The sequence below is a fragment of the Pinus tabuliformis genome, chromosome 9 (assembly GCF_031772625.1).
Source record: "Pinus tabuliformis cultivar Carrire ecotype Pingquan chromosome 9, CPIR1, whole genome shotgun sequence".
Lineage (NCBI taxonomy): Eukaryota > Viridiplantae > Streptophyta > Pinopsida > Pinales > Pinaceae > Pinus > Pinus tabuliformis.
The window spans coordinates 1,257,480,962-1,257,769,319 of NC_142307.1; positions in this window are offsets into that span (position 1 = coordinate 1,257,480,962).

Sequence of the window (288,358 nt, forward strand, 5' to 3'; positions counted from 1 at the left end):
GCCCTAGGCTATTGTATTATATGTTGTTTAATATAATGAATTTATGTTATTATACAAAATTGTAAAAAAATTTCCATATCCTTTACATGTGTGATTTACTGTTGTTTATAGTCCACTGTACAAAGTAGTATTGTTGAGATTCTTGGTTTGGTTGTGTTATAGATTTTAAGACTCTATCCTAGACCCAATATCATGAAAATTCAACATGGTATCAGAGCATATCTGAGCTACTTTGAGGGACAGTGAATCAGAGTGTGCACAACAAAGAAACTCAGAGGGAGTTGTGGGTGTCTGGATCATGGAGCTGAGGGTTCAACTAAAGACATGGATATGTGGTCTCAATAGACTACATGATGAGATGGGTTGAGAGTTCTGGTGGATTAGTGAAGAGAATGGTGCAATTCAATATGTTGTGTGACAGTTTGTAGATCATGGACTTCCTATGTCTTGTCATGGATGGTTGGGACAAATCGAGGGTTTCTTTGGCATGGAAGAGATCAGGTTGATCGAGATGGCTTCATGTGATGAACTACAGGTTGGCAAGATGGATTCTTCATTGGATCGTGATGTTTCATGTCCAAGATTGGTGGGATTTTCATAAGTGGTATTTGATCCAAGAGGATGATTGCTTCCAGGACTGAGCCAGTGGAGACCATGTAGGCTCAGAGGGAGTCTAACCTTAGGGGGAGTAGGCACTATGGAGGTTTGGGATATTCAGGTACAAATGTGATGAGGCAAAGACACTACCGAGATTGGTGGATTCATTTTACAGGGTATGCTACAGTGATGGATGCCATATGGGCTAGTGTCGCCAAATGATGATGATTACTTCCTAGTCTTGGAAGTAACTCCTTCTCTAAGAGGGAGTGTTAATTTTTGTGTATCTTGGGAGGTACTCCAAGCCCTAGTGTTTGAGGGTTGGAGGTAAAAGCACCACAAGTAGATTTGTGGCCTTAGAACCAAAGCTTGGGGTTTTGCACCCATATATTTTTGGGCCAAAACTATTATGATTATTTGACATGTGATGGATGAGGATGATAGCTCTCAGTGAGACAATTCTAACGCAATAAGAATCATCCAATTATGAGTTATCATTGAGGATTTATGAATTTTTGAAGTCTAATGTTGGGTTGGCACCATATGAGTTAAGGCTTACTTAAGTTTAGTAAGCCTCCTTGACAACTGGACAACCCTATAGTGATGTTGGAAGGAGCCCCTCTTTGGATATAAATAGAGGGTGATATGTGAGGTTATTACACATCCAAAGAGAGCAACATTAAGGAAGCCTTAAGAAGGAGGGACAACAACTAAGTGAAGAGGGAGATACCTCTATTTTGTAATAGGAGAAGAGGATAGAATAGTTTGAGGGCTTAGGTCTATTTTGGGTGCCTATTTGACTGTGCGGAGGGCTGTCTCATGCCACAACAAGGTCAAGGAAGGCAAGGTGTGAATGAAGATGAAAGGAGAAGGGATTGGGTCTATTTTAAGGTTCAATTGAGGGTGGACATTCCCAAATCTTGGTTGTCACAGACCTATAGGTGGATATCTAGTGTAGCCGCAATACTTGAAGGAAGACCGAGGCTTGTTTGGAGGCTAGGACAACAACAAACTGCCTCAACTTCTCAAGGAGGGACAACCACACTCAAGGGAAGTTTGTTTGGTCTAGTTGATGTGGGTTCTCACACTAGAATAGGCCGAGGAGATCACAAACACATGGAGACTAAGACATAGACCTATGGTGGCTATTTAGAGGTTTAAACAAGCCTAATCTGGGTGTTGTAGGTTCCTATCAAGACAATGAGTGGTAGAGGTTTGTATATTTGAGGAGGCCATAGTATTTGGTGGAGGTTTTGATCTCAAATGGTAGGTTGTTGTGGGTTACAAGGATGCCCTAACCAGTGACCAAACTTCAATCCATGAACAACAAATGAAAGGTATGTTATTTCTCCAGTTTTCCCTTGTGTTAGGTCACAGTTTGTGACCAATATTGGATCAGTTGGTTTGCAGCTTGTGGGAGCCATTTTTTGCAGTTTCCTTGGGCATGAAGGAACTCCAACTAGGATCATATTGCATGGTTGATGGTGTCCTAGGAGAGGACAAGTTGTTGATGCCTAGATTTGTGCAATAGCTCCTCTATTGCAGAGAAAAGGGAGGAATGGTGGAGTTTGTGGGAAGCGATGTGTAAGGGTCTTCCAAGTGTGAGGATGGCCTAGCAAAGTGTAGATGCTACAATGAAGACTTGGTCTCTCGTGGATTGTTGGAGGGAAGTGTGAGAGAAGACCAAGTGTGGACATGATTGGACACTAATGGTCTACTCGAGGATAGTGTGAAATTTCCAAGTTGGAGCTCAGTGAGCAACACATTGATGGACAAAGGTGGTTGCAAGAGAGAGAGTGGTTGAGCTCAAGGGTATGATCAACCATGAGAATTTTGTGGAGACTAAGACGTGTGTAGAGAATCAATTCTACAGAAGATGATGGGTAGTCCTCCTAGCTCGTGTTCATTGTGGGAGATGGAAATCTTGCAGTGATATGTGGAAGCCCTCCATGCCCTATGTTGGTCTTCATAGGTGTAGTGTAGGAAGACCATAGTGAGTTGAAGTCCCTAAGTAGCTAAGGAACAACAATGGGCAGATTGAGAGTTGTTCACAAGTGGATATGTGAACAACTCGACAGGAGTCTCGATGTGTTGTGGCCTTGATGGATGAAGGCACAACTAGTGAGTAGATTGGATAACTAAGATTTAGTGGCTAGATGGATTTGGAGCATTGATAGTGGCAGGTGCTGCAAATCAAGAGCTGAAGGACTAAGAAGGTATAAGGTACAACCGAGAGGAGATGAGAGAGCATGCGACAACTAGATGGTTAGAGTATCTTGTTGGGGACAGATTAGTTGTCGATGGAATAACACCAAGTCCCAATTTTGTATCTTGTACTAGTGGATATATGAGGGTCATTATCCCTGTTACGGGAGCCCTAGACTATTGTATTATATGTTGCTTAATATAACAAAGTTGGGTTATTGTACAAAATTGTAAAAAGTTTCCCATATTTTGTGCTTGTGTGATTTACTGCTATTTGTATTACTATGAAAAGTAGTATTGTTGAGATTCTTGGTTTGGTAGCATTAGAGAATTTTAAGACTCTATCCTAGACCCAAGATCATGGAAATTCAACATTTCTCTCTCCTCTCTCTCCAATGTGGGAGACTATTTGTACACATTTATGAGCTCTTTAGTGGAGGCACTAATGCTTTGACCCTTTCTTGACCCTCACATGTGGGAAAGAATAGGGTTTGTTGGACAAAAGGAGTAAGAGACTCTTGTGTTTGAATATTTTGACCCTCAAGTGTTGGAAAGGGTTCGAGTGCACTACCTAACATCTAAGAGAGGTCAACACATGTGAGGAAGTTAGTTGGGAGTCAGTTATTTACCGCTTGTATTGAGCACACCATTTCATGATGCCACATGGTTTTGTAATGATGGCTTAGGAGGCCTCTCTTCCTATAATAGGATGGCACTCCTCTCATTTGTAAATGGTTGGAAATGGAATAAAACTGTCATTTTCTCACTATTGGTATGAAATTTTTCTTGTCTCTTAAGCATTTAGACCCAAGTTAGAAATAGAAATGATTTTGGGCATCCACATTACATTGAAGGAAGGAGCTAGTGCAACATCAACAAATGAAAGTATGTTATGGAGTGTTCCTATGTTGTTTAATTGTGAAAATATTTAAGCTAAATTTTGAGTATTGGGGTTGACTATTTTAAGAATTTAATTCTTTACTTCAGATTCGACTTAGAAATTTTAATTTGTTTAGTTTCATTACTTATGCTAGATCTAATACTAGTATAGCCTCTCTGTGATTTCTATACAATCTAGCTTCCTAGAGTGATGTTTTCCAAGCATTCACTAGGGAATGTGTAAAACTTCAGAAATAAAAGGAAAAAGGGCTTTTGCTTGAGGGTCAAGATACGACTCCATGCCGAGTGGAGGAATTTAGGGCCTTTTTGTCGGCATTATGATACATATGTTGTACTTGATGGCAACCCACTCATCTCAGATGATAAATTATAGTGCAGCAAAGTTCACGCACTTTTATGCAGAGAAAAGTTTATTTCATGTAGAGAAAAGTTCACGCACTTTTATGCAGAGAAAAGTTCACGCACTTTTATGCAGAGAAAAGTTTATTTCATGTAGAGAAAAGTTCACGCACTTTTATGCAGAGAAAAGATTATTTCATGTAGAGAAAAGTTCACGCACTTTTATGCAGAGAAAAGTTTATTTCATGGAGAGAAAATTTCACGCACTTTTATGCAGAGAAAATTTTATTTCATGTAGAGAAAAAGTTTACGCACTTTCATGCAGAGAAAAGTTCCTTTCATGAAGAGAAAATTTCACGCACTTTCATGGTTGGCTCATGGTATTAGTCCGACGGTTTTTGATCCTATGGTTTTGGTCCGTGGTATTGCATCCAAAAGTGTTGAGCTCACGCACTTTCATGGTTGGTTCATGGTATTAGTCCTATAGTTTTTGATCCTATGGTTTTGGCTCGTGGTATTGCATCCAAAAGTATTGATCTCACGCACTTTCATGGTTGGTTCATGGTATTAGTCCAACAGTTTTTTGATCCTATGGTTTTGGCACGTGGTATTGTGGAAGGCCTAAGACTATAAAAGAGGAAGGAGATCATTTGGCAAAGGATCATCGAATGAATTGAATATCTAATAAGTGCTAGATCTGAAATATTTGTGATTGGGTTATGGTGCAGATCTGGATCTGAATGAAGGAGGAACCTTAGCGCATAAAGAAGGATAAATTCTTTTGATGGGTCATAATCTTTATGCTTGAATAATAGTATCTTTGCATGATTTTGATCAGTTATATGAGGCGCATGCTTGATCTATAAATCTGACAATCTGGGTTAATTAGTGTCTGAATATTTGAAGGAATTATCCTTTATAGATCTACATGCAGGTTTCAGGTTGTTGAAGTAGCGTACATCTTTAAATTATGATCTAGCTGCCTCTGTCTATTGCTGCAGTATTCTGGGTTCAGAATTTGGTGTGTGGTTACTGTTACTGTGTTCTGGGTACAACTGTCAAAGAAGTGTTTACTTGATTCAGTGCTAATTGGGAAAAGGAGATTGTTTGATGCAGATATACTAGATGATTGATTGATGTTCATGGATCCAGTCTGAAAATTTATGAAACGTGGTCCCTGGAAGAAAAAGGTTGTAGCCTTCAGTAGGCCAGCACCTACGTACTAGTATCTTGGCTAGTACAAGAGCTAAGGGGGTTGTAGCTCCCTTCCAGGAGAAGCTGGAGAATGAGAGAGGGTTGTAGCTCTCTGCAGGTTGTAGCCTGCGTACTGGTAAAGGACTGCACCAGTACAAAATCATTGTAAAAGGAGTTTCTAATTGAAAGAAGATAGAGACATATTGTAGCAGGTGGTTTTCACCCACATTGGGTTTCCACCTTATATCTGGTGTTCTTTTGTGTGACTATTTGATTTTCTTGTTTCTGCTCATTATTTTATGATACTGACATACAAAGTAATGATCAATATTTGAATAATTATTCAAAGTATAAATAAGGAAGATAGATTGATAAGAATTTGATAATACTGATTCACCCCCCCCTCTCAGTATTATTTCCAACAATTGGTATCAGAGCAGGTCCTTCTGAAGAAGCTTGATCGCTTGAAGGAAGATCTAACATCATGAGCAACTACGAGAGGGAAGCATCAATCAGGCCACCGATTTTTGATGGAACAAACTTCATATATTGGAAGGTAAGAGTTACTGCCTATCTTCAATCGTTGGGTACAAAAGTATGGGACATTATAGAAACAGGGTATACTTTTCCATCAGCTACTCCTACAGATTCAGCTAAGAAGAAGAAATATGAAACAAATGCAAAGGCGGTTAATACTCTTCTAGGATGTCTATCTCAATCTGAATTTGTGAAGGTTATGCAATATAAATCCGCAAAAGAAATATGGGAAAAGATTGTTTTGAGCTACGAAGGAGATGAACAGGTAAAACGTGCAAAACTTCAAACCCTCAGGATTCAGTATGAGAATCTCAGAATGTATAATGATGAAACTGTGGCTAACTATTTCCTTCGGGTAGATGAGATTGTTAATTGTATGAAAAACTTGGGTGAAGAAATAAAAGAGGCTGTTGTGGTTGAAAAAGTCCTAAGATCATTGTCCCCCAAGTTTGAATCTAAAGTGTCTGCAATAGAAGAAAAGGAAAATCTACGAACTCTTACTATGTCTCAGCTACACGGAATTCTAACTGCTTATGAAATGAGAAAAGGAGGTCCATCAGACAGGAGAGAAGCTACTTTTAAGGCTTCAGGAAAAGGAGACTACTATGAATCAAGTAACGTGCCAGAAGAAGAAGAAGAATCAAATTTTGTCAGAAACCTTCAACGGGGTACTGGAAGGTTCAGAGGTAAGCTACCTTTTAAATGTTTTTCTTGTGGAAGAGTAGGTCATTATGCTGCCAAATGTCCTCATAAGGATAAGATTGACAAAGGAAAGGAACCTTCCAGATGGAACAAGAAACAGAATGGAAATAAGAAAAGCTACTACACTCATGAAGACAATGATGGTCTATCAAATAGTGATGAAGATGAACGAGGTAATGACTATAAACTTTTAGTGGCATTTGAAGATGATGATTACATGGATGCTATAGATGTGGATAGTTTTTATGAAGAGATTTCTAGACTTAAGACATGTATAGAAGAAAAGAATATGATCATTGATACTCTACAATTTCAAATTGATGAAAAAGAAAAATATCTTGAAAAGTTAGAAGGTGAAATTGTTGGCCTTAGAAAAGAAATTGAGAAAACAAAGGCTATTAATCTTAAGTTTGTCAAAGGATCTAAAACTTTGGATGAGATCATCAATGTACAGTGTTCTCCGCTAAACAAGACAGGTCTGGGGTATAATGGAGAAACATCTCAAGCATCCACCTCAAAGAGTTATCTTGATGCAGAAAGAAGGAATGAGCAAAAGCACAATGGAGATCACCAGGTAAAACAGGGACGAATTACATCAAGAACGAACAAAGACTATCAGGTAAACCAGGGGCAATCTGTCTTAAGGATGAACAAAAGCTACAACCAACCACAGGTAAAATCTTCTCAATTTTCTTCAAGAATGAATGACAATAGAAATTACAATCATTTGGCCGGTAGATTTGATAATCGCAGAAGTTTCTTCAATGGGCAATGTTTCTCTTGCCATAACTTTGGTCACAATGCAGCTCAATGTGTTGCATATAAAACAATCATGACTAGAGAAGCTCAAAAACAAAGAAGTATGATCGGGATTACAAAAAGGACCTATAAAAACTTTTCGGCTCTTGAAAATGAAGTTGAATGTTCTATTTGCAATAACTTTGGTCATGAAGATTCTGAATGCAGGAGCAGGTTTCAGCAGACAAAGGAACAAGCCTCAAGCACTAGAACATGGAGAATAAAGGAACCACAAACAGAAAGATGTGGGATAGCCTTTTATGCAGAGGGACGGGAAAATCTATGGTACATCGACAGTGGATGTTCGAAGCATATGACAGGTGATAAAGAAAAACTTGAATCATATTCTGCTTTAGAAAAGGGAAAGAAAGTTTCTTTTGGAAATGATACTCCAGCAGCAATAAAAGGAAAAGGCACAGCTCAGTTAAAAGAAAAGGTCAAAGCTGGAAATGTTTTGTATGTTGATGGCTTGAAGCATAACCTTCTGAGTGTCAGTCAGATGTGCTATCAAGGAACCGAGGTAATATTTCGATCAAATGGATGTAGCGTTCGTGATCTTGATACAGGGAAAACAGTGATCAAAGGTAGAAGAACTCCAAATAATCTATACATATTTGAAGAAGGACAACAACAATGCTATTTGAGCAAGGATGATGAACATTGGTTATGGCACCGGAGGTTGGGGCATCTAAGCTTTTCACAAATAAGGAAGGCATGCAAATATCAGGCAGTTTGTAGTCTTCCAGATATCAAAATTCCAGACAACACTATATGCAAATCATGTCAGTTTGGTAAGCAAACTAGAACCAACTTCCTAGAGAAGGAAGGATCAGCCAGCAGGCCTCTTTAACTAGTCCATACAGATGTATGTGGTCCTTTCAGGACGAGGTCACCTCGAGGAGAAGAATACTTGATATTATTCATTGACGATTTCTCCAGGTTTGTTTGGTTAGGACTTTTGAAGCACAAAGACGAAGCATTCGAAAAATTCAAATCCTTCAAAGCCTTGGTTGAAAATGAATCAGGTTACAAAATTAAGTGCCTCAAGTCCGACAGAGGTGGGGAGTTTACCTCAAATGAATTTTTCGATTTCTGTGAAGAACATGGGATAAGAAGGGAATTCTCTACAGCTAGAACTCCTCAGAAAAATGGAGTGGTGGAAAGGATGAACAGAACAGTCCAACAAATGGCCCATGCTATGCTTGATGAGTCTGGAACTCCCGCAACTTTCTGGGGTGAAGCTGCATATGCTACGGTTGTTATTCTCAATAAAACAAATGTCCGAGTGAACAGCACTCAAACTCCTCATGAACTCTGGTATGGTGAGACTCCTTCGATAAAACACTTCAAAATTTTTGGGAGAAAATGCTATATTAAGAATACTGATGAGCAACTTGGCAAACTTGAACCTAGAGCAGATGAAGGCATTCTTCTTGGTTATTCTCCACACAGCAAAGAATATAAGTGCTACAATAAAAGACTTGGAAGAATTGTTGACAACATTGATGTAGTGGTTGATGGAAAAGGATACATTCCTAGGCAAGTAAATCATGAAAATATCGAAGAAGATGAAGACTACCCTCAAAGACAGAATGATGAAGAAGAAGAACCTCAAGAAGCACCAGAGGAACAGATAAGGGTAGAAGAGAAGACTCCATCCAGGTACGTTCAGAAGAATTATCCAGAATCTCAGATTTTGGGGCAAAAAGAAGCAGGTGTACAAACAAGAAGAACAATTGCAGAAGTTTCAAGCTATTTGGCATTACTCTCATCCACTGAACCACAAAATGTAAAAGAGGCATGCAAAGATGAATGTTGGGTCAAAGCAATGGATGAAGAACTTGAGCAGATCGAAAAGAACAACACTTGGGATTTGGTTCCTAGACCAAAGGATAAGAATGTTATAGGGACAAAATGGGTCTTCAAAAATAAGTTGAATGAAAATGGGGAAGTAATTAGAAACAAGGCCAGACTTGTTTGTAAAGGGTATGCGCAGCAAGAAGGAATAGATTTTGAAGAAACTTTTGCTCCTGTTGCAAGACTTGAGACCATTCGAATGTTCCTTGCTCTCTCAAGCTTTCAAAAGTTCAAAGTATTTCAAATGGACGTGAAATCAGCCTTTCTGAATGGAGACTTGAAAGAAGAAGTATACATTGAGCAGCCAGATGGTTTCATTCTTGGAAATGATCCAAATCTTGTATGCAGATTGAAAAAGGCTCTCTATGGTCTTAAACAAGCTCCAAGGGCTTGGTACTATCGTTTGGAAATATATCTTCATCAACAAGGTTTTTCAAAAGGATTAGCAGATAGCAATCTTTATATAAAAATTGAAAATGACAAATTGCTGATACTTGTTGTGTATGTAGATGACATTATCTTTGGCAGCAATGAAGAATCTATGAGTCAAAGCTTTGCCTTGGTGATGCAGAAAGAAATAGAAATGTCCTTGCTTGGAGAATTGACATATTTTCTTGGCCTGCAAATCCAACAAAAGGAAGGAGGGATCTTCTTGTCTCAAACTAAGTATCTCAAGCAGATTTTGAAGAAATATGGCATTGAAGATGCAAAACCAGTATGTACACCCATGGTCACAGGATGTAGCCTCAGTGCAAATGATGAATCAGCAGAAGTACATCAACCAACCTACAGATCTATGATTGGAAGTCTACTTTATTTGACAAGTACCCGACCAGACATCATGCACGCAGTGGGAAAAGTTGGAAGATTTCAAGAAAATCCAAAGGAAACTCATCTTCAGGCAGTAAAGAGAATCTTCAAATATCTTCAAGGGACTCAAAATTATGGCTTATGGTATCCTAGAGATACAGATCTCACACTTCATGCTTATACTGATGCAGATTGGGCCAGAAGCGTGGATGACAGGAAGAGCACAAGTGGTGGTGCATTCTTTATGGGTTCCATATTAGTATCTTGGTTCAGCAAGAAACAGAGTTCGATTGCCTTGTCTACAGCTGAAGCAGAATATGTTGCTGCTACATCTTGCTGCACTCAACTCCTTTGGATGATGCAGACCTTGCAGGATTTTCAAATCACTTGTACACCACCCATCTCCATCTTATGTGATAATACAAGTGCAATCAACATTTCAAAGAACCCAGTCATGCATTCAAAAACCAAGCACATACCAATCAAGTATCACTTTCTCCGGGAACAAGTGCTTGAACAAAAGGTCAAGTTGGAATATGTTCCTTCTAAGGAACAAGTTGCTGATATACTCACCAAACCATTGCCTAGGGAGACCTTTGAATACCTCAGGCAAAAGCTGGGGGTTGTTGATGCATCATCTTGTTGTTGAATCTCTTCTGATTGTTGGTTGTACGCAAGGTTCATCTGAAGTATATGCGTACATGTGCTGGGTTGCGGATTGGTCAAAGATCGAATGGCACAGGTTCAGGGGGAGCATATCATGCATTGTTGGCATTATGGAGGAAGTACAGAAGGAGATCATGGATGTTGGCCTGAATATTGCTGCAATACATCTCTATCTCTTTCATGGTCATTTATGGTGTTTGATGGATTATGGTTCTTCTTTGCAAATCTGGTTTATAGTCAGGGGGAGCATGCTCTTAGGGGGAGCATAACCCTTTGCCCTTGATGTCAAAGGGGGAGAGTGATTGGTTGTTGTTGCCATCAAGTCCAAAGGGGGAGATTGTTGGCATTATGATACATATGTTGTACTTGATGGCAACCCACTCATCTCAGATGATAAATTATAGTGCAGCAAAGCTCACGCACTTTTATGCAGAGAAAAGTTTATTTCATGTAGAGAAAAGTTCACGCACTTTTATGCAGAGAAAAGTTTATTTCATGTAGAGAAAAGTTCACACACTTTTATGCAGAGAAAAGTTTATTTCATGTAGAGAAAAGTTCACGCACTTTTATGCAGAGAAAAGTTTATTTCATGTAGAGAAACGTTCACGCACTTTTATGCAGAGAAAAGTTTATTTCATGGAGAGAAAAGTTCACGCACTTTTATGCAGAGAAAAGTTTATTTCATGTAGAGAAAAAGTTCATGCACTTTCATGGTTGGTTCATGGTATTAGTCCTATAGTTTTTGATCCTATGGTTTTGGCTCATGGTATTGCATCCAAAAGTATTGATCTCACGCACTTTCATGGTTGGTTCATGGTATTAGTCCAATAGTTTTTTGATCCTATGGTTTTGGCCCGTGGTATTGTGGAAGGCCTAAGACTATAAAAGAGGAAGGAGATCATTTGGCAAAGGATCATCGAATGAATTGAATATCTAATAAGTGCTAGATCTGAAATATTTGTTATTGGGTTATGGTGCAGATATGGATCTGAATGAAGGAGGAACCTTAGCGCATAAAGAAGGATAAGTTCTTTTGATGGGTCATGATCTTTATGCTTGAATAATAATATCTTTGCATCATTTTGATCTGTTATATGAGGCGCATGCTTGATCTATAAATCTGACAATCTGGGTTCATTAGTGTCTGAATATTTGAAGGAATTATCCTTTATAGATCTTCACACAGGTTTCAGGTTGTTGAAGTAGCGTATATCTTTAAATTATGATCTAGCTGCCTCTGTCTATTGCTGCAGTATTTTGGGTTCAGAATTTGGTGTGTGGTTACTGTTACTGTGTTCTGGGTACAGCTGTCAGAGAAGTGTTTACTTGATTCAGTGCTAATTGGGAAAAGGAGATTGTTTGATGTAGATATACTTGATGATTGATTGATGTTCATGGATCCAGTCTGAAAATTTATGAAACGTGGTCCCTGGAAGAAAGAGAAGGTTGTAGCCTTTAGTAGGCCAGCACCTACGTACTAGTATCTTGGCTAGTACAAGAGCTAAGGGGGTTGTAGCTCCCTTCCAGGAGAAGCTGGAGAACGAGAGAGGGTTGTAGCTCTCTACAGGTTGTAGCCTATGTACTGGTAAAGGACTGCACCAGTACAAAATCATTGTAAAAGGAGTTTCTAATTGAAAGAAGATAGAGACATATTGCAGCAGGTGGTTTTCACCCACATTGGGTTTCCACCTTATATCTGGTGTTCTTTTGTTTGACTATTTGCTTTTCTTGTTTCTGCTCATTATTTTATGATACTGACATACAAAGTAATGATCAATATTTGAAGAATTATTCAAAGTATAAATAAGGAAGATAGTTTGATAAGAATTTGATAATACTGATTCACCCACCCCCCCCCCTCAGTATTATTTCCAACACTTTTCTTTTCTTTTCCAATCATCTCTTTGAGCTTTTCCTTTAAATTTTGTTTACTTGTAGCCTAGGACTTGTGTATCTTTACCTTTAGAACTAAGTTTTCTTTTTCCTATTTCATTGAGCTAATTTCTTCATCTTTTGTTACAAACAGATTTTGTTCTACAGGTCGACCATGAGAGATGGCATAATCTATAGATTGATTTGTTGTTTGTATGATATTATCTATAGGTCGTCCATTTAAAAGGGGCCCATTCCAAATTGGCTTGCATTCCTTTTCTTTGATATAAGGGTTTATTGCATTTGCTCGATTTTTTTAACTTAGATCCTATTGTGCTAATAGTTTTTCTCAAGTTTTATCATTTGAATTTAGCATAAATGAGGTTTTGATTTTGTCTCCTTTCACATAGCTTTGCATCTAACCCTACGCATAAATAAACTCAAGCACTTCAATGTAAAAACATCTAGTGAGTTTTCATTCCTAGAAATGAATGACCAACATTGACACTTGCTCTCTAATTTGAGTTTTGACGCTAACATTCCGCCATTTACAAGTGGAAAATCAGTTTGTAAGGGGACAAAGATCTAACTATGTAGAGTTGTGATTTACATGTTGGTAAAGAATTTTTAGGATTTGACTTTGCATTCTCATATTTCAATTTTTTATGGAATACTTGGCATAATGAACAATATGATGTCTATCTAAAATCCACATATGAATGCCTACGTGTATTAACCTTGGGCAATGGACCATCATACACAATTATGGATACTTTAGAAAAATCAAGAGCTACATAGATTATGTAAGATATCACAAGGTCAAAATAAAAAAATAACATGAAATCTGCTTGCAAAATATAAAGCAGCCAAATTCAATGGCATACCTATAACGGGAAGGAAATTGTGATGTAATGAATGACCACGCAACTCTACTTGATGTGACATGATTAGAGAAACTAAGATCTAGGAATTTTCCAATGGATAAACCCCATGCATCAGTAGACATGGCTACTAGTCGGGTTACTTCTAGAACTTCATCTTTCCGTTCACATTTTAAGCACCTAATCCACATCCATATTTCCCTTCACGTTCACCAGGTAATTTCAACAGTAAAGGATACAAGAGATACAAGGTATGAGATACAGGAGATATAAAGTAAATACTATTGTTATTCAAATTTAATAAAAATTATTACAATGTCTTGTCCCACAGAAAACATATATCTTCCATAAAATATTTTCTCCACGAACCTGATATAAAATTAAGTTCTTCCCTTAACGTGCCCACGGATAGAAATGACTTTGATAGGCCCTAACTCTTCCCTTGACACACCCATAGAAGAAAACAACATTGATGGGCCCTTTGACCAGTTAAAGAGTAGTAAGGCCTCGGGGCCTCGGGTACACCAACCTCAGCTGCCTAGCTGTGATAGGTGAACCCGTGACTGGAGGAGTCGAAGGGATTGCAGGAGAGAGATCGGATTCCTTCTGCTTACCCGACATTGTGGGTGTTGGAAACCCCATCATATGCATCATCTTTGCTGCTAAGGACACGGATAATGCCTAAGGCACACTTGTTCTGTTGGGATCCTCTACAATCGAACACGAGGCCAGTTGAGTATGGTGAGTATAGGGTTACAATTTTATGTTGTTGGGGAGAAAAAAATATGAATGACCTGGAATTTCCTTAAAAGTGGGGTAGAGAAAAACTATAATTGCATAAATAAAGAGTTTGAAAGTAGGTAATCAAAGAGTTTGAAAATAGGTAATAGGAGGGAAACAAATAGGGCCTCACTAGAGTCAACCTTTTTCTTGCATAAATTCTGCACAAATTTCGAGCTTACGATTGTATGACAGTTTTATGTAATCTTGCTATTGTTTGATAATGAAGATGGAGTCCTTCTTGATCTAGCACTGAGTTACCTTAGAGGGTTGAAGCTCTTGGGTTAGGGCCCAATCCAAGCATCCAAGCTTCTCTTTACTTGTGTTTGTATGATTTACTTCAGTTTGTAGATTAGTTCACTGTTAGATGTATTTCTCTTATGGTTAAGAATAGGTTGCTTTTGATGATTTAGTAGTTTGCTTCCATTTGTTATTTTTCTAGAAGGTTAAGTAGTGATCAGGGAAGATTCAATAGGCTAGCAATAATGCCTTGGCCTCTCTTCCTCCCTCTGGGACCATGGTTTGAGGCAAAGCCTCTCTTGCTTCCCCAAAAACATAGATTTTCCTCATTCCTAGGACTTCTAGTGTTTGCAGCTCTCTAGTAGGTTGATAGTCTAGTTTTGCTTTTCTTTAGATCTTCTTTATCATGTTCACTTACTGATTTTCAATAGTCCTTTTGCATTCTTTCCTTTCTTACAACATTTCCCAGCATTTCCTTCTATGCATCATAGTTTAGGCCATTTCAATGCAAAACATTGTTTTCCTAGGATGCACTCATTTCATTAGTTGCTTGATTTTCTTGGTTCACTGTAAGTTTCTATGCAGGAGATCTCTTCCAGTAGTAGGCCAGCTTACCAGTAGTAACACCCTCCATCTGATCCATGCCCTATAGGTCTCCCAAACCTCACCTCAATTCTACCCTAGTTTCCTTCATTTTCCATAGAACTTTTTCCTCTCTCCTTGAGCAAACACAATCATCTTTCTCCCTCCTAGTGATTCATGGTAGACCTTAGGTGCCCTAACACCTCATTCCAACCTTCATCCACCTTTTCCACCCACTCTCACACCCTAAAAACAACTAAAATTTCTCTCGGCCTCCTCCTGTAGGCCTCCTATAGTTTCCTGTTCGCTACCACACTCACACACAATCAATTAGATGCATGTTAAATTCACATAAAAACACATAAAAATCTAGAAATATGTTTTTTGCTTATTTACTTCCAAAAATAGCATGGTTAGATGTTGCTTACTTCCTTGAGAAGGTAGTGGCATTTCTTTCATGGTTTTCATAACGTTTTTGGCAAAAGTAGAATTAGCTTGTTAATTAGGGTTACTAGGTTTTTCTTTACATTCCAGTCTTTCTCCTTTCTGCAGTTAGAATAGCATCTATAGTGTAATCTTTCTTCCTTCCCTCACACATAGAGCTTCTTCTGAAATCTATAGAAGTTGGCTTGAGCTCCTAGTGATATCGTGTCGACTGACCAAGTGACAACCTGCAGTGAGAACTAGTACTTGTGCATATAGCACCGACGCTTCCAAGTTTGTTACAAACTACCAGGATTATAAAAGTAAAGTTGGCAGCCCAGGAGTTGTAGCATTCTTGCTACAATACTGGCGCTCACCACCCTTTTGGCGCCACTGCCAAGGAAGCGTCAGAGTATTCTGTGATTATTGATTTCTTCTATTTCCTATTGCAACATTTTGCTAATAGTTTATTTCGACAAAAGTAGACTGTTGGGCCTCTGTTTTGCCTTGCTTTATATCACCTTTTACTCGAAATCACTCATGCTTTTCTTTAGCTTGACTAGTCATTGTCGTAGTTTTGTGCATTCTCGGAGATAATAAGTAAGTATTTGTTATTCTTTTTTTTTAATGAGATTTAAACAATAATGGCATATTTAATAATAGTCTGTATGTTTGCAGGTTTACAAAGTTGGTTATATGCCTATTCTGATAGAGGCGAAGTTCCTGCACCGCATATTCTTGCACTAGTACCGATAGGATTCCTGCACCAACATTCCTACACCAGCATTGCAAATTAATAAGTCTGCTCAAAATCCGCATAATTTCTAAATGTCCAAGTTTGACCTCGATTTTTATGCAAATGGAGGTGAGTTATGGAAATCTGAGAAAATGGGTTTTTCGAAAATATAACTAATTACCCATAACAGAAACCGTTTCCTGAGATTCAAAGTATTCCAAAAGTTACGAACAGGTCTTTGAAGCACTTTTATAAAAGAGACTATTTTTTCCGGAATTCTAGGAAACACAGTCAACAAGTTTCCAGACTACCAACTTCCACCTTCGTTTTTGTGCAGATGAAGGTAAATAAAGAAATTTCACGACATGGGTTTTTGTCCCAGTATAGAAAATTGACTAAGCTTAAAGCTGTTTTCCAAAATTCATAATGGTTGAGGAGATACGAAGGGCGCTCTGGAGGCAGTTTGTTAAAATTACCAAATTTTCCAGAATTCTAGAAAAATCCCAGAATTGGAAAATTCGTATTAAATCTTTATTATTTTAATAGGGGAATGGTTGTACTATTATACTATGTAATTAGAATTGGTTGGGATTCAATCCCCATATTCCTTGCAAAGGAACAACTTGTTTTAATCATTATGAAAGATTATAAAAGGAGGAATGATGCACGTAGAAAGGAGGACGGTGGAGGAGTGACGCTACAACAGTGTTGTTGTAACTTTGTTTTGCTGGTATCGCCCAAATCTGGGCTGGACTCTGTAATTCATGATGTACTTTGCCTTTGTGAATTAATAGGAATAAGGAGCTCCACCTCATGCTTTTCGAATCTTATTTGTTCCTTTAAACAAATGAGTTTGATCTGAGTTAGTGAGTAGCATTTTTCTTTAAAAGGGAAACGTGCTGGTTGGCTAGGGCCCAACCAACCCAACACATTTACCCCATTTCCGGTTTCTTGTAATTTATGTTTATAATGCTAAGTTTGATTTAATATACAGCACATGAATTCCTGTTGAGTGAAATTGGATCCATATTCTGAAGTAGTTAGAATTTATTTTCCTGCATCTAATTTTGGATTGGCTTTCCCTCCCTGGTCCAAGCAGGAGAAATAACCCTGAACCAGTGCATGTTGGTGTTCTATTAATTTCCTGAAGTTTTGCTTGATTTGGTTTTCCCCGCCTGGTCCAAGCAAGAGAAATAAACCTGCACCAATGCATGTTGGTGTGCTATTCACTTTCTGCAGTTCTCTTTGATTTGGTTTTCCTGCCTGGTCCAAGCAGAAGGAATGAACCTGCACCAGTGCACATTGGTGTGATGCAGAAAGCATTTTTAGTTTACTTCCAGCAATTTTCTTGCTTTCATTAATGCTTCATGATAGGATACATTATAAGGATTGTTTCTTTATTTCTGCACTTTGTTAAAATCAGAATCATTCATTTTTATGTGTGCAATTTGATTTCATAGCATAATAAAACTTGCAGTAACTAAGCACTGATTTCAGGAATTAAATGCTAAGTGCAAGAAGCTCTGATTAGGTGCAAGAACTAGTTTCTTGTCATACGATTTGAGTGCTTTGAACCGTAGAAGTTCGAGCCCTTGCATGAAGTAAAAATCCTTTGGTAAAGACACCATTTATACCTCCTGCATAAACCTCTGTTCCTGCACTAGTGCAAGCAGACTGCGATAGTGTAGGACATATTAGTGTAAGAAGGAAATCTCTAAAGAAACAAGTTTAAGGGCCCATTCTATAAGACTTCCAAGTGTCTCTGCTAAAGAAAAACATAACACATACTCAGTAATTAAAAATTGATTAGTTGGAGTGATTGCCTTTTTATTTTGGTTCCTTTGCAAATGCATTCTTTCTTGTTCCAACACTAGATTACTTTGATGATTTAGTTATCTTTTACTCTTTCGATTCTGCAAGCTTTTCTTTAAAGTAGGAATTTCTATCAGGAAAATTCATACCATCTCTGGCATTGCTTGTGCTTCGTCTCTAATTTTACGAATCCCCCAGGTTGACAATTAAGTGTTGAGGAGTTTTCCTAAGTGCAATTCCTGCACCCAAAATTGTGGCGTCGTTGCTGGGGAGGCGATTTGATTTGGTAAGAATTTTCTATTGATGCAATAGGGGTAAGTCTGCCTTTATATTTTTGTATTTTTTATGCAAGTGTGGTGAGCTTTATTTCAGCCAATAACTTTTAAAATCAATTATTTTCAGATACTAATCTTTAACGTTATATAATTTTTGGGGTGTTGTAAGAACCCCTGTTACTAATATGTGTGTGGAGACAGGGGTTATCAAATGGAATTGAAGATGATAAATATGAAGGACCTCTCACAAGCCCTAGCAGCTGCTGGGATCTTGACCTCTACCTCTCAGGAAGAGAACTTCTTGACAATAGTCAAGAACTTGTCCATTTCTCCACCACCACAAGAGGATTTGGAAGTCTCTTTTGATTTCCCTGACCAGTCATCTAAGGAGACAAATGAATCATGCACTATAATCAATGGAGAACATCCACTAGAACCTAAGATCGAGGAGTTCTTGACATGTCTATCAGCAGATCCGGAATGTAATCAAGAGACTACTCACCCTACGAAGAACAATCAACATGGCATGGAAGAAGAGGATGAGCGGCATGGGCCAAATCAAGAAATGGACCAAGAATACCATGATCATATCGAACATTGGTTCCGAACAATGACTCAAGCAAGGGCGTATTCTTCTCTTTTAAAACTCTTGTTGTCATATCAAGTACATTGATTGGTTCTTCATGCTCATGTACACTTTCAAGTTTGTACGATAAATTTGAGCATGAATATATATTTTCACCTGATCCACACATGGCTTCATTGGAAGTACTCCTATACATAAAAGGAAGTCTTCTACCTCTTAGGTAAAGTAGGGTAGGTGAATAAAATGTAATTAGGCTTTTTTATTTTTAAAGTGTAGCCACTAAAACTACTTTTGATCCGCATTGGTTGTTAACACACACATTTGTAACACATATTGTTGAGTATGATTCACTCTAATACCTCATGATTTTTCAAAGTAACCATTACTAATCACTCTAAGAAGTTTTCATCTGATATATATAATTTCAGTTTCCCTTAGAAGGTACTATTGGAAACCCTCTATGGAGGACCACTCTTGTTAAGATCATAATAAGATATTCATGAGAACACTAGCATTCTTAATTCAAGGAGTCTTTTATTCATTATCTGGGATATCTTTAATAAGTCTTTGGGGTAGAGGAACTAGTAAGTCTAAATCCATGCCTAGTAAGTGGGACACAGACATTTCGATGGGTCAAAAGACACCCTTGACGAGGTTATGGACACCTGCGGGCAGCAGGGCTATGTCTGTGGTATTAAAGTTAATTGCATACTATGATTTGCTTGGCTATCTTTCTCTTCCCCTAAACTTATCCTTTTTTTGGACAATGGTTTTAAAGACGATTTGAACATGATGCTTTGAGTTATATCTTTAAAAAATCAAGAATCTTTAAGGATGTGGTACCCTTAGTAAAGGCTATTCTTTGTTCTATATTAAGAGGAAATTTAGTTTGAATCCAGATGACAATGAAATTTAGTGTTTAATAAAGAGGTTGCTAATTGGTATCATAACCCATTTTGACTTTGATGGTATTTAGAGTGATGTATTACTCAATGATGACTACTCACAAGATGCTGGTTGGGAACAATGTGTATTGATGGTGGTTGCCTCTAAATATGTGTTGCATAATCTAGGTACAAGATTTCTATAGTAGGTGCATGAACTTGTGGTAGTTATTTTGAGATTGCACCTTTTCAACAAAATTTGATTTTCATTATAAGACTTTGGGAAGAAAAAAAACAAGGAATTCATTTGGGACAAGGTAACAGGTATGTACCATACTCTTTTGTCTATAATTTCTAGTTTTTTGTACCTAATCTTACTGCATTCTTACAATTGATATTTTCATTAGAACTGTAACATGGTTAGCAGGCAGGCCTTCCAGAAAATTTTCTGCCTTTCTTCATATCCCATTTTCATAATTCCCCATTAGTTTTCTTCTTCAATCCCAGAATGATTACCTTCCTATCCGTTTCATAAATCCCACTTTACCCCTTGAATTTTTTTTCCTATCCCACTTCTGTTTACGCCCTCTTGATGGTACTGTTCCTGGAATCCCTATAATAAACTTCCTTCCCATTCTGAATTTTCCCCTTTTCCCACTTCTTTGTTCTCCCATGAACTTATTGCAGGATCTACTGGAGAAAGAGCAAAAGGATATGCTCAGAAGCATCAAAGAAATGGCGAAGCAAAACTTCCGTATGATTGAGGAAGTCATGTTAAAGTATAGCCCACGTTTTATCAAAATTCTCTGTTTTTTTAGGAGATTTTATGCTTTCACCAGTGCAATCACATTGTAATATACAATAGTACAAGCAGAAAAGTGCCAGCAAAGCAGTGCAATTTAGGCGATGTAAGCAGATTAATGCAAGCACGCACCATCCTTGCAATTTGATTGTATTCCTTGTGATAGATTTTCTTTAAATTAGCATAAATAATCAAAGAGTCCAACAAACACTCTGTTCTTGGAACAAGCTTTATCTAGCGTAGGAAATGTGATCACATATAATTGCAAGAAACATCATTACAAATTCCTATAGATGTTTTTAATCTTTCTTTTTGCAAGGGACCAACAACGCGACAATTGATTTCCTTGCATGAGGACATGCAAGAAGGTCAACATGGGGGGATGTTGGGCCTCCGTTTTTCCTCGCTTTATATCACCTTTTACTGAAAATCACTCATGCTTTTGTTTAGCTTGACTAGTCATTGTCACAGTTTTGTGCATTCTTGGAGATAATAAGTAATTATTTGTTATTACTTTGTTTTAATGAGATTTAAACATTAAAGGCATATTTAATAATAGTTTGTGTGTTTGCATGTTCACAAAGTTGGTTATATGCCTATTCTGACAGAGGCGAAATTCCTGCACCACACATTCTTGCACTAGTACTAGCAAGATTCCTGCACTAACATTCCTACACCAGCATTGCAACAAACTTTATCTAGCGTAGGAAATTTGATCACATAGAATTGCAGGAAACATCATTACGAATGCCTATAGATGTTTTTAATATTTCTTTTTGCAAGGGAGCAACAACGCGGCAATTGATTTCCTTGCATGAGGACATGCAAGGAGGTCAGCATGGGGGGATGTTGGGCCTCTATTTTTCCTTGCTTTATATCACCTTTTACTCAAAGTCACTCATGCTTTTATTTAGCTTGACTAGTCATTTTCATAGTTTTGTGCATTCTTGGAGATAATAAGTAAGTATTTGTTATTCCTTTGTTTTAATGAGATTTAAAAATTAAAGGCATATTTAATAATAGTTTGTGTGTTTGTAGGTTCACAAAGTTGGTTATATGCCTATTCTGATAGAGGCAAAATTCCTGCACCACACATTCTTGCACTAGTACCAGTAGGATTCTTGCACCAACATTCCTCCACCAGCATTGCAAATTAATAAGTCTGCTTAAAATCCGCATAATTTCTAAATGGCCAAGTTTGACCTCAGTTTTTATGCAAATGGAGGTGAATTATGGAAATCCGAGAAAATGGGTTTTTCACAAATATAACCAATTACCCATAACGAAACCGTTTCCTGAGATTCAAAGTATTCCAAAAGCTACAAACAGGTCTTTGAAGCACTTTCATAAAAAAGACTGTTTTTTCCAGAATTCTAGGAAACATAGTCAACAAGTTTCCAGACTGCCAACTTCTGCCTCAGTTTCTGTGCAGATGAAGGTAAATAAATAAATTTCGCGACATAAGTTTTTGTCCCAATATAGAAAATTGACTAAGCTCAAAATGGTTTTCCAAAATTCATAATGGTTGAGGAGATACGAAGGGCACTCTGGAGGCAGTTTGTTAAAATTACCAAATTTTCCAGAATTCTAGAAAAATCCCAGAATTGGAAAATTCATATCAAATCTTTATTCCTTTAATAGGGGAATGAGTGTACTGTTATACTATGTAATTATAATTGGTTAGGATTCAATCCCCATATTCCTTGCAAAGGAATAACTTGTTTTAATCATTATGAAAGATTATAAAAGGAGGAATGATGCACGTAGAAAGGAGGATGGTGGAGGAGCGATGCTACAACAGTGTTGTTGTAACTTTGTTTTGTTGGTATCACCCAAATCTGGGTTGGACTCTGTAATTCATGATGTACTTTGCCTTTGTGAATTAATAGGAATAAGGAGCTCCACCTCACGCTTTTCAAATCTTATTTGTTCCTTTAAACAAATGAGTCTGATCTGAGTTACTGAGTAACATTTTCTTTAAAAGGGAAATTTGTTGGTTGGCTAGGGCCCAGCGAACCAAGCACGTTTACCCAATTTCCTATTTCTTTTAATTTATGCTTATACTGTTAAGTGTGATTTAATGTACAACACATTAATTCCTGTTTGAGTGAAAGCGGATCCGCAATGTGAAGTAGTTAGAATTTATTTTCCTGCATTTGATTTTGGATTGGTTTTCCCCGCCTGGTCCAAGTAGGAGAAATAACCCTGCACCAGTGCACGTTGGTGTGCTATTCATTTCCTCAAGTTTTGTTTGATTTGGTTTTCCCTCTTGGTCTAAGTAGGAGAAATAAACTTGCACTAGTGCACATTTTTGTGCTATTCATTTCTTGCAATTTTTCTTGATTTGGTTTTCCCCGCCTGGTCCAAGCAGGAGAAATAAACCTGCACCAGTGCATGTTGGTGTGCTATTCACTTTCTGCAGTTCTATTTGATTTGGTTTTCCCGCCTGGTCCAAGCAGGAGAAATGAACCTACACCAGTGCACGTTGGTGTGATGCAGCAAGCCTTTTTAGTTTACTTCCAGTAGTTTTCTTGCTTTCATTAATGCTTCATGACAGGATAAATTATAAGGATTGTTTCTTTATTTTTGCACTTTGTTAAAATCAGAAACATTCATTTTTATGTGTGCAATTTGATTTCATAGCATAATAACACGTGCAGTAACTAAGCATTGATTTCAAGAATTAAATGCTAAGTGCAAGAAGCCCTGATCAGGTGCAAGAACTAGTTTCTTGTCATAGGATCTGAGTGCTATGAACCCTGGAAGTTTGAGCCCTTGCATGAAGTAAAAAGCCTTTGGTAATGACATCATTTATACCTCCTACATAAACCTCTGTTCTTGTACGAGTGCAAGCAAACTGCGATAGTGCAGGACAGATTAGTGCAAGAAGGAAATCTCTAAAGAAGTAGGTTTAAGGGCCCATTCTACGAGACTACCAAGTGTCTCTGCTAAAGAAAAACATAACACATACTCAGTAATTAAAAATTGATTAGTTGGAGTGATTTCCTTTTTATTTTGATTCCTTTGCAAATGCATTCTTTCTTGTTCCAGCACTAGATAACTTTGATGATTCAATTATCTTTTACTCTTTCGATTCTACAAGATTTTCTTTCAAGTCAGAATTTCTATCAAGAAAATTCATACCATCTCTGGCATTGCCTGTGCTTCATCTCTAAGTTTATGAATCCCTCGGATTGACAATTAAGTGTTTAGGAGTTTGCTTAAGTGCAATTCCTGCACCCAACATAAACTCGTCATTTCTTTTCTTGCAGTTCTGCATTTCCTTGCTTTCCTTTTCAACTCAGCAAATTTCCATTCAGCAAGTTCATTTTAGCTAGTTGCAATTTGCTTTGTTCATTCACAATTTTCAGTTTCTGCAGGTACTTTCAGTGTGGGGAAAAAGAGACAAAAAAACCAACCAAAAATATTTCCTTTCATGCCTCGTAGGAGTAGAGATAACTTAGGAAAATTTTTGTCCAACACCCCCACTGCTTCACACAGCGAACCTTCTCTCTTCTTCAGTGGCTGCAATCAAGAAGAACCCTTAGGTGAACAACTAGGCATATTTGAAGAACCTATACTAGAAGAAGAAGAAGAAGAAAACATTCGTCCGGAGCCAATGGATGAAATCAAAAATGATAGGGGAAATGGGGAGAAAACAGAGGGTACCTTCCCCATTCGGGAGATCAATGGGGACACCAAAATGAAGAATATAAGTCCTTCAGCCCTACCTCACTTCCATGGTCTGACTACAGAAGATCCTGACACCTTCTTGTTTGATTTTTCTATCATCTGTCAAACTTATGACTATGCAGAAGACAAACAAAAGTTGAAACTGTTCCCTTCTACTCTCAAGGACGCAACACTGTGCTAGTTCATGGGATTACCTGGCAATAGCATCACAACTTGGGCTCAGATGCAGTAGGCCTTTAACAAAAAGTATCGAGACTATTATAGGTCAAAAAATACTAAAGAAGAAATCTTTCGAATGACCATGGGAAGTGATGAGTCCCTGGAAGACTATGAAGAGAGGTTCCAACTCAGTTACAACCATTAAAGGTGAAACTGGAAACATGCTGGAAGACTTCAAGAGTGAGATGTTGTAGACTCTTGCCATGCAAATGGATACCTTACATATCAAAAGAAAACAAGAGGAATCAGAGAGGGCTTTGGCCATTTTTTGCCCTAGATGCACCAGGAGGCATCCTAGGAATGAATTCCCATTGAACTCTATAGAGGTTTGTTCAATCTGTGAAGAAGATCACTCTACAGATAAGTGCCCTTCCTTTCCTGGACTCAAAGCTATATACCAAGGGGCCAAAGGAGTCATTAAACAGATCTATTACATAAACCAAAGGAGGCCGCATGGACCTAGACCATACCAGCAGGGGATGCAAGGGACATCTCAGGCATACTACAACCCCAACCAAGTCACCTCCATACCTTCTTGGGCCCCCCCTGCTCATCCTTCCTGGTCCATGTCTCCTCCTTAGTCCTTCACATCTCAATATCATGCCCAACCGACCACCCATTCATTTCAATCCTACTCTCAGCCGCAACCTCAGTGGAATGCATCTCATCAAGGGTGGAGGCCCAAATACAACTCTCTTCCCACTCTTCTGCCTCCACCACCTTCCCAATGACAACCGTTACCTTCTGCTCCACCGAGGCAACCCCAAATGCCTTCCTAGCCAAATCCAAACCCGAAGAACAAACAGGCTCAACAAGTGTATACTGGGGAACCATCATGCCCAAATTATGTCGTGGAGATTCAAGAAATTAACTTATGATCCGAGAAAGTTCTCCCAGATATCCAACCTCCACCCAGGGAGGTTGATGAAGATAAAGAGGAAAGCACACCTAAAGCAAATCCACCCTTTCCTGAGAGACTATCCATGACAACCTAGCCTACCCCAAAAGAGACTGAGCTCTTGGGAGAATTGAAACATTTATTTGTGAAGATACCACTTCTCCAAGCCATAAAAGAGGTGCCTATCTAAAATAGGTTGATCAAAGAGAAGTGCCTTAAGCATCCAGGAAGGCACAAGAGAGATGCCCCAACCATCAATGTCATAGGACAACTGTCCGACCTGATGTTGGGGCAGATAATCTTTCCAAAATATCTGTACCCTGGAAGCCCTGTAGTTGCTATCCACATCAATGGCACAATGGTCCCACATACCTTGATTGATTTGGGAGCTGCCATTAATGTGATGACAAAGGACACAATGCTCAAACTTAACCTCCAAGGCTCCTTGAGGAAGACCACGACAGTGCTGCAGCTAGCAGACCTCTCCATAGTGACCGTTGAGGGGATTGTGGAAGATGTGATGGTCTCCATTGATTCTTGGGAGTACCCTGTTGATTTCTTAGTTCTCCAGCCAAAGGCGAAGCTCACTAGGTATCCTCTCATTCCGGGAAGACCCTGGTTGGCTACAGCCAATGCCTACATCCGTTGCCGAGCTGGGAACATGACCATAAAGAACGGGCACATGTCCAAGCAGTTAATCCTATATTCTCCTACCCAACCCTTGCAGAACATGATCTACCTCTCTAGTTGGAGGAGGAGGATGAGGATGAAGTTTATTCTACACAACTTTGTACATTAGAAATCGCCATGGGGGAAGACCGCAAGATGAGGATGATAAGATTGAAAACTAATTTAGAATCCACCTCCCAGTGTATCACCATTAGAAGACATAGTAAGGGAAACCCAAAACAACCCCTCAATTGTTCTCTGTGTGGCCGACCCCACTTCTCTCTGTGTTAAAAATATATAGTTCGTCCCACAGAGAACATTGAAAATCAGTCCATCCCTATCTACTTCCTAGGAGAAGGGGCTATGCAGCATACTAAGAAAACATCTAGATGCCTTCACCTCAAGTTATAAGGAGATGAATGGAGTGCACCCTTTAGTATGTACTCACAATATATACATCAAGGAAGATTGCAAGCCAGTCAAGCAGCCTCAAAGGAGGATGAACCCAGCACTTAAAGATATTGTTAAGGAAGAACTACAAAAATTGCTTGATGCGGGAATCATCTATCCCATCCCTGATAGTGAGTGGGTATCTCCTTTGGTGCTAGTGCCAAAGAAAAATGGTAAGTGGAGAATCTGTGTTGACTATTGGGAATTGAAAAAAGCCACTAAAAAGGACCATTTTCCTTTACCTTTCATAGATCAAGTGTTAGACGGTCTGGCAGGGAAAAAGTTTTTCTCCTTCCTAGATGGGTTTAGCCGGTACAATCAAATTCAAATCAGCCTGGAAGACCAATATAAGACCACTTTCACTTGTCCTTAGGGTACCTTTGCATACCAGGTCCTTCCTTTTGGTTTGTGCAATGCTACAACCACTTTCCAAAGAGCGGTATTGAGTATATTATTTGGACTGGTTCATGATGCAGTAGAAATATACATGCATGATTTTACTCCTTATGGCTCTGACTTTCAGGAAGCTTTATCTAACCTAGGAAAAGTTCTAGATCAGTGTATTAAGATGAACCTATCCCTCAGTCTAGAAAAATGTGAATTTTTTATGACTGAAGGGACCATGCTAGGTCATGCAATATCTCAACAGGGCCTGTAGGTGGACCCCAACAAATTGCCATCATCCAAAGGGTTCCACCTCTTCAAAAGGTGAGAGATGTTAGAAGCTTCCTAGGCTTAGCTAGATATTACAAGAGATTCATTAAAGACTTCAGCAAGTTAGCCTCTCCTTTGTTTGGCCTCCTAGGCAAAGATTTTGAGTTCATATGGTTGGAAAATTGTCAAGAAGCCCTAGATACCTTGAAGAGCAAGCTAGTGACTGCCCCAATTCTCAGAGGCCCAAACTGGGCTCTACCCTTTCAAATTCACACAGATGCCTCAAACAAAGCAATAGGAGTAGCCTTAGGACAAATTGATGAAAAGTTACCTTATGCCATATACTTTATAAGAAAAAACTTGTCAAAGGCATAGTTAAACTATACAGTGACCAAGAAGGAACTCCTAGTTGTCGTGCATTCCTTAAAAAAAATTAGACATTATATCACAGGCTATCAAACCTTTGTGCACACTGATCATGCTGTAATTAGATATTTAATGAACAAACCAGATGTAAATGCTCACATTATTAGATGGTTGCTTTTACTGCAGTAGTTTGATCTGACCGTTATTGATAAGCTTGGTAAAGAGAATGTTGCTGCTGACTTTTTGTCTAGAGTAAATTTGCCTAAAGGAGAAGAAGAAATGGTTGATGACCAAATGCCAGAAGAAAATCTATTTGTTATATCAGTACTCTCTCCATGATTTGTTCATATAGCAAACTACTTGGTTTCAACATAGTTCCCACCACACCTATCCTCAAAAGAGAAGAGCAAGATAGTAAGGAAAATCACCCCTTTCACCTGGATTGGAGGCAATCTCTTCAAACTTGGCCCAGATTGGATCTTGAGAAGATGTGTCAGGGAGGAGGAATTCTTTGAAATCCTCATGACTTTAAGTATGGGGGTTTACGCAGTGCATTATATTAGATATCATTTTGGGGTTCAACTGCGTTAAGTCATTCACGTGAAATGGTCATACGTGAATGACTTACTTAACGCAGTTGAATCCCAAAATGATATCTAATCCTCATGGCTTGTCATGATGGGCCTTGTGGAGGTCATTTTGCAGCAAAAGGAACCACCTTCAAGATATTGCAAGAAGGCTACTACTGGCCCACTCTTCATCAAGATGTGAGGAGATACACGAGCCAGTGTGATTGGTGTCAAAGGATGGGGAAACCCACTCCAAAGGATGAGATGCCCATGAAACCTCAAGTGACCTTTGAGCCATTTGAGAAGTGGGGCATGGACTTTGTGCGGCCTATCAACCCCCCTTCAAAGCAAAAATAGTACATCATTATGTGCACCGACTACCTGACAAAGTGGGTGGAGACAAAAGAAATCAAAGTAGCGAAAGAGGAAAAAGTAGTTGAGTTCTTGAGGGAAAACATATTCTACAAGTTCAGGTATCCGAGAGAGTTGGTCATAGACCAATATAGTCAGTTCACTTCCAACATGATTGAAGACCTGCTCACACATCATAATATCAAGCATAGGACTTCCACCCCTTACAATCCACAAGCCAATGGGCAAGTGGAGGTCACTAACAGAGCATTGGAAGGGATCCTAACCAAGGTAGTGAGTAGCAGTAGAAAAGACTGGGTAGACGGATTAGTTGAGGCCACTTGGGCCTACAACACAACATGGAAGACCACCACCGGGTTCACACCCTATGAACTGGTATATGGGAAGAAGGCTTTGTTGTCAATAGAGTTTGAATTCAATACCCTAAGGATGGCAGCTCAGCTGGTTGTAGACCTCAACCATGCATATCAGGAGAGATTAGTTCAGCTCAATGGATTGGATGAATACAGATTGCAAGCCCTCCTCCATACAGAGGTAGTTCAGCTTCACAGAAAGATATGGCATGACAGAAATATTAGGGAGAAGTAATTCCAAGAGGGAGATTGGGCACTACTCTATGATTCAAGATACAAGGATTTCAAAGGCCAGCTGAGGACAAGATGGCTGGGACCCTACACTATGGAGAAATGCAATGAAAATGGTTCAGTTCTGATCAAAACCATTGATGATGAAGCCATCCAATGCTTCTCAATGGACATCGGTTGAAAGTCTAGAGGAAACCCCTCTCCAAGCTAGAGTTTATTGAATATTTGAATAAAAGAGTGATGATAGTGGAGCATATCTCAGCTTCCACTTCACCCACTCACTGAATAATAAAAGAGAAAAAATAAGGACTCAAGTAAAAACCTCCATGAGGCGCTTGAGTCCCATCATTGGGTTGAAAACCTCTTCTAAGGCGACCCAGTGATGTCAAAAAAAGAAAAGAAAGGAAAAGAATAAGATCCCTAGGTGAAAACATCCCTTGGAGGCACCCAGGGCAGGAAATTAAGGTGAAAACCTCTCTGAGGAGCCCTAATTGTTTTCAAAAAAAAAAAAGTTGGAGGAAGAAAAAATGAATTTTTATTGCATTGCAGGTTTGCAAGAGGACTACAAGGAGCAAGAGAAGGTGCCAAGGGGACCCTCACATTCACACCACCATCCATCTCATCTTCTCCACACCTTCCTCCATCATGTTTGGCATCTCTTTCACCCCACTATACCTCTTCTTCCAAAACTGTGTTTTCTACAAGAGGCTTTGTGTTTTCTACAAGAGGCTCCTGTAGGGATTGCAGAGAGCCAAAAGTGTCTATAGGATGCAGTTTGAGGGACAAGAAAAGCTTCATGAGGAACCTATAATCCCTCTTACCACCTTCAAACCTCCTTGCCATCATTTCCAAGCTTGCATCACACTCCAAGCATCATTATTATTATTTTTTTCCTTTTCGAGTAAAAACACAGAAAAACAGTTTTTCAGTTTTGAAAAAAACACAAATAAAAAGAGGGAGGGCACCATCAACTTTACCTGAAGCTTACCTACTATCCCTCCATCATTCATCTCCACCCCTAGCATCATTCTCGAGATCCAAGCACAAGAAAGTAGTTTAATTTTCAAGGGGAGAAGTAGCGACAGGAGCTCCTATAGGAATTCCTGTAGCAGCTAATCACATAGAAGTCCAGCACCAACAGCAAGGGACAACACATTTGAAGGATGAAAAGGCACGAGCAGCTCAGCTCCAACAAAAGAAGAACCTGCAAAAACACAACAACACATCAGCAATCAGAGACATCATGCATGAGGGAAAATGAAGGCATGCAGCAGAGAAAGTTGAAGCACCTCACAGTCAATGGCAGCAAATACACTTGGATTACAAGTAAGTAGCTAAGTCACTCCTCTATCTGCATTTGTGTAGTTAGGAATCATACAAAGGCAACAAGATGATTGAAATCAAAAGAGGGAAAGGTGGCCAGTTAACTTGGCCACCTTCATTTAGTTGACTCCACTTAACCGAGATACCACCCACATGTGCGCACAGTCAACTAAAGAAAAAGATGTGAAGGACATGTAGTGGGAGGAAGAGTTAACTCTGATGTAGTAATGAGGTGATGATTACGAGGGCGGTCATGATGACCAAGTAGGTGGGGACCAACGGTCCTAATCTGGGCAACGTACACCTTGCCAGCTTAGCACTCATAACCGAAAACACCCATAAAAGGTAATGAGCACTCCTCACCGTGCATTCTCACCACCTTTTCTTCAGTTTCTCCTCATAACTCAGCCACATCACAGTCTTCTTATGCCCCCATAGCCTTGTATCCACCATCCTCCATCGATTTCCTCCTTATTTTTGCTCTCGGCATTTTCTACAGGAGCACCTACAGGAAATCTACAAGAGGGACAACAGGCTTCTATAGGAGGGGCAGTGAGTCATTTTGAAGGAAGGAAATGCAATGTTTTGCACAAATTTCAGTCTGAAGAGGTAGGGTTCATGAATGCCCTCTGTTGAATATCAAAATGTGAGAGAGTTGGTCTCAAATTGAAGATTAAATGAGTCTTCAAGAGGGTAGAAAAACATTAAAAAATAAATAAATAAATAAATAATCTATTTTTTTTTAAAACACAATCCCCTCTGTTTTTCTATTTCACTCACAATTCTTTGTATCCACCTCCATATCTTGTTTTTCATAAGAAGTACAGGTATTATGACAAGGGGGTTTATGAGAAAAGAGCCCACTAACTCCACTAGACTCCATGCACATCCTCAAGTGGTGGAAATATTTACAAGGGCAAACTAGATGAATTTCTTTGAGAAGTTTAGAGGGTTTGATGATGAAATTGCCCATGAATTTGCTCTCTCTCTAGTCACTCATACAAGAACTCATGCTACTATAACCATTAGAGGCCTCTCCATTGAAATAACCCCTGAATTCATCAGTAGGGTCACTACCCTTCCTCTTGGGCTGCCTTGGAGTAAAGATGAGAAACCAATTGGCCAGGCTGCCAAGAGGAAATTTTTCCAAGATAATGAAACCCCTGTTGAAGACAAAAATGGAATTAGGAGGGCTAGTGTACCATATCACTGGGATGAGGTTAGCTACCAAGTGAAAAAATACATTTCTTATGAGGGGAGGCACAACATTGTTTATGGATATCACTTCAGAATCCTCCAAGAATTAAGATATGGCATGGATATCCAAGCTCATCAAAAGCTCAGTATCCCTTACTTTATCCTTCAGCCCCTCATGGACTCCAACACCAAGGTACAAGAAGGAAATTCATAGCAGCTAACTCACCATGGCCTAATCAAGATCCTAGTAGAAGAATCCCTCCATACCCTTACAATCCCTATGGCATGGGAAGTTTTCAGAAATATGACAGTTGAGGATGACATCAAGGCATTAACCTATGATGTCAGTCTTGCTGTCAGTGAGGAGGGAGAACAGCAAGGAGGAGAAGATGAAGCCAGTGGTGACATAGTAGAGCAAGAGAGGAAGGAGGAAAGAAAAGAAATAGAGGGGGGGAGAGTTGAAGAGATAGAACAATAGGTAGAAAAACAGACAGAGCAGGAGGAGGAAAAAGAGATAGGAGAGGGAGAAAAGGTGGCAGAGAGGGCAAAGCAAAGAGAAGAGTCCCCTGAAACTTTGGAAAGAGAAGTAGTAGCTACCCTCACTGCCCTTGATACACCAGTCAAGTAGAAGTAGAAGAGGAAAATAAAAACCTCCATGTATTTCAGGGCAAGAAAGAGTGCCAGAATTAAAACAGGCAAACCTCAGCCCTCATCAAAGACTCCCATTAACATTGAAGATTCACCATCTACCCAGGTGAAAGAATCTCCTTCCAAGACACCCATAACCTATGAAAGGAGGACTATAAGATCTTCTACATGGAAGGGGAAGGCAATTCTACAGGACCCTAAAACAGTCCTACAGGAGACATTGTCCAAACTACAGGAGACACAAAAACTTGAGGAAAAGATAGGAGGATAGCCAGAGGTGAAAGAGGAAGCACAAGAGTTACGAGAACCTGACCCCCAGCCTAATCTTGACTCCTATTACAGACTACTTGAGGGAGGCAAGATAATCCCGCAGAAATTTACAATTCCACTGTTTTTTGAATTGTAAAAAGAGAGAGTAAGAACACATAGGTGGATGCAGATAGCCAAGTCCAAAGGAGTTGAGGATATTGGCCACATGGAAGACAAACTCAGGGAAATGGGCAGAGAATTGAGTGCTCTTAGAGACAGAGAAGCCATTACAGGAATCCACCTTGAGAATGAGAATGAATTACTAAGGAGGCAGCTGCAGGAGAAAGAGATTCATTTGGCATACATGGCCAGCTTATCCATAGAATCATTACAATGCATAAGACCAGCCAAATCTTATGGCCTCTATTTGAAAGATCAACGGCTTTAATTCCAAATAAAAACTTTGGCACAAAGAGGCATAATGCCTTTCCAAGACTACAAGTAGTTCATGGATTTGTGTGACCAAATCACCTCTGACGACAAAGAAAATATGGTAGAGTTCTATCTACACAAAATGACCCTCATAGACCTGAATGTGTGTGACCTCAATGCCAAGCTAGGGATCTGTAATTAATGGCTATGGCGTCATGGATGAACCATGAAGAGTTGAGGGCCGCAAAAATGAAAATATGGTTAAAAAAAGAGCAGAATGAACCATTGATGATAAGAGCTAAGCCATCAAATCCTATGGCACTCATCAGCACACAGAACCTGCTTGCCAATGACCCTCAGATTTCCCCTAAATATCTAGCCAATCAGGAACAATCAATTGCACACTTTCAAGATATGCTTAGGCTACTTGGGGATGACTGTGTGCATGCATGCATGAGAAGATGGAACACCCTACCCTACATCTTGTAGATCAAAGAATACCATTCCCCCATGAGGTTGAAGGAGGCATTGAAAAGAGTGCCAATGTACAAGAGAAGAAGAGGAGAAGGAGTAGTTGAAGGACATAGATAGAGAACATGAGCAGACCACATCACGAGCCTAGAATGCTAGTGAGGCCACCAGGGCCATGAAAGACCAAGAGATTGACTAGGTTGCTCAGAGGATGAGCAAAACTTTCAATAGGGGGGTGATGATGAGCCTCATAAATGGGTAATTATATGGGCTCATTTTACCTCCTAAACTAGTCAAATCAACCATTCTCTTAACTTATTGTATGATTTTCTGATTATATTTATGCTTATAGGGTGAGTTGAGTTAGTTATTATGCCATGTGGTATAACATTCTTTTAATGCAGATTATTGATGGATTTCGAGGTCAATGTCAAGGATCTAGTGATCAAACTGCAGCAATAACACAAAGTAGACAGAGAAGAGGACTTATAGGAGGGAATCCCCCTCATTTACTTCTCCTCACTTTGAATTCCCCTTCATTCAGCTCTGAGTACAAGCAGTCGAATCAGCACTAGAAGGCAGCCAAGCAAGTGGAAGATGATTGTTAGTTATCTCGAGTTTTGGGAGCCAAGCCTACCTGATTTTAAGGAAGCTATTGGTAGCTTCATATGTATAAGTATAGAGGCCTAGGGCCTCACTAGGGTTGACTGTTTTCTTGCACAAACTCTGCTCAAATTTCGAGCTTACTATTGTATGATAGTTTTATGTAATCTTGCTATTTTTTGATAATGAAGGTGGAATCCTTTTTGAGATAGCACTGAGTTATCTTAGAGGGCTGAAGCTCTTGGGGTAGGGCCCAATCCAAGCATCCAAGCTTCTCTTTACTTGTATTTGTATGCTTTACTTCAGTTTGTATATTAGTTTGCTCTTAGATGTATTTCTCTTATGGTTAAGAATAGGTTGCTTTTGATGATTTAGTAGTTTGCTTCCATTTGTGCTTTTTGTAGCGGGTTAAGCAGTGTTGGGTCCCTATAATACTAGCGATTACCCCATTACTATTGTATTTATACCCCTTATTTATATTGTTGTGCCCCTATTACCCCCATATTGTTAATTCTGTGCCCCATAGAATCCCTCTATTGTTATTTTTGTGGCTTTATATTATTATTGTTAGGTCGGCTGAATTATATTGTGACTCCTTAGACTCCTATATATAGAAAGGAGGTTTTGTCATTTGTATCATCCAAGAATTGTTCATTTATGTAATGTAAAGGAGGTTGCCCCCTCGAAGAGGCTGAATTATAAGGCGTTGATCTATCTTTTCTATCTTTTCTTGAGCTGGTTTCATAACATTTGGTATCAGAGCTTTGGATTCTAGGGTTTCACTGCTCCAAACAGGTCATCGTGGAATTTTCGCTATAACTTTTTTTCTGTGACGTTTTAGAAGTCGCAAAAAAAACCAATTTGAGAAGAATTGGCGCTGAACCTTGGGTCCGAATTTCAGAGCTTTTCGCGCGATATTTTCGGAGATATGATTTGAGGAAGTTGGCCTCTTTGCAGACTCCTGAATTACATTCAAAACAAGTGACCTGGGGAAAATCGTCATAACTCTCTCTCTGAGGATCGGATTAAAATTTCGTAAAAAGGTACAGAAAGAGGACGGACTGTAGTTTCTTGTGTGTGTGTTTCTGATTAAAAGGTTGAAACAGTGATGCGTGGTACGTCATACAAGTTCGCTCTACTGAACCAGTCTAAAAGCAAGTCACTGTGGGAGATTTCACATAACTCTTCGTTGGAGAATCCAATTTGGCTCAGAATTTTGGCATTGGAAATAGGACGAAGAAGGCTACTGCAGGTAGCAATTTTAGAACTGGATGATCCGAAATTTCAGAGATACATCAGATTTAATATCAGGCTTCTATAAAGTGAAAAAAGGTGTGTAGTTTTTATTTTTATTTTTGTGTAAGCTTGGTTTAACGGAATTCAAGGGCATAGTAAAGCATTATTATCGGTAACGATGCCCCGAGGAAAGAAAATGCAAACACCTAGTAAGGAACCTGAAAGCTCTAGCATGACTCATGAAGAAGAAGAAGAAATGCTACATGATATATCAAAATTACAAGAACAAGTGCAACAAATGTCACGCTCACAAAAGCTAACAAAAGCTAAGATAAGTGGCGTGGAATCTAAGATAAAGGGCATGGAAGCTAAGATGGATGATTCAAAGACAGATTTGAAGAGAGACATGGCAGATTTGAAGATAGATTTGAAGACAGATATGGAAGAATTGAAGAAGTTGCTACAAGAAAGGGTCACTAATGGTGAAAAGGTAGTAAAGGAAACTCATGATGAGAACAAAAGAAATGTTAATCATGATTCCATAGATGCTAATGTTGGATCGAAGAATCACCATATTCCAAAAATCGATATGAGGAAGTTTGATGGCAAGGATCCCACCACATGGATATTACAGATGGAGCAATTCTTCGATCTCAATAATGTGCAAAATGCACAAAAGGTACGTATGGCAACTGTATATTTGGAACCAAATCAGTTTGTATGGTATCAATGGCTTTGCTCTCGTAAACAATTTATCACTTGGGCAATTTTTACGGAAGAATTGATAGCACATTATGAAGATACAAAAAGCAACACTTTTTTTAGCCAATTGATAAGTCTCAAACAAAAGGGTTCAGTAATGGAGCACATTGAGGAGTTCCAAAAATTGAACATAAGGGTAAAAGATATTCCAGAGGAGCATAGGATTGATGTGTTCATAGGGTCTTTAAAGGATAATATCCAACATGATGTTCGCCTTTGGGAACCTGATTCATTAGAGAAGGCATTCAGGTTAGCAAGAAAAATGGAAAGCAAAATTATGGCAACCAGGAAGCATACCACTCACAACTATAAAGACGGAAGTGTTGTTGCCCCTAGTCTTCCACAACCTATAAGGTTGACACCACAAAATTGGAAGAAAAAAGAGCAAAAGGGCTTTGTTACAGTTGTGATAGCAAATACACTAAAGGTCATAAGTGTGCTGAGAAGAAATTATTCTACATAGATTGTGAAGAGGAAGAAGAAAAGGAGCAAGAAAGGTCAAAAGAAGAAGATATACTCCAGGAACAAAGCCTAGATGAAGAACAATAAATCCGACCATATCTTGTAATGCATTGGCGGGAATTACCACTCCTCAAACCATCAAGATAGAAGGACAAATCAAGAAGAAAAAGGTAATAGTGTTGATTGATTCAGGAAGCACCCACAATTTTATTCATTGTAGGGTAGCAAAAGAATTGAATTGCTTCCTATATCCAGCACCAGAGTGTCAAGTGATGATTGCAAATGGAGGAACAATAAATTGCTCTGGAAAGTGCCATAATATCAAGCTATCCATGGGAGAATATGTATTGACTAGCCCAATGCTTTCCATTCCAATGGGAGGTGCTGATGTTGTACTAGGAGTCCAATGGCTACAATCCTTGGGTACAATAGCTTTTAATTTTCAAGAACTTTTCATCAAATTTTCTTCGGAAGGAAAGGAAGTTGAATTAAGGGGTATTGCAGGGAAACCAGGAAAGATAATCAGCTCTAATGGTATGACAAAGCTTCTAAAAAAGGAGCAAAGAGGTGTAATTGCACAATTATGTTCGCTAGATGTTTCCACATTGGAATCATCTATTTCTCCAGATCTCCAAAAAGTCTTGGACAATCATTCCAAGGTATTTGAGACTCCCAAGGGTCTCCCACCTATGCGTGATCATGATCATGCTATTCATCTGATTCCAGGAAGTGTTCCTCCAAACATCAGGCCGTACAGATATCCCTATGTCCAAAAAAGTGAAATTGAACGTATGGTTGCAGAAATGCTAGAGGCTGGTATAATTCAACCGAGTCAAAGTTCTTTCTCAGCTCCAGTAGTATTGGTGCACAAGAAGGATGGATCATGGCGCATGTGTCCAGATTATAGGGAGCTCAACAAGCTCACTATTAAAGATAAGTTCCCCATTCCTGTTATTGATGAATTACTGGATGAATTGCATGGATCAATTTACTTCACCAAGTTGGATCTTCGTTCGGGATATCATCAAATCAGAATGAAGATTGAAGACATTCCAAAAACGGCATTTAGAACTCATGAGGGTCATTATGAATTTTTGGTCATGCCTTTTGGCCTTACCAATGCACCTTCAACATTTCAAGGTTTGATGAATTCAATTTTCAAACCATTCCTTAGAAAATTTGTGTTAGTATTTTTTGATGATATACTAATCTACAGCAAGTCTTGGAAGGATCATGTTGAACATGTTGACAGGGTGCTACAACTATTGGAGGAGAAACAATTATATGCAAAAAGATCCAAATGTTTCTTTGGAGTCCAGGAGGTGGAATATTTGGGTCATATTGTATCTCATGAAGGAGTTAAGGTAGACCCTAGCAAAATTAAAGCCATTAAGGAATGGAAAATCCCCACATCCATAAAGCATCTGCGAGGATTTCTTGGGTTGACAGGGTATTATCGCAAGTTTGTTAAGAATTATGGGAGAATAGCAGCACCTCTAACAACATTATTGAAGAAAGATTCATTTTCATGGACTCCGGAAGCAACAAAGGCCTTTGAACATCTTAAAGAGGCAATGTGCCAAGCACCGGTCTTAGCTACACCGGACTTCACAAAAACCTTTATTGTGGAATGTGATGCTTCAGGAAATGGAATTGGTGCTGTTCTAATGCAAGATGAAAGACCCATTGCTTTTGAAAGTCGTCCAATCAAGGGAAAGTTTTTAAGCAAAGCTATTTATGAGAAGGAAATGTTGGCAATACTCCATGCACTTAAGAAATGGCGACCCTACCTAATGGGAAGACACTTCAAGGTAAAAACGGATCATGATAGCCTTAAATACTTTTTAGAACAAAGATTATCCTCTGAAGAGCAACAAAAGTGGGTCACAAAGATGTTGGGTTATGACTTTGAAATCATCTACAAAAAAGGGAAGCAAAATGTGGTGGCAGATGCACTCTCAAGAAAGGATGAGGATGTGGAAGCATTGTTGTGTGCCATTTCTATTATCCAACCAGATTGGATAAACGAAGCAAGGGAGGAATGGAAGAATGACGAAGAAGTGTGGGCACTTATTCGAAAGCTACAACAAGATTCCAGTACTTCTGATACATTTAGCTGGCAAAATGATTCGTTATGGTACAAAGATCGCTTATACCTCTGTAAGAATTCCCAGCTAAAACAAAAGATTCTTATGGAATTGCACACTTCTCCCTTAGGAGGGCACTCAGGATTTTTAAAAACTTACCACAGGGTTAAGAAGGAATTTTTTTGGGATGGCCTTAAATCAGATATTCAAAAGTTTGTGGCGGAATGTTTGGTTTGCCAGCAAAATAAAGTTGAAACAATTAAGACACCGGGTCTATTACAACCTTTATCCATTCCAAGCCAACGTTGGGAGGAGGTTTCAATGGATTTTATCACAGGTTTACCCAAGTCTGAGGGAAAGAGTGTCATCATGGTGGTAGTTGACAGACTTACCAAGTATGCACACTTTTGTGCATTATCACATCCATTTAAAGCCAGTACAGTTTCTACTGCATTTATGGAAACAGTTCAAAAGCTACATGGAAACCCAAAGATTATTGTAAGTGACAGAGATCCCATTTTCACTGGAAATTTTTGGACAGAATTATTTTCTTGTCTTGGTACTCAGTTAGCTCATAGCTCATCTTATCATCCTCAATCTGATGGGCAAACTGAGATAGTAAACAAATGTTTGGAAGGATATCTTCGTTGCTTTGTATCTGATAAACAGACACAATGGGTCAAATGGTTGCCTCTGGCTGAATGGTGGTATAACACTTCCTTCCATACAGCAACAAAAATGACCCCATTTATGGCACTTTATGGGTATCAACCACCATCCATCACATCATATTTAAGAGAAAATTCTAAGGTTCAGGCAGTGGAACATCACATCGAACATCAACAACAAGTCCTCCAACTCTTAAAGGATAACCTCGTGTTGGCACAAAATAGAATGAAACAACAGGCAGATCAACATCGCAGTGAAAGAAGTTTTGATGTAGGTGATTGGGTATTCCTACGGCTACAACCATATAAGCAAATGTCCCTAAAGCAAGCTAAGAAGGATAATAAATTATCACCAAAGTATTATGGTCCGTACAAGGTGTTGGAAAAGATTGGTACTATGGCATACAAATTGGAGCTTCCTGCAGCTTCTCGATTGCACCCAGTTTTCCATGTTTCATGTTTAAAGAAGGTTATAGGTGACAAGCTCCCAATTCAAACAATATTGCCAGAACTTGACGAGGAAGGAAAAATTATATTGGAACCGGAAGCAGTCACAGAAACAAGAACTCGACAGCTACGAAATCGATCAATTTCAGAGTATCTTATCAAGTGGAAGAACTTATCCGTTGAAGATTCCACATGGGAGGATGAGAATTTTATGCAGAAGTATCCAGAACTACTCAAGCGTTGAGGACAACACTTTTTTGAAGGAGAGGGGCATGTTGGGTCCCTATAATACTAGTGATTACCCCATTACTATTGTAGTTATACCCCTTATTTATATTGTTGTGCCCCTATTACCCCCATATTGTTAATTCTGTGCCCCATAGAATCCCTCTATTGTTATTTTTGTGGCTTTATATTATTATTGTTAGGTCGGCTGGATTATATTGTGACTCCTTAGACTCCTATATATAGAAAGGAGGTTTTGTCATTTGTATCATCCAAGAATTGTTCATTTATGTAATGTAAAGGAGGTTGCCCCCTCGAAGAGGCTGAATTCTAAGGCGTTGATCTATCTTTTCTATCTTTTCTTGAGCTGGTTTCATAACAAGCAGTGATTAGGGAAGATTCAAAAGGATAGCAACAGTGCCTTGGCCTCTCTTACTCCCTCTGGGACCATGATTTGAGGCAAAGACTCTCTTGCTACCCCAAAAACACAGATTTTCCTCATTCCTAGGACTTCTAGTGTTTGCGTCTCTCTAGTAGGTTGATAGTCCAGTTTTTCTTTTCTTTAGATCTTCTTTACCATTTTCACTTCCTAATTTGAAATAGTCCTTTTGCATGCTTTCCTTTCTTACAACATTTCCCAACATTTCCTTCTATGCATCATAGTTTAGACCATTTCAATGCAAAACTCTGTTTTCTTAGGATGCACTTATTTCATTAGTTGCTTGATTTTCTTGGTTGACTGTTAGTTTCTATGCAGAAGATCTCTTCTAGTAGTTGTCCAGTTTACCAGCAGTCACACCATCCATCTGATCCATTCCCTGTAGGTCTCCCAAACCTCACCTCAATTCTGCCCTAGTTTCCTTCATTTTTCATAAAACTTTTTCCTCTCTCCTTGAGCAAACCCAATTATCTTTCTCCCTCCTGGTGATTCATGGTAGACCTTAGGCACCCTAACACCTCATTCCAACCTTCATCCACCTTTTCCACCCACTCTCACACCCTCAAAACAACGAAAATTTCTCTCGCCCTCCTCCTGTAGGCCTTTTGTAGTTTCCCTGTTTTCATCCCGTAGTTTTCCTGTGTCCTCCTGTAGTTTTTCCTGTAGGCTTTCTTCTGAAGGCTGAGTGTGGGAAAAGCCTCCAAAATGCCACCTAAGACCTCCTAGGACCCATCCACACCATCCAACATCCTCACAAGCTCCAAAACCACCCTCTAACGCCACCTATTCGCTGCCACACTCACACACAATCAATTAGATGCATGTTAAATTCACATAAAAACACATAAAAATCCAAAAATACATTTTTTGCTTATTTACTTCCATAAATAGAATGGTTAGATGTTTTTCACTTCCTTGAGTAGGTAGTTGCATTTCTTTCATGGTTTTCATACTATTTTTGGCAAAAGTAGAATTAGCTTGTTAATTAGGGTTTACTAGGTTTTTCTTTACATTCCAGTCTTTCTCCTTTCTGCAGTTAGAATAGCATCTATAGAGTAATCTTTCTCTCCTTCCATCACACATAGAGCTTCTTCTGAAATCTATAGAAGTTGGCCTGAGCTCCTAGTGATCTCATGCAAGCTGACCAAGTGACAACCTACAGTGAGAACTAGTACTTGTGCATATAGCACCAACGCTTTCAAGTTTGTTATGAACTACCGGGTTGATAAAAGTAAAGTTGACAGCCCAGGAGTTGCAACATTCTTGCTGCAATACTGGAACTCACCAAGTAGGCCTTTTCACCATTAGAAGCAATCATATATCACTTGGACTTGTGTTTTCTTCTACTACTTTTGTTTCACATGTTTCTTTCATGATGAAGAGACCTAGATATTATTTTCATGCATGACATTTTGATCTTTTCGCATCAAGATAAAACAATAAAGAACGTAAGGGTGGTTAAATTTTTAATCTCTATTCTATAAAGGGTAATTGGTACACCATCTCTAAAAGTGACATCAATATGTTAAAGTGAACCTACTCAATAAACTTATGGATCCATGAGGATTGTGGTCCTACCCAAATTGTTTCCCATTTATTTCTCGCGAGATGTCTTGTTTGAGCAGTAACAAGGAAAATTGTTTGGATCATGATATACCTAACCATAGAGTTCTCTTTTCGTGGGTTTGCATAGGTACTAATGGATGAATAACCTATGGATGGATGTGATAGAATGTAATTCATGTAAGATTAATTTGTATTTTTTTACTTGATATATATTTATAAATAAATAAAAAACTTTTAGTCTTTGAAATTTTAATCTAAATAATAAGAGAATGAACATATTTTAGACACCAAAATTGTGTGTGTTCAATTTATTTAACAATTTAATAGTACATATATAAATAAATAAGAGCTCATTTTGAGATAAATGTGTCATCTTGGCACATTAAAAACTTGTTGAGGAAATTTCAATTAGGCACTAACTTAAAAAATATTATTGACAAAAATCTTTCATCAAGTCATGGTCCAACAACCTACTAAAAACACAAAAGGAGAATACACATGTTGAGACCAACTCTACATCAAAATTATCAATACATTAACAAACCACATCCTTTTCATGTATGATCATAAGCATCACTAATATTCTATGTGATAGGTAGGATTCAATAATCCCAACTTTCACCCTTAGTGATTTGGACATTTCTTTATCTTTGTTAGGTAAGTCATCATCATATTCCATTGGTTCAATTTATCAAAAGCACTCTTGATCAATAAAGTATATATATGATCTAACTTGACATTTGTGTCTCATTCCTCGATCGTGTAGACATTACCAAGTTGTCATCATCCACTTAAAGGAGTTGCAATCCACCAAAATACATGGGCATCTAACTATTGCAACTACCGACCCACTAAGATCTCCTTCGAGTACATGGTTCATATATATTCTCAATGAAATCCACCTAAATGTATAGGAAAATTCAAGTTTCTAGGCTTGCCATGCCCCCTAGAGTTTCCAACCAACACAATCCACTCATAGAGAATTCAACTAACACATGGCCCATACTTTATCAGAGGTTGTGTATTATATTAAACAAGCTATCTAGATCATCAAGGACACATGGATAATGGGTATGCCTTCTTACAAGAGTCATATAATGATATGGAATTTACATAACACATAGATAGATATGGTTACATATTATTTACATTCTCAATATCATGGAGGAAATAAGTACAAGATTTTATAATATCACATGCTATTACAATACTCCTCCCAAGTAGAAACTCTAGCTAAGATCAAGCTCAAAAACATTATTGACCATTATACATAATATACACACACCATGTTAGGCTTCCTCCAAATATAAGATGTGATTCATCTTTCCATATGGTCCTGATTTTGATTCAATAAAATAAAAGGTGTACCTTGTTTGTCCATCTCCAACCAATCTCCATTGCTACAACAAGAAATATCATTTCCATGCTTTTGGATGAAATTCCAAAAACTCTCTATTATGTCTAGAACATCATTGCATCCTCCCTGTTGCAAACTCATAATTCCAACTAACAAATATCTACCATTAATAATAGGTGTCAAACAATAATGCGTTAATTAATCTCTCACCACTATAATAACCAACCACTAGTTATTCATTGTAGAAACATTCTAGCATCCATGCAACAAATTATTCATATATTCTCCTACATTATGATTTACTTATAGTATTTTCATCTCAAAAAACATATGAATTGGAGACCAATCATACATTTTGGCCAAACTTTGCGGCCACACAAAATAATCAGGAACTTATTATACTCTAGGGCCTAACATTGACCTAGCTATAAGCATTGAACAATAAGAAATTTTATAAACATAATTCCATCTATCAAGACACCAATGTACCCAAATAATTATCCCACTAATTCTCTAGGAAAATTTTAAAGATATAGAATGCATCCAAATTGGTCTTGCACTCTATACCTACTAATCTAATGGCTTATGACAAAAAAAACACTGTTTTCTCACTTTGTAGGAGCTTGATATTGAATATGTTGTATCTCTATAATTTCAAATTCTAAAGGTTTGAAATTTCATCCTGTGTTATCCCTCTGAGTTCTCTTTCAAACCCCACAAGTCTGATCGATATTTGATTATCCAAGAAAGAGTTATGCCCAATCTCCCATGATGACCTGATTATAGACTAGTTTAATAGATATAACTTGTACGAAGTGCCACATGTCACTACTTTGACCTTCAGCCATGAAAATGATACCCAACAAACTACAGTCCGTCCTCTTTCTGACACTTTTTACAAAATTTTAATCTGATTCTCGAAGAGAAAGTTATGACGATTTTCCCAGGGTCACCTACTTGAGATGGAATTCAGGAGCCTGCAAAAACCCTATCTTCCTTAGTTCATGTCTCCAAAAATATAGTGAGACAAGATCTGTTTGAAGTAGTGAAACCATATAATCCAAAACAATGATACCAAATTTTATGCAACCAACTCATAAAATAGAAGAAAATATAGATCAACGACTTCAAAATCAGCCTCTTCGAGGAGGCAACCTCCTTTATATTACACAAATGAACAATTCTTAGATGATACAAATGACAAGACCTCCTTTCTATATATAGGAGACAAAGGGGTCACAATATAATCAAAGCCTACATAAAAATAATATTGTAAGGGAACAATAATTATAATAGTGGGCTTCTATGGAGCACAATAATAACAATATGGGGACTACATGGGCATAATAATACAATAAGGGTTTGCACTAATAACAATATGGGGCTACACTAGTAGTATATGGACCTAACATGCCCCTCTCATTCAAAAAATGTGTTTTCCTCAACGCTTGAGTAGTTATGGATGCTTCTATATAAAAGTCTTGTCCTCCCATGTGGAATATTTAGAGGGTAAGTTCTTCCACTTGATGAGATACTCTGAAATTGACCGATTTCATAGCTACCAGGTTCTTGTTTTTGTGACTGCTTCAGGTTCTAATATGATTTTTCCTTCTTTTTCAAGTTCCGGCAATATTGTTTGAACTAGGAGCTCATCACCTATAACCTTCTTTAAGCATGAAACATGGAGAACTAGGTGCACTCAGGTAGATGTAGAAAGCTCCAATTTGTATGTCATAGTGCCAATATTTTGCAACACCTTTTAAGGACCATAGTACTTTGGTGATAAGTTATTATCCTTCTTAGCTTTCTCGGGGGACATTTTTTTGTATGGATGTAGCAATAAAAATACCCAGTCGCCTACATCAAAAATTATTTTTTTGTGGTGTTGATTTGCCTGTTGTTTCCTTCGATTCTGGGCCAATGTGAGGTTATCCTTTAAGAGTTGGAGAAATTTTTGTTGATGCTCGATGTGGTCTTCCACTTCTTCAACCTTAGAATTATTGTCCAAGACTTTTTTGAGATCAGTAGAAATAGATGATTTCATTGTTTGAACCTCTAGTGAACATAATTGTGCAATTACACCACGTTGTTCTTTCTTTAGAAGCTTTGTCATGCCATTAAAGTTTATTATCTTTCTTGGTTTCCTTGTGATACCCCTTAAATCAACTTCCTTTCCTTCCTAAAAAAAAATCAAGAAAAATTCTTGAAAATTAAATGTTATTGTACCCAAAGATTGTAACCATTAGACTCCTAGTACAACTTCATCACCACCCATTGGAATGGAAAGCATTGGACCATTAAATACATATTCTCCCATGGATAGCTTGATATTATGACACTTTATAGAGCAATTTATGGTTCCTCCATTTGCAACCATCACTTGATACTCTAGTCCTAGATATAGGAAGCAATTCAATTCCTTGGTTGTCTTACAATGAAAAAAAAATTATGGGTACTACCCGAGTGTTGAGGGCCCTAAAATCGGGTCAACAACAAGGGGGATACCCACCCGGTCCGGAACCTGGTTGGCGGCTCCTTGCCCGTTTGGTGTAGCGGGTCCGACTGGGGATGCTGGGACCAGCTTCCCAATCTAAAGGATGTGTGTGTGTGTAGATTTTGATGATGCTAATTTAGAGGTAATTTTGAGCTAATTTAATTCTAAACTCTAAACCGACTCTATGCTACTGTAATCTAACGAAAACAGCACATCTATTCTATAGTAACCCGGGGTAGAATTCTTTCATCATGCGATCTAAAAAGATTTCATACAATAACTGGTAATAAAGATCATTCAGCTATCATAAGAATATAAATCAATTAAGATAAACCATTCTACATAAGAAGTTAGGCAAAACAGTTGTGAACAACATATCGCATAATAAGTTATTCATATGTCAAGCACAAATAAATGACTCCACCGTACAAAAGTGCCAAATGGTAACCCACACATTCATACATTAACATATAAACAACTCAGCTGTATATCACTCTAAGAATATAAGTGGAAATTAATCAAGAGATAAAAGTACCATTTATGACTGATTTCACTCACAAACTTCGAGCAATAACGATTTATCTCTACTTACTTCTAACATCTACTAAGAGTACAGAAGCGCAACATTAGTAGCAGACATTAAAATGCAAACATAAATAAATCTCGATCCATCCATTCATCAAAAACCCCCTCCGAGGGTGCAAAAGTGCATGTTCTGAGGACAAGTTTTTTGACAAATTTCCGGACCCTTCTCCAAATGCCATGAGAAGGGTTAAATACTACTAACTAACTAATCTTAATTACACAAATTTAGGAAACGACTTCAAATGACCGCCCTTTTACTAAAACAAATTTATTTCTAAAAATTGAATCTAATTTCTAACCGTTTCTGTATCTGCTCCTTAGTGCTGTAAGCAATGCAAGGTTCGCCTGGAAAGAGTCGGCTGGTTGTCTTTTTCTTTTGCTCGAGCGATAAAAGTAGAAATAACAAAAGCTGGCACCTCTTTCTGACAAACTAGAAGATATTTTTGAAAATCTTCCTCTGGCTGGGTGTATTTGCTGTGTGTATACTTAGTATAACCCAGATTTCTTTCAAACTGATTGTGCTGTTGCTATTTCGGTTTCCGGCCGTGCGAATGACTCAATGAGTTAGGGATTTCGTTGCCTGAACAATCCTCCGTATTGAAAATTTCTTCTGTTCTTTGTTCCAGGCTTTTCTGGAGCGTCCTCCCTCTTTAGCGTTTTTCTTTTTGCTTTACCCAGTCTGAGCTCCAGGATCTTTTGCAAACATGCTGCTTTTGTGCGCCTTTGACTCTGAGTCTTGGATAGTCTATTTTCATCAGTGTCTGTTGAGTGATACTCTGGAATCCGTGGCTCTGCTGCATGCGGCATCCATTTGCGAAGGCATCTCCTCTCTGTTCTTCAAGTATTGGCACTTTCCCCTTTTCCTTAGATGTTTCCTGCATATAGATTTATATTAGTTGCTGCCTTACAGTTTACGCAAAGGAAAAGAGAAATGACGAAAAGATTGACATGAAAGCTTTAAGTTCTAATGAATGCATAATCATGGCACTCATAATGACTTGACTCTTCGAAAAATGCAACACGATCATCCTTGGATACTCAGGCGTGCAATCATTAATTTCCCTTAAGGTGCGCGCTCAATTTTGGGTTTATAGATCATGCCGAAGAAACTTTGCGATGAGTGGCTTCTGCGATTCGCATCGCAGCAATTAATAGTCTCATTTATCGCAGATTGCAAATCGCAAGATCACATTTTTCGTTTGATCATTGTGCGTTGCTTATGCGACGTTGCGATATGCGATGTCGCATATCGGCCATCGGCGATTCCTTAGGTTTTCTTTTAAGGGCGCTTTCAAAAATATGTGATGCGATGAATTTCGCGTCACTTCTTTGCAACTTATTCATGCGCATAGGAAAACGCTTCACTCTCTCTTTGCGATGCGATATAGCTTTTAGGGAGTTAAATACAAAAATTTTGATAAAAATATTTTTGGGATTTTTTTGTTAAGGGTCCCCCTTTGCTTGATGTTATTGGTAATACCAAACAAAGAGGGGGGTTGTTGGTGACCACAACAATGGCGATTCACTATGAAGAACCAGTTATCTCTGCTTTTCTATTGACATTTCCACTTCCGAAACAGAAAAATTTTCATATGTCTAAATTTTGTTATGGACAGATAGAGTAGAGTACCCCTTATCCTGTCAATGATACTTTGTCTCAACCTTTCTTTTATTCCAATTGTCTGCTTCCTTAGGCTTAGTTCTTTCATTCATACCAGACATTACTCGGTCCTTTTTAAAGATAAAATAAGGTCTTCTCTGCGTACTGGCTTTAAAATATGCTCATTTGTCGTAGGTAGAGCCTCTGTTTCCCGCAAGCGTCCATAGCCTTGACAAGGTTACCATGTTATCCATCAATGATCCTTTTTCCTGCTTGAGGTTATTTACAACATTTCAGAGAAAAATCCTTTTTGACAATTTTTTCCTTTTTTATTCTCTAAAGAACAATGTCTTGGTTTGGTGGCCAAATTATGACATAGTCATTCACTTGATTTACACTTTTGCTGAACAAGCTGGCTCATGATGAGACCCCTTGTCTTTTGATTGCAACAATCTTGAGTCGTTGCCCTGTTTTGATAGACAGTATTGGCAAAGTCAGCAAGTTATAATATCTGTGATCATGATAAGTCGGCTCGTGATGAGACCTCTTATTCTTTGAGATATAGTGTTTTCTCGGATTGTTTCTTTGAATACTGCGGTTTCCTTTAGCAGGGAGGAAGTCATTGTTTTTCCTTAAGAAATCTCTGGACGACAATAATAGAGTTTGAAAACAACAGCTTTACAAAGAATATTTATTTTATTATTGATGATACCTTTCATTGTGCTGACATAAAACAATTTTTTACCAAAGGTTGCTTTCATCAAAGTTTTTTGAGAGGTTGAAACTAATATCAAATTCGGGTTAAAGTTAACTCTATTTGTCAATAATAAAAGTCAGATTTTTCGAAAAGTTTTTCTATTTGTACAAGTGAAATCAAAATCTGATAGAGAGTTGGTGTGCTCTTTCATGAATCCTTTTCAATGATCATTTACAACCGGTTTTATTTATAAGAAAGAGAAAAACAAAAATAAAATAAAAAAAACTAAAACTATCCTACAAAAATAGAAGAATGATATTCTATGGAAAATACCTTTTAAGAATCTGTCCATTCACAAGCAAAGAATATCTTCTACCTGCCAAATCCTGCAACACAAACATCGATGGGCCTATGACTTCTACAATCTGAAAAGGACCAAGCCACAGCTTCTGAAATTTCGTATGCTTGCCCTTTTCTTCATGAGCCTTATCCCATTTCAAAACTAAATCTCCCATCTGAAAGCTTTTTCTGGTCATTATGCTTGAGTCAAAAGAGGATTTTATTAGCGGTTGGTGGTGAGCATGGGTTTTCTTAGCTTGTTCTCGTCGTTCTTCTAGTTTGATTATCTCCATTTGTCTCAATTGTAAAGAGGAAGTATATACTTCATCGATTTGTTGTACTAAAGACAAAGAGGGAATGACTAAGTGAGTTGGAAGAACCACTTCTTTCCCATAAACTAAATTAAAGGGAGAAGTGCCGATTGAGGCTTTCTTCGTAATTCTATTTTCCCATAAAGCATTTACCAGCGCTTTGTGCCAATTCTTTTGGTTTTGGTCGACTGTTCTTTTAATAATCCTGATTAGGTTTTTGTTTGTTGATTCAACCAACCCATTACCTTGCGGGTAGTAGTTGGCGAAATACTTCAGTTTGAACCCTCTTTGAAGTGCAAACTCAGTCATTGTATTTCCAGAAAAGTATGATGCATTATCAAACATTAAGGCCGTTGGCAATCCAAACCTAGTGATGATAAATTGATCTATGAATTCAATAATGTTTTCAGAATTAACTGTCTTGAGAGGAACTACTTCTACCCATTTAGTAAAATAATCTGCTGCCGTGAGGATATACCTATGCTGCTTAGAAGAGTGAGGAACGATCTCACCTATTATGTCCAAGCCCCATTGGCTGAATGGTTGCTCGATGTTAACCGGTTGTAGTGGCATGGACGATTTCTTTTGTTTCCCTGCAGCAATCTGGCAGATTTGGCATTTCCTTACGTAATTGTATGAGTCTTTGAACAGTGTGGGCCAATAATATCCTGCACGTAAGATCTTATGCGCAGTAGCTTCTCCAGCATAGTGTCCACCTGCTGGTCCATCGTGGAGTTCCTGCAAAACCTTTTCGACTTCAGTTTTCTCAAGACACCTAAGAAGTACATAATCATAATTCCTTTTAAACAGAACATCATTTATGAGCTGGTATTGTTTAGCTTTCAATCTCAAAGCTCTTTTCTTGGTGTGATCCAGGTGCGATGGATCATACCCGTTCTTAAGATAATAAATGGTGTCCGCATATAATGATTCTGCGTCGTTTAGGCTTACCTCATATGTATGTACCTCTTCAGATGAGTTCTCAGGAATTTGCGATGCTCCAGCTAACATCTTGCAGAAACCTTGACCTCTTACGATGTTTGCTGGCTTGATCTCAAGATCGTATTCTTGTAAAGCGGTAATCCGATTTTCTCTCTTTTCGCCCACATCCTTCTGTACCAACAGGTTTCTTACCGCTGGAAACGGTACTACGTGTTGTAGGGAAAAGTATCTGACTCGGATGACCCTATCCCACTCTAAGGGTGACAGTTCCTTAGCAACAACTGTAAAACAAACTACTTAAGGTTTACTTCTTTATGAAAGCAAAAGAGAATGGAGAAAGCACTAACCGTTGCCTTGCGCTTAATGTCGAATCCAAACTCTTCTCTTTGGCCGCTTGCTCCTAGCTCTTTGTTCTTCTGCTCGCCCAGCTACGATGAGATCCTGCAAAATAACAAAGAAGGAAACTACAAGAGGCATGCAATCATAACTGGTTCATGGATTAGTATAAACCAAACATGCAATCATCACAATATATAATTGAAACAAGAGCACATAGAAGAACCTCAATAGCTTTTATTAATGAAGAAATAAAGGTTCTGAGAGTATTACAACCATTGAAGGCTCCAACCCAGCAACACCTCCCAGCAGAAAGAATTGCTCTTCTTCACCTCTCTCAAACAATCACCCAATAACTCAATAGTGAAACCAACAGCATATCATTACTTTGCACAAAATTCCAGCCTCCTGAGCTCATAGGAGAGAGCTCAATATATAGATGAATTGAGAAAGGATGAGTCAGCTTGCAACTGATGTGTAGCTGCCTTGTGTCCTCTCTCTCTTCAGTTAATCTTTAGTTGATCTTCAGTTCTTGAGTCCACTTGGAGAACTTTGCTTCCACTTGGAGAAACAGAGCCTCTGACTCATCACAAGGCGAAATACCTAATCCAAGTGTCATTTTTGGAAGATTCCAAAGCAATGACTCACTGTGCCACTTGTCCCTTCTCGCTCAGCGCAGGTGGCCTTTGTCCCACTTGCTTTGCAACGCAGGTACACCATGGAGCAACTGAGTTTCAGCGCAGAAACCTAGTGGAGCACCTGCTTTGATTTCAGGATTGCTTGTTTTTGAGTGTTTTCAGGTGGAGAACTGATCTGAGAGCTGTTGGTTTGCTGACCTTGTTCCTCTAGGGGTAGGAACATCATGTTTAGGGAACTTTGGATCCCTTGGATTATTGACAATTCATGCTTGTTGCTGTAAGGCACAAAATTGTCTATAACAGATGCCCCCTAAAGTATGAGGTCGTTTATCGGGTGAAATGCTTTATTGAGAGGATCCGAAGTTCATTCAATCTGCTGAGAAGTGTCCTGTAATAAGATACAATACAATACATTATTTTTCATACATTTTTCATGATCTAGCTGAGGCGGGCATTCCCATGCTCAGCTTTATAAATACATTTTGGTACATAGAACAGACGATCGTCTGATTGTAGACTGATAATTCTCTGCTGAAATTATCATCCTTTGAGAAGGATGATCATCTGCTGTAATGGTGTACATATCAAATGTCTTTATGTCCTGAATATATATCGCAGCCCGGATGGATGAAACTAGATCCGGGGTCTTCAATCTCTTCCGATCTTCACTCGATGTACAAGTCGATCCATGTGAGAATTTCTTGAAGTCGAACATGGAAAGACATCGCTTGATTACCGGTCAATGATGTAAACCGTTAACAAGCGCGAGAGGAGTCACTGATAAGGATGATGACCCTCAAGGTACGGAAGTACAATCCACATGGTGGGAATAAAGGACTTGGCGTCGACCACCATGCAAAATCTTCTGGTCGAAGGTCATTGATGTATACCTGTCGCCGGAAGTGAGAAACTTGCCATTGAGGCATGCAAGCTTCAAAGTACTGAGGGGGGTGTTCCTAGATCAACTCCTTGGATAATGAGCTGATGTCGACAAGGAGCGATCCGTCAAAGGAGGGCCTTAATGAATCCCACATCAGTGACACGGAACGGAGCTAGTGATTGTGATGAGGTGAAAACAAACTGTGATGTATGATTCAGGGTAGCGGTCATGAAGTGGATGAAGGATAATGTATGGCAGTGGGTGGAACACGGTTGACTCTTTACAGAACCACATCTCTTGAACATATAACGACACTGATGTGATGGATTGGTAGCATTACCCCAATTGTGGATGGTGTGGCGAAGACCATGGTTATGAGACCGGTGAATGAAACAACCCAACCCGATGTAATACGGAGGACAAAGTGTCATGTTCAAGAGCGACTTGCTACCATTAATGCTGTGAGGTTCTCCCAATTTTTCCCCAGTCATTGCTGACCAGTACCTCTTTATTTTTGTCAAGCTTGAGGAGGATAACATATGCTTGTTCTATAACCTGCCCTTCGGGCAAGCCCATCGCTATGTTTTAACGAGCCTAGCGATAGGGAAACTTGTTCTCGTCTAAAGACAAGTTTGTCGCTATTTAATCATTTTAACGAGTCTAACGACAAAGAAAACTCGGTCCTTTTCATTTTTAGAGAGTCTGAAAAGGTAGGAAAAGTTAACTCCAAAATTCCTTTTTCATCTTCTAATCCCTTAAGTCTGAAAAAGTATAAAACAATACAGAAGGGATGAATTTTCGATTTCTTTAACGAGCCGAACAAAACAAGCGCTCGATCTTTTTGTGTAATAATCCCTCAGGTCCAAAAAGATTAAAATCTAGAGGAGGGATAGCTCTTCTTGTCCTTTAATGAGCTGGAAGGCCAAAACTCGGCAAACTTTTCATATTTTACGAGTCAGTGAAAAGAGCTCAAAGAAGACTCGTCTTTTGAGGAACGAGTGATGAACAGGGATAGCAGCAGATTCTAGGTACAGGTTGGAATTCTCCAATCACGGCAGTGTCACAAGGATGGCTAAGTGAAATCACTCTTCGCAGCTGTTCCTCAAAATGGGTAAACAAACATATGGAGGTGAACGATTGGCCAAATGAACGGATGGAGGTGGTGGCATATAAACACGACCAAGGGCTTTTAATATGGCTTTCAAAGGTTACATTTCTCGAGGTTGTTTACCGGTTCATTTTTTCTGGATGAGCTTGAACTGTAGGGAAAGATTGCTCACAACTTGTGTTTATTTTTTAACGAGCATGAACTCTGTACAAAACTGCTCGATTCTTGCGTTTATTTTTTAACGAGCATGAACACTGCTAAAACTGCTCGAATCTTGCGTTTATTTTTTAACGAGCATGAACATTGCTAAAACTGCTCGAATCTTGCGTTTATTTTTTAACGAGCATGAACATTACTAAAACTGCTCGATGATATGTTTGCATGCCCCCAGCATAATAACGCAAAATGCCCCCAGCATAATAACACAAATCGAGGTGCATGCCCCCCAAGCTTCATTGCATTCAACTTTGTTGGTTGGAATGAAGGTTTACCATTGAGATCTGGAAAGGGGATCGTTTCATTTTTTAATGAGGTTGACATAGTAAAAGAACTATCCTCATTGCCCACTGTATTTACAGTATTCGATAGAAAATCGACTACTGAAGGATGATAAAGGTTATTTTGAGTATCTTCCCCACAACCCGGGGGAAGGGAACGATGGTGGGAATCATTCCATGGTGCCCCGTCAGTTACCATTGATTGGACTATTCCTTTGTCGGTTCCATGCACTCGCGACCAAGGACTTAAAGGGGTGCCATATTCTCTAGACCTATCTATCGAAACGCTCGTTGAGCGTTGATTTGGGGTTGCCCCCCAGGCCAAGAAAATTGATTGCTACAATACTTCCATTGGGCTTGGGGACGAAACCTTTGCACGATCCATGCTGATATCGTTTTCTGACATCTTTTGTGTGGAAGATATCATATTGCAGGTTCCTACTGTCGCCACTTCTCCCACAATGAACGTTGGTGGAAGGGTGAAAGTTCCCATTAATGTAGGATCTTTTAGTAGGCCTACTCCGATATTTTGAAACGAATGGTCGCTTCCATGGATCAGAGGAATGCTTCCTGTAACTTGTGAACCATTAGGGAGGAAATTTTGTTGGTCAATGATCGTAATCCCTCCTTGAAAGGGGAATGCGATTTTCCTAAAATAGGTCGACACAACAGCTTCCATGGCATAAATCCATGGTCTTCCCAGTAGGATGTTATAGTCAAGATTGCCATCGATGACTTCAACATCTATTTCTACTGTTTTTCCCCCTAGTTCAACTTTCAAGTTACTAAGGATATCGTAAGGGGTATATGTCCTCCCGTCGAATGCTTTTAATGTTGTCGATGATCGCGACAAGGTTGGAGATCCTAAAGTTTTCCAGCAACTCATCGACATAATACATGTCGATGCCCCCTCATCAATAATTGTTCGATGAACAGTTTTGTTGAGGGCTTTCACTTGGACGAGGAAAGCTAGTTGAGCTGGTAACTGAGGATCATATCCTTTGTGATCAAAGGATACAAGATTGGAATCTTTAGGATCCACCCCACCAATTGCTGATAACAATGCCTGCCTTTGGGATGGGCAATTTTGTAGTACTTCAAGAGTCGACATAGCAGACGGCGATTGCGCCAAATCTTCCACTATATTATAATGTTGTGCCGCTCTGGCACGAGGATTAAATGTCGACTTGTGTACTACTCCCTTTGGCGGTTTTATTGTTAATTCATGTGTGATGGGGGGTACAACTTCTGCCGAAGTTGTTGTCGAACTGCTAGGTTGATCTTTACCTTTATCGTTCGACACCTATGGATTCCCGTAATCTTTGTTCCTTGTCGAAATCAAAGCATCATTCTGTTGCTTCGACATCGATAACATAAGCACTTGCGACGGTGAAGCATTTCCACTACCAACCAGATTTTTTCCTCGATCGGGAAACGGATCAGTTAACACAGCTGGAGTTTGCAAACTCTTTAAGAATCTTTTTAGATCAGCTTTGTATGGGCATTCTCTCGTCCAGTGATCCTCATCACATATCTGACACCCATAAGGTGGTTTCCTATCTCGAGGAGGGCTTGAAGAAGTTTTTCGAGGAGATGATTCTCCTTGTTTCTTCTTCTTCCCTTTGTTTTGATTTTTCTTGCTTCCTGGTTGATTGGTTTCTTTGCCCTTATCTGTCGATACGGCATTTACTTCCGAAGCAAGAACTTCTTCATGCGCATTTTGATTCGAATCCTTACGGGCCTTCTTTTGATTGGTCCTTTTCGGATTCGTGTTTGCCGTGCCAATCACGCCATCGCCGGCATGAGAGTCACTATTTGATTTAGGAGGAGGAGGGATTGAAAACTCTGGTCTAGGGGCGTCTGGTATTTTGTCATAGAGCGTGCCGGACTGAGTATATACTAAGTCCAAATATTGTGCACGAGCGATAACCTGCTCTTCTGTTACGACTCCCCCCTTTGCCACATCTTCCGTTATGGCCGGAAGTAACGACTTTATAAACCACTCAGCTAAAAGCTGATCAGGGACGTATGTTTTAACCATTCTTCGTCGACGTCGCCACTCATGTATATGATTTGATATATGAGTTGCGGTTGTCTGTTTGAAGTTAGTCAATATTTCTGTTCCTGTTTCATACCTTATTGGTAATTGAAAGTGGGTTAAGAATGTCGTGGCAAGGGAGCTAAAATTGTCGAACGAAGCTCTTGGCAATTCTATATACCATTTTGCCGTTGGACCTGTCAATGTCCTCTGAAAGAGGCGAAGCCTTATCGAATCATCATTTAGAGTGTTCGACGAACACCACAGATGAAATGTCATCACATGATTTGACGGGTCTTCACCTGGATTTCCATTGAATTTAGGAATGTCGGATGGAAGTTTGTGTGGGATCACTGGCCACCATGGGGCGTAAGCAATTGGATCATTGGTTAACCGATGTAAATCAGGCAACTCTAAAGTCACCACGAATGGTAACTGTTGATTCAAGTTAGGTGAAGCGTAACCAGGGTACGATGGAATCGCCTGAACAGTTGGTCTTTGCATACCAGCATAATGGAGTTGATGTTGGTATGACTGATACGGTTGATGGACTTGACCACTATAAAGTGGTTGATTTTGACCATTTTGGATATATGGTTGTCCAGTGTTCGCAAAGATTTGTTGTTCAGAACCTTGGTACACTTGCTGGAATTGTGGCTGTTGGTATTGCACTATCCATGGTTGCGATACCATGGGTTGTTGTGCTACACTAACCATTGGACCAAGATGTGGGGTACTTGTACCCGATTGTACTTGTGTTGCCCCACCAGTAGGCGATTGTGGTTGGGTCGCAGGGTCAAGGGGCTGTTGCATGAGAACCTGAGAAATCTAAGGTTGACATACAACAGGCATCGTTTGAACTTGCGACACGGTTACAATAGCCGGTGTAGTTGGGATGTTCGTCACAGGTACACACTGTTGCATAGAATATACAACTCTTGGTGGCTGGGATAGCATAGGTACCCAACTACTCGTTGCAATTCCACCATAACTTGAGTAAGGTTGAGAACTCCCGTATGGGTACCCTCCCGGAGGGGGTAATGAAAAGGCATACTGCCCCCCATACGGTGGTAATCTAGAACTCAAGGAAATTGATTGTCCTGGAGGACTGGATGGCCTAAATTGATTCCCAAAAGGGTCAATTTGATGAGTCTCACCATAAGAGTTACCAGACATTACTCCGGAACAGACAGGAACAGACCATACTGTCGAGATAGTCCCTTGGTGGACTCCTTCTAGCGATTGAGAGCTAGTTGGGACAGATGGTATGCCGGCGAACATTGTTGGATTCGCAGCAGGTAATTCTGCTGTCGCCGTGTCATTTGACACAGTCCTAGATGTCGACGGTTGTTCAGACATTTTGAGTCTATCCAATTGATTGCCTAGTGATTCTACAGGAACTTCCACTGGTGATGGACAAACTTCTGTTGTAGCAGGAAATAGAGTGACCCCAACTCCAAAATGAGTTGGAGTGGATACTTGCGGTTCCTCTATAATTTCCTCTATCGCAATTAGACCAGGTGGAAGAGGAAGACCGTCAGGTCTGTAAAAGATTTCCGGTGCCGAAGAAGGGGTTGTATCAACAGCGACAGATGTTTGAGGAACAAAACTCTCTGGACCAGTTACAGATGGAACTGGTTCAGTTATACAAGTATTTGCCCCCAGACTAGGATCAGTATTACTGTCTTTCTGTGGCGGTTGAACTTTTTCTATAGAGGCAGGGTTTCCGGAAATGTTTGGAGTAACCAGAATCTCAGATGTTGTCGGAACACTTGTTCTAACTTTTAAAGGAGATTTTGAACTGGTTCGACGAGCTCGCTTTGTCCGGACTGTTTTCGATTCCTGAGACAAAGGCGGTTGACTCGCAAGCCTCCGAGAACGACGGATATTCAATTGACTTTCTTCCACGATTGCGGATTATTCGATCAACCAAAATATAAAGGGGAAAATTTGTGTTTCCGATTTGAATAAATTTTATTAGACGCTTTTAAACATAACTTTGCTTTTTCATGTTTTAAGAGTCGAGAAAAAGCTAAAGATGACTCTAGTCTCCTTCGATGTATTAATGAGCCTGAAGTGACAAATGCTCGGTTGGACCTTTTCAGGTATAGAGTTTGAAAAGGGCCAAAAGAAACTGCTCTGGAGATCTAGGCAGAGGGTGTGCCAAACCTTTCGCGAAACCACAGAATACGTTTTACGGTACGGGTGGTCGATCTTCGTGAATGCTATGTTCACTGCATCGCGATCAGTAGGGCGGCCGACACGACTTCCTATGGATAAAGGATAATTGCCTATAGGGGTCTCCCAATATATACGTGGGAGCACAAGTCCGTATTAGTGCCACCGACTCTCAGGAGGAATCACCCACCTTCGTAGAGATCGACAGTCACTATGTTTAACGACGCCGGAACACGTCTCTACCTAGACCTCTATGTGTTTGCGTTATGTTTCAAATGCGTTGTTAGGTTCATTCAGTATATTTTAAGTTGATCTTTTTTAAAGTTTGCCTTTCAAGGTTCACCACGGGATGTATATGAACAATTCCTAAATGCAGCCTAAGATGAGAAGCAAGCTTTTTCAAATCTTTTTGACTGATGAAAATCTTAACTACTGAGGGAGAAGAAAGGCAAATCTTTTCACACAGTTCATACAGCACAAACTAATGCACTTTCTCCTAAATCATCATGCAAACTTTTTCAAATGCAAAATGCACAATGCATGTATTTTCTTTTCCCTTTCTTAATGTTGATGTATTACAAAAAGAAAGTTGTTATATAACTTTGATTTCGATTTAAAGCGAAAACAAACAAGCTTGTCCAAAATCAAAAGACACCTTAAGATTCATTTGCTTAATCACTGGAAATGCATGAAATCAAACCATAATGACGAAAGTAAAATGACTAATCAGCTATGGACAACAAACAAGCTAACTCTTTAGACCAGCAAAATGCCTAACACAGGTTCAGATCTAAGAGGCCAAAAGCAAGACTAGTTTACTCTTCGTTATGGGAAATTGTAAATGAGTAAGAAATACAAAAGAACAAGTACAATTTCGTTATATAACAGAGGCAAAATGATGGCAAGTAATATTGGTTTCAGAACAGGTGCAAGACTGGTAACTGGCAGCCAAATAAATAGTGAAAACAGGCAAGAAAAAGGGAGGAAACCCCAACTGCACTAGGAAAATTTGGGCCAACGCAGGCTCTGCACAGCCAAACTGGCTCTCAGCGCAGGTAGCCCCTTCAGGACCTGCGTTGCAAAGCAGGTAGCCTGTGTACTACCTGCTTTGGAAAACGAGAATTGCGTTTTCACAGTTTCCGGGTCATAATTTTCTCAAAAATGCACGGTTTTTGCTCAAATCAGAAGCAATCAGTCAAGCACACTCAAATGGATGATTAGGAAGGTGAAAAGCTATCACTAAGAGCTTACAAGGATCCTTGTAGATCAGCTCTTCAAATCATGAATTTGCTCAGAAAATGAGCAAGAGTAGCTGCCTTCTACTTCACTTTTGATATAGTCAAAAGCTTTTCGATTTGGTACTCTTTTGTTCAGGAAATGAATAGCAAAATACTACAAACACACTCAAACGGATACGATCCCCAGTGGAGTCGCTAGTTTGTTGTAGGGAAAAGTATCTGACTCGGATGACCCTATCCCACTCTAAGGGTGACAGTTCCTTAGCAACAACTGTAAAACAAACTACTTAAGGTTTACTTCTTTATGAAAGCAAAAGAGAATGGAGAAAGCACTAACCGTTGCCTTGCGCTTAATGTCGAATCCAAACTCTTCTCTTTGGCCGCTTGCTCCTAGCTCTTTGTTCTTCTGCTCGCCCAGCTACGATGAGATCCTGCAAAATAACAAAGAAGGAAACTACAAGAGGCATGCAATCATAACTGGTTCATGGATTAGTATAAACCAAACATGCAATCATCACAATATATAATTGAAACAAGAGCACATAGAAGAACCTCAATAGCTTTTATTAATGAAGAAATAAAGGTTCTGAGAGTATTACAACCATTGAAGGCTCCAACCCAGCAACACCTCCCAGCAGAAAGAATTGCTCTTCTTCACCTCTCTCAAACAATCACCCAATAACTCAATAGTGAAACCAACAACATATCATTACTTTGCACAAAATTCCAGCCTCCTGAGCTCATAGGAGAGAGCTCAATATATAGATGAATTGAGAAAGGATGAGTCAGCTTGCAACTGATGTGTAGCTGCCTTGTGTCCTCTCTCTCTTCAGTTAATCTTTAGTTGATCTTCAGTTCTTGAGTCCACTTGGAGAACTTTGCTTCCACTTGGAGAAACAGAGCCTCTGACTCATCACAAGGCGAAATACCTGATCCAAGTGTCATTTTTGGAAGATTCCAAAGCAATGACTCACTGTGCCACTTGTCCCTTCTCGCTCAGCGCAGGTGGCCTTTGTCCCACTTGCTTTGCAACACAGGTACACCATGGAGCAACTGAGTTTCAGCGCAGAAACCTAGTGGAGCACCTGCTTTGATTTCAGGATTGCTTGTTTTTGAGTGTTTTCAGGTGGAGAACTGATCTGAGAGCTGTTGGTTTGCTCACCTTGTTCCTCTAGGGGTAGGAACATCATGTTTAGGGAACTTTGGATCCCTTGGATTATTGACAATTCATGCTTGTTGCTGTAAAGCACAAAATTGTCTATAACACTACGACTTTGGTATGGGCTTTAAGTAAGAAAGGTCTGAAATATTTGATCGCTTTGAAAGCAGCATATGCCTGTTTCTCCACGTCTGAATAATTGAGCTCAGCACCTTGTAAGTTCGAGCTAAAGAATGTGATTGGAGCTTCCGCCTTCTCTTGATTTGTTTGAGTTAAAATCGTGGCATAAGATTTCTCTGAGGCAAAAGTGTATAAGATAAAAGATTCTGAAAAATTTGGGGTAGCTAAAGATGGAGCGTTGATGATAGCTTGTTTGATCAAGTTGAATGCTTCGTGCTCATCTTGACCCCATTTAAAATTTGAATTCTTTTTTATCATATTTTGTAAAGGAGAAATAATACATGAAAAATCCGGGACAAACCTTTTTACAAAATTGATTTGTCCAAGGAAAGATTGCATGGCCTTTTTGTTATGGGGCATGGATATTTCGGAAATTTCTTTGATTCTGTCAGGTTCAATGTGAATACTAGATTTTGACACTATGAATCCTAGCAATTTCCCTTCACTTAATGCGAAAAAATATTTCTTTGGGTTAAGTGAAATTCCATACCTTAAGCATCTTTGAAAGATTTGTTTCAAATCTTTGAGATGGTCGCTTCGCTTCTTGAAGTACACTGTTATATCATCTAGGTAAATCACTACCGATTTATTGACTAAACCTTTAAATGCGATGTCCATGGCTCTCTGAAAGGTAGCGTCGGCATTGATCAGACCAAATGGCATCTTCCAATATGCGTATGTGCCCCATTTGGTTCGGAATGTGGTTTTCAACTAATCATCGGGATGTACCAGCACTTGATTGTATCCTGAAAATCCATCCAGGAAAGACATTAATTCTGAGCCCGCTACTGCCTGTAGTATTTGCTCCATAGGTGGGAGGGGAAAATTGTCTTTCTGACAGGCTTTGTTGAGATTCCGGAAATCAATACATATTCTAATATCTCCGTTTTTCTTTCTAACGGGCACCATATTGGATACCCATTTGGAATGTCTGACGGGGAAAATTATTCTGGCTCTCAACAACTTATTTAGCTCAGTCTTTATCTGATTTTCTAAGTTGGGGTGGATTTTTCTGAGCTTCTACTGGACAGGTTTTTCATTGTCAATCATAGGGATAGTGTGTTGAATGATAGAAGTGTTGTATGTCTTCAGCTCATCGTAATTCCATGCAAAAACGTTTTTGTATTGTCTCAGAAGACGGATATATGCTGATTTTTCTTCAGGGGCTAGGCCGTGGCCCAGATTAACGTTTTGCGGCTTCTGATCGATTCCTAGGTTCACTAATTCATAATTCAGAGTTGAATTGTAGATTTTAGAATTGGCAGACCTTTTAAACCGACTTTTCAAATCATATAAATCTTCTAACTTAACCACCGATTTAGGTATAGCATTATCAATGCTATTTTGCTGTATTTGGTGATCATGATGGTCTTCGTCAATTATTTGATTTGAGTAGGATCTTTCAGAAGTGAGGAAATTTACAATGTCAGGATCATCGTTGAATACTCTCCAGTTGGTGATGTTGTCAGGGATGGATGGTCTAAAGATTAATTCTATTGAGAACCTATCGGGACTAAAATCTTCGGAGGGAATAAGTCTAGAGGCTACGTTAGCTAACAGGTCTGCGCTCGCATTTTGGAGTCTTTGGATTGACGAAATATTGAATGCTATGAAATGTGAAGTCAGATCTTGTACTAAAGATTGATAGTGCTTTAAATGACTTGACAGGAAATGTATGGTGTTACGTACCTGTTTGACGACAATTTCAGAATCTCCAAAGACTTGAAGATACTTAACATTCAACCCGATTGCTTTGTATAGGCCTTGCACCAAGGCTTCGTACTCCGCTGTATTGTTTGTGCAATCGAACTCAAGTCTGAATGTAAGCATGATCTTGTTTCCGTCTGGGCTAATCAGAACGCATCCTGCTCCTGCTCCCTCGTTAGATTTAGAGCCATCAAAATATAATTTCCAAAATAAAGATGTATTTACAGAGTTATCTAAAAAATTAAAACACTTTGAATCATCAGTTTGGGAAAAAATTTCAACTTGGGACAAAACTGAATTTTCTAAGTAAGGTGAGGTGTGAGCATTGAAATTGCCGAGGAAAGAATCTACCGAGTAATTGCCTATGATACTGCTGTTGTATGTTGTTGCTTCATTCTCTCCTTCCAATTCAGTCACTATGTACTTTTGGTGCAACTCTCGTTCAACCTTTATTTGATTGGGTTTACCGTTGTAGGGTAACCACATGTGCGACCAGTCGGTTGAGAAATATCCGTGGAGTTTTTTGGACCAATCCCTGCTAAGAATTAAACCATAGAGTTCAGGGATATTAGCTACTAGAATGTCGATAACCTGGCATACTTTCGGGTTAGACGACAATCTTATGGTCACCTGGTTAAGTTCACCAATCACTTCGACTTGAGATCGATCAAGCTGAACTATACGCACTGTGGATTTCTGTGGCTGAACATTCAATTTGGCACATATTGATCTGGGTAAAATATTCGTTGAAGCACCAGAATCAACCAAGCAATTGTGCACATTTTTATTGAAAATTTCATAAGTGAGAAGAAAAGGAGGAGTATGGGATCTTGACCTTCCTCCAATCAAGGCAATGTCATTCGGATCAGTCTTATTGATCATGTTGGTTGGAGGTCTTCCCATGTTGTGGGAAGCTACAGCTGTAGGTAAAGGTGTAGTAGGCACGGCATGTAATTCTTTCATCATTATTTTCTGTTGATGTTTCAATTTGCTCAATTCGTAAAGAGTGATATTAGCCCTAGTCTTTTTCATGTCATCGATAATGTTATACTCCATTTCATCCGACACTATCAGTGTTCTTGATCGAGGTGCTTGATCTGATTGGACTGGGCTAAATTGGGTCGCTCTAGTAGTTGTTTTCTTTGTTGCGACCTTATCTTTTGTTGCAGGGCTTGCGCCCTTCTATTTAGGGGTAGTTTGGGGAGGATCAAGTTGATTTTTGCTTCGTGTGCTAACCGGAAATGCTTCTTGATCTTCTTCTTGTGGGAGGATGAAATCCCACATTCCTTGTAGTTCCACAACTTCTTCATCATCGGTCTGCCCTTCAGTGGTATTCTCTTCTTCTTCTTCTTCTTCAGATTCGACGTTTGAGACAGCATTGGGTGGTTTCACCTCCATGGGAGGATTTCTTTTAAAAGATTTGTAGGGATTTTTTGAAGAAGTTTCTACTACTTGTTTTCTTATGTCAATCATCTCATTGGACATGGCCTTTAACACTTTTTGTAATCCTTCCATATCGAAAGGATCTTTCGTTTGCTTCTTCTTGGTGTCTTCTTTGAAAGAGATTTTCTTAGATTTGCATTCTTCTATTGCAGATCTCTTTTCTAGGGCAACTACGCGCTTTTCTACTGCTAACGCCTCAATTAAGTTTTCAACTAAGGTCGTCTTGTTTTCCCTATCTACGAAGATAGCCAAGTTTGATGGTAAGGCCGTGATGTACCATTCACATCTTACTTCCTCGCTGGGTTGAGAAGCAGCAGGAATTTTTTTGAGGATCTTATTGAACCGTAAATTGAAATCTTTAATGGGTTCTCTAGCCTCAGCTTTAAGATTAGATAGGTCATTGATCAATGTCGCTGTTGATCTGTCATCGCCAAACTTGGTGAGGAATTGACTTTGAAAAATTTCCCAACTTGTGATGGACCCGGAAGGTAACGAAAAGTACCATGACCCGGCTGTTCCTTGCATTGTATAAGGAAAAAGTCGGACGACAGCATCCTCGTTGGTAACTCCATTGAGATTAACAGTAAGCATGAAATTATTGATATGCTCTTCAGTTAGCATGCCTGTTTCTGGATTGAATTTAGGTAGCCATTTCTCAGGATGGGCCAGTATTGGGCTCAGGGGTGGAGGCATTAAAACTGCCCCAAGATTGTTCCATGGAGACTGGGCCATCGTTGAGCCGCTAGTTAATGAAAGTGCAAAAGATAGTCCCTGATGCTGAGAAGATGAAGATATTATGATCTTTGATGATTGAAGAGGAAGGGTTGTGGAAGATGGATGAGTGATTTGGGATGAGGATGTGGGTGGTTGACTTCGCGGTGAGGGGGTTGAAATGGACGAAGTAGATGAAAGAGTCTCACGGTCAGACTCTGGTGGTGTTTTCCTTGCTCTTTTCCTAGTAGGGAGAGGGAGTTCACTTGGTTGAATACCAAATTTTTCACTCTTCAATCTGGTCAGGGGATGAGCAGGATTGTACTGTGAAGTTACGCTGCTGTGAGATTTATTAGACCTCTGAGAAAAAATAGAGAATCCCTGGAGTTTACGAATCAAAGTTTGAATTTTAGGGGGTTCAATGATGAGTTGGTCTGATATATTAGGGTAGGTAGCAGGGGTGGATACTCGAGCGACTTCTAACTCCGGGTTTAACCGTACTGGAGAAGTCGAGGGAGTTGATGAGGGTGATTTACTCTCAGAATGGAATTTAGATTTTGACTTAGTTGCCATTCATAGTTCGTGCCCTCCTTCTAGCGCCAAATATGTTGAGGGCCCTAAAATTGGGTCAACAACAAGGGGGTACCCACCCGGTCTGGAACCTGGTTGGCGGCTCCTTGCCCGTTTGGTGTAGCGGGTCCGACTGGGGATGATGGGACCAGCTTCCCAATCTAAAGGATGTGTGTGTGTGTGTAGATTTTGATGATGCTAATTTAGAGGTAATTTTGAGCTAATTTAATTCTAAACTCTAAACCGACTCTATGCTACTGTAATCTAACAAAAACAGCACATCTAATCTATACTAACCCGGGGTAGAATTCTTTCATCATGCGATCTAAAAGATTTCATACAATATCTGGTAATAAAGATCATTCAGCTATCATAAGAATATAAATCAATTAAGATAAACCATTCTGCATAAGAAGTTAGGCAAAACAGTTGTGAACAGCATATCACATAATAAGTTATTCATATGTCAAGCACAAATAAATGACTCCACCGTACAAAAGTGCCAAATGGTAACCCACACATTCATACATTAACATATAAACAACTCAGCTGTATATCACTCTAAGAATATAAGCGGAAATTAATCAAGAGATAAAAGTACCATTTATGACTGATTTCACTCACAAACTTCGAGCAATAACGATTTATCTCTACTTCTAACATCTACTAAGAGTACAGAAGTGCAACATCAGTAGCAGACATTAAAATTCCAATATAAATAAATCTCGATCCATCCATTCATCAAAAACCCCCTCCGAGGGTGCAAAAGTGCATGTTCTGAGGACAAGTTTTTTGACAAATTTCCGGACCCTTCTCCAAATGCCATGAGAAGGGTTAAATACTACTAACTAACTAATCTTAATTACACAAATTTAGGAAACGGCTTCAAATGACCGCACTTTTACTAAAACAAATTTATTTCTAAAAATGGAATCTAATTTCTAACCGTTTCTGTATCTGCTCCTTAGTGCTGTAAGCAATGCAAGGTTCGCCTGGAAAGAGTCGGCTGGTTGTCTTTTTCTTTTGCTTGAGCGATAAAAGTAGAAATAACAAAAGCTGGCACCTCTTTTTGACAAACTAGAAGATATTTTTGAAAATCTTCCTCTGGCTGGGTGTATTTGCTGTGTGTATACTTAGTATAACCCAGATTTCTTTCAAATTGATTGTGTTGTTGCTATTTTGGTTTCCGGCCGTGCGAATGACTCAATGAGTTAGGGATTTCGTTGCCTGAACAATCCTCCGTATTGAAAATTGCTTCCATTCTTTGTTCCAGGCTTTTCTGGAGCGTCCTCCCTGTTTAGCGTTTTTCTTTTTGCTTTACCCAGTCTGAGCTCCAGGATCTTTTGCAAACATGCTACTTTTGTGCGCCTTTGACTCTGAGTCTTGGATAGTCTATTTTCATCAGTGTCTGTTGAGTGATACTCTGGAATCCGCGGCTCTGCTGCATGCGGCATCCATTTGCGAAGGCATCTCCTCTCTGTTCTTCAAGTATTGGCGCTTTCCCCTTTTCCTTAGATGTTTCCTGCATATAGATTTATATTAGTTGCTGCCTTACAGTTTACGCAAAGGAAAAGAGAAATGACGAAAAGATTGACATGAAAGCTTTAAGTTCTAATGAATGCATAATCATGACACTCATAATGACTTGACTCTTCGAAAAACGCAACACGATCATCCTTGGATACTCAGGCGTGCAATCATTAATTTCCCTTAAGGTGCGCGCTCAATTTTGGGTTTATAGATCATGCCAAAGAAACTTTGCGATGAGTGGTTTCTGCGATTCGCATCGCAGCAATTAATAGTCTCATTCATCGCAGATCGCAAATCGCAAGATCGCATTTTGTAAGATCGCAGATCGCAAGATCGCATTTTTCATTTGATCACTGTGCGCTGCTTATGCGACGTTGTGATATGCGACGTCGCATATCGGCCATCAGCGATTCCTTAGGTTTTCTTTTAAGGGCGCTTTCAAAAATATGCGATGCGATGAATTTTGCATCGCTTCTTTGCAGCTTATTCATGCGCATAGGAAAATGCTTCACTCTCTCTTTGCAATGCGATATAGCTTTTAGGGAGTTAAATACAAAAATTTTGATAAAAATATTTTTGGGATTTTTTTGTTAAGGGTCCCCCTTTGCTTGATGTTATTGATAATACCAAACAAAGAGGGGGGTTGTTGGTGACCACAACACCGAGTCAATCAACACTATTACCTTTTTCTTCTTGATATGTCCTTCTATCTTGAGAGTTTGAGGAGTGGTAATTATCATCAATGCATTACAAGATATGGTCGGATCCATTTCTTCTTTCTCTGGGGTTGGTTCTTGGTGTATAGCATCTTCTTTTGATGTTTCTTGTTCCTTTTCTTCCTCCTATCCCCAATCTATGTACATTAATTTCTTTTCAGCACACTTATGACCTTTAGTGTATTTTCTATCATAATTGTAACAGAGATTTTTTCTCTTTTTTCTTCCAATTGTTGTGATGTCAATCTTGTAGGTTGTGGAAGGCTAAGAGAAAAAACACTTCCATCTTTATAGTTGTGAGAGGTAGGATTCCTTGTTGCCATAATTTTGCTTTCAACTTTTCTTGCTAACCTAAATTCCTTCTCCAATGAATCAGGTTCCCAAAAGATGAACCTCATGTTATATGTTATCCTTTAAATTCCTTATGAAGACATCAACCCTATTCTCCTTTGGAATTTCATTTACCCTTATATTCCACTTTTGGAAGTCCTCAATGTGCTTTGCTATTGAAACTTTTTGTTTGAGATTTATCAATTAGCTAAAGAAGGTGTTTCTCTTTGTATCCTCATAATGTGCTATCATTTCCTCTGTGAAAATTAACTAGCTGAAAAGTGGTTTACAAAAACAAAGCACTATATACCATACAAAATGAGTCGGTTCTAAATATAAATATGCAATACATACCTTTTGTGGCAGTTGCACATCATGTAGATTAAAATATTACTCCACCTGTAGTATCCAAGTTACCAGATCCTTGCCATCAAAAATCCTCATATCTATATTTGGAATGTTATGGGTTTTCAATCCAACATTAGAGTCTATGAAATCATGATTAACATTTTTTTTGTTCTCATCACGAGTTTCCTCTACTACCTTTTCTCTATTAGGAAGCATTTCTTGTAGCAACTTTTGGAAACCTCCCTTCAAACCTTCCATGTCTTTCTTCAAATCTTCAATGTTTCCTTTCAGTTTTTCTTCTATACCATTGATGCCATCTTTCAAACCTTCCATGTCTGATTTTAAACCATTCGCAAGAGTGAAATTTGTTGTACTTGGTCTCATAATTTTAATATATCATGTTGCATTTGACCTTCTTCTTCATGCATCATAGTAGAAATTTGGGTTTCTTACTAGTTGTTTCCATTTTCTTTCTTCGGGTCTTGAATTAATGATATTTATGCTTCACTATTCCCTTTGAATCACTTCAAACTATTTTTTCAAACAAAACTTATGCAAAATATTTAAAAAATACACACTTTTTTCTCACTTTGTAGAAGCTTGATATTGAGTCTATTGTATCTCTATAATTTCGGATCCCCAAGGTCTGAAATTTCATCCTGTGGTATCCCTCAGAGTCCTCTTTCCAACCGCACAAGTATAATCTAGATTGGATTCTTCAAGAAAGCGTTATGCCCAATCTCCCATGATGACCTAATTATAGACTAGTTCAATAAAGTGAACTTGTACGAAGTGCCACATGTCACTGTTTTGACCTTTGCCAATAAAAAATATACCCAACAAATTACAGTCCATCCTCTTTCTGTCACTTTTTACTCAGAGAGAAAGTTATTATTATTTTCCCAATGTCTCCGAAAATATAGCGAGACAAAATCTGTTTTAAGTAGCGAAACGCCATAATCCAAAGCTCTGATACCAAGTGTTATGCAACCAACTCACAAAATAGAAGAAAAGATAGACCAACGACTTCAAAACCGGCCTCTTTGAGGGGGAATCCTCCTTTACATTACACAAATGAACAATTCTTGGATGATACAAATGACAAGACCTCGTTTCTATATATAGGAGTCTAAGGGGTCACAATATAATCAGAGCCTACATAACAATAATATTGTAAGGGCACAATAATAACAATAGTGGGCTTCTATGAAGCACAATAATAGAATATGGGGACTACATGGGCACAAAAATAGAATAAGGGGGTTGCAGTAATAAAAATAAGGGGCTACACTAGTAGTATAGGAACCTAACATTAAACAACCTTTCATTAATGTACTACTAGGGGAGATACAACCTCTTGTTATATTTTCCTTTTAGCTACAACACACCATATCAAGCAAACCCAAGAATTCCCTTTACATCAAAAAGTGTTTCATTGCAAGGCTACAATAATCAACAAAATATAATGGTACATGTGACTAAATAATTTTCCCTACATATTTCTCTAGGGTCATGAACATACTTGGTGTATTCATATACATATTCAAATTATGGATTCAACATTCATCTTGGATATTCATATGTTTCCTTTTATTTGTTAGAATCATGAACTTTAACAAAATGATTGCACTCCCATATTAGGTTAAATAAGATCAAGACACTTTTTAAGTTTTGACTTCAAGACATTTTTATCACCACCATCAAAGCTCAACACCAACATGTACAAATGGAATTTTATTTAAGCATCTAATCATGCTATAAAAAAAGCATAAGGATTTCCTACAATACCTTTTTTTTCCTATCAAGTTATCCATGGCCATTTTTTTTTCTAAATAAGACTAAATCTATTAATGGATTGAAAAATAATAATACATGGAGGCACCGGCCTCTGCAGAACCTATCTCAGATTTTACCATGTTTTAACAGACAGTAACTGAAAAAAGGTTGCCCTCAAGGGGAAACCAGTCCAAAATTCACTGTATGAGCTACCCACGCAGGGGAACCAGCCTGTAATAACCTTGTAGAAGAGGTTTTTGAACCATACAAACAAAATTGACCCCAATTGACAGCAATTACATAAAAAAAAAAAAAAAAAAACCTTCAAAAAGTACCCCTAAGATGTTGACCGGGTGAGTAAAAAACCTGAAAAGAGACCTTGGCCTGCTAGGTGTCAGTAGCTGGCTGAGGTTCCTCCGCAATGAGACACCTGTAGGCATCCATATCTTCCTCGTCTTGTTGTTGTTCGCTCGTCATGGCTTCTATCTTCACATTGCCACTTGGAGTGCTCGTCATGGCTTCCATCTTCGCATTTCCACCTAGAGTGTTGTGTACCTGAGCTGCGTCTGTTTGGTTTAAAGCTTCACCATGAGTACTGCAAGTCCCCGAGCTGCTACCATGATTTTTTCGCCTACTAGTGCTAGCCCTGTCCTAATGATGCGTGCCAAGTCGACAGTGCTCTATGGCTCCTCTCTGACGGCAACAAAAATGGTAGCAATAATACACGGGCACTCCAAAGTGCACCGAACTGGAACTAAGTAGAATGGCAGGGATTCATCGTCAGGACAAAGACATCAGAAGGTTATTGGGCTTCCTCATCACGCCTAAAGCCGACCATCTGGGCAGGCCCCCAACCACTACGGTGAGCAGCAAACGAGGGCGAGGAGGAATCCGTAGGAGTAGAGTTAAAGAGGGACAGCAAGGGAGGGCGACTGGCTCTGCCTCTGCTGCTACCCCTTCTACATCTCATCCTATGTCGCAAATGAGGCATATTTTCCTGGTTAGTATTGGTTCGATGGGTGCTTGGAGGAGCAGGAGGAGGGATGGAATGGCTCTTAGAGGCAGGAGAGTGGGGAATTCAATTACCAGAAGCAAAGTTCAGGGCCGACGCAGCAGCTTTGAAACAGCATAACAGGTTGTGCGAGAAGTGGGCACCTTCAACCATTTCAATGCAACAGAGGATCTGGCACCTTCTCCCTGTAGTCGTTCGAGAGCTCGACTTTGTAGCAGCGAGGAGGCAGTTACAGGCCAGAGGAGGCAGAATGGGGGGAAGGTGATCTGAATTCTCCATCTTATGGATTAAAGTGAGGTATCCTCAGCCTTCACCCAGCATTAAATTTTTTCTGCTTTTAGACAACATTAAAACACCATTAATTCTGGCAGTGGGCGTCTTGGTTGCAGTGTGGGTGGCCATGTGGCCACGCCACTTGCCATCCTGAAAGAGCTGCGCTGTACCAGCGCTATTAATCACCCACATCTAAGTATCCATGGCCAATTATTAACCACAATGGAAAGTATATTTAGTTTGTTCTTGAAGTCATCCACCCAAGGGACGTGACTTCTAGGACCCATCGAAGAATTTGATATCTACCACATGACCTTAGCCACAAAAATTATAATTGATTTCAATAACATATATACAGGGAACACATGTTTTATTGTATTCCAATCTTTCCCAAAATCCAAAATATAGCTAACAATAGAAGATAAAGAAACAAATGAAGAGAGAGTACCTGAGAGTGGCATCGTCAAATCTGGAGTTGTGGCTCATCAAATTATGCTTTGTGGAAGCCCCATCAATGATCATAGGAATAGTTAGAGTAAGATATAGAGTCAGAGCCATCAAGACAATAGGGGTAGCCAAGAAAGTTGCACAAAGGATGGGAGGAAGCCATCCTCGTTAGGATAAATAATTTCTCTTTCATCTTGGGAGACAAGGGCTTTTACTTGCCTTTGTTTCCATGTAATCCCAGTGGACATTTCATAGCATTGTGTATGTTCTTGTGACCCTTTGTGACATCTGAAGGTGATGCCCTCATGGTCTAAAATCTAAAGAGACATGATGCCTTGATGTTGGAGTTTTATTTCACCCTATATCACCTCCGATATCCAAAATTACCAATACCCTTGCCACTTTTATATCCACAAAGTCTTTGAAAGTGAGTTCAACCTCCAAGCATTCCCCCAACTTGTTTCTAGAGATTAGGAGGAGAGAAAGGGAGGAGAATCATAAACCTAAATAAGAGGAAAGGAAATGTCCACTGATAGATCAAAATATGCCTATACAGGTTGAAGAATAAGAGAATCTAGCAGATGAAAAAGAGGGTGAGCAAGTGCACGTTTTGGAACATGCTCAATATGTTGGGTAGACAGTTGAATCAATAGACATGGATATGGAATAGGAGCCATAGGACCAAGACATAGATCTCATGCCGAGAGAATTCGAGGTCACCCCATAGTCTCTGTCACCCGAAGAATCACAACCAATCCCAAGTGATAAAGGAGAGGTTTTCCTCCTTGATGATGATCTAGTGATGGACGTGTACAATCTGTCATTTGATGAGTCGCAACAAAGGATTGTATAGGCATGAAGAAAGAAACTCCCAGATGATCACACATCACCCTCACACATAGAGGAAAGGGTGATTGTATCAGATGTTAGAAGACATCCAACTACCATGGATGAAGCTTCTAAGGCTTATACACAAGCCATGAGCTCAACGATCAAGTTCTTGATAGTACAGAATGATCAGATGGAAAAGGACATGCAAGAGGCCAGGTAGAGAATAGAGCAGTCCACAGGCTCCACTATGGTAGACATGAAGAAATAAATACTTGTTGAAATATCAACTTTGGATACCACCATGTGAACATTGTATAGCATATTTGTTACCATGCACAAGGTGGTTGTCCATCTATATGGTTTTCAGCAGAAGTGCGTGAAGATAGCCCAAACTCTCAAAGACATTGACATTGATATTTTGTATGTACAGGAATGGATAATGAGGTATAAGGGCTCCCCTCTTTACTTTCACAAGATCATGAAGCCACAGGAAGAGCTAGACAAAGCACAGATTCAGAGGTTGATCTAGAACTATGAGCATCTCCCTCTGCTCATCACCAACATTGAGGCTTCCTATGCATGGTTGTTCAGGAGTTTGGATGTCATAGTGAGGACACAAGATCCATTCAATCGTAACCCTCACTCAACCCACGAGGAAGATCCAAGTCATGTTGGAGGTTGATGGGTACATAGAGAAATTGATGCATGAAGCCACCAGTGATGATTTGCAGCTGAGCACAGGAAACTTGAAGAACTACATCAGTGGTCTAGCCACACTCAGGACAATATTGTGCATGCTTCAGGATGAGTTGGACAGAGGTTTTAGAACCATATACCTGGAAGTTGTGGACGCAAGAGTCCGCCTTGATAAAGACATCACCAAATAGTGGGGACACAATAATGCAATACTAATCTTGGTATCAGTTTGTCACCGAAGACCACCATGAGGAGGTTACTGAGTTTGTCTTTCCCCAAGACCCTAAGTGATGTTTTTTGTCTTGTTAGGCTTACTCAAGCCTATTTTGTCCCACATGGGTATATGTGGAAAGTGTATTACTGTAAATATGTTATAAGTGAAATTCCAAGTATCACTAGTGGAATGTAAACAATCACTATGTAATGTGCAGTGTCATGAGTGTAGTCCAAGAGTCAAAGGGGAATGTCAAGGGTCACCCCACACTTTTCTATATATAGAATCTCATAACTCATAGTACAGGCTTTTGGGAGCCAAGATTTTGGCTAGGAATTTCTTAGAGAAGGCTTGGAGAGTATTGTGACGAGCCTTGGCTTCTCCACAGCATAGAGCGAGTACATCTCTTTGGAGGAGCAGGCGGTGTTGACTGTAATGTTCCAATATTGGGGCTAGTGGTTGTCAATGGTGTATGTATGGATGGAACTTTCACTTAATAATATATAATAGAGGCAACACGTTTCATGCATATGTTGTTATTGCAGTTGGACTATTTTGGGTGCTTTAACATTGTATGTTATTTAACTTACACATTTGTGTATGAACTATTTTATATGCAATTGTATGAATTTTGTTGCAGATGTGTTGTTGGTTTAACCTGCAACTTTGGTTTGTGGACTATTCTGCTTTCTAGCTTGTGATGTCATTCTGCTCGTGTGTTCCTTTCAGGCAGTGTACTATTACAGGATTCTAAGGGACACACTTCCTTTTCCCCTCTGTGTGTTAGAACCCCCATGCATCTCACTTGACTCGTTGCAAGGTCACACACTTGCTTCGGACAAAGTTATCACACTTACCTATGCGAGCTAACATAGTCAATGCATTACTTTACTACCCACTATTGGGAGTCCTACTCCAAACAATCTGAGGTCTAGTTTGGACTTCTTACCAGGAATATCCCCTGACATGTTGGCGGGTCCAAAACTGTCAACACATTCATAAATAGGGATAGTACAAAGAGATATTATACCTTAGTTCACCACAAAACTCTTCTATGACCCTTGGCAATCCTCTTCCCTCGACATAGGGGAAGACTAGGATCATCTCACATGTAAGAGAAGAATGTTATGGTAGAAATTCACGAACATTAATAAGCTATATTCTCTCTAACTCCCATCTCTCCTTGAGAGGGTCTCACTATATAGGATTTTCCTAGACTCAAGAGGATGTATCTGTACACTTAGGGCCACGAGAAGTTAAGAAACTTCTCCAACAATTGATCCCCAACAAACTTAGGAGAATATGGGTCAACATGAACTCCTTGGGAATGACCTAATCTAGATGTTTGACCCCCATCAGTCCCATGCTAAAGATAAGTTGTGTACTTAAGTGCCAGGTTTTTCTACTATAATGGAGTGATGGGTGATAGGATTGTAATTTTGTGGGAGTGATGGGATAGTAAAAGAGCACAAACAAGGGTAAAGAGGAATACATTCATACAATTAACTTTGGAAGGTTGAGCTTAGGTTCCTTTGTCTAACATAAGGTGGTAAAAAGTTCTATAATAGATGCCCCATAATGCATGAGGTTAGAATTGAAATTCATGGATGAAATTCATTAAAAAGACATGTGTATGAAAATGTGAGGAAGGATTTGATACCAAATAACTAGATCAGATCCACATTAACAACTAATTCTCAATCATAAAAAGTTCATTCCCAAGTAGGGCACACCCATGCTTGGCATAAAGAAAAACTGAACATGTCCATCAACCGTATAGTGTGGATCCATGTCAACATGCAATGATAGTAAATAACAATGAGAGATACACAATGGATCCATTCAAGATACCAAAAGAACATAGCCACCAACAAATACAACGTGGATCTGTGTCACAATATACATCAGTAAGTCTACGGACACATAGTGAAGAGGTTCCCCATAATATCCCTCAAAGTACGTGAGATGGTACATAAATATTTCCCATACATAGTACCTGGGAAGGATTCAATAAAAGAGTGAAATGTCCCTAACCATAGGCCTTCTACTCAAACCCAATGCTATGAATCTACAACATGCAAATACATGAGGTGATTTCGAGTATGGTAGAAACCGTATGATTAGTGTTCATTGATGTATACCATTATCATATGAAAGGGAATCCACCAATGATGAAAATGGACCCCAAGGTACCTAGCACAACCGGTAGAGTTTTAACAAATGTGTTGATGTTGAACAATCATTGAGTCAATTGATTAGGAGTCAACGAGGTAAACCCACTATAAATTGCGAGGAATCCTGCCCCTGATGTCTACAACCTCCAAGGTACTACTAGTTCCTAAATCAATCTCTTGGATAATCAGTTGAAGTCAATAGAAGAATATCCATCAAACGATGGCCTTAATGTATCCCTCATCAATCAACATGGTATAGACCAAGAGATGATGTATACGAATGAAGTCATGAAGTAAAACTGACATAGGTATGACTGACACAAAAAGTCAACAAGGACTACAAATGACTGAATAAGGTTTAGAATTCCCTTGAACATGTAAAGATATGATATAAAAATGACTTCAAAGCATTGACTAATGAGCACCATGTGATATTGTTCAATAACACTCGAGGTATTGAAGCACACTCCATTGTGATTGGAAGAGTAACCATCTAGAGGACTTAAAATATTCATATGTATGATATGAATCCTATGCAAGCTAAAACCCAATTGTGAGGTACTGATGAAAATAGGTTCCATGTTTAAGGGTGACATAGCTAAGACTACAATTTTGAGATAGAATGGACAAAGTGATTTCCCTCCATTCTCTTTTTATTGGTTGGTATCTCCTTCATGGTTTAGTGAGCATGAAGAGAAGAAAAGTAAACTCGATATTGTCCTTTTCATTTATTTTTAATTAGCTCAAAAAGGAGGTAAATGTATACTCGATAAGGTGTATTATTCGTGGCTTAACAAGATCGAAGAAGAGATAGTAATATGCTCAATACATTATTTATTTTCTGTTAAGTTTTAATGATCATGTAAAAGAGGTAAATTGATGCTTGTTACCCTTTACTGTTTAACGAGCATGTGAAGGACACAAAGGAAGCTTCTACTAGAGAGACAAAACTTTCCTCAGAAATGTAAAGAAAAGAGGCACGTAAGCAACACCACTCATTACAACACTCCCTCTCAGAAGGATAAAAAAATGAACTGAAGCCTAGAAAAAATGTGATTTAAATGATAAAAATACGACTACAGAATTTCAACATGCTTATATAATAAAGTGTTGTCGATGCGACAACGACCCTCTACAATTTTTTCCTAAATCAATTTTGGAGCCTACCTGAACTGTCGTTCCAAGTTATTAAGTATTGTCATGTTGTTTGGTTTTCTATTCTTATTTTTTTTCTAAGTGTCACATCCTCCTAATTCAATGTTTTCTAAGTGTCCTTACCTAACCTTTAGAAGTGCTTTTGTTATCTTTTCCAAGGTTAGTTGAAGTCATAGCCTTTCTTGACTTAGAAACTAGCCTTTTCTACTATGCAACACACTGTAAGGCTCTCGGCATGCTCTGTGCATCTATTAGAGTCTAATTAAAACTTTCTCAATTTTTCTCCATAGATTATTAGACATGATAAATGACCAGTTAAAGTTTCTTCATTTTTCCAAAACCTAGTGAACTAGAAGAACCCAATCAATTTTAAAATGGCTTAGGTTCTATGCTCCAAATAATCTATAGAGCATCAAAACAATCATGCATAGGTGATATTTAGTTATAATTGTGGGATATAAATTAGTGTCCCTCATTTGAAAATGATCCTCATAATAGTACTATTCCTTAATTAGTTGTGGCATTCAACTTGATATGTAGTAAATTTTGAAATTAGGAATTCATTAAGAAATTTATGATCAAAATTAACTTCATGTTTAGGTACCTATACATAATTTTGAGATACTCTGATTTGAATGATCCAATGAGCTACCTATTGCTAGTGTCAATGGTTCCAGTTTTGAGGTCAACATGGCTAATATCCTACCACACCATGTTCGTAGAGGGAATGAGAGTAGGTCTTGCAATAGTCATGTGTAGACTTGAGTGTCAAATTTCTATATATCCATCAAGATCTTCTTGGTATTCGTCTAAGTATTCTCCCACCTTGAGGAAATCATAGATTTCGTTCTATGTTTTACTGTGATGTAAAATCCTATAAGAAGTATATGATAATAGAGAGGAATTGGGGTTCTTTGTTTCTTCATCTTAACATTTTTTTTCCCTTTTCTGGTTTTGCAACTCATTTTGGGGTCATGCTAAAAAATTTGAAAATTTTGTTATGAAAACAAAAATAATTTTGATTTCTTTATCTGGAAAAAGTTAGAATTCAGCTTCAAAATAAATCCTCTATCAAATGTCGTTAATGGAATACATTACAAATCGAGATGATTTGACGAGAAAAGGAAATATCACTAGCAGGTTTGTGGTTTGAACATTAAATGAATAGCCAATGTCCGATATAACCTCATATTGGTATATCAATATGATTTAAAAATATGGAATATTATGTTGATATTTGATATTATACGGAAATTTGGGGTTTTTCCTTATGCAGGCTCAAGGATAAATGAATATGTAATGATTCAAATATACACACTAAAGGAGTATTTCATCAAAAATTCAAAATAAAGGGATCTTCATTATTTTATACCTATAATATATAATAATATTATAATGAGTTGTTGTTACACCATAAACAATAAAAGAAACAAGTATTTCTGTCAATATACATAATTTAGGAAAAAATAAAAATTAAATAGAAGGAGAATATGACCTTAGAATTTTCATATATAATCTTGAATTTTTCTTTTAACACCCGATTGAAAAGATTTAAGAAATTCACTTCGTAACTTTAAAATCAGCATTATTTATAAGATGGAAATTAATGGATTTTAATTTCATTTAAGATAAATACTTTGGAATGCATTTATGAATACAACTAGAGGAAGACATTTTATACAGAGATAATTATTTGTAATAAGTTTAGCTCATTCTTCTTTAATCTTGAATTTCTTTGCTTCCATTGACCGTTCATATCGATTTCGATAAAGTTACCTTAGTATCATGTATACAATGATCCACTGCTAGAAACGGTACAACAGACGGACAACAGCGAACGAACGTAGTGTAAAGTTAGGCAGGACATCAGACGGACTACAACCATTGTTGCGAAGTGGGCCCGGAAACTTCTTTATTGACCACATCGGCAGCACCTTTAGGTACTCGACCATAGGACCTTTAGGTACTCGACCATAAGGATGCGTAAGCAGGCTCGACTGTTAAGGCCGCCATCACCTTTAGGTACTCGACTGTGCCTTAATCGATTTATATACACTTCCCACACTTTTTGTGATTTTCAACTTCTCATGCTTTATTCACAATCACCCTTAGTATATATATATATAATTATAATTTTACAATTGGGTGAATATAAAGAGGGGTGACATGAAAGTTATTTTGATTTTATGCATTATCAAAATGCATATAACTAGCTTAGCACCCTTGTTTAATTCATTTTTTCATTGCTAGTAGTCATCATTTTAGTGTGAAATAGGTGGACTCTCATGAAGAATGACCCTTTAAGTATTTTCCTTAACATGAATCCTATTATAAAAATAAATCATATATAAAAGTTTTATTCATCCTAAATATGTGTTACTTAATATTTGGAATCATAATTCCTACTACGATTTAATTAATAAATATCCATGATAAAGATTCATGACAGAAAGAAGTTCTTAGGATGTGAAATTAGGAGTTCAATGATGATAAAAAAAACCTATAAATTAGGGAAAAAAATAAATCGGGGAAGAAATTATTTTCCATTAGATATGAAAAAATGGATTAAATAATACAATTTATATAGATATTTAGAAGATTGTATACATATTTACAAAAAGTGTCTCTTAAGAATTTGGTCATTCACCATGTGGATTTCTTTCTCTCCCTCTAATTTTTGTAGAATGTATGGTGAAGGGCCAACCTTTTGAGAAATATGAAATGGACCAAGCCACAACTTTGAAATTTCATGTGCTTACTCTTTTCTTAATCATTGGGTTTTGTCCCATTTCAAAACTAAATCACCAGCAATATAATATTTGTTGCTAACTGAGTAGATATCAAGCCATCTCTTAATATTTGTCAGATTATTAGAGAAGGTTTGTTTGGATTTATTCCTTATTTCTTATCATTTTAATAATTATTCATTGTGTTATTGCATTTTTGGGTAGGGATATTCTCTAATTGATTGAGCCAATTGGAGAGAAGGAAACCTTTCATTGGGTCATAGGATGGATTCCTTACCATAGACTAGGAAGTATGGTGAGTTACCCAGTTCAATTTTATGTGTGATCCTAACAACACATAATGCATTCATAAGGGATTTATGCTAGTTTCTATTATTTTCAATGATTATTTTCATGATGATCCTAAGAAGGGTTTTGGGTAGTTGATTATGGTAAATCATTTCCTTGCAAATAATAGTTGTATGAGTATTTGATCTTAATACCCTTCTCTAAAGAAAAATTAGTTAACTTGATGTTAGCTTGAAAACCTATCATAGGCTAAAAAGATAATACTCCACTGATCTTACATAAAGATTGACTAGATAGCGTGTGATGGATTCAAATAAATTGCCTATATCTAATGCAATAGCATCCATTCATCTCATAAAAGAGGTTGAGAAGAACCTACTTGGACATCCACATAAGTTGGTGTAGTTTTAAGACCCTATTGAGATTTTGGAAATCACACTCTGATTTGAAGATCATACTCCAATCTCCTTGATATGATCTTCTACACACATACACCAGCAAACAAGATGATGTTTGCCTCTATGGAAGGAAAGTTACTATGCACCAGAATCTATAATAATAACCAAATCACATATAGAGATATGATAACATGAAATATGGAAGGGAATTCACAATTTCCATTATGTTGTAGCAGTTACAACCACCCTCCAAAATTTTTCCTTTGCTTCGTTTTTGAGTCTCCCTATCAAAATCTCAACAACTTGTCTTGCACTACCCAGGTACCTGTGCTTTCATCAAGTTCATATTTTGATGTAAAACTTGTGTTTTATTATTTTCGCTATTGATTAACCACAATCTGACCTCCTTTGACTTGGTTACAATCTAGTGCTTGCACTACCTTGGCAATCTGCGCAGTCTTAGAGGGTAACTAGCCTTGCTCTCAGGAAATGCACAGTGCAACTTGCAGTGAGCTTCGACTCCAAAAATGCGCAGGCCCAGCTCGTAGCTTGTCTTCAGCTGGGAAATTGAGCAGATCATGAGAGGAATCCAGAGCCACTCATCCTAGGAATTCCACAAAAGCATTCCCTTAGCTGCTACCTAATGCATGTTTTGGTATGTTTCCCGGTTCCCCCGAGGACTCTGCAATTTCTCCACACATGTATCGTAGTCCTCCCTAAAAAATAAGAAAGAAAAAAGAAGAAAATCATCCCTAAAAAATATGGATCTATCTATAAGAAAGAAAAAAGAAGAAAATCATCCCTAAAAAATATGGATCTATCTTTAGCAGTAGGAGTTACACTTGAGTTAATTTTAGAAATTTCCGCCACTTGATGCTTTTTCCTATATTTTTGGCATGCACGTCATAAACCCTAAATTGATCAAATCTATTTAAATGGATGCCACCAGATCTCATTTTCACATGTGATCTTGGAGCTATGGCATTCCCGAAGCATTTAGAAACCTTTCACACAATCGACACAACTTTTCTGGGTAAGTTTTTCTTTTCAAGTCATTTTCTTATTTTTCTGTCGATTTTGTTTCCTTAGCTTATGTGAGCATTGTTTTACATGTTTTATTGAACGATCACTGGCATTTTAGTTTGTTTTAACTTATATAAGTGTTGTTCCAAGTTTTTCATTTCCTTTCTTAAGCGTTGCATGCATAACCCCGTTTTTGTACTAATGGTTGTCGTTGCAGCAACTCTCCCCACAAGATTTGTTGTTCATCTGTTTGACTAATTTTTGCACTTGCTTTAATTACATGAATGACTATTCACTCATATCTACACCATCCTTGACTCATGCATTCAGATCTACTCATTTTCAAGTTTCCCTTAGGCAGACCTGGGCTCCTTGGCATAGATCTAGCTCTTCTAGGCATGCACTGTGCATTTCTAAAACTGAAGGCTCTGCCTTGGCTCAAGGAATTGTGTAGATACTGTCAGTCACTAGATCTAGCTATGCTCTACATAGTTCCAAGAGACAGTCCCAAATTATTGCCCACTGGGATTATGCAATGCACAGTCCCAGCTAGCATCAAGCCAGATTGAATCACACATTACATAGTTCTAGTCCTTAGCAAGCCACACTAGATTGTGCTCTGTGCAATTACAGTCATCAGTACCTCTCACTAATAGTTGGGACTGAATAATTCACTAATCCAGCTAATAGTACCTCACCTCTTAGAGACACAAATGTCCAATATTTCCCAGAAGCTACCCAGTTTATTGCATGATTGGTCCTTGAGGTGCTTTTGTTTTAAGCTGACATTTTCTTTCCCTAAGTGTGCACTCCGTCTCCAAGTACAACAGTTTTTAAGCAGCTTCTTAGCAGTATAGGTAGCATGGTTTCCAAGAGATTTGGATCAAAGAATATTGTAGAGAGCAGCACTTGAGATGTGGTTGAACATGTGCCAATGAACTTGCCCATCTATGTAGACACACAATTGTTTTTACAGAAGGACATGAAGATTACATTACAAGAAATAAAGGACATATTTGCAGGTAAGTTCAAGGAAGATCTGGAAGATCAACAAGTCTATGTCAGCATTTTCAAGTCAGGCTTGTATAGGGTTACACAGAGGTACCAACCTTCCTATGTGTAGATATCATTCCCTGAATTGTCTCACATACCGATCCTAAGATGATGAAACTGAGCAGTACCAGTGGAAGACAACTTGCCACCTTTAGGTCAGAAAACTACCATCATATGTATCACTTTCCACAACTGATGAATCACATGGATGCATTGTTCTACACTACCAATAGTAATGTGAATGCTAGAGACATCATGAAGTGTTGGGTAAAAGAGACATCGAAGTGTAGAGCAACACCAAACCAAGTCTACAAGATGAAGTCACTCAGGAAGGCTTACCAAATCTTTGGCTTCTTTGCATGCCACTTGTATTGTCAAGAGAGCATGGAGACCTTTCCATAGAGTTGGGTGGTTATGTTGGATCAGTTAGAAAATGAAGGAAAGCCATTCAATTGATATGACATGTTGGCTCTTCAGCTGAAAGTGCATGTGTCGAGTACCTAGAATTTGCTGAAGGACGAGCAAGAAAGATTCTATATGCCGTGTACCTACTTGATGCAATTTGTGCCCAACAATAGCTACCTAGCATGGGTTGGACATGGACACCATCAAATGATGTTGTGAACATATATTACAAGTTTCTCTCTAAGTGTAGCTATCGAGGAGGCATGGTGAAGCTATCTAACCACTTCGTCATCCCAGTGTACAAGATTATCTTCGAACATGATCCACCTTAGATGTCCCAAGATGTGATGCAGGCATTTCTTAGCTTTGCAGACTGGTATGCCTCACCCGGTGGCACCTTCATCTATATGTTTAGTAGAAAGAAGCCTCTACATGAGCTATCGAGGTTTGCCACATATAAGTTTTTCGTGCAAGAGGTTCCATACCACATCTCCACAAGGTTATCAGCAGGACTACACAGGAGGAAGAAGGCACCATGGCCTACTCTTCCTTTGTGGATTGGATTGTAATAGATATGTAACAATAAGGATACATATAACGAGGCCAAGGACTTGAAGAATTTTGGGTTTGGTACCAAGAGTTTCAATTCGTATGGCCCCCACTGCATATGAAAGAACCATTGTGCAAAGGTGTATTACCCATGGATCCACGGGGCATGTCATTGGCTAGAGGAAGAACCTTAAAAGTATTGCTACAACTCCTCTAGGCTCAATGAACCGGTTAGCGTAGCTGTAGAATGGAAAGTAGCACTACAGGGAACAACACCATAGGAAGAAACAACAACAACAATAATGAGTAGTAAGCCAGTGCAAGACAAAGGAAAGAGGAATATTTCTAAGAGCACGGAAGCTGAGAGAAGCTACAAGTTCAGAGAAGATCCTCCTCTTAAGAAAGTAGCTTTGGAGATAGAGGTGAAGAGGCGACAACATGAAAGGAGAGTAGAATAGAGGAAGAGATAGAAGCAAAGGTTGGAAGATACATAGAGGAAGTTGCAGGAAATAGAAAAGAAGTTGAAAGCAGAGAAAGAGATTAGGAGGAGAGAAAGGGAGGAGAATCAGAAACATGAATAAGAGGAAAGGAAATGTGCACTGATAAATCAAACTACACCTATAGAAGTTGAAGAATAAGATCATCCAGCAGATGAAGAAGAGGATGAGTAGGTTCAGGTTCAGGAAATCGCTCAACAGGTTGGGAATATGGTTGAAGCAACAGACATGGAGACAGAATAGGAGCCATAGGACCAAGACACTGATCTCATGCCGAGAGAATTCAACGTCACACCATAGTCTCTGCCACCTCAATAATCACAACCAGTCCCAAGCGAGCAAGGAGAGGTTGTCCTCCTTGATGATGATCTGGTGATGGACGTGTACAATATATCATTTGATGAGCACAACAAAGGATTATACATACATGAAGAAAGAAACTCCCAGATGATCACACATCACCTGCACAAATAGTGGAAAGGTTGATTGTATCAGATGTTAGAAGACATCAACAATTAAGTTTTTGATAGAAGAGAATGATCATAGGGAAAAGGAATTGCAAGAGGCCAGGCAAAGAATAGAGAAGTTCGTAGGCTCCACTATGGTGTACATGAAGAAAGAAATACTTGTTGAAATATCAACTTTGGATACCACCATGCAAACATTGTATAACAGATTTGTCACCATGCACAAGGAAGTTTTCCATCTATACGGTTTTCAACAGAAGTGCGTGAAGATAGCCAAAACTCTCAAAGACATCCACACTACTATTTCACATGTACAAGAATGGACAATTAGGTATAAGGGGGGCCCACTTTACTTGCACAAGATGATGAAGCCACTGGCAGAGCTAGAAAAAGAACGGATTCAGATGTTGATCCGGAACTATGATCATCTCCCGCCGCTCATAACCAACATTGAGGATTCCTATGCATGGTTGTTCAGGAGTTTGGATTTCATAGTACAAAAATGAGAAAGAACCAAGTCATGTTGGAGGTTGACACGTACAGAAAGCAACTGATGCATGAAGCCACCAGTGATGAATTGCATATGAGTGCAGAAAACATGTAGAACTACATCGGTGGTCTAGCCACTCTCAGGACAATATTGTGCATGCTTCAGGATGAGTTGGACATATGTTTCAGAAGCTTATACGCATAAGCTATGGAAACAAGAGTATTCTTCGATAAAGACATCATAAAAAAGTACAGGGGCACAATAATGTAGTACCAAGCTTGGTATCAATTTTTTAGTGCAGAACACCGTGAGGAGGTTACTTATTTTGTTTTTTCCCAAGACCCTGAGTGATGTTGTTTGTCTTGTTAGGCTTACTCAAGCCTATTTTGTCCCACAAGGGTATATGTGGAAATTGTATTATTGTAAATATGTTGTAAGTGAAATTTCAAGTATCACTAGTGGAATGTGAAAAATCACTATGTAATGTGAAGAGTCATGAGGGTAGTCCAAGAGTCAAAGGGGAATGGCAACAGTCACCCCACACTTTTCTCTATATAGAATCTCATAACTCATAGTACAGGCTTTTGGGAGCCAATATTTTGGCTAGGCATTGCTTAGAGAAGGCTTGGAGAGTGTTATGACGAGCCTTGGCTTCTCCATAGCATAGAGTGAGTACATCTCTTTGGAGGAGGAGGCAGTGCTGACTATAATTTTCCACTATTGGGGCTAGTGGTTGTCAATGGTGTATGCACGGATGGAACTTTCACTTAATAATATATAATAGAGGCAACACGTTTTCATGCATATGTTTTTATTGTAGTTGGACTATTCCGGGTGCTTTAACAATGTATGTTATTTAACTTACACATTTTTGTATGAATTATTTTATATGCAATTGTTTGAATGTTTTTGCAGATGTGTTGTTGGTTTAAGCTGCAACTTTTGTTTGTGGACTATTCCGCTTTCTAGCTTGTGATGTCATTCCGCTCGTGTGTTCCTTTCAGGCTGCGTAATATTACAGGATTCTAAGGGACACACTTCCTTTTCCCATTTGTGTGTTAAAACCCCCATGCATCTCACTTGACTCGTTGCAAGGTCACACACTTGCTTCCAACAAATTTATCACACTTACCTATGCAAGCTACCATAGTCAACGCATTACTTTACTACCCACTACTGGGACTCCTACACCAAACAATCTGAGGTCTAGTTGGGACTTCTTACCAGGAATATCTACTGACATGTTGGGAGGTCCAAAACCATCAACGCATTCATAAACAGGGATATACCTTAGTTCACCACGAAGCTCTCCTATGACCCTTGGCAATCCTCTTCCTTTGACATAGGGGAAGACTAGGCTCATCTCACATGTAAGAGAAGAATGTTATGATATAAGTTCACCAACATTAATAAGATATATTCTCTCTAACTCCCATCTATCCTTGAGAGGGTCTCACTATATAGGATTTTCCCAGACTTAAGAGGATGTATCTATACACCTAGGGCCATGAGAGGTTAGGAAACTTCTCCAATAATTGATCCCAGACAAACTTAGGATAACATGGTCAAGTTGATCTTCTTGGGAATGACCTAATCTAGATGTTTGACCCCCATCACTCCCATGCTAAAGATAAGTTGTGCACTTAAGTGCCAGGTTATTCTACTATAATGGAGTGATGGGTGATAGGATGGTAAGTCCGTGGGAGTGATGGGTTAGAAAAAGAGCACAAACAAGGGTAAAGAAGAATACTTTCATACCATTAACTTTGAAATTTTGAGATTAGGTTCCTCTATCTAACATAAGGTGGTAAAAAGGGCTATAATAGATGTCGCATAATGCATGATGTTAGAAGAGAAATTGATGGATGAAATTCATTAAAGAGACAATTGTATGAAAAATGTGAGGAAGGATTTGATACCAAATAACTAGATCAGAGCCACATTAACAACTAATTCTCAGTCATAAAAAGTTCATCCCCAAGTAGGGCACACCCATGCTTGGCATAATGAAAAACTAAACATGGCCATCAACCATACAATGTGGATCCATGTCCACATGAAATGATAGTAAAAAGCCATAAGAGATAAACAATGGATCCATACAAGATACCAAAAGAACATAGCCACCAACAAATACAATGTGGATCTATGTCACAATATACATCAGTAAGTCTACAGAAACATAGTGAAGAGGTGCCCCATAGTATCCCTCAAAGTAGATAAGATTGTACATAAATATTTCCAATACATAGTACCTGGAAAGGATTCAATAAAAGAGTGAAACATCCCTAACCATAGGTCTTCTACTCAACCCCAATGCCATGAATCTACAACATGAAAATACATGAGGTGATTTTGAGTATGGTAGAAACCATTTGATTAGTGCTCATTGAGGTATACCATTATCAGATGCAAGGGAATCCACCAGTGATGAAATTGGACCCCAAGGTACCTATCACAACCGGTAGAGTTGTAATAAATGTGTTGATGTCGAACAATAATCGATTGAAATGATTAGGAGTCAATGAGGTAAACCTACTATCAATTGCGAGTAATCTTTCCATTAGTGTCTACAAGCTCCAAGGTACTACTAGTTCCTAGATCAATATCCTAGGAAATGAGTTGAATTCCATAGAAGAATATCCATCAAAGGATGCCCTTAATGTATCCCTCATTAATCAACATGGAATAGACCAAGAGATGATATATACGAATGAAGTCATGAAGTAAAACTGGCATAAGTATGATTGACACAAAAGGTCAAAAAGGACTACAAATGACTAAATAAGGTTTAGAATTCCCTTGAACATGTAAAGACATGATATAAAAATTACTTGGAAGCATTGACTAATGAGCACCATGTGATATCGTTCAATAACACTAGAGGTATTGAAGCACACTCCATTGTGATTGGAAGAATAACCATCCAGAGGACTAAAAAGATTCATGTGTATCGTATGACTCCTATGCAAGATAAAACACAACTGTGAGGTATTGACGCAAATAGGTTCCATGTTTAAGGGTGACACGGGTGAGACTACAATTTTGAGATAGAATGGAAAAAGTGATTTCTCCCAATTCTCTTTTTATTGGTTGGTATATCATTCATCGTTTAATGAGCATGAAGAGAAGAAAATTAAACATGGAGGTAAAAGGATACTCGATAAGCTGTATTATTCGTGGCTTAACAAACTCGAAGAAGAGATAGTAATATGTGATGGGCCTCTAAATTAGACATAAATTAAGGCCCATGCCTCTAAACTAAACATAATTTAAGGCCCATATAACCATATTTCAACATATTAAACCTCTCTTTTTGCATTAGATAATGCATTTTTAACTTTAATATGTTCATTAGGAAGGTTCATGAATAATTTCATATTTGTGCTTAATATTATTTATTTTTGTGAAATATTATGAGAATATTGGGAATATTATGAAGATTTGGAGGAGAAGATAATTTGGGGACTTGCTCCCTACTACAGGAGGATCAATATTAAAGCAAAAATCAAAAATATATTATGGAATTATGGCACTGAATGTGGAACTCCAATGATTGAGAAAATCTAGGAATGTGTTTCGTGTCGTTTAATGCAAATTCGTAGTATTGAGAACCAGAACCACTAATCAAGGGATTTTGGTGGGGAAATGTTCCTCCTTTCATGGGGAATGATTCCTAATCATTTTGTATAAGTACCAGGTTAAATTTTCCTCTAGGAAGATAATTTTATTAGTGTTCTTATGGAGAGAACTTGTATTTTTGCAACTTCATTGTATTTTCTTGCAGGGATGTAATTGTATTGATGAAAATAATGAAGATTAGTGTCATGTTCAGCTTCTAAATCTTGTTCTCCTCCATATATCTCTGATTTTCCTTGGGCTTGGCCATCCTAGGAGCCTTAGATCCCTTTTTCTATCATTTTCTTTTCTTCTTGTCACTTCTTATTCACATGCATCTCTTGTTTTTGTTTCTTTCTATTTCTGCATTTAGTATTAATGATTTCTTATTGTAGGATTGGGTTAAATGGTTGATGTAAGTTATTTTGAAGGATCACAAGTATCATGTCATCCCTAGAAAATATTTGGAAGGTCATAATAATCATTGAGCTACTTGGATTAGTCTTCTTATTCCCAAATCTAGATTTCTAGAACTCCTTTATAGCGAAGAATAATAAATTTATGCTATTTTTTAGAGCATGCTATCGAGCTTCAATCGAGTTGGTTCCACTTGCATTAGATAAAAAAAATAAAAATCTATTTAATAAAAAAATTTACTCCATTGCATTTTCACTTGATTAGGATAAGAATTTGATAGATTTACTAGCTCACTAGTTCTCGAATTTCTGGATTTTAGACTAGTAATTTTCTGTTATTTAATAAATATTTCCCATGTATAGATGAATTTGTGGATAGATGCAAACAATAATGTGTATTGTTGCAGGAGCTTCTACATTGTAGGGAGACCTCATCTCACCTCATCCACCCATGTCGCCAAAATCCACTAAAGTCTCAATTTGAATTCTTGTTTTATAAGCAAAAATTGCCATTTCCATTGAGCAAATCTACCCATATTGAAGCCCTTTCTTGCGTTTTGGGTAGTTTCCACCACCTCCATGCTTTATTCTTCCATTATACACCTTTCCCAAGCTCCATTCCACCTTCTAGACCACTTCTTAAGCTTTTTTCCTATTCTTGTAATAAAATAGGGGATCCTTTAGGAACTAGTACATCCTGTAGACATGTAGAAAATCCTGTAGCAGCCTATTTTGAGCTCGAATTGAGAAAAATCATCATTGAAGTTGGGATTAGGCCTCTACTTGACCTCCAAGACATCAAAACCATTGTACCCATCTTCCTCCACACATGTCTCCCCTACCAAAGAATAATGAAAGATTAAGATCTTCATTTATAAAATGAAAAGATAAAGAAAAATAGTTATTTTTATTTCTTAATTACCACATGCGTGTCTCAGTTAATACTCCTTAGATCAGATTCCATGTTCAGTTAGTTTAAATCATCACATGTGATAAATAGGGTTAAGTTAGGTTTCTTTTACATTTAGTTCATGATCTTTTTGTAGTCAAAATATGTTTCTTTCCTTGTACTTTATTCCTTGCAATAGGATAGGTTTTCCATTTCTAGCATTTCATTTTCTGCAATTAGTTTAGGATTTGATTTCAATACATGCACTCCATTACATCATGACAACAAAGGAAGGACACATTGTGTGCTTCAAATATAGTGTTGATACCTCTTAAGTTTGTATGAATCCCGGGTTGATATAATTAAAGTCGATAGCCTTGGGAGTTGCAACATTCTTGTTGCAATATCGAGGCTCATCATTTTTTGGCATTGTTTCCTGGGAGGTGTAAAAGTATGCATTGTTTTCTTCCCTATTTGATCCATTTCTTTTTACTTTTTGAAAAAACAAAAAATATTTGCATTAGGCATATTTCATTTCAAAAATACAGAAGTGCATTGCATTAGTGTTTTCATTCAATCATAAAAAAAATAAAAAATAAATCTCCAACACCAACCCACCCCCCAATTTGATCACGTGGTGCAGTAGGAGCCACATCACCATTCACTTTTGTAGGTAGAAGAAGAATATGGCAAAGAATGTAGAAGAAATGGATGGAGATGATGACAATGAGGAAGATCCTCTCGGATTTCCCATTCAAGATACTGATGGTAGTGTGCACATGAAGAACATCCCTCCATCTTTTCTTCCAAAATTTCATGGTCTAAGGTCAAAGTGTAGAAAATTTGTGATAGGTTAACCCAATAATGCAATATGAATCAAAGTAGAATACTATAACCTACTTCTACTATCAATTTTCGGAAGCTTAAAGATCGAGCTGAACAATATAACCAGAAGAAGAAGAATCAATGGCACAATACACATGAAAATACTTTGGGTAAAGTCTTAGATAAAAACCCCATACTATTGTATTATCATACATGGTGGAAATACATCGTAACTATACAAAACCTTAGCTATCACAACTAGCTAGCTCTCAGTACAATCCTCATAGATGCTTACAGGAAATCTTGGCTTCTCTCCAACCTTCCTCTCTACCCTCCAAGCTCCTATTTCCTTGTGATGTTCCTTCTGGATGATTAGCCTCTTACCAAGTGGAAAAACAAGCCTTCAAAACTGCGCAATCCTCAAGGATGAATCCTTGACCGCATGCATGAGTTTTTTCCATGAGAAAACACATGCAATTCATAGTACACTATCCTTGAACATTAATCTCAACTGGGTATTTCTAATAATAGACATGCATGAGTTTCTGATGAGGGAATCTTCAGTTAACTGGAGTAGTACTAGTTGAGTGCATTAATACATCAACTGACTGTTAACTCACTATTAGTTCCTCAAACAGTTTGGAACTAATTTAACTGGACTTAACTTAGTAAACTAAGTTAACTAATTACAACTCAAATATAACTCAATCTTATCTCCTTAATTTAAGGGATAGATCTTGCATGACTTTAGAAATTCTTCTAACTTGAATTTCTCCAACTAATTAATTTAAAATAAATTAATTAATTATTTCCAAGTAGCTGTTAAGACTAAATTCGATTTTAATTCACAATTTAATTCAAGGAAAATTTAAATTGGAATATTCTTATTTCCATATTTCAACACTCTCTCTCTCAACAAGAAAGGGATTATCTGCCACCCCAATCCTATCTCTATGGAACTTGAATTTACACTTTGATAATGCCTTTGTCAAAATGTCAGCATCTTGCTCCTCTATCGAAATATACTGCAGCAACATGATCCTCTCAACCTGTGAAAAGCCATGGGCAGCAAATCTTGCCCTATGCTTCTCCACACTACCATCAACAGCTTTCTTTACCTTGTAAAGCCAATGGGAACTCACAACCAACTTGTTCTCTGGTCTCAGAACCACATCCCAAACACTATTACAAACTATGCAGTCATACTCCTCCACCATAGTGTCAACCCAAATTGGTCGTTGCACTGCTTCCTCAAAGGAAGATGGCTTAGTATCAACACATTCCCCAGTAAGGGCCATGTATCCAGTGTACCTCTCAGGTGACCTCCTCTGTCTGTGGTAAGAAGATGGTGCTCCCACATTCTCTCTCGCATCCTCCAACAATCTGTCAGATTCTCTTGTGTGCTTTCGTCCATCTTTGGAAGACTCTGGTTGAGTGGATGTCTCCACTCCTGGAACCTCTGCATGTGACTACTCTGCATCAGTCTGAGGCTCCTCCTCCTTAGGAACCAATAGTTCCTCCATAGCCTGTAGTTGGAGCTCCCTCTCAAGGGAAACTCACATGGCCTTTTTCTCATCAAACTTGAGATCTCTGCGAACCACTGTCCTCCGCCTGGTAGGAAAGTACACCCAATAGTTGTGAGGTGTAGCAGTGTACCCCACAAATATCCCCAAATTTTTTGTCGGCTCAAGATTCTTCCATGCATCCTTTGTCACATGGCAATATACCGATGAGCCAAAGATCTTGAAGTGACCCACATCAGGTCTCTTACTGGAGAAAGCTTCATCTAGTGTCTTCATCCCAAGTATGTGATGCGGGCTTCTATTATGCAAATAGACCACTGTGTTGCATGCCTCAGCTCACAAGTGAAGTGGTAGGCCTTGGTCATGCAACATTGCCCGTGCTGCCCCTACAATAGTTCTATTCTTTCTCTCAGCCACCCCATTCTGTTGTGGGTTATGAGGTGCCGTCAACTCTCATTTAATTCCTTCCGCTACACAGAAGTTCTTAAACTCTTGAGAGACATATTCTCCACTATTTTCTCTTTTCAATGCCTTGATCTTCTTCCCTGACTCTTTCTCGACCAAAGCTTTGAACTCAAAAAACTTTGTAAAGGTTTGGTCCTTCTTCTGCATGAAATAAATCCAACATTTATGAGAATAGTCATCAATGAAAATCACATAATACCTTTGCTTCATTGTGGATGTCATCAAGAATGGTCCACACAAATCAGTATTAAAACACTCTAGGATAGCCTGTGCTCGACTGTCTTGATCATGAGAGGAAGACTTGCTGTACTTTCCCAAGGTACAACCTTTGCATGTGTCAATTTGCTCATGTTTACCTTTGGGAAGTCCTGTAGATATCTGTTGCATTATCTTCAAAGCCCAATGATGCAAATAGCCCAACCACCTGTGCCACAACTCGCCAATGTCTTGGCTTTGCACCAATTTTTCTTTCATACTCAATGCTGCACAATCATCTACCTCTAGTTTATAGAGATTCTTCACCTGAATCCCTATCCTCTTGGTTTGACCCGTGGCTATGTGTCTTAGGAACGCCTTTCCTTTACTAAAGACAACATCATAGCCTTTGTCCTCCAACATCGTGATTGATACCAAGTTCTTCTTCAGTCCAGGCACATACATCACATTTGTCAAAGTGAGAGGAGCTCCATGGTCCCTTTGAAAAGCAACTGTGCCCACTCTTGAAACACTCTACCTTCCGCCGTCACCCATCTCTATGCTCATCTTGAAGTCTTTCTCCTCCAAGGCACTGAATAATTTTTTATCGTAGGTCATGTGGAATGAGGCTCCACTGTCAATATACCAAACACAACCCATCATCAATGACACCATGCATGCGATGAAGGTAAAGTCCATTTTCAACTTAGAGGCTAATGCCTCACCTTCCGATCCTTCCGAGGATCCCTTCTTGGTCTTCTTCGATGGCAAATTAGTTGCATAATGTCCCATCTTGTGACAATTAAAGCATCTTACTTTAGACATGTCACCCTTCTTCCCTCCATGAGAAGAATTCGATTTGAAATGGGAAGCCTTCCCCTTCCCTTTCCTTGCCTTACTTTCTAAGGCAAGATTTTCTTCATCATCATTATTGGATGAAGAACCATCTCGTGTTCTCCTCCTACATAAGATCTAACCACAGTCATTCCCAATCTGGTAGTTTCTACCTTCCATTCACAGAGTCATGGTAGCTATTCCACCTCTTTGGAAGGCCAAGGAGAGCGAGGCTCACCATATCATCATTGACAGTAGTTATTCCCACACTGCCAAGCTCATCTCTGTAGGTGGTGAACTTGTTGAGATATGTGGAAATAGTATCACCCTTCTCCATCTTGATTCTTCCAAGCTTATACTTGAGTGAAAATTTCCTCTGGTCGCTACTGTTATGGTAGAGGTCCTTCAATGTCTTCCACATTGAAAATGGAGTATCCTTCTCATGGAGACTTGAGACAATATGGTCTTGAACTCCCTCAAGGATGATTCGTCTCACCTTCGCCACACACTTCCTCCACTCAGCCAACTCTTATGCATTAGTTGAAGCTAGCTTTGGGATTTCTTGATCAATGAATTCCTTCAAGCCATTGTCTTCTAATACAGCCTCCATTCTATCTTTCCATGCTATGTAATTCGAGCTACCTTCCAAGGCATACTTGAGTCTCAAGCCATAGAATGCCATTGGCCAACATTGAAGTATGATATGGATTCAATTTTCACCTGCAACCCCGAACTTCAAGCTTTGAATTCTCTTCTCAGTATACTATTCACAGCTTCAATACAATGTAGAAAATCTGTGATATGTTAACTCGATAATCTAATATAAATCAAAGTAGAATACTATAACCTACTTCTACTATCAATTTACGGAAGCTTAAAGATTGAGTTGAACAATATAACCAGAAGAAGAAGAATCAATGGCACAATACACATGAAAATTCTTTTGGGAAAGTCTCAGATAAAAACCCCACACTATTGTATTATCATACATGGTGGAAATACATTAGAATTATACAAAGCCTTAGCTCTCACAGCTAGCCAGCTCTCAGTACAATCCTCACAGATGCTCACAGAAAATCTTGGCTTCTCTCCAGTCTTCCTCTTTGCAATCCAAGCTCCTATTTCCTTGCATTGTTCCTTGTGGATGATTAGCCTCTTACCAAGTGGAAAAAAAAGCCTTCAAAACTGCGCAATCCTCAAGGATGAATCCTTGACCGCATGCATGAGTTTTCTCCATGAGAAAACACATGCAACTGATAGTACACTATCCTTGAACATTAAGCTCAACTGGGTTTTTCTAAGAATAGACATGCATGAGTTTCTGATGAGGGAATCTTCAGTTAACTGGAGTAGCACTAGTTGAGTGCATTAATGCATCAACTGACTGTTAACTCACTATTAGTTCCTCAAATAGTTTGGAACTAATTTAACTAGACTTAACTCAATAAACTAAGTTAACTAATTACAACTCAAGTATAACTCAATCTTATCTCCTTGATTTAAGGGATAACTCTTGCATGACTTCAGAAAGTCTTCTAACTTGAATTTCTCCAACTAATTAATTTAAAATTAATTAATTAATTATTTCCAAGTAGCTGTTAATACTAAATTCGATTTTAATTCACAATTTAATTCAAGGACAAGTTAAATTGGAATATTCTTGTTGCCATATTTCAACACAGAGGATCCAGAAACCTTTCTCTTTGAATTTGAAATCATTTGTAGATCTTATGGTTACTTATTAAAAACTCAAAAAATGAGATTGTTTCCAGCGACATTGAAGGATAGAGCTCTTAAATGGTTCATGAGTTTAGGGACTAATTCAATAAGATCATGTAATGATATGCAAAAGATATTTTTAGAAAAATATAAAGATCGTGACCTTAAATAAGAAATATTTAGAATGAATCAAAAGGAAGATGAGAGTCTAGAGGATCTAATAGATAGGTTCATGTATAATGTTAAGAGGGAAAAACTACATCATTTAGGATCTGACACACTAAAAACCATCTTACTTAGAACAATTAGGGATGAATGGATTGATCTCCTTGATCTCATGAGTAGAGGTGATGTATACCAATTATCATTTGAACAATTTTGTGAAACATGCAAACACATATCAAGAGGAATGACAGGAGTAAGTAAATCAACATCAAGATCAGTAAGTCAAGCTAAACTTGGAAATTTGCTTGATGACTTTAAAAAAGAAATTTTTAGCAATCTAACCAAACAAATAGAAATGTTAAGAATTCAAAATGATAAAAAATAAGATGTTGATATTTGTGTCATCCATGCAGAATCATATGATGTTAAATATTGTCCTTCACTACCAAGGTTGAAGGAATTTTACCAAGAGGACAATGGAGCAATTCAATTCCAATGCAACTATGTTATGTAGATCCAAGAGGACTGTGGCAACCTATACAACCTAGTATGATGCAAGAACCTAATTCAAAATTTCAAGCTTATACACATCCATCTCAAATTAATTGGAACACACCCTTTCCTTCGCAACATTGGGCATCTCAACCCCAAAAAGAATCTTGGCAACAAGTTTTGCAAGGAAATAATGGGAGCCATCCACAATATCCTCAATATTTTCCTCAATATCCTCCATACCCAACTCCATGTTATCCCTACAATTCACCTCCACCACAACCATAACCCTAACCACATCCATCTCAAATATCCACTCCTACTCAACTATCTGCACCACCATTTCCAAACCCACACATTGAAGTAGCTTAGCCCACTTACAATGCTAAGGTACAACACTTCCAAACATCTCCTCTTGAGTTAAATGGTATTCACCATAGCTCAAGAAGTGTATTGCAAAAAAGAGATTGTCTTGATATCATTGAAGAACTACATCTAGAAGAAGAAGATTCAAATGAGAATATCAAAGGATCATGGGCTGCATTTGATGAAGAGTAAACAACAAAATCAGAGATCGAGAAATCTCCCTCATGGTTACCATAAAATCCTCCATGTATTCAAGAGAAAAATAAAAAAAAAGTGGATGATTTGAAGGTCATTGTAGAAGAAGACACGAAGAATGATCCAGATAAGTAAGAAAACCAAGGACATCAAAGTTATATTGAGGTTTGGTTCCAGAAAATCAACAAGATGGAGCATCACTCTCTTCCTCAACTATGCTTGATCCTTTCAAAGTCAAATCATTTGGTGTTTGAAATCTAGGTACATGTCAAATCATATATTTCAAACCTACACATCAGTTTGTCTGTGATCATGATGTGCACATGGCTCCATTGTAAGTATTCTTATACTTGAAAGTGATTTTGTTTTGCAAGTAGAGTAGGGTAGAAACGAAAAATAAAAAAGAGAAAAAAAGTAAAATATCAGGTGAAAACCTCCTTTGAGATCGGCTTATTGATTGAAAACCTCCATGAGGTAGTCAATGGGTTGGGAAAAAAGAAAAAAAGAGAAAAAAAGAAAAGATCCTAGGTGAAAACCTCCTTTGAGGTGCCTAGGCAAACCTACTAGTTGAAAACCTCCTTGAGGCAGCTAGTAGGCCTAGAAGAAAATAAAAATAAAAATAAAAAATATTTTCTCCATTTATCTCTTTGATGAATGCATGTACTTTCCAACATCTGCAAGCAACAAAAATAAGTTGGTACTAGAAAAAGAAAAAATTAGGTCAAACCTAATGAAAAGTAGTCAAATTTGACTTTCTCCTCCCTTGCTCAAATGCTCCAATAGGACCAAGGCCATGCCAATCCATCACCATCATCTATTTATACCATCCACTAATAATTCCAAAGAGTCTACCACTCATTTTCCTTGGTGTCCTGAATTACTACATGATCTCTATAGGAAACATAAATACCTAGAGAAGAAAACTATTTTTTCCATATCTTGAAAACCATGCATCCATTTTCCAAATTGTTTCAGGGGGAGATGCATATGGATGATGGTAGCATGATCAAGAGATGCTAGCAAATTTGAGTGCAAAGCTTCCAAGAAACTAACCTCCATCACCTTCATCCATTTTTAGTTTTTCTTGAGATTCATGCATCCATTGGCCAATATTTGTTTATGGGGAGGTGCATAATGATGATGGAAACATGCTCAGAAAGCTTTAGTTCAATCCATTCTACCATTTTGGATATATGGAAAAAACAAGTATGCTACAAGAGGTTTTCCTAAAATACTACAATATCTTTACAAGAAGGCCGAGAAGAAGCTACAAGAGACAATATGATGGAAAAATGGGTCAAAAGGTTAGGTATTCTTTAGGGAAGGTTGATATATGTCCCCCAACACCTACACATCAACAATAAGACAACCCATCAGCAAAATGAGATCAACAAAAAAGAAAAAGGTAGTTAAGAACATGTACCTGAGTCATTATCAACACAACAACATCAACTCAGTAGTAGCATGAATGTCTCTCTAACAACCATTAGGTAGGTATAGGTATGCAATATTCTTGACCTCTTCTCTTGAGCATATTAAAGTTAGAAATTTTTTGTCAATACATGAGAGATGAGGCTTTATAAGCTAAGGATGGGTTAGCAGTCTCAGCTACATTCAACTAGTTAATTGCAGCTCACTCCTTCACTCATGCAATGTTGAAAAGTCAAATTATGAAGGGTGATGATTTCAAGGAATGGGGACAACAGTTAAAAGAAGGATTTTTTGCGAAGGCAAGGTCACCACAGCACTCCAAGCCCTCCATCCACTTCATATTCACTATCTATCCATCATTCGTCCATCCCATTTCATAATTTCAAGAACAAACCCTGCACTTTGTCTCACCCTGAAAATTTCTTTAAAACCAAAATCAAACAAAGCATCCTATCCATTTTCACAAACCTGCAATACTCCCTCTGAGCCCTAGCATCATCCTCCAAACCCTCTACATCATTTCTCATCACTCCCATACAGTTATAAGACATTGAAAGAGGAGGAATGACTACTACAGGAAGGCAGAATGCTGCTACAAAAAGGAAGAAAGTAACAAACTATGCTAAAACCCAAAATGGTAGTGCCTAAGAGAGACCTAATAAAAACAGAGAACTACAAGGCCATTGGGCAATCATCTAGGCCACAAAAGGAAAGAAGAAGGCAACAAAAGGAAATAAGGCATTCACCATCAAAACCGAACTGAAACTGCAGTGATGAAAAGAGGCTTTCCAAGAGGTCTCTAATCTCCTTCTAGATTTTGTTCAAGTTCTAAAAGATGTTATAGAAATGGGAGAAAGGCATGGGATTCAAGTTGAGGGTCTGCCCTAGGCTCAGACTATCATTTACGATCAAAATGGGTTTCTTGTAGTTTTAATAAGATTTCTCATAGTTTTGACAGGAATTACTATAGGATGTCCTAGTTCTTATCTAAAGGGATTTTGAAGGTTTCAGAGGTGTCCAAATGGTGGAATGAGGTATCAGAAGGTTGATAAGGATGTGGAATACCTTGCCAAATTGCAAAATATTCAAGAACCCATCTTGAATAAGGGGAAGAAGGCAAGCTAATGGTCTCAAGAAATAATGATTTTTCTATGCCGAAATAGATTTTTGGGATTGTCCTTGCAGAACTTACAACCAAGATTATTAAGAGAAAATATTGAGGGATGCACAAGAGAGAGAGCACCATGGCCATGAATGAGGCACAAGGAGGTCACTAAGTTGCTCAGAGGATGAGAAACACTTTCAACAGGGGTGTCTGGTGGGCCTCTAAATTAGACATAAATTAAGGCCCATGACTCTAAATTAAACATAATTTAAGGCCCATCTAACCATCCTTTAGCATATTAAACCTCTCGTTTTGCATTAGATAATGCATTTTTAACTTTAATATGTTCATTAGGAAGGTTTATGAATAATTGCATATTTGTGCCTAATATTATTTATTTTTGTGGAATATTATGAGAATATAGGGAAGATTATGAAGATTTGGAGGGGGAGATAATTTGGGGACTTGCTCCCTACTATAGGAGGATCAATATTAAATAAAAAATAAAAGGAATCTACATTAAATGACAGGGAACACATTCCTAGATTTTCTCAATCAATAGAGTTCCAAAATGTGAGCCATAATTCTGTAATATCTTTTTTATTTTTTATTTAATATTGATCCTCCTATAGTAGGGAGCAAGTAATTGATCTACTTGGATTAGCCTTCTTATTCCCAAATCTAGATTCTGGAACTCCTTTGTAGTGAAGAACAATAAATTTATGCTATTTTTTAGAGCATGTTAATGAGATTCAATTGAGTTTGTTCCACTTGAATTAGATCAAAAAAAAAATTCTATTTAATAAAAAAATTACGCCATTTCATTTTCACTTGATTATGTAGGCACTGTATAGATTTACTAGCTCACTAGTTCTCGAATTTCTGGATTTTAGACTAGTAATTTTCCATTATTTAATAAACCTTTCCCATGTATAGATGAATTTGTGAATAGATACAGACAATAATGTGTGTTGTTGCAGGAGCTTCTACATTTTAGGGAGACCTCATTTCACCTCATCCACCCATGTCGCAAAAATCCACTAAAGTCTCAATACAAATTCTTGTTTTATAAGAAAAAATTGCCATTTCCATTGAGAAAATCTACCCATCTTGAAGCCCTTTCTTGAATTTTGGGTAGTTTCCACCACCTCCATGCTTTATTATTCCATTAACCACCTTTCCCAATCTCCATTCCACCTTCTAGACCACTTCCTAAGATTTTGGCCTGTTCTTATAATAAAATAGGGGATCTTATAGGAACTAGTACATCTTGTAGAAATCTTGTAGGAAATCCTGTAGCGGCCTGTTTTGAGCCCGAATTCAGTAACATCATCATTGAAGCTGGGATTAGGCCTCTAATTAACCTCCAATCCATCAAAACCATTGTACCCCTCTTCCTCCACACCTGTCTCCCTTGCGAAAGAAAAAGGAAAGATTAGCATTTGCATTTATAAAATGAAAAGATAAAGGAAAATAGTTCTTTTTATTTGTTAATTATCACATGCATAAAACAATTAATAATCCCTAGATTAGATTCCATGCTCAGTTGGTTTAAATCATCACATGTGATAAATATGGTTAAGTTAGGTTTCTTTTACATTTAGTTCATGATATTTATGCAATTAGAATATGTTTCTTTCCTTGTACTTTATTTCTTGCATTATGTTAGGGTTTCCATTTTGAGCATTTCATTTTCTACAATTAGTTTAGGATTTGATTTCAGTACATGCACTCCATTACATCATGACAACAAAGGAAGGACACATTGTGTGTTTCACATATAGTGCCGATACCTCTTAATTTTGTACGAACCTCGGGTTGATAATTAAAGTCAGTAGCCTTAGGAGTTGCAACATTCTTGTTGCAATACCTAGGCTCATCAATATGCTCAATACATTATTTATTTTCTGTGAAGTTTTAATGATCATGTAAAAGAGGTAAAATGATGCTTGATACCCTTTACTCTTTAACGAGCATGAGAAGGACACAAAGGAAGCTTCTACTAGGGAGACAAAACTTCCCTAAGAAAAGTAAGGAAAAGAGGCCAGTAAGCGATACCACTCATTACAACAAGCCCTCTTGGAAGGATAAAAAATTGAACTAAAACCTAGAAAAAATGTGATTTGAATGATGAAAACAAGACTAGAGAATTTCAACATGCTTATGTAAGCAAGTGTTGTCGCTGCGACAACAACCCTCCAAAATTTTTGCCTAACTCAATTTTGGAGCCTACTTGAACTGTCATTCCGAGCTATTAAGTGTTGTCACATTGTTTGGTTTTCTATTCTTATGTTTTTTCTAAGTGTCACATCCTCCTATGTCAATGCTTTCTAAGTGTCCTTACCTAACCTTTAGAAGCACTTTTGTTATCTTTTCCAAGGTTAGGTAAAGTCATAGATTTTATTGACTTAGAAACTAGCCTTTTCTACCATGGAGCACACAAAAATCACATACAAGCGAAAAAAAGCAAGAAAAATCACTTTTAAGGAAAAGTGCACTTTAATATGACAAAGGATTTCTCGTCTGTTGAGTGCCTTCTTTCAGGCTAAAGAACTATGCTCTCCTTGAGTGCACTCCTTCAGTACAAAAACATGGGCCCTTCTAGAACTCATGCATGTGCTTTCTTGTTGTATGTGGGTGCACTCCTAGAAAATATGAACCTACTTCACTTATCTTAATAACTAATTCATACATCGACAAGTGTTGAGCGTGCATGGAATATATTTGCATGTAACCTTTTTATAATCAACCTGATTAATCATTCTTTCTCATAATCATTCTCATCATGGTTGGGCAAACATCTTTGGATCAAGAAACTCTTCGTCAATCTTAATTCCAAGTAAGTTTTGCATGTCGATTCTATTGGTTTCCTTTCATGTTTTTGCTTTTGATATTGTTTTCCTTGGAATTTCCTTTATTTTTAGTTTATTTACTAACATTTTAGTTCGTTCTTGCTTCTACAAGTGTTAATTTATTATCACAAGTTGTGAATTTTCATATACCTTAACTCTTCACATTCTAATCATGATGGCAACCACATCCATAAAAACATGTAGATCATTCCTCTTCACATTTCTATCATTCAATCTTGGTATTGGACTTGTCCTTGAGGCATTCTATGATAGAGCACACTTCTAGAAACTTAAGCCCTGACTAACTTAGAAAAATACTCCCAGAAAAGACAAGTTTTGATCAAGAGCACACTCCTCCATCATGAAGAACTAGACCCTCCTTAAGTGCATGTGTGCACCCCAAAGGCTTGAAATTTTTCACTTTATCTCTTTAGAAAGCGCTAGTGCACCCTCCTCATCCTCTTGATCGTATGAGGGCACCCAAAAATATTGAAGGACATAATATTCACTCCTTCATCTATTATTAGTGCACTCCATATCCTTCTTAGTCTCCTTAAGTGCATGAGCGCACCTTAAAGGCCCGAATGAACTTCCTTTGTGCTTTGTTAGTGCACCTTGTGCCCTTGATGTTATATCTCTCTTGATTGAGTGCATGAATGCACCTCAAAGTCCCAAATGAGCCTTGAACTCCCTTCATGCTTTGAAAGTGTGCCCACCTTGTTTGCATGCATATTTCTTGCCCATGCAAGTAGTTATGTGCATTCATTGATGGGATTACATTCTCAATATGATTTTCTAAGTTTTTGTTTTCAATAAATCGAATTTTTCATGAAGCTAATGGTTGTCACCATGAGTGTTATTCCACAAACAGGTGTTCGAGCTACAAGTATTATTACTCTTTCATCATCTATTGGAACCATGTTTCCCGCTACACGTTAGGTTGCCTCCAAAGAATGCTCAGAAGCAAGCACTAAAGAAGCAATTGAACTTACAAAGCCTACCATTCCCATCTATGTAGATACACAATGCTTCATAGAGAAGTCTACTGAGGTCACATGGAATGACATCAAAGACACATTCATGTAAAATAATTCGCTAAAAACTTAAAGAATTTGAATGAATACATCAATATCAAGCAGTCTAGGATGCATAGGATCACATGAAGGTTCCTAGTCATCCTTGTGTAGAAGTGATTGAATGGATTCTTAGATACATGGATGATTCTAATTTGCTGCTTCGAAGTTAAAGCAATGGTTTGTTGGCCACCTATTATTGAGAAGACATGCAGACCTATTACAGGATATAAAGGCCCACAAAATATGCCAATAACAAATTTTACACTATATGGGTTGATCTCGACACAAATGACATCATTAAATATTGGTAACAAGAGCTTGCTAAGTTTTGACATTTCCCATATTTAGTTCACCTAACCAGGATTCTTAGGGATGTATATCAGTGTCTCATTGATATGGATTATAGACTGCATGGGTGAAAAAACGTTGAGTGTTTGAGGATAATTGGATATATATGCTCCACATAGTTGTCACATGTGACGAAGTCTTCAATTGGGTAGATATACTTTCTTTCGAGTTGCAACGTCATGTTGGGTAGGTTAAAGAATCTTTAAGATCAAACCAAACACCATAATTGTATATGTATGCATTTCTATCATATAGAATCCGTGTATGATATGCTTTCCTAGGAATGTATTGGAACTAGACCCTACAAAATATGTTTCCAGTCTACTTCCATTGCAAAGTGTTGTCAGAATCAAGCTTTAGAGGGGCATATGAAAAATTCGTAGAGAATTTCTTCACAGTCATATTCCATATGATATATGAGATTGATCCTCCTTGCATGAACGATCAGGTGAAGGAGTCACTACATGATATCATAGATTGGTTTGCTAAACATGAAGGTACATATATAAGATGCTTTGGATGTCATATCTCTCCTCACCTCATGTAGTGATATGTGACTAATAAGGTGGTCTTGCAAGAAGTGGCATATTAGTTGGACAAAGGGTTGTTAGGAGTTCCTCATGGAGGGAAGAAATCCCCTTGAACCACCTTCCCTTTGAGGATCAGATAATATGAACTGAAGAGCCACAAGGCGACAAATGCAGAAATACAAGAGTTGGACCACTTGCACTTTGCAGCTAAAGACTTTCATGGATATGATCCTAGGAGAGTGTGCAAGAAACATTGTGAAAGGATTGGTTTCAATTGGGGATATTCATCAATTTCTACCATAGAAGATGAGATGGTGAAGAACTGGTATACTGTAGTTATAAAGAGACATTCAGGTATTGAACCCAATTCCCCCCAAGTTCCACTAGCTCAAGATATGCAAGTATAGGAGTCAGCAAACACAACTCCCGAAGTAAAGAATGTAGCTCCGAAGGAAAAGATCAAGCATGATTCAACAAGAGAAACTGATAGGAAATGGAAATTTGATCCTTTGAACACATGATATATTCAGGATGAACAGGAAAGGAGATAAGTAGAAGGTGTTGTGGGGAAAAATGCCTATGCAGGACGATCCTATCCACCTAAGGTGTGACAGGGCCTTAGCAACAAACAAAGACAGCTATTCTAGTATTTCTTCCTTTATGAATTGAGAATAAAGAGAGATATATGGACTCACCGGTGTCTTCCATTTGTCCCTCGATCCGGTCTCTCTTCTCTTGGAGGATTCCCAGCTACTTGCCTTCTCGCTCGCCCAGCTTCAAGAGGTTTCTGCAAGATCACAAGAAGAGAACACTACACAAGACATGGATTCATATTCATAACTAGTTCAGGATTAGAAATAAACTAAACATACTAATGCATTCATATATCAAAATACACCAGTATATAGGAGAAACCAAGATAGCTTTATTGATGAATAACAAGGTTCAGGAAGAGATACAACCCAGAGGGCTCCAATCCAGCATCTCCTTCCCAGCAAATGGAATTCCTATCTTCACCCCTTTCAAAGCATTAAGCACCCAATAGTTCCAGTCTCAAACCAACAGCAATTCTTTGCAATAACAAAATTCCAGCCTCTAGATCTCATGGAGGAGAGATCCATATATAGATGTCTAGAGACAGGATGAGTCAGCTTGAGATGTGACTAGTGTCCTCTCCCTCTGTCAGTTCTTGAGTCCACTTGGAGGTTCTTGCTTCCACTTGGAGATTTGGAACCTCTTACTCATCACTAGTCGAATTCCCTGAGGCAAGTGTCATTTTGGAAGCTTCCTGGGTTTTGACACCTTGAGAAATGAGCCTACCACTTGTCCACTCTTGTTCAGCGTAGGTAGCCAGTGTTCCAGTTGACATTCAACACAGGTAGCCAGTGTTGGCTTTGACATTCAGTGCAAACAGCTAGTGTAGCCACTGAAATGATCCTGAATTGACTTGTTTTTGAGCAGTTTTCAGGTGGAGAACTTCTGTGAATTGCTGTGGTTTGTTAGCCTTGTTCCTCTAGGGGTAGGAACAACATGTTTAGGGACTTTGGATCCCTTAGATTATGGACATTTCATGCTCAATGCTGTAAGGCACAAAAATGTCTATAACAATTGCCCCCTAAAGTATGAGGCTGTCTATCGAGTGAAATGCTTTATCAGGGGGATCCGAAGTTCATCCAATGCTGGGAGGAGACCTGTAATACAATACAATACAATACATTATTTTTCATATTGCTTTCATGATCTAGCTGAGGCGGGCATTCCCATGCTCAGCTTTATAAATTCATTTTTCTGTACATAGAACAGACAATCGTCTGATGGTAGACTGATAATTTTGATGAAATTATCATCCTTTGAGTAGGATGATTATCTGCTGCAATGGTGTACATGTCAATGTGTTTATTTTTCCCGAATATATATCGCAGCCCGGATGGATGAAACTAGATCCGGGGTCTTCAAACTCATTCGATCTTCACTCTAAGTACAAGTCGATCCATGTGAGAATTGTTCTGAACTCGAACATGGAAAGACATCGCTTGATTACCGGTCAATGATGTAAACCGTTAACAAGCGCGAGAGGAATCACCGATAATGATAATGACCCTCAAGGTACTGCAGTACAATTCACGTGGTGTGAATAAAGGACTTGGCGTCGAACACCACGCAAAATCTTTCGGTCGAAGGTCATTGATGTATACCTGTCGCCGGAAGTGAGAAACTTGCCATTGTGGCATGCAAGCTTCAAAGTACTGAAGGGGTTGTTCCTAGATCAACTTCCTGGATAATGAGCTGATGTCGACAAGAAGCAATCTGTCAAAGGAGGGCCTTAATGAATCCCACATCAGTGACACGGAACGGAGCTAATGATTTTAATGGAGGTGAAAATGATCTGTGACATATGATTCAGGGTGGCGGTCATGAAAGGATGAAGGATAATGTATGGCAGTGGATGGGACACGGTTGACTTTTTCTGAACGACTTCTCTTGAACATATGGCAACACTGATGCGATGGATCAGTAGCATTACCCCAAATATGGATGGTATGGCGAGACCATGGATGTGACCGGTGAATGAAACAACCCAACCCGATTGTGGTACGGAGGAAAAGTGTCATGTTCAAGAGCGACTTGCTACCATCAAAGTTTTCTTTAGTTTCTCCCAATTTTTCCCCAGTCATTGCTGACCAGTACCTCTTTATTTTTGTCAAGCTTGAGGAGGATAACATATGCCTGTTCTATAACCTGCCCTTCGGGCAAGCCCATCGCTATGTTTTAACGAGCCTAGCGATAGTGAAACTCGTTCTCGTCTAAAGACAAGTTTGTCGCTATTTAATGATTTTAACGAGTCTAACGACAAGGATAACTCGGTCCTTTTCATTTTTAGAGAGTCTGAAAAGGTACATAAAGTTAAATCCAAAAGTCCTTTTTCGTCATCTAATCCCTTAAGTCCGAAAAAGTATAAAACAATACAGAAGGGATGAGTTTTCGATAGTTTTAACAAGCCGAATAAAACAAGCGCTCGATCTTTTTGTGCAATAATCCCTCAGGTCCAAAAAGATTAAAATCTAGAGGAGGGATAGCTCTTCCGGTCGCTTTAACGAGCTGGAAGGCCAAAACTCGGCAATCTTTTCATATTTTACGAGTCAGATGAAAAGAGCTTAAAGAAGACTCGTCTTTTGAGGAACGAGTGATAAACAGGGTTAGCAGCTGATTCCAGGTACAGGTTGGAATTTTCCAATCACGACAGTGTCACAAGGATGGCTAGGTGGAATCACTCTTCGCAGCTGTTCCTCAAAATGGGTAAACAATCATATGGAGGTGAACGATCGGCCAAATGAAAAGTGGAGGTGACGGTGCAAACACGACCAAGGCTTTAATGGCTGATGGTATAACATTCACATTGGTTATTTACCGGGATAGTTCATTTTTTAACGAGCTTAAACGCGGGTGGAAACATTTGCTCGATCTTATGTTTATTTTTTAACGAGCATGAACTATGTGCTAAAACTGCTCGGATCTTGCGTTTATTTTTTAACGAGCATGAACTGTGTGCTAAAACTGCTCGATTACCCAGTCATATGATAAGAGTGTCTCATGTAAGATTCCATTTTTATGGAGCTTGCGCCTTACCAAAGCTATGCCCCGCATCCTTTCTTTATGCAAGTTAGGAAACGGCTAACCCAAAAAACAGATAAATAACCGCTCTTTGCTTGCACTCCAAAAGGTTTGCATGCCCCCAGGTATAAAGTACGATTTCAAGGTTACCTCTACTTCTCTTCCTTCAAAACAATTGTTTTAAAGAGAGAGACTTCACCTCTTTCAGGTTACCCAAAGATTGTCTCGTTAATCTTTCAAACAAAACACTTCCTCAGCAATGTCTACCGAAATAGACAAAGGTGAGAGACGATGCCCGCCCACTCACATAACTTTGACAAAAGAATGTTATTCTAGAACAACCCCTCTTCCTCTACAGATGGGGTACGGACTAGTCATATTCTCCCGCGGAAACCTACTCTATACCCAAAGTTTTCCTGCCGAAGCAGGCCAGGACGCATGCCCCCTGGGTTCCAGTCATATCCTCCCGGATTACTCGTGCTCATCAGGAGGACAGACCGTGGGTTGAGACACTTCTTGCATGAATAGACCATTTAGGGATGGTATATGACTATTTGCGATGCGCGATCCGGGAAACGAAAGTTGGTCCACGAGCTTGACCACTCTTCCTTCATGCAGAAAACACATTACTCTAAAGAGTGAGGAGACTATAGCTCCCATGCAATATATATAGTCTCGTCCAAGGAGTAGGTTATAATCCAAGGGTCCTTGAACGACCATCACGTTCATTTGAACGGTCTTCCCTTTCAATGTTATGGGCACATTGGGGAGGATCCCTAAAGGTCGACTGGTTCCTTTATCAAAGCCTGATAGATTTCTCATTTCAGGCAAAAGCGCTGGCGAACCAAGCGCTTTCCAAGCAATAGAGGAAAGGATACTCACAGATGCCCCCTCATCAATGATAGTGCCAGCCATTACCATTCTGTATATTTGAACGATAATTCTGAATGGTATGCTTGCTGGCAACCGGGGTCTGCCTAGTTGGTTCCAATCAAAGGACACAACCAGGTTGCTTGGTGGTGGGACCGAGTAGACGGCCGGGTATCGCTCTGACGAACTTCCTTCCTGCGATAAAGGAATGGGGGCATTGCCCCCTTGTTCATCAGAGTCAGTGTTGATGAAGAGAATTTGGACGGTGTCGTCTTTATTCTCCTCTGTGATGGTATCATTCGAAGATAGAGCCTTTGAAGGCAAAACCGGGTCAACTTCCGTATCAACCTTTTGACTTTCGTCAGGCATGGATCTAGACGGTTCATCTTCAATGATAGGTGCTTCGGCTGACCACCTGAGCGGGTCGGCCGGATTCTCAACTAGTGAAGGACTTGGCAGGAGTTTTTGATATCCAGGAGGAAGTTGCGCTCGTAATATCGGGCGATCTTCCAAAACTCTTTTGGCCTCGTCTAAGAAGGGACAACGGTGGATGGCGTGATTGCCTTCACACAGTTTACAGGGAAATCTTGCTTTCCCTCTCTGTCCTGGGACTTCACTTTCACTAGTCGACAGTGAGCTGTCAACATGGCTTTCAGAGGTTGACGCTATCGAATTGTGCAAACGGGGAGACCAGTCCCTTAGTATCTGAGGGATGCAGGGACAATCTCTATGGAAGTGGTCTCCCTTGCATATGACACATGGCGATTTAGGCCTTGTCAGTGCTGTGTGTGGATTTTTGTCAGACGACACTTGTTTGCCCCCAGTCGCTTTTGGCTCCTTCTTCTTCTTCTCTTTCTTCTTCCTTTCCTTCTTCTCCTTAGGAACTTGGTTTTTTGTTTTACCAGTTCCGTCAAGCGAAGAGGAAGGAGGAGAGGAAGAGTTAGATGAAGTAGAAGGTTGGTTGGCAACTCTGGTCTGGTCTAACTGTTGACTCGACTGTTCGGGAACAGTGGTGGTTTGAACGACATTGGTTGAAAAGAGCCAGACCGGCAGGCCAATTGTCAGTCTTGGAAATGACAACGTGGCCATATGGGGCGCACCAACATCTCCCCAAGAGGAGAAGGGACTAGGATTACCACCAAGGGGAATTCCTTGGTTGGTGTGCTCCATTTTTTCAACCTAAAGATCAATGCGGGAATAAAGGGTGATTGTTCCGTTTAAAATAAATTTTAACGACGCTTTAGACACAACTTGCTTTTTCACTTTTAAAGAGTCGAGAAAAAGCTAAAGATGACTCTAGTCTCCTTCGATGTTTTAAAGAGCCCGAAGTGACAAATGCTCAGATGGACATTTTCCGTTATAGAGTCTGAAAAAGGCCAAAAGGAACTGCTCTGGAGTTCTAGGCAGAGGGTGTGCCAAAATTTTCGCAAAACCGCAGAATACTTTTTAGGGTACGGGCGGTCGATCTTCCTGAATGCTGTGTTCAGTGCATTGCGATCAGTAGGGCGGCCGACACGGCTTCCTAAGGATAAAGGTTTTATGCCTATAGGGGTCTCCCAATATATACGCGACGGTACGTGGGAGCACAATCCGTACTGGCGCTGTCGTCCCTCAGGAGGAATCACCCACCATCCACGAGATCGACAGTCACCAAGCTTAATGACGCCGGAACACGTCTCTAGCCTAGACCTCTATGTTGTGTGTTATGTTACAAAGCGTTGTTAAGTTCATTCAATTTATTTTAGGTTGATCTTTTTAAAGTTTGCCTTTCAAGGTTCACCACGAGATGTATGATACAAATTCCTAAATGCAGTCTAAAGATGATAAGCAAGCTTTTTATCTTTTCAACTTTGAAAATCCTAGCTACTAAGGGAAAAGAAAGACACCATCTTTTCTCAAAGAGCAATCAGCACACTCTAATGCACTTTTCCTAAATCCAACATGCAAATTATCAAATGCAAATGCACAATGCAGGTGTTTGTTTTCCACTTTCTTAATGTTGATGCCTACAAAAGAAAGCTTTTTGCACAACTTTGAATTTGCTTTTAAATGACAAATACAAACAAGTTTACTTTTTCGAAATCAGAAAGGGCAGAAGAGATTACAGCACTTAACGATTTTCGAAATAAACTTTTGTTTCGACACTTTAAAAGAGACAAACTCAAACCAATAAGCAAAAGCAAATGTATAATCAACTGTAAATAGCCAATGAACTCTGTCCTAAGATCACAATCAACAGATCTGAATCAAGGGCTACAGGATGATTACTTCACTCATGCAGAGGAATATTGTAAATGATGCCACAAACACATAAAAACACTCACAGTCTTTTTGTACAAAAGGAGGCGGAATCTAAGCAGAGAAAAGGAGTTATTAGACTGGTACCTATGCTGGTTACAGGCTACAAAAATCAGAGATCAAAACAAGGCAAAACAGAGCAGAGAACCCCAGCTGCATAAGAGAAAATTGGTTCAGCGCAACCTCAACACAGGGGTTTTGACATTCAGCGCAGGTAGCCTTCACGGGACCTGCATTGAAATGCAGAATCCCTTCACTGGGTCTGCGCTGAAGGAGAAACTCTCGTTTCCCACAGGTTCTGGGTCACATATTGTTATTTAATTCACTGTTTCAGGCCAAATAAAAGCAACAAGCAAGGTACAACTAAAGGGATGCTTTGATGGGTACTAAGATCTATCACAAGGATCATCAAATCATTTGTGAATCGATTGTTCAGATCATAGACAAGTCCAGTGATTGGATCAAAGCAACAACTGTCTACTTTGCATCCGGGAAAAGCAGATGCAGTTTGATTGTTGCTGTCAAGTCTATGAAGTAAACAATGATAGAAACACAAATAAAATGACTAAACAAATCTCCCCAGTGGAGTCGCCAATTTGTTGTGGGGAAAAATGCCTATGCAGGACGATCCTATCCACCTAAGGTGTGACAGTGCCTTAGCAACAAACAGAGACAGCTATTCTAGTATTTCTTCCTTTATGAATTGAGAATAAAGAGAGATAGATGGACTCACCGGTGTCTTCCGTTTGTCCCTCGATCCGGTCTCTCTTCTCTTGGAGGATTCCCAGCTACTTGCCTTCTCGCTCGCCCAGCTTCAAGAGGTTTCTGCAAGATCACAAGAAGAGAACACTACACAAGACATGGATTCATATTCATAACTAGTTCAGGATTAGAAATAAACTAAACATACTAATGCATTCATACATCAAAATACACCAGTATATAGGAGAAACCAAGATAGCTTTATTGATGAATAACAAGGTTCAGGAAGAGATACAACCCAGAGGGCTCCAATCCAGCATCTCCTTCCCAGCAAATGGAATTCCTATCTTCACCCCTTTCAAAGCATTAAGCACCCAATAGTTCCAGTCTCAAACCAACAGCAATTCTTTGCAATAACAAAATTCCAGCCTCTAGATCTCATGGAGGAGAGATCCATATATAGATGTTTGGAGAGAGGATGAGTCAGCTTGAGATGTGACTAGTGTCCTCTCCCTCTGTCAGTTCTTGAGTCCACTTGGAGGTTCTTGCTTCCACTTGGAGATTTGGAACGTCTTACTCATCACCAGTCGAATTCCTTGAGGCAAGTGTCATTTTGGAAGCTTCCTGGGTTTTGACACCTTGAGAAATGAGCCTGCCACTTGTCCACTCTCGTTCAGCGCAGGTAGCCAGTGTTCCAGTTGACATTCAATGCAGGTAGCCAGTCTTGGCTTTGACATTCAGCGCAAACAGCTAGTGTAGCCACTAAAATGATCCTGAATTGACTTGTTTTTGAGCAGTTTTCATGTGGAGAACTTCTATGAATTGCTGTGGTTTGTTAGCCTTGTTCCTCTAGGGGTAGGAACAACATGTTTAGGGACTTTGGATCCCTTAGATTATGGACATTTCATGCTCAATCCTGTAAGGCACAAAAATGTCTATAACAGAAGGAGAGGATAAAAGGAAGCAAGATGAGTTTATCAGGAGGAAATAGAAATAAGAAGAGGAAAGGAGAGTAGAAGAGGAACAACAAAGGTAATCACAGGAGGAAGACACAACACAATGATTGGAGGAAGAACAATTGACTCGTAAAATAGAGGAAGAATTAGAGGAATACGATGTCATCCAACCCATAAATGATCAACCAGGTTCACAGGAAGAACCTCCTCTCATGGGTGGTCATCTCCCATTTGATGACATGGGAATCATACCTCCACCTTAAGAAAATTCAATGATGTGTGCAATGCCATGTTTGATCATCTTAATAAGAGGATCATACAACAAAGGCGTAGGTACTTCCCAAATGGTCCTTAAAACCCTATCTCAATATCTAAATAAATATTTGTTGAATGAGAATAAAATATTAAGGAAGGGGTTGGTTGTAGTAAAGAAACAAGAGGAACATCTCACTGCAGAAAATAAATGGTTATCTTCACACAACTTCAACACAACAAAATGGAATTGAAACATGCAGGAAGAACTGGGGCCAATAGAGGATACCATGGCACAATTATATGATGAAATGATACTTCTACAAGAAATAGTGACTCCTCTCATTGGCATTCAGAAGAAAGTACAATAAGTATTGAAGCTCTTGAAAGTGGCAAGTAGAGTAGTTGATCAACTCCGGGAATGGGTTGCCAAATATCTGAATGTTATGCAACAGTTGGTTAGAAAGGATAGGATTAGCGTTGAAATGGATCAAGTACAACTAACATTCCACCATCAAAATTATAATTGTCTTGGAGAATGAGCGACTAAAACTATTTACTCTTATAGTCAACTACACAATGGCTTCGAGTCTCTAGCAAAAAACATGGGATACCTTCAGTAGGATCACTTGAATAAATAAGAGGCTGGGAAATCATCTTTTAGGAAATAAGGCAATACATAGAACAAATCAAGCAAACATTAGAACAAGAAAGCTTGGAGATCACCAATGATATTATTCGACAATATCCCATTGCACCAGTAAAATCCCACATGAAACTATCATGGCTATGGAATAATGTACAATCAATCTCCAAGACCATATTGATAGAAGCACTGGAGGTGAAGGTGCGATATGTATCGGACTTTCCGGTTTGGATCAAAATCATCTCTACAGAGTTCATGTCATGGCACACATACATCACCAATGAGATCCATGAGGAATCGAATACTTGTCAATTTGATAATATTTTTTCCTATTAGTAGTTTTGTCTCATATAGCCACTGTCTTATATGTAATTTTTCTTTTGTAATAAGTTGTATGTAATGAAGTCGAAAGACACATGTGCAATGTGAAAAGACACCCATGGAACGTAAAATGTCATGTATAGAATATGAAAAGTTGTATAGAAGCCCATAGGTCATAGAAGTTGAAGAGTCATGAGGAAATTGAAAGGTCATTGTCATTTGTTATAATAGCTCCTTATAAATCAAGAAAAGGGATTGGAGTCTTGGAGTTATTGGGTTATCTGGTATCACATATGAGATAGATCATTCTTTGGAGAAGCAAGTTATGGGTTCATGTTACACTACTAGTTCTATTGTTTCATCTATGTAACAATGTACCTGGGATCTTTCATTTATAATCATAATATCTATGAGCCTTCATGCATGTATCGTGGATATAGTAAAACTATTCTTGTTATGTTTGCGGTATATGTTGATCTAATTACATACTAAGTCTAATGAACTAATTCGTTGCTTGGATATGGATATTGTTGAATATGTGTTGTTATGTTTTCATGATTGGTGTTTATCATATGAACTAATTTGCAGGTAATCAACAAGCCTTTCTCTTTGCTCCCAGTTTCCCTTAGGATAGTACTATTACTTCCCTAACAAAAGCCTCATTTCCCCTTACCATCCATGGAAGTTCCCTGTGCATATTACATTTGGTATCACACAAATATTACATACTTTCTACACCAAAGAGGTGTTGTGATCTCTTGTGTATTTTCTGTAACCAAGGACATATTTTAAACCTTTCCAATGGTGGCCAGACCATATAGACAGATGGGAATCCTACACCAAATGGTGTGAGGTCTAATTGGGACTTGACATTAGATATATCTCGCTACATGTTGGTGGCATCTAGCACCACCAACAACAAGACAATGCATAACATCTATTGTAAGATAGAAGACATGGTGGAATCCTTCGAGGGTATAGACAGACGATGACAAAGAAAAAGAAACAAGGCTTAGATTCAAAGTTGTGGAAGGTCAAAAGGAGGGATTCCAAAAGGATAAAAGAATACAACATGGACACCAACATGTTAAAGAGGTGCTAAACTAGGGCATCCATGTGAAGGAAGGCGATATCATGCAATTTATGATGCACAAATACATAGTGGTTAATGTGGCAACCAAACAAGATTAAACCTAAGGTGCAATGAATATAGAAATGAAGATCAATAAAGAAATACAAATGGTAGGAAAATGTCTACCCCTACATGTCAAGTTCAAGAGAAAACACACCTAGGGATTGAAACATCAATAAGTTGTGATAATGATGACCAATTTGTTTCATAAGATTGCATAAAATCATCAATTAGTAGGAAAAAAATGATAAAAATGTGTTCATAATTGTAAATAAGTAGTTCAATGGGAGGAAAATGGCAATAATGGAAATAAATTGACACATTTGTGAGCTCATTAGGGGAATTTTGAAGTCAGAAATGGACCTCAAAATGAAAAATGTACTAACAAAATCAACTTTAAGAGAACCAATGGGATTCAAGATGATGAGTCATCCCTAGGGGAGAATATATTTAGAAGGAAAAGAAGAAAACTAATTGTTTTAGTCATATTTTTTACTTATCTCCTTGTAGGTTTACTAAAATTTCAAGTCTGTATAGTGATCAGATGAAAAATTAGATTCTACAATGAACAAGTACCCACTCTGCATACTTTTGAGTAGAGCTACACTGAGGAAAATTAAAAACACATGAAAAAATGTGTTCAAACACAAATTTTCATGTATTTTGAATTTTCCTTAATGTATATCCAATCAAAAGTATATAGATTGGTTACTAAATAGATGCATAACTAATTCCACATCCAATGAGTGTAGACACTTGAAATTTGAGTAAACCTACAAGGAGATAAGTCGAGAATACAATAAAAAATATAGTTTTCTTTATTTTCTTCTAAATATACATAACTAATTATTTTTACTATTATTTTACTATTATCCTTAGGAGGCCCATTTTAGACCTCAAAATTCCCCTAATGCATAAGGTATAAATATAGTGAATTGGGGCCAACATAGAGCTCATTTTCTCATTTGGTTGTAGAGAGTGTAACTTGTGGAGAAAACCCTCCTACCCTTAGAACATGTGATCATGATCCCAGACTATATAGGTTGTCATTCAACATTATTCTTCTATTAGGTATGTGTCTAAATCCTCCTTGTCATTTTCATGGTTTATTTTTTGAGTTTGATGGATTTTCCACCCCTAACAAACCCCTTCTAGGGGGATGGTGCGCTGCCACTCCCATATAGGTGCCTTGGGAGAGACCATGATCAAAGAAGTCAATTTGAGGGACAAACTCTTGAGGCAGTGGCCACTTTATGGGGGGATACTCTAGTGGAAAAAACCATTCCAAATCCCAAATCTAGAAAATATATAATTTTTTGTAGTGTGGGTATGTTTGCTAAGGATGAGACTTATCTATATCTATGTGTTTTTGGTAGGTAGAGGTCCAATAATATTGAGTGGAAGAAATGAGAGCACCAAGAGGATGACATGAGAGCCTTGCCTCATCTTCCCACCTTGTGTGAACTTAGGGATTATGGATGGTCTCCTAAATGTTTTCAAGACTCTGACCATGAAAGGGAAAGTGATTCTCCTCTAATGATTGATTGATATGTAGCAACACGACGATCAACAATCTATGGTAAAAGGAGGGATATTTAAACTATAGGTGGAAGATATATATTTTATCGAAAGGTGATGGAGGTGAGGGTCCATAAAAGTAGTGCTTAGTGGGAAAATTACAATTTGAGGAAAGTGTCGATGAATTCGTGGTCCAAGACAATGGGCTAAGAGCATGCAAGGAAAGTAGTAAAATACCCATCAGAGAGGTGACTGACCTCATTCTTTGCACAATCCTCTTATCTATAACCCGAGTAGCAAGGTCTATGGGGCACCTCGTGGCCTCGAGGGATCAAATGGAAATAAAAGTGCATTGTGTGAGACCAACAATATTCAATTGGTGTGAGAGATTATTGAAAAACATGAAAGACCAACTCATCCAATGTCATATGGGTAAATATAACTTGTCTTTCTATGGAGGCATATTGGTCTCTTTCTTCTTGTAGAGAATACCAAAGTTAAGGTTGCGAGTATAAAAAACTTATCGCTTTCCCTTAGATGCTTGCATGATGCACTAGACTGAGTTAATAGGGATGATTGAGGGATGATAGGCTTAATAGTGGTTCAACTAAGGTTTCTTCTGGTGAACGACCCTGATCTAGTCTTACCCCTATGCACTCACTATGCCACCATTGGTGAGAGATAGAATGGTTTTGGTTTTTTTAATTATATTATTTTGGGTTTTTTGATGGATACATAGTCACTAACACATGATTTTTTTGGTATGCAGATGTGGCACCCATTTGACCCCCAAGTGAGTCACCATTACATCTTCAAGAAACAATTTCTACACATCTTGGGTGCAAAGGATTCAATGAGGAGGGAGAAGAGAACAATGTTCCACACAAGTTCATTCCTCAACCGAGTTAATAAATCAATCCACTACCATGATGATTTACCAATGTTCATTGGCCAAAGTTGGCTTACACTACATGAAATCTATGCCCCATTTTGCAAATGGTCTAATAGAAACCATCAAATGAAATGGAACAGTGTGAGAACACTTATTTTTAGTGAATATTTGACAAGGATGGCACTCTTTGACTGTCATAATACAATATTTAAAGATCAAGGGCCAAAAATAGCCAATGCACAATGTCTTTTTGGTAGTTTCTAATCTGGATAAATGACCACCACATGCTCCAAGATGACAATAATTCAAGAAAATTTCAACCTCCTCATCAGTAATACATCAATTTAATACCAAAAAAATTTCATGATGATAAAGAGTACAACTGATAATAACATCATTTTAAGATACAATGACACTCATCAGAAGACAATTTAAACTAGAAGCATTGAGTTTGGAGATATAGCAAGACATCCTCATACTATAGATCAAACAAGCTAATGAGAAATAATGATTGATCATGTAACGATTCCTAAACCATGGTTTTGTCATCAATTTGTGGTATATCAAACATTAAATTAGTGAATGCCAATGATTTCTTGGACTTGGAACCAACAAATTCTAAATCGAACTATTGAAGGATAATAATCCACTTCGAGTATTTTCCCCTAATGATTTGTTGACCAAAGATGTGTTTCATGGGGTTTGAGTGAAAAATAATTATGGTATTTCACAAGAGTATGTAATGTCATAATCATTTCAAAGTAAATATAACCACCAAATACAACTTCTCAATATGGCAATATGGAATCTTATGACCAATATTGCTAAGATAATAAATGATGTGTTCATTGCACATCTCATCCTCATGGATGAGAACCATACCAATGGTTGATTCACAAGCCATGAGATAAAGAAAAAGTCCCAATTGAAATAGGAGAGTTCAATAATGGGGTAAACAACAATGCTTGTTTCAAAGTGTCAAAATATCTCTAAGCCAGGTCATCCCATACAAAATGTTCACCCTTCTTCAATAGACACATAAAACCTTTTGTGATCTTGAAATAGTTGGAAATAAACCTACGCAGGAATTTAACTTTCTATTGCAATGCTTGAAGTTGGTTAAGAGTACATGGAGGAGGGAAATTAATGATAGCCTTCACCTTTAAAGGATCAACTATAATCCCCTCCTTAGATATGATAAATCCTAGTAACCTCTCAGGCACCATGCAATATACACACTTGTGTAGGTTTAAACAAATATTATAATATAACCAATGTAGAAACACCTCCCTAAGATGGGTTGGATGATCCTCATGCCAAAGGGACTGAGTAGTAAGGTCATCCAAATAGACCTCAACAATGTGTTTGATGTTGTGAAAAAAATAGGACATGACCTGCTAGAAAGTGACACCAACATTTTTAACCCAAAAAGGTAACTTACTATATGAAAACTTTCCTGACTGGAATATAAAAGTGTTCTTGTGTTGATCTTTCTATTTGATTTTCATTTGATTATAGCTTGAAAATCCATCCATAAAAGAGAAGATATTGCTTCTAGCACAAATACCATGAATTTGATCGCTGAAAGGGGTCAAATAATTATAACAATGTAAACTTTGAAACGGGAACTATAAACTCAAAACGGGAACTCTGGCCAAAAAACACCAAAAAAACATAAAAAACAGTGCTAAAAATGAAAAGTGTGTATACTGGAATGATGGTTTTTTTTTTAGGGACAATTTTGAACATGTTTTAAAAATGGCAGTGAAAACAAAATTTTCGTGCAAAATATAGCTTGAAAACGAAAAAGTGATTATACTGGAACGATGAATTTTTTTTTAGGGTCAATCTTCAAAATTTTAAAAAGAATGCTAGTAAAATGATCTAAAAACATAAAAATGACTCATAACTTCTCATTTAACACCATATGGAAATCAAAAATTTTATTTCAAGAGATGATGCATACATCAGTTAGATAAACTGTCTTAAACAATTATTCAAAATCACTCATATTTTCTTGCACGCCATTAGAATTCACATCTTCAGATGAGTGACTGGATGCTGATGAAGATGTTCCATATTCTTCTCTTTCATCAACTAGTGCCCCATCTGAGTCCACACGCATGCCCATCATTTCAGGTTTCAAAATTCTTCTAGATCTACGACTGGTTTCAGTAGACTCCCATCTCAATATTGTTCCTTCTGGTAACAACCTTTTCAGAATCTCTATTGTCTTGAAGCGAAGAGTTCTCCTCTTTGTTAAATTGAAGTCATAAACAAGTATGTTAACATCCTCCAATTTCAATATGTCTGTGCGACGATGATTTATATTTCTACCCTTTCTTTTTCTCTTTCCGCCATCTTTTTTATCAACTACCATCTCTGGCTTATATACACCATTGAATGTGTGTGTATTTGTGGCATACCAATGTACTTCAACACTTGTAACATCCTCATTTTCTGTAAAGACCTTTATAACTTTAGCAACCCAAAATGGATAGCCATTGAGATCTCCATCTGCTAGCACTGCGATCATGCAACTCTCCTTAATATCCTGTACTGAACCCCTGTAAAGGTCTTCCATGGCTTCACGTTGTGCACGAGATCTTATGGAACCAATATAAATCTCTCTTTCCTCTGCCTGTGAATAATTAATGATACCTTGAGATTGTTGTTGTTCAACAATGTTTATTTCCTCATGTTCATTCGACACATTTTGTGGCCAAATAAATGGATTTTTCAAAGGTATATCGTCATTTGTTCTTGTTGAAATGATATCACTTTGATTATTGAAAAATGACTCCCACCAAACTGAATCAGCAATGTCAAAGTACTCAAATGCATATCTAATACATTTTTTAATTTCTTCTAGGCAATCAGAATAATTTATATCTTTGTTTTGTTTGCGTGCATTATGAACTTCGCCAACTGATTGTAATAACAATATTTTCGATGCAAATATTGGATGATCTGGAATGAACTTCAAAAATTGCAAACCTGATGACGATGCCCATTCTGTAGTAGTTGAATACTTCTTGCCCCATATTAGTGTTTTCCCATCAATTTGTTTGATACGAAATTGATGTTGGAAGCTAATGTCATTAAGTTGTTCAATGCATTTCCCCTCACCATATGATCCCATAATAAACCTTCGCATGTCAATAGTTTCTTCCAACACTTCAAAAGTAGGCTCTAGCATGTATGATTTCTTAATACATTCAATTAATGATGGCAAGCTCCCAGCTTCCTTCCTCCTCAATGTGACTGAAAAACGATTGAACATCTGATCAATATGGTCATGGGTGTGCCCAACAAGAAGGAAACTAACCTTTACCTTCTGAAAAATTCTCAATTCAACAAGCATGTTTAGATATCCAAAAACAACCTGATTTTTGTTTTCACGGCAAGTGTTGTCCAATTGTAGATACAAAACTTTAGGAAGATTACCAGACCAATGAGAAAGAACATCATGAATTATGGTTATGGTCAGATTTGCATCATTATGAATATTTGGAGGTGTGAAGTACACCTTTCGCAACATTTTCCCATTGAAGACCATACAACCGACCAAGTGATACTGAATAAAATTTTCCTCTTGTAAATTTTTAGGTGTGCGAACAAAATGTGGTAAAAGTGTTTTCTTCTGGTCCATATCATCAATTATCAAACCCAAATATTTATTCAGATTATCATAACAATTCTTTCGATTCTTGTACAACTTTTTCCATTCATTTGTTTGTTGTTTGTGATGCTCCTGAAGTTCTTTGACAATTGAATCTACACAACATAAAAGAAAGCCATTAAGAAATATGTTTTCATACTTGATGAATATACAATCTTAAAAGTTAAAGTTATGAATGCCTACCTCTTTCTGATCCTTCACATTTGCCCCTTTTTTATTTAAGAGAAGCACATGTACTGCAAATCCCCATCCTTGTCTTCTTAGGAATATGGACATTGTTGAATTCTTTCTTCCATATCTTCACAAAATATTGATATGTAATAAACCGGCCATGTCCCTCAGCACCTTCTGCATATTCTTTATATAAGTTGTAGATTTTGCATCTCGAAAAATTATCTGGAATATGTATTGTCTCTCTATTTGGCATACACTCTCCATGCTTTGAAAAGAAATCTTTCATCCATGACATTGCAGTGTTTGATAATGGCCCAAACTGTCTTTTATGACGTACTTCAGAATAAAATGTGGGATCCTTTTCCAAATTTTCTTGAATTCTCGAGAGACGAAAATTCCCAATCGAATGAAACATTTTGAAAGCTTTTCTACAGATAAATAAAGTCTTAATATGATAATCATAACCTGACAATGTAGATTGCATGCACCCAACTAAATATGAATTTTGCATGCTTTTATTCATTGAAAAATATCTCTTCCTGCTCTCTAATGCAAATTTGAAATCCATATGTTTCAAGCAATCTTTTTGGCAACATTCACTTGAAATGAGTGCGTTGATAGAACTTCTTCTCGTCAGATATTTTGCTCTACCCCTTGTATAACTAGAACATCTTGCATTGATACGAAAAGGTCTGCTCCTACTCCTCGATACAATATTTCTTGGCAACATCTCCATCATTAGATCATCATTTGTATAAGGATTTTTATCATCATTAAGAGGAATGTTATCCACACTATGATCAACTGTGCTTTTCAAATACGGACTTGGACGATATTCTTCATCTTCCCCTTCTTCAGTGCTACTGTCATAGTCCATAGAATTCGGACTCAATGGAAATTTTGACTCGATGTTTATTGGATGTTCTTCCTCATGTGCATTTTCAATGCTTCTCTCGCAATCCATAGAATTAGGACTAAGTGTATCATCTTGTCCTTCATCACTACTACCTTTATACTCATTAGAATAAGGACTAAGTGCATCATCATGTCCTTCATCACTACTGCTCTCATAGTCCTTAGAATCAGGACTAAGAGGACATTATGACACTCCATTCTTTTGAAATTCATCATCGCACTCTTCATCACTGTTGCTCTCATAGTCCTTAGAATTAGGACTAAGTGGACACCATGACACTCCATTATTTTGAAATTCATCATCCCGCTCTTCATCACTGCTGCTGTCATAGTCCTTAGAATTAGGACTAACTGGACACCGTGGTGCTCCATACTTTTGAAATTCATCATCCTACTCTTTATCAAAGCTGCTTTCATAGTCCCTAGAATTAGGACTAACTGGACACCATGGCATTCCATACTTTGAAATTCCTCATCCCGCTCTTCATCAAAGCTTCTCTCATAGTCCTTAGAATTAGGACTAACTGAACACCGTGACACTCCATACTTTTGAAATCCATCATCATGCACTTCATCACTACTGCTCTCATAGTCCTTAGAATTAGGACTAAGTGGACACTTTGACATTCCATTCTTTTCAAATTTGTTATCACGCTCTTCATCACTGCTACTCTCATAGTCCTTAGAATTAGGACTGAGTGGACACCGTGACACTCCATTCTTTTGAACTTCACCATCTTGCTCTTCATCACTGCTGCTTTCATAGTCCATAGAATTAGGACTAAGTGGACACCGTGAGACTCCATTCTTTTGAAATTTGTCATCAAGCTCATCATCACTACTGCTTTCATAGTCCTTCAAATTTAGACTAAGTGGAATCTGTGACTCTTTATTTATTTGAAATTCTCCATCCCCTCTTTAATCAGTGCTGCTCTCATAGTCCTTAGGATCAGGACTAAGTGGAAGAATTGACTTTCTATTCATAGTGAAAGAATTCCCGCTATATTCATCCATATGAATAGAGTTGTTACGCGATGAAGATGTTGATAATGTATAAATCGAAACATCACTATCAGGACAATCCATCCCCTTCAAATAGAATATGTTGAATGATACAAATGAAGAGTCTCCTAAAGATATTATATAGCTTAGAGAATGAAATTTTCCCTCCAAAAATTTCCCTCACAAAAAATTTCGCGAAAATATTTCCCTCCAAAAATTTTCCAACCAAAAAATTCCGTGAAAATATTTCCCTCCTAAAAGTTTGTAAGATTTATTTCACTTCATTATTTTATTATGCAATTTAATGAAAAATGTAAACTTAATTTTTTTTATGAAATAAATCATTAAAGTTAAAATTATAAACTACAACTTCTACCTAAATTATTTTAATAGTCAAAGTATATAATATTTACTAAACAATTGAATGTTTTTTTAAATTTTTATAATACATTTTGAAACAAGTTAATCCCACATTCACCCCGGTATAAAACAATTCCATATTGTTCGCTTTATCATATTTTCATTCATTGCCATAAAAAAATTAACATGTTAAAATTTATTAAAACTAATTAATCCCGCATTCACCATATGGTAAAACATCTCCATAGTTTCACCTATATATTCCATTATCACTATTACTCACGTTACATCAAGGTTTGCTGAGGTTCGTTAAAAGACTTGGAGCGAATTTGTGGAGCAGCTACATTGGGATCAACAACATATTCAACGAAGAATTCCTACAATTGAAAGGTTAGTTAAATTTTTTTCCTTGAAATTTCTCATATTAAATTAGTTTAATGAAGTAGATTTTTTTCTAAACTTAAAATTTTTTGTCAACCAAATTAAGAAATATTTCTGCCATGAGCATGGTGGGCCTAGGACAACCCCATCCTACAATCGACCGACCACTAGATTTTTTTTAATAAACTTAAATTTTTTTTCAACCAAATTAATAAATATTTCCGACGTGAGCATGGTGGGCCCAGGGTAACCCCATCTTGCAATCGGCCAGCCACCCACTCCCTCCGCACACCCTTCGGGGCCCCTCCCCAAACTCAGCAACCCCTTTCCCCCTCACCCCTCAACCCCCCTTCCGCCCCACTTCCCTACCCCACATGACCCCGTCACCCCTACCCGGCCCCCCTATCTCACTCCCCTGGAGCCACCCACCTGCCCCTCTACCCGACTCCCCTTCCCCTCCCCCTCACCTCACCTCACCCCTCATTTCCTCGACTCCCGTTCCCCGCTCCCCCACCTCACCCCTCGTTTCCCCCCGTCCCTACCCCTACCTCTCCCCCTCACCCCTCGTGCCACTCCTACCCCTACCCCTCACCCTTCCCCTCCTCCTCACCCCACCTTCCCTCGTCACCCTCCTTTCACTCCCCCTCACCATCCAACCTACCCTCAACCATCTCTCTACCCCCGCCCCTCCTCACCTCTTGGTCACCCCGCCTACCCCTTCACCCTACCCATTTAACACCCCTCACCCCTCGTCCCTGTCTCACCACCCTCCCCCACAACCCCCCCCCTCGACCTCACCCCCCGGCCACCTCCATAACCCCCCCAACCCCTTCGCCCTCCCCCTACACCCATTGCTTCCTCCCACCACTAACCCCCCAACCACTCCCCTAGCCCCCCCACCTCCTCCCCATAACCCCTACCCACCCCCGTAACCCTCCCACCCGGACCCCCCCATAACCGCCCCACCCGCCCACCCGCCCCCCGCAACCCTCCGCCCCCCCCCCCGTGACCTCCCCCCTACACACCCCCATAACCTCCCCCGCCCCCTCCCCGTAACCACACTCGTAACCGCCACTGCCCCCTCCCCGTAACCACACTCGTAACCGCCACTGCCCCCTCCCCGTAACCCCCCCCCCCCACCCCCTTGCCATAACCCCCCTGCCCTCCCCCGTAACCTTCCCCACCCCCTCGGACGACCACCTGGGCACGCTGACGGGTCACCGGGGTGGCGCGGGGTGGGCGGCCGTGCCCCACCCCGCGCCACACCGGTGGCTCGTCGACCCGCCCGGGGTGGCCGTCCGATTCCGGGAATTAGACGGCCACCCAGGGTGGGCCGGCAGGCCACTAGGGTGGCACGGGGTGGGGTGCGGCCGCCCACCCTGCACTAGCCCGGCTGCTGGCCCGGGGTGGCTGTCCGATTCTGGGAATCAGACGACCACCCCAAGTAGGCCGGCAGGCCGCCAGGGTGGCACGGGGAGGGCGGCCGTGCCCTCCCCTTTCAATCTTACCCTTTAACGTCACAATACGCTACACACTACCTGGACCACATTCTCACATTCACGCATTCCCTTAAATCCCCATTACTCATTAACGCTTTCCCCATTACCCTTGCACTCCACGTACGGAACAGGGTTCCTACGCCTACTCCTACGAGGGGAATAATACACACTGATACTCCTACAGAGACACAAAGAGCTTTACAATGCCGGTTACACAATGAGGTGAGTTAGATGATGGGGACAAGCTTTAGATTGATAGGATATGATGTCCAAATAGCCAGGAGATGCCTTTTATAACTAATAATTTCCTTTAGGAATTTGCCAAAGGTATGGCATCTATATGAATGCACTTAGTTAGTCGGGAATGTTATTAACTCTTTACTGCCTTGCCTTATCAATTCTTCCGGGTACCACTCTTCTTCTGGGTATAATGTTCCCACCAATAGAGCAATGGCGTCCTTTTAGTTCTTCGAGTTGCTGTCTTTTGGGGCCCCTCCCCCTCACCATATGAATAGTGAGTGACTTCGTCCCTTCTTTGGTCGAGAGAGTGGGTTCGTAACCTCTCCTCGACCTCATAACCTCGGCCGAGTCGATGGCGGATTTTTAGTCGAGCATGCGTTAGCACCCTTCGGGCCTGTTATCGAGAGTTCAACTGGCTCACCCTCACCCCGACCAAAGGGCTTAAACCACACTGAACCTGCTTCTATACTTGCTGATGATCATGTTGATTCTGCTTTTGCTGCTCGTACTGCATTTGACTGGGTTTATATGCTCAGGGCTGCATGTTGGTGGGAGAATTTAGAAATATCTGGATGGATAGAATGGTGGGAATAATAATGAAGAATTTCACCTATCTCCTCGGAACAGACAGGCGTTCAACAGAGGGAAGGCGTTTAACTACACACTTGCTCAAAGAATCATACTTGGGTTGGGTAGGTGGGCTTACAATAGAGGAGCTTCTTAGTCATTGTGTGGAAGGAACTGCCAGATTGGATAGATTGAGTCATTCAAGCTATAACCTTTAGGCAGATATCATGGAACTGCTGGATGGATTATGGGTGAGTAGCCCATAGGGTGGTGGTTTTCCCTTTAGCTTATATCTTTCACTGCTGGATGGCTTTCACTGCCCCGGATGGCTTGATTGTGGTCCATCAAAGAGCCTTGTTGGATGGACGGGCTTCAGAAGACCTAGTATATTCCTTGCCCCCGGAGGGACAAGCGGCTTCGCACCTTTGATAACACTTGCTTAATGAATGCTTTGTCGGTACGGCACTCTGCCTATGAACCCTTTAGATCCTTGCCTTACCTTTAAGTACATACAAACTATCCACCACCTTAAGGGCTAGGCATGTTAGCCCTCTCCTCGACCTCGTAACCTCGGCCGAGTCGATGGCGGCCTCAACCTCCTCGGCTGAGTCGATGGCGGCCTGAAGTCGAGAGTTCGGCAAGCTCACCCTACCGGGCCTTGGTTGGCAGGAAAAGAGAACTAGAATCCAAGGGGTCTTTCTGGTCAGATTAGACCCTGAGAATCCGCTTCCTTCGCTCCTCACCGGGGATTGGGGTGGGTGAGTTCTTTCACTCGTCACCCTTTTGCGGGCATAGAACGTGCTTCACACAACTTTGATGGCGTGGTCGGCACCCATCAATCGATCAATCACAAAGGACCTTGTCCTTGTACATGAAGTTATGAATGAGATATGTCATTATGCGTTCATTCATTATATATGTAATTACGCTTTAGTAGACAATCTATGAGCATATGTCATTATGCATTTCCCCTGCCGAGCAGCTGATTCTGCTTCATATTCGATTCGTGCCATTAGAGACACTTTAACAGATCATGCATATATTATATACATAATTACGTCATTGTCGCTCTTATTCACTCTACACGTCATTTCGACACTACTGGAAGAAGCAAACACAATGCATATATTATATATGTCATTATGCTATAAAATTCATTATTTGATCGATAGAGTGTGAATGCATATATTATATATGTCATTACGCTTTCTTATCAATGCATATATTATATATGTAATTATGCCATTGCCGGATGAATGAGGGAGATTCAAAGCATATATTATATATGTAATTTTTTACCAATAAGAGAGATAATTACATATATAAAGAATGACCCACGGGAAAATTATTGCTCGATTACCGGGGAGAGTGAGAGGATGCTACAGCAGGCTCGACCATAAGGGTGCGTTAGCACGCTCGACTAAAAGGCCGCCATCAACTTGAAGAACTAAACGCCATCGCTCTTTCGACAGCGCCCTACCTACCCTACCTCTAATGGGGACAAGCGTTATCAATGCACAGGCCACGCAGTATCGCTCAACCTAATGCGCCCACCTCACCTAATGCCACATAATGTGGGTAATTCTCGTTAGCGGTATTCATATCCCTCCCTAATTGAGAAACATCATCGAGAGACATAATGCTTCATAAACCCTCGCCCCTCCGTTCCCCCACCGGAAGATGTTTGTCGGCTGAGACACCCTCGTTCAATGGGGGGGCCAGAGACTGGAAGGAGCCTTGGCGGTAGAAACTCATTACCTACTGGGATATGACAGGATGCCGATATAAAAACCTCATTCCCCGCCAAACCAGTAAGTTTACAAAGGGAAGTTCTTATTTACAAGAAGGAGGTTGTTCCAATAGCCCCAAGATGTTTATTATACTTGATAGTAATTGATCGATATACCACATCTTCCCAAAGAGGCATGATGCACATAGTGAGACGACTGAAAGCCATACATAGCCTATCAGAGACAGAGAGAATATGCCACCATAGAGGCATATAAAGAATAGCGTGGATAAAACAATATCTAAAGTACAGTAACGTGTTAGCTTTATAAGTTATACTATAGTCATGCCCTAAGCCCTAGTCCAATCAACAAGTACTACGGGATTCATTCTACACACTTTGCTTCATCGCTACACTTCAACCTAGGAGAAAAGCTTTGCTTTTCTACGCTTCCACCATCAAGCTAGGCAATATTTCATTTGCAATAAGGGAACTAAGTAACTTATTGGGTGAGGGGCTTTCATTTCGGTCACTTTCATTCAATGTCAACAAATAGGTCAGGGGGATCCATAGGTCAGGTAGGCACCCACTCCAGATTCTTCACCTTAGCTGCCATTATTCCAAAGTTATTTGCCATTGTCGAGTAGTGGCTTCTCTGTTCTTGCACAAAGAATTTCATTGTCAATTATGTTTCCTGTGCATAACCCCCAGCAGCATAATAAGATATGGAAATAGGGGCATAGCCCACCTGGACCAACAAGCAAAGGCAGAGTGAGTAAGGAATAAAGAAAGCCTTTTCCGTTCTTCCATTACTTCACTGCCTTAACAACCAAGTACTGTGGTGGGTTTAAGACCTTACCATGAAGAAGCTATTACCATAAGCAAACGATGGGGTGGGTTTATTCCTAGGATTGATAGAGATTACCTTCTGAAGAAGAAATCATGCTTCCTTCTTACTGCCTTCTCTACAATGCCTACTGTACTTATGTGCGGGGGACCCTGTCAATCTCCCCCCACAGCTTGCTTACTTTACACAGTGTTACGGGGGGGGAACAAACAACCTTAACACGACCGGAACAGATACTGGCCCGTACCTCAGGATAGTGATAGAGAGATATGATAAGTGCATGACCTGAAGAGAAACTCTTGTCATTGTAGGGTGTTTCTGGTCAACCAAAAAACGTCCCCTCTCCCATATGCAATCAAAGAGAGGGGAAGAAGGATGATAGAGAGATAATGTGAACAAGGAAAAGACAGCTACGTAGAGAAAATCACGCCAAAAACTATACCATTTGGGTAACTATAGAAAGATATAATGAAGAAAGCATAATTACATATATAAATAATGACCATCAGTGTAGACTGATTAACTTACTCGATATTCTCTTCCCTTCTCTGAGGTGAGGTATAACCTTTTGCTCAAATCAAGGTATTGCCTAGGATCTTCATAGCTATTAGGGTCAAGTGTTCGCAGTGATCAAGACCTGCCTAATAAGGTATTAAGGGATCATTGGTAATAGTATAGCCTAGTAATAAAAGGATAATAACGAACGATATCGAGGTATAGTAATTGGTCGACTCGTCAGGCCCGTGGCCTGAAGACTGCAGGCTCGAACCCAACCCCCGCTTCCCAAAACGATATCTAGCACAGGGTCGTAAAGTAAGGTCCTTTCTTCCCAGTCCCGATTCACCCTCTTTTCCTTAATAATGTCGACTAGCTATACCTGCCAATAGAGATACTTGCTCTACCCACCATGATAATAACGTTCCTAAGCTCCTATGGTTTCAAAATTCCCACCAATATCACTGAGCTCACCAAACCAATGGAGATAAGGAAGGGTTGCTTCCCGAAAAAATCTCAATGAATGGGTGTACCCCAGCTGATGATAGAAAAGATAGAGAAGTAACAATAGTTAGAGAAAAGAGATGTTGTTTCAAACTAATAACTGATAACCGATAGCAATGTTGAGATGCGTATCTAAGCTTCGTGAGTAATATTTCAATTCATCTGCTTTCTGCCACCTTCCTCTAGTTGTCTGATAGCTATCATTTTCCAGTTGGCAATAGAAAGGATTTATCACCGATCCCTGTTAATGCCGCAACCAGTGAGTAATAAACTTGTGGGGATTACCAACCTCTGCTATACTTTCTCTCTTCTCTACCACCTGGCTTTAGTTGTTATACTCCACCACTTCCAGCTTTTCCTGCTCGTAGGTATGATGCCCCAACTGCTAGAATTGAGTGCCTGGGGAATGAGATGAGTGATAGGGGTCCTTTCCGAGCCAGGGGCGAGGCTGTTCGACAGTTAGAAAGAGATATTGGTTTAGAATGATATATTCTTAGAAAGGCTTACTTGGGTTCCCAGGGAATAGGAAAGGAATGAGAAATGATTGGAATGAAAGTTATCGATATGCGACCATTTACCCTTACGCACCTGGAAAAAGCTACTCCTATGGTTCTCTCACCCGGTACTGAGCCTTCTTGCCTAGGAGTTGCTTTCTGACACTTTGTCGTTCCAGCTAAAAGCTTTACCCTTTCCTCAAAAAGAATGCTATGAATAAAGGCTCTTGGATTGGAAATGTCTACCTTGCTTTCCGAGTGACATGTTCCAACCCACCTGAGCTTAGAATGCCTGTGTTCGGTAACTCTCTTATCTATATCTATTTGTTTGTTAACCCGCTATAGCTACTGTTACTAAGAAGGTGCCTGCTCCTACCGATATTGTTCATGATATGACTGAACCAATTGAGATTAGAATGCTTATTAGATTCCTCCGTTAGTAGCTTTAACCATGATTTCTATTTTACCTCGTCCTGCCCCAACTGCTAAACCGATTGATGACATTTATTCATGTATAGTAATGGATGATGGATAAAAGCTAGGGATCATTGGGTAACCCGTACGAGTCGATAGGGGTACCTTCTGAATGGTTGGTGGCGGTACCTCCAATTTTGATTCTTCTGTTTTAACCATAAGCTTTTCATCTTTCCAGTTCAGTCACTTTTGAACCGGAACTAAATACCATTTCCACTATTTCTGCTACAACTCGATAATTAGGCTATCCTACCACGTAATATAAGGATTCTCCCAGGTAGATCCGAGGGAAATGGCTGAGGAGTAATGAATGAGTACTTAAGTGGTTCATCGGCACTAAGAAATGCATGCTGGTACGATTGAGTAAGTTCCGCCTATTCTCGTGCTTTTGGTTTTGCCCAATAATCTGCCTCTCAATATTCAACTAATTATGAAGCTCCTAAGGATGGAAGGACTCCACCCTAAACTTATAAATACAAGTAGTTTGTTGCCACCCCCATATGTTGCTCCCCTCGGTATCGAAGCTTTCATTCAGATGATTGACCAAGTGCACTAATCACGATTGGAGGGAATTACTCATACTACGCAACTGGTTCTGCTCAACGGTACTAGCTAGGATCTCCCGCTAAGCCTACTGTTTGCCGATAGCCGATTGAAGTAGGATTTTCTCCAGTTGTGAGTTATAAGTTCCCAAGCAAAGCGAGGGATGATGCCCAGTAGTTTTGAACTAGCTATTTTGAAAATGCTTACTGATAGAAATATGGTTTAGAAATAGGATTGGAGTAACGAAACTGAGATTAGAATGCCTGGAGCTACCTTCACTTACTTGCATCTCCGTTCCTTCTGTTTGATGGCTCACCAGCTTCTGTCGATGGTAATTTCTATACTCCACTTGGTTTTGATCCTCGTCCTTCCTATCATTCTCAATTTTCCGGTTGCTCACAGAGGATGCTAAGGAATAACACATTGATACGATGCCGCCTACACTCACCATAGAGGGAGCTACCCCATAGATATGATTAATAGAAAGAGGTAATGGTCCAACTATTGATTCCAAGCTTCCTAAGGTTGTTGCTCTCGCTATTGGGCCTGCTGTCTCTAATGATTCATATGTTGAAACTGGTACTGCTTACGATTTGAGGAATACCGCTTTTAGTCGAGTGCTCACGGAGATTATATAGATGCTGTAACCGAATATGCTTCCAATCCCGTGTTTTCAATTCACCAGCTAGTACTATTCTTTTACATCATATAAAGGCTATTGGATTTATCCTCTTGCTCTCTCTAAAGCTCCGGTCCAACTCTTGGATCTGCATATTATGTGTTTGCTGGATCTGCTCTCGTAGCTTCTGTAACTCCTTTAGGTGCTGTTCTCTCTTATGTAAGGATGCCTTTGGTTTGCACAATGATGTTTCCCCATAATGGAAAGATCACAACCGTGGATCAAGTCACTTACTATGATCCAAAATCTTAGCTTAATCCAAACAATCTTATTCCTACACTTGATGGAAACCAAACCATATCCTCCTTCACTAACATGCGCCCCGGAGTTTTGAAAGACTCCACCTTACTAGGTACCTAATATGTTCCACCTCCTATAGTATTAATACCTAGCGCATCTAGCATGTGTACAATTACTTTTCATCCCAAAAACTGGCTAACCCCACACCTACCTCAGTGATTGAACCTTCATCTCAACCATCCAGGATGCCCTCTACTTTGGTTTCATTAGCTCTTGGGTGGGGTGGGATCCCTAGGTCATGGCTTACATTCACTTAAAGAACTTTCCTTTACCCTCCCCCTGGAATGGTCAACACCCTAGTGATGGAAACACTAAGTTTGCCTAACCTTACTCTCAGGATTCCAATATGATACCTTAACCCATCTCATCCACCCATTCCTTTGGCACCTAGCTTCCCTCAACAACGTGTGCCTTTGGAACCAATCCTTGCCCCTCAACCCTTGTCAATGGTACCTACCCCCTAGTCAATCTCAAATTAGGTTCGACCCATGCACACCTACCTAGCACTACAACCACAGCAACCACCAACTATACAACCCAATGGGAAGAATACACTAAGGGTTGGGGACAAGAATAAGAAGCTTGGGAGTTCAATTACTACCATATTAGCCATGGCCACCCTGACCAATGCACCCACTCATAACATACCCCATGTGCATTATGTGACCTCACTAGTTATGCTACAAATAACTGCCTATCACTCCCGAAGCTCCAATAACTCATGAATGTTGATGATTTATATATACATGATTCAACCCTAGTCATGAAAATAGATATTCCACCATGCTTCTTTTCAAATAACGAGAAAGTCCATGGAACGAAGATATTGACTCTGGAGGGAGTGTTATAGACAATTTTGTGCCTTGCAGCAACAAGCATGAATTGTCAATAATCCAAGGGATCCAAAGTTCCCTAAACATGATGTTCCTACCCCTAGAGGAACAAGGTCAGCAAACCAACAACTCTCAGATCGGTTCTCCACCTGAAAACACTCAAAAACAAGCAATCCTGAAATCAAAGCAGGTGCTCCACTGGGTTTCTGCGCTGAAACACAACTGCTCCATGGTGTACCTGCGTTGCAAAGCAGGCAGAACAAAGCCCACCTGCGTTGGGCGAGTTTGGACATGTGGCAGAGTGAGTCATAGCTTTGGAATCTTCCAAAACTGACACTTGGATCAGGTATTTCGCCTTGTGATGAGTCAGAGGCTTTGTTTCTCCAAGTGGAAGCAAGGTTCACCAAGTGGACTCAAGAACTGAAGATCAACTAAAGATTAACTGAAGAGAGAGAGGACACAAGGCAGCTACACATCAGTTGCAAGCTGACTCATCCTTTCTCAATTCATCTATATATTGAGCTCTCTCCTATGAGCTCAGGAGGCTGGAATTTTTTGCAAAGTAATGATATGCTGTTGGTTTCATTCTTGAGTTATTGGGTGATTGTTTGAGAGAGGTGAAGAAGAGCAATTCTTTCTGCTGGGAGGTGTTGCTGGGTTGGAGCCTGCAATGGTTGTAATCCTCTCAGAACCTTTATTTCTTCATTAATAAAAGCTATTGAGGTTCTTCTATGTGCTCTTGTTCCAATTATGTATTGTGATGATTGCATGTTTGGTTTACACTAATCCATGAACCAGTTATGATTGCATGCCTCTTGTAGTTTCCTTCTTTGTCATTGTGCAGTATCTCATTGTAGCTGGGCGAGCAGAAGGACAAAGAGCTAGGAGCAAGCGGCCAAAGAGGAGAGTTTGGATTCGACATTAAGCACAAGGCAACGGTTAGTGTTTCCTCCATTCTCTTTTGCTTTCATAAAGAAGTAAACTTTCATTAGCTTGTTTTACAGTTGTTGCTAAGGAACTGTCACCCTTAGAGTGGGTTAGGGTCATCTGAGTCGGATACTTTTCCCTACAACAAACTGGCGACTCCACTGGGGATCGTATCCGTTTGATTGTTTTTGTAGTATTTTGCTATTCATTTCCTGAACAAAAGAGTACCGAATCGAAAAGCTTTTGACTATATCAAAAGCGAAGTAGAGGGGCAACTACTCTTGCTCATTTTCTGAGCAGATTCATGATTTGAAGAGCTGATCTACAAAGATCCTTGTAAGCTCTTAGTGATAGCTTTGCACCTTCTAAATCATCCCTTTGAGTATGCTTGACTGAATGCTTCTGATTTGAGCAAAAACCGTGCATTTTTGAGAAAATAATGACCCGGAGACTGTGAAAACGCAATTCTCGTTTTCCAAAGCAGGTAGTACACAGGCTACCTGCTTTGCAACGCAGGTCCCGAACTGACTACCTGCGCTGAGAGCCAGTTTGACTATGCAGAGCCTGCGTTGACCCAAATTTGCTTAGTGCATTTGGGGTTTCCTCTTTTCTCTTGCCTGTTTTCACTTAGTTTTGCTGCTAAGTGTCAGTCTTGTACCTTGTTTGAAACCAATATTACTTGCCATCATTCAGCCTCTGTTATATAACGAAATTGTACTTGTTCTTTGTATTTCTTGCTCATTTACAATTTCCCATAACGAAAAGTAAACTAGTCATGCTTTTGGCCTCTTAGATCTGAACCTGTGTTAGGCGTTTTGCTGGTCTAAAGAGTTAGCTTGTTTGCTGTCCATAGCTGATTAGTCATTTTACTTTCGTTAGTTTGGTTTGATTTCATGTATTTCTAGTGATTAAGCAAGTGAATCTTAAGGTGTCTTTTGATTTTGGACAAGCTTGTTTACTTTCGCTTTAAATCGAAATCAAAGTTATATAACCACTTTCTTTTTGTATCCATCCACATTAAGAAAGGGAAAAGAAAATACATGCATTGTGCATTTTGCATTTGACTATATGCTTGACGATTTAGGAAAAATTTGCATTTTAGTGTGTGCTCTATGATCTGTGTGAAAAGATTTGCCTTTCTTTTCCCTCAGTAGTTAAGGTTTTCAAAGTTGAAAGATTGAAAAGTTTGCTTCTCATCTTAGACTGCATTCAGGAATTTGTTATATACATCTTGTGGTGATCCTTAAAGGCAAACTGATAAGCAAGATCAACATTAAAATAAATCCAATTTACATAACAACGCTTTGTAACATAACGCAAACACATAGAGGTCTAGGTAGAGACGTGTTCCGGCGTCGTTAAACATAGTGACTGTCGATCTCTACGAAGGTGGGTGATTCCTCCTGAGAGTCGGTGGCACTAATACGGACTTGTGCTCCCACGTACCGTCGCGTATATATTGGGAGACCCCTATAGGCAATTATCCTTTATCCATAGGAAGCCGTGTCGACCGCCCTACTGATCGCGATGCAGTGAACACAGCATTCACGAAGATCGACCACCCGTACCGTAAAACGTATTCTGTGGTTTCGCGAAAAGTTTGGCACACCCTCTGCCTAGAACTCCAGAGCAGTTTCTTTTGGCCTTTTTCAAACTCTATAACTGAAAAAGTCCATCCGAGCATTTGTCACTTCGGGCTCGTTAAAACATCGAAGGCGACTAGAGTCATCTTTAGCTTTTTCTCGACTCTTAAAACATGAAAAAGCAAGTTTGTGTCTAAAAGCGTCGTTAATAAAATTTATTTTAAGCGGAACAAAATCACCTGTTATTCCCACGTTGATCTTTCAGTTGAAAAGTATGGAGCCCACCAACCAAGGAGGCAACCTTGGCGGAAGTCCAAATCCCTTCTCCTCTTGGGGAGATGTTGGTGCGCCTCATATGGCAACATTGTCACTTCCAGGATTGACAATTGGCCTACCTGTATGGCTCTTTTCAACTAATGTAGTCCAGATCGCCACTAATCCTGAGCAGTCGAATCAACAATCAGACCAGTCTAGGACTACCCACCAGCCTTCCACTTCTTACAATACTTCCTCTGATCCTTCATCTTCGCGAGGTAGAACTGGCAAAAGTCAGCCTCCCAAGGAGAAGAAGGAAAGGAACAAGAGAGAAAAGAAGCAGAAGGAGCCTATGGCGAAGGCGACTGGGGGCAAGCAAAAGACAGCTGACAAAAACCCACACACTGCACCGACCGGGCCTAAATCGCCATGTGTCATTTGCGAAGGGGCCCACTTCCATCGTGATTGTCCTTGTATTCCCCGGATACTAAGGGACTGGTCCCCAAGATTGCACAATCCGGTAGCATCAACCTCTGGCAGTCATGTTGATTGCAGTCCGTCAACTAGCGAGAGTGAAGGACGAAGAGGGAGACCAAGATCACCCTGTATATTGTGTGAAGGCGAGCATGCCATCCACAAATGTCCATTCTTAGATGAGGCAAAGAGAGTTTTGGAAGATCGTCCGGTTTCGCCGTTACGACTTCCTCCTGGATACCAAAAACTCGCGCCTAATCCCTCGATAGTTGAAAATCCAGCTGACCCGCCCAAGTGGTCAGCTGAAGTGTCGGTCATTGAGAATGAACCTACTGAATCCAGACCAGACGAAAGTCTAAAGGTCGAAATGGCAGTTGACCCGGTTCTTCCTTCAGAGGTTTCATCGTCCAATGACTCCTTCATTGAAGATCCATCTTCAAATGACACCCTCACTGAAGAGGATAAGGATGACACCGTCCATATTCTTTTCATCAACACAGACTCTGATGAGCATCAGGGCAATGCACCCATTCCTTTATCGCAGGAAGGAACATCGTCAGGGTCGTATCCGGCCGTATATTCGGTCCCACCACCAAGCAACCTAGTTGTATCCTTTGATTGGAATCAACTAGGCAGACCCCGGTTACCAGCCAGTATCCCATTCAGAATCATAGTCCAAATCTACAGAATGGTGATGGCTGGAACTATCATTGATGAAGGGGCATCTGTGAGTATCCTTTCCTCTGTTGCTTGGAAAGCACTGGGTTGCCCGGCGCTTTTGCCTGAGATGAGAAATCTATCAGGTTTTGATAAAGGAACCAGTCACCCGTTAGGGATTCTCCCCAATGTTCCGCTTACATTGAAAGGGAAGTCAGTTCGCATGAACATCATGGTCGTCCAGGGACCCTTGGCATATAACATACTCCTTGGACGAGACTATATATATTGCATGGAGGCAATAGTGTCCTCACTCTTTAGAGTCATGTGTTTTCCGCACGAAGGAAGAATGGTCCAGCTCGTAGACCAACTTTCATTTCCAGGATCACGCATTGCAAATAGTCAAATACCATCCCTTAACGGTTTATTCACTCAAGGAATGCCACCGCCTCCGGTTCTACTCCCCGATGAATGCGAGTAATTCGGAAAGAAAGAACTGGAACCCAGGGGGCATGCACCCTGGCCTGCCTCGGGCAGAGAAAACCTTGGGTATAAAGTTAATTTCCGCAGAAGAATGGACTAGTCCGTACCCCGTCCGGCAGTGGAAGAGAGGGTTGTTCTAGGGTAAAATTCTTTTGTCAAAGTTATGTGAGCGAAGCGGTCGCTCCCTTTGTCTAAAGAAGTGGGCTCTCCTAAGGAGGGGGTCTATTTGTGGCAGCAAGAAGCCACCATCTTTGAATGTCAAGCCTCACCCATTAAAACAAGCTGTTTTGAAGGATAAGTAGGGGCAGTCTTCAAAGAAAGAGATGAAATTGCTGCAACAAGTGGTCACCATCCTTAGCAACCTAATGATAGACATCGCCGAAAAGAGAGTTTAGTTTGCGGCAGCAAACAAAACCATTTTTCGGATAATAAGTAAGAGATGGCAGAATCTCGAAATTATACTTTATACCTGGGGGCATGCAAACCTTTTGGAGTGCAAGCACGGGACGACTATTTATTTTTTAAATTTTTAGGTCCTCTAACCCGTTAAACTCGTAGGATTAGCCGTTTCTAGCTTGCATAAAGAAAGGATGAAGGGCAAAAGTTAAAACCTGCCAAATTGGAGTAATTAGTGAGGTATCGCTCCTTAAATAAGATTACCTCACCTAAAAGCATTCCTTGTATTAAGACTGGTATAAATCGAGCAGTTTTAGCAATGTTCATGCTCGTTAAAAAATAAACGCAATCATCGAGCAGTTTTTGTGCAGAAGTTCATGCTCGTTAAAAAATAAACGTAAAATGTGAGCAATCTTTCCCTAGCAGTTCAAGCTCACGCATAAAAAATGAACCAGTAAACAACCTCGAGAAATGTAACCTTTGAAAGCCATATTAAAAGCCCTTGGTCGTGTTTATATGCCATCACCTCCATCTGTTCATTTGGCCAATCGTTCACCTCCATATGTTTGTTTACCCATTTTGAGGAACAGCTGCGAAGAGTGATTTCAGTTAGCCATCCTTGTGACACTGTCGTGAATGGAGAATTCCAACCTGTACCTGGAATCTGCTGCTATCCCTGTTCATCACTCGTTCCTCAAAAGACGAGTCTTCTTTGAGCTCTTTTCACTGACTCGTAAAATATGAAAAGTTTGCCGAGTTTTGGCCTTCTAGCTCGTTAAAGCGACCGGAAAGCTATCCCTCCTCTAGATTTTAATCTTTTTGGACCTGAGGGATTATTACACAAAAAGATCGAGCGCTTGTTTTGTTCGGCTCGTTAAAGCAACCGAAAATTCATCCCTTCTGTATTGTTTTATACTTTTTCGGACTTAAGGGATTAGATGACGAAAAAGGAATTTTGGAGTTAACCTTTCGTGCCTTTTTAGACTCTCTAAAAATGAAAAGGGCCGAGTTTTCCTTGTCGTTAGACTCGTTAAAATGATTAAATAGCGACAAACTTGTCTTTAGACGAGAACGAGTTTCCCTATCGCTAGGCTCGTTAAAACATAGCGATGGGCTTGCCCGAAGGGCAGGTTATAGAACAAGCATATGTTATCCTCCTCAAGCTTGACAAAAGTAAAGAGGTACTGGTCAGCAATGACTGGGGAAAAATTGGGAGAACCTCACAGTATTAATGGTAGCAAGTCGCTCTTGAACATGACACTTTGTCCTCCGTCCGCTTCGGGTTGGGTTGTTTCATTCACCGATCGCAGAATCATGGTCCTCGCCACACCATCCACAATTGGGGTAATGCTACCAATCCATCACATTAGTGTCGTTATATGTTCAAGAGATGTGGTTCTGTAAAGAGTCAACCCTGTTCCACCCACTGCCATACATTATCCTTCATCCACTTCATGACCGCCACCCTGAATCATACATCACAGTTTGTTTTCACCTCATCATTATCACTAGCTCCGTTCCGTGTCACTGATGTGGGATTCATTAAGGCCCTCCTTTGACGGATCACTCCTTGTCGACATCAGCTCATTATCCAAGGAGTTGATCTAGGAACACCCCCCTCAGTACTTTGAAGCTTGCATGCCTCAATGGCAAGTTTCTCACTTCCGGCGACAGGTATACATCAATGACCTTCGACCAGAAGATTTTGCATGGTGGTCGACGCCAAGTCCTTTATTCCCACCATGTAGATTGTATTGCCGTACCTTGAGGGTCATCATCCTTATCGGTGATTCCTCTCGCGCTTGTTAATGGTTTACATTATTGACCGGTAATCAAGCGATGTCTTTCCATGTTCGACTTCAAGAAATTCTCACATGGATCGACTTGTACATCGAGTGAAGATCGGAAGAGATTGAAGACCCCGGATCTAGTTTCATCCATCCGGGCTGCAATATATATTCAGGACATAAAGACATTTGATATGTACATCATTGCAACAGATGATTATCCTTCTCAAAAGATGATAAATTTGGCAGAGAATTATCAGTGAAGGATGATAAATTCGGCAGAGAATTATCAGTCTAGCATCAGACGATCGTCTGTTCTATGTACCAAAATGTATTTATAAAGCTGAGCATGGGAATGCCCGCCTCAGCTAGATCATGAAAAATGTATGAAAAATAATGTATTGTATTGTATCTTATTGCAGGACACTTCTCAACAGATTGAATGAACTTCAGATCCTCTCAATAAAGCATTTCACCCGATAAACGACCTCATACTTTAGGGGGCATCTGTTATAGACAATTTTGTGCCTTGCAGCAACAAGCATGAATTGTCAATAATCCAAGGGATCCAAAGTTCCCTAAACATGATGTTCCTACCCCTAGAGGAACAAGGTCAGCAAACCAACAGCTCTCAGATCGGTTCTCCACCTGAAAACACTCAAAAACAAGCAATCCTGAAATCAAAGCAGGTGCTCCACTGGGTTTCTGCGCTGAAACACAACTGCTCCATGGTGTACCTGCATTGCAAAGCAGGCAGAACAAAGCCCACCTACGTTGGGCGAGTTTGGACATGTGGCAGAGTGAGTCATAGCTTTGGAATCTTCCAAAACTGACACTTGGATCAGGTATTTCGCCTTGTGATGAGTCAGAGGCTTTGTTTCTCCAAGTGGAAGCAAGGTTCACCAAGTGGACTCAAGAACTGAAGATCAACTAAAGATTAACTGAAGAGAGAGAGGACACAAGGCAGCTACACATCAGTTGCAAGCTGACTCATCCTTTCTCAATTCATCTATATATTGAGCTCTCTCCTATGAGCTTAGGAGGCTGGAATTTTGTGCAAAGTAATGATATGCTGTTGGTTTCATTCTTGAGTTATTGGGTGATTGTTTGAGAGAGGTGAAGAAGAGCAATTCTTTCTGCTGGGAGGTGTTGCTGGGTTGGAGCCTGCAATGGTTGTAATCCTCTCAGAACCTTTATTTCTTCATTAATAAAAGCTATTGAGGTTCTTCTATGTGCTCTTGTTCCAATTATGTATTGTGATGATTGCATGTTTGGTTTACACTAATCCATGAACCAGTTATGATTGCATGCCTCTTGTAGTTTCCTTCTTTGTCATTGTGCAGTATCTCATTGTAGCTGGGCGAGCAGAAGGACAAAGAGCTAGGAGCAAGCGGCCAAAGAGGAGAGTTTGGATTCGACATTAAGCGCAAGGCAACGGTTAGTGTTTCCTCCATTCTCTTTTGCTTTCATAAAGAAGTAAACTTTCATTAGCTTGTTTTACAGTTGTTGCTAAGGAACTGTCACCCTTAGAGTGGGTTAGGGTCATCCGAGTCGGATACTTTTCCCTACAATAGGGAGGCCATAGTACCAGTCTTTAGCATGCTCGCCCATGGATTAAGCGAAGAGCTTCATAATCTCATCTTCCTGACATTATGCCATTCAATTCAATCTATGAATTCAGCAATAAAATCAATAGGATTCGTACCATTCCCTTATTCTTTTCATTTTCATTTGTTCTCTTCTTTCTTTGCAAAGTGATATGTCTCTGGGTCTCTGCCTAGTCCTTCCAATTTGGGCACAAGGACTTGAATCCTCCCAGTTTGGGCACGAGGATTCTAGGGAATTATGGCTGATCCAGTAATGAAGATAGGCTAGTGGTTTATGGCCCGATCCATTTGTTGCTTCTATTCGGCGGTTAAAGAAGGTTGGTTGATTCGGTCCTGATAAGAGAAGGGTAAATGTCCCCACTCGATTAATTCATCCAAGTGAGGGCTACCAGGTCTAGGTCTTAAGGTGGGTAAAGAGGTTGTGTGGAACCAAGGTAGGGGGTTCATAGCATCATGCCATGCCTACCCTCCTCTTCCTGGCGGAAGGCAAGTGTTGTTGAGTTAAGTGCCAACCCCACTCCATAATCTGATCTGATCTCATCAGTTCTGGGGCAGTAATTCATGAATAGGGCAGTTCCGAGGATCCACCCACGCCGGGTTGTTCCTCCTTTCCTGTGCAACCCATCCACTTCCATTCATCAAGTAGGCTGACAAGGTGAAATAGCGATAGTGCTGCATTGATATCTATACCTACCTACTTACCACTAACTGACTAAGCATTCATTATTCAAGCAAGAGGTGGCATCCATTCATTCCTAAGTGGGTTAAGTGAGGCTAAATATAGTTTGTTGTATCAATAAAGACTCTAGGGCTTGCATTCCATCCAAATAGGGGGTACTAGTCAGGTCCAAACGGAAATACTTCGGTCAGCTAGTCCACAATAGGGAGCTTTACAGCTGATGATATTCACTATGGAAACTCTATTGAAAGGCTTGTTTCTCTGGCACTGGGGCTTATTAAGGCCTTCCACCCAATGGGGTACTAGTCCAGCAGGTCCAAATAGGCGACTTCAGCTATTCTAGTTAATAGGGCTTCTGATTCTGTACAGACTAGTAGGGTTGTATTTAAGGCTTGTTTCTCTGCTGCTGGACCAACAAGAATCAAAAAGTGAGTTCCATCTCCGGGCGGGACTTAGACTAATAATCTTTGTATATTTAGGCTTGTTTCCCATCCACATAGGGGTAAGTCCAGTAGTCCACCAATAGGCTAAAGACTTAAGCTAGGTCCAGTTCGGGCTTGAACGGCAACAGCTGATGATCTTCACTCCACAGAACTAAGTGCATGGACTAAGAGTAGGTACAAATCTGATTCTCCAATTAGATCTTACTCTCCGAAGATTAGCCAATAAGAAGAGATTCAGTTTAAGTAGGCCTTAGGGGTAAGGCTTGAACTCGCTTAAGACTAAAGTAAGTTTTCATAGGGCTTACTCTGTATACAGACTAGTAGGACTTGTTGGATCACGAGCACGAACTGGATCCCGAACCAAATGTCTCTGTCTCCACTCCACGGGTGGTAAGATCGTGGAATGCCATTCTTCGCCTGATTCCTCTATATAACTCCCAAAGACAAACACCTCCCAAACTCGCTAGACACACCTTCTTGAAAACCCCAAATAAAAAAACTTATGAAAGTTCCAGACTCCATTTCCCACTTAGACTCTTTGAATATCCAAGAGGAAAGACCTACTATCATTTTTGGACCTCATGTAGAATAGAGATATTATTTCATTCCACCCTTTTATATAACCTTTAATGTGCATGATAAGCTCTTGCATAATTGCATGCTTGATTCAGGAGCATCCCACAATCTCATGCCCAAATATGTTATGTAAAAGCTTGGATTGGAAATCACCAAACCCTATTGTGATCTATACTCCTTTGATTCCTAGAAAGTAAAATGTCCTGGCCTAATCAAAGATATGGTGGTTACTCTCACACAACTCCCTATGAAGAGTATTCTAATGGACATAGTGGTAGTTGATGTGCCTGCAGTCTTTCACTGAATCCAGACTATCCCGAAAATAAGCAACTTACATCAGAAGAACCAAAGAAATAAAAAGGACTTTGGACATTGTTCTTTGACGAAGCATACGTGAAGAAAGGGGCAGGAGTTGGTATTGTTTTTACATCCCCTCAAGGTAACACTATCAATTTGTCGCATAAGCTTTCATTTTACACCACCAACAATGTGACCGAGTATGAAGCATTGATATTAGGCCTTGAAGCTACTAGAAAAATGGGTGCATTAGATATCACAGTATTTGGAGATTCAGAGATGGTAACCCAAAAAATAAACAAGGTGTATTAAACAAAGCATCCCAGGATGAGGTCATATAGAAATTATGTCTGGGATATAGTAGAAAACTTATTTGATACCTTTACTATACTATAGTTGTTATTCCCAGAGAAAAAATGAGCAAGCTGATGCTTTAGCTATAGCTGCAAGCACATTAAAACCTCCTCCTATTCCTAAATTGAAGCATTAAATAGAGATGAGATACAGGCCCTCTATCCCAGATAATATAAGACACTGGTAGGTGTTTGAAGATGATCAGCAGATAATAAGATTATTTGAAATAATAGAGGAGTTATCTACCACATAGATTGACCAGGAGAATCAAGCACCTGATAATTAGCAGTTGACTAATGAAGAAGATGATCCCAGAACAAAGTTATTGAATCAGATTGCAGGCCACAAAGTCTTTCAGTTAAAGACAAACTTTATACCTAAATGTCTTGTCCCTTTAGAACAACTCTTTGATAGGAATGATGTGCCAATCAAGCCAACAGTCAAGCCTGAGTCTAACAATGTAGATCCACATAATCTTGGTACATCAAATGATCCAAAGTGTATAAATCTATCCAGATATTTAGAGGAGGTAGACACCAATAAATACTTGGATCTGTTTCAAGAGTTTAAGGATGTTGTGCCTGGTCCTATGAATATTGAAAAACATATGACACCTCCATCTTCCAGCATAAGATACAACTTAAAAAAGGAACTAAGCCCTCATTGCACTATTGGATCTAAACCTTCTGTAGCCCTCCTTCTTATTTCATAATAGTTATCAGGGTTCCTATCGCACTTAGCCCTCACTTACTTATTGGACCTTAGCCTTACCTTCCTGAATGTATACCCAAAAATGATCGAACTATCTCATACTCTATCCCAAAAGGAAAAAGAAGAATGCATGCAGCTATTCAAAAAGTTTGAGTATGCGTTCATGGAAATATGAAGATCTAAAGACTTATGATCCTACCATCTTCTAGCATCAGATCCCCCTCAGAGAAAACACCAGGCTTTATAGGTAGAAACAAAGAAATGTGAATCCCATACTGCACCGTAAGGGGTTTAGCCGCTCTATGAAGGAATTGGAGCAAGGACCGGTCTTATACCAAACTATTATGTCCTTCAATACAAATACCCCGTTGGAGTCCCTGCATCCATCCCTTCGAGGAGTAGTAGCAGAGCCCACTTCATTTCAATAACCACCAACGGCAATGCTAGCTGCATCTGAGTCAGTTCGAGCAGATCGAGTGGGAAAACCCATGAATGTGCCGGTTGATGATGCTAATGACCCAGTTATCCCAGAAGCAATTGAAGTAGCACCCGTTGAAATGCCTATTGAAGTTTCTCTAACAGTTGCATCCATTGAACCAGTTGTTGACCCAGAATCTGTTGATCCAGTTGCTTAGTCACCGGTCCTAGTTCGAGTGAGAGAGCCAGTCCCAGTAGTTGGAGATATAGATCACGTGCCAATATACTAAATGAAATTGGATCCTGCAAAGGTAGGAGCAGAGCCCGTTGATTCTCAACCAGTAGTTATAGATTGAGAGCCAGGACAGGATTACGACTTTCATAGGCATTCCTTAGGTTGCAAAGACAGAGTTAAAAAGCAGTGAATTAGCCAGTTGAATTTTATTTAGGTATAATAAGTCAATTGCCTAACCGCTAGGTAGCCTTGAGCGACATATAAGTTTTCACATTGCTGTAATATCGCTAAGCTCCCATGCCAGTGTAAGCTTGTCTAGTGTCCCTTCCATACAGGTCGATTCGTACCGGTCTTTAACTACTACTGAGCCAAACCTTAAGATTGAGATCCCACACCTGTTGACTGGGGACCGGGTTCCCTTTTATCAGTACATAATCCCGCAGAGATAGAAGCTATAGTGGGAGCAGAGGTGGGAGAGACAGTAGAGTCCAAATAAAAGCCCCCGGGCCCTAACGCATTGCTACGATGCGGAATGTGATGTAGCACCTCACGAAGCATTCCTTTTGGTTCAAGAGTAAGATTCATAGCCATTCATTAGAAAGCTTGTCCTGAAAGATGCATATTATTAAGCTGCAAAGGTGGTTGCTTCAGTATAAGTAATATAAGTAAGATAGGCAAAAGTATCAAGGGTGTTGTGGATACGGTTATATAAGATGATGAAAATTTAGTCCTAGTCCCAGATAAAGATCCACCATTTGCAGAGTGAATTCCAATTCAAGAGCCTGCAAGGTACCTTCTGTAAGAGCTAGTTTGAAAGCCATAAGCAAAGGCAGAAGTAACGGAGTAAATAAAAGAGTCAATCGATAAAGCCCCATAACTTTCATAAACATTCATAAAACAGACGGGTGGAGTACTAACAGAGAGACATGAACTGGTGCCCACAGACCAATCATATCTACTCCTGCATACACTCGGGCATGGATACAACGAGGAGATAACATGATAACTGGTCACTCGCTTCCCATGAAAGAGAATCTCTGGTAGAATAATAGTAACCTTGCTACTATTTTAGGGCAGGCGGGAGCAATGACCGTTAGTTTCACGCCAGAGACACTCGGAAGCGTAACGACTACCAGACAATCGAGAACATGGCGTTCCAGACTGATCATCGTGATAAAGTGGGTTTACCGGTTATTATTCATAGTGCACTCTCGTAAAAGTGCAACGTCAGCTAGTAGTCCAGTCTTTCACAATTATGGAGAGCAATATATAAGTAGAAGATGTTATGCCTCAGTCAGACCATGTAGAAGCAAGCATGACGTCGACGGCCGGATCCAGATAAGAAAAGCACAATGTCCCAGATAACCATAAACACCATGCCGTACCATACGTTTCTCTTTGTGGGACAAAGAGCATTAGATTCATAGCTAAAGGCCTTAGGTCTCTAATAATCTAATGTACAACGGGTTAGTCCATATAGGAAGGTAATAATACCAAGTATGGGTGTTAATAAGATGAGCCTTATTAATAGTGGAAAATGCCTAGGTTAGCTTCGTTCCGTAACCATACGTATACAGTCTTGGTTGGTTATGTTATGCTATGGTCGTATTTCCTTCCTGTATGGTATCAGATGGTATCAGGTATGCTCCTGTGTCAATGGGTCAAAGACAGTTCGAGCAGCAGATTTCAATCTAGAGGTTTGAACCCTGTTGTAGATATTCCAACAGCAGATCTAGATCCAGGTGGAGATATAAAGCAAATGGTTTACCGAGTCATTGATTGATAACCACCCATCGCATGTGCATTTGATCGAGCGAAAGCATAGGCATAGGTAGAAGCAACAGAAACAAAGGATGCGTAAGCATGACTCAACCAACGGGCCGCCATCATGCACAAGCAGGCTCGACCATTAGGGAGACGCATTTATTGCGAAGAACCATAAGCCCCCCACCCAATAAGCAATCAAGGAAGGCAGGGCTCAAGGAGCTCCCGGCTAGAGAAATAAAATGAAAAAGAGGACGAAGGATTGAACTGATATTACTACTTGATTTAGGCTATACGTATCAGTTGCTCCGCTCATTGGAGGCCTTCGTCTTTCCACCAGAGCAGCTTCATCTTAGTCAGAACATGCCCACCTTATAACACTTTAGGGAGAAAAGTACTGAGAATAGAATCCAACGGGTCTTTCCGGTCAGATTAGTGAGAATCTTACCCGCTGCTTCGCTCCTCGCCCTTCTTAGGTCGGGTGAGCGCTTTCGCTCCTCACCGGGGATTGGGGTGGGTGGGTAAATGGTAGGGGGGGTGAGCGGCTTATCGCTGATGGCGGCCCTCACCCATATGAATTGGCGAGTCGATGGTAGCCCTTATGGTCAAGTGATAAATCCCTCACCATATGAATAGTGAGTGACTCTGTCCCTTATGGTCGAGCGAGAAATCGATGGCGGCGATGGTGGCCCTCTCTCTTATGGTCGAGCGATAAAATCCCTCACCATATGAATAGTGAGTGACTTAGTCCCTTATGGTCGAGTGAAAAATTGATGGCGGCCTTAAGAGTTGAGCCCCTCTCCTTAACAATCGAGCGTTCGTACCTCTCCCATAGGTCGAGAGTTCAACAGGCTCACCCTCTCCTTAGCAGTCGAGCCCCTAACAGTCCTCACCCTGCTGGTCCTCTCCTTAAGAATCGAGCCTGCTGTAGCATCCTTATGGTCAAGCTTGTTGTAGCATCCTTGAATCAGATCCAAATCTATCAGCAGTCGTATAAGTTTATGCCGCAGAGGCAAGGGTAGAAATCACACGTAGTAAATATAGCATCCCTTCTAGTCCCAGGTCAAGATCCAAAGCTACCAGGTGTAGATTTACTTTTATAGACAGATACTGTAGCTTACCTTGTATGGTTAATGGATTCACCAATACGAGTACCAATAGCCAACATATGTATATCCAGGTTTAGCACATGTTGGACCAAAATCAAAGCTAGTAGTATAACCTACAGATGCAAAGGCTACGGACGACACCTAAGCAGCATATTCACCAGTCCCAGCAACACAATCACATATGTAAGCATATATACCACGTAGTAGTAGTAGTAGATACATAGCCTAGCATAGATACAGATGACCGTTATCTAGATTAAGTAGTTTCAGTTCCAGGTGTAGATGAAGCAGTCGTTGAAGAAGCACAAGTAGATCCCATAGATCCTATCCATGAAGCAACAGTTTAAGCACCACTGCGAGGTGGATGGCTTATATGCCTTTGCTGATGATACTCTAGCTAGCTTTGCCTTTATGCCTTTGCTTTTGCTAGCTATGCCTCTGTATCTGGCGCTGGACCAACTTCTGGGTCAACCTAGGCTATTGGTATCTCTGCTATTGCTTATGGCTGCTATGGATTTGGATCTTGACCGGAAGTCAATACTACAGTAGCATACCCAGTTCCAGGCCCAGGTGAAGATTCATAAGTAGATTCATAAGTTGGGCTAGTCGAAGAACCAGTTGACTAAGTAGCATCATAGATAGAAGCAGTTGGACCAAAAGCACCTTAGTAAGCGTACCCGTGATAAGCACCCCTGCCCATGATATAATTAGAAAGCATACCCAATAAGCATACCCAACATGTTACCTATAACCGAAGTAAGACTCATAGTGACGCACCGACCCACCAGCTTACCTTCGATCAGTTCCAGGTCCAAATGAAGCAGTTGATTCCGTCGGTTCAGGAAGCAAATATGCATATCTCTCTACATATGATGCTATTTACCTAGCACCAGCTACTAAGGTAGCAGCACCACCAATGGCAAAGGTAGAAGCAGCACCAATAACAACAGCTTTTGAAGCGGAGATCGATGGATGTTTGCCATTTGGTTGGCTAGACCCCAACCGAGGGGCGGATACCTGTATCTTATAGTAGTATTAATGAATGGGGTGGAGAGGAGAGGATCAGAGGCGAAAGCTGATGTTGAAAGGCCTGCCTTCAGATGCATAGAGTTAGCTTGAACAGATCTCGTCGTAGTGAGTACAATGGAACCTGATCTCCCAACCCGAACTAAATGACTGTTGATAAAAGGGTGCCTCCCCTGGGATAATATATGAGATATGGGTCGTGATCTTATAGTAGTATTAACAGACGTTGGGTGGGCATACCTCCCACCTTACAGGTCGAGTGCTTTCAAGATGAAAAGAAAGAAGCAATCCCCTATCGCTACAGCTTTCATTGAAGGTCGACTCCTTCCCCACCTAGCCAGAGAGAAGTGAGTTTAGCAGCTAAGCTCTCTTATCATTTCTTTAGGGAGCAGTCACCAGGCATCTAGTTCAGGCTTTTGGAGACAAGTGACTGGATCAATTGGCATTGGAGTTGGCCCAGCAACTAACTATGATTCAGGCAATTCCCTCTCCTCGACTTACATTCTTCCATCCAGTTATGGCGGAGGGGATAGCAGCTAAGAGCAGTGCACCCATGCCTCCCTGCCTAATACGGTCTGAAGTGAAAGGAGGAGTTGGGAAGATAAATGGCTGGATAGGAAGTGATTCAAAAAAATTGACTATTCTCGGTACTGATTCATTTGTCCCTACCCACCTATCGACATCACTCATTAATCATACTATAAGATGTGGTCCGGATTCGACAAGAAAATATGAGTCAATCTTCCGGCCTAACCCACTCAAGTGACTCCTTGAAGACCTCCAGATCAGCGGTCTCGTTACTTCCTGAAGGGGCCTTAACAAGCGGAAAATAGCATTCATGTCCGGGAGAGGGGACAAGAGCATTCCACCTTAAGGCAAACCCCAACTATGGAGACAATCACACCTGAACGACTTTCCTAGGAAGTCTTCCCTGGCTCTGTTCCCGCCCCGAGTTAACTCCAGTTTGGGCGAACACATCTTCTTAAAAGCACTTCTCCGGATGGTTCGATGGGAACAAAAATGATGGGCTTCCAATCTTCCCACCTCTATCAGGGCCAACTTATACTCCTCAGACTGCTTGCTCTGAACCCCTTCTACGGCCTTCCAACCGGCACTTCCTTCCTGTCTCTGAAGACTGACACGGCCCAGTGCGAAGCCAAGGGCGGACCCACATAGCACATTCTAACTCCACCTATCTCACCCAGAAGGAGGCAGCATTGATAAGAACCGACTATGATACAATTGGGCTTTATGCTTGTGGGTTCCGAAGGATCGACCGTACCGAAAGGGACTGGGTCTCCTCGACTTTAAGAAATGGATGGTGGGGAAAGCTTGAAATCATTGATTCGTGCCAGGTTCAGACGGGTTCACTGGAGCTTCCTTTTATGTTCCAATTGGGAAAGACTCTTAAGTTCAGACAGACCGACCACCGTACCCCCATATGTGTTGATGAATGGGAACTTCGAGAAAGAAGCAGTTGAGGAGAATAACCTTTTCGTTTAGCAAGTCGGGCTAAGTCTTAATACATCTGGGAGAGGATAAGTAAAAAGCATATGATTGGATCGGTTCGGTTGCGAACAAGTGGGAAACATCAACTCGGGCGGAACCTGGATGGAAGGAAGTATTTCGATGGTTCAATCCTCTCCGGCACAGTATGTCCACCGATGGATGGCAACCTAACCCTTATATACATAATATGAATATAGTGGCATTGGAGATTCGCTCCTTGACTTTTTATCCGCCCTATCCATATAGCCCTTCCTTCGAGTTTGGATTCCAACATATCGAATTGATTGGCCCGTTTCTATTTTCTGATAGGAGAAGAGGGGAAGAGAACGATCTGCCTTAAGGCCCGGTAGCGAGGAAGCGGGTTCGACCGGGGGGTAGGGAAGAAAGAAAGAATACCAACCTGAGTCTACCCTCCCAACCAACCGAAGGCACTTTAGTGAAACACTCGACTGTGGCCATATGTCCGTATTGTTTCCAGGAGCAGAACCGGAGAGGAATTAATGATAGAAAGGGAGATCGATACCCTTTAGCACTGCCAATAAACACAAGGGCTGTTAAAGCTGCTCTCTTATGTGCCGGAACTTATCTGCTCCGACTCTCAATCCTTTCAGTTCCGGCACATAGAAGAAAGAGAGATGAAAGGATAAACCCCTCTACCCTGTCCTCGTCTAGGCCTCTGCGGCTACTTATGAATCTCGAAATGAATCTGCTCCTGCCCCTCTCGCAGCTCGCTCCGTTGTTAGGGGATACAGAATTGGAAAGGATACATCTTTCCCGCTTAACATTCTGCCTTGCGGATTCAGCAGCAAAACCTGAAGGATTGATTTACTGGTCAAATGGTTGCTTTTGCTTATGAATAAACTGGATCAATGGATAAAACCGCAGCGGTTGGTGCGGGTAGGTTCCGATCTCGATCGACGGAATCTACTGCGGGGGCTATGTTACCCGGAATCGGGCGAAGGCTGCGCTGGGTGGGGGCTATGGTCCCTTAACTGGGTTTCGATCCGTCAATGGTGGGGATGCTTACTCGAATGTCGCCTGTACCCAGGCTTTTGCCTCTCCCCACCCTGAAACCCCTACTTGAAATTATTCCGCCCCTAATATAAATAAATAAGTTACGAAGGCTTTGGTTTTGGACGGATCGAGTGGCATCCTTCGTACATCCGAACTCCATCGGACCGTATGCATATCCTATTCCATTTGTAGAATAACGAGCAGCAGCGCTACCTGCAACAGTGTTAGTAGCAGTATCGGAGCCGGAAGCAGGGATGGAAGTTTGTGTCCCAAGTCATAGACATAGATTGACTAGTTACGGGTCAAAGTACGGAACGCGTTTACCGAAGTGTACAGAGAAAGTATCATAGGAGAGTGTATGTATAGTCGGCCAGCCGCTAAGAAATATGGATCAGGGTTAGGTGCTGCCTTTGAGACTATATCCATTGCGTCTGGTGGTCAAACCCTCTTTCCGTATCCGCCATTGGTGAAACTGCTTCTTCGGCTAGCCAGTTATTCAATCTTCATAGCACTGATAACATGGCATAATTACGACAACATAGCACATGTCTTTCCGGGAACATGCACATCTGGGGGAACTTTCACTAATGACCCAGCGAGTAGCACGCCTAGAGCTGTCCGAATTCATCAGTGGAATATTTACTTTCTAAGGCTGTCGCGGCTAAGCAAGCATTGGGCTTTTCGTACTAAATTGAAGCATAACAAAATGTTCTCCCGGTTTTCCTTCCCCCGTGCTACTCCTTTTTGAGGGGGGGATCGTTTCGTCGAGCCCTCTAAAGTGAACCTTTTTCGCTATCAAGGGCTTGTGTAGTATACGTAGCGAGGGCAAATTTGTCAATAGGAAGGCAAATAAAAAGCCTTTGCTGCTTGCGATCACCGAGTTCTGATGATTGGATAGCTCCACCGCTTACAGATTAGCTCCATAGCTCACTGAATGGTCGGACTTCTGAAAGGGAAGTCGGAAGTCCTCCTTTGCTTAGCTCAATAGACTGCTTGACCTCCTTCCCCTGCTTTTATTGATATGGATTAGCTCCCAAGAATGAAGCAATGAGATTCAAGCCTAAGGCTAACTACTCACTGCTACTCACAACGCTCCTGCTCTTGGATAGGACAGCCTAGCTCCTTCGCTTCATGAGGTCTAGATCTTGCTATGATGCCTCGATAAGCACTTTCTTCATACTTCAAATTCCTCTAAGATAACTGGCTTGAGTTGTATTGCTCTTGTTCTAGATGAAAAACAACAAGCGGTCCAAGTGAGTATAGCATTCGATGCTGACCTACTAAGGCCTAGTCCTCACCAAGACTCAGACCTAGACGGTAGTACTACTTATGTAATACGGCTGTACTTAAAGGTCTTGTCTCTAGTAGTAGAGATAAGTGGGGAACTAAGAGAGACGAGCGAGGGAGTGAAGGATGGATAGATAGAGAGTTGTAGGTGAGTCGGGATTATGGATAGGTAGGTTCTTGTGACCTCGAATAAGAAAAGGGGAATAGTTCACTTGCTTCCGTTTTGATTCAATTTCATTCTATCGTTATTGCGGCTGAGGGGGGAGCCAAAATATGCCAGATGGATTGAAGCAAATCAATATCCTCTTTCCTTTCGACGATTGAGAAGAACTTGAGTGGGGAGAGCATCTTTCAACCCTGCAAGTAAACGCCTAACCTTGCCGATTGGTGTGGGATTGCCCGATCGCTAAGTTCTTCCAGTCATTCTATTTATATATGTAATAACACTCTATTCGGTGTGAGCTGAAGGTTGAAAGCATAGTAGCATAGTCTACTTGCACCGGAGACCAAACTCTACTTAGTTGTAGATGGTTTGAATGGCTCAACTGCGATGGATTTTTAGAGGGTGCGCGGCAATCGACGCCAAAGGAAGGAAGAGGGAAAAATGGGGTCTATGCTAAGCTAAGCGAACTGCTTAGGTCAAACATAGGTTTTGAATTCAAGCTTAAAGGCAGGATAATATTAACTGCCCTAGAAAGGCTTTAAAGGGGACTAATCTATCTTCAGGAGTTGGTTAAGATGAAAGCACCCTCCCTCTCACTGCCCGCCTAACTCTATATGCTTCCAGTCTATACGCTGCCTAAGCTATGTGTCTTTAATGCTTCTCCAAACACTTTCGGCGATCATCAGGAGGGAAATGAACCATTTGAACAGCGAATCTTTGAGCCCTCTCGACGATCTTTAGGAGGGAAATTGCTCCGAGAAATTGAATCACCTCGGCGATCCTTCGACGGTGCAAAACTTTGAAACTCTGGTCTAACCTAGTAGATGCTTATAAGGTCAAATATCTATTGTAGGTTTGATCAGTTTGTGTTCCTTTTGGGTTTCGCCATAATCACCTAATGTGGGAGCTCTATATGTATGCATAAGTAAGTATAGGTCTGGTCAAATAGCTGGCTGTCTAACTTGGGCTGAGGTCTCTTGCTTCATAGGAGAAAAGTGCTGAGGTATCTAATGAGGAGAAACAATATCTCTACTTAGGGCTCTTCTTTCTCTTCATAGGCCAAACTCTATTTCTAATGAGTAATAGAATGTGCTTAGCACACCTATAATTTATGAGAGGAACATGGTGTATAGTGTGTTCGAGTTCATGATGCGGTACATGCTCGTAAGAAATGAGAGAATCTCGTAATAGATAGAAAAAGGGTTATCTAAGTGTGTTGTTCAGTAAAGTGGGCTAGGGCAGTGTGGGGTAAGTGAAAGTTAGGCCTGGTATCTAAATGTAACCCTCCCTATGAGCAATCGTGTCTTTAAGTATAGGCTCCCTCCATCCAATCTTCCTTGCTTTAAGTGAGCCGAGCAGAATTGTGTAATCACCGGAGCTAAAGCTCCCCCCTGCCGTCTGTGGGTCACCCAGCGATAGTGACCCCCTCCCTCCCATCTGTTCGAGCTAATCTGTAAGTTCTGGTAAGTATCTTGGTTTTTTGGGCCCACCCACCCTAAAAGCTTTAGCTCCCTCGCTCCCCGATGAGCAAGCAGTAAAAGCAAGAAGCAAGAGCCGTATGAGCAAGCCCTCCAAGCAATCGTGTCTTTCAGTAAACCCTCGCTTGGTTTAATGGAGGTGGGCTATAAGTAAGAATTGTAATAAGCATTTGGGTAAGTGAAAAGAGCATAGCTAATAAGCATTTGGTTTCATAAGTTCGTTGTCTCTAGCATAGGGTGGCTTGGCTCCCCCGCTTTGCGCTTAGCTTTTTGGCATCACTCAACCGAGTACACAAGGGTTTTCACTATCGCACTGCCCCAGGGAGCCCTCTTTGAGAGACAAGCGACTCCATCACTCCCAAGCCTTGGGTTTTTACTACTACCTTGAGTTGCACTGGAGGACCTCCTTCATTTAGGGGGACTCTTTTAGCTTTTACTTATATCTTGACTGCCTAGGCACTCTTTTGACTCGCTGGACCTACCTGCCAAGCCCATAGTAAGGGATTTGATTATTGGTTGTAAGCTTTCAACCCCTTATTTACTTCAGTTGTCCCGCTTATGAAACATATTTGAGTTTTTGCTTTCAATTCCGGATTCCCTAGCTCGCTCCACTGGAACACCTACCAACGCAGGGCACGGGGAAGAAAAAAGGGTTTTACTTTCACGAACACTCAAACCAACAGCTCATCCCACTTGGTTTTACTTACGATTCATCCAACAACATCACTAATACCCTCCTTAGCCAGAACACGATATCTTCTTATTAGTTACGAGCATCCACAACCATCAACAAGACGATGCTCCACGAAAGACAGACAGAGATATTACATTTGTCTTTCTTACGATCGATGCATGCCATAGACAAGGCCAGGCATTAGAGACCCACCAAGTCAGGCTCACTTACGTGCTTTAGGGTTTGACTCCAACCAACTGCATATCCGTTATTTACCGTGCTTCCACAGCCAGAACGAAGACCCAGGTTCATGAAAGAAAGGGTCACAAAGGTAAGGTTCACGAAAGACAGAAAGACAATTGTTTCTGCTTTTTTCTTTTTACTTACCCCTTTCATTCCAGTCTATTCATAGTTCACAGGATAGAGTCAAAGTAATGGAAATGATAGAACATGATTGCCTATTCATTACGGATACTTACTATTCAATAGTTTATACAAGTGTTACAGTCGATGTTACTCTTATTCCAGTAATAGTTATATCAATAGCTTAGATTACATGGTTATCCTTCTCTATGTTATACGTATAAGCATATACATAATCAGACAAAGAGCTCGTATCACTCCAACTTGTTTAGCTATCCCATGTATTGAATATGGAGAAAGTTGTGCTTTTATATACAGTAAATATCATTACCTCAAAGCATGTAAGGATTGTTGGACCAAGCTAGTAGAAGTAGAACCATTCACTCAATATGACCACAGCTTGTTACAAGTGAAATGAGTACTAGTCTCTTATATCTCTAAGTTATTTATTAGGGTATAGTTATAAAGAGGAATGAGTGCAATACGTATGTTATAGTTACATAGGTATCATATTAGAGTTATGTACGTGTTATCTTAAGCTTTACATCATTGTTAACAAGTGAGCTTTTATAACCATAGACATCTATTGATTCCATTACTAAGGAGTGATTACTAGTAATATAGGTAAAAGTTAGCAAGCATATCCATATTAGTTAGGCAGATAAGCTGTGATTAGTTTGAGCTGTTTTGATTATGTTAACTACTAGTAACGATCTATAAGTATTCAATAACTCTGAATCATGATACAGGTAATGATTAGTGAAACCCGTTTGTATTAATAATACAGGTGATGTCAGCAATATTATGGAATATAAGGGTAATCATAGTGTACTAGTTGTGTGATCATATTAGCAGTAGTTAGCCTTTTCATGGATACAAGTATTTTTATATATTCTTTCTCTAAATTATGGAACTTACTTCAGACATTATACGTAATGAATAGAGTAATGCTAATGATACGAGTAATCAAAGGTTATGGTACTTACTCTAAGCTTATAGGTTACATGTATTATTATACAGATACTTAAGCTTACTGTATTAGAGTTACTAACAATGCTTGTATTTCCATAATATGAGCTTATACTATGCTTGGAACAATACAGGGCTCATGATGCTTTGTATGATCTTTTTCATATGTACAATACCAATACTAGTTACAGTTTATGATAAGCATATCCGTATTGAACAACCTGCTAAAAGCTTAGACGTGTACAAGAGCTTATGCATATTAGACTATGTGTTAACAGTTGTAATGATACCAATCTATGCACTTAATCTTATGGAATAATCATGACCTTGTTGAATAGTACTAATACGTATTACATTGTGTACAAGCCATCCTATGCTTTCCCTTATTCTATATGGGTATATATCATCGGTCAATCACAGTAAGGTTGTGACACAATTATGGTAGCATATTAGAGTAGTCATAGTCATGGGATTAGTACCCTTATGAATGAGAGTCTAGTTCAAGCTCAATACACTTAGTTCAATCATGCCCTATTTCTTTACCACTATAAGCATTGAGTACACTAGTTTCCATAATCAATGATCTTCACAACCCACAACCCATATTCACAAGCTTGTACATAGTTCACATAGCTGTAACCTTGACAATATGGATAAGCTAGATTAGGCAATCACACTATCTATTAGTATAATCCTTTCTATTAAGCCCATATAAGGTGACACTATTGATCATGGTTGGTATTACTGTTATTAACACTTTTACTAGAATAGAGCTTGTATCTTATAGATAAGCAATCACTTCATACTGTTCATGTAACCTATAATACGGTAGTTATGAGTGAATAGACGTATACACTTACTAATAGTTATTTACAAAGTAGTAGTAAATTAGTAAGCTACAGGTTATTGTAGTTATATCTTATGGGATTAGTGCGATCATCATACATAGAGTACTCTTATCACTAAGGATCATAGCATGAAATCAATGTATACATGTAACTCTTATATGTTACTTATAGCTATACCATATCTGAGCTTATAACCTAAGTAGTTGCATATCAGTTAATCCATGGCATTAGTTCAACTTGATCAATACTAAGCAATGTGTAAAGCTAGCACTAGTCATATCAGCATCACTTGAATCTATTGGAATAGCTCATGTAAGCTTAAGCTCGTACTAGTCATATTGTGATATCTATGTTAGATACCGAATGAATACCATAAGATACGTAAGGTGATATCATGCCTGTTCTATATAGCACATTGATCTTGCTTTAATTCAAGTGCATTCATAGTAACATATGTACTAATATATGAAGAATAAGCATGTATGTATTGTGTTATTAGCTTGATCATTGTATTAGCTCTATGGAATCAATGGGAATCACACCACTACTACCTATTGCCTAATTTCTCTAATTCAGTATAGAGCTGTACCTGTGTGAGTAATTATGGGAATAAGTATTAACAAAGGTGACACGATAGCGCTGAGACTAGAAAGGGAAATATCATAAAAAACAAAAACAAAATGTATAAGTATCCTCAGCTGACTCATACTAGTGTTTAATCAATACTACTAATCTCATTAGATCACGTGTACAGGCTATGTGATATGCTCAATACAGGTGTTTGGTTGTACATAGAACATAATGGTAATACTAGTATAAGCTAATATTTAAGTAAATAGGTAAACTAGCTTAAGCTAAGCTCCTATCTATTACTAATGGGAAACAAAGCTTCATCATGAAAGGTAAACATGGGAATATGACCGATCCATAACTAGCTCATAACAAGATGTAACTAGTATAACCACTTCATATTGATTACGATTACCTTACCCATTGTTTCCTTTTCTGGCTGGCTGCCTGGTGGCTGGCTACTGGCTAGGTGGGGTAGTAACTGGCTGGCTTGGCTGTCCTTTGTTCATCTCGCTTTCTTCATGGCTTCCTTTTTTATTATTGGTTGGAAAGAAGGGAGACTCAAGGTCAAGGGGAACTACGCCCACTTTGCCCTACCAATTAGTAAAGGCAGGCTGGGCCCTAACTAATCTAATGCCCTTTATATTCCTTAAGCCGGTTCATATCTGATTAGTTGGATTGGATGGGGACTCAAGGTAAAGGAACTACACCAGCCTTCCCAATCCGTAAAGACAGGCCTCCCGATAATAGTGAATAGCTCCCCTTTCCCGATGCGGACAAGTGACTACGTTGATGGCGTTGGTCAAGAGTTCGCTTGCTCACCCTCACCATATGAATAGTGAGTCGATGGCGGCCTTTGTCAAGAGTTCGGCAAGCTCACCCTACCGGGCCTTGACTTCCTATTGGAATATTGAGCAACGAATGAATGCATAATGACATATATAATGATATATATATATATATATATATATATATATATATATATATATATATATATATATATATATATATATATATATATATATATATCTATTTGTATACGATATTCGATCGATAGAGCGTGAATGCATATATTATATATGTAATTACGCTTTCTCGAATCCAATCACCGTACTTCTCTGAATGAGAAGTCAAACTTCCCTAACCTCTTCTTGCATTTTAAGGATGTGCAAGTAGGCTCGACCACTATTTACCCACCCACCCCAATCCCCTAGGAGGCATAGGTTTTCGCATCTTTCCCTCTCCCCCCTGGTCGAGCGTTAAAACCCCAATCATTTTGCCATTTTATCTGGGCAGAGGTTTTGGACATTGATGCTTATGGGGTGGTGGGGCATATGGTTGAGCCTTAAATTGCATCATGACCGGAAGAAAGAAATGAGAAACCATAATGACATATATAATATATGCTCAAAATATCCCTCATTCAGAAACCGATATGAGAGATTTCATTACGCTTTGGTTGACCAACCCTCGCTCGATTAATCAACTAGCCCACCTCTTCTGCCAGCCCTCGTTTTTGACTAGCTTCGAGTGATTTCATCAAGCCTTGGGTTCAACCATCAAGCGATAACAGGTGCTTGGTTCATCGACCAGCCAGCAAGCAGCAAGAGAGAAGCAGGTACACTATGCCCTATTGTTTTTTCACATCCCTAGGTCTGTTTAGCATAAGTAATATCTAAACGGGAAAGCAGCAATTGATAAAGAGCAGGTAGGTTCTCCTGTGTCCTATCAGTTTTCCCATCCCTAGGTCTTCTTTCTTATTAGCGTAAGTAATATCTAAACGGGAAAGCAGCAATTGAGAAGCGGGTAGGTTCTCCTGCCTGTGGCCTTTCGGTTATTTAGCGTAAGTAATATATCTCTCAACGGGCAAGAATACCTCTCTTGGTAGGTTTCACTAACTGGTGGGCTTTCGATTCACAGTGTCCTATCGGTGGACCCGTGTATGTGCTCCTCCCCATCTGTTGGACCACCTCACCTCCCCACACCTCCATCTAGCCAGAAAGCCATCCATCGCAAGCAAGCGAGAAAAAGCCCTCACCATATGAATAGTGAGTGACCCCTATGAAGAAGTAAGGGCCCTGGTTCATCGCCAGATTGTACCAGAAAGCAGCGGGGTTCCCGCTAAACCTCAAAGAAAATGATTCCATCCCGGCTATCAGAAACGTTGTGAAATGGCATTCTTAACTCAAGAAAACATCACTTTCAAGCTTTTCCTACAAATCTTTCAAATCTCGTTTCCAGCGTGCTCAAATGGGCATAGAATCGGTTTTTCTCTAAATAGCCTAGTCCTCTGCTCTGCGTCACCTTCCTTCTCCACGGCTAGCTCCCAAGCTCCCCATCCATCTCGCTAACAAGCCAGCTCCAAAGCTCCTAAGCTCCCCATCAAGCTCCCAAGCTCTTGACTCCCGCCAGCCCCCGTCTAGCCAGCCCACCAGCCATCCAGCCAGCCGATTCTTATCCCACCCAATCTAGGTAGAAACAATCAATGGTTTCGTAGTGTTAAGGGTCAGCGGAAGTAGGAACATTTCATGGTTCCATAGTGTGTAGCTGTCATCAGTCCCAGCTGATGAATCGTGAATCAATCGAGAAGCAACTATTCATTCAGTGAGTGCTTGGTGGGCTGATTCGATTGTTCAGATTAGTGCTAGTCATTCAATCTCTTCGGTAAGCAAATGAGAAGCTGCTATCAGGTATCAATCATCTTTCATCAGTGCCAGCCTCTCTCCTGGGGTTGGTTTCCCCAGGGCAAGTGTAATTCCGACTGAATTCTTTCACGATGACCTCACTCTCTCTTGTATGGCGAGAAACTTGGGGGACATCTCCTTTCTCTCATCTGGCATTAAGTACATCTCTTCTCCCGTCTGTTGGAAACTTGGGGGGACTTATCCGCAGTGGAGTCTCACCCAAGGCATTATTGATAGCTGGAAACGATCCGCATTATTGATAGTTGGGGCTTTATCATCCCATTTTATTTAAGCATTTTAGTCATGTGCTTAGTAAGCTCAGCGAAGTTAGGAAGAAACCTCTGAAGGAAGTGAATCTTCCAAAAGAAATATTGGAGGGCCTTATTGTGTCTGGGGAAATAAATAGAATTGATTGCCTCAACCCTTTCTGGATCAATCTTAACCCCTTGAGCAGATACAATATGGCCCAACCAGTTTACCTTCCATCATCCCAAAAAAGGTCAGAATGTCCAAAACTCTGTCCCAAAAAGAGAAGGGGGAATACATTCAGCTGTTCAGAGAATTTGAAGATGCATTTACCTGGAAATATGAAGATCTCAAGACCTATGACCCTACCATTTTCTGGCATCAAATACCCCTAAAGGAGGACATCAAAACCTTCATACAAAAGTAAAGACAATTGAATCCCATGCTTCCCCCCTGGTACAAAAAGAAGTCAATAAATTATGTGATGCCAAGATCATCATTCCTTTTAGGTATTCAAATTGGGTGGCTAACTTGGTACTAGTCATAAATAAGAATGGAGAAATAAGGCCATGCGTAGATTTCATAAACTGAAACAAAGCATCATGAAAAGACCACTACCCTTGGCATAAGATGGATCAAATGTTGCAGAAGGTAGTTGGATCAGAAAGAATGCCCATGCTAGATGGTTTCTCAGGTTATAATCAGGTAAGAATGGATCCAGAAGATGTCTTGAAGACCACTAGGCATTGAATAAGGGCAGTTGGGGCTAGTTTACTCCTCAACGAGACAGTCGGGACTCTCCTCCTAATTGTGACTGGGGCAGGGCAGTTAAGTGAGGTTATATTTGCCTTACTCCAAGGGTGGGTGGATCTACGTCCAGGCTAGATTGATTGGACAGCCGACAACGTAGTGGATAGTCAGTAACCTTGCCTTATGACTTACCGATGAACCAGTAACCTTACCCGATGACTTGTAAACGTACTAGTCACCTTACCTCCTCATTATATACGTGGCGTACCTAGGTCTCGGCTAGTCCTTAACGTGATCACCTAGCCGGGGATAGATTGATATTACTGGCTACTTCAACTGGCGGGGGATAGATTGATTTGACAAAGGTGAGGTGAGACTTTCCAAGAGGAGGTGACTTATTAGTGAGGTGACTTAACGGATAGGATATTTTGATTGGATAAAAGTGAGGTGACTTATGACTTGGTGACTGGGGTGAGATGACTTCAAGCTCCAAGGTGAGGTGACTTAAGAAATCAAGGAGTCATTCTCAGACTTACCTTATCAATCAAGGAGTCATTCTCGCACTTCAGACCCATTTCATTCTCGGACTTTGCCCTTCCATAGCCTCCCTTTTTCGTTCTGAAACTGATCATTTATGGTCTGAATGAAAGGGAAATGACTCCCCATTATGTGTGAGCGCAGCGATGAAGGAAGGGGAATCAAACCCTTTTCTCATGCAGTATTTCTTCCTTAGCATGCATAGCATGGGCGGAGGCGCCGAGCTGACCCCGACCTTATTTCTTCATTAACAAGTGATTAGACCTTGACCTTTCTGGCCTGATGACCTATCTATTCTATCTCTATCTTATCAATATATTCTTTTCCATAGGGCATTTAGAGGATAGATACCCGTCCACTAGGGAATGGGCTGGTGCTGGCTGGCGCTGATTCCCCTTTCAATCTATTTATTACAATCAGCTTATTTCGAGCTGATTGATAGAGGGTTGGGGAGAGTGATAAGAAAGCTGACGTCGTGAAGTGGCATTCCTCATGACCTACTCCCCAATCAATCAATTGAGACAACGATCCGCTCATCGATCGATTCCTTAAAGCAAGCCTTGAGCCAAAGGCGGGCAATGACTACACGAACATACATATCACTCGATCTATCTATACATATAACTAATGACTACTTAGTAGAACTACAAGGAAAAATGGTCTGTTACCGATACTACTCTTTTCCTTCTCTCTCTATTCTTTATATATCTACTATTGCAAAGGAAATAATGATCTCTTTCTTTCATCGGTAGGGGTACTATCCTTCCCGGGTACTAATAGTAGGGGTACTAATGGGATTTGCCCAATTGACCAACTGTTAGTGAACTGGTCAGGTTGTCTGAGTTGTGCCTTTCTTTCAATCAGTCATTCAGTTCAGTTCTTCTGTCGTTCGGTTGTAACCCGTTGTGTTGTCTGACTGTCGAGGGTATTTGTGTTTTCTAACCTGGCTTGTCTCATCTCAGTTGATTCCTGGCTTAGCTCGATGTTGGTTGTTCTGCCCCTGGCTTGTCTCAGTTTAGCCCTGGCTTGTCTCAGTGTCAGTGTGCAATCTTCCTTCATTCCTTCCTCTCCCTTAAGGTCGAGCGAGCTCCTTCCTCAAGGCCAATTGCTTGGTCTTGATTCCCCTATTCATTTCGGGAAGGACTATAGACTTCTTTAGTTAAGGGCGCATCGAAAGGCAGGGCTATTGAAAGGCATCGAAAGCTACTACTGACATTTCAACTACTCTTGCTACTGTGGAATGCCCCTAAGCCTCTTGTTCCTACGATTGATTTCCTAGCTGCAATGAATAACTTGACCACTTCCCCTACTCCTCGGGAACTACTTCTTATTCCCACCCGGGAGGTTGGTTAGGCAAAGGCTGACCAAGCCTTGTAACGCTATAGTGACTCACTTACGTACAGCTCTGTGAGAAGGGGTGCTTGCAGTAATCTTACTGGTGTGCTTCTTGCCTGCTAATGGTAATAGAAAGAGGAGGATGAAGACTAATATGAAGTCGCTCGGGAGCTAGTGCTTTTTCACATCCATGTTATGATCGAGCGCATAAATTCCTCTCCCTCTCCCTCGACCTGCTGACGCTAATTCCGGTTGAGTCCGATGAATGAACAAGTCTTTTGGATGAGTGAAGTTTTGAAGTTCATAATATAATGAAGCTCGCTAGACTAGAGAATATTAATGGCGAAGTCGAGTGCCACACACAATCCTTCCTTACATAGGTCGAGGGAAGCCTATCGGCCGAGTGCAGTTGGTTGAGCGCATAAATGCACTCTCTCTCTATTATGCGATTCCTATCAATGGGTCGGTCGAGGGATGCTACGGTGGGGAATAAAGTGATCATAATCCTGGTTCCCCGATTTTGGACGAGCGAGTCTATTGGTTCAGCAGGTGCTGTGCCTACTGCATCGGAAAGAATCCATGAGGTTGGCGTCCGAACCAGCCCATGATCCAGGGGGATTGCCCAGAGGGATGCTGTTCCAACCTTCCCCCACCCGTCCCTAAGATGCTAAGATTGCGTGGGATAGTTCCGGTGCCGGAGTGAAGGAACCGGGCCCTTACGCGAGTGCTCTCCCAACTCACTCACTAGTTGCATAATAGGTCTTCCCCTTCTTATGTCGAGCCCTCTCCCAATGCATCTTTTTCCTGGGGTCATATAACATGACCCAGAGTGCACTCGGGTCAGGAGGTCGCCTTAAGAAAGCGAATATGGGAGGAAGTTGGGAAAGGGCCGGGGATCATAAAGCGAATATTACCTTCCTACCCACCTATCTTTAAGTGCAATCTCGTGTTCGTTAAGGATGCATAAGCAGGCTCGACTGATAAGGAGAGGATGCCCTCAGCAGGGCTTGACCACTGGGAGAGGAATGGATTTGGTTTTATCCTTGCAGGTAGAACCCTCTCATTAGTGAGTGAATGAGGAGAAATCATCTTGCCTAACCTGTCTCAATCCAAGTGCCTAACTGGAGGGAGGGAGTCGAGCAGAGAGTGCGTAATAGAGCCGAGTGTGAAAGTGAGCCATCTCACTTTCAAGAATTAATTCATAGTGTCAGCATTCATGAATCCATCCCCTCCATGTCCATCCTTTTTCCTTAATCGCTCATTATGGACCCCTTGTCCAACTATCCCACCCACTACTCTATTATGCAGGTGAATGCACTTCTTTCTCTATATCAAATAAGCTACGCCTTACCGGCCAGCTGACTCGCTCGACTTGTGAACCTCCGAGCGGCAGAGAGAGGATGAGGCACTCACTCGTATTTTTGCTGAAATCGAGGAACCAATCCATCCAATACAGTAGGCACCTGATAGGAGGGGTTAGGTAAACCACAGAGAATAATGCTGAACCAACCAAACTATGGAGGTTCGACCACAGAGAGTATGACGATGAACTTGATTTCCGATACAGCATTGAACCAGAAATCTTCACCGATACAGACGGACAGACAGCTGGAGAAGAATTATGTATGCCTCTATGCTGGCTGATTACTGGGGAGATCTAAGGCAGTGCAGTAGGATGGCTATAATCCCTATATGGATGGGTGGATGACTGGGCTTTGGTGACCCCGGCTGTGAGAAGAAACCTACTCGGAAGTAGTTGCCATAAAGCTGGGTAATAGATCCTCCCTGCTTGCTTCCAAGTAGTTGCCTACCCCAAACCCCTTCGTTCGCTATTTATAGCCCCGGCTAGGACCGGAGGGGGGCCTTAGGTGCTCGTCCTTGGTTCATGCTTCCCTAAAGATAGATGGCTAATAGGTAGGTAGGTGTGGAAGAAGCTTCAATGATTTCATTCCAATATTGGGAGGGGAGCAGCCAAACATAAAGCCAGCGCGGCATGGAGCAAGCAGTTTTGTTGTAGTGTCATAGACTAAGGAGTGAAGTTTTTCGGTTCAACAAACAATCCATAATCTATCTATCTTTGATCCATATCTTGCTCTTTCTTACTTAAAGTAGAAGCCTATTAAATAAAGTAAGGTGCGAAGCCGCCAGAGAAGAAATAGGAGGGGCAAGGTTATCCCTTTCCCGTAGCGAGAAGGTTATCCTTTGATTTATTCTATCGCAGGACCTGAGTATGGCACTTAGCTAACGAACGATTTCACTCGCTAACGGTCCCTTTGTGAGTTAAGCCTGAGTTAGCGATCTTATGTTTTCTCATTATGCTATCTCTAGTTACTGGGTTGACCGGTGCCTAAAAGAAGTCATCACCAAAGTACTTTAACACCTTGTAGATGCGGTTCATTCTTTCATTTATTCCCCTCAAACTTTAGGTTACCTGACCTAAGCATCAGAGGGGGTTACTTGACCTTAGCATCAGTCAGAAGGGCCTAAGCATCAGAAAGGTTGGCCCTGTCTTCTTACCCGAGCCCTTTTAAAGAACAAGCTTGCAGCTTCTTGTCCTTTGATGGTCTTCTTACAAGCCATAAAAAAACATATCTTACTGAACCTGTCTACTACCACATACAAGTAGTCACGCCCACCTATTCTCCTCGACAATCCCCCAACAAAGTCCATGGATATGCTTTTCCATGACCTTGTAGGGATTGGAAGTGGACTATATAGTCCTTGCTCCCTGTTACTAGGCTTGCTGGTACAACATCAAATACAACCTCTGAGAAATCTAGCTACTTCTTCCTGCATCTTGGGCCAATAAACATACCTCTACAAGTTAGCCACAGTCTTGTAGACATCAAAATGACCAGAAACCTTGAAGGTGTAAGTCTCTCTTACCAGTTTGACTCTTACTTAATTTGGAAGCTCCCCCATATTATAGAGTAATCCATTGGAGATAGTAATCAACGTCTGTTGGTTCACGTTGACCCTGCAGCTGCTGATACACTTCTTTGAGGTGCTCTACATACTCATATTTTTATGCATCATGGGTGAACGTGCATAACAGAGTTGTAATCTTTGCTATTGGCGTGGCGGCCTGGATCGCAAATCAGCCAACTTGTTAACAGTGCCCTTCTTATATGTAATTACTAAATGAAATTAGAAATCCCATCCATTTCAATTGTCTTGCCCGATGAAGCTTGCTCTAAGTCTGCAAGTATTGTAAAGGCTGGTGATCAGTATGGATGATGGTCTCATTACCAAATAGACAGTGCTCCTACGTCTTCACTGATTGAACCAAGGCATAGAGTTCCTTGTCAATTTTTGGGTAGTTCAGTACTGCTCCATGGAATAGCTTTGAATGATATTAGATCATTCTCCCCCCTTCCATTCACACTGCTCCCATAACATACCCACTAGAATCAGTTTTGACTTCAAAACACTTATGCAAGTTAGGTAGTGCCAGAACCGGGGCTTTACTAATATTCTGATTTAGTTCTTCAAAGCACTTGGTTAATTCCTACCCCACTGGAAACTCTTACCACTTATTGTTATAGCAAGAAGTGGCGCTTCCATAGATGAAAATGATGCGATGAACTTTCTGAAATATTGGGCAAAAAAAAACTATTCACTTATGTGACAGTGGTCCGGGTGGTAGTAGACCCTATATCTATATCTCTCGTAGGGAATTTATTATATTCTATATATAGGGAGGGGATAACCCGAGCAAGGGGAGGAAGTAAGGATAGGCTCTATGTTATAGAAGAAAAGGCGCGATAAGGTCCAGTTAGGTCAGTTAGGTATAGGCCCTAATTGAAATGATCCATTTATCCTCGATAAGGAAAGGATACAGATTGATTGGGATACAGAAAGAACATTGCCCATTCACTTCGATCTGTTCATTCTTATCATATTTGTATATTCTCCGTACAAGAGACCAAGCGGTAGCGAGGAGACTATTCGATAGGCGGTCTTCATCAGCAGAGATAGATATAGAAGGTAATGAATCTCATCCATCGCGTAATCAATATATAACTAATCCGCGTTCTATCCACAGTAATTCCCAATCAATCTTTCACAACTAATCTTTGCATCTATGCAAATACTAAATACTGAGGCTATCGCGATGAACCTATCTTTGTGTTGTCTCCAGCTGCTTTGTTTCCACCTGATACCTATTTTCCAACCAAGGGTTTACATCAGGGAGTGGAGGAGGTGGGGTTTTATTGAGGGTTATTACCAGCTATCTTTCCTTGTCAGTATTGGGCAATAATAGCTTTCACTTTTCAAGATATGGCTTTCTAGAAAGAACCTTGGAAGGATAATGTTGAATAAGTTCACCATGTTTGGCGTAATTACATATATAATGAGATATCTCTTTGTATACGATATTATACAATATTATGGTACGATCGATGATTCGAGCCTAACGCTCAAAGCTCTCCACGCCTACTCTACCCTACCCTACCCTATCCTACCATTTACACTCGGGCACTATTCTCTATCCAGTCAGGTGGTTCTCCCCTCTCTCAGGCAGGTTCTTAATCTACTGCTGCTAGTGCTGGCTCTGCTGACTCTGTCTCTGCTACTAATGGATCGGATCTACTGTTGAATCGGCATCAACAGATCCATTGACTGACTCTACTAGATCATCAACTTCAACGGCTACTCCATCAACTTCTGGTTCAACTGCTTCAGTGATAACCTAAAATTGCTTAACCCCTTTGTAAGGTCCTGACTGTGCTGGTCTTACCAGGGTTGAGGAGGCAAACAACGCTCATCTAGTCCGAGCAATAAGTAGAGGAGATTTCCTGGGGAGCCGGCAAATATGACTTCCGATAATTCCTTCTAATAGATGGTCTATAATATCCGATGAAATTGAGAAAAGTAGGGGCCCAAGAACAAGCACGAGTCAGGGGTGCCAGATTAGAAGCCCACAAAGAGAAGTACGAGGTCGAGATGACTCCCAGCCCAACAAAAACTAGCATGAGGAAGTACAAAGATGATCAGCCAAGGAACAAGCAGCGATAGGGATTCTGAGCCCATAAATAGAACCATAAATATCAGTAGTAGACGAGGTAGCAGCCCAGAGAAGCAAGCACTAAGTCTTCTCATCCGAAGCAATAAGTACGAGGTAGCAGCGCACCCAAGAGAAGCAAGTGCTAGGGCATATAAGCCAAAAGTAGGAGGGCCTCAGCATAAAGATGAAGATAACGTAATTTTCTGAATGAGAAGTCAAACTTCCCTAACCTCTTCTTTCATTTTAAGGATGCATAAGCAGGCTCGACCACTATTTACCCACCCACCCCAATCCCTGGAGGTGGAGGTTTTCGCATCTTTCCCTCTCCCCCCTGGTCGAGCATTAAAACCCTAATCATTTTGCCATTTTATCTAGGCGAAGGTTTTGGACATTGATGCTTATGGGGTGGTGGGGCATATGGTTGAGCCTTAAAGCGCATCATGACTGGAAGAAAGAAATGAGAAACCATAATGACATATATAATATATGATTGGCCTCTGCACTCTCTCGATTGGAGACGGAAGGGCATCTCTCATCGATCTGGTTTAGTGCCTTCCCTGGTTAGGTTTACTGCCTGGATTTTCTATCTTTACAGCTATATTTCTCTTAAGTATTCCATATTTTTTGAAGTATTCCTCACAGAAAAAGGGGAATAGAAATCTATCTTAAGAATGGTTTCAAGTGACTAGCTGCATTCCATCCCCGGGAAGGAAGCATGGCAGCAAGCTTGCTTGACTTGCATGTGTCGAAGCGGGTCTTGGAACCACTCCGATAGATAGTACTGCAGGGTCAAAGTCGTGGAAGAGATGGGTTTCTTCAAGTAAGAAGTTTTTCAATTCATTTTATAAAACTCACTTTGGTAGGGTGAAAGATAGGAACGAAAGACGTTTTCCGATGGGAAGTATGCCATTAGTTGGCTAGTTGACGATTGATTTGAGTATTCAAGAATTTGTCATTGGTAGGGAGGCTACTTGCTCAGATGGGTGTTCGATCGTGCCCTATAAGTGAGAAAGGGCCCCTCTTCTTCCGATCGATGGGTGACCTTATCCAAAATGGGATTTCGGTGTTAGTTCGCTGGCATGAACGACAGATAGGGCTCCTCTCCCTCCTAATCAACATGAACGACAGATAGGGAAATAGTTTCTTGGGCCACTGAAGCATTCGCAACGCCCACTTTTATTATGGAAATTCCCATCTTCGTAAGACCAGGTTCACGTAAGAGAACTTGATAGGCCACGGTTCACTCCATAGAATATTTATATGCCTACTTTGCTTCATGAATTTCCCATCTTCGTAAGGCCAGAGTCAGGAAATATACATTACCGGCTGGCTACTGCCCATATGCCCACTTATATTAGGGAATTTCCCATAATAAATAAGAAAAAGAAAGAGCCTTAATCCTACCCAGGAAGGAGCTTTTTGAACATAGTTATCTTCGATCGTGGGCAGTTATCTTAATGACAGGCATATGAATTTAATGTCTTGTGACATCCTAAGGCTAGCGAGTGTGCTATAACATATTGATAGAGATAGGTGGGTTAATGAGGAGCTTTCCTTCCTTAAGAGCTGGATTCATGAGTTGCTCAATATTGTAAACCTCTGCCAAGAGAAAATGGCCTATCTCGTAGGGAGAATGTCCAAAACCTCCACCATTGAAAAAGACTATTGGTGTTGAAAGACTCATGGCATCAGTAGTATTGATAGGTGGGCCTCTTGGGTCAATCCTATGGACTGAACATACGGGACACATCCATACGTAGCTTACCTGCATGGAACAATAGTTCCTACAGAGTTTACCGATACGGGACACGTGGTCCCTACATAAAAAGCACAAGTGCTACGTAGAGCTATTGAGCATAGCATAGATAATACAAGATATAAAGTACACACGCATCAGTTCCAATATGGAGAATCTAATATAAGGCATGAGATTCAATTGAACAAGGGAAATCTCAAAATATGACAGGTCAATTCATTCCTGCGAGACCGAGCCGAACAACAAGTGCAAAATGAAACTATGGTATCACCTTCTTGATTTACCTTCTTACTTGCCTGGAATTGATAAGAGAAGAAGCGTGTGTTAGCGACTGGAAGATAGAGCTAAAGCTATGCCTTTCAATAGAGAGTATAGATAGAGTTTAGAGAATGGAGAAAGGAGAAGGAGATAAAAACTTATATTACTACTTCATTCAAGCTTAGAGATAGTCTTAAGCGCTACTAAAGGCAAAAGGAGAAATATAACAACTAATACTACTTCTTCTGAACTCAATATAGAGCTAAGGCTCAAAAACTAATAAGGTGCCCAAGTCAGGCCTCTTTCTTACTAATGGACCTTAACCTTATGGCTAGTACCTTATGGACACAACTGGAAGTCTTTAGTGCTAGTCCATATGGCAAGACCTTAAGGCTAGTAGTCTTTACTGTATGGCTTTAACTCAAAGTATAAAGTGCTTGTAACCTTACTGCTGAAGACTAAGGCTATGGAACCTTACTCTACAGAAGACTATAAGGCTTTCACTCTATGGAACTTACTAAGGCTAAAGGCTAGTGTCCGTATTTGCTAGTGAAACAGGGTCCTTTCTTAAGGGCAGCCTCCGACAACCAATTTTCATATGAAAGCATTAGCCAACAACAATAAGAGTAATTTGAGAAAAGGTATTCTGCTTTGTTGGGGTGAAACTAGACAGGTTGAGCGCCTCCTTAATGTATGACGTTGAGGGGTGGGACCAGACAGGTTCGGTGTAGACACAATGTTCACTTGGTGCAGATTCAGGAAAACCTTCTCAGTTCACATTTCACCTTTGTCAAAACCTATTTTTGAGGGGTACGAGGTCATTAATTGATTTTCTTATTAATGAACATAGCCTTTTACAGATGTTTAGCTATGATCAGGGGGAATGCAATTGATTGCCTTTTAGGTCAGGCGCCTTTATGCTTTCTTGCTTTGCAAGCTAGAAGAAAACACAGACGGATTTTACGCTTACTGGCAGCCAGCTGGAAGAATTGATTTGGTAGGGCCAATGAAGATATGATTTTGAAAAGGGGGAAAAGTCAGCATGATATAAGTTGCTTAGCTTATTTTGTGTGTATATTCACGTATATAATGCAATAAGGAAGGAAGTAGTTTGAGTGAGGTGCACCGATGAAATGAACCACCAATACATGCAGTGTTACCAATTACCAGGACAATAATGGATTCCCACTGACCGGGAATGACTTGACACTGACCGGACCTAGACGGATACACTGCCCTCAATCCTTAAAATCATCCTTGGGACCCTCATCCACCTACTCCTTGGAAACATTATTATCAACCTTCCTTGGCACCCCCTCATACCGCCTCCTTGGGACCCTCCTGACACTGCTCATACCTCCATACTTGGTACGCATCCTCGGGAACCCCATCCATACAACTCATACTTACTGCCTTGGTATGCATCCTTGGGAAACTACAGGAACATCCTTAAACTCCTCTGAACGAACCTTGCAATCCTCCATCCCTAGACCCTATTACTTACCCTCCATATAGTAGACTCCCTTGGGAATAGCCTTTGGACCCTAAGACTCCTCTGACCTCAGCCCTAGAGAACATCTTGACACTCCTCATACCTAGATATATTCCCCATCTGCGTTATGACCAGATGTTTCTTTGTATAGACATTGCCTAGATATTCTTCACACTTTCCTTTAGTAGTCTCTTAGGAGGGAAAACTATTAACAACCCTTCCCTTTACCTTTATTGTTTCCAACCCACCTATTCTCTTTACTTAAGTGTTTCCAATAACCCCCCTATATTTGACAACAACCCATATTTACTTACTTACCTATGCACCAACCTACCTGCTTCAATAACCTATTCTATTGACTACTTACCCCACTTAGGGAATGCCCCACACTTACAGCAGTGTAGCGTTGAACAGACGGGGCGGCTTCCAATAGAGAGAGGAGAAAATTTGTTGGATGGGAGGGATACAGACAACAAGGCTTTCAAACAGACTTGCTCAAGAAATGCTTTATGAGCGGGATGGGGAGGAACTAGGACTTACTATGAACCTCTTATGCCTATTTTCTTTTACTTACTGCCTTCACCCAACCTCTGATTATGGATTCCTTACTCACCACTTCCCTTCAGCTAGCAATGGATGAGATATCAGGAAGGAACCAAATCACTAGCCAAGAGAAAAGGATATGTCCTTAACACCAGATGACAAAAGACTGAATTCATATGCCATGATACGAGATAGTGGTTTAGGTTACCAAGTTGCCAACAGATTAGAAAAGGGAAGTCTGCCAAGTAAGGAGCCCGCCCATCCCGCCTAATACGACTAGTTCAACAAGTGAGGAACCCGCCAAGGAAACACCAAGGAAGGACACCAAGTGAAGTGGTGAGTAAGTAACCAAGTGAGTTTACCCGCCATACACTAGAGAGTGTGGCTATCACGTGAGGCAAGGAAAAGGAAATAGATGATGGCTTGCTTTCTTATATTTGCACCCCAAGAGTAAGGAGCCGGGGTTGGACGAGAGGAAATGGCACCCCACATTACCAACATGAGAATAGGACCCCCACGATAGAGTCCCCTTCACAACATTACACATCCACCCAATACTACAGTACGGGTGAGTGAGTCTCAACCATAGGGAGGGTCATTGCCAATAGACCACAACCCAGTAGTTGTAGCCAACCAATAATAACCAGTATCATTTACAGGAGGTCGCTGATAAGGAGGTGATCATGGAATCATATAACTATACACTCTACCTCGAACCTCTACCTCTACTACTACAGAATCATGGAAATGTTCCTACCTCGAATTGATGGATGATGCGTTACATACGTTAATTCACATTTGAGGATCATACGCAATACACATAGAGCCATTCAGGGAGGGCCATTCAGAGAGGGACTAGATCTTCAGGGAAAGGCTAGAGTAGACCTTGCCATAGCACACGGATCTACTAAAACCCCTATTATTATAATAGCTTGCATGGAGAAGTTTTCACCTATGTATAGGTTCCTAGACGACAAAACCCCTGCCCCAGAGGCGGGTCTCCAGAGCTCTCCATTACATTTGATGAGCCCTGTTAAAGCCAGAATATCACATCCTACATTTTGCATATATACGTGTTGCTCCTAGGATCTAATTAACTAGCTCTTGCTCTTAGGGAAGTCTTGTACAACCTAGGTATGCAATATAGCCTAGATACGTTGAACAACCGGGCCTACTACACCTCTAACTATACAAGCTCAGATGGAGACGTTAGAATCGCATGGAGAAGTTTTCACATACTATGTTTCCATGGAGACGTCCTCTGGCCATGCATGATCCTATGCCCTACCAGAAACAACCCACAGGCCAACGCATATCTACGTCCTGTATACTTGTTCCTATACGATACTTGCATTGATACGTTTACACTTCGTTTTAGCATATCTACTAGTTAACATGAGATCTAACCATATATATCTACGTTATTTTGGCAAGTAGTGTTGGTCTATAAGTCCATAGAATCCACCCCGAAGAGGGTTGGGGAGGGTAAGCGCATGGGTCCATACTGGCATAGAAGGCATAGAAACGTTTGCACATAGGTTCCTAGACGATATAGCCATCATCATCTCTACATCTCACATTGCATATATACTGGGCTCCTACTATGATATGATATAACCAGTCATACATATAGGTATTATGCCCTAGGACCCAGGCCCATCATAACTAGGCGATTATGCAGCCCTTGCGCCATAACCGGGTCTACTACAAACAAGTACCCCAGATCTTACAATGTTGGCATTCTGACGTTGTCACCTAGATAATGCATGTTAACTATTATGAAGCCAGGTGGATGCCAGAGATGGTTGGTATGGCGTATACCATGTTAATATATGATGTAGGCATGTAGAAGTTTCATTTGCCCAGAGTAGTGTCATATGAGCTTATCCTAGTTAATGCTCTGGAGGCTCCTCTTGGACCTACACCTAGAGTTTCATACAGCCCCAGGCATCAATATATGATATCGCCTTATAGATTTTTACACTTACTTGCTTGGATCTTCATACTCAATATCCTAGAAGCTAACTACCTAGATTTTTCATGGAGACTCTTACTAGCCATGAACCAACCACATCTAAAGAGAATAGCTCTTCTCTCCTATCCTTCTCCCCTGGGAGACCTATTCAACCTAACAACCTGCAGCAGACCTCATTGCAGCCATACCTATGGGTACATATATGATATTGGCATCTCTACCTAAGCTCCTAGAATCTAGTTCCCACTAGCTCTACTCTGGTGTAACTAGGTCTCCCCCCGCTCTAGGTGTTGAACCCAGGGCCGGCCATGGCATACAGAACTACCGTAGAGTATAGTTACTATGCGAGTTTGCATGGAGACATTTACACTTCTAGTTCATCCATGTTCTAGCTATAGATTGGGCCTTAGCAGCAGCCCTAGATCTGTCGTCCCTTAGTCTTAGCAGCCTTAGTCCACCAAGTTGAAGAACCACATCTGTCCTTGTCATCTGATGTTCATATACAATGCCATACTGGACTACTACAAGTATAGTTCTTAGCGTCCCATGCCCTTTTGGATGGGGATAAATCCATTCACAATGTGCTAGACTTGTTAAGAAAGTCGGAATGCTAGTCCCAACAGATTCACCTGGTTCGATCTCACCGGTGGTGCCTATGTGGATGGTCTTTATACATAGATACGTTTACACTTTCATCTTCATAAGACCTAGAAATATTAAATTCGACTTCTTAGGGGCCTAGGGACCTATGCCTATTTGGACCCTATGCCTATTTGGACCTGGGACTACTATGGAGAGGCTGGGGCTCCTACTATACGATGTTTCCATCTCTACATTTGCACCCAAACATACTAGAGAGAATGTGCCTCATAAGCTATCCATGGTTGAATAAGAGCCATGCCCCTACCTAAATCCAAGTGAAAGCCTTGTGAAAGCCAGCAGAATCTAACATACTCTATTTTGCATATAGACGTGTTAACCCATGATACTAGTTATATTTGCATAAATACAAGTTCTTACATATACGATATCGGCATGGATACGTTCTGGCCATGAACAACCACTGAACCTACTACCTACAACCTTGTTACTATACGATGTTGCCATGGAGAAGTTTTTCACTACCTACTATGACCTACTACTATACGATGTCATATATCTAATTGTTAATATACGATATTAGCATCTCTACCTGCTACTATACGATATTGCAGATCTACTTGGTCCTAGATTGACTCCTCCTAGACAGACCTCCTAATGGTCATTGCATGAACCCTATACCACAACATCTTAATAATCGCCTAAGATGGAGGTGTTGAATATTTGTCAGGCCATGGGGAAGTTGAAGTCCTCGTAGTATAAGACCTAGCTGGGATTGATTGGACCTAGGACTCTGGACATACATGGAGCCATGTACAACCTCTCATAGTAGTAGGTGCCATATGAGTTTGAACTAGTTTATGTTGGTGGATATCCACTCCAACCAGGTGCTTCTTGTCCAACCATCCAAACTAGACCTCATAACTGGACTCATAGCAGCTGGATCTACAACCTCGTTACTATACGATGTTGCCATGCATATGTTCGTTTCACTTGCCCTAGGATAAGAAATACCTAGTGTTCATATTCGATATTGGTTACAAGGCCCCTACAACCATGTGTCATGTCCAATGCCATGCCATATCTAATTGCCATGCAGGTGTTGATGCCAGAGCTGGGGATAATCTACTACTACTAGACCTATATACTAGACCTATAGTTCTGGTCCTAGTCGAACCGGTGGTGCCATATCTAAGCAGGTGCCAGAGTTCAGGCTAGTTGAGGCAGGTTGTCGATCCGTGAAACCAGGCCTGCATAAGATCTCGTCCTAGTGTGCATATGCGTTAATATATTATATAACCATATAGACGTGTTCATATATGATGTTTGCATCAAGACGTGTTAACATACCAGACTTACTACAACATCAAATCCGGAATGGTAAGTTTTCACGTGCTATAGGCAGGTTTCATGGGACTACTACTTGTTGACTAGGCTGCTCCTGGGATTTTGGGATTGATGTTGGATGGAGACTACACTGGGATTGCCCAAAGGCAGTTCCGTAATGTAATAGTTCGGATAAGAACTATGGGAGACTTGCCTAGGATGGCTACTAAGCTGAGGCATTGTTGTTCTCGTAGTTGAGCTGGGCTAATAACTATGCTAGGTTACTCTGGATGGTTTGGTTGGGAAGGTTGTACATGCAACCCGGGGCTGATCTATCTGCAGAAGTCATTTATATATTATGTTGGCATAGAGACATTGACAAAGTCCATAACCAGTCCAAAGAGAATCTGCTTAACGAACGCTAGTTGTTAATATAGTTGATGTTGTCCGTGATCCACATTGGGTATGCTTTTGGTGGGCCTACCTGGGCATTAGGAGGCCTACGAGATTCTTGGTAGGTGTGTCGTGCATTGTATTGAGGGAAGGTGGGTGCAGATGCCTTTCCTCCTTCTAGGCAGAGTTATGAGAGCCATTCCTTCCCTTCTGTGAACTTTAGCCCTAGAAGCACACAGGTAAATACTTTATCTCTAGCGCCCTTACACCATCAAGTGGAGCGCAGAAGGGTTGTGGTTTTATCTGGGCCTAGAGGTAGTTTATATGGGAAAAAAGAAAGGTAGACGACTGATCCATGCCTAAAGGAAGGTAGGTCCTATGGTCAAGTGTATGCTTAGGGCCTTTAGGCGCCTACCGGATGGGCATTGCTCTTGAGGTCGAGGGATAGGAGTTCGGAGTGGACCGTACAGTATCTAATCATGGTCTGTCCATGAAGTCATGAAGTAAGCATGTCCTCTAGCCTTTAGGACGAGGACCGCTATGCGCCCTATCGATTGCATTGTCGTTATTCAGATAATATAAACTTCAATGGCTGGAAATCAATGGTTGGCTGGTGAACAGGCTAGCTGGGAGGGATTGCTGGGAATGGCTGGCTGAACACGGCACCACCTTGATCAGCACCCCTTTCTTAGATTCTATTATGAATGAAATGAGATGCTCCACCCTAACATGTGTCTAAAGTGGTGATAGAATGCACGGAAACAGCGCATTCTTTCAGGGGCTTCTAACCAGTCTGAATGTCATCAGGCCAATAGAGAGTTGGAGGGCCTTCTTGGATGCCCTTCCATCTCCAATCGAGAGAGTGCAGAGGCCAATCATATATTATATATGGCATTATGGTTTCTCATTTCTTTATTCTAGTCATGATGTGCTTTAAGGCTCAACCATATGCCCCACCACCCCATAAGCATCAATGTCCAAAACCTCCACCCAGATAAAATGGCAAAATGATTAGGGTTTTAACGCTCGACCAGGGGGGAGAGGGAAAGACGCGAAAACCTCCGCCTTCGGGGATTGGGGTGGGTGGGTAAATAGTGGTCGAGCCTGCTTGCGCATCCTTAAAATGCAAGAAGAGGTTAGGGACGTTTTAATTCTCATTCAGAGAAGTACAGTGATTGGATTCGAGAAAGCGTAATGACATATATAATATATCTCATGAATGACTGGAAGCCTCTAACTAAAAGGAAGAATATCTAGTTCCAACGGCACCACCTTTATCAACATCCCTTTATTAGATTCTATTATGAATGAAAGCAACATCTACCACTAAGATTCTTCTTCAAGGAAGTGTTATTGAAGTCTGTGAAAGTTGTATGCCCATCCATCCAATAGCTCTATGTTAAGTTCTTCCATCCGTCCGATCTTTCCATCCATTCATCATCCATCCATCCTTCCTAACCTTCCTAAGTCAGGTGAGCCATCCTTCCTAACCTTCCTAAGTCAGGTGAGCCATCCTTCCTCATAAGCGGTGGCTATCATCATAATGGGGCGAGGTGTAGGCAGTAGTGGGCAGAATGGGTAGAATGCGGGGATGCACGAATGCGAGAAGGCGGGTATGGGAGGGAAGCGGGGAAGCAATAGAAGGGGGATAAAGCCACTCCTATATCTATCCTAGTATTTGAGAAAAGAGCCTTTCTCCTTGGTAGCGTAGAAGCATTCATTGGCCTGCCTACTAATCGCTTTAGGTGGGTGCAAAAGGAAAGGATTTGATAGGTAGACCTTTTGGATGGAAAGAAAGAAGGGCTTGTTTGGGTGATCACTTTTCACATTGATTGTGTTAAAATTGGAAACCAGGGCAAAACTTCATGTGGGTCATCTTATTCATGGCTAATAATATTTTTATTAGATTCCTCTCGTCGAGAGGTGTAGGATTGATATAAAGATCATCCAATTCCGATAAGTATTCATGGAAATATGAATTTATTTTGATTATGGAATTATTATCAAGCCGACCTATAACTCATGTAGGCTCAGAAGCCCAACAATCGCATCTATTCACCCACCAACGTTGTGTATAAATATAAGAGGAATTTTCCTCATTTGGACTCACTCATCTCATCACATCTCTCTCTCTCTACTGCGCAGATATGAGTCTCTTCTCTACTACGCTGAAATGGGTCTCTCTCTCTCACACATGTGAAGCAGGAAGCTCTTGAATTTGAAGCTGCAACTGCAGAAGTAAAGATTGACTTGTGTGGCCTAGAAGATCTCCTCTTTGGAACTGCGCTGTAGGTTCATCTGAACCTCCTTTGAAAGCCGCAACTTTTGGTGGTGGAATGAAGTCAATCCGATGAACGGTTTGCAAGATATCGACTGCCCTAGTTTGAAGCCGGAAACTGCTGAAACTGAAGCTGCAACTGCAGAAGTAAAGATTGACTTGCGTGGCCTAGAAGATCTCCTCATCTGAACTGCACTGTAGGTTCATCTGAACCTCCTCTGGAAGCCGAAACTTTTGGTGGTGGAACGAAGTCAATCCGACGAATGGTTTGCAAGATATCGACTGCCCTAGTTTGAAGCTGGAAACTGCTGAAACTGAAGCTGCAACTGCAGAAGTAAAGATTGACTTGCGTGGCCTAGAAGATCTCCTCATCTGAACTGCGTTGTAGGTTCATCCGAACCTCCTCTGGAAGCCGAAACTTTTGGTGATGGAATGAATTCAATCCGACTGTCGGTTTGTGAGATATGGTCTGCCCTAGTTTGATAATGAAGCCGCTAATGCTGATGCTACTGATCTAGGGTTTGCTACTGCTAATATGAATCAGATTTATTGTACTATTTCTCTCTGCTGAATTATTGAAGATAAAAGAAGATTTGATCAAAGGGTTTCCCCACACATTGTGGGGTTTGTCCCTGGCTAGCCGCCACATCTTGTGTCTCTTGTCTTGGCTTGTTTTCTGTCGATCGTTTAATGTTCTATCTGCACTTTACTTTATGTATATGTGATTGCTAATCTGTGGAACATAATAAGAAAAAAAAGTAAACTTTTATAGGCATAGAACATAACATAACTTAACATGGTATCGGAGCTGAGGTGAAGACAAAGCCCAAGCAAGAGCAAGAACAATCATCAAAGAGAAGATTGGCAAGGCTATCCTAAAAGAACTATGGGGTCCTCAACACTCTTTCCTGCCGAAGACAAGCTCCGTGAGAAAGCTGACTATCACGGATGGAAGATGTCTATCGATCTAACCCTTGAGAATCAAGGAGTGTTGGATCATGTAAGAGGCAATATTGTTGAGCCTCCATCAAATGCATCCGTTGTTGCATGGAACAAATGGAAAATCAAAGAAGTCAAAATAGAAGATCATCCGAGACTCTATCGACAAGCACTTGGTGGCCTACATCTCTGAACTGGACACCTCCAAGGAAATCTACGATAGACTGGTGAGTTTATTTAAAGTTAATGATGCAAATCAAGTTTTGTTTCTTAGAAATAAGCTGAGGGAAATCAAGAAGGGTAAAGATGAAAGTATGCAAGCATACTTCTTAAGAATCACTGAGATCAAGAACGATCTCCTATCTATTGGGGAAACCATTACTGACAGAGAAATGGCACTCACAACTCTCGGAGGATTACCATCTGAATGGTATGTGTTCAGGACTACTCTTCTGAACAATAATGTAATTCCTAGTTTCAAGGAATTTATGGCTAGATGCATTCAAGAAGAAACAAGGGAAGAAGTGCAAGAAATGCCCATGCCTAAAGGTCCTCCTGCTGCCTTTTCTTCTCATGCAAAGAAAAGAAATAATTCCGGGACTAAATCAAAAGGAAAGGCTGGACCTAAGGCTAGAAGAAAATGACGATGTTACATTTGCAATAAAGCAAGTCACTATGTATGAGATCATGAGCATCATGATGAATGAGATCATGTACATAAAGGGCAACGTGAGATCATGGACATATAGGATAGCATGATAATGATGCACACTAGTTTGAGCAGCATTATGATGGATAAAATCATGGACATGGGCAGCGTGATGATAATCATGATTAGAGAAGCACGGTACAGTATGCAGTGGTGCAACTCGAAATCCCTCTGATGGCAATCAAAGGAATGACAAATTCAACAGCAAAGGTAAGAGGAGAGTTGGGAATCAAGGAAGAGGACAAGCATTCAAGAAGGCTAGAAATTCTAAGATGTATTAAATGCACCTGACCTCAAAAAGAACCTAGTGTCCATCTCGGCAATAGAAGACAAAGGCTACAAGGTAACCTTCAGCGATGGCAAGGTATGTATATGGAAAAATAATGTTAAAGATGCCTTTACTCTTGGGTTTAGTGTTGATTCATTATATCAGGTCGATGGAAGTCCGCTAGGTGTCATGTCTTGTGACACAACTATTTAGTCCAAACTTTGGCATCGGAGGTTTTCCCACCTTCATTACAAAGCTCTACCCGATGTAAGACAGATGGTGACAGGGATGCCTGAATTCTGAGTAGAGAAAGAAGGTGTATGTCCAGGATGTGCCGAAGGAAAGCTCAAAAGGGGACCATTCCCCTCAAGCGAAAGCAAGACCTCCGATATATTACAATTGGTTGACTCGGGCATACCTGAGGTTGGCATTAAGAGGGAGACCACTACACCACATACTCTTGAGCAGAATGGTGTGGTGAGAAGGAAGAACCGCACAATGATGGAAGTTGTCCGGGCCATGCTACATGATCAAAGACTTCCGAAGTTTCTATGGGCTGAAACTACAATCACCGTTGTATATGTACAAAATCGATGCCCTCATCAAGCATTGGGTTCCTAAACTCCTGAAGAAATGTTCACCATCGGTCAAAGGGAAGTCGTGATTAGTCATGATGTCACCTTTGACAAAGATATGGCCCTCAGCAAGGTGGACAATCTGCTGACTTTGAGTAGCTCTCAAGAAGCCGACACCAGGGAACCAAAAGAAAAGGATGATGAATCAATGCCTGGTGTAGAAGAACCCATGGATCTGATTGTTTCTCATCCACATGAGCCTTCCTCTTCTAGGAAGAGGCCTTCATGGCTTAGGGGGATACTTGATGATGTTGAAGGACATGCTGCACCCTGAGGAACCTTCCGTCAAAGTAAGAAACTTAACAGGTATCAGGGATACCTGACCATCATGAGCACGATCATACAAAATGAGCCTTCATCATTCTCAGATGTCATCAAGCATTAACTATGGATGGGTGCTATGACCATAGAATATGAGTCTATTATGGAGAATGATGTCTGGGAAGTCATTCCCAGACCCTAGGACAAGACAATTGTTACTTCAAAATGGCTTTACAAGATAAAGCATGCAGCAAATGGAAGTATGGAAAAGTATAAGGTTCATTTTGCTGCTCGTGGTTTATCCCAGAAGGAAGGTATAGACTATGATATTTGCACCTGTTGCCAGATATACGACCATCCGCTTGATCATAGCCCTTGTGGCTTCACAAGGATGGAACCTACATCAGATGGATGTCAAGACTGTGTTCTTGCATGGTTCTATCAAAGAAGAGGTCTATGTGGAGCAACCTGAAGGATTGGAGATTCATGATTGAAAATCTCATGTATGCAGGTTGAAGAAGGCTCTCTATGGGCTGAAGCAAGCACCCCGAGCATGGTATGAGAGGATCAATAGCTACTTGATGAAGCTTGGATTCACTAGGAGTGAAGTCGATCCTCACCTTTGCTTTAAGGTTGAAGATGACAAGCCTCTCATACTGGTGTTGTATGTGGATGACCTCTTTCTAACATTCACAAATGTAAGAGGGAGCTAGCTTCTGAATTTGAAATAAAGGACCAAGGACTTGAAGTATGGCAGAAGCCAAGGGAAATTTTCCTATCTCAAGGAAAATATGTGGTAAATATATTGGAAAGATTCGGTATGATGGACTGCAAGCCTGTGACTACCTCGAGGATCTTAACTTTTAGAAGTTATATGGTAGTGATGTCGGACTAGATTTGGGAAATGCCTCTAAGTTTCAATAACTCATTCGCGATGATGTTCTTGGTGAACCTCCGTCCGAACATATGTTTTGCAGTTAGAATTGTGAGCTCATATTTGGTTGAGCCTCACTGGATTGATGCTAGGAATCTTCTGAGATGTCTTCAGGACAAAATCTCTCATGGATTAAGATACACTACCGGAGATGTGAGACTACTTGGATATACTGATGTTGATTGGGCAGGCAGTGTGGTGGACTGTAAGAGCACTTCCGAGTACTGTTTCACCTTGGGATCTGCTTCGATATCCCGGATGAGCAGGAAGCAGAAGTCGGTGGCTTTGAGCACCGCCGAAGCAAGATATATTGTTGCTAGCATAACCTCGTGTGAGGCAGTCTGGTTGCGAAAGCTCTTCAATGAGCTGTTTGGATTTACATTGGATACCACTGTGATTCTCTGTAACAACCAGAGGTGGGATTCGATTATTGAGGAATCTTGTATTCGTCAATTGCTCTAGCAGATAGACATCATCTGGGATATGGTAAGTTGATGAGCAAGGAAGCTCCATCACATTAATATGATGCACAGGTTGATACACCTTGTCAAAGCCCCGAGGAAAGATCTAATCTACGATTTTCCCAAACGACTTGGAGTCAGCAAGAAACCTTTGTACAAGGGTCCTGCATGTTGCATACATTGAGCTCTGGGAGCTCTGAGGGCTTGCAGTTCCTACTGGAGCAACATATGACCACAGGGTGACTCACCCTCCCCTGGTGGTGCACACTGGAACAAGATGATTCGCTCTCTTGTGGGACAAGATGATTCGCTCTCTTGTGGAACAAGATGATTCGCTCTCCTGTGTAGCAGGATGATTAGTTCTCCTGTGAGGCCTGGATTGATGTGTTCTCCATGGCAGCCTGGATTGATGTGTTCTCCATGGCAATTGTAGCAGGATTGATGTGTTCTCCTGTGAGGCCTGGATTGATGTGTTCTCCATGGCAATTTTAGCAGGATTGATGTGTTCTCCTGTGAGGACAGGATTGATTAGTTCTCCTGTCGAGGCATCCTACCCATGCAGTCTGGGACTCATGGGAAGTACCTCTCATCTGATCAATGAGCAGGGAAATGAAGTTAGGGACCATAGTAGTACCGATGGATGCATTGTTGTAACTATCGTACTCCCTACGCTAGGATGACCTCCATTGATCTGGGATCAATGATACTGGTCTGGGACCAGTGGTAGGATTTGTACCATACTATGACGCTGACTTCGGGTCGGTTGAGACTGGTCTGGGCTCAGTGGTACATACTCTAAGACTGACTTTGAGTCAGTGGAGGATGATATTGGTCTAGGACCATTGGAGTTGTACTCACTATGACGCTGACTTTGGGTTGGTTGAGACTGGTCTGGGACCAGTGGTACATACTCTGAGACTGACTTTGAGTCAGTATGATACATCCTCGATCATTTATTCTTCTTCATAATTCGGACAAAAGCAGAGTAGAACAGAACAATGCAAGAGCAGAGCAGAACAGAACAAAACAGTTCAGATCAGTGTAGGGCAGAACAAGAAAAAGCAGAACAGGCAAAATAGAGCAGAGCAGGGCAAGGGTCAGGCTGTACAAGGCAGTGCATTTGATGGATGAATAGTAACGACCGATAGACAGATTGCAGATGAAGTTCTCCATGGTTGAGAGGGAGTGTTAAAATTGGCAACCAGGGAAAAAATTCATGTGGGTCATCTTATTCATGGCTAATAATATTTTTATTAGATTCCTCTCATCGAGAGGTGTAGGATTGATATAAAGATCATCCAATTCCGATAAGTATTCATGGAGATATGAATTTATTTTGATTATGGAATTATTATCAAGCCGACCTACAACTCATGTAGGCTCAGAAGCCCAACAGTCGCATCTATTCACCCACCAACGTTGTGTATAAATATAAGAGGACTTTTCCTCATTTGGACTCACTCATCTCATCACATCTCTCTCTCTACTGCGCAGATATGAGTCTCTTCTCTACTACGCTGAAATGGGCCTCTCTCTCTCACACATGTGAAGTCGGAAGCTTGAATTTGAAGCTGCAACTGCAGAAGTAAAGATTGAATTGCGTGGCCTAGAAGATCTCCTCTTTGGAACTGCACTGTAGGTTCATTTGAACCTCCTTTGAAAGCCGCAACTTTTGGTGGTGGAATGAAGTCAATCCGATGAACGGTTTGCAAGATATCGACTGCCCTAGTTTGAAGCCGGAAACTGCTGAAACTGAAGCTGCAACTGCAGAAGTAAAGATTGACTTGCGTGGCCTAGAAGATCTCCTCATCTGAATTGCGATGTAGGTTCATCTGAACCTCCTCTGGAAGCCGAAACTTTTGGTGGTGGAATGAAGTCAATCCGACGAACGGTTTGCAAGATATCGACTGCCCTAGTTTGAAGCTGGAAACTGCTGAAACTGAAGCTGCAACTGCAGAAGTAAAGATTGACTTGCGTGGCCTAGAAGATCTTCTCATCTGAACTACGCTGTAGGTTCATATGAACCTCCTCTGGAAGCCGAAACTTTTGGTGATGGAATGAAGTCAATCCGATTGTCGGTTTGTGAGATATGGTCTGCCCTAGTTTGATAATGAAGCCGCTAATGCTGATGCTATTGATCTAGGGTTTGCTACTGCTGATATGAATCAGATTTATTGTACTATTTCTCTCTGCTGAATTATTGAAGATAAAAGAAGATTTGATCAAAGGGTTTCCGCACACATTGTGGGGTTTGTCCCTGGCTAGCTGCCACATCTTGTGTCTCTTGTCTTGGCTTGTTTTCTGTCGATCGTTTAATGTTCTATCTGCACTTTACTTTATGTATATGTGATTGCTAATCTGTGGAACATAATAAGAAAAAGAAGTAAACTATTATAAGCATAGAACATACCATAACTTAACAGATTGCTATCACCTCCTTCATTTGGTCAGCCTACAGGACTACTATCTTTTGGACAACAACTACCAATAGTCTTGGATCCTTAGATTGTCTTCACTAACTGCCCTCTTTTATTGATGTCATACTACCTTACTTATTAGTTCCCAGCTTGGGTACATCTTTTTACTTGTCATATTACCTATGCCTATTTGCCTTTACTTAACTATTACCACTATCAACAACCTACCTGCTTAACTAACCTATATTTCATACCTCACTTACCCGACTTACTTATGGATGCCTCAACCTAGTGCTTAGCCAGGAATGCTTAAAGGGGTACCACTATTGATCTTCTCGGGGGGACAAGCTTCCAGATACAATTGATTAATTAAGACAAACAGCAGCATTAGCATTGCTTGGAGATGCTTTATCACACTTACTGAATGAATGAATCTTAGTTGGTACGGCACTCTTCCTATGAACCCTTTACACTACCTTTACTTTTACTGTTACCTCCTCCAACCCACCTGCTTTTCAAACCTCTCAATAACTCACTTACCCAGCCATCTACCCACCTTTTAGCAGTTACCGGCTTCACATAGAGCAGTGCCCAATGGTGCACGGGCATTTGGATACAGCACCTGCGTTCGATAACACTTCCTTAATTAATCCCTTAGGAGCCAATGCTTATAACTTATAACCACCGGATGGATCAACCAACCTTACCCCCTCACTTATTACCCTACCCACCTTTGGATGCCCTATACCACTTGATGATTCATGAAGCTCTTAGGAGGTAGGTACTGCTATAGACTTATACGGGCGGGATGGCATGGCATGAAACATACTTTAGTGTTGACAAACTACCTACCCATAGACTTAGACATGTTCTCCGTATACCACTTGGATTCGTGAATCTTAGGAGGTACAGCTATAGACCCGGGATTGCATGGCATAGCATAGCATGAGACAACCTTACCCTTCCCCCTTACTTCTGTGTTTCCTTACTACCTGCCCACCTTCAGAGCTAGACATGTTAGCCTTATACCACTTGGATTCATGAATGCACTTAGTGAGTCGGGTACTGCTATTAACCCTTCTCTTATCAGCAGGTATCAGGACGGGATCAGACAACCTCATCCTTACCTTTCTTACTCCCCACCAGACACCATTGCTAGGATATCCATACCTTACCTACCATCTTAGTCCCTACCTTCACAATCAGACTCCAACTACCCTACCGTTAGTATCCCCACCAAACACTTACCTATTCAATCTCATTTCTTACTGAAGAAAACCCCATTTCAAGGATGAAAGCTTCAGCCTTTTGTTCTGCATTCCGGGGTTTCCATGGAGGGTCGCTGTCAACACCCATAAGATATGACTTGGATAGACACCACCGAGCCAAGTGTTCATGATGGAGGCTCACGGTAGGGTAATGCCAAGTAAGATGGAATTGGATATGATATGCCCCCTGGGGTAGTAATATGATGTGAGCTGATGAATGCACTCTTATGTTCCCGCTTTGCCTTCCATAAGTTAAGGCATTCTGAGAAATGGAGGCATTTGACTTCTGTTCATGGGACTGGGAAAGCCCTCGAAGAAAGGCCCTTAAAGCTATGCCCGAACACGAGATCCGGTCACCAGTTCCAGCACTTTCTTGATTGCTTTCGAAGGCAGCTCCCAACGGGAACATGAACGGTTAGAAATAGCTGCTTATTGGAAGGAATCGAGTAACAAAGGAATGCTCCAACTCCCATGCCCATTGCTGCTGCTTGCCTGCCGGTGGTGCATTTCAATGAGAATGTATTTGCCAATCGAAAGCAAGCTCTGGAAGCAGGGTTCCAACCATCTATGAGAGCGAAGAGAGTTTCTCAAAGCTTGCTGAAGCAAGACTTGTGAGGTTGATGCTTTTATAGTCTTCCCCTCCGTCCGATGCATCGAGATTTCATCGATGCCAGCCTTCGAGCCTGTGAATAAGGTCAGTCTTAGCTTGACCTGAACCTCCAGTCCTCCGGTCCTTGCCTTGCTTGCTTTTGTTCGAGTGCTTGCCAAAGCTCAAACCGGAGATTCATATTTGTTCCCATTACCTTACCCACTGGGATGGTTTGAAGTATAAAAGGCATGAACGAACAGAGTGACTCTGGCAAATTATGGCAGTATCTTATATAAGGATTAGTATTTCAAGCAAGAGCTGAGCCTGCCTCTATAACATGTGGGCGGATATCCGTCAAGTGCATCCGATCGAAGCTAACTCGCTAAGGCCCCCGTACAGATGTACGCATTCGTCAGGTTCCCCTTCCATTATCAACATCGGCAGCTCCAGCTTCAATTGCTCTTGGTCGAGTCCCCGCTAAAGGGTTTAGCTTGTCCGATCCGATCCGATCTGATCAACAAAAACCAATGAAATCGTAGGAAATAAGGGGCATTAACCGCACCTGAGGTGTTATGATAGCTGCCTATGCCTGATCCTGCTTTTCGAGCTTGATTTCTATCTGTTGTCCCCAGGGGTTGTTGACCCAGATCTTATAAACGGCATATCAACTACCGGCTTTAGGGTTCAAAGGCTTTAGCCGGCTGTTCGTCCTTACTTATTCTGGTGCATTGAATCTTGGCGATTAGACTGGCAATCGGTGACCTCCTTATCGGTGACCACCTCCTTCTCCTTATTGGTGACCTTAAGGCAATGAGACTGTCTATCGACCTCCTGGCACTGAGCACCTCCTGGCTGGCTATGACCGGCTTACAATGATCGGCTATCGACAATGACCTTAAGTCAATTACTACCGACTATCAGCAGCGCTTACCTTAAGGCAATGATAACTGGCTATCAGCTATGACTCCCGGCTATGATTGGCAGCAATGACCGGCACTCCCTTCCTAGCGTGAATGAACCCATGTGTCTGTCTGTCGATGATCCTAAACAGGTGCATTGTAAGTAATGCATGTGAGAGATGCAAGTTGAGATAGGCCCTTGTGTTCCGTAGGAGTAAGCTCTGTAGGAACTGTGATTCCGTAGGGGTAAGCCTCATCCGTGGTCTTGGGGCATATGGGTAACACCTTCTCTCGGCAAGGACCTTTATTCAACGACTAGCGACTATGATTGGCTACTGCTCTGACAACAGGCAATGACTAGTGGCTATGAGTGTTACTTACCTTAAGGCACGTCCTATGGGTCACGGAATATGGGGTACGAACAACTACTGGGCACGTACAACTGAGCACAGATTAGAGTTTCATGCACGTAGTATAGGTTTCTTCTATCACTTAGAAGAGTTCTAGCAGCAATGAGAAGAGCTCTATCTGACCGGCTATGAAACTGTTGCCTATGGGCTATGACTGGCACTGACACCTACCTGGCATTGATTGCATTGACTCTTGGATCGACTCTTGTCATTGAGTGCATTGAAACCTGGCATGGAAACCTGGATGTAGTACTGGCATATAGTGATTGACACCTGGCATGGAGTACCAGCATTGACGCCTGTATCGACTAGCGGCACGGACTATGAACCTGTATCAACTAGCGACTATCGGCAATGAGTTTCAAGCAATTCCTAGCGGCTATTGGCTAACCCTATGACAATGACTACCACCTGCTGGCTGGCAATGGCGACCACCTTCCTGTCAATGAGACTGTCTATGGGCAACTGGCTATCGGAAATGATAACTGACTATGAGTGTCACTGACCTTAAAGCGAGTACTCTACTCCCGGCAATGACAACTGGGTATTGAAAAGGACCTTTATTCAACGACTAGCGGCTATCAGCTGGTGTGTTTGGTAGCGGGTAGAGGTTCTAGGTTCTAGGTTCTAGGTTCTAAGTTCTAGGGTCGAAGGCTATGTTTCTGTCGAGATCTAGGGTCGATGTCTAGGAAGAGATTGAGGGTAGAGGTCTATGTCTTACTTGTAGGGTAGAGCTATGTCTGGCAGCTATGGCTTCCAATGATCGGCTATCAAATGCGTTACTTACAATATGGCAATGAACACTGTCTATGTTTGGCTATATGACTGCAAAGTCCACCTCCTGTCAATGATACTGGCTATCGACCTCAGCCTTAGTCCATGTCAATAAGCTCTAGATACACTAGCTTCCATCATTGCATTAGCTGCATGGACTATAAGGTCTTGCTTACTTACTTGAATGAGCTTTTGTCTTACGAGTTCAAGTTATAGCCTTACTACTAGTAATAGAGACTTAGTCTTGAGTCTATGCCCTGTGGTTGATGGTGTTTACTTACTTGAATTAGCTTCAGTCTTACGAGTAAGGTCCATGCACTTGAGACTGACTTAAGCTGCTCCATGGTAAGAAGCCTTAATATACTCTCTTACATGCACTTAGTTCCATGGAGTTACTTAGAGTTCTAGCCTCTATCGACAAGCCTTAGTCTTAAGTCGTATGGACTTAGCACTTTAGACTGTCGGTACTAGCCAGACTATTAGCCTTAGTAAGCTCCATGCACTTACCATCAAGACTGCCTTAAGCCATAAAATGACTACTTATTCTAGTGTTGCTAGCTTTGGATCTTCTATCTATGCCTAACCATTAATAGCTTAACCGACTGCTTAACCTACCAGATCAATGGCTTAAGCTGGTATTGTTGCTACTACTGGTACTGGGTAAACAACTAGCTTTGGGACTGGAAGAGATGCTGCTAGATAAGCTCGTATAGCTATGCTTACTTTGCTATTACACCCTTATAGTAGATCGGAGAACTTCTAGAATGGAAGTACAACCAACACTCCTTCCTTAGCATCTTTGGTCATTTCATTCTCTTCATTGAACACAATCAACTCAGATCATATGAATTTCAGGCACCGAGATATGATTTGATCAATTCTGAGATCACGTAATTACATATATAATATATGCATTTATGTCGAGTATGCTTTTATTTCGTATCTATCTCTAGTGACCGAAATCAAGATTCTTATATATGTCATTATGCATTTCAACTGCCCTACCTTTTGGTTTTGGGTGGGGGCTGGGTGAAGGCTTCTCTTGCTGGCTTCTGGCTGGGTGAAGGCTTCTATTGGACTTGGCATGGCTGGTGATGAAGGTGGAAGATGAAAGGGTTTCCCTCCAACTCTCTATTGGCCTGATGACCACATGACTGAAGCCCCTTCAAGGCTGTCTCCATGCATTCTATCACCACTTTAGACACATGTTAGGGATAACAATCTCATTTCATTCCATCATTCCATTCGAGCCTTAAAGTAAAGCACATCATGACTGGAAGAAAGAAGTGAGCGAAATCGATCGATCGACAGACCATAATGACATATATAATATATGCATTCAGATTAGCACCTACTTACCTTCCCGATTATAGGAAGCGCGATGGCGGCCCTCACCATATGAATAGTGAGTACCTCCGGTCCTTTAGTCGAGAGTTCATCCGGCTCACCCTCACCATATGAATAGTGAGCCTGATGGCAGCCTTTTAGTTGAGACCCAGTAGCCTTTTAGTCGAGCCCCCTACTGGGTCCTAATGGGTCCTCCCAGGTGATGGAAACCCTCTCCCTTATGGTCGAGCGATAAATCGATGGCGGCCTTAACAGTCGATCCCCTACCGGTCCTTAGGGTCGAGCCTACTAATGCATCCCTGTCTGACTACAGACAAGTGATATACATTTATCCCTTGGTGGAGGTTTTCTACTTTTTCGCTACTATATTTTCCATTTTCCTTTGGCGGAGCTTTGCAATATTGAGCAACGCAAGTCATTCTTGCATAATGACATATCTAATATAGCTATTCCTCCCACTGGGGGTTCAGGATGGCCCAGAGAGAGTTCTATTTTGTTGGGCAATGTCTCGTTATCCATCCCTTTCCCATCTTAGAGTAAGCCCAACATCTTTATCTTATCCTAGCCAGATCCTTCTGGTTGCCCTCCTTATTAGAGTTTCCAAATTCCTTGTCGGTTTTCATTCTAGCCTTTATTCTACTTGTGTTATATGCTATTCTATTTCGCTAGCAACTCCTCGAGAAGGAAAGAAACATAGGCTCAGCTCAAAGCAAACTACGGCTCGAAATAAGCCAAGGGATTTGACTTCCACTCACGAAAGAAAGAAAAACGAGAAGTTTTATTGGAAGGATGCGGGCGAGAAGAGCCATCTCAGATAGAGCAGACGGGGAAATAGATATTGAATGAATGAAAGGTGTGCTAGCATATATGTATTTATAACACAAAAACCAAAAGCAGTGAGCCAACCTACCAACGTGTGCATGTTTTCTCTATGAATTATTTACTGTAGTCACATCCTCATAAATAGTTCTATCCAATAGTCTAATTCTAGTCTATTAGGTGATAACGGAGCTCTTCTGTGGGGAAGCATCTAACCATATTGAGTACTCGCACCTTAGCTATTCTATGTGATCTTCTTTTATCCGCCTATCGACCTATGCCACTATTGCCTGCCCTATTGGCTTCCTATCACCAGCCTGGAATGAAAGGGAGGGCATCAACTAGCCTACCATAAATGCTTGACCAAACTCCAATACCAAGATTGGATCCTACTGAAGCAATAGTTCCATCTCTGACTTTGATTTCTTTTGTGCCTTAAAAATCGAGTGGCATTATGAGCATTTCGTACCACAATCACTAGCTATGACTTCCTGTTACACTAAAAAATGTCACCATGACTACTTACAGTTAGTATGGCTCAAATCAACAGTCATGCTACCCTCTTAGGCAAGTCTTATGCCTCTGCTATCCATCTCAAACTCAAAGAAGAGAGAAAGTCTTGTAAAAAATGTGTTTATCTCTGGGGTCGCAGGTTCTCTCTAGCCTTACCTGCGGGGACGCTCACAATGTTCACAAAAGTTGCGTCCTTGGACGCTCTGTATGTTAAGGGACAGGTGCGTCCTTCTGTAAAAGGCAAAATGCGCGAGTTTCATCTTAAAAAAGTTACTTGTGGTTACTTCTAGAACTTTCTAGAGGTCGGTTTGATGAAATGGATGCGCCTCCAGTTGGTTCATGTATCCCTATTAAGGAGGAACTTATCCCATCAATAAGGGAGCTATCCCACCCAAAGAGGGGGATTATCCCATTGATGGTGGACCTGAATAACCTCTTTACAGCACTATAAATAAAGGCATTGAGCCAGAGGGAGAAGAGGTTGGAGCTATACATTTTCTTTGGGTAAATGCTGCAGGAATTAGGACTCCCATTTAGAACCTTGTGAGGAGAGATTGTCTTTGCTTGATTCTACTTGGAAGTGGGTGAGCTTTGTCAAAGTAGAGGAAAACCCTTGATGGACCCTGGGAGGAACTTGCACAACACCAAGGCCAGGTTGTAAGAGTTTCTTTGTTTTGTTATTAATACAAACTGGTTTATTTTTCTGAATAGCTTGTGTTAATGAGTTATTTCATGTGTTCCTTGGTCTGCATGTTGAATATATGTTTTATTATATGAAATGCAAGTGCTTGGTAATTGTTTGATTGTTTGTGGTTGCAGGAATTGATGTGAAGGAGGAGCTCATCCGGATCGGCAAGGACAGACTACAACAACAGCGTTTTGGAATAAGGTAAGCCTAAACACTTGTAGTTTTCATGTCTTAAAAGGTATATTTAGAGAAAGATCACTCCATTTTGTCTTGTTTGTCGCTAGAGAGTTTAGACTCCTAGGGAGGTCAGTTGTGTCTGCACAAACGACTTTTTCCGCCACGACAAATTGGCGACTCCACTGGGGAATCCATTAATGAGAAAGTCTTTTCCTTTGTGTGAACTTTGCTCTGAGAAAATCATTTTTATTTTCTGGTTTTTGACTATGAGAATTAGTATTTGGGTGGCTTAGCTTTAGATTTAGTTAGATTTGGTTTTTCTTAACTTTTCCAGAAGGACGCACCCTCTGAGTACTGCACAGTGCGTCTTTGGACGCGCTGTTGCCATTTGCACAGAGCGGGCCCGCGCCTGTTATAACGGGTTGCCTGCGTCTTCCTGTAAAATTTAGGAAAATTCCATTTTTTGCTTTAATTGCTTTTAGATTTTGATTTTTCTTAGTGTTTTCTGCCCAGATCCTTTAGTACCCTGTCAAAAATTTTCACCTGAACTTGTTTTGTGAGCTTTGAGTGTTTTAGTGGATTTCAACGAAGTTTAGTACTTTTCATCCGACCTAGCCTCTTCAGAGAGTATCCAGCATGTCGGTAAGACGACAATCCCTTATAGGGACGTTGGTGTAGGTTTAGTTAAGGATTCTGGTTTACTGGGAACTTTTCCTCTCCCTCCACTCAGCGCAGATCCTTCGTTTGCAACAATTCATATGATTACATCAGAAAACATTATTTATGATGATCCTTGGTTCGTCCCATCTGACTCTAAGATAGACTCACTCGGTAATGCTATGCCTTTGAGTCCATATGAAATTGCTTATGAAGCTCTCATGTCTTTTACCGACTTTCATTCAACCGAAGTCGACCAAATGAATGTGGTCAGTGAAGAGTCACTTTTCACCTCACCCTTAGAACGGATAACGTTTCCCGAAGTCGTGTCATCTGACGAACAACTTCGCGAAATCCTAAGTGTAGACGATCTACCATGGGGAGATCTCCATCACAGATCTTCGTTTTTACCTAAGGATGATGCATTTGAAAATGATTTTTCATCTATCCTTACCGCTGAATATGTCAAAGACGCTCAGGATCCAACGAAACATTCTGATTCAGAGTTGAATTTAGGGAATATTTCTCGTACTATTCCCATTGATATTTCAGTGAAGCCCGGAATCGAGGAAAACATTCATATAGGTGCCGCTTGTACAGAAGATGAAATCCAAACTTACAAGGCCCTATTCCAAGAATTCCGCGACGTGTTTGCCTGGTCTTACGAGGAAATGCCGGGAATTGATCCTGCCATTGTTGTTCATGAAATAAAGACCTACCCAGATGCTAAACCCGTCCGGCAACGGTTGCGTCAAATTCACCCTCGAAAAGCGGCTGCGATTAAAGCAGAAGTCGAAAAGCTGTTGAAAGCAGGTTTCATTTATCCGATCCCGTTAATGGATTGGGTATCGAATATTGTCCCGGTCAATAAGAAACAAGGAACAATAAGAATCTGTATCGATTATAGGGATATAAATCGAGCTTGTCCAAAAGACAACTATCCTATGCCTTATATCGATCAAATTATTGATGATTGTGCCGGAAGTGAAATGTTTTCCTTCATGGATGGTTTCTCGGGCTATAATCAAATCAATATTCTACCTGCCGACCAACCAAAAACGACATTCATTTGTCCATGGGGGACATTTGCTTATTGCAAGTTACCTTTTGGGCTTAAGAATGTCGGGGCCACTTTTCAATGGGCGATGTCTTATGCATTTCATGACATCAAGCACATTGTGCAACCCTATCTCGATGATTTGCCTGCTCATTCTTTACATCGAGCTGATCACCTTGTCCACCTACGAGCAATCTTTATGAGGTGTAGGCATTATCGAATTCGGTTGAATCCCCACAAGTGTGTTTTCTGTATAGAAACAGGTCGATTGCTGGGATTTGTTGTTTCAAAAGCCGGCATTCGCATCGATCCCTCGAAAGTCGAGGCTATCATCAAATTGCCTCCTCCTTCGAGTTTGCGCCAACTCCAAAGTTTGCAAGGGAAAGCGAACTTTTTACGCCGATTCATCCCAAACTACGCCGAGGTCACTAAAGGTTTTACACGGTTGTTGAAACAGAACGCACAATTCTTTTGGGACGAGATTGCCCAACAATCTTTTGATGCACTTAAACACGCGTTGACCCATGCACCGTTATTGCATCCTCCCACCTACAACCAGGACTACTTCTTATACCTCGCAGCTTCGCATTCCACCATTGGAATGGTGTTAGTTCAAGAAGATGAATTCGGAGCGGAGCATGTGATATATTATCTTAGTAGGACCTTGAATCCCACTGAGCTAAAATATTCACATGTGGAGAAATTGGCCCTGGCAGCCGTTCAAGCTGTCCAGCGTTTTCGTCACTACATTCTTCTCCGCAAAACTACAGTTATTTCGGATTGCAACCCTATGATTTATATTTTGACAAAACAACTGCTAGGGGGCAAGTACTCTAAATGGATTGTCATCCTGCAAGAGTTCGACTTGGAGTTCGAGAAGTCCAAGTCTAAGAAATCCTTAGTTTTTGCGGAATTGATGTGTGATTTCCCGAGTGCTGACACAGAGACTGTGGCAGAGGAGTCCATTGCGGACGAATCTTTGTTTCTTATCAGTACTGTAGATCCGTGGTACGGGGATATAATCATTTATCTCCAAACCCAAACCTTTCGGCCTGAAGCTTCCAAAGCGGAACGTCGAAAAATTCGGTTTCAATCCCAGCCATACAAAATTATTGGAGATACACTTTATCGCCGGGGGGCAGACTTAGTTTTTCGACGTTGTTTAACTCACGAAGAGGCTGAGAGGGTTTTGAATGATTGTCACTCTGGAGCATGTGGCGGTCATATGTCTGGGTATGCCACAGCTCAGAAGGTGTTGCGCGCTGGCTATTTCTGGCCGTCTATGTTTAAGGATTGTATCATTGCAGTCAGAAAGTGCCACAACTGTCAAGTGTTTGATCGCAAGATGCGCGCTCCACCTGCTCCTCTCCACCCTATAATTGCCATTGGTCCATTCACCAAATGGGGTATCGACTTTATTACTTGTAACCCTCACTCGGCCGGGGGGCATGCGTATATCATCCTTGCGGTTGATTATTTTACTAAGTGGGCCGAGGCGATGCCTACATTCGACGCAAGCGGCAAAACAGCTGCAGTTTTCGTATTCAATCATATCATAACTAGGTTTGGTTTCCCACAAGCAATCATTACTGACCATGGGAGCCATTTTCGAAACGTCATGATGACTGAGCTTACAAGCCAGCTTGGTTTGCGCCACGATAGCTCTACTCCTTATTATCCGCAAGCCAACGGTTTGGTTGAGTCTATCAACAAAGTTCTAGTTATCATGATCCGACGAACCATTGGTGTTCATCGGTCAAATTGGCACAACATGTTATTTTCAGCGCTATGGGCATACCGAACCTCAGTGAAAAATTCAACAGGGTTCACTCCTTTCCAGCTAGTTTATGGCTTGGAAGCTGTGTTACCCATTGAATGCGAAATCCCATCACTTCAAATGGCTGTCGAATTACTTCCAGCTACTTCCGAAGAGGAGAAACGTTTATTGTACTTGGCTAAATTAGATGAGACTCGACGTGACGCTACATTGGCAATCGAGACTCACGCGAAACGAATGAAAGCTCAGTATGATAGAAATGTAACCCCTCGAAGTTTTTCGGAAGGAGACCTAGTACTATTATATGATCAAGCTAACGATAAGCTAGGTGCCGGAAAATTCGTTCCCATGTGGCATGGGCCCTACATTGTAAAGCGAAAGCTAGCAAAAGGGGCTTATGAGCTAGTTGACTTTGATGGGGACTCTTTGGGTAAACCCAGAAATGGACTTTACCTAAAGAGGTATTATGCTTAAATGATGGGTATGGAGAATTTTTTAGATAGGTTATATTTTCTTTCTAGCTAGCAAGTGTGTTAGTTTAGTCAGTGTGCTTAGCTTAGAGAGTGTGGTTTTTCGTCGTTATTCTGGCTTATCTTGGTTTTACTCTTGATATTGCAGATGTCGACGCCTCTCCAAACATACATTGGATTTGCTGATGGTGCTTGTCGTAGTACACGGAACATCTCTTCCGCAGCTTGGGTTATCTATTCACCCTCTGACGAGTTAGTTTCTATGCATGGGGTAAGCCTCGGTCAAACAACGAACAACATTGCAGAATACAGTGCAGTGATTGAATTATTATCCGATTCTATTTCATTTGGAATTCGACGTTTGATAGTGAGGTTAGATTCTGAACTTGTTGTATTACAGCTTAATAGAGTTTATGCCATTAGAAATCCGGTGTTATTAAGGTTTTTTTTGAGAGTGCGTCTCTTGGAACGTGAATTTGATTACATTGAATATCAACATATTCCAAGGTCTTTGAATACATTAGCAGATGCAATTGCTTCTCGAATGTTGGACAGACATTTACGATAATCATGCAAGTAAATTTTAAAAAAAAAAACATTTCATCACATATGTTAAACAAGATAAGCCGGTAATAGTGATATATATAGATAGAAGTGTGTCAAAAAATATATACATCGTCTTCGATCATAGGTTGAAAATACCTTATGATCGGCAAAATGATAGTACAAAAAGTCAAAATGTCACATGTGACTACAAAGTGACTAGTCAATCACTGGTGGTGCTCTCTGTATGACACCACTGCGCGGGCTACCTTACGCAAAAATCTCCTAAACGGTCCAGGGACCACGACTACGAAACGCTGAAGCCTGATAGGAATGTTGTCCATAGTAGTCTCAGGTATATCTGCCGTGAGACGCTCTAGATCATGCTCCAACTCAGCTAGTACTTCTGCAGCCGCGTCCTGTGGGGCCGGTACCGGTGCAGCTGGATGTAGTCTATCAAAAGGCCGGAGGTTGGCTGGACGCTGTGGACCAACATCTGCATTTTGAAAGTTTTACTGTTAGTTTTGAGACGATATATATGAAAAATAAAAAATACATAATTAGAAAACTTGTGAAAATAAAAGTACCTCTGTCGTCCCATTGTTCTCCCTGTGGAAGAACCATGTCCGGATCACCTCTAAAATCCACTCCGGCATACGGAAAGTCCTGTATCGAAAAAACCTGGTCCTCTAACTAGTGAAAGTAACTATCTGAGAATCGAACCACTGTCGCACCCTCGTCAGGATGCCGGGCCATCACCGCAACCCATCGTATCAGCTTTGGCTCCCGAGGACCCAAGATATCAACAGTGAGTTGCTGAGGGATCAGCATTGGAACTCTCTCCAAGGCAAAGCTCACGACTAGAGGCCCATATCCAAAAGTCTTTAGCCGTCCGTTCTTTTCCTTGGTCAGTTGGCTCTTCATATGAGCCGACACAGCTTCACACCAGTTGAAAATGGTGCCTTGGTAACAGTCAATTGCCATCCGCATTTGGGATCCGGAAGCAATGTGTAAAGCGGCCGCACCGCAAATTCTGGTAACCGTGAACGCTATGACTTTGAGTTCAGGCAGAGTGATGTGTTTTATCTCTATGCCTTTCGAATGGCGAGCCCCAGGTGTGCACCACTCGTCGCGGAGACTATCAAGGGATTGGCCACCCGGCCTAGTCTCCGCAAGACTAAGTTGCTCGCCTCTGTTCGGCAAGCCAGTGAGAAAGTATACATCCGAGGGCTCTATCTTGAGCTGGTGCCCTCCTATGTAAAAGCATTGTTCTTGAACGTTCCATCGCTCAACCAGCCATTCCAAGAATCTTACCTGGCCCCTCATGCCCGGTATGGTCCAATATTTGTATAATCCGCATGCTCTTAGGGCATCCAGGGAAGGTTGATGATTTATTGCAGCTTCATCATCCTCTACATGCTCTCTTTCTCTCCAATCTAACATGGTTAATACCCTGCACATCAGAAATAGCAATTAGAAATTGATTTGGGAATTTTTGGTAGTTTTTTGAGGGAGTTGGGGTTTTGAAATGCGCACTTCTTGGAAGACGCACCTCGGCTTTGTAGCACAGGGCGCCTGGACGCAGCTGGCCTGAAGGCGGGCCGCGTCTTCCGACCATTTTCCCGTATGAGAAAAAGTCGGGGGACGCGGGTCACCCGAAGGGCACCTGCGTCCGCCGAGAGGCGCATTCCAAAACCAAAACCCCCCCAAAAAATGAAACTAAGACCTAAAAATTGATTCTAAACGGATAGAAATGCAGAGTAGGATGTGTAAAATACCTGGATAAGACGGTGTTCGATTCCGACGGTCAGATTTTCCGTAGCGACCACAGGAAGTTTCTTGTCAAAAGCTCCTTTTTCAACCTCAACAGTCAAATGGTAAAAATGACATGGTAAAAGGTCTTTTTATAGGTTTTTTGGATGAATTAGTTCATTTTTTACCATGAAAAGATGTTTTTCGATGTATTTTTGCCTATTTTAAACAGGTATGAGTAATGTGTTGCTTTTGTGCAGGACAAAGGGATTTCGAGGGAAATTGTAATTTTTCACAAACAAAAATATCAGAGTCATCTTTTAAGCCCTTTTCTGACTCCTAAAACATGAAAAGATCGCCGAGCGTTTCTTTTACACTCGTTAAAACGAAATTAAAAGACGGTCCCCTTTTAGCTCTTTTCTGACCGCAAAATCAGGAAAAGATTGCCGGGTTTTTGTCGTTTCAAACTCGATAAGGAAATAAAACGACGTGTCCTTGATCGCTTTTTACTTTTCAGGTCAACGACACTATTATGAAAGTACTCCTTGGTCGCAAGATCAAGCGGTTCCCCCAGGTATTATTTTATACTTTTTCGGGCTTGAGGGACACAAATATACGAAAAAGTTCAACGTGGAGTCTCCTTTTGTTTTTTCAGACTCTCTAAAAATGAAAAACGCCGAGTTTCTCCTATACTGGGCTCGTTAAACTTTTACAGTAAAGGACCTGTTCAATTACAAACAGGAACGAACCACTCCTTCCTAGGGTTCGAATTTAAACTAGGTTGGACTCGTCCGAAGGATGAGCTTATAATCAAGCATATGTTATCCTCCTCAAGCTTGTTAAAAATAAAGAAGTACTTGCCAGAAATGGTGGGGGAAAAGAGAGAAGAATGAACCTGTTTGTTACCTTTTGTCTCAAAAGAAACTTTATTACCACTCTTGAACACGACACTTTTTCATTCACCTGGGTTGGGAAATCTTTTACCTCACAGTTGATCAAACCACTTTGAAAGTCTTTAACCGGGTTCCGGGGATTAACTTTGAGTTATTCGTCATCAAGCCATCTGTCGTGTCGTTATGTGTTCAAGAGGTCTGCAAGCAAAACTTTGATCTGCAAAATACTTGTCATCCATTTGACCATCCCTGAGTCAGTCCTTACAGCAACATTTCTTCAACTTGAACAATGATTTCGTGTTGCAGGCTTGCCTGCAACGGGTCGCTTTCTATCAACATCGACACATTATCTAGAAAGATGACTTAGGAATCGACAGTACCTTGAAGTCTGCATGCATCAATGGCAGGTTTCTCGCCTTTGACGTCAGTTTACATCATTGACTTTCGATCAAAGGATTCCGTGAAGTGTTCGACATGAAAACATCTATTCACATTTCACGGGTTGTGCTTGGTACTTTGAGAACCATTGACATTACTGGTGGTCTCTCTCACGCTTGTTAACAGTTTACATCATCGACTGGTAATCAAGTGGTTTCTAACATGTTCGACATCAAATCATTTAATCACATGGCTAGAATCGTACCAATTCGGGAAGTAGAAGTGAAGACCCTGGATCTAGTTTCTACCATCCAGGCTGCGAGGAGTTTTGTATTCATTATCTATGTAGACTAATCATAAACAGATGGCTGCGTCCATACTGTGTCTACAAAAGTCTATAAAAAATGATGTACTGCAAGATCATTCCTGTATCAGAATAGTTAGTCCATTAGTTAAAGTTTTGAATCTGAGTATGGGAATGCCTACCTCAGTGATGATATAATCTTATACATGTATTTTGTGTTGAAAATTGCAGGTTCCAACCAGGTCATCCACAAGACAATCCTTTAAATGATAAAGCGCTTCACCCTTCCTAGAATTACAAAACCCTAATCTATTCCAGGCTTCGCCCTTTAGGGGGCAATATGTTACACTAAAAAATGTCACCATGACTACTTACAGTTAGTATGGCTCAAATCAACAGTCATGCTACCCTCTTAGGCAAGTCTTATGCCTCTGCTATCCATCTCAAACTCAAAGAAGAGAGAAAGTCTTGTAAAAAATGTGTTTATCTCTGGGGTCGCAGGTTCTCTCTAGCCTCACCTGCGGGGACGCTCACAATGTTCACAAAAGTTGCGTCCTTGGACGCTCTGTATGTTAAGGGACAGGTGCGTCCTTCTGTAAAAGGCAAAATGCGCGAGTTTCATCTTAAAAAAGTTACTTGTGGTTACTTCTAGAACTTTCTAGAGGTCGGTTTGATGAAATGGATGCGCCTCTAGTTGGTTCATGTATCCCTATTAAGGAGGAACTTATCCCATCAATAAGGGAGCTATCCCACCCAAAGAGGGGGATTATCCCATTGATGGTGGACCTGAATAACCTCTTTACAGCACTATAAATAAAGGCAATGAGCCAGAGGGAGAAGAGGTTGGAGCTATACATTTTCTTTGGGTAAATGCTGCAGGAATTAGGACTCCCATTTAGAACCTTGTGAGGAGAGATTGTCTTTGCTTGATTCTACTTGGAAGTGGGTGAGCTTTGTCAAAGTAGAGGAAAACCCTTGATGGACCCTGGGAGGAACTTGCACAACACCAAGGCCAGGTTGTAAGAGTTTCTTTGTTTCGTTATTAATACAAACTGGTTTATTTTTCTCAATAGCTTGTGTTAATGAGTTATTTCATGTGTTCCTTGGTCTGCATGTTGAATATATGTTTTATTATATGAAATGCAAGTGCTTGGTAATTGTTTGATTGTTTGTGGTTGCAGGAATTGATGTGAAGGAGGAGCTCATCCGGATCGGCAAGGACGGACTACAACAACAGCGTTTTGGAATAAGGTAAGCCTAAACACTTGTAGTTTTCATGTCTTAAAAGGTATATTTAGAGAAAGATCACTCCATTTTGTCTTGTTTGTCGCTAGAGAGTTTAGACTCCTAGGGAGGTCAGTTGTGTCCGCACAAACGACTTTTTCCGCCACGACACTTCCCTCTTACTGCTTGCTAGGTACACACTCAACTAGACATACACTGACATACAAGGACTGATAGAGACCTCTACCCTACAGCTAGAGATAAGGCAAGAGTGTTTAGTAACCTTTCCTTGTAGCCTAGTATGAACGAGTAGCCCTAGGATGAACACCCTGTGTTGGACCTTTTCTTCTAGGTATGAAAGGATAGAAATAGGTAGGAAGCGGTACAACCTTACTGGTACAACCAACCTTAATTGTATGAACGTAGAGCAACAGGACTGGTAGTAGCAATTGGGATGAGTAATCAATCTCCTTATCTTTTAAACACCTTTGATTCTTTTCAAAGGGAGAACATAGGAAGTGGTACAAGCTGACTGGTAACTGGTATGAATAGCCCATACGTATAATTAGAAGGGAAATGTATCATAAGGCAAGGTGAGAGTATGGCAAAGAATGTGGCTATTTTCTCACTATTCTATATTAGCTGGAATAATCAATCTATCCCGAAGCACACTAGCAGTAACCCTATCCATATCCCTAAATGAATCTATCCCCGACATTGAGTAATCAATATATTCTCCCCAGGCGCACACTTTACAAGTCATAAGGAAAGCCCCTACCTTTTCCCACCTTGTAGCAAGTCATAAGGCAAGCATAATATCGTATATTAGAAAGATATATCTTATTATATATGCATTGAAGAAGGATTTATCTACACTACTTTGCTCCCGCTCAACTACAAGGATTACTCCCAGCTACTCTCTCTTGGAACTACAACAACCCCAATCCCACCCATCCTATCTTAGCTGATGACAAAAGCACCACTCCCATACCTCTGCACACACCGCTACTACCGCTACTACCACTCCCACCAAGCAAACAACTAGGCATACATGAAGGAAAAGGAAGCTGGTAGGACCTCAAATCACGTCTAGAATAGTTCTCTTGGTAACGATAGAGTTTACCCCCTTATTATACATAAATTCTTCCCCCTCCCTCTTGTTTCAATCAATGAGAGAAAAAGAAATATAACACTGCTTTCATAATTGATGAGACCCTCTGACCACCCACAACCCTTACTCAGAATCTGATCCAAATAAGAATATTCAATATAAGACTCACCTTTTTGTAAGACTCCTACTTCAATGTCATTGCATAAGGCGTGCCAACGAACGGATCTACTGCATAAGGCGGCGAATCAGGATCATAAATGTATTATATAGGTTAAGTTAACATCATAAAGCTCGGCCCCTTTCCTCACGGGAAAGCTCGCTACCGCGTCGGGTCTTCTGATGGATACATAGTCACTAACACATGATTTTTTTGGTATGTAGATGTGGCACCCATTTGACCCCCAAGTGAGTCACCATTACATCTTCAGGAAACAATTTCTACACATCTTGGGTGCAAAGGATTCGATGAGGAGGGAGAAGAGCACAATGTTCCACACAAGTTCATGCCTCAACCTAGTTAATAAATCAATCCACTACCATGATGATTTACCAATTTTCATTGGCCAAAGTTGGCTTACACTACATGAAATCTATGCCCCATTTTGCAAATGGCCTAATAGAAACCATCAAATGAAATGGAACAGTGTGAGAACACTTATTTTTAGTGAATATTTGACAAGGATGGCACTCTTTGACTGTCATAATACAATATTTAAAGATCAAGGGCCAAAAATAGCCAATGCACAATGTTTTTTTGGTAGTTTCTAATATGGATAAATGACCACCACATGCTCCAAGATGACAATAATTCAAGAATTTTTCAACCTCCTCATCAGTAATACATCAATGTAATACCAAAAAAATTGCACGATGATAAAGAGTATAATTGATAATAACATAATTTTTAGATACAATGACACTCATCAGAAGACAATCTAAACTAGAAGCATTGAGTTTGGAGATATAGCAAGACATCCTCATACTATAGAACAAACAAGCTAACGAGAAATAATGATTGATCATGTAACGATTCCTAAACCATGGTTTTGTCATCAATTTGAGCTATATCAAACATTAGCTTAGTGAATGCCAATGATTTCTTGGACTTGGAACCAACAAATTCTAAATCGAACTATTGAAGGATAATAATCCACTTTGAGTATTTTCCCCTAATGATTTGTTGACCAAAGATGTGTTTCATGGGGTTTGAGTGAAAAACAATTATGGTATTTCACAAGAGTATGTAATGTCATAATCATTTCAAAGTAAATACAACCACCAAATACAACTTCTTAATATGGAAATATGGAATCTTATGACCAATATTGCTAAGATAATAAATGATGTGTTCATTGCACATCTCATCCTCATGGATGAGAACCATACCAACGGTTGATTCACAAGCCATGAGATAAAGAAAAAGTCCCAATTGAAATAGGAGAGTTCAATAATGGGGTAAACAGCAATGCTTGTTTCAAAGTGTCAAAATATCTCTAAACCAGGTCATCCCATACAAAATGTTCACCCTTCTTCAATAGACACATAAAACCTTTTGTGATCTCGAAGTAGTTGGAAATAAACCTACGCAAGAATTTAACTTTCTATTGCAATGCTTGAAGTTGGTTAAGAGTACACGGAGGAGGGAAATTAATGATAACCTTAACCTTTAAACGATCAACTATAATCCCCTCCTTAGATATGATAAATCCTAGTAACCTCTCAGGCACCATGCAATATACATACTTGTGTAAGTATAAACAAATATTATAATATAAACAATGTAGAAACACCTCCCTAAGATGGATTGGATGATCCTCATGCCAAAGGGATTGAGTAGTAAGGTCATCCAAATAGACCTCAACAATGTGTTTGATGTTGTGAAAAAAATAGGACATGACCTGCTATAAAGTCACACCAACATTTTTAACCCAGAAAGGTAACTTACTATATGAAAACTTTCCCCATTGGAATATAAAAGTGTTCTTGTGTTGATCTTTCTGTTTGATTTTCATTTGATTATAGCTTGAAAATCCATCCATAAAAGAGAAGGTATTGCTTCTAGCACAAATACCATGAATTTGATCGTTGAAAGGGGTCAAATAAATAGAACAATGTAAACTTTGAAACGGGAACTATAAACTCAAAATGGGAACTCTGGCCAAAAACGCAAAAAAAATCAAAAACAGTGCTAAAAACAAAAAGTGTGTATACTAGAATGATGGTTTTTTTTTAGGGACAATTTTGAACATGTTTTAAAAATGGCAGTGAAAACAAAATTTTCATGCAAAATATAGCTTGAAAACTAAAAAGTGATTATACTGGAACAATGATTTTTTTTTATGGTCAATCTTCAAAATTTAAAAATAAAATGCTAGTAAAATGATCTAACAACATAAAAATGACTCATAACTTCTCATTTAACACCATATGGAAATCAAAATTTTTATTTCAAGAGACGATGCATACATTAGTTAGATAAACTATATTAAACAATTATTCAAAATCACTCATATTTTTTTGCACACCATCAGAATTCACATCTTCAGATGAGTGACTGGATGCTGATGAAGATGTTCCATATTCTTCTCTTTCATCAACTAGTTCCCCATCTGAGTCCACATGAATGCCCATCATTTCAGGTTTCAAAATTCTTCTAGATCTACGACTGGTTTCAGCAGACTCCCATCTCAATATTGTTCCTTCTGGTAACAACCTTTTAAGAATCTCTATCATCTTGAAGCGAAGAGTTCCCCTCTTTGTTAAATTGAAGTCATAAACAGGTATGTCAACATCCTCCAATTTCAATATGTTTGTGTGGCGACGATTTATATTCGTACCCTTTCTGTTTCTCTTTCCATCATTTTTTTTGTCAACTACCATCTTTGGCTTATACACACCATTGAATGGGTGTGTATTTGTGGCATACCAATGTACTTCAACACTTATAACATCCTCAGTTTCTGTAAATACCTTTATAACTTTAGCAACCCAAAATGGATAGCCATTGAGATCTCCATCTACTAGCATTGCGATCATGCAACCCTCCTTAATATCCTATACTGAACCCCTGTAAAGGTCTTCCATGGCTTCATGTTGTGCACGAGATCTTCTGGAACCAATATACATCTCTCTTTCCTCTGCCTATGAAGAATTAATGATACCTTGAGATTGTTGCTGTTCAACAATGTTTATTTCCTCATGTGCATTCGACACATTTTGTGGCCAAATAAATGGATTTTTCAAAGGTATATCTTCATTTGTTCTTGTTGAAATGATATCACTTTGATTATTGAAAAATGACTCCCACCAAACTGAATCAGCAATGTCAAAGTACTCATATGTATATCTAATACATTTTTTAATTTCTTCTAGGCAATCAAAATAATTTATATCTCTGTTTTGTTTGCGTGCATTATGAACTTCACCAATTGATTGTAATAACAATATTTTCGATGCAAATATTGGATGATCTGGAATGAACTTCAAAAATTGCAAACCTGATGATGGTGCCCATTCTGTAGTAGTTGAATACTTCTTGCCCCATATTAGTGTTTTCCCATCAATTTGTTTGATACGAAATTGATGTTGGAAGCTAATGTCATTAAGTTGTTCAATGCATTTCCCCTCACCATATGATCCCATAATAAACCTTCGCATGTCAACAGTTTCTTCCAACACATCAAAAGTAGGCTCTAGCATGTATGATTTCTTAATACATTCAATTAATGATGGTAAGCTCCCAGCTTCCTTCCTCCTCAATGTGACTGAAAAACAACTGAACATCTGATCAATATGGTCATGAGTGTGCCCAACAAGAAGGAAACCAACCTTTACCTTCTGAAAAATTCTCAATTCAACAAGCATGTTTAGATATCTAAAAACAACCTAATTTTTGTTTTCACGGCAAGTGTTGTCCAATTGTAGATACAAAACTTTAGGAAGATTACCAGACCAATGAGAAAGCACATCATGAATTATGGTTATGGTCAAATTTGCATCTTATGAATATTTGGAGCTGTGATGTACACCTTTGGAAACATTTTCCCATTGAAGACCATACAACCAACCAAGTGATACTGAATAAAATTTTCCTCCTGTAAATTTTTAGGTGTGCGAACAAAATGTGGTAAAAAAAATTTCTTATGGTCCATCATCAATTATCAAACTCAAATATTTATTTGGATTATCATAACACTTCTTTCAATGCTTGTACAACTTTTTCCGTTCATTTGTTTGTTGTTCACGATGCTCCTGAAGTTCTTTGACAATTGAATCTACACAACATAAAAGAAAGACATTAAGAAATATGTTTTCATACTTGATGAATATACAATCTTAAAAGTTAAAGTTATGAATGCCTACCTCTTTCTGACCCTTCACATTTGTCCCTTTTTTATTTAAGAGAAGCACATGTACTGCAAATCCCCATCCTTGTCTTCTTAGGAATACGGACATTGTTGAATTCTTTCTTCCATATCTTCACAAAATATTGATATGTAATAAACCGGCCATGTCCCTCAGCACCTTCTGCATATTCTTTATATAAGTGGTAGATTTCGTGTCTCGAAAAATTATCTGGAATATGTATTGTCTCTCTATTTGGCATACACTCTCCATGCTTTGAAAATAAATCTTTCATCCATGACATTGCAGTGTTTGATAATGGCCCAAACTGTCTTTTATGACGTACTTCAGAATAAAATGTGGGATCCATTTCCAAATTTTCTTTAATTCTCGAGAGACGAAAATTCCCAAACGAATGAAATATTTTGAAAACTTTTCTACAGATAAATAAAGTCTTAGTATGATAATCATAACCTAACAATGTAGATTGCATGCACCCAACTAAATATGAATTTTGCATGCTTTTATTCATTGACAAATACCTCTTCCTGCTCTCTAATGCAAATTTGAAATCCATATGTTTCAAGAAATCTTTTTGGCAACATTCACTTGAAATGAGTGCGCTGATAGAACTTCTTCTCGTCAGATATTCTGCTCTACCGCTTGTATAACTAGAACATCTTGCATTGATACAAAAAGGTCTGCTCCTACTCCTCAATACAATATTTCTTGGCAACATCTCCAGCATTAGATCATCATTTGTATAAGGATTTTTATCATCATTAAGAGGAATGTTATCCACACTATGATCAACTGTGCTTTTCAAATACTGACTTGGAGGATATTCTTCATCTTCCCCTTCTTCAGTGCTACTATCATAGTCCATAGAATTTGGACTCAATGGAAATTTTGACTCATGTTTATTGGATATTCTTCCTCATGTGCATTTTCAGTGCTGCTCTCACAGTGCATAGAATTAGGACTAAGTGTATCATCTTATCCTTCATCACTGCTACCTTTATACTCATTAGAATTAGGACTAAGTGCATCATCATGTCCTTCATCAAGGCTACTCTCATAGTCCTTAGAATCAGGACTAAGAGGACATTGTGACACTCCATTCTTTTGAAATTCATCATCGCGCTCTTCATCACTGTTGTTGTCATAGTCCTTAGAATTAGGACTAAGTGGACATCGTGACACTCCATTATTTTGAAATTCATCATCCCGCTCTTCATCACTGATGTTGTCATAGTCCTTAGAATTAGGACTAAATGGACACCGTGGAACTCCATACTTTTGAAATTCATCATCCCGCTCTTTATCAAAGTTGCTTTCATAGTGCTTAGAATTAGGACTAACTGGACAACGTGGCATTCCATATTTTTTAAATTCCTCATCCCGCTCTTCATCAAAGCTACTCTCATAGTCCTTAGAATTAGGACTAACTGGACACCTTGACACTCCATACTTTTGAAATTCATCATCATGCACATCATCACTACTGCTCTCACAGTCCTTAGAATTAGGACTAAGTGGACACTTTGACACTCCATTCTTTTCAAATTCATTATCACGCTCTCCATCACCGCTACTCTCATAATCCCTAGAATTAGGACTGAGTGGACACCATGACACTCCATTCTTTTGAACTTCACCATCTTGTTCTTCATCACTGCTGCTTTCATAGTCCATAGAATTAGGACTAAGTAGACACCATGAGACTCCATTCTTTTGAAATTTTTCATCAAGCTCATCATCACTACGGCTTTCATAGTCCTTCGAATTCGGACTAAGTGGAATCTGTGACTTTTTATTTATTTGAAATTCTCCATCCCCTCTTTCATCAATGTTGCTCTCATAGTCCTTAGGATTAGGACTAAGTGGAAGAATTGACTTTCTATTCACAGTGGAAGAACTCCCGCTATATTCATCCATATGAATAGAGTTGTTACACGATGAAGATGTTGATGCTGTATAAATCGAAACTTCACTATCAAGACAATCCATCCCTTTCAAATAGAAGATGTTGAATGATACAAATGAAGAGTCTCCTAAAGATATTATATAACTTAGAGAATGAAATTTTCCCTCCAAAAATTTCTCTCCCAAAAAATTTCGCGAAAATATTTCCCTCCAAAAATTTTCCAACCAAAAAATTTTGCGAAAATATTTCCCTCCTAAAAGTTTGTGAGATTTATTTCACTTCATTATTTTATTATGCAATTTAATGAAAAATGTAAACTTAATTTTTTTTATGAAATAAATAATTAAAGTTAAAATTATAAACTACAATTTCTATCTAAATTATTTTAATAGTCAAAGTATATAATATTTACTAAACAATTGAATGTTTTTTTAAATTTTTATAATACATTTTTAAACAAGTTAATCCCACATGCACCCTGCTATAAAACAATTCCATATTGTTAGCTTTATCATATTTTCATTCATTGCCATAAAAAAATTAACATGTTAAAATTTATTAAAACTAATTAATCCTGCATTCACCGTACGGTAAAACATTTCCATAGTTTCACCTATATATTCCATTATCACTATTACTCACGTTACATCAAGGTTTGCTGAGGTTCATTAAAAGACTTGGAGTGAATTTGTGGAGCAGCTACATTGGGATCAACAACATATTCAACGAAGAATTCCTGCAATTAAAAGGTCAGTTAAATTTTTTTCCTTGAAACTTCTCATATTAAATTAGTTTAACGAAGTAGATTTTTTTTCTAAACTTAAAATTTTTTGTCAACCAAATTAAGAAATATTTCCGCCATGAGCATGGTGGGCCCAGGGCAAGCCCATCCTGCAATCGACCGACCACATGATTTTTTTTATAAACTTAAAATTTTTTGTCAACCAAATTAATAAATATTTCCGACGTGAGCATGGTGGGGTAACCCCATCTTGCAATCGGCTGACCACCCACTCCCTCCGCACACCCTTCGGGGCCCCTCCCCAAACTCAGCAACCCCTTTCCCCCTCACCTCTCAACCCCCCTTTCGCCCCACTTCCCTACCCCACACAACCCCATCACCCCTACCCGGCCCCCCTATCTCACTCCCTTGCAGCCACCCACCTGCCCCTCTACCTGACTCCCCTTCCCCTCCCCCTCACCTCACCTCACCCCTCGTTTCCTTGACTCCCATTCCTCGCTCCCCCACCTCACCCCTCATTTCTTCCCGTCCCTACCCCTACCTCTTCCCCTCACCCCTCGTGCCACTCCTACCCCTACCACTCACCCTTCCCCTCCTCCTCACCCCACATTCCCTCATCCCCCTCCTTTCGCTCCCCCTCACCATCTAACCTACCCTCACCCGTCTCTCTACCCGGCCCCCCTCCTCACCCCTCGGTCACCCTGCCTACCCCCTCACCCTACCCATTTAACACCCCTCACCCCTCGTCCCTGTCTCACCCCCCTCCCCCACAAACCCCCCCCCTGACCTCACCCCCTCGCCACCTCCATAACCCCCACAACCCCTCGGCCCTCCCCCTACATCCATTGCTTCCTCCCACCACTGACCCCCAACCGCTCCCCCTCACCCCTCCCCTACCCCCCCCTCACCCCTCGGGTGCCCCCCCCAAACCTACCCCTACCCCACCCTCACCCCTCGGCGCTACCCCCTAACCCCCCGCTAACCCTTGCCCTACCCCTCTACCACCCCCCCCCCCACAACCCTCCCCCTAACCTGTAACCCCACCCTGGGCCCCCCCATAACCGCCCCCCTACCCCCCCCGTAACCCTCCGGCCCCCCTCCCCATAACCCTCCCCCACCACCTCATAGTCCTTATAATTAGGACTAACTGGACACCGTGACACTCCATACTTTTGAAATTCATCATCATGCACTTCATCGCTGCTAGCGCAGCCGCCCTCCCCACACAACCCCGGCGGCCCGCGGGCCTACCTGGGGTGGCCATCCGATTCCGGGAATCGGACGGCCACCCCGGGCGGGCTAGTGGGCTGCCTGGGTGGTGTAGGGTGGGGTGCGACCGCCCACCCCGTGCCACCCCGGTGGCCCGTCGGCGCACCTGAGTGGCCGTTCGAGGGGTCGGGAAGGTTACGGGGGAGGGCGAGGGTGGGGGGGTTATGAGGGGGCGGTGGGGGTTACGGGGGTGGGTAGGGGGGAGGTTACGGGGAGGGGGCGGGGGAGGTTACGGGGGTGGGTAGGGGGGAGGTTACAGGGAGGGGGCGGGGGAGGGTTACAGGGAGTGCAGGCGGAGGGTTACGGGGGGAGAGTGGGGCGGTTACGGGGGAGGGAGGGGTGGGTGGGGCGGTTACGGTGGTGGGTAGGGGTTACGGGGGGGGTAGGGGGGCGGTTACGGGGGGGTGGACGGGGTGGGGTTATGGGTTAGGGGGAGGGTTACAGGGGGGTAGAGGGGTAGGGTTACGGGGGGGGGGTTAGGGCGAGGGTTAGGGGGTAGTGCCGAGGGGTGAGGGTGGGGTAGGGGTAGGTTTGGGGGGGGCACCCGAGGGGTGAGGGGGAGTGGTTGGGGGGTTAGTGGTGGGAGGAAGCAACGGGTGTAGGGGGAGGGCCGAGGGGTTGGGGGGGTTATGGAGGTGGCCGGGGGGTGAGGTCGAGGGGGGGGGGTTGTGGGGGAGGGGGTTGAGACAGGGACGAGGGGTGAGGGGTGTTAAATGGGTAGGGTGAGGGGGTAGGTAGGGCAACCAAGAGGTGAGGAGGGGTGGGGGTAGAGAGACAGGTGTGGGTAGGTTGGACGGTAAGGGGGAGCGAAAGGAGGGGGGCGGGGGAAGGTGGGGTGAGGAGGAGGGGAAGGGTGAGGGGTAGGGGTAGGAGTGACACTAGGGGTGAGGGGGAGAGGTAGGGGTAGGGACGGGGGGAAACGAGGGGTGGGTTGGGGGAGCGGGGAACGAGAGTCGAGGAAACGAGGGGTGAGGTGAGGTGAGGGGGAGGGGAAGGGGAGTCAGGTAGAGGGGCAGGTGGGTGGCTCTAGGGAAGTGAGATAGGGGGGCCAGGTAGGGGTGACGGGGTCGTGTTGGGTAGGGAAGTGGGGCGGAAGGGGGGTTGAGGGGTGAGGGGGAAGGGGGTTGCTGAGTTTTGGGAGGGGCCCTGAAGGGTGTGCGGAGGGAGTGGGTGGCTGGCCGATTACAAGATGGGGTTACCCTGGGCCCACCATGCTCACGTCGGAAACATTTATTAATTTGGTTGACAAAAAAATTTAAGTTTATAAAAGAAAATATAGTGGTCGGTCGATTGCAGGATGGGGTTTCCCTGGGCCCACCATGCTCATGGTGGAAATATTTCTTAATTTGGTTGACAAAAAATTTTAAGTTTAGGAAAAAAATCTACTTCATTAAACTAATTTAATATGAGAATTTTCAAGGAAAAAAATTTAACTGACCTTTCAATTGCGGGAATTCTTCGTTGAATATGTTGTTGATCCCAATGTAGGTCAATTGCGGGAATTCTTCGTTGAATATGTTGTTGATCCCAATGTAGCTGCTCCACAAATTCGCTCCAAGTCTTTTAACAAACCTCAGCAAACCTTGATGTAACGTGAGTAATAGTGATAATGGAATATATAGGTGAAACTATGGAGATGTTTTACCGTACGGTGAATGCGGGATTAATTAGTTTTAATAAATTTTAACATGTTAATTTTTTTATGGCGATGAATGAAAATATGATAAAGTGAACAGTATGGAATTGCTTTATAGCGGGGTGAATGTGGGATTAACTTGTTTAAAAATGTATTATAAAAATTTAAAAAAACATTCAATTGTTTAGTAAATATTATATACTTTGACTATTAAAATAATTTAGGTAGAAGTTGTAGTTTATAATTTTAACTTTAATGATTTATTTCGTAAAAAAAATTAAGTTAACATTTTTCATTAAATTGCATAGTAAAATAATGAAGTAAAATAAATCTCACAAACTTTTAGGAGGGAAATATTTTCGCAAAATTTTTTGGTTGGAAAATTTTTGGAGGGAAATATTTTCCCGAAATTTTTTGGGAGGGAAATTTTTGGAGAAAAATTTCATTCTCTAAGCTCCATAATATCTTTAGGAGACTCTTCATTTGTATCATTCAACATCTTCTATTTGAAAGGGATGGATTGTCCTGATAGTGAAGTTTCGATTTATACAGCATCAACATCTTCATCACGTAACAACTCTATTCATATGGATGAATATAGCGGGAATTCTTCCACTATGAATAGAAAGTCAATTCTTCCACTTGGTCCTGATCCTAAGGACTATGAGAGCAGCACTGATGAAAGAGGGGATGGAGAATTTCAAATAAATAAAGAGTCACAAATTCCACTTAGTTTGAATTCAAAGGACTATGAAAGCAGTAGTGATGATGAGCTTGATGACAAATTTCAAAAGAATGGAGTCTCATAGTGTCCACTTAGTCCTAATTCTATGGACTATGAAAGCAGCAGTGATGAAGAGCAAGATGGTGAAGTTCAAAAGAATGGAGTGTCACGATGTCCACTCAGTCCTAATTCTAAGGACTATGAGAGTAGCAGTGATGAAGAGCGTAATAACGAATTTGAAAAGATTGGAGTGTCAAAGTGTCTACTTAGTCCTAATTCTAAGGACTATGAGAGCAGCAGCGATGAAGTGCATGATGATGAATTTCAAAATTATGGAGTGTCACAGTGTCTAGTTAGTCCTAATTCTAAGGACTATGAGACCAGCTTTGATGAAGAGAGGGATGAGGAATTTCAAATGTATGGAATGCCACAGTGTCCAGTTAGTCCTAATTCCAGGAATTGGATGGCCACCCTGGGTGGGCCGACGGGGTGGCGTGGAGTGGGCAGCAGCGCCCCACCTCGCGCCACCCCAACGGCCCGCCGGCCCGCCCGGGGTGGCTGTCCGATTCTGGGAATCAGACGGCCTCCCCGGGCGGGCCAGCGGGCTGCTGGGGTGGCGCATGGAGTGGCGCGACTGCCCTCCCCGTGCCACCTCGACAGCCCGTCGTCTTGCTCCCCGGGCGGTCTAGCGAGCCGTCAGGGTGGTGCGGGGTGGGGCGCTGCCGCTCACCTCGTGCCACCCCGTCAGCCCACCAGCGCGCCCAGGTGGCCTTTCGAGGGGGCAGAGGTCGGGAGGCGGGGGAGGGCGAGGGAGGTGGGAGGCGGGGAAGGGACGAGGGAGGGAGGGAGAGGGCAGGGAAGGGGCGGGGGAAGGGAGGGAGAGGGCGGGGGAGGGGGAAGATTAAGGGGGCTCGAGGGGTGAGGGGGGTGGTTAGGGGGGGTGAGGGGGGAGGTGGGGGGGGGGGGGGGGGGGGGCGGCGAGGGGTGAGGGGTTAAGGGGAGGCAGGGGGGGGTTAAGGGGTGAGGGGGGGGATGGGGAGAGTAGGGGTAGGGGTTGGGGGGGTCTTAGGGTAGGGGGCGAGGGGTTAGGGGGGGCGGTGAGGGTGGGCGGAATGGGGAGGGTAGGGGTTGGGGGGCGTTTGGGTAGCGGGGCGAGGTGTGAGGGGGGGGGATGGGGAAGGTAGGGTAGGGGGTAGGGGTTGGGGGGGGTTAGGGTAGGGGGGCGAGGGGTGAGGGGGGGATGGGGAGCGTAGGGTTAGTGGTTGGGGGGGGGGGGTTAGGGGTAGGGGTTAGGGGAGGGGTTAGGGTAGGGGGGTGAGGAGGGGAGGGATGGGGCAGGTAGGGGTAGAGGTTGGGGGGGTTAGGGTAGGGGGGCGAGGAGTGAGGGGGGAGCAGTTTTGGGGGGGGGGGGGTAGGGGTAGGGTGAAGGGGGAGGAGTTTAGGGGGGGGTGCTAGTGATAGGTTGAGGGGGGGGGTTAGGGGGGTGTCGAGGGGTTATGGGGGGGCGAGTTAGGGAGGGAGAGGGGAGGACCAATGGGTTAGGGGGACTGAGGGGTTGGAGGGGCGGGTGTTAGGGGTAGGGTGAGGGGAGGGGTTGGGGAAGCAGTTCGAGGGGTGAGGAAGGGGGGTGGATAGGGTGGCCGAGGGGGGAAGGAGGCCGAGGGGTGAAGGAGGGGGCAATTACGGGTAGGGTGAGGGGGGAGGGCCGAGGGGTGAGGGGAGCAGGGAAGGGGGGTGAGGGGAGGGTCGGGGGAGGGCTGGGGGAGAGGGGGGCTGGTTGAGGGGGGTAGAGTGAAGGGGAATGACGGGTGAGGGGGGCGGCCAGTTAGAGGGGGGATGGAATGAGTGGGGTCGATGAGGGGGAACGAGGAGTGAGGGGGGAGCACTAGGTAGAAGGGGGGGAAGGGGAGTGAGGGGGAGGGATGAAAGGTGAGGTGGGAGGGGGGGGGGTAGAGTGAGGGGGAACGAGGGGTAAGAAGGGGGGGAAGGTTGGGAGGGAGGAAGTGGTGAGGGGTGCGGGGGGGCGGGTAGAGGGGGGCAAAGGGGAGTGAGGGGGATGAGGGGTGAGGTGAGGGGGAGGGGTGAAGGGGAGGGGTAGAGTGAGGGGAATAAGGGGTAGGGGTGGACGTGGGTAGTGGGGGGGAAGGGGAGTGAGGAGGAGGGGTAGGAAGAGGGGGGGGATGAAGGGTGAGGTGAGAGGAAGGGAGGAGGAGGGGATGAGGGGTCGGTCCGAGGGGAGTGAGGTAGGGGGGCCAGGTAGGGGGGATGGGGTAGGGGGTAGGGGAGAGGGGGAGTTAAGGGGTAGAGGGAAGGGCGGGTAAGGGTGGGCTGGGGTGGCCATCCGATTGCGGGGTGGGGTGCCTCGGTTGGGGGGAAGGGGGTAGGCTGTTGGGAGTTGGGGAGAGGGGGAAGGAGGTGAAGTGGCATTGGGGTTGTGGGCTGGTAGGGGGGATAGGGCATGGAGGGGAAGTGATTGGGGGGTGGGGTGCTATGGGGGTAGGTGGAGGTGTGGAAGGGGGTAAGGGTGCGGTTGGATGGCCGTCTGATTGTGGGGTGGGGTGGCGAGGGTCAGTTGAAGGGGAAGAGGGGTAGGGGGGCGTGCGGGGTAAGGGGTGGGGAAATCGCTCGCCACTCTGTGGATGGACGAGGTGGTGTCAGTGGGCTTCTGCCATTTCTTAGTGTTAATATTTTTTTAATTTCAATTATCTAATTATACAAATTAAAATTTTAGGATATATTTTCGTTGTGGATTTAAGTTAATATGTTTTCGTTGTTTACTAATTTATGTGTTTCTATTTTTCAGGAAAATGGCATCAAAGAAGATTTTTGTGAATATGTCTGGACCAAATACACTTAAAGGTGCATCTTCAAAAAAAATTGGTGAACGAAGTCCACCTGAGCTCATGGCTACAAATCTTTCAAGTGCCTCAAATGATAAGAAGATGATTTCAGACTGGAAGAATTCAAAAGAGGTGAAATTTCCATCAAGAATATGGTATGTGAAAGAAAGAGAAAGCCAAAGTGTGAACATATATCTATATATTGATATACCAAATGAAAATGGAATTTTTGAGCTGATGGGAAAAGTCATAGATATGTGTTTGATACTAGACACTGAAGTTGTTTACATACTTACAAAAGCTCCCAAGTCACATGAAAGGATTAGATATCAACTAACATATTCATTGTATGACATGAGAGAGGTATCTACAAAGTTGTGTAAACAAATCATAAATGAGATGAAACAAAACATCGTAAGTATTGTCATTTATATTTGTATTTTGTTTTCTTGAAAGTGTCTCGCTATATTTTTTTAATTTTGTTTTTATTGACATATGATATTTTTTTTTGGCAGAATTTTTTTGAAAGTTGTTAAATTAGGTTGGGAGGCATTCATTTCATAGAGTATGATATCATGAAAGTTGTCAGCAGTTTTTACTCAGTGTCAGAAGAACATATGGAAAACAAGCAAAATGTAGTAATTGATGATGCTACAAAACTACATCCAAAGGATCAGAAAAAAAGGCCTCTAGTGGATAAATCTAGCAAGGGTAAACAAGTTACTTTTGAGGGCAATGAAGTTCAAACTAATAATGAAGCATATGTTTCCATTATTGAATATGACATTGGAACTGAGAAGAGCTGTAAAAGACCAAAAGTAACAACGCCCAAAAATAAATCTATTGAGAATGTTATGACAAAGAAAAGTAAAGTTGAAGATTTCGAAGTAATCATTACCAGCAGTCAAGAACCTAGTGAAACTTCAAAAGAAAGCATAGAAATCATTACACCGGGAGCTAATTTAGAGGATGGAATTTTCAAAACAAAACAAAATTCCATTGGAAAAAATTTGACAAAGAAAAACTTAATTGATGGTGGTCGTACATTTCAACTTAATGTCAGACAAACCTATAAGGCAAGTGAAGGACAATGTCAATATCAAGTCAGAAAGCCACACCATCTACATGTTCACAACTTGAAGACATTGATGAGGTATAATCCATATGCTCATGTGGTTAATTATGTGCTTCTTGTTGATCCAATTCAAGTTCCCAACAAAGAAGCATTTGATAAGTCAAAATGTTTTGAATACAATTATTATGTGCTTGGGGGGAACCATTCTGTAGAAGCTCAAAGACAATTGATGGAGGAATATCCCAATAACCCACGTTTTGAAACAATGAAATGTATCATTTATGCTGGTTTATCGGATACAGAAGCAAAGTTAGTGGCATGGGATCATAATTCAGATAATGAATATAGGATGTCTATGACTTTCATCCAAAGGGTTAGATTTATTCATAGTGAATTTCAAGAAAAATGTGGTGGGGATAGGATAAATGTTACTGCAGATTTCCGAAGGGAATGTTGTATGGAAATAGGCTATCAAATTGAAGAGAAACCCAATTCAAAAGGTGGAAAATGCAACCTTCCTAGTGATATATTCAGAGGTGTTGATAACATTTTCCAATTGGCATTTAGAACTAGAGATGTTTGGAACTTGATTGATGAGATTTTTAGCATGTGGGAAAACATTGGCATTAAAAACCAGAAGGTTAAAAAGTTTAAGCCATTGATATGTGGCGCAAGTAAATTAGGTCTTGACTTGAAGCAGCTTCCAGAAGATATGACTATCACACCTTGGAGAGCAATGCGAGTGAAAGATGAAAAAATTGTCAAAAAAATATTATCTCGTGTGAAGTTAGGGGAATTATCATTGGAGGAAATGTCCGAGGAATTTCAAAAGTAAGTTTGTTGAATTATTTTTATTTGTTTTTAGATTATAATTTTCTTTTAAATAAAACATGTTGTTCTTGGTAGTATTTGTTATACATATCATTATATTGACTTTTTGTTACTTTATCTATGTAGTCACAAATTTTACATGAAAATTCAAGAACAAATGGTTAGATTGTTGAATGAAGATAGTTGGGATGATGTCGTATGCAACTATCTAGATTCAAGTTCTACATCAACATTAAAAGCTTTGTATCTTGCATTTAAAAAGGTATCTTGATTTACACATTCGTTTTTATTCATCTGTGTACTATTTTTAATTTTTAACTTACACATATATTTGTTTATTTTATAAAAGATGAAGAAGGATGATAATGGAGCGCCAACTAGCTTCAGAACTTTTATTGAAAAAATAAAGACTGAAAGACTGAGGAAGCAACGTGTTAAGAATGTTGAACTTGATCCAACTCTTACTCATTTCATTTGGAATGGGCTAGACACTGTTCAATATCAAGTAATACAAAGCGACTATGAAGACATTGCTAAACTCATACCTAAAAGGGAGTATGCCCTAGTTATTGCAGATATTCCCCATGGTTTCAATATTCCAAATATTGACTATGATAGTGACCCTTATACTTATCAAGCTTTTAGTAAACTGGTTGCGGGATTTGTAGAAGTCACGTCATCACCATTATGGAGATTTGTGACATTTCATTCAGACACACAATTGGCAATGATATTGTCAAGCTTCAAAGGGAAAACAAATTCAAGGATGCAACTTACATGGTAAGACGTTTAAAATGTATATTTGATTAATGTTGAAAAATTCATTTATGTACAAGTTGATTGAACTTTTACTATTTCATGTTGCAGGCAAAAGTCAAATCTTCTTAACCGTGACGATCAAGTACTTATAAATGATTGTCAGTTCATTCATATTGATAGCTGGGTAAAATATGATAGTTGTATGTCTATGATTTTTAATTGGGTGGACGGAAAGAGTCATAGCCAAATACTGTGTTATGATGCTGTTGTGAGAAAACTAACATATGAAGACAAAGAAGCAAAAGGAGAGATAGTTAACATTTATCAAAAACCACAATTATTGATTAACTATCTTATAGACATATGTTCAAATGAACGAGATTAGGTTTTGGATTTATTTTATGGATCAGGTAAGTTTTATTATATAGAATTAAATTTAAATATGTTATTTTTTTAATTAATATGTCATTGTACTAATTTACTTCATTATTTCTTTTATGCTTGATAACTAGGTACAACACTAGCATGCTGCCTTCAAAAGGGAAGAAATTGCATTGCAATTGAAAAAGATCCATTACAATGCAATTTCATTCAACAAAGAATTAATGCTCTTCAATTTCTTCCAGATGCAATGCAAGAAATTGGGTTGAAGAAAGGGGACTTTAGTGAATCACGTGTGGCAAAAAAGGCAAAGGAACCTCAACCACCATTACATGGGATGTTTGGAAAGACATACATTGGGAGATTGGCAGACATGAAAGATCCATTAGAAGACGAAAATGAGCAAAAGGAAGCAGAAAATATTGAGGAAGAAAACAATGATGAAACTCTAGAGGACGAAGAGTTTGGATTACGTGACATTGTTGATTAAATTTAAGTTATGCTTGGAAATCAAGCTCATTTTTTTTAACTATTAAGTAGTTATACTTGCAATGTTTTGACTTTGACATTTTATGAGAAAAATATACAATCAATTGAGGTTGTTATGCGTTCAATATTTGTAATATGTGATTTTCGCATTAATTTTTAAGTTAACCATTATTTTTTGAAAAAAAGTGATTATTATTATTTTTTTGACATGAAATTCATAAAAAAAACTATTATTTAACTATTTTTAGTTAAAATTTTCGTATAAAAGTTGTGATTTTCGCATGTCAATTGTAGCAAAAAATTATCAAAACGTGTAGTTTTTAATTATATTTATGTTAAATATGGCTATTTTGATGTCAATTGTTAGAAAATATTGTTTTCAGAAACAATTATTTCTTGTGGATTGAAAAATTAATTAACAATGTATAATTATGTAGAATATTGAAAATTCAAAATATTAACCTTCTTCTTTAAATATGTGAAACAATAAAAACCTCACTACAAAAAAAATAAAATTAAAATAAAAACAAGAAAATATGAAGAAAAAGACCACTTCAAAAATTATTAAGTTTAAAAAATAATTATTTACATTTCATACATTAGAAAATTAAAAAAGTTAAAAAAAAAAAAAAAAACTTTTAAAAAAAGGGTCTGGTGCAGAATTACCATGTTTTTAAATTAGCATAAAAAACACTACCATTATAAAATGCAATGTACATAAAAAAAATTATAGTGCCAAAAACTAAGCTTTAAAAAACACATGTGTGTTCTGCATAACCCCTTTTCGAAATCGGGTCACTTTTTTGCTATCTCTACAAAACGGGTAATAGTATGGGTTCCCGTTTCAAAGTTTACATTGTTTTATCCTTTGGAAATGCCAAATTTAGATCCCTATAATTAACACAAACCCTAATTGTCCCTTGTTTCTTATTGAACAAAAAAAGATTAGAAAAATAGTCTGACAAGGGTATCAGATAGAAAAAACCAGCATCTAATAATTTTTGGACCTCTTCTTTGATAATAGTTTCTTTACAAGCGTTCACTGGCATGAGCCTTTGCCTAACTAGCTTATCTATGTCATATATTTTAATCTCATGTTTGACAATATGAGGGTCAATCCTAGATATTTATTTGTAATACCAAGTGAAAACATCGCGAAACTCTTTCAAGAGGGAAATGTAAATTTTAGTTTCTTAGGGAGTAAAATCCACACGAATCATGATATTTTCCATGACACTTGGTTTCATAGCAATTTTTATGGGTATAGTCTTTAATGTATTCACCAAGTTCCCCTTCGAGAAAATATCAAGTAGCATGATGGGGGATTGGGACCATTCAATGAGGCCATGGAAATCTAGGATTTTAGGCGACTCATCCAAATTTTCTACCCTAGGAAGGAAAGAGGAATGATAATGTAGTTCTTCCCAAGGAAAATTAGAAATCAATAGGACCTCCATAATAGCTTCATTGTAGGAATATCATCATTGAGGAAGTCATGAGAAAGAGGATGGTCAATAACCTAGATGGGAAAATGATATTCATCAAGTTACTCACCATAGATTTCACCCAACTCAGAGGCATTAGATGTTGGATGGATTGTTTGGTAAGAAATATTAGCCAAACTTAGAGGAATATTCTCACCATACAGATTGACTTCTGAAGGAGAAGGAATCACCCAAGGATCAAGTGACCAATGGGATCCACTAGTGACATAAGAGGTCATGTGCATGGGAGAAATAGAAGTTAAAGGAACATCAAGTAGAGTTATAATAAAGGCGCCTATAAGCGATAGGTTTTTTAAAAATCCACGTCAACACTCTCATAAGTTAGAGGGTTATCTCTAATAAATGGCAGAATATTGTTCACAGTGGTAAATTTATTCAATGACATACAATAATAAAGCTAATTAATAGTGATGGTCTTTCCCTCATGGGAAAATGAAGAATGTAAAATACTGACGACAAGATACAAATCATAGCAAAGTACCAACTATGAATAAGATAAAATTATATTATAATGGGGTGTCAAAAATGTCTAGATTAATATTAAGGATCTTGCTCCTTAACTTTATGGAAAATTCTAGAAGAACTCCTTGAGGAAGAAAAGTATGACCATTGAAATCTTGAATCATAGTACTTTACGTAACAAATGCAATAGAACTAAGAGCTCTCTAACATGATGAAGCCATGATAGAGGTGGAATATCCTTCATCCACAAAAGTGTGGCACACATCTCGATTATGGAGGCACACTAATATAATAGTGACCTGATGGGATAATCTAAAATGATTGGCATAAACATCAAATGTTATCAAATTTGGCTCAGAGGGATCATCCCCTCTAGTACCAATAAACAATGATCAACCTTGCATAGAACAACTTTGCAAAACCTCCAAGGCAGATGTGGCATAGGATTCTTAGGCTAGATCCTCAACAATACTATAGTTTTTGGGAACCCTTAAATTTGGATTGTGTGTCAAATTTTTGATAACACCATTAGGTGGGTGAAACCCTAGCTCCAAAGGATTGTGTAGTGTAAAATTTCCATTGGGCATAGTGGGGATGAAAAGTTCCTTAGAAGCATAACTAGAATCTTGATTCTCTTAAGACTTAGATTTCATAGATAAGTTGAGTTGCTCGTTTCAAATAATGATAGGTTTAAATCCTCTAGGAAAAATTTGTCCTCCCATGCCCTTAGGAAGAAGTGGAATAATTTGTGCAACCATTTATTTAGGTTGGGCGTGGAGCATATGTGTGAAAATAACCAGTTATTGAGTAGCAACCAAAAGCACAAGAAATTGATGAATCTCATCCATCTTTAGGAACTTGTGAGTTAAATGATTCCCTTGACAAATATTTCAAGGGAATTTTAACTTTTGACCAAATTGGGTTGGGGTTGTTGGGTCTCTTGAGCAGGTTTAGAAGTTTTTTTCTACTTATTTTTATTCTTCTTCCTATGAGGATGTTGATAATTTTTTGGTTTCATGGAATGCATCATATGAATCTCAAAAGTTTACTCAGAACACATCACTTGTTGAGGGCTAGGTGTAGTTGTAGGGGCTTCTAAAGTAATTATTATTTCCCTAATTGAGTAGGTAACTATCTCAAAACATCAAAAAATATGGAGCCAATAACACTATTTAAATATGTTCCTAGTTTATATTTTTATGTATTAGTCGAAGGATGAGGAGTGTTAGGTATAATTTCATATAAAGTTCCCGATTGAGAGTAGATCAAGTCAAGATATTGGGCATGTAAAATGATCTTCTCCTAAGTAGCCACCCTACATATAGAGAAATCCTCAGTAATATGAGGTAACAAGGATTGAGTATAAAAATATTTAAGTAATTAGTCACGAGTATCAGTCCTAATCAATCATTTTCTTTCCCTTCACTCGTGTATGTGATTAGAAATATGGGTAGAGGTGTCTTGCTTGAAATTAGAGAAGAGATTGGTTCCAACCTCATTCCACAAAGGTAACTAAAAGTGATTCAACAATGTCCATGCCAAGGAATCATAGCTAGTATAGGATTCCTTATATAATATGATGTACGATTTTGTGGCATCTGTGGTTTGGGATCCTTGGAAGAGTCATAACATCATAGAATCAACCATTAAGGAATTAGAATAACACCATAAATGATAGGTATTGATATGCATGGTTTGGTTCTTTCCTAAATTTCCTTCAAACTTGGGAACTTTAGATGGTAATTTTACAAGCATTGGAGGCCACCTAGGGTTGTGGCATATGGGTTCATTTGTTAACTTGTCCAAATATGAGAACCAATGGATGCTAAAAATGGAATTTGGTGTTAATTAAATAGTTCTAAAGGTAAATAAGGATCCCCAAATGGACCTTATGGTCCTCCCATAGTATGGTTTCTAGAGAGTGAAGGTTGACTAAAGGGGTGACTAGACCCAAAGTATTGAGGGCCTAGACTAACCATCCTGATGAAAAGATTATTTCCCCTAGGGGCATTTCCCCCAGAGATAAAGGAAGTCAGAAAAGAATGGCTTCTAATTGGATTATACCCAACACTAGAAGGAAAACCTATTAGTACAAAAGCACTACTATAAGCATGAAAAATCATGGGCGTAGTGGTTTTATGGGGGGTATTTCTCCTAGGTAGTTTAGCCCACTCAAAGGAATGGATACCTCCAATAAATGACGTTCCTCCTAGCATTTAACTTCTCGAAGGATTAAAGGTTCCTTCAAAAAAATTGTTTCCCCCTTACTGAATAGGGACAAACATAAATTCCTTCAACAAGTTCCTTGAAGACATTTAACCCATGGTAGAAATCATGACCATAGGGGTAAAAGAACTAGGTGGAAACCATCCAACTCCTATGTGTTGACTCAGGCTTGCTACCATTCCAAAAACAATTATTGATGGAGGATGGGACACAAATAAAATCGAAAAACTTTTTTGGGTTGCAGAGGGAATCAATGGTATGCCCCAAAGTCAGGATAAAGGTGTTGTTGAAATTAAGGGAGTGGGTCCTATCACACTGATCAGTGATAATGGAGTGTTCACAGTGTTGGAACTCACCAACATATAGTGGATCTCCCTGATATGAGGTCCCAATTAGACCTCACACTGTTTGGTTTAGGAGTCCCATATGAAAATATGGCACAATTTCCGTTAAATTAGATATTTTCCTTGACTTCTGCAATCAACATGAGAGGGTAGTGCACATGTGATTTTGAATGAGAAAGAGAGTGTACCTTGTGGAATGTTCGATTGTAAATTTATCAAGGTTCTTTCATTGGAAGGAGGAAAAGTGAGTCTCTAAAAGAGAAGTAATAGTACTAATCTAGTAAGGACGCACTCACATAAACAAGGAAGAATTGTTAGACATCAAGCGCAATAGTTCATATAGATGCAATGCCCATTTAAATAATCTGTTATCACTCAGGTTGTTCCCAAAAGTTGTAAGAAAGGGAATACAGTCGAGGTAACCACGGAACAATCTTTTAGAAGTAGATTCTAGCCAATCTGCATCCAGAGAGGGCTCTCTCTTTATAATTTGGCTTTGTTTTGAGGTGTATTATGCTAGTTATGAAGTGCAAAGGTTTTTTTTGAGTTTTGGTTGGAGGATGGGGAGTCGATAGAATAGTGAGGTGAATCTGAAGCATTTCAGTCCATTGGGCATGGTGGAGTCAAAGAAAGATGGCTTCCTGGGTTAGGTCTATTATTAGAGGATTTATCATAGAGCAAGGTACTCAAATATGGAGCAATTCATAGGATGAAATCTAATGGAATGGAGTCAATGGGTGAAGGGAAATTAAGAATCCTTCATCATGTTGACAGAGGGAAGATGGATGATTATTACCAAGGAGCAATTAAGAATTCCTTAGCTAATATTCAAGATGAAAGAACTAGGGGAAATAGGAACAATTAATAATTCACTTTTTATGCTAATTCTCGAAGAAAACATTAATAATAACAGAAATTGAACACAGAGTGCAAACAAGCAAATTCTGGGTTATTCTTTTTCTCTATTACTTAGATCATGAAACATAGATGATATAGTAAACATAGAAACTGTAAAACACAAGTTAGAAGAGACTTATTGATCCATGAAATGATTCAAGAATTCTGCAACATGGTCCTTAGCATCAAATCTTCATCCAGTGAGCAAAACGAATGGTTCCAACAGCCTTTTATTCCAAAAATTATTTAGTATTACAGTCACAGCTATGAACTTTCACCACCAACCAACCCCAAATACCTTGTCTGGGGGGGTATTTATACAAAAATACTAAGACATTCTGCAAATATTTGATAGAAACAAATATTTGTTGACAATTAATGTTTCATTTACATTGATAGAGACAGGTAGTCTCGAAAACAGGGAGCCAATAAATGATGCAATAAATTCATGCTGCGCTGGTTGATCCGAATTAAAGAGAAGTACTAGAGGTAGATGTTGTAATTCGGTCTTGCAGCTATTTTCCACTGATCCTATGCGCTGATTTTCTGCTATGGCTGGGCCTTCTTTAATGCTGATGTGATACACTTTAACCTGCAAGACCATGGTTTTTTTTGTTCTGTGCATTTACAACAGATGGTGCACAATTTAGGTTTGACCCATGATAAGTCTACAGGATTTCTAACATGCTTTTCCACCACTCTGGTCCTAGTATTTGATGTCTATGTAGCCTCCTTAAAGTCTCATCAGTCTCTATGTACCTGAATAAATTAGGTGGGGTGGTGAACAGATGCTTCACCTCATGCTCTATGTAAAAAAGGTTTTCCACACTGTCATATAGGGACTGGCCAGATGGAAGTGCCTTTTCTATTGAAGTACTTGAAGATGCACTGGCTTGATTGACAAAAAATGTATTTAATTTGTGTATATAGTCCTTGTGCTTCATCAAATGATCATTATCTCCCACAGGACTTGGCAAACCCTTTTGATTCAAGACTGTAAATTTGTCTGTAAAAGAGTCAATTTCTACCTGCATGTCCTGGCATCTTCTGTCCAAGTTTTGCATTAGAGTTCTCATGGTTAGAACTCTCTTGACATCCAAAATGGTACCTATTCTGTCTCTGATATCTAGTGCTGCCAGTTCTTCACTGGTTTTGTTATTCAAAAAATTGATTAGCCTATTAGCTTGCTCAGGCATTTGCCCCAATACAGCTCTTGTTTTCTGAACTTCCACTTGGGCTACTTTTATCAAATCAATTTGTTCATAAATGGTCTGAATAGACCTCCATATACCACTAAGTGATTGAATGATGTTGTTCCACAGGATTCCTCTGATTTCTGCCAGAGGCTTATGCAGAGAGAGATCTTTTTCTAAAGATCTTACCTTATTTTCCAATGCTTTGACTTCTCTTGTCTTTTCTGCCACAGTCATTTTAGATTTATCATAGTTCTGCTCAATCTTAGCCAGTTTTTCTTTGACTTGCTTTAATTCAGATACTTGGAGTTTTAACTCCTCCATGGCTTTGATTAACTGCTCTGTGGTCATGGCTGTACTGCTGCCTGGTGCTGTTGCTGTTGATGTTGCTCCTGTGATGATTTCTGCAGTTGATGCTGGGATAGTGGAGGGCACTGCAGTTGTAACTGTGGGAGGGGTAGTTGTGGCCATTGGAGTCACTTGAGGTGGCTGGGAGGTCGACACTCCCTGCTTTTCTTGTAATGCTTTCTCCAATTCCTGCTCTGTCTCAGTTAATCTTTCATTTAACCTCATGAGCAGGTCCATCATATCCTCCTCGGATTTCTTCTGCACAACATCTGTTGTCTATGGATGCATAGAAGGAGGCATTTTGAGCTGTTTTCTGAGGGTAGCAATGTCCTCTTCCTTCTTCCTTATTAATGCTTTTATGCCTTTGGCATCTTTGGGATCATGTCCCAGCTCAATGATAATATCTTCCAAGGACTTAATCCTGTTGTCCTTTGCCAGAGAGGAAGCTTTCTCTAACTCTAGCTGAGCAGAGGTGTTCTCCAATGAATTTTGCAATTTATGAGCCAACATTGCCTTGTCAGCTAGTGTAGAATATACCATTTCTCCTGTCTGTTTGTGCAGCTCAATCTGATCTATTGGGTGAATGTCCTTGGCCAAGACCTCCAGATTTGTCCTTATATAATCAGCTGCCGATTGTGGTTGCTGTACCTTGGGTTTGAAGTAGCTCATGATCATTTTTCCCTCCTTTATATCATATGCAGACATCAATCTTTGTTGTTTTGTGGGAGCCATCTTGAGATATTGGTCATAAATTTGTAGCCTCAATGGATCATTCCTACCCTGTATTTCTGTGAATGTTCTTTTGACATCAGAGGTCTACTTGCTTGGTGACCTTGTGGATGAAACTTCCACACTATGCTTCCTTTCCAGCTCCTGCCTATGTGAGCTGGTTGATGTATCAATTACTGGGGAGGTCTGTGGGTTGGTTGCCCTCTCACTTCTTAGGCTTTCTAATGTTTCTTCAATGATTTCCTCTTCATATAGAGGGTTGAGTCTTTGCCTCTTAGCACCTGGCTATTCTGCAGGTCCACTGATGGGTGTGGCCTCTTCTTTGTCCCTTTTCTTGCCTTTTTCCTCATTAAGAGGAGTCTGTAGTGCTGGTATCTCTAGTGCTTTGGTTTGTACTGGAGGAATTTCCTCCTGCTGATCTGTCATTTCTTGCTGCTCTGTGCCTACCACTTCCTTGCCCTTTGAAGAACTTGAAATTGGTATGCTGGCCCCTTGTATGGGTTGCTGTGAAGTCCCAGCAGAAGATGTACCCACTCCCGTTTGCTGAGGCAGCTTGAAAGATACCTGTCCAAAAGAGTCCAGGTCAAGGGTCTTTTCTAAATCTTTCATAGCTTGTTCCATTTTTTGTTGCTGAGTAAGTTCTTCTACTAAGGTACCCTCTATCCATTCATCCTGATTGGCATATTGTTCTACCTCAGGGATCCTATGATGATTATAAGCGGACAACCGGTTTTTTACTTTTCTTTCACTTATAAAGCCATTTGGGTCATATGGTACCCACCAGAAGCTTTTCTTCAATTTAAGCTCTTCCCCTAATATTTTATCAGCATCTTCCCATGCTTCTCTTTTGTTAATAATAAAGGGGCCTAATTGGTTTCTTATCCTCAGCTGAGCTTTCTTTTTGACATTGCAAAAATGAGTCAAATCTGCATTAATAAGTTGTCTGAAATATTCCAGAGCAAACAGTCTCATAGGCACATATTTGGGCAGCCTATAAGGGCACAGCTCACAGCCATATATCCTGATCTCAGTGTGATCCTGGTAGAAGTACCAGTCACCTATCCTGTAGTTCTTGGAGAGCTATAAAATTTTCCTTATGTCACCAGATAGCCTAGGAGGAGGAGCTCCTATTAATAGAGTGGAGGCTGGATGTATGAACAGGTCAATGAATTCACAGTAAGTATAAGGGGATTCAAGAATTCTGTGGAAGATAAAGTTCCAAAAGATTATAGACCTCCTCTCTCCTCTGGCATCCAATTTTCTGATGGGAAATATAAAAATGTTTGGGTGGTGTTACAATAGCAAATGATATATGAAACTTGTGTATTTAAACACTCCTCTTTCCAAATTCATAAATTGACCATGGATTTTGTCAGCAATGAAAGAGGCATATTCATACTTAATAGCAAGGGGCTCTCTAGGAGTGAAGGTAGACAACAAAACCAAGACCATTTCATCCACAAATTCACTGGACTTGAAACCCAAGATTATTGATATCATGTCAAGAAGAATTCTTCCAGTCTCATTGAATGAGACATATGAATAAGGAGGTGGGCCTTAGGGTTGGCATTCTGGCTTCATGAATAACTTGGCGATCCTGGCTATTTCTGTACTGAACAATTGAGAGCCTTGCTCCAGCAAATATCCCATGGAGAGAGGAGCAAGAGGCTAAAATGGATGGAATTGTAACATTTCATTGATAGACTCAACAGTTATGTAGAAAAGAACAGATTATGATGGAGAGATGACTACCTTACTGATAGGGTCATAATTGGCACAGCAATGGCGAATAATATCTGGAAATATGTTGACTAAGGGGAGGTAGTACCTGGGGATATTGGATTCCCATATTCCATAGATATCAGAATTGTCCAGATGACTATTTCTGACTAGGCAGAAAGTTTGCAGATGATTTTGGCAACCAATTGGGTCTCTTATTTGGAAATCTCTGTCAGCCAAGGGTAAATGATGCTGGTCTGTATGAGGTGCATTGAGAGGAGCAACATTGAGGGCGACCGGGGCTGCCATAGTTCAATTGTCTGTGTTTTTTAATTCGGAGTTTGAATTTTTGTAGAAAAAAGGCAACAGAGCAGCTATGGGTGCCTTGGTATAGAAATTGTGGACTGCTTGAGTTTAAAATTGGCTCCTATAGGTACAATTTTGCAGAGGAAAACCCAAAAACACAGGTTCGGGAGGTGGAAAAGGGTAAATACCTATGTTTTGGAAGCGCACGAGTGCAATTGGCAGGTCGACCGATGAGTTGAGGTGCAGAATGCTGGAGTTTGCTGGTCAGGGTGGCAGACTGGAGCTCTGGTAGCTGCTGGACGTTAATTTGCATGCACCAGTATTGTGAAAACAATGAATAGAAATGAGCAAAAATGACGTTTTATGGGGTTTTTAACAAAAAATCAGCTTCGCGGGCTTTTTGGCGCTTTTGGTCGGATGACGTCAGCATGACGGGATAGTTTTGTCGCGACGCGGGGTACGGAAGGGTGACGTGGCGATGACGTGGAGGTGACGTAAGCGGGGGGGTCAGCGGGAGCGGTAAGTGGTTTGGGCCTGCACCGCTTATGGGCCGAAGCGGTTTTGGTGGGGAGGGCCGCGAGCATGCCGAGAGGGCACCGCGTGTCCTCTGTATGGCGGGAATACTGCCAGCTCCCCGGGTGGTAATCTTCGGAAGGGAAGGGTTGCGCAATATAATCGTGGGCCGCTGGATGAGAGGGCTCGGATCCAACGGCTGGCAGTCAACGGTATATGACAAAGGTTCAAATAGTGTGGGCTTGTCATAATTAAATAATGTTTTTACTGTGGGCGGGTATGATTGGTTCGTGGGACCTTTCGTTAAGTTTTTAATCAACCGAATGCTGATTAATTCTTTAAATGGCGTGGTAATGGGTTATTAAAAGGTTTCAGATAAACCTTTTAATTTCTTTTTTTCAATAATATAGGGCTATAGTTAAGCCCGGGGTGGGATACTTAAATTTTTGGGGTTTTTCATATGTTTTACATATTACGGGAGGGGAAAAAATTATATAGGAATTATATAATAAAGTTAAGGTTAATATGAAAATTGATATGTATAAAGACAAGTGCTAAGCTAAAATGCCTGACAACTTAGGCTTAATAGGAAAACAGGGATTTTTACACAAGAAATGTGGCTTCTTTTTCAAAGCAAGACTGTTATACTTCTTTGGCCTTTTTTATGAAATGGAGTGATTTAGGAGTACTGAGCAGATCTCAATATCCTTGGGGGAATTAGTGAGTGATTTTGGGAGAAATGTGAGGGAAAGTTAGACATGCATCACTTGATTTGTAACCAAACAATTGCCATTGTACTTTATGATATCAAATGAGATGAACCTCTTGAGAAACAAAGATTAATCATAAGCATGCTTCTGCAACACCAAAACTACCTACCCAGCCTACAGTACTTAACATTTTTTCTTCTTTTTACATGGGTGCACTTGGACTAGCAAACCCTTACTCTCTTCTTTTCTTTTGACTTCCATCCTATCTAAGTCTGCCCTTATTTCTTCCAAGGGCTCAGATTTAGCTGTTGAGCACCTTTGCTTCTCTACCTAACTACTTATCTGCCAAGATTGAGCTATTTGGACAGATTTTACTCCCTATCTTTAAAACAAGAAATTTAAACATGAAGTGGCCAAGATTAGGCTGTTTGGCCATCCATCAATTGTGGCAAGAGTCAACTGATTGCACACAAAGAAATTCTTTTGCAAGAATAGAATAGTAGTGGCATTTTGGACTAGCACACTTTCCTGGTCTTTTCTTTGATGTTCATTTCTTTTCTTTTTGACAATTTCATTCTTTTTTCCCTTTGATCTTTCTTTTAGGGCATACCCTCTTCTTCTTTTTTTAAGTTTTTTGATCTTTTCAAAATTTGGAACCTTTGCAGCAGGGAAAGGATGAACATATTTGGGTTTTTACCAGTCAATCATGAAATATGACACCTATTGGTATAGGAGCATAACACTGGCTCCACTTGGGGATGGATTTTCCAGGTGAAAAGTCAAGAACAACAGGTCAGATGGCCTTATATTCAATTCTTGCTGCATTCTGAAATCTTCCCTTGCTGTAAACAAACTGTACAGAGGACCATGTAAAATGTAGACATCTCTTTATGAGCTGATGCAAACATTTGCACCTCTATTTTGGATACTTTGTCTTACTGTTTGTTCTCATATTTCAGCTCCCAAGTCTTCTTCTTCAACTTTTGTTTAAACCAAAAAGATAACACAAAAAGGTGGTAAAGTTCCTTGACTTCTTCTCAAAATTTCCTACATATTCCTTCCCATTTTATTGCTGTAATATACTGCAGAAACTAAACATTCTTATGTACAAGTTAGAGTCCTGACATATTAACAAGTTGGATCAAAATAATGCTTCAACATCCGACCATTAACTGGTCCATCTTCTGCTTCTGTACCATCCAGGCTTTTCAAAAAGTAGGTGTTGTTTCCTTGTGAGGCCTGAATAACATAAGGTCCCTTCCACAGGAAGTCAAACTTCCCATGTTTTCCTTTATCTTCCCTTCTGGAATCCCATTATAGTACTTTTTCTCCTACTAAAAAATCCTTTGCCTTGGTCCTCTTGTCAAATATCCTCTTAAGTTTTTCTTGTAGCACCTGAGATCTGAGAAATACCTCTTCTCTAGTTTGCTGCAAATGTATAGTCTGATTTATCCTTCTTTGGATGTCATTGGGCTATATTTGGACTTCTTGCAATAATTTCATTACAGGTATTCCCAAGGAGGAAGGAAATACAACCTCCATACCATATACAAGCTCATATGGACTAATCCCAATGGATCTCTTGGTAGTTAACCTATCTGCCCATAATGCATTTATGAGCTTCTTATGCCAATTTTTCTTGTTTTCTTCCAATACTTTCTTAATGATATTCATGAGGCTTTTATTGGATGACTCAGCTAGACCATTACCCAGGGGGTATTAGGTTGTGGAGTGCCTAAGGTAATGTGGTATTTGTGACAGAAATTGATCATTCTCTTGGATTTAAAAGCAGTAGCATTGTCTGTTATAATCTTTTCAGGACAGCCAAATCTAGATAGGATGTTGGTCTCTAAGAATTGCATGATCACTGAATCATTGGCCTGTCTACAAGGGATGGCTTCTATCCACTTGGTAAAATAATCTGTAGTAGTCAAAATCCATTTATGCTGGCCAGAAGAGGGAGGGTGAATTTCCCCAATGAAATCTAAACCCCATTGCTGAAATGGTCTTTCAGTGGAAACTGGTCTAAGGGGTAGAGGCAGAAGTTTTCTCTTGCCTTCAAAGATTTGACATTTATGGCAAGCAGTAACAAACTTTTTGACATCAGCAAACAAAGTGGGCCAGTAAAATCCAGCCCTTAGGATTTTATCAGCAGTTGATTTCCAATACAAATGCCCACCACAGTCCCCTGCATGAAATTCTTTGAGCACTTTGTCAGTTTCATCTTTAATTAGACAATTTAGTAGGATACCTTCATGATTTTTCCAAAAGAGAGAACCATCTAGAATACAAAACTTTAAAGCTTTCATTTTTTAAACCTTTTCTTTGTCTTGGATAACCCTGGAGGAGCCTACAACTTTAACAATACATAACAAATATCAACATACCAAGGTGATTCAAGGAAGGCCTGGCTGATTTTTGGAGTGGCCATCTCCTATTTGTTATCGAGTTCCTTAATATCTAGGGCTTGGAAATTGGTTTCAGTCAAGAGTTTAGCCAATCCCTGTCCTTTTATGAGCTTTGTAGGTTTTATCTCAATATCATACTCTAATATAGTAGCAATCCATTTACCTCTTTTTCCTCGTAACTTAGCTACAGCAACCTTCTTGTGCCCCCACAACCTCGTAAACACCATCCTCCATCGATTTCATCCCTATCTTTTCTCTCAACGTTTTCTACAGGAGCACCTACAGGAAATCTACAGGAGGGACAGCGGGCTTCTATGGGAGGGGCAGTGAGCCATTTTGAAGGGAAAAAACATGGTTTTTGGCATGTAATTCAGTCTAAAGAGGTAGGGTTCATGCATACCCCATGTTGAATATCAATATATAAAAGAAGTGGTCTCAATTTGAGGAGTAAATAAGTTTTTAGGAGGGAAGAAAATACAATAAAAATTTTCTGTTATTTAAAAAAAAACACAGTCTCCTCAGTTTTTTTTTTTTTCTCAAAAACTCTCTGTCTCCACCTCCATATTTGGTTTTCTAAAAAAGCATAGGTAGTATGACAGGAGGGTTTATGAGAAGGGAGCCCACTAACTCCACTAGACTCCATGCACATCCCCAAGTAGTGGACATATTCACAAGGGCAAATTGGATGAACTTCTTTGAGAAATTTTGAGGGTTTGATGAGGAGATTGCCCAAGAATTTGCTCTCTCTATGGTCCCTCACACTAGAACACATGCCACTGTCACCATTAGAGGCCTCTCCATTGTAATAACCCCAGAATTCATCAGTAGGGTCACTACCCTTCCTCTTGGGCTGCCTTGGAGTAAAGATGAAAAACCCATTGGCTAGGCTGCCAAGAAGAAATTCTTCCAAAATAATGAAACCCCTGTGGAAGATAAAAATGGAATTAGAAGGGCTAGTATACCATATCCCTAGGATGAGGTTAGCTACCAAATAATCAAATAAATTTCTTATGAGGGGAGGCATAGCATTGTCTATGGTTATCATTTCAAAATCCTTCATGACTTGAGGTATGGCATGGATACCCCAGGACATCAAAAGCTCAGTATCCCTTATTTTTTCCTTCAGTCCCTCATTGACTCTAGTACCAAGGTACAAGTAGAAAATTCAGGGCAGTTAGCTCACCATGGCTTAATAAAACTCCTAATAGAGGAATCCTTCCATACCTTTACACTCCCTATAGCATGGGAAGTTTTTTGAAATATGACAGCTGAGGATGACATAAAGGCATTGACCTATGATGTCAGTCCTAATAGCAGTGAAGAGGAAGAACAGGAAGTAGGAGAAGGTGAAGCTAGTGGGGACATAGTAGAGCGAGAAAGGAAGGAGGAAGGAAAAGAAACAGAGGAGGGAAAAGTTGAAGAGACGGAAAAAGAGACAGAAGAAGGAGAAAAGGAGGCAGAGAAGGTAGAGCAAGGGGAAGAGTCCCCTACGAATTTGAAAAGAGAGGCAGCAGCTGCCCTCACTACCCTCAGTACACTAGTCAAGCCAAAGCAGAAGAGAAAAAGACAGACCTCCATGTATTTCAGGGCAAGGAAGAGCACAAGAATTAAAGTAGGCAAACCTCAGCCCTCTTCAAAAGTTCCCATTACCATTGAAGATTCACCACCTGCTAAGGTGAATGAATCTCCTTCCAAGACACCTATCACATATGAAAGGGGGACCCCAATATATTCTACATGGAAGGAAAAGGAAGTACTACAGGACCCAAAGCCAGACCTACAGGAGGCTGAGACAGTCCTACAAGAGACATTGGCTAAACTACAGGAGACCCAAAAGCTTGAGGAAAGGATAGAAGGACAGCCAAAGGTGAAGGAGGAAGAAAAAGATCTACAAGAACCTGACCCCCAGCCTAGTCTTGCCCCCTATTACATTATACTTGAGGGGGGTAGAATCCCGCAGAAATTTTCAATTACACTATTTTTCGAATTGGAGAAAGAAAGAGTGAGAACACATAGGTGGATGTAGATAGCCAAATCCAAAGGGGTTGAGGGTGTTGGCCATATGGAAAGAAAACTCAGGGAAATGAGCAGAGAATTGAGTGCTCTCAGAGACCGAGAAGCCATCATAAGAAGCCACCTTGAAAATGAGAATGAAATCCTAAGGAGGCAGCTGCAAGAGAAAGAGACTCAGCTGGCATACATGGCCATCTTATCCATGGAAGCACTACATTACAGAACACCAGCCAAATCTTATGGCCTCTATCTGAAGGATCAATGGCTTCAATTCCAAATAAAGACTTTGGCACAAAGAGGCACAATGCCTTTCCAAGACTACAGGCAGTTCATGGACCTGTGTGACCAAAGCACCTCAAAGGATAAGGAAAAGATGGCAGAGTTCTACTTACACAACATGGCCCTCACAGACATGAATGTGTGGGACCCCAATGCCAAACTAAGGGATCTACAATTAATGGCCATGGCCTCATGGATCACCATGAAGAATTGAGGGCAATAGAAATAAAAAGATTGATGATAAAGGAGCAAGATGATCCATTAATGATAAGAGTTGAGCCATTAGATCCTATGGCACTCATCAACACACACAATGTGCTTGCTAATGACCCTCAGATTTCCCCAAAATATATAACCAATCAGGCAAAAGCCATTGCACAATTTGAAGGTATGCAAAGGCTACTTGGGGATGACTGTGTGCATGCATGCATGAGAAGATGGAACACCTTACCTCACAGTTTGTAGATCAGGGAATACCATTCCCCCATAAGGCTGAAGGTCAACTGGATTGTCCTCCAACTAAGTCCCCCACTCCTCTTAGGCATGCTAGAAGGCAAAATAGAAGAAGAAGAGGAGGAGCAGTGGGAGGACATAGAAAGAAAGGCAGGGTTTTATGGCCAACATGAGCAGACCACATCAGAAGCCTGGGATGCTAGGGAGGCCACCAGTGCCATAAAAGATGAGGAGATTGACTAAGTTGCTCAGAGGATGAGCAACACCGTCAGTAGGGGGGTGATGATGAGCCTCACAAATGGGTAATTATATGGGCTCATTTTACCTCCTAACCTAGTCAAATCAACCATTCTCTTAGCTTATTGTATGATTTTCTAATTATATTTATGGTTATAGAGTGAGTTGAGTTAGTTATGATGCCATGTGGTCTAACATGTATTTAATGCAGATTATTGATGGATTTCAAGGTCAAAGTCAAGGATTTAGTGGTCAAATGGCAGCAATAACTCGAAGTAGATAGAGGAGAGGACTTATAGGAGGGAATCCCCTCATTTATTACTCCTCACTTCGAATTCCCCTTCATTCAACTCGGAGTACAAGCAGCTGAATCATGCACTAGAAGGCAGCTGAGCAAGTGGAGGATGACTGATAGTTATCTCAAGTTTTGGATGCCAAGCCTCCATTATTTTAAGGAAGCTATTGGCAGCTTTAGATGTATAAGTAGAGAGACCTAGGGCCTCACTAGTTTCGAAGTTTTTCTTACGTAAACTCTGCTCAAATTTCGAGCTTATTTTTGTGTGACAGTTTCATGTAATCTTGTTATTTTTTGATAATAAAGATGGAATCCTTTTTGAGCTAGCACTGAGTTACCTTAGAGGGCTGAAGCTCTTGGGTTAGGGCCCAATCCAATTAGCCAAGCTTCTCTTCAATTGTATTTGTATGCTTTACTTCAGCTGTAGATTAGTTTGTTGTTAGACATATTTCTTTTATGGTTAAGAATAGGTTGCTTTTGATGATTTAGTAGTTGCTTCCATTTGTGCTTTCTGTAGCAGGTTAAGTAGTGATCAGAAAAGATTCAAAAGGCTAGAAATAGTGCCTTGGCCTCTCTTCCTCCCTTTGGGACCATGATCTGAGGCAAAGACCATCTTGCTGCCCCAAAAACACAGATTTTCCTCATTCATAGGACTTCTAGTGTTTGCAGCTTTTTAGTAGGTTAAAAGTCCAGTTCTACTTTGCTTCAGATCTCCTTCATCATGTTCATTTCTTGATTTGCAATATTCCTCTTTCATGCTTTCCTTTCCTACAACATTTCTCATCGTTTCCTTTCATAGATCATAGTTTAGATCATTTTAATGCAGAACTCTGTTTTTCTAGATGCGCTCATTTAATTTCTTGCTTGATCTTCTTGGATGACTGTCAGTTTCTATGCAGCAGATCTCTTCCAGTAGTAGGCTAGCTTGTTAGCAATCACACCCTCCATCTGATCCATGCCCTATAGGTCTCCCAAACCTCACCTCAATTCTGCCTTAGATTCCTGCATTTTTCATAGAACTTCTTCCTCTCTCCTTGAGCAAACCCAATCATCTTTCTCTCTCCTGGTGGTTCATGGTAGACCATAGGTGTCCTAACACCTCCTTCCAACCCTCATCCACCTTTTCCACCCAGTCTCACACCCTCAAAATAGGGAAAATTGCTCTTGGCCTCTTCTTGTAGGCCTCCTGTATTTTCCCTGTTTTCCTCCTATAGTTTCCCTGTGTCCTCTTGTAGTTTTTCCTGTAGGCTTTCTTTTGAAGGTTGAGTGTAGGAAACGCCTCTAGAAGGCCACCTAAGACCTCCTAGGACCCATCCACGCCATCCTACATCCTCCCAAGCTCCAAAACCACCCTCCAATGCCACCTGTTCGCTACCACACTCATACACAATAAATTAGATGCATGTCAGTTTCACATAAAAACACATATTTCTTATTTACTTCCAGAAATAGCATGGTTAGATGTTGTTTTCTTTCTTGAGTAGGTAATGGCATTGCTTTCATGGTTTTCATAGTGTTTTTGGAAAAAGTAGGATTAGCTTGTTAATTAGGGTTTACTAGGTCTTGCTTTACATTCCCGTCTTTTTCCTTTCTGCAATTAGAATAACTTCTATAGAGTAATCTTTATTTATTTCATCACACATAGAGCTTCTTCTGAGATCTATAGAAGTTGGCTTGAGCTCCTAGTGATCTTGTGCTGGCTGACCAAGTGACAACCTGCAGTAAGAAATAGTACTTGTGCATACAGCACCGATGCTTCCAAGTTTGTTACGAACTACCGGGTTGATAAAAGTAAAGTTGGTAGCCCAGGAGTTGCAACATTCTTGCTGCAATAATGGCGCTCACCAGAAATATTATGTGCCATTACACCAAAGTTGAGTGTATGTTAGATGTCATATTTGTTGCTGAAGCCTGTGATTGAAGTGAGCAATTGAATTGGTGTAGCTATTTGCTAAATGAATTTCTATAGCTGTTTGAGGCATGTGATGATTTCTATAAGAAGGCTACATATTTATGGCTACTTAGTAACAATTATTTCTATGATGAAATTGTGTACACCCAAAGAGATAAAACGAACTCAAGTATTATATGATGAGCCTTTGGCCCTTGCTTATATCTCGTGGAGAGCATAAGGTGATCCCAATAGTAAAGAAATTAATGAAGAATCTTTCTCCAATTGGTATACCAATTTGGTGAGCATTATAATGAATGGCACACAAGTCCCACAGCCGATTTTTAATGAGTACTCTCATTCCATTTGGCTTCATCTTCCATGAAAATACTTATGTTTGACCTAAAGTTGTTAGTGTTGAGACCTTCCATATGAAGCCACTGCCTTTCTAAGTTTCTAAAGAAGTATTTCACAACAATGTCCTCTCCTAGCCAGGAATCCTTTGTGAATTCTGGAATGGAAAAAATATTTATTCATTTGAAAGAATGTTGCCACATACACCACTTTGGAAAAGTCCTTCATCATCTAGGAATCATATTGAAAACTATTTACTCAACCCTGTCCTCAAGAAATTCTAGGAGTCCATCTTATCTACACATAACACTTTGGATACCTTCAATTCATTGGTAAGATTTGTACCATCTTTGTTTAATGTTTGTAATTTTTTTTCTCTTCCTATTCATGCACTTAGACTACTTTCTGTCTCTTTCTCTACCATGGACCCTACTTCTGTCACCCAACTAACATTACCAAAGACTTCCAATTTTTCTACCATTTTTCCATATGTGGCTCAAAACAATCCACCCCATTGCCATTCCCATATTATATATCTCACGGATGAAGATCCTCATTGGTTTGTTGTTAGCACTCATATAATTGAATAACCCTCTCATTCTATACCTTCCAACTATCCATTGTCCCCTAACCCATCACCGCATACATCATTTGCTTCCACTACCATCTATGGGATTCCACATATGGGAAACCCTCCCTCTAATGAGACCAAAATAGAAGTTGACCACGTTTTTCATGATATTACACAACAAACCCTTGCAAATTCCAACATGCACACCTTATCCATTCCTATGATCTTTGTATCTATCCCTGTTGAATTTCCTCTAGTATCTTGTCCAGACTTTTCCACATCCCAGATTTTGCAACTTAGCCAAAACCTCGACTGTTGTTGTGAAGTCTTGGGCCCTGTGGCACAAAATTGAAATCTTATTCATTTATTACCATCATAGATTGTTGATGATATTCATACTCAGTTTTACAAGGATCATAGTCATGAATGCAAGACCTTCCTGCAAGGTCATTCTTATAGGTTTGTGGCTAGTAGCCAACCTCTACAGGTTCAATTCCCTTTTCCTAATACTATTTCATCTGGTAATCTTCAAAGCTAGTCCTCTTTGTAGTTGCTCAATTTTATTTAGGTTTCTTCTTGTTGTAGAAATGACTAGAAATTTGTGGTTTCTAATGAATTTAGATTGAAAACAATAGACACAAATTTCTTCTACTCAATCTGTGAAAGGGAAAACATACAATAGAAACACATGCAATTATCAAATCACAATGAACACAATATTTTTACTAGGAAACCAAACTAGGAAAAACCCCTCCTCTATTTGTATTATATCAAATGAGACAATGATCAATTACAATGACAACTTCAATCCTTGAAGCTCAACCTAGACTGTAATACTGATCTCCCACTCTGACCAACACTTAGCTAAAATAGGCCTCCAACTTCCTCCTATTTCCTTGCACAAATCCTAAGGAAATTAGCTCACCTACATTACCTAAACTTTGTACACTCACTAGTATACAATAATGATTACATTGATTCCTCTTTCCTCCACTCAACTAGGAAATTCAAATTTCATGCATGACTAGGGATAGTTTTAGTAATTTGACTAGTTAACTGAGATATCTATCAGTTAACAATAGTTATAACTACTCAGTTGAACTCATACTGAATATATTTATGATTAGAGCTCAGATAATTGAATTTCAATAACTATAACTCCACTAGATTTCTAGATATTAACAATCAACTCATGCACAACTCTACTTCTTACCCATAAACTCGAATTGACAGAATTAACTAAGTGACTTGGCCATGTCACTCCTGCTAAATACAACTCACGTCATCTTCCATCCGTGGAAATTCAAATTTCTCCATTTGACTAAGGCACAAAACATACTTACTGATCAAATGGGAACTATTACCTCAAAAACGGGTACTCTAGCCCAAAAACCCAAAAGAAACATCAAAAAACAACCCAAAAACAAAAATTGTGTATGCCAAAGCGATGTTTTTTTAAGGGTAAATTTTCAACATTTGTTTTAAGTGGAAGTAGAACCCATTTTTTTGCAAAATGGATGAAAAAACACCTTAAAAAAATAAGTGTTGATGTTGGACAAAAAAAAATCGGGTTACAATTTTGACACGTTTTAGGAATGGAATTAAAGATAAAATATCAGGACTTTGAAAAACTATAAAATTCCAACAATTCTCATACATGATGTTAAAGATAAAATATCATGTCTCAAATCCTGATGATTCCAACAATTTCCATCCATGTTGTTAAAGATAAAGTATCATGACTCTAAAAAACCCTTAAATTGTAATTGTTTTCAACAATGGCATTAAAGATAAAATATCATAACTCATAAAAACCTTAATATTTTGACAAATTTTTCAACCATGGAATTGAAAACCTTAAGTTTTAACATATTTCAACCATGAAATTATGGACAAATTTTATGACACAAATAATTTTTAAAAATGAACAAGTAAATGAAAGATTCATTATTCCAAGAGTAATTTTTATTTCAAAGGCTAAAACAATAGCTCTTTTCAAATTTTAGCCTAACACAACTTATCTTATTGCAACAAAAACCTAAAAATAAACCGTCAAAACAAAGTGTCCCTTTTAATCAGGCAATAAAATTTCAACATTTTTAAAACTATCTTATACCAAATGATAACAATAATATCACTGTATAATTTAAAAATTCTACATTAATTTCTAATATTTATTTAATTTTAATCAAAATATGAACTTTGGTAGATTTAATATCACATACATTTTATTTTTGTAATTCATTATTGCATTCACTGGGGATTCATTATATATTGTAGTTATCTATTTTTTCGTTAAAATTTTTTATGCCCCTTTGTATTTTCTCATTAACTTTATGCTCCATTTTGTATATTTTCCAATATGAGAACCCTTTACCCCATATATATCCCCCAATATTATATGTCATTTTTCTTTAATATGTATCACCCAATATGAATCCACGTGGTATGATATTTCTCCCCCAGTGAAGCCCCCATGATTTCATTATGGATATTCTGAAGTGATGATTTCTTCATAATTAAAACATATAATCCAACAAACATAGAAATGACTCATAACTTCATGTAAGATCATATGGAAGTCAAAATATTTCTTTCAAGTTACCATGAAAACATCTCTAAAGATATGAATTCCTTTTAATTAAAACATATAATCCAACAATTATATAAATGAATCATAACTTCATGTAAGATCATATGGAAGTCAAAACATTTATTTCAAGTTACCATGCAAACACCTCTAAAGATATGAATTCTTCATAATTAAAACATATAATCCAACAAACATAGAAATGACTCATAACTTCATGTAACATCATATGGAAGTCAAAGTATTTATTTCAAGTTACCATGCAAGTGTTTCTAAAGATATAAATCATTCATAATTAAAATACATAATCCAACAAACATACAAATGAATCATAAATTCAAGTAAGATAACATGGAAGTCAAAATATTTATTTCAAGTTACTATGCAAACATCATTTACATAAAAATGTCTTAGACATTTATTCAAAATCATCCATAGGTTTTGGCACACCATCAAAATCTACATTTTTAGATGAATGACTCGATGTGGATGAATATGACCCATATTCTTCTCTTTCATCAACTAGAGCCTCCTCTGAGTCAACATGCATGCGCGCCATTTCAGGTTTCAAAAGACTTCTAGATCTATGACTAGGTTCAGTAGACTCCCATCTCATCATTGTTTCTTCTAGTAGAAACTTCTTCAAAATATCTATGGTATTGAAGTGAAGAGTTCCTCTCTTTGCTAAATTTAAGTCATAGACAATTATGTCAACATCCTCCAATTTTAAGATGTTTGTGCAGTGATGATTTATATTTGTACCCTTTCGTTTTCTTTTTTTGCCAATTTGTTTATCAACTACCATCTCTGGCTTGTACACACCATTGAATGGGTGGGTATTTATTGCATAACAATGTACTTCAACAATTGTAATATCTTCATTTTATTTAATGACCTTTATAACCTTCACAACCCAAAATGGATAGCCAAGTGGATCTCCATTTGCTAATACTGTTATCATGCAACCCTTCTTAACATCCTACACAAAACCCCTGTAAAGGTCTTCCATGGCTTCACATTGTGCACATGATCTTCGAGAACCAATATAGATTTCTCTATCCTCTATGAGTTGAGAATTAATAACGCCTTGAGAATTCTTTTGTTCAACAATGTGTCTTTCATCCTATTCATTTGGCATATTTTGTGGCCAAATAAATGCAACCTTTAAAAGTGTATCTTCATTTCCTAATCTTGAAATGATATGACTTTGATCATTGAAAAAAGACTCTCGCCAAACTAAATCATCAATATCAATGTTATGAAACCAGCTCAAGAAAAGATAGAAAAGATAGATCAATGCCTTAGAATTCAGCCTCTTCGAGGGGGCAACCTCCTTTACATTACATAAATGAACAATTCTTGGATGATTCAAATGACAAAACCTCCTTTCTATATATAGGAGTCTAAGGAGTCACAATATAATCCAGCCGACCTAACAATAATAATATAAAGCCACAAAAATAACAATAGAGGGATTCTATGGGGCACAGTAATAACAATATGGGGGTAATAGGGGCACAAAAATATTAATAAGGGGTATAACTACAATAGTAATGGGGTAATCACTAGTATTATAGGGACCCAACATGCCCCTCTCCTTCAAAAAAGTGTTGTCCTCAATGCTTGAGTAGTTCTAGATACTTCTGCATAAAATTCTCATCCTCCCATGTGGAATCTTCAGCGGATAAGTTCTTCCACTTGATAAGATACTCTGAAATTGAACGATTTCGTAGTTGTCGAGTTCTTGTTTCTGTGACTGCTTCCGGTTCCAATATAATTTTTCCTTCCTCATCAAGTTCTGGCAATATTGTTTGAACTGGGAGCTTGTCGCTTATAACCTTCTTTAAACATGAAACATGGAAAACTGGGTGCAATCGAGAAGCTGCAGGAACCTCCAATTTGTATGCCATAGTACCAATCTTTTGCAACACCTTGTACGGACCATAATACTTTGGTGATAATTTATTATCCTTCTTAGCTTGCTTGAGGGACATTTGCTTATATGGTTGTAGCCGTAGGAATACCCAATCACCTACATCAAAACTTCTTTCACTGCGATGTTGATATGCCTGTTGTTTCATTCTATTCTGTACCAACACGAGGTTATCCTTTAATTGGAGGAATTGTTGTTGATGTTCAATGTGATGTTCCACTGCCCGAACCTTAGAATTTTCTCTTAAATATGATGTGATGGATGGTGGTTGATACCCATAAAGTGCCATAAATGGGGTCATTTTTGTTGTTGTATCTAAGGAAGTGTTATACCACCATTCAGCCAGAGGCAACCATTTGACCCATTGTGTCTGTTTATCAGATACAAAGCAACGAAGATATCCTTCCAAACATTTGTTTACTATCTCAGTTTTCCCATCAGATTGAGGATGATAAGATGAGCTATGAGCTAAGTGATTACCAAGACAAGAAAATAATTTTGTCCAAAAATTTCCAATGAAAATGGGATCTCTATCACTTACAATAATCTTTGGGTTTCCATGTAGCTTTTGAATTGTTTCCATAAATGCAGTAGAAACTGTACTAGCTTTAAATGGATGTGATAATGCACAAAAGTGTTCATACTTGGTAAGTCTGTCAACTACCACCATGATGACACTCTTTCCCTCAGACTTGGGTAAACCTGTGATAAAATCCATTGAAACCTCCTCCCAATGTTGGCTTGGAATGGATAAAGGTTGTAATAGACCTGGTGTCTTAATTGTTTCCACTTTATTTTGTTGGCAAACCAAACATTCTGCCACAAACTTTTGAATATCTGATTTAAGGCCATCCCAAAAAAATTCCTTCTTAACCCTATGGTAAGTTTTTAAAAATCCTGAGTGCCCTCCTAAGGGAGAAGTGTGCAATTCCATAAGAATCTTTTGTTTTAGCTGGGAATTCTTACAAAGGTATAAGCGATCTTTGTACCATAACGAATCATTTTGCCAGCTAAATGTATCAGACGTACTAGAATCTTGTTGTAACTTTCGAATAAGTGCCCACACTTCTTCATCATTCTTCCATTCCTCCCTTGCTTCGTTTATCCAATCTGGTTGGATAATAGAAATGGCGCACAACAATGCTTCCACATCCTCATCCTTTCTTGAGAGTGCATCTGCCACCACATTTTGCTTCCCTTTTTTGTAGATGATTTCAAAGTCATAACCCAACATCTTTGTGACCCACTTTTGTTGCTCTTCAGAGGATAATCTTTGTTCTAAAAAGTATTTAAGGCTATCATGATCCGTTTTTACCTTGAAGTGTCTTCCCATTAGGTAGGGTCGCCATTTCTTAAGTGCATGGAGTATTGCCAACATTTCCTTCTCATAAATAGCTTTGCTTAAAAACTTTCCCTTGATTGGACGACTTTCAAAAGCAATGGGTCTTTCATCTTGCATTAGAACAACACCAATTCCATTTCCTGAAGCATCACATTCCACAATAAAGGTTTTCGTGAAATCCGGTGTAGCTAAGACCGGTGCTTGGCACATTACCTCTTTAAGATGTTCAAAGGCCTTTGTTGCTTCCGGAGTCCATGAAAATGCATCTTTCTTCAATAATGTTGTTAGAGGTGCTGCTATTCTCCCATAATTCTTAACAAACTTCCGATAATACCCTGTCAACCTGAGAAATCCTCGCAAATGCTTTATGGATGTGGGGATTTTCCATTCCTTAATGGCTTTAATTTTGCTAAGGTCTACCTTAACTCCTTCATGAGATACAATATGACCCAAATATTCGACCTCCTGGACTCCAAAGAAACATTTGGATCATTTTGCATATAATTGTTTCTCCTTCAATATTTGTAGCACCCTGTTGACATGTTCAACATGATCCTTCCAAGACTTGCTGTAGATTAGTATATCATCAAAAAATACTAACACAAATTTTCTAAGGAATGGTTTGAAAATTTAATTCATCAAACCTTGAAATGTTGAAGGTGCATTGGTAAGCCCAAAATGCATGACCAAAAATTCATAATGACCCTCATGAGTTCTAAATGCTATTTTCAGAATGTCTTCAATCTTCATTCTAATTTGATGATATCCTGAACGAAGATCCAACTTGGTGAAGTAAATTGATCCATGCAATTCATCCAGTAATTCATCAATGACAGGAATGGGGAACTTATCTTTAATAGTGAGCTTGTTGAGCTCCCTATAATCCGGACACATGTCCCATGATCCATCCTTCTGTTGATGCCCCGAAAATCGTTGCAACAACATTGGGGAAACCACCCGGTCCGGACCTTAGTGCAGCTCCTTTTCCGTTTGGGTTAGTGATTCCAACTGGGGATAATGGGACCAGTTTCCCAAGAATTATAAGTAAACGGGATGGATGAGTAACTTATGATATAGGATGGTAATAAGCGAACAGCTAAACTATAAGCGAAATGTAATAACTATAATCTAATCCTGGGACTTATCACTTAATAAAGCGTAGCGTTTGATGATCTGTGCTTTAAGGCAGGCATATAGATGACTCTAACACTTAGGCATAGATGTTTAAACCATTTAAAATTGCTCTGCATAATTAGTTATGCAGAGCGATTATAGCGAATTACTACACTTAATCGTTTATATCATTGATACATGCATGGGTGAAAGAGATAACAAATTACCAAAACATTCAATAGTGAAACGAAATGAAGATTCGCTGTTATATCGCATACATGCATTCAACAATAGCAAAGATAATAACACAGCAATTCATATAATAAGAAAGAACACAGATACAGATAATAGTACCATGTAAGCTGCTCGATCAATCCAGTATATTAATCACTATGTCGCAGTCCTTCCTTTAAATCAGAAATCATTCCCAACAACAGACAGTTGTGCGCAATTGTGTAAAACAGCCTTCTAATCAAAATTAAGAACCGTTGGTCGAGTTTCACAAAAGAATATAGACTGAAGCACAATAGTGCAAACTTCAGCCTATAAGTCTATTACAAAATTTTTACGACCCTTTCCAAAACAATGAAAGGGTCTATAAATACTATACTAATCTAAATATCTAAACAACTGAAAAGCTATTAAATTGGCATCAATAAATGTTTTTTCCATCTTTCTTGGTGATCTGGTAGTTGGCGGCAATGCTTCATTCGGTGGGTTCTTTGCCTTTACTCCTTAGCTGACATATCGCCAGCATTGGCTCTACTTCCGGTGGAGTGTTGAGACGCGAAGTTAGCTGGGCATCATATGTAGCATCCTGAATGTCGGGGATCAGGCATCCGAGGGCATCTGTTAAACACTTGAGAGCAGACCTTTGAGTATGTGGCTTGACTAGAAAGAGCCAATATGCATCAGAGGTTAAAGTATTTACTCCGGTAATTAACTTCCTCTGTTCCTCCAAGTCATGATAACTTGTTTGTTCAAGCATATCTGCTGTTGTTATGCTTCCAGGTGTGCACTTGGAGATCATGTTTGCCAAATAAAGTGTATCATTGACTAGGTCGATCATATTGCTGGCAATTATTTTACACCTGGAAACCGCCCTTTCTGCTTTCATTACCTGAGTGTTCCATTCCGTGAAGAGTATGTCCTTGTATGCTTCATGGATTCGGGACAAATTCGCCGCTTTCCCTTCTTCAGTGTCTTGCCACTCAAGATAATCGGATATGGCTTCTTCGGTCTGATCTAGCTCATTTCTGGCCTTCTCTATTTGCTCACACACTGTTGTAGATATTTCGCATAATGGCTCAGCCTTAGCAAGTTGTTGACATAGAAGTCTGATCTGAGACAGTAATGCGCTATTTATTTCAGTTGCCTCTGCTCTGAAAACTTTCACATTCTGTGTGCTCTTGATACCTTCGAGCTGTGCTGATAGTTGAGCTATTCGCTCATCTTTCGATTTCATCATCAGCTCATTTGATGCTTTCAACTGTGACAATGCCTCCGACAATTCTTTTGCCTTCTGAGTTTCACTTTGGTCTATCCTTTGTCTTTCAATTTGCAGTTGCTGGGTTAACAAATTGTTTTCCTGTTGTTGAGCCAGCAACTGCTCTTCCACCTGTGCTGCTTTGTTTTTCGCTTCAATTACCTCTGCTTGTAATGCATATATTTCATGGTCCTTAGTCTTCAACATAAGACTTACCTCCGATGCTTTGTCGATAGTTGCTGCAGAATAAGCTCCCGCGAATTGCGACAGCTTTGTTAGATCATCGGAGGGATCCAAATCCTCCTTCCAGACCATATTGCCCGTGACTGTTTGCTCAGGAAAGATAGAAGGTTGATCAAGCCTTCGTCTTTTCTTAGAGCGCTTAATAACGGCTCTATGCTTTGGGCTGTAGAAAATATCCAGGGGAGGAATTTCTTCCACCTGGAGAACAATTTGATCGGAAGGGTCCTTATTGATTACCTCGACATCCTGTGAAACGGGTGGGCCGCTGGTTCCTCCTAGAACCTGAGAAGAAGTGGTATCGGGCGCATCGCTTGTTTTAGAGGTGTCTGTGTCTTTGGAGCCTTCCTTACCACTGATAATGGAATCGAATTGGTTCCATTGTTTAATCAATTAAGGATCGGTGGAGGTTTGCTTATGTTGCTCTGTATGGGCTTTGCTCCGTTCTTTTTCTTGTTCTAACTTCTGCTGTTCTTCAAGTTCTTTTCGTTGTTGCTCCTCTTGCGCTTTTCGCTGCTGCTCTTCCAATTCCTTTTTCTGCCTATCTGCCAGTTCTTTCTTTAGTTTCTCTTCTTCCTTCTTCTTCCTCTGCTCTTGATCCTTCTGTGCCTTTTGCTGCCTTTCTATCTGCTCCTTTTTCTGCCTCTCTGCTTGCTCTTTTCTTTGCTTCTCAGCCTGCAGCTTCTTCTGCCTTTCCTCCTGTTGTTTATCCTGTTCTTCAGTTGTAACAGGAGGTGGATGTATCTGTTGCCGACCAGGCTCGCTTGAGGAAGACGCTGGGGTTGTGGATAATAAATCTAGAGGCAGAGTTTGAAACCTCTGCTCCCTAAGTTTGTTAAACTCAGTCAACGCCTCATCATTGTATTTCATTCTGGAAAGCTGTTTGGTTTGACTTATTGTATCGGCACCTGCGAACAGGTCATCAAACATATCCTCTTGATGATCAACTTTTGTTAATTTTGCCTGTTCTAGGGCAGTGTAGGCAGTATGCTTTGGATCATAGAGTCTGTTTGGGATAGTGGCCAGGGATAAAGTTTGGAGTTTTGTTGCTTCTTTTTCTGCATGCTTGTAATTAAGCAGAGTAAAAACCCCAATTCTTAAAGGAAAAGAGGGCCAACCTCTCTTCTTCTCCTCTTTGAGAGTTTGTGTGACACTCTCGGCCATAATCTGGTAGCAGATTTCCCGAGCTAACAGTTTGTCTGGGATATATAAAGGCAAGACATGCGGCCTAGCCTTACTCCCAAAAACTCTGATATAGGTGAAATGCTCTTCCCCGAACCAACTTGCTACGGCTGGTAAGTCAAAAGAGGCTTCATAGGAAATTCTGGGAATGGGCTTGTCATAAATAGAATAGTAAATGGGCACCATGAAACCATTACAAATTTGGTACAAATGGTCCTTGTAAGAGGACTTCCACAATTTCTGATGATATAAATGAATGGGTGTTGGATCTTGGGTGGTCCATCTCCAACCGAGGACAGGAAACTCAGAATTAAAACACAGGGTATCCATAATGTAAGCAGTATAATAAAATGGCGGGATTTTCCTTTCGGTGACTATAGTTTTGGCTCTAAATTCACGAATGGCTACGACCAACTTATCAGAAAGAATAGTGGCCCAATCCATAATTATACTATTGACAGCCGCTTCCATTAGGGGAACCATGTCAATATCGATATTAACGGAGTCATGTAATCCCCACAATCTACACATCATAATCCCCGCATAGCAATAGGGAGAAGCCAAAGAAACGTTGGAGTACTTACCCGAGCTTTCATGCTTGTGTTTGGCTGGGTTCTGCCTCCAATCTCGGAGGGGTTCGGATGGTGATTCATTTTCTTTTGCAAATTTCTCCACGAAGGCTCTGTTATAGACTAGCTCCGGTTCAGGCAAATGATACATTCGCCTCAGGTCATCAGGCTTGAACGACCCGAAAATCCTTCCATCCCTTGTATGAAAAGTTCTATCAGTGATGGGGATTTCTTCAATTGCCCAACGCACTACGTCAGTGTAAGGTAGGACCTGCTCTCTGGCTGCTATTCTGTGTAAAAAGGAGTCGGCCAAGTCTTTGAGAGTTGCATCAGACTTCCTTAGTACATCCACACTAGCCTTTGTCACTACCTTTTGTGGTTGCTCGGCCTCTAACAGATTATATGTGCCCTGCCATGTGGTCCTAGCAAGACCAGTGCACGTAGTGTCCGAGATTAGGCCTTTCTTCAAAATTGTAGCAGCTTGACCTGCAACAGGTGTTGTAGTGGAACCGGTAGCCCTCTTGTGTTTCTTCCCCATCATGTTCAAGCTTTTCTCAACAAACGAACTCTACACAAATGCAAGAGAAATCGTAACACGAGAAATAATGAAGACAAAGCATAATGGGAAAGATATATATCACTTGAAGCGTGGCGATATTAATTTTCAAAAGGTGGCTGCGGATCCAATCACTGGTAAGAGATCGCATATGCATTAATGGTGTTTTTAAGGCCTACTACCCATTAAATGACCTTTACACTGTTATTCAGCTGAATGACCCCCTAACGCGTGCAACAGATATGATAATGTTTTAGACGCAAGTATTCGTTAATCGAAGGGGCAAAGTTATTAAATACGCATGCATTACCTTATCCCTGCTTTTAACGGCATTTTGAAATCTGCGCTTTATCAACCGGATTTAAATATAATTTTAAGGCTCAAAGCAATCACTTTTTGAGAATGCCGATTACCGATCAACAATATCGCATCGCATCGGGGGAAAGGGTTACACTATCGTTAGAAAGAAGTCCTGGCGAATGCTGATTGCGACATCGCATCGGACTAGCGTGTGAACACATTACCAGATGCATATTAAGTGATTTTCCAACTTCCGATAGCGATATCGCATCGCATCGGGAAAAACCTGAGCGCCTTATGAGAGTGCATGGGATTCCGCCGACGGCCGATAGCGATATCGCATCGGGTCGGGGTTTATAACTTAAAGTGTTTTCCCACAAGAGGCAGTGCCGATAGCCGATCGCCGATATAGCGTCGCATTGGGGTGTAAGATATGTGCTCTTTTTGTGTATGCATTGAATACCGCCGATCGCCGATAGCGATATCGCATCGGCAAAGACCAAAGTGCCATTTAAATGCGTCTCTTTTGTTATTGCGATATGCGATCTTGCGATCGCTTTGTCGCAATAACGAAAAATTGGTTTTATTTTGGGAACATTGTTATTCTAAAAAGGCTTTAATTCACAAACACATTTGATTATCATATCCTTTTCGAACAAAATCATTAATGCCAATTAATTTTTTAAAAGGGACCCATTTCATATGTTGATTGTTATGAATACAGATGATATGAAATGGGGGGTTGTTGTAGGGCACAACACCTTCTCGTGCACCAATACTACTGGAGCAGAGAAAGAACTTTGACTCGGTTGAATTATACCAGCCTCTAGCATTTCTGCAACCATACATTCAATTTCACTCTTTTGGACATAGGGATATCTGTACGGCCTGATGTTTGGAGGAACACTTCCTGGAATCAGATGAATAGCATGATCATGATCACGCGTAGGTGGGCGACCTTTGGGAGTCTCAAATACCTTGGAATGGTTGTCCAGGACTTTTTGGAGATCTGGAGAAATAGATGATTCTGATGTGGAAACATCTAGCGAGCATAATTGTGCAATTACACCTCTTTGCTCGTTTTTTAGAAGCTTTGTCATACCATTAGAGCTGATTATCTTTCCTGGTTTCCCTACAATACCCCTTAATTCAACTTCCTTACCTTCCGTAGAAAATTTCATGAAAAGTTCTTGAAAATTAAAGGCTAATGTACCTAGGGATTGTAGCCATTGGACTCCCAGTACAACATCAACACCTCCCATTGGAATAGAAAGCATTGGGATAGTAAATACATATTCTCCCATGGATAGCTTGATATTATGGCACTTTCCAGAGCAATTTATTGTTCCTCCATTTGCAATCATCACTTGACACTCTGGTGCTGGATATAGGAAGCAATTCAATTCTTTTGCAACCTTACAATGAATAAAATTGTGGGTGCTTCCTGAATCAATCAAAACTATTACCTTTTTCTTCTTGATTTGTCCTTCTATCTTGATGGTTTGAGGAGTGGTAATTCCCGCTAATGCATTACAAGATATGGTCGGATTTATTTGTTCTTCATCTAGGCTTTGTTCTTGGAGTATATCATCTTCCTTTGACCTTTCTTGCTCCTTTTCTTCTTCCTCTTCACAATATATGTAGAATAATTTCTTCTCAGCACACTTATGACCTTTAGTGTATTTGCTATCACAACTGTAACAAATCCCTTTTGCTCTTTTTTCTTCCAATTGTTGTGTTGTCAACCTTATAGGTTGTGGAAGACTAGGGGTAACAAAACTTCCATCTTTATAGTTGTGAGTGGTATGCTTCCTGGTTGCCATAATTTTGCTTTCCATTTTTCTTGCTAACCCGAATGCCTTCTCTAATGAATCAGGTTCCCAAAGGCGAACATCATGTTGGATATTATCCTTTAAAGACCCTATGAACACATCAATCCTATGCTCTTCTGGAATATCTTTTACCCTTATGTTCAATTTTTGGAACTCCTCAATGTGCTCCATTATTGAACCCTTTTGTTTGAGACTTATCAATTTGCTAAAAAAAGTGTTGCTTTTTGTATCCTCATAATGTGCTACCATTTCTTCCGTAAAAATTGCCCAAGTGATAAATTGTTTATGAGAGCAAAGCCATTGATACCATACAAACTGATTTGGTTCCAAATATAAAGTTTCCATACGTACCTTTTGTGTGTTTTGCTCATTATTGAGATCAAAGAATTGCTCCATCTGTAATATCCATGTGGCAGGATCCTTGCCGTCAAACATCTCATATCAATTTTTGGAATATGGTGAGTCTTCGATCCAACATTAGCATCTACGGAATCATGATTAACATTTTTTTTATTCTTCTCATGAGTTTCCTTTAGTACCCTTTCACCCTTAGTGCCCATTTCTTGTAGCAACTTATTCACATTTACCTTCAATTCGTCCATGTCTGTCTTCAAATCTATCTTCAAATCATCCATCTTAGCTTCCATGTCAACCATCTTAGCTTCTACGCCTTTCTTTAAACAGTCCATCTTAGCTTCTACACCTTTCTTTAAACCATCCATCTTAGATTCTGTTCCTTTTTGTGTAAGGGACAGTTGTTACACTTGGTCTTGTAATTTTGATATATCATGTTGCATTTCTTCCTCTTCTTCGTGAGTCATGCTAGAGATTTCAGGTTCCTTACTAGGTGTTTGCAATTTTTTTCCTCAGGGAATCAATTACCGATAATAATGCTCTACTATGCTTTTTGAATTCCTTCAAAATAAATTTTCAAACCAAGCTTAAGCAAAAATTTAAGAAAATATACACACCTTTTTTCACTTTGTAGGAGCTCGATATTGCCTTTGATGTATCTTTTTACCTTCCAATCATCTAGTTCTAAATTTGTGACCTGTAGTAGCCCTCTGTGTCCTCTTTCCAATGCCACAAGTCTGACCCAAATTGGATTCTCCAAGGAAGATTTATGCGAAATCTCCCACAGTGACTTGATTATAGACTAGTTCAGTAGAGCGAACTTGTATGGCGTGCCACGAGTCCTTGTTTCAACCTTTGGATCTGAAAAACTCATACAAGAAACTATTGTCCATCCTCTTTCTGTACCTTCTTACGAAATTTCAATCTGACCCCCAGAGAGAAAGTTATGACGATTTTTCCAAGGTCACCTGTTTGGAATGTAATTCAAGAGTTTGCAAAAAGACAAACTTCCTCAGATCATATCTCTGAAAATATAGCGCGAAAAGCTCTAAAATTTGGACCCAAGGTTCAGCACGATTTCTTCTCAAATGGGTTGTTCTTGAAACTTCTGAAACATCACAGAAAAAACTTTATAGCAAAAATTCCACGATGACCTGTTTGGAGTAGCGAAACCCTAGAATCCAAAGCTCTGATACCAAATGTTATGAAACCAACTCAAGAAAAGATAGAAAAGATAGATCAATGCCTTAGAATTCAACCTCTTCAAGGGGGCAATATCCTTTACATTACATAAATAAACAATTCTTGGATGATTCAAATGACAAAACCTCCTTTCTATATATAGGAGTCTAAGGAGTCACAATATAATCTAGCCGACCTAACAATAATAATATAAAGCCACAAAAATAACAATAGAGGGATTCTATGGGGCACAGTAATAACAATATGGGGGTAATAGGGGCACAACAATATTAATAAGGGGTATAACTACAATAGTAATGGGGTAATCACTAGTATTATAGGGACCCAACAATCAAAGTACTCACATGTATCTCTAATACATATTTTTATTTATTCCAGGCATTTAGAATAATTTATCTCTCTCTTATGCCTTCGTGCATTATGGAGTTCAGCAATTGATTGTAATAATATTATCTTTGATGCAAATATTGGATGATCTAGAATGAACTTCAAAAATTCTAAACTTTATAACAACCCCCATTATGCAACAGTTGAATACTTCTTGCCCCATATAAGTGTTTTTTCCATGAATTTTTTTGATACGAATTTGACGTTGGAAGCTAATGTCATTAATTTTTTCAATGCATTTCTCCTCACCGTGCGATCCCAAAATAAACCTTCACATGTCAATAGCTTCTCCCAACACATGAAAAACGGGCTCTGGAATGTATGATTTCTTAATACATTCAATTAATGATGGCAGGTTCCCAACATCCTTCATCCCCAATGTTACTGAAAACTGACTAAAAATCTGATCAATATGGTCATGAGTGTGTCCAACAAGAAGGAAAACAATGTTTACATTTTTAAAAATTCCCAATTCAACAAGCATGTTTAGATATCCAAAAAGAACTTGATATTTGTTTTCACGGCTTGTGTTGTCTAATTGCAGATACAAAACTTCAGGGAGAATACCAGACCAATGAGAAAGCACATCATGGATTATAGTTATGGTAATATTTACATCATTATGAATATTTAGATTTGTGAAGTAAACCCTTGGCAACATCTTCCCATTAAACACCATACAACCAACCAAGTGAAACTAAATAAAATTGTCTTCCTGTAACTTTTTTGGTTTGCAGACAAAATGTGGTAGAAGTGTTTTCTCTTGGTCCATACCATCAATTATCAAACTCAAATATTTATTTGGATTATCATAACACTTATTTGGATGCTTATACAATTTTTGTCTTTCACTTGCTTGCTGATTGTGATGCTCTTGAAGTACTTTGACAATGGAATCTGCACATAAAATAAAAGAAATATATTAATAGATATATTTTCATAGTTTATAACTATCAAAATTTTAAAAATAATGTTATGAATGCATATATATTTCTTCCCCTTGAAATTTATCCCTTTTTTAGTTAATAGAAACACATGTACTACAAACCCCCATGCTTGTCTTCTTAGGAATACGAACATTGTTGAATTCGTTCTTCCATATCCTTGTAAAATATGAATATGTAATAAAATTATCATCTCCTTCAACACCTTCTGCATAGTCTATGTATAAGTTGTAGATTTCTCATCTTGAGAAATTATATAGAATATGTATTGTGTCTTTATTTGGCATACACTCTCCATGCTTTGAAAATAAGTCTTTCATCTGTGACATTGTAGTAATTGATGACGGTTGTTGAGGGATTAAATCCCCTAGGGTTTTGGGTCAACACCCTAGTAGAGTGGGGGTTATCTACAGTAAAAAATAAGCATTCCACACAGCCATGACACTTAAATAAGCAAACTACACGAAGAGAGGTGCACCTGGGGGTCCTTCGTTCGAGTAGATCTAGCTAGGTTCCAAACCCTCTTGGAGTTTCTCTCGATCCTTGAACCTGCATAACAGCTAATTCAAAGAAGCATAGCAATATATAGGCAAAGTATCATATAGAAATCAACTTCATAATTGATTGAAAGATGGTTAGTTATACATTGAAACAATTATTCATATGTAAAACATAACAATAACATCATATTCATAAAGAAGATTGATTTTGGGAACAAGACGAATGTTTCTTTATTGCAGATAACTAAAACAAAGCAAAGAATGATATCACCTGAATCTTCCTCTTGCTGGCTCCAAGCGGAACCGTCCTCCAGGTCCGTCCAATCCCAAGTCTTCAAAAGGCTCCTTCCGTGACTCACACAAGGATATCTCAACTAGTGAAATGACATCATAACTCAAGGAAACAAGGGTTTCATGTAGTGGGGGAAGTGTTGGAAGCACAGGGATCTTTAGATTTGATCAGGGATATTCTTAGTAGAGTAATTCTCTCTCTTCTCTCCTCCTTTAGGCCTTCCCATTGAAGCCTTTTTATACTTCTCCCAAAGTAGTTTTTTTGTTGGAAATTCATTGGGAACAGTTAGGCCATGGGCACTAATAGGTAATCAACAGGTAAAACCCGTGACCTCTGCCTGAAATTAAGGAGATTTAATTTTTTTAAGTGTTTTAAGACATATACACGGGTTGGGTATACACTGACCTATGTACGCACGCGTTTAACTCAAGGCAATGTCACGTACAAGGAGTAAAACACTATTTTTTAAGTATTTGTACCAAGTTTGGAAGGAGGGGTTGCCCTAGGCCATAAATGCAGCATCACAAATATCAAGAGTGAGATTTGGAGCTATAACAATGGTCCAACCTATCTTTTATAACGTACTTCTAAATAATATGTAGGATATTTTTCCAATCTTGCTTGGATTCTTGACAAATGAAAATTACCAATTGAATGCAACATTTTAAAAGTCTTTCTACAAATCAATACATTCCCAATTTGATAATCATAACCTGCTAGTGTAGATTGCATGCAACCCACTAAAAATGAATTTTTCATTCTTTTATTCATTGACAAAGATCTCTTCCTTTGCTCCAAAGAAAACTTGAAATCCATATGTTTCAAGCAATCCTTTCGACAATATTCACTTGAAATCACATCACCGATAGAACTTCTACTTGTGAGATATTATGTCCTAGACCTTGTATAACTAGAATATTTTGGATTGATATGAAAAAGGTCTACTCCTACTCCTAGACACAATATTTTCTTGAAACATCTCCATCATTCCATTATTCTCTGTAGAATCATTTTCATCATCATTAGGAGGAATAATATATGTAATATGATCATTTTGAACATCGTTAGAAGATTCATCACCATCATTGCTTGGAAAATACTCATTACCATCCTCACTTGAAGGAAATTCTTCACTACCAACATTTGCACTTTTGAAATCCTCACTCAGATGAAATTCTTCATCATCTTCATCCCTTTTTTTGAAATCATGCCTTGGAGGATTCAATTCATCATCACCATGAGTACCTTTAAAACAATCACTTAGAGAAAATGCATTATTCGCATTTGTGCCTCTAAAATTATCATTTGCAAGAAACTCTTCATCCTCCCCATCATAACTAGTGCTCACATAATCCTTAGGATTATGACTGTGTGGAAAATATGATTGTTTATTCATAATAAAATTATCATTTGCAGGAAATTCTTCATTTTCCCCTTCATCAGTGGTGGTCTCATAATCCTTGGGATTAGGAAGAAGTGAAAACTTTGAATTTCTATGTGATGGAAATTCTTCATCCTCCCATTTCTAAGTGGTTCTCTCATAATCCTTAGGATTAAGGCTAAGTGGAAACTTTGAATCTCTATTTACTAGAAATTGTTCATCCTCACCCTTCCCTTCCTCAGTGGTGCTCTGATAATCCTTAGGATTAGGAGTATGTGGAAAATTTGACTAGAAAGTCTTCATCCCTACCTTCATTAGTGGTGCTCGCATAATCCTTAGGATTAGGACTATGTGTAAACTTTGACTTTGGAAATTCTTCACCCCCCCTCATTAGTGGTGCTCTCATAATCCTTAGGATTAGGACTATGTGGAAACTTTGACTCTGGAAATTCTTCATCCCCCCCTTCATCAGTGGTGCTCTCATAATCCTTAGGATTAGGACTATGTAGAAAATTTGACTCTAGAAATTCTTCATCCCCCCCTTCATCAGGGGTGCTCCCATAATCCTTAGGATTAGGAATAAGTGGGAAATTTGACTCTTTATTTACTGGAAATTCTTCATCCTGCCCTTCATCAATGGTGCTCTCATAATCCTTAGGATTAGGACTAAGTGGAAACATTGACTCTCTATTAACAGTAAATTATTTTTGTTGTCCTTCATCAATGTTTCTCTCATCATCCTTCGGATTAGGACCAAGTGGAAAATTTGTATCTCTATTCATAGTGAAAGAATTTCTCTTACATTCATTAAAATGAATAAAGTTGTTACATGACGAAGATGTCGATGTTAAAGAAAGAAAAAATTCACTATCAGAAGAATCCATGACCTTCAACCAAAAGATGTCGAATGATACAAATTCACTCTTTCCCAATGACAATTTATAGTTTAGAGATTGAAAATTTCCCTCTAAAGTTCCCCCCCCCTGCCTCCAAAAAAAAAAAATCGCCAAAAATTTTCCCTCCAAAGTTCCCCCCCAAAAGCTTTCACCAAAATTTTTCCCTCCAAAAATTTCATTTTGGAATATTTCCCTCCAAAATTTTTGTCTAAAATTTACTTGAAAACATATTACTAAACTTTTGGCCTTGAAAAATTTCACCCTAGTTTCTATTCAAATCAAAATATCGACAGAAAATTTCACTTAATGCATTTATTTGAAATAAAAATATCTTCTCTATTTAAATTATTTAACATTGACTATGTAACTAAATTAATTTTATAATTAATATTTTATTTTTTATCCCACAATGAATGAAAACTAAACTAAACTATAAATTATTTTTTTTAATTTTAAGTTTAATTTCACATTCAAGAAACGCTAAAGCAATCCCACAATCATCACCATAAAATAAAATTCATTGTTTCTATTCCTCACATCACATCAAGTCTTTTGCGTCTTGTTAAAATGTTTGGAGCAATTTTGCAAAGGAGATGCATTGACATGGATAGCACATTCAATGAGAGTTTTTCGCATTTGAAAGGTCAATTTCTTTCTATTTTGACTATTTAAAAAGGAATTTGGGGAAAATTTGTTGTTTTACAAGAAAAGCAACACAAAAAACTTTTTTTATATTTTTATAGCAAATAAGACGAAAAAACTCAAATTTGTAGGATTTTTAGGAGAAAAATTAAGATTTTTTTATTTTTTTTATTTTTTAGGCCTTTGAAATGAAAAACGGGTGTTAATTTTTTTTTCTATTTTTGTTTTTATTTCATTTGGGGAACATTTCAATTCTTGCATGGAAAAAGAAAATTTGTTTAATTAAAAAAAGGAAATCCATTTACTGTTTTTTTTCTTTCCAAACATGAAAAAAAAAATGAATTATTTTTTTTAACCATTTATATTAGTTTTTAAAAAATACATATATATTTTTAAATTGAATCTTTTTTTAAGTACACTATATTAATAGAGTTTAAAAAAAAAAAAAAATTGTTTTAAAATAATTTCTTTCTAAATTAAAAATTTTCTTTTAAATTAAAATTTAGTTATTAAAAATTAAAGTTTTTTAAAATTAATTATATTTTTTTAATAAATTGATTTTTTTTATTTCTTTTCATATATTATGATAATATTTTTTATTTAAATTTGATAGTTTTTTTTAATTAAATGTTTTATTTTCTAGCCCAATCGGGCCCCTGGCTAGTGGCCAAAGGGTCACAAGCTGATTTCGGGAATCGGCCTATGACCCTTTGGCTGTTCGGCAAGCAGGGGGTGCTATGTGCGGCCCCTTAGTCATTGGCCGACAGCCGGGGCAGCCTGGGGGGTCAATTCTTTTTTCATTCAATTAAATGAAAAAAAATGAATTTGTTAATTTAATTTTAATATATAATTTTTTTATACAATAAAATTTAATAATAATAATAATAATAATAGTAATAATTTTTAAAAGTTTCGATAAAAATTATTTTGAAAAAAATAATATATTTTTTAAAATTTATATTAATAACATTTTTTTAATAATTTTAAAATTATATATATATAGCAATTTTTAAAATTTACATCAAATTTATCTTATTTTTATATTTATATTTTTTTTAAATAATAATTATATTGTTAATTTTTTTTTTAAGTAGTATATGTGTGTTTTTAATCGAGTTGTCTTTAGCGCGACTTTTTGGAAGCTTTTCGAGTGGGTTTTTCCGGTCTAATTTCTCTAAAATTCAGTCAGAATTTATTGAAATCACAAGCGTGATGGGTAACCTCTACACAATCAAAGTGGCCTAGGGGTTTTTGAGGGTGTTGAATCCATATATATAGACAAAAAACTAGTTTAAATAACACAAATCAAGATTTCACCTCAAATTTTCCGTCGGATTACGACACTAGAAAGTCCAAAAAGTTGCACTAAAGACAACTATTTTTTTAATTAACTAATATATATATATATATATATATATATATATATATATATATATATATATATATATATATATATATATATATATATATATATATATATATATATATATATATATATATATATATATATAAGGAAGATGGCATCAATGAAGGTCAAACTAAATATGTATGTAACAAGGACAACAATTCCATCATCTAAAGTTGCAGGTGGACGCGCTATGAATATTGTTGAACATACCTGAACTGAGAAACATCATAAAAGTCAAGCAACTGGCTCGTCAAGTACATTTAAGATTATTTTTGAATGGAGGAATTCACGAGAAATAAATAAAACAAATTTTACATGGCATGTTAAAGATGTTGAATCCGATGATAGTACACATATCTATCTATATTGTGGTATGATTAACTTTGGTGAACCATATGAGTTGATGGGTAAAGTACGAGACATATGTTTGGTGCCAAATGTAGACATTGTTTATGTTCTTGCAAAATTGCCCAAGTCACATGAAAATGTTATATATTGTCTCTCAAAGGCCAAATATGGCACATATAAAAAATCTACACCATTATGTGAAGAAATCACATCTAAGATTTCAAATAACATTGTAAGTATGCTTATTTATATTTATGTGTTATTCATTATTGTAAGGATCATTAATTTTTTTAATAAATGATTGATCATTGACATATTGCATTTTCGTTGATAGGATTTTGCTGAGTCTTTCAATGATGTTGGAGGGTATTTATTATCTAGAGCCAAATATTATGAATGTGATCAGCAGTTTCCATATAGAGAGAGAAGAAGAAAGGAGAAGAAAGAAAAGATTCTCGATCCATGAAACTGCAATACTACATATAGGGGATCATCAAAGAACCCATAACATGTGTCAATCTAGAAAAGGTAAACATGTTTCTTTTGAAGATGCGGTAGTTGAAGTTGAAGCGGAAGCTCAAAAATATGTTACCATTAGTGAGGAGGAGGTTAGAACTATTTTCAGAAAGGAGATAAGAAATAAAACCCAAAAAAGAAAAATGGCCACGGATGTCTCTCTTCCACTTGATGATGAGGATATTGTTTATGTAGAAAAAGATATGTTAACCAATAAGAAGAAGAAATAAAAATTTGGTAAATCTGTTAAAATCATAGGCAACAATGAAGATCAAAGTGAAATTTCTAAAGGAAGCAAAGAAATCATAACACTAGGTGTTGATTTAGAGGATGGCATTATTAAAACAAAACAAAATTCCATTTGAGATCACTTGAGGAAGAATAAATTAATTAATGGTGGCAAAAAATTTGAGATTAATGTCACCCAATTCTATAGGTCACATCAAGGACAATCTCAATATCAAATTAGAAAGGCACATCACCTACATGTCCATAATTTGAAAACATTTTTCAGGTACAATCCATATGCACATGTGGTGGATTATGTGGTTCTTGTTGATCCAAATCAAGTTCCCAACAAAGAGGCATTTGATAGGACACAATGTTTTGAATACAAATATTATGTAATTGGAGGGAACCATTCAACAGAGGCCAAAAGACAATTGATCAAGGAATATCCCAATAACTCTCTTTTTGAAATAGTGAAATGCATCATTTATGATGGTTTAATAGAAACAGAGGCAAAGTTATTGGCGTTGAATCATGATGCAGATAATGAGTATAGAATGTCTATGACTTTCATCCAAAGGGTCATATTTATTCATAATGAATTTGTAGAAAAATGTGGTGGGGATAAGACAAAAGTCAGTTTAAGATTTTAGAAGGAATGTTGTATGTAAATATGTTATCAAATTGAGGATAAAATAAATTCTAAAGGTGGCAAATTAATTTCAAAATTATTCAGATGCATGGATAACATTTTCCAGTTAGTATTTAGAACAAAGGAGATATGGTAATTGATTGATGACATTTTCGAGATGTGGGAGAATATTTCCATAAAAAATGAGAAGGTTAAAAAGTCTAAACCCATAATATGTACCAACAGTAAGACAGGTCTTGAAATGAATCAGCTTCCAAATGATATGACTATCACACCTTGGAGAACATTACAAGGAGTGAAGGATGAAAACTAGTCAAATCGATATTATGTCATGTGAAGTTGGGTGAATTTTCATTGGACAAAATGTGCTCAAAATTTCAAAAGTAAGTTTGTTGAATTATTTTTACTTTTTTCTTGGATTATACTTTTGTTTTAAATATGACATATTGTTGTTGGTAGTATTTGTTATACATATCATTATATTAACAATTTTTATTTTATTTATTCAATCATAATATTTATATGAAAATACCAATGTTAAATGAAGAGAGTTTGAATGATGTTGTACGCCACTACCCAGAATCAAGTTTTACAAAAACACTTAAACATTTGTATCTTGCATTCAAAAAGGTATGTTGAGTTTTACATTCATTTTATTCATATGTAAATTTTTGTATTTTATTACTTATACTTATATTTTTATATTTCATTAAATATGTCGAAGAAGGATGTGAGTGGAGTACAAAAGGCTTTCAAAACCTTTATTGAAAACATTAATTTGGAAAGGCTGAGAAAGTAGCATCTTAGGAATGTTGAACTTGATATCACTCTTACTCATTTCATTTGGAATGGGTTGGACACTATCCAATATCAAATAATACAAGGTGATTGTGAAGGCATTGCAAAACTCATACCTAAAAGGGAATATGTCCTGGTTATTGCAGATATTCCTCATGGTTTCAATTTCTAAGACAGTGGATATGATAGTGAGACTTACACTTATCAAGCTTTTATCAAATTGGTTACGGGATTTTAAGAAGTCACACCATCACCACTTTGGAGATTTGTGAAATTTCATTCAGACACACAATTTGCAATGTTATTAACAAGCTTCAAGGGGAAAGCAAACTCAAGGATGCAACTTACATGGTAAGACATTGAAAATGTATGTTTGATTAATGTTAGATTGTTTTTTATATACAAGTTAATTGAACTTTTACTATGTCATGTTACAGGAAAAAGTAAAATCTTATTTCTTGTGGAGATCAACCAATTATAAGTAATTGTGTGTTCATCCATGTTGAATGTTGTACAAAAGATGATAGCTATAAGTCTATTCTTATGAAACAAGTAGATGGAAATATTCATAGACAAGTACTGGTTCATGATGTTGTCATAAGAAAGTTAACATATGAGGATAAAGATGCAAAGGTAGAGATAGTTAACATTTATCAAAAACCACAAGCATTGATTAACTATCTTATAGATTTATGTTCAAATAAAGGAGATCGGGTTTTAGATATCTTCAGGTTCATATAAGTTTTATTATATAAAATTGAATTTTAATATTTTCTTTTTTCATTTTTATGTGTTTATACTAATTTACTTACTTTTTTTGTGCTTGATGATTAGGTACAACACTAGCATGTTGCCTAAAGGAAGAAATTGCATTGCGATTGAAAGAGACCCACTACAATGCAATATTATTCAACAAAGAATTAATTCTCTTCAATTTTTTCTAGATGTAATGCAAGAAGTTGGTTTGAGGAAAAGAGATTTTAATGAATCACATGTGGCAAAAAAGGAAAAGGAACCTCAATCACCATTATATGGAATGATTGGGAAAGGACACTTTGGGAGATTTGTAAACATGAAAGATCCATTAGAAGAGCAAAATGAGGAAACTCAAGAAGAAAATATTGTAGAAGAAGAAAATAATGAAGTTGTAGAAGATGATGAACATCGATTATATGGTATTGTTGATGACATTTAATTTATGCTTGCAAATCAAGCTCATTTTTGAGATTTATTAATTAGTTTTACTTGTAATGTTTTGACTTTGAGATTTTATGAGAAGAATAGGCAATTGATTATTGTTGTTATATGTTCAATATTTGTATTATCTGAAATTTTTCATTTTCATTTTTATGTGAATCATTTTTTTTGTTGTAAAAAACCTGTGATTACTATTAATTTTTAACATAAAATTCATAAAAAATGTTATTTTTTAAAGTTTTTTTGTTAGGATTTTCCCATAAAAATCATTTATTTGACATGTTATTTTTGACAAAAAGTCTCAAAATGTGTATTTTTTTAATTATATTTATATTGAAAATGTGTATTTTTTGTCAAATGTTTAAAATTATTGTTTTTTTTGTGACAATTATTTGATGTGCATTGAAATATTAATTAACATTACATAAACATATATAAAATACTAACTTTAAAATATTGACCATTTTTTTATTTTTTTAACTACGTGAAAAAATTAAGATTTCATTACAAAAAAAATTGAAAAGAAAAATAAAAACACACAAATAAATAAATATACTTAAAAATAAATACCTTAGGGAAGAAGAAGACAATAGAAAATTTAAAGTGTAAAAAATCAATGCTCTAAATAAAAGGTCGATGTTGCATCAACACTTTTCAAAATCAGCATGAAAATCACTAACATTTCAAAAAAAATGGTCATACTTGATACATAAGAAAATTTAAAGTGCCAAAAATATGGTAAAAAAAAAAGGTGTGTTTGAATCACCACTTTTCAAAATCGGGTGATTTTTTGTTACCTCAAAAAAATGGGTACTAGGTAATTTTCTCATTTGATCGGTAACTATGTTACAAGTCAAATGAAACTTTTTCTTGCTACAATTTAACACTCCCTCCTAGTAAGAAAAGGATTTTGCATAACCCCAATCCTGCTCCTATGTAGGAATGTATTGTAACACAATTAACACTCCCTCTCACTATTGTTGTTTCCACTACAACAACTACAACTAAGAAGCATCCAAGATACCAAATCAACTATGTTTTTGAGCTGCAACTATCTCCCAAGTCTCTGACTACTACTAGCCTCTACAATTGTCGCTCAGGAAATAGCTACATCTAATGACATTGATCCTTCTGCTACTGAATATTATGGACCCCTATAGCAAGGTTAATCATCCATGAGAACAGTATATTGCAATTGTTTCTTTTGTCCAATGGACCCTACCCAAATCTTTGCAACTCTAGGACTAAGGCTCTACGTCGCCCCACCTCACTCCTAGAGGTATAGCTACATGCATGGTGAAATGTACCTCTATCTCGTAGATAATTTTATGTCAAACACCACGTTTTTTTACTTTTCCAATAGAAACATGCTCCGGATAAGTGTTCCCTTTACTAAACACCACATCATATCCTCTATCCTCAAGTACAACTACAAAAACTAGATTTTTCTTCAGGGCAGGCACATATATTACATAATTTTAGTGAAGATGGGAGCTTCATCAAGAACATGGTTTCTATGTAGTTTTCAATAGCTCTGATACCATGTGGAAAATATATGAAATTATGATTTGCTAATATGAGGAATTTGAAATATAATTTCTTCTCAAATAAACACATAATTTCTCTACTAGATACAACGGAATAGGAACACAAATAAAAGCATAGTTACACAATGCAACAACACAAACTTGTCTAGGGAACCCAACTAGGAAAACCCTATTCTTTATGAAAAAATTATTGATATAAAAAACTACACAATTGATCTCTTACAAAATACAATTGTTTCAATTTGAAAGACAAACTTGTCTTTCCTATTTGCTATAATCTTGAAACCCTTGCAAGATTATTGATCTCTACTATCCTCTACCAATCTGTGCACAATATTTTTTTGCACACTTTTCCTCTCACAAGCTCCATGCACCGACTTGTGCTTCCTATTTCATGGTCTCACCAACTCGTGCTCACCAAAACAATGATTAAAAGTGTTCCTTTGTTCCTCTTTTTAAATGCAATTCAAATGGTTAAAATTAGTGAGTTTATAATTAAGGAGTTTGATTTTGTGATTGATTGAGTAAGCATGATTTAACTACTCATGAAACTCGTCTTATTTCAAGCAAACCACTTGAAAATTAATCACTTTTTATTTTCCTCAATCAACTCACACTAGAAAATCAAGAACTCAACTTTCAATTTCAACACATCAGTTAACTACATCCTAAATCATCCTAATTTTTAGTGACTTATTCCTATATTATAGGAACTCCTCCTAATTTATAGGGAATCTCCTAATTTTTAGGAACTCCAGTCATACACAAGAAGGAACTTGTTTTCTTTTTTTTTAACAAGTTCGGTTGCTATGTATTAATCTGAAAAAAAGAAAAGGGCATATTGCCATACATGAGGTGCTTCTTGAGCGTTACAGATCCAAGGAGATACAAAATAGTTCCATTCCTTGGTCCTGATCCTATTGCTTCTAACTATTAGACATCTATTGCTACTATAGATTCGCACAAACTGGAGACACCAAAACTTACACCTGCAGCACATAGCTAATCAATTTCGATATGGCTAATCTTTCTTGCTGTTGAGTCCTCCGGGTTCTGATCAGCTTCGATTGGTTTTGCACTGGAGGAGGATGAAACATCCTTGTGTTTTTTCTCCATAATATCCCTTAAAATTGAGAGTGATTCCTCTGCATGTGCGCAGCGATTGCTAAGACCGCTAAACTGCTCGTGAAGGGAATGAACTCGATGAAGAAACAAGTTCATCTCTGCCCGGTATTTATTGTGGAGGATTTTGCACTGCTCATCAAATTTTTCCTCCAGATTCCGAATTTGTTCAGCATGTCTGGCCTCCATGCTATGGACTTGGTCTTCCAGAATCCTTTGCTACTCACGAACCTCTTCAAACTCTTCCTGCAGGTCGCGGCAATGGAAACATTGCTCTGGGCGCTCCATGGATTTCACTTTTCGAATGTAAATTCGCTGATGGGCTAGCTCTCTGTTCTTTACTGCTGTCGCCTCTCTGTTACAGAGACTTTGGAGCTTTTCTCTGGTGATGCCCTCTGAGTCCCCTGGAGGGAGATTATCGACACCGTTTGCTATTCGAATAGAGGAGACACTGACGGGAAGAGCGTTAGCACAGATAGCTTCTCTAGAATGGTGAATACTGTGTCTCGGGCCAGGTATAAATAGAATTTCTACACCAATGGGGCGGGAACCATCCTGTGCATTTCCATGGCTGATCCACGCAACCCAATGCGTATCTGAAGTCGAGCTGCTATTCTGATTGGCAGGACGATTGCTTCTTGCAGTTCGGCGGATTCCCATGCTTTGATCGGATTTCTCAATCCAATTTCTGAATGGATTTCCTTCCTTCATGCCTGCTCTGCTCTGTGCGAGTTGACTGTAATCGTGTGAAGGGTGAGGTCCGATGAGAAGGGAGGGCTGAATTGACTGCCCAGTCTGTCTCCTGACATAATTTCTTGCTTCCATACCCAGATTGTCTTCTGTTCTGTTGATATTCCTGCAAATGCGGATTCTGTTGATTGAAGTGCCGCATGCTTGAGCTGAGTGTGCGATCATGGTAATAAGTGGGTTGATACTCTGCCATTACAGCTGAGGTGGCCTTTGGGTCAGTCACATGCCTTGCTGGCGTAACTGTCCGCCTTTTTGTTGAGACCCCGCAGAATGTGATAATAACAGACCTCCTCCATCGAGTCATGAAGAATCTGATTTCTATTGTTGATTTGCTAAAGAAGAGCGTTAGGCGAGGTCTGCCTAAGCACCATTAGTCGAATTATAATTGCAGAGTCGCCGAAGATGGTTGCCTTTTTAATGCCTAGCCTGATCAGTTGCGTGAGCCCTTGAAACAGGGCCAAACCTTCAGCCCTGTTGTTTGATAATTCACCTAACCCCCATTCAAATTGAAGGATCAACTCACCATTGCCATTACATATGAATCCTCCTGCCCCTGCTTTACCGGGATTAGACTTTGAGGCTCCATCAAAAAACATGTGAAACCTATTGCAGTTGCTCAACCATTGAGCAAATTCTTCCTCTGTGTATCTCAGTTTCCAATCATTACTTTTTCCATTCTGCTGTAAATTCTCATTTCTCGTTATCTGGCCACTGATAGCATTGTCATGCCCATAGCTAAGAAAATTTCTTTCTTCTATACTGAGATAGTGAGCCTTGATCTTGCCTTGAGTGCGGGTGATGATTGTTTCCACTGCTAAGCTCTTGGCTTTGTGACAGATAACCCTTAAGTTGTGATCCTTGTCTTGAAAAACTTTTTTATTTCTAGCCAACCATATGTTCCAAACCAAAGTTAAAGGAATTGTGTTCCATATCCTCTGAGTTAGATTGCTCTTCTTACCCTTCCAAGGGCAATTTTTCTTCCAACTAAGAGCAGTTTCAGCTATAGTTACCTTTGGTTCCCATGCCACCTCCCCTATTGAGGCCATGTTTTCCCAGCACTTTTTAGCTATTTGACAGTCAAGGAACAAATGTTGCATTGTTTCTTCAGCTTGACAACAGATTGGACACCAAGAGGGTCCCATTATACCCCTCTTTTTTAAGTTCTCTGAGGTTAGGATCTTACCTTTCGGAAGGAGCCAGAAGAAGAATTTTACTTTGGGAGGGGCTTCCGCTTTCCAAGCCAGTTTCCAATGAGCCCAAGTGGCCTGTGGAGAAACGCTTTCACATAATCGTTGATACCCTGCTTTGACTGTATAGAGAGTTCCTGTAGGATCCCAGCGATAGCCGTATTTAATTCCTCTTTGGACCGGAGCTTTGCTGTGCAATAAATTCTTCAGGGCTAGAAAGCTTGTTTCGAGTTCCCTTGGGTAATCCGGAAAGGACCAGCCTGTCCAAGCTTGAGTATGATTTCCCCACTGCGTTATTTGAGCTAGATTCCATATTCCTCTGTTATTGAGCCAACTGATAGCTGGGATTGCCTCAATATTGGATCCTATAGAGCTCTGGCCTAATATTCTGTCAGTAGAGATGCTGATGCTGCTGCCTTCCCCGGGAATTTTTGAGATATGTTGGGCCATGAGGGGGATGATTTTCTTGCACAATTTCCAAATGTTAGTGCTGTCCCTGTTGGGAACATTAGTGTCTAACAGTTGATGCCTAGTACTATTTAGATATTTGGCTTCAAGGACTGTTTTCCACCAAGCTGAGTCCCCTGTAATTAACCTCCAAACCAATTTTGCCCCAAGGGCTAAGTTTAGCAGATGAGGGGATCTTATTCCAAGTCCTCCTTTCTCAAGGGGCTGGATGACATTCTTCCACTTGACTAGGTTGAACTTCTTTTTCTCCGTCTTACCTCCTTGCCAAAGGAAGTGTCTGAGAGCCTTTTCCATTTTGTTATGTAAAGCCATTGGAGCTAGAATCAAAGAGAAGCAGTAGATGGGAAGAGAAATCAGACCTGATTTTAGAAGTACTAAGCGGCCTGCTGGATTCAGCCTCATAGATCCCCATTGTTGAATTTTCCTTTTAATTTTGTCAAGAATTCCACTCCAAATGTCAATCTTCATAGGGCCAATACCGACTGGCATCCCAAGATAAGTGAAATGGCTCCATTCCAGCTTGTGTGAGACTCCAAGAATGTTTGCAATGTTGTGTATGATATGATGCGTTGCATTCCAACCATAGACACAACTTTTAACTTGATTAACCTTTCCTCCCGAATATTCCATAAATTGGTCGAGAATTTTTTTGAATCTCCTTGCAATGGTGATTGATGCACCACCCATCAAGAGGGTGTCGTCTGCAAATTGTGAATGGTTGATGTTTTTTGTGCCCTGCTCAAATTGGATGCCCGTGATGAGGCCAACTCTTCGGTTGTAATCCAAGGCTTTGCTGAAGGATTCAGCCATAAGAATAAATAAATACGGGGACAGAGGGCAGCCTTGCCTAAGGCCTCGGGAAGATTGAAAGGCATCACAAGGTCTCCCGTTGACCAAGGGGGAAATCCAAGGTTTGGAGATGCAAGCTTTAATCATGCTTATAAATGAGGCGTTGAATCCCATTTTGTGTAAAACTGCAAAAAGAAAGGAATGTCTGACCCTGTCAAATGCATTGGCAAGGTCAAGTTTTAGAACAAAGCCTTTTTCCCCTCGACTTTTGCTAGAGTGTATAGCTTCTTGTACAAGAAGAATGGAGTCTGATATATGTCGATTAGGCAGAAATCCACCTTGATTTTCTGAGATTAAAGTGGATAGGTGAGGCTTGAGTCTAGTAGATAGGATTTTAGTAATAATTTTGTAAGCAGAATTGCATAGAGATATGGGCCGAAATCTAGAGAAGGTGGAAGGCCTGTTTTCTTTTGGGATAAGAGCAAGGTAGGTTGAGTTGGTGAAGCCCCCCAATTTGCCTTTTCGGAGGGACCAGCGAATCATTTTTAGAAGGTCTTTTTTTATCAGATGCCAATATTCTCTATAAAAGCTTATTGGAAACCCATCGGGACCTGGAGCTTTGTCCGGATGGAGGCTCCATATTGCTGTTTGTACCTCATCTTCTTCTATTTCTTGCGTTAGCTTACTATTCATACCTTGTGTGACATTGCTCGTCATGTGCTGGAGTAGGCTTGAATAATCCTCCTCGCTTTTGTCCTCAGATAGCAAATTTTTAAAATGGGTGGTTGCAGCTGCTTTTATGGATTCTTGAGTTTCATGACTTTTTCCTTCACTGTCTTTGATTTTACTCACAGCGTTTCTTGTCTTCCTGACTGTAGCTTGCTTGTGGAAATATGAGGTATTCTTATCTCCATCACGCAACCACAACTGTCTAGATTTTATCCTCCATTTAATCTCCTCATCTCTAACTGTTTGTCTAAGCTGGGCATACAAACGTATCTCGTCTTCTTTTGCTTGCTGCGTTAGACCCGACGCCTCTATGTTTTGCTGGACTGTCTCAAGACTTTTTTTTAAGTCTTTTTTGATGATCTCAGGTTCCTGATAGTTACTCTTTGCCCAAGATTTGAGGGCCTGCCGAGTTTGCTTCAGCTTGGATTCCCAAATATAAGCTGGGGAACCCTCCACGTGCTGGGTCCACGCATGCATCACTGCGTCTCTGGCTGTAGGGATTCGATTCCAGAGGGGAGAATATCTAAAAGGGAGGGGTCCCATCTGGCCGTGATTGAGCAGAGTGAGAGTGATTGGGTAATGGTCTGAAGCAGAAATGTTGAGAATATCAGACTGACCGGAAGAGAAGGAGGAGAGAAAAGCAATGTTAATGAGGAAGCGGTCAAGTCTTTCCATTATGTTTCCTGCTCCAAGACGCCTGTTGCTCCATGTATATCTTCTATTCTTAGGCTTTATATCCACTAATTCTTTCTCTTGCATAATATGCTCAAGCTTGCTTCTGAAAGGATCTGAGTTAAAATTTCCTCCTCTTTTCTCATTACTGTGCATGACCAGATTTAGGTCCCCGGCAAGAATGATATTGCTGTCCTGATCTTCTTCTATACTTGTGTTCAAAGTATTCCAGCAAACTTCCTTTTCCCTGTGATGGTTTGGTGAATACACATTATAAATTTTAACCTCAGCTCCATTGTCCTTACTTTCTAGTTTAACACTGATCCAGTTCTGATGTATTTTAATGAGGCCGCAGTTCCATCTGCTGTTGTCCCACATTGTTAGAATGCCTCCCGATGCTCCTCTAGCTTCACTGGCACATCCACTATATTGTTTTTGCTGGGAAATGAGTCTGTTGATTTCTGACTGGTCTAGCTTTGTCTCTTGAATGAGAATAATTTCAGGCTTTTCACTTTGTATCAGCTCCCTAAGGGCTGCTTTCTTGGAGGGGTGCCCTAATCCCCTGCTATTCCAAGATAGCAGCTTCATCATGATTTACCTGGGTTATGGAGAGGTGCCCGCCTCTCTTTGCCTTTATTGTTGTTTTCCTTATCCGAGTGTCCGAGGATATAGGATTCAATAGGGGTCTGGGATCCCATTGCTATATCTTTCTGAGCATTTTCTTCTCTGTGCTGCTTTGCTGATTTCCTGCCAGGTCCATGCTTTTTTGGAATGTCGCTGGGCGCTCCATGATCCTTTGAAGAACTTCTAGTGATTCTTATGGGGTTTGAATCAGGAGAGGGCTGGGAAGATTGAGGGGGAGAGGAGTGAGGCTGCGGATCAGATGAAGTGAGGTCCTGTTCGATGTCTTCCTCAGAAAGGGAAGCAAAGGGATTATTTGATGGGGGAATGGAGGGGTCTGAGCATCGAGGGGGGGAGGAGGGTATGTGAGGATGGGGCTGCTGAGGGGATGAGGGCGGGTGCTGAGGCGGTGAATGAGGATGTGAAGGAAGAGGCTGGGAAGGCCCAGGAATTTCAGTTTCAGCTTGCTTCAGGGGGGGGTCGATTTTTTTCTCTTTACCGTTTCCCACTGTCCTTCTTGCTCTGTTGAATCTACATTTATAAGTTTTGGGCATCTATTAGAAAAATGTCCATATTCGTGACATACCTTGCACTTGAAGGGGATCTGCTCGTAGTCCAGCTGTTGGATATGGCACCAGTCGTCCACTTTCAGTTTGATTGCCTCCGGAAGTCCGCGACCCAGATCAACTTCCACGCATATTCACGCACAGGCCTGCATGTTATCCTTGGGTTCACTTCGGTCTATGTATTTTCCGACCGCGTTCCCGATAGCTTTGACCGAATCATCTCCCCAGCAGTGAAGAGGAAGATGAGGGAGTCTGACCCAAACAGGAACAGCACTTGGGATGTCCAGCTCGGGATCAAAGTCCGGAGTCCACTTGTTGAGGTAGAGACCTCTGGAATCCATGAAGTAAGGTCCGTTTCGAAAGATTAGATCCTTGTCCTCCTTGGTTTCAAAATGAAAAGTAAAGTATCCTCTGCCACAAAATCTTATAGCTATTTTCCCTTGGGTCTTGTCTGCCCAGTTACGCTCCACCCATCTTTGCACAGTTTTGGGTGAGGGCCATAACCCTGTGAATTGGCCGATTAATCCTTTCTCAGCAAGCGAGATGGCTGCCATGCGAGGAATAGCCGGAGGCAAATGTACTTCCTGTAGCACATCTAGTTTCTTTACGAACTTGGTTGCTGTAGGTCTTTGCCTTTGCTGAGGCAACGATTTCACCAGATTGGAAAAGGCCTGCTGCAAGTCCAGATCCCCTCCGGGAGGATCCGGAGGATCCATGGGACAGTTCTAATGGCAGAGACGCAAAGGCGCAGTGGCAGAGAGGAGCCAGGGGCCGAGAGCAGGCTCAGGCGCGCGCTCGTAGAGCTACAGCTAGGTCACTTACAATTTGTGCAATCATACAAGAAGGAACTTGTTTTCGATCCTATCATTAAGGCACAAATCAAGGAACCCTTTTTCTTGCTAAAATTTTCAATACTCCCTCTTAGTAAGGAAGGTGGTCCTGCAAGAACCTCGTTCACCTCGATCTGTCTTCAACTCTACCAAGTTCTCCACTGCTATAGTCAACTAGAAGACTTCCCTACCTTCTTCTGTGAAACCTGATATGAAGACCTGTTCTTTCCGACCATGCTCCATGAGTCCATCACTTTAGTCATAAGTGCCATGTACCTTTAAATATGTTCCAAGAGTTCTGGTACCATGTAGAAATAACTCGAAATTTGCAGTTGCTAATACATTTAAACTAGAAACGATATACACAAATTTATTGTAGTCAATCTATATAAGGGAAAACATATAATAGAAACACATGCAATCATTAAATCACAATGAACATTGTATTTTTACTGGGAAACCCAACTGAGAAAAACCCATCACATGTTTGTATTGTATTAGATGAGATAATGATTAATTACAATGATAATTTCAATCCTTGAATCTCAACCTCCAGTGCAATATTGATCTCCTTCTCTAACTACTCTGAACAACACTTAGCCAAAATAAGCCTCGAACTTCCTCCTATCTCCTTGCACAATTCTTGCTCCTAAAAAATAGGAAGATCCTATTTCATTATGCAATTCCTAAGGAAACTAACTCACCTGCATTATCCAAACTTTGTACACTCACTAGTACACAATAATGATTACATTGATGCCTTTTTCCTCCACTCAACTAGGCAATTCGAATTGCATGCATGATTTGGGATATTTTTAGTAAATTGACTAGTTAACTAAGAGACAAGTGAGTTAATAATAGTTACAACTTCTCAAATGAACTAATACTAACTCTATTCATTACTAGAGCTCAGATAATTGAGTTTCACTAACTATAACTCTACTAGATTGCTATATCTTAACAATCAACGCATGCACAACTATACTTCTTGCCCACAAACTTGAATTAATTTACTTAAGTAAGTGACTTTGCCATGTCACTCCTGTTAACTGCGACTCAAGTCATCCTGCTAATTTGGAAATTCAAATTTCTCCATTTGACTAAGGCACAAGTCAAATGAAGCCTTTTCTTGCTACAATTTAACACTCGTCATGTGGAATCTCAGCACAATTCCTTAGTCTCTAACCATGAACAATGACAACAATAATTCCGTGCTATTGCGACCAAATGGGATCAATTTGTCCATTAAAAAGAGGAATTAGGGAACCAAGTTGAAGTTATTAGTAATAAATTTAAAATGTTATGGGCAACCATTATTGAATTTGTTCGTAACACACTAGAGGATTTTTCTATATGCCCCCTTTCTGAATGTTGTGATCATATAGGAGCCACTTTCACTAAACTTGTTGTTGTCAACTGAGAGTTGCGCAAAACTATTGCAACTACTCCCAGGCACTTCCATTCCCAAAAACTCAATATAATGCTAAAATTGAAAGGAAAATAGGAGATGGTTCCTCCCTTATAGGTTCCCTCCTCCAACTTACTAATGATGCTCAAGAGGTATTCTGGCAAGTTCAATTCTGCATCAGGCTACTTGTATGAATTGTATGAATTGTTCCAGCAAACACGAGACTTCTTTAATTAAGTGTTAGCTACTGATGATATTTCTCAGCAAGAGGAATTGTTTACGAAAGTTGATGCATTGGAAAAACATATTCATCAATTAGAAGAGGAGTCCCATGTGGCTAAGTTGTGTTGAGATATCTTCGACTGCCTGCCTAACAATATTTTTTACTGCTACACCAACTCAACAATGATGCTAACAACCAATGGAAAATTTTCCTAACTGCATGACAAAAATGGCTTACTACCGAGCATACAACTCAATTTTTCTATAAAGTTGCTACCCTTATGGATTCTTGGAAGTCTGCTATAGATGAATATTCTTGTTTTAAAACTGATGTTATACAGGCAGTGCGCGAGTTGGGTCCTTCATTTGAAGGTGAACCCACGACATGAGAAGAGGAAGTGCAAGAAGAGGCACCACAACAACAAGAAGAATCAAAAGCACTAGTAGGAGATGTTGGGACGAGGTCCCCTTGGTTAGATTTTGTTAAACGTTTGTTAAGATATTGTAAAGTCTCTGCATTTTGAGGAGTGGATCACGAGTAACATAGGTCAATAGGCATCAAAGGGGCTTTAGGAAGGTCAAAGCCCCTTGATTTGGTTAAAGTCAAGCTATTTTGAGATCCGCCCATGGTTCACAGACCATGGTATTGTAATGAAGAAGAGTATAAAAGGAAGTCATAGAAGAGTCATAGGAGAAGAAAAATAAAGAAGTGCATGAATTAAGTTTTAATTGTCTATTCTATACTTGGGCAAAGGGGAAGGCTCCTGCAGTTGTGTGCGTGGAGACCTTGGTAAGTCCACATCTGAGTGTGTGGGCCCCTGCAGCTATGTGCGCATGATTGAAAAGGGTTGTAATCGAGAATCTGAAGTATAATAAAGACATATTTTGAAGAACTATTTGTGTATTTATGTACTACTATTTATTTCTAAAATTGTTGTATTTATGAACTACTGAATGCATTTAATTGGGAAAAGTACTTAATAGATTCACAAACATATAGATCTATTTATTTATATGAGGTTATGCATGTTTAGCGCAATCGGTGAACAACATAAATCTGTTAATCGTTATTTACTGTAAGTTCTGGGTTTCAAGCGTTACGATTCGCTAAGGTCAAGATAAACCCCTATATCTATAGAAAACACATCCAATAGCCCCTTGGATGCATAAAACTAGTTCTAACATCCCCCAATATTGCCTCGAGTGAGATTGCAGCCTACGTGGGTTGTTGCCAAAATGGCTAATAGTGTATGGTTTTGTTGGTTAGCACAACTAACTCCAAACCTGGGTCCAAGCCCCCTTAAGACAAAAAATGGTTTCATTTCCAAGACTGGGATCAATTTGAGGGGCATGTGATGTGGGTTCTATGGAAACCAACAAATAAGGAGTTTGAAAAGTGGATAGATCTGCATTTGTCGAAAAAAAGAGTGGTTGCCTAGATATATGTATACAGAGGAACACGAAGTTTTCTTCTGCTCCTTTCCATGTGAATTATAGAAATGGTTGGTTAAATTGGTGGATGGTCAACCTACTTGGAAGTTGGATAACCCCATTATGTGGACTCCATAGTTAGTGAAGTGCCTGGAAGGATCAGAATACAAGGTTGCAAAGGATGTCAATTACTGGATCAATAGTGTTTTGGGCAGATTTATCACTGAGTTTGCAATTGATACATTTGTCAGTTATAGCAAAGCTGAATGTCAATTTTTCAAAATACCAAGAGGTAAGTATTGGAAGTCTCTGGAAACCTGGATTAAAATGTTATTATGTGCGAAACGGGTTATGCCACTAAATTGATGTTTAAAAGAGGCTCGACGGGAGCTACGTGATGTGGGAAACAATTCAAAAAAGATATAGATACAATTGTTGAGTACAATCCTCTACTAGGATAATTTGGTAGCAAAGAAGAGAGTAATAGTCTGAAGATGCCCAAAGGTGTGCCGCAGTCAGTGGATCAGAGCACTACAGGAACACGCCTCCACCTCCTCCATTCAGTATGGCTAACACTATGAAGATGCATATATTCATGGGTTTGGGGATAGAAGACGTTGATCAATTCTAGTTTGTAGCAGATGTTGTGTGGAAGTCACAGTAGATAATGGATGAAGATATAAAGAAAGACCAGTTTGTCACAACATTGCAAGATAGGGTGGTGAGTTGGTATATTAAGTACAGTACGACTTAGCCAGTTGCATCATCGAAAGTCACAAAATATGCTATGAATAATGAATTCAAAAAGCCAAAGTCTCAAGCCAGTATGTGATTGAGGTCAAAGAAATTAAGCAAAAGGTGAATGAATCTTAAATGGATATTGATTAAAGGCTTAAATGTATACTAAAATAGGCTAATATATAGATTTCAGATGAGAAACATAAGGATTGGTATATTGCTATGATGTTTCCTCATTTGAGATTACCATTGTCACAGCAGAAGCTTGGATTGCAGGCTAAAGCATTGGAAATTTCTATGAAGTTGGAGGCTTTGACTATTCAGGCTATGAATCTAGGAGTGTAACAAATTTAGACGCAGTTGGATAGCCTGCATATGGAGTTGCAGGATCTCAAAAATGGTAAAGAGGTAAAAAATGAGACCTGTTCTAAAGTGTGGTGCTTAAAGTGAAAAGGAAATGGTCATGACAAGGATCATTTCCTGGTATATCATAACTATCTAATTAGGGGAGGTCCTAACCACCTCAAACTAGAAACTTCCACTGGATCGAGTAATGGTGTAATTACCTAATTCTCTATCTATCAAATAATGGAAAACACTCAACCGACAATTTCCATTTGTTGCAAAAGTTCATACAGACTCCCCAACAACTATACTGTAATATTTGTAAGTCTGTAGGCCATGATGAGTGCAATTGTCGAAGATATGAGTTAATGATGGATAAAACTATGACATATAGAGTATAGGCTGAGACATGTCCACAACAAGATCAAGTTGCACCTGCAACACATGGAGGATTCTAGGGACGAGGACAAGGACGAGGGGTAGGAGCTGGAAGAGGTCGCAGATGTGTTATTTGTTACAATTATGGGGAACCAAGCCACTATGCACGAGATTGTTAGAACCCAACACACCACTCTTGTCAGTATTGTTGACAGTTTGACCACGTGATAGAAGATTGTTCTATACTTATTGTAAAGATGCAAGAGAATAAGAACCAACATCCCACTGAGAACATCTAGATGATGAGGCCAAAACCACGTGAGCATGGCCCAAGCATTAATATAGTTACGCGAAGTAGTATAACTACTGGGGAAGATAAATTCGCAAGAAAACAAGTAGAAGATAATCTGTGGGTGCGCAGGGCTACTGACAAAGATACTAAATTTGATTTACAACAAAAAAAGAAAGATTTATCGAGGTGAATAAGAACTTTGTGGATTCAGGGGCTTCCACATCAAAGAATCAGAATGTATGAACATAGAAGCCCGAAGAGGTCATTGTTGCACAAAAGATAGATCCCTATGTATTGACATGCTTCTTGTAGACCTGCATGAAGCTCTTAAGGGACCAGAAAGAAATGGAGGGACTGTAAGAGTTAATAGACAGTTGCGCTAGCAAGGTTAATCTACTGCCTAAATAGCACGTAGTGCATAAAGTAGGCAAAAGTAAGAAAAGGATTGGTCAAGAGATGAGATTTACTGCACAAATCAAATATTTTGAAATGGACTAGGTGATCTTAGATTTGGGTTCTGATGTAAATGGTTTTCCTATACAAACTTGGGAAAGAATGGGAAAGTTAACACTATAGTGGTCCCCAATTCAGCTGCGAATGGTGAATCAACAAAAGATTATTATTATGGGATACCTACATGGAGTAACTATATGTTATCACCTAGATTGACCTCAGGCTGAAGGGAAGGCAATTCCAGGGTAACCACAAACCAAGCTCAACCTAGTAGCCAAACCTACTAGGTCAGGAGAGGGCTCTCTCCATAAGGGTCTCAGTCAAAATGACTAGATCAGGTAAAGGGTTTTAGGCGAGGTATAGTAGTTCGAAGGTTTTGATTGAATTTTTTTGGTGATTTTCCGGATTAGGAGGAGTTGGGCAGTTTAGGTCTGGGAAATTAGGTCAGAAATGCAGGGTGTTCTATGGGGCAAGGTAGGCATAGGCTTTAGCACTTTAGGCTTGATGATGTGAGGTGTTTAAGACTGATGAGGAGCTAATAAGGGCATGTGACAATCATGGATCCTTCTTAAACAGTAGAAAACATGAAATGTTGACTGATTTCCCAAGGCAGAGCACTAATACAATGGATTCTACCTATCAAACTTGAAAACATTCAAGTAGAAGCAATGAAATGAAATGATGGCATACATAACACATGTAAAAAAATGATCATAAAAGAAGAAACTGTACTAAATTCAGATTGCAAAATGAGGTTGATTTGACCCTCCAGAAATGATTTCTCCCGAGACTGGTCAAACACGCAGCACATGGTCCAAAAATGAGGCAGAAATGTGATTTTTTGCTAGTTTTTTGCCATTTTCACCAACTAGTTTTGCCTTCCAAGGCTGGAAACATGGTTTTCCAAACTTCCTTGGGTCTTCTGAATCCAATGGTGGTGGCCATTCCTCCAAGTAATGTCTCCAAAAAGTGCGCAACACCTAGGCCGCTACGTGTTTGGCCAAGAAACCGATAGAAAAATTGCCTGGAAAAAACAGGGAATGCCAAAAGCCAAAACTGAGTTCAGGGTCTTCAAAAATGGTTGACATAGGTGGTGTTGAAACTGAATAAGCATGGAGAGAAGCCTCCACCAATAGTTCAAGCTTATCCTTCTCCTTTTGATGAGTTAATCCCTTAATTTTTGCATGATCCCTTTTGAGCTTGGCTCTAGCAATTTTGTTTCTCATGGCATGGTATTTGGCCATTTTTCTTTGAACTTTTGTGTTTCTATTGGCTTTAGCTAACAAGTCCTAAAGATTATTTTTAGCCCTCTCAAGCCAATATTTCCTTTTCTCATTCATCATTATGCCAGATTCTTCATTTAAGGTGAGTTGGCTGGCAAGTTGAGCTTCCTTTTCTCTTTCAAGATTCAAAGCTCGCTTTAGGCCTCTAGTCTTAGGCCTCCTCCTAGGTGTGTTTTCTTCTTCTACCATGGTGTTTTAATGTCAAACCCAAGGTAGGTATTAGGTTGTGGGAATTTATGTAACAGGGGATGGGATATGGAGTATTAGTATGATGGATATGAGGATTGGGGTTTGGGAGCCTAGGTAATTGTAGCACCTAGGGTTTAGGGTTTTGGGACAAAGGTTTAGAGATTAGGTTGTGGGAATTTATGTAACGGAGGAGGGGATATGGAGTATTAGTATGATGGATATGAGGATTGGGATTTGGGAGCCTAGGTAATTGTAGCACCTAGGGTTTAGGGTTTTGGGACAAAGGTTTAGAGAGTGTTGGATGTAAAGGTTTAGGGAGAGGGAAGGAAGGTATAGGGGAGTATATTAAAGGGATTGTGAATACAAGGATAGTGTTGGGGAATCTAGGGTTTAGATATGAAATTAAACCAAATCTTCAATAAAACCTTTCAAACACTTAGAAATTGAATTTAGGAAAAGGCACATCCCTTAGCTACTAATTACTTATCTTGAGGTTGAAAGCACTTTAGTAGAGCTAAGGAGGAGATTTTAGCTCTCTTGGACAAACATGGAATGGCCAGAGGAAGTGCGCAATGCCTGAAGGGAGTGCGCAGCGCCGCGTAAACGCGCAGTGCCTGACGCAAGTGCACAGCACTGACTTCAAATCAACTTTTGAGTGCCTTCCCAGTGTCCAAATTGAGTGTGGGATATTCATTTAAATATTGTTGAGTATACCTTCTAGAACATCTCAAATTTTTCAATTTTCAGCTCATTTTCCTTGCCAAAAGCTCAATCTCCCACGACTGGTCAAAATGTGAAGAATGAGGCTGCCAAAATGTAGAGTGATGTTTCAGTCAAATTTTGGAGGTCCTCCTCAACTCCAAATTGAGCTCATGATAGCTTATTGAAACGCCCTCTATGTCTAGTTATCATTTGACTCATCAAACAAGTCTTTTTGACATTCCATCCAGGAGAAAACTTGATTTTACCAAGGTCACTCCATAAGAGCAGCAACTATCCTGTGTAAAATGATTGTTTGGACATTTCTCCCAAACCATGAGACCTATGTAAAAATTGAAGGCGGTTTTTTTTCTTGAGTCTATTATGAACAAAAACCTCTCTCACTTTTGTCAAATTCATATTTTCTTGCTCCTAAACATCATTTGAATAAAACCTATCCCGATGTGTGGAATAGGGTATTTGTAGAAAGGAAGGGAAATGAAGGGATGAGGGGCTTCTAATTTCTTGAGAAATTTTTTTGAAAGTAGGTAGGGATGTTAGCAAGTAGGGAAAAGTGGAATTTCAAATATTGAGTGAGGGGAAGGGGTACAAAAGGGAAAAATACAAGCCTAACCTAGAAAAGTGTCAAATTGTAGCAATAGGCTAGGATTTGTGGGAAAATGATGAATTTAAGGGATATCGGTGATGGAAAGTGTTTAAGAAGGTATTTTAAGGGTAGAGGAAGGTGTATGAGCATCAGGATACAAGTTTTGTTAATGATTTGACCATCCAAGGAAAATTACCTTCAAAACCCTAGGAGAGGGAAATGAGCCTTACCTAAGCACAACTAAAGCACAAACAAGGTGTAAAATGACCCATTAGAACTTGAAATAATGATGACAAATATTTGAATGATGGTACACTCAGCCTAATGGTGACATGAACCAATACTTGAAAGACTTTGGAAGGAGTGAAAACAAATCCTAGACCTAATACCCTTTTTATTTGAAGACTCACTGAAATGAAAAAAATTTGACTTTGACACCCTAAGACCACTTTATAAGAGCATATTTGATCACTGGTGGCAAGCTGCAAAGAATGACACTAACATTGGCCTTATTGGGGATGGCAGCTCCTTGGAGGTGTCAAGAACACCGTAGACCAAGTTCCTAACCATGTGGGCTAATACGGTCAAAAACACAAACTGAAATACATGACTGAAAACTGACGACTTGATGACACAAACTAACTTTGAAACTGACTGAAAAAATAAATAAATAAATGACTCAAGACTTACTTAGTTGACACAAGTACTTACAAAACTTATTAATGGCCTTCAAATACTAATGAAAACCACCTGCCTACTAAAGAAATATGTACAATCATGTGAAGTGAACCTTCAAATGTAACCAATCCAGCAGATGGCTACTCACTAAAATTTTTCTTTCACTTTCCTCAAGTAGGTAGAACAATGTACATGTAGGAAACTCACAATAGCAACTGAAACCAAGGCTTATGCTAACAAACCAGGCAACATTTATCTTCTCGAATGCTTGCAAAAGAATGTTGAAGGGATCTTGAAAACAATGAAGCACTAGCTTGTCTTGAGATCCAGCAGCAAAAATACAAGTACTTCCTTCATTCTAATCTAAAAGAACAATTGGTTGTCGGTTGATAGGAAGGCATAGAGAAGTATAAGCTTTTGCTATCTGAGTGTTGGCTGTAAATTCCTTGAGCAGGAGAAATTCTGACTCGATTTCTGGCATACTGTCTCTCTCAAGCTCATACTCCTTAATTTCATAGTCTATGTCATTCTTAAACAAAATTATCAAACTTGACAGCCCTGTCATCTTCATGAAAGAAAACAATATCTGTTCGCTGATCTATAAATATAATTTCAAGACTGTCCTCATTTCCAAAAGTGGAAGAAGCTTCACTAACACCTTCTTGACGATGTGAACACTGCAAACCTGCATTAGCTTGGGCTATAACATGACCTTTCATGAGTTGATCTATCTCATCTTCAGACAAAGGAGATAGTAAATTTTCTTTTCCTTTGCTAAAACAATAATTGTCTTCTTGAAATAACAATTCAAAACATGAAATATGAAAAGAAAAATCTGAATGATAGTCCTCAATTCCTTGGTCTTCTAAAATTTGATTACATTGTTGGTCATCTTCATATGACATGGCAACTAGATTTTCATGTTTCTTAACGCACTCATCAGTCATACGAGGGAAAACTTCAAATAGGTCTTGAAACTCAAAACCAACACTTCAATCATTTACCACTGAGTTATCCAAAGAATATTTTTCACTTACTTGAACAAAGATCTCGTCTTGTTTTTCATAAAATGACTGGATTACCTCCTTGTGAAGGCTTTGTTCTAATGAAATGAAAACCAGGGAAAATTTTAAGAACCCCCCCTAAATTTAAAAATATAATAAATGGGCGAATCTCCATGGTATATAGGAAAAATGGAAGGCGATTTTATCAATAATATAATATGTATATATAATTTTTTGGCGAATCTCTCACCAGGCATGGCGAATATTTTACTCAATTATAAAATCTTGTAAGATCTTGGCGAGTCTTTCACTAAATAATAAAACTTTGTAAAGTCCTAGTGAATCTTAGCATAGGCTACATGCTTGTTTCATTCCCCCATTTAAATAGGCTACATTCCAAGCGAATACCATGGGTCAATACCATGTGCCATTTTGGTGAATACCATGGGTCAATACCATGTGCCAATTTTTTTTTTATTAGAATATTTCACTCAATTATAAAATCTTGTAAGATCTTGGCGAGTCTTTCACTAAATAATAAAACTTTGTAAAGTCCTAGTGAATCTTAGCATAGGCTACATGCTGGTTTAATTCCCCCATTTAAATAGGCTACATTCCAAGTGAATACCATGGGTCAATACTATGTTCCATTTTGGTGAATACCATGGGTCAATACCATGTGCCATTTTTATTTTTATTAATTCCAATATTAGGGTTAATAATGGTTTTTTGCATGGTATTAATAACAATCTAGTCCATGGTATTTGTCCCATAGTATTTTGGCCATGGGTTTCACCTAAATATAACCAATTTTTTGTGTTAGTAAATATAAGGTGACTTATGGAGTAAATATAAAAGAAATATTTTATTTGTTTACCATACCTCTGGTTTATTTATATTTTTATTAAGTTACCATACCTCTTTTACAAATATGGTATTTGGCCCATAGAATTCACTTAAATAAAACCTCTTTCTGGAGCCTTCATAAAGAGCCTTCATAAATAGAATGAGGGTTATGGACTAAATATAAAAAGAGGTTTTATTTATTTACGACACATCTAGTTTATTTATATTTTTATTTATTTACCATACCTTTTGAGTAAGTATAAAAAGACGTTTTATTTATTTACCATACCTCCACTTTACTTATATTTTTATTTGTTTACACCCTTACATGTATATAAGGTGACTGATGGAGTAAATATAAAAAATGTTTTATTTATTTACCATACCTCTCATTTATTTATACTTTTATTAATTTACCATACCTCTTTTATAAATATGGTATTTGGCCCATAGGATTCACTTAAATAAAACCTATTCTTGAAAATGGGCGAATGGATTCACTTAAATAAAACCTATTCTTGAAAATGGGCGAATGGAAGGTTGTAAGTCCTAATTTCAAGGGCTAAATTTACCTTTTTTACCCTCTCCTTAAAATAAGGTGGGCTATTTGAGGTGATTTTTAAAAATTTAATATGATACAAAATATTCGCCCACTAAAAATTTAAAACCCCTTAATTTCGCCAAAGGGCGAACATTCGCCCTTAAAATTATCCTTGATGAAAACACTTAGGTCAATAACTTTGTTTTCTTCATTCTAGATTATCTCAACAACAGAGCTATCCTTCATGGGATTCAGAACAATGTACTCTTCATCATCACGATCTGAATCTAGATATGAAATAGCCAACTTGACGTTATCACAATCTGAAATTGGAACTTGATTTTCCTACATAATGTCTTCTACTATGAGTAGATCTGTAATAAGACCTTGTCCTCCATCATTTTCAATTGTACTAAGATCTTGAACCTGCTGCAAATTTTCCTGAGCATCTTGATAAGTATCCTCTAACCCCTCTTTATGTTGCTGAAATGGATTCTCATACAAGGCTTCCATGATCTCGTCATCCATGAAGTCATCATCTTCATAAACTTTCTCAAGATTTTCAATAAAACTATAAACATGTTTACAACAATTCTGAACTAATATTAAGGATGGACAAGATTCTTTATACCTTTCAAAGAACATGGTATGAAAATCCTTTAAACAGTAAATACAAGTAGGCGGCAAACTTTCATACCAAGATCGGGCTTCACCTTCTAGAGTGGCCATGAATATCTTCATCAAGCAGTCTTTAGGAAAATCAACCTTCAACTTGTGAGTATGCATGTGAAATCTAACCAGATGTAAAGCAGCATCATTCCTATCATCATCTTTAAACATAGGCAAATTCCTTTGCCAATCTACCTTAGGAATTTTATTTGGGAAACCTGGAATGTGATCTCGGCTCATGGGAGCATACCTTTGAGCCAACGAATCCATTTTGATAACAATGAATTCACCAAGAAATTCTTCAAGCTACTGGTTCTTGAAGAGTGGAGTTTCCATAAAAATTCTAAACCTTGGGATTTTTCGACACTGGAGTTGCCAGGTGAATGATTTCAGCCTTCACATGCATATGACTATTGTTCACCATCAACAATCAGATCTAAACTTGATACATTTTGCTAAGGAACAAAAAACTATGTTCCCCAGTATGGTCGCCACTATGTTATCACCTAGATTGACCTTAGGCTAAAGGGAAGGCAATTCCAGGGTAACCACAAACCATGCTCAGCCCTACTAGGTCAGGAGAGGGCTCTCTCCATAAGGATCTCAGTCAAGATGACTGGATCAGGTAAAGGGTTTTAGGCTAGGTATAGTGGCTCAAATGTTTTGATTGAATTTTGTTGGTGATTTACCAGATCAAGAGGAGCTGGGCAGTTTAGGTCTGGGAAATTAGGTTAGAAATGTAGGGTGTTCTATGGAGCAAGGTAGGCATAGTCTTTAGCACTTTAGGCTTGATGATGTGAGGTGTTTAAGACTCATGAGGAGCTAAGAAGGGCATGTGACAATCATGGATCCTTCTTAAAAAATAGAAAACATGAAATGTTGACTGATTTCCCAAGGTAGAGCATTGATACAATGGATTCTACCTATCACAAAAGAAGAAATTATACTAAAACTCCATACCACAGGGATCCCATAAAAATTGCTGCAAATCTTATTAATCTCCTTGCCAAACTACTTACAATGATGTACAATCAAGCTCTGAGCATCCAACTGAGTCCAACCAATAAAATGACTAAGAAACTACATGATATATGCCTCAAAACAACTAATCCTAGCCTCGGAGGTCAAATCCATGAGAGGAGGGGCAGTTGCACAAAAATTGAACTAATAGCTAAAGACTAGGGTGATCAAACTGACTCATCCCTAATATGAAGCAAACTGATCCATTACATGCCACTTACGCCATTCATCTGATGTATCTACCCTAGGTAACAAAAACACACTTTAATTACATCATCATTATGAATTACATCAGTAAAAACTCAAAATCCCACAGGTGAAAAGTATTTTCTGAGAGAAACGGTGAAAAATTTGGTTGTCTGTCAAGTGTGCAGCGCTAGTGTCAAACGTGCAGCCCCTAAAGGAAGTGGATAGTGCCATTTTCAAACCCACTTTTGACTACTTTCCCGATGTCCAAATTGAGTCCAAGATAGCTCGCTGGAAGGCTTATCCTATCTAGTTTCCAGACCTACCTTTAGATTGAAAAATGAGCTTGATTTGACCCTCCAAAAATGATTTCTCCCAAGACTGGTCAAACGCGCAGCGCCTGGTCCAAAAATGAGGCAGAAATGTGATTTTTTGCTAGTTTTTTGCCATTTTCACCAACTAGTTTTGCCTTCCAAGGCTGGAAACATGGTTTTCCTAACTATATTGGGCCTTCTAAATCCAATGGTGGTGGCCATTCCTCCAAATAATGCCTCCAAAAAGTGTGCAACGCCTAGGGCACTGCGCATTTGGCCAAAAAACTGATATAAAAATTGCCTGGAAAAAACAGGAAATGCCAAAAGCCAAAACTGAGTTCAGGGTCTTCAAAAATGGTTGAAATAGGTGGTGCTAAAGCTAACTAAGCATGGAGAGAAGCCTCCACCAATAGTTCAAGCTTATCCTTCCCCTTTTGATGAGTTAATCCCTCAATTTTTTGCATGAGCCCTTTTGAGCTTGGCTCTAGCAATTTTGTTTCTCATGGCATAGTATTTGGCCATTTTTCTTTGAACTTTTGTGTTTCTATTGGATTTAGCTAACAGGTCCTCAAGATTATTGCTAGCCCTCTCAAGCAAATATTCCCTGTTCTCATTCATCATTATGCCAAATTGTTCATTTAAGGTGAGTTGGTTGGCAAGTTAAGCTTCCTTTTCTCTTTCAAGCTTCAAAGCTCACTTTAGGCCTCTAGTATTAGGCCTCCGCCTGGGCATGTTTTCTTCTTCTGCCATCATGTTTAATGTCAAACCCTAGTGCGATATTAGGTTGTTGGAATTTATGTAACGGAGGAGGGGATAGGGAGTATTAGTATGATGGATATGAGGGTTGGGGTTTGGGAGCCTAGGTAATTATAGCACCTAGGGTTTAGGGTTTTGGGACAAAGGTTTAGAGAGTGTTGGATGTAAAGGTTTAGGGAGAGGGAAGGAAGGTATAGGGGAGCATATCAAAGTGATTTTGAATACAAGGATAGTGTTTGGGAATCTATGGTTTAGATGTGAAATTCAACCAAACCTTCAATAAAAAATTTCAAACAATTAGAAATTGACTTAAGGAGGAAAAGGCACATCGCTTATCTACTACTTACTTATCTTGAGGTTGAAAGCACTTTAGTAGAGCTGAGGAGGTTATTTTAGCTCTCCTAGACAAACGTGCAATGCCCAGACGAAGTGTGTAGTGCCTGAAGGGAGTGCGCAGTGCCTGAAGGGAGTGTGCAACGTCGGGTAAACGCGTAGTGCCTGAAGCAAGTGCCCAGCACTGAATTTAAATCAACATTTGGGTGCCTTCCTGATGTCCAAATTGAGTGTGGGATAGCTCGTTGGAAATCTTGTTGATACCAATTTCCATAACATCTCCAATTTTACAATTTGGAGCTCATTTCCCCTATCAAAAGCTCAGTCTCCCACGCCTAGTCAAAAAGTGAAGAATGAGGATACCAAAATGTAGAGTGTTGTTTCAGTCAACTTTTGGAGGTCTTCCCCAACTCCAAATTGAGCTCATGATAGCTCATTGAAACTCCCTCTATGTCTAGTTATGATTTGACCCATCAAACAAGTCTTTTGGACATTCCATCGAGGAGAAAATTTGATTTTACAAAGGTCACTCCATAAGGGAAGCAACTATCCTATGGCAAATTATTGTTTGGACATTTCTCCCAAGCCATGAGGCCTGTGTAAACAATGAAGGAGGTTTTTCTTCTTGAGTCTATGATGGACAAAAACCTCTCTCACTTTTGTCAAATTCACCTTTTCTTGCTCTGAAACATCATTTGAATGAAACCTATCCCGATGTGTGGAACAGGGGATTTGTAGAAATGAAGGGAAATGAAGGGGATGAGGGGCTTCTAATTTCTTGAGAAAATTTTTTGGAAGTAGGTAGGGATGTTAGGAAGTATGGGAAAGTGTAATTTCAAAGATTGAGTGAGGGGAAGGGGTCCAAAAGGGAAAAACACAGGCCTAACCTAAAAAAGTGTCAAATTGTAGCAATAAGCTAGGATTTGTGGGAAAATGATGAATTTAAGGGATACCAGTGATGGAAAGTGTTTAAGAAGGTATTTTAAGGGTATGGGAAGGTGTATGAGCATCAAGATACAAGTTTTGTTGATGATTTGGCCATCCAAGTAAAATTACCTTCAA